The sequence below is a fragment of the Gopherus evgoodei genome, chromosome 9 (genome assembly GCF_007399415.2).
Source record: "Gopherus evgoodei ecotype Sinaloan lineage chromosome 9, rGopEvg1_v1.p, whole genome shotgun sequence".
In the NCBI taxonomy this organism is placed as follows: Eukaryota; Metazoa; Chordata; order Testudines; family Testudinidae; genus Gopherus; species Gopherus evgoodei.
Genome location: NC_044330.1, coordinates 83,239,452 through 83,527,809, shown reverse-complemented (window position 1 = coordinate 83,527,809; position 288,358 = coordinate 83,239,452). Strand labels below are relative to the sequence as shown.

The 288,358-nt window shown below is 46.7% G+C and overlaps 1 protein-coding gene across 1 annotated transcript; it reads right to left on the bottom strand.

The window, feature by feature from the left end:
• Window positions 1-89,710: 89,710 nt before the first annotated feature.
• EFNB1 (ephrin B1) lies at window positions 89,711-225,046 on the bottom strand. The gene is made up of 5 exons (XM_030576397.1): window positions 224,441-225,046; window positions 140,053-140,330; window positions 101,645-101,737; window positions 94,140-94,268; window positions 89,711-91,864 (listed from the first exon to the last, which is right to left on the bottom strand). Exons 1-5 carry the CDS (start codon window positions 224,566-224,568, stop codon window positions 91,476-91,478), a joined length of 1,017 nt encoding a protein of 338 aa, XP_030432257.1. The 5' UTR covers window positions 224,569-225,046; the 3' UTR covers window positions 89,711-91,475.
• Window positions 225,047-288,358: the final 63,312 nt, after the last annotated feature.

Below are 288,358 nucleotides of genomic sequence, written 5' to 3'. Positions count from 1 at the left end.
GGTTGGTCTGTTTGCCATCCAGATACAATGAGTGTTCTTTTAACATGAATGCTAATCAGCCCATTTTTATCTTCTGGTTGAGAAGCCACTAAGCTGATAGTGACTTGTGAACTCAGGTCTCTAGAGATAAAATATAATCTTTAGAGACCACCCTGCCTAGCACCCTCCCCATATTTTCCCACTAATAAAGCTGGCAGCCCCTCCTCCTTCTCATTCACATGTTTTTGCCTTTCTCAGGACATTTGTCAAATATTAAGTTTGAAGGCTGTGGTTTCCCCTTGATGCACCCCCATGTCTCTCTGCAGGTAGGGGTGGTAGGATATGTATTTTCACTGTAACTGCTACAGAAAAGGAGACTTCAGCAGACACACACACCAGTTGAATTACACTGTCAGTAGCAAAAAGGAGGGAAAACATTGAGCCAGAGCACAAGGTACATGCAACAGAAGCACAAGCAGCCCTTTAGCAGCGCCCCCAGGAAACAGCCCCATAGTGCCTCATTTTCTTAATCCCTCTCTAGATGGTAGCCAGAGATAACTTATCACCCACTAATTATTAATCAGTTCCCTGTGACTTTATCTTAACTGGCCTCTTTTCCAGTCACCCTTCCCCAGGACCTTAGGCCAAGATCCACAAAGGTACTTAGACTCCTAATGTCCATTCAGGTCAACCCCACAGCCACTCATTCCCTACTAGCCTCCCAACCCTGCTCTTACCCTGTAGCCTTGCCCCTCCTCCCCTACATTAACGTCTCCATTTTTGACAGTGTGGCTAATTGGCCAGGCCTGGTCAACCCAACCTTCCCAAATTGCTTTCACATGGGCTGCCCACTGGCTCCAGCTGCAAACAGAAGGCTGGGCGCTGCCCCAGCACTAACTATGTTTATTTAATAAGGCTTAAAAAACTAATTGAGCTAAACTGAAACCTAACAGCCTGCAGCTGGGGTGGCAGCAGCTGGTGGGGCTTGCCCAGCACCCCCTTTTATCTCACTTCCCCCCAACCCTGCACTAGTCATTGGGAGAGGAGGAAAGTTAATAGCCTGCCTGGCTGTGGAGAATCATATTGGCCTGTGTAAACCCTGCTGCTGAGGTGGGTCTGCCTGCCTGCTCCTACCTCAGCCAGGCAGCCTGAACGGTCACCCTGGGTCTTCCCTGGTGAGCAGAGGAAGGGAGGCAATGAGTGGATTGCTGGGGTTAACACATGCCCCATAGCCAGGGAAATGAGGAGGGTGCTTGCTGGGCTCTGCTTGCTGCTGGGGCAGCACTTTTAGCTGGCAGCTCCTGGCTGGAGAGAATGGAAGGGGAAGAGGAGAAGAAGAGACAAGGGACTCTGTAAAAAGGGGAAATTAAGAATGGATGGAGCAGAGCAGGAAGGAGAGAAGAAATGAATAAAAGAGAGTGACAAGGAGAGTGGGGAAGGAGGAGACAGGTGGATACACAGCTGGAGAGATGAGTGACAGATTGCAAAGAAGAATGGGAAGGGGAGAAAGCCACCACAACAGGAGAACAGAAAATAGTAGTCCAGAGAAATGGGGGAAAATAGTAGTCCAGGAAATGGGGGAAAGAAGCGTGGGGGTGGCCTACAGCTCCTACAGCATGGCCAGAAGCTCTGTTCTCACTGTTTGCTGGGCAATACTCTGGTCCCTATGCCACAGCTCTGCACTGCTCGCTCTAGGTATGTCTACACAGCAAGCCATGAAGTGATTGCAGCTAGGCTAGGTAGCACTTTGTGCCCTTGACGTGTCTGAGAGAGACGCTGCTCCCCCAGAGCAAGGCAGCTAGAGAGAGCAGCTGATTATTTCCCAGCATGAGCAAGTGAAGGCAGAGTTGGATAGGCCAGCCAGTCCCTGGAGATGCCAGCCTGTGTCACTTCTGTGTGCTCTACCATGAGCCCAGCTGCTGGAGAGTGATTAGCCAGTGGGAGTGATAGGGGAGAAGGAGCAGCTTCCCATTATGGAGCTGCTGTGCTGGCGAGGCAGCAATGGAGATGAGAAAAGGAACCTGTAAAACAATTAGAGCCATTGGATTCATTTATAGGCTCAAAGCTCCTCTGGACACTGATCTGCTCATTTTATTTGCCTATAAAATGCCCTGAGCACTTATGGTGTAGTATGAATAATAAATCCAGATGCCTAGTCGATAATAGCTACTCATATGTCCGGTCTGCCCTGGGGAATATCTGAGTAATCGTGGCTTTCTTTGATTCCCTCCACTGACTTTCCTTCTTCACCACATCAAGTTCAAGCGGAACTCTGTAATTAGCTGTCCTTGCCTCTTTTTGCATTGCTCCTCATCCCCTCCATTCTGCCAGGCATGCCAGGCCTGTCGCCCTATTTGTTCAATTCTTCCATGCCAATTCCTGTGCATGGAATGCTGTTCCCAAGCTGCTACTCCAGGTCACCACGCTCTCACCCTCTCAATTCTCTCCTCTAGACATTAATCTCCCTTGAAGCCTTCAAGAAGCAGCCAGCTAATAATTACTAAGAAGAGGCTGCAACTGAGGATAGGTCATGCAAATAAACTTTCACTGTGAAACTCTTACTCCTGTGCCAGCATCGCCCCGACCACTCTGTATAATACAACTCTTCCTCTGTCACTCCATTTTGTCTTTAAGATGCTTGGGACAGGGACTGTCTTCCTGTGTGTCTGTACAGTGCCCAGCATAACAGGGCCTCAGTGCTGAGTGGGGCCTTTAAGTGTTATTTCTATTGCAGGAATACTCAAAGTACAGACAAAGAATTGCATCGATCTGGTTAGTGAAAACTCCCTGGCTAGTGAAAGCTCCAGGCCACTAATGATGGTCACTGGAAGCAGACAACTAGTAAGAAAGGGGGACCCTGCTTCTGAATGGCTTGGTATATGCTCAGTCCTGTACACAGACCTTCAGCGAACACTGAGTAACAGAGAAAGTGTGAGATATATTGATACCTTTTACCACAACCTGTATCAGATATACAGCCAATAAGGTTAGGGAGTCCCCCAGAGGAGGTCCACTATTCTGCAGTGGGGTTAGCCCAGAAAAGCATATGCTTCCTCCCAGAGAGATTACAGCCCCATACCCAGATTGATCCTTCAGTACATCCTACATCAGACAAGGAAAGGAGAGGGTAGGGACATCACTTGGAAATTGCTACCTTAGGCTTAAGTTCCTTCCAAAACCCCTATATTTGGCTGGGGATTGCATGCAATACAAGGTGTGATGTTATTGATATAAACTGGGACCATATAGAACATGGCTGCAATCAAGGTCCTTTAGTGGCACCAAATCTTATGCAAAGGGGGTCATATGAGGTGTCTATGACCAGGTTATGGGTTGCTGGTTATGATTATGCTGTCTGTGTGCATGTGTCATTTTTTAGTTGAAGTTAGGAATATTGGCTCTACACTGTCTGTACTTCAAATTTATGCTATGCTTCTGGGTGACATCCCAGACAAGTTGGTGTTAGCTCTGCCTAGCCTGCTCGATGGCCCATTAAGGACCATCAGCTACACAATTGACCCATTGAGAGAAGGTAGATATGCCTTGTACTCAGCAAAGTATGCAGGAACTTGGCCACGTGACTCCAGACTCCATTTTGCTGTAATTTTCCACAGTAAGAACAAAGAGGTGTTCTTACACCTGGAAAAGACTATAAAAGGCTGATGCCTCATCTCCATCTTGTCTTCAATCCTGCTTCTGACCTCTGGAGGGACTTTGCTACAAACTGAAGCTCTGAACAAAGGACTGAATGACCCATCTCAGCGGGAGATGTACTCCAGAGACTTGATTTGAACCTGCAGTTTATTCTATCACTGCTACAAGCCAGAAGCAAGAACTTTGCCATTACTGTATGTAATTGATTCCATTTAACCAATTCTAGCTCTCATCTATATCTTTTTCCTTTTATGAATAAACCTTTAGATTTTAGATTCTGAAGGATTGGCAACATCGTGATTGGTGGGTAAGATCTGATTTGTATGTTGACCTGGGTCTGGGGCCTGATTCTTTGGGATCGAGAGAACCCTTTTTTTCTTTATTGGGGTACTGGTTTTCATAACCATTTATCCCCATGATGAGTGGCATTGGTGGGGATACTGGAAAACTGGAGCGTCTAAGGGAATTGCTTGTGTGACTTGTGATTAGCCACTGGGGTGAGACCAAAGTCATCTTTGTCTGGCTGGTTTGGTTTGCCTTAGAAGTGGAAAAAACCCAGCCTTCGGCTGTAACTGCCCTGTTTAAGCAATTTATCCTGAATTGTCACTCTCAGTTGGGTTCTGCCAGAACCGCATGGTCACACAAGGTAAGAGGGAATCCTTGAAAAAAATCTTTTAACTGATTGATTCCTATTATAGGTATTTCAATGCATTTGCTGTAATTAAAGTTAAACATCTGGGGGGAAATAGGAGGAAAATCTTCCAACCACTTTAAAGAGAGGCTTTCAGTGAGAAAAAGCAATAAAGCTTGCCATGTTTAAACAAATCCTTTTTACCTTTCATCATTTCCCTCCACAGCCCTGGCTAATTATCAAAGCTATTCGTGTTCCTGGGATGGGCTGACGTCCCTCCTGGGCCCCTTCTCCGATCCTTCTGTGTAACTGTAATCTGGAATCTATGGTATTGCAATCAGTGACAGGGAAATAGGAATACTGTCAAGCAGGGTGGATCTGATGGCTATTTGGTGGCCTTTTCAAAAGGAGTTTGCAGAGTCTCAGGCCAGTTCCTAGTGGACATATGTCCATATCACAAAAACTACCAGCCCACTTGGCACCAACTGGCCTTTTTGTGGGAGTGTTTGACAGCCTGAACAACAAAAAGAGTCCTGGAGAAGCAACTCCCTGCTCAGTTGCTCGAGGGGTCCCTCTTGGGAGGAGGTTTGGCATTTTGGAGAGGCAGCATGTATGGGAAACTTGCACTGCCGTTCTTTGTGCTCTCTCTCCTGTGGGTAACAGAGGCCTTTAGTCTCTGGCATTGTCAAACTGGCACTTTCCAGCAGCATAGAATTCACCCTAAAAAATGTTTTTTAAAGAAAATAAAAATGAACAAAGAAAGGAATCTGACCTTGCTGCAGGGCATAGCAGAAAGGGAAACTGGACAGAAAGGCTGAAGAGTGCCTATTCATATTCCAGTCTCTGGGACAATTCAGTGTTGAGGAAACTACAGTTGAATTAAGCTGCCCTTTGGTTGGTGTGGTCTTTTTCATGTTTATCCCATGTTGTAATGGGCTTTCTCACACACTCTTGAGTGGCTGGAAGGCTGAATGAAACTTTCTTAACATTTCCCGCCGGTGCAGTTCTACCCACGGTAACAACAATGGGTGCCCAACTGTAGATGGTTACCAGTATTTTAACCAACTCTTTCAGCATTGCTATCAACTGTAGGAAATATATCTAGTGTAGACAAGACTCACTACTGGCCAAAGGAGATTCCCATTCCCACAAGTGCTAAAGCAGATGCTCCTGGATTCAGTGGTTCCCGCTTAACGGCATGAAAAAGTTTATCCTCGCCACCTGTGCAGACCACAAACTCTACCTGCTTGTATGTTTCACATAAAACATGGCTGGAAAACTGAGGAGGGAAAAATTAGTAGCATTACTAAAATAGTGATAAAGTTAATGCAGCAGCAGGCAAAATGATTTTCAAATAGTAAAAAGTGATCAAGTAAATTAGTTTAAAGGTCTTCTTGGGGGCCTGGGTTTTCCCTTGGAGATCCCAGATGACACACACACATGCACTGTATGTGTACCGCCTAGAGGCATACAAGAGCTGGAAACAGCGCTGTTTTTTAAAAAAAGAATAGTCATTTAGCAAAAAGGCGATGATGGATTGAAGCTCAGGCGGGAATAGGCTGGACTATGGAATGAAGCAGCGAGGGAAGGCAGTGGTGTACTGTAAATCAATGTAAGGGGGAGCTGGAGCCATTATTGGAGAGGAGGAATCTGAGGGTATGTCTATAAATGAGATTTGAGGGGGGCGAAAATGGCAGTATCTAGGCTGATTTGTGTTTCCTGGGCCCCATGATGGGCCAGATGGTCTTTCCAAGCCTTAACTATGTTGCTGTGTTCTGATGTAATCAGCACTTTGTTCCTAATCTCTAGGGAAAAACAAAAGATGGGGGAAGGGGAAAATGTTCTATGAAATTTCCCTTTGTTCTTTAAACCAGAAACAGCTGCTGTGATTTATGAGAGGCTGATTGGCCAAGGCAGTAGCTAGGGCGGAGACTCCACCCTGGGAAGGAGGAGTTACTGCAGCCAATGGGAATAACTGCTGAGAGTTTGGCAAGAGAGAGACACATAACTCAAGTTGTCAAAATAAAGAGTTGAAAGGGACAGGGAAGTGGAGAGAGAATGGAATTGCTATTTAAGTGAAGAAAAATAGCTTTACCCTTTGTGCAAAACCATTCTTGAATCCATCTCTGGCTTTTGGAGCAAGAAGAGCTGCCCGCAGGATGAAGACAAAGTAAGACATTACAAAAAAAAAAAGTAAAAATCCAAATGCAACATTTACAGAATCCAGCAGCAGCAACCACCTGCCAGGACTCTAGGGATTCCCCTTCCCATTTCCAGAGTCAAATGCAGGAATTACTGATCCCAGATGAAGCTTCTGTTCCCTAGGGAAAGCTGCTTCTATTCTACTCAGGTACATGTTGGCCACAATGACCACAGAATGGTAATGGTAGCACATGTGAAGAAGTGAGAGACTACACTACCTTTACCTATTGAGACCAGGGTTAATATTAGGGATGGGAACATCCTTATCTCACTGTGCATGGCAGCCAGGATTGGAGGAGCAGTGGGTGCTGAGACTCAGGAGTGAAGTGTATTGACCGAACTACAGCTAAGGAACTTGCACACTGTCTGCCTTCCCCTGTGCATCTTGTAGCTATCAGTGCTCTCAGCCCCACACATTTGCCATAGTACCAAATTCACCTTCCCATGCCAATCCAGCATGCCAGGATCAAGGAGATTAAAACCCATTGGTAGCACAGAGAGGGCTAACAAACTCTCCTTGATAGAAGAAACAAAGAAGCAAGGGAAGCATGGCTGGAGTTGGGAGGGAAGCCCATATTAGGGACAGGGTCCCACTCCTGAAGATATTTACAGATGAAATAAAATAAATGTAGCTTGCAAGAAGCCCCTGCCGATGTCCATGGGGTTAGAGCACAGCATAAACTAGCCCTCCTCATGCTGCTAACCGGAGGCCTGAAGTGAGTCTGAGGAAAGGCACTGCCCCTCCCTGCATGTGATTCAATTAGGGCTGATGGGAGGGGAGGACAATGTGCTACTGCAGACAGCATGGACATTAACCCTGCTTGCAGTCGGATGCCTTTACCCACATCTGCAATTGTCTCTCAGCGCAAGTGCCCACTTTCAGATGGCAGCCATCTCTGCTCATTACCACAGACCCAAACTGCCAGAGGGGAGGGGTGGAACATGACTTGTCTTCTCCTCCAGTCCCACTGTCAGGAGGAAGCTGAGCCAGGTCCTTCTATCAGAGGGCAAAATGGGGCTCCCTATGGGCTACTATTGGGTAATTAAGCACCCTGTGCTACCCACTTCTGCGGCTTTGCCTGCCCAGCACTCACCTCCTGATCCCAGTGATGATCATGTTCCTCCAGCTGTGCCATTCACCTCCCGCCCCCAAACCATACCTTGCCACACACCCTTAGCTGTTCAGCCCTAAGCTAAAATTGCTCTTTCCACTGAAGCAGATCAGGGATCCCAGGCCTGCAGCCCAAATGCACAGAGCGGAAAGAAAGAAGAAACGCTGCTCTCCAAGTCAGCACGTGTGGGTGGTTTCTTGTTTGCAGCACTAAGAGACTTTTGGCAGGTCAGCTCTCTGGACATGCCAGCACGACTAGCTGCTTGCCAGCTGTGCACTTGCCACTGGCTGCCTCCTGTGCCTTCTGGTTTTAGTTACCCAGGCTGGTCACATTCCAGTGTAAAGTGCATTTTTCATTCCTGCCCACCCCCTTGGATTTAGTGCTTCCGAACAGTTGCAGGAAGCAACCTCAGAGCCTGGGGTCTGTGGCTCAGATACAGAGTCATTAAGTAGGTGTACCCCAAGGAGATTACCTAGCTTCCTGGGGCTCTGTCTGCTGGCAACTCAGGGAGGGGGAGCCAATGCAAACTCAGAGTCTGCCCTGCAACAAATAAGGAGTGAGATGCCCCTTCCAGGGAGTTCAGAAAGGGGAGAAGCCATTTTGGAGTCCGTCTGGAGCCAGCCAGCCAGGGCAAGGACAGGACTGGCTGGGTGGGGAGTTAGTAAGTCCCAGGCCTGCATGCAGGTTTCCCTCTGAGAACTGGCCTCTAGGGGCCTGAAAACAAGATCCCTCAGCTGGGTTTTTCCTTCTCCATTGGTGATTCCCAGTTTGTAGAGTTTTGCTGGGAAACTTTCCCAGCCAGGCTGAGTTAGCCCTCCGGCTCCCTAGGTGAGACCAGTCACCACATGGTCAGCTCTGCTCTGTCTGCTAGTGCAGGGCTGCTGTGTGTGTGTCTGGATGCTGGGCTAGGAGACTACAGTTTGGATTTCAGTACACCTTGAACTCTGCACCCCTTTGTGGTGAGGGGAAATCCTGGGACCGAAGCAGCCTGATTCCTGCCTGAGGAGGATCCCTGCCAGCAGAGATCAGCCCCTCTGCAGTGACTGAGGAGTCCAGAGTCATCTCTGAACCTGAGGATCATTCATGGAGTTTGTGAGTGCACCATATTTTAGTCAGTCAGTCAGGGAATTTGTTTTGGGGACTTTATAACCAGCCGCATATTAAACCTGTGGAGGGATTTACCACCTTCTCCCATTTGTGAGTCCTTTGGGCTGTATTGAACCCAGTCAGCCACATTGCTAAACCACTGCAGAGAAGATATCGTGGTCATAGATCATCAAGGGTCCCAACAAAGTACGCATATCAACGGGACACTAACCTTACATTTGCTACCTCAAGTCATGTGATGGGAAAGTCACAGGTATTCGCAGTGTGGGCACCGGTGAACCTAACAATAGTGCTACTCTGTTATGTTATATTTGTCTCCTGTTTGATATAATTATTGCGTTAAATATAATGTATGTGTTTGTGTTATTTCTTGGAAGTCTCCAACTATCTGGCAAGTAAGTGGGGATTACCCTGTGGTTAGAATTTTCTTCCCAAGATGCCTTGGTGACCCTGCCAGGAAGGAGCGAGGGGGGGTGGCACCGCCGAATAAATTAATTGGAAAAAATAAAGCAGATACACCCTGCTAAGTGGGTGGTGGGATCCAGAAGAATCCAGACCTGTCCATCAAAACCTGTGAGCAGATTGACATTAAAGAAGGTAACCAGGTGGAGGGGGTGCTACAAAGGAAGCACTGCTCTTGCTGGGCTACCCTCTCCCTGGTGACATACCTTCAGCATGACCAGGAAGCAAAGAGCTGTTTTAGGAGCAACGTGAAATAGATTATTTTCCACGTACACTGGCTCCTCAGCTTGTTTGCAGCGAACCAACTGCATCTCCTCACACTGACGCAGGCGTGCAAAGCCATGCAAAATTGCAGGACATCTGCTACATTCAGTGACACACTCATCCTGTTTGTGCCCAGATGGCACCATGTGGGTGGCCCAGCATGCTTTGTAAAGCAACAAATCACACTGTGCAATGGAGTGACTCTAGGGGTGAACACAGCCACTGTTCTGGGCCCAGCAGCAGCATGCACGTGGTCTCATGTGCTGGGTACCATTTTATTGAGAAAGGGGGTGTTTGGCACGAAGTAGGATTATTTCCTCTAAACCATCCAGGAAAGGGCCTGGCATATTTAACCGCCATTGGAGTCAAGATGGTGCAAGCCAGCACTGAACTAAATTGACGGAGACAAGCCCACGTTCGGGTCCAGGGCTTGAACTCTCAGGCTTCAGACCACACCACGAGCGGGATTATTAATGACATTGGGGGCTCGGGGAAGATCAACCTTGTGACAATGGTTCCAATGGGAGAGGACATTGGGCACTTCCAAAAATTCTGCAGTACTTGAGAATGTCTTTTCTGGTGGCATTTTCCTCTTCATTCCAGGAGGAAAGGCCATATGACAGCCTGGCTGGGATAAAGCCTAGTGAAGATGGGATGAGGAAACAAGCCTGCAAATAATAAAATAAACTGATTCAACTCTCTGTCGAAGCACAGACCAAAGCCATTCTCTAGAACTGGGGTCCTGTGAGACTATGGACAATTATTCATGACATTTTCCACCACTTAATCTCCCCTTTTCTTGTGTGTCCAACATTTTGCGATTTTTGCAAAATCGCCCCAAAACTATGGGAACTTGTCTGTAGAAATGTAAGAAATCAATAAAAATTACCAGTGCCTGCAGTGAAAAAAAACTGAACTATGACCTAATTATAAAATGAAGTTTGCAAAAATGGGACCAGTTTTGAATGGGCTCAATTCTGAATTTGCAACAAAATACATCAAAGCTTACATTTGGAATGCTGCAGCAAATATTTCGCCGCTTCTGTCAGCAGCTCTTTGTGTGCTTCCAAAAAGTTTGGGTTAGTGCCCTCTGCCTCCACCAGGTCACTGTAGTTCCAGGGCTACAAACAGCCGGACAGACAAGACTCTCTCTGGGCCTGGATAGAAGCAGGAAGTTCTGGCATTTTTGCTTTTCTCCAAAGTGGGCCCATTCTCATGAGATTTCCAGCTCAACTTTAAAGCCACAAGAGGTTGGCAAATTCCAGAGAAACAAACGTACATTGGGGTGTTGCTTCGCTCTGTTTGAAATTCAATCGCCCCTAAGGAAAATATGGGGAAACTGAAAAAGAAGGGCTAATGCGAAAATAATAAATTGCAAACATTCCTGTGGTGGAAGCGGATTCCCTGCCTCCTTTTATCCCTGTGTATTGTCTTCTCAGCAGTCATCTGTGAAATTATGCTGTTATTGAAGTAATTCTGGGTGTAATTAGAGTTAATAATTTGGTATTTTATTTCTGTCCTCCAATTACTGCAGGGGGAAAAAAATCAAAATCCAGGAAGCAAAAGCATTTTTCTCCTTTTCCTGGTAAGAAATATCCCTGTCTGTGTCAAATCCCTCGGTATGCCTAGCACTGCATCTCCCCTGCCTCCCTCCAGTCCCCTGCTGCATCCATCCCTCTGCTCACCACTGCATCCTTCCCCCAGGATCCCTCGCTGAGCTGACCCTGGCCTGCATACTCACTGTGCCAACCCCTGTGCCCCCAGAATCCATGTCTGTGCCCACCCCTGCAACTTTGCTGCATCCAGGCTTGGGCCCATTCCAATCCCTCACTGTGCCGGCCCTTCACGTGCCTGGATCCCTCTCTGTGCCCAGTCCTGTGCCTGCCCAGATCCCTTACTGTGCTCACCACTTACCCTGCTGGTTCAAGTTGGAAGTGACGGAAAGTCATTCTTGTTTGACAGCTGGCCTGAAAGAGCTGGTGGGTTTCAGTCCAGTTCTTAGTAAACAAGTGACCCCATCTCCTAAGGCGTGTTATGTAGCACACTAGTGTTCCAACGCTGGCAGTCTCAGCAGAGATGCACCGACTGGGCCTGGAGCCTGATATGTGTCTTCTCCATGTGGCAGGATGGCCTGTAGGGACCTTGCCCTGCTGCTGCCTATGCAGTCTCTGTTCTGGTGATACACACAGGAGGTCAATCTCCAAGACTTTGCAAAGCCTGCAAGTGGGCGGAAGGTTTCAGTGATACCAGTGGGTGAAGAGCAAGGTGTGATGCTTTCTAAATTCCCCTGTTATTTGCCTGGCAAGAGCACATCCACCATTAATATAATCTACCAGCATTAACCCTTTAGCAGGGTTAGCTGCTGGCGGTCTTCATCCAGCGAGCACGTGTGCAGCATGCACATTGCTGAGCTCAGCCTCCATTCTTCAGTGGCATTTCTAAAGTGCCCTTGGCTATTCTTGATTTTATTGCATTTAACTGTTTGAAACATTAAAGAACTTTTCTGTTAAATTATTTTGAATTAAGTTTGGCAGCTGAAACCCTTAGGAAATCAGTCCAATTCCTCCTGTGTTAAATAAGTTTGGATGAGACTCTGTCTGGTTCCACAAGCTAATTATTCTGCACAATAATTAAGAAGTCATCAGTTTGGGGGATGAAGCTGGGAGGAAGAAGGGAGGCGAGCCCATGCTGGGGGGGAATCTACTCAGCCCTAAAGCTGGGCTTGGCCTTTCAAAACACGGTTAGGGCAAGAGACACACATACAGCGCAGGAATTATTAGAGCAGGAAATTTCAAATGATATGGAAATAATCTTCTGAGTGAGAGTTTATTTTGGAACTTTAGACTTAATAATTCAGCACTTCTGAGATTTGGAAAGTGAAGTGACAAAGATTAAAGGCATATTGTGAAGTTCACAATCCTATATTTTCAAACCCCACGTTTCCTTACCTGGCTTGCACACACAGGGAGATCTCATTCTTACTTCACTAATTCCCACACTCCAAGATTCGCATGGACGAAACCTCCGTCTCTCCCTGCTGTGCATGCAGCAAAGACGAAATAGCTGGGACAGTGCTTTAGTGAGGTCTCAGATTACTAAAACTAAAAGATTCTTCAGAACATGTGCTAGCACATTACAAAGTATAATCATGAATAATTAAAACTTAGCCACACTTGTCAAATAAATGAACAAAGTACAACTTGTGATGCATTGTTCTTGTTTTCTCTTGACTGTGTTTGTCGCTCGTTATTAGAACTGGGCAAACTATTTTTACCAAACAATTTATTTAAGGACTTTTGCCCCTTCCCCCCCATTTGTGAATTGTTCACGAACACATTTTGATTCCTCACTAATTTGTTTGCTCTTCATAATTGCCCAGAAACTGTTTCAAGCTGAAATTCACACACACGTGGGTAGCTCCCAGCTGTGTCCACCAATCTATTCACTCTTGTTATTCTCACTCTGTGACTGGGCATTCTAGTCACAAGGGGTCTGGTTCTTTGCAACACTGTGCCCTCTTGGGCAACGCCTGCTGCACAAAAGGACCATAAAGATAGATTAACTTGCTACCTGGGATTTCCCTTAACAGGGGGGGTTTCTCAAGTGGCATGGTGCCAGAGTCGATCTGTGGGAGAAGGGGCCTCCAGCACCGGTTGAGACCCATTCCTCTAAAAGCCGTATGGACAAGGAACTGACCTCTCAGGCAGCCTCCCTCAGCTGACCTGGGCTTTGTTCTATCTTACCATGAGATGAATCTGTCCTCCCACCCCCACATTCCATTATTGGGGTCTGGCTCAATTCACCCTCTCTCTCCATGCCCACCCAGTGCAGACTAGAGAGACAAAAAACTCTGAACTCCGCCAAAACTAAAGAGGCGCGTCCAGCCTGGAACATACCCAAGAAGAAAAAGCTTCCCCAGGAAGTCAAGGCATCTGGGGCAAGGCTGCTCGGGGGCAGTTCTGACTTGGACTTTGGCCATTGGTGCAAGATTTTACATGACCAAACAGTTGTTCTTTGTGACTGGTTTTATGAGCAAATAAGTGGAACAAGCTACACAAAAGGGGATTTCAGAGCAAGTGTTTAATATTCACGTTGTTACTGTTTCAGTGGTTCATTTCTTTGTTCATACACAATGTATTGCCTTTTTTTTTGAAGATTCACTTTAACAGCAGCATTTCTGTTAGTCCACTGCCCACCAAGATCCTGCATGTTGTAACCCACTTTGCAACAGGGCAGGAGGGAGCCCTGGCTCCTCACAGATAAAGGTGAGTAAAGAAGACACCCACCAGCCCGTTGGCCTCACTTAACCATTCCTCAAAACACCCTCTCTGCCAGAAACATGACAGCAACAGAAAACTGGAGGTATCTGGCACTGAACCCCATACCGTAGCTGGCAATGTACAGATTGCTGGTTTGGGATTAGCCTCCCAGAGACCAAGATGCCCATCTGAAATATATGGGGCGCATGTTAACCTAGACACCTCATGAGAACTGGTTTCTACTCCCACCAGTGTTCTGGATTTCTTCAAGGGCTGAAGCACTGCAAGAAGAGCCTTTCTATATAATGGCACCTAGGTGCAAAGGTGATGAGTATGGTTGAAAAACCAGATGGACCTGCAGACCAGAACAGATTGCAGCTGGGCTTTGTTTTTAGTTTTCAATTTAGTAGGTAAAAAAACAAACCCAGAATGAATGTTTGAACTGTAACAATTTCCAGCCAGGGATCAAAGCACAGAAGAGAAATACTGCAGGTTGGTGCTTAGGACAATTGCAGCAATGTTCCCATGGGCACTAAGTGCATGACAGCAACTCCAGTTCCCATCTGTCTGAGGTGTGCCCAGGTAGAACGTGCCAGTACTCTGTGCACCTATCATGCCACCAAAACTCCCTCCAATTAACTGAGAGTGTGCCAGCTTCCTCATGGGGGATAAATAAGGCTGCAGCACTTCATAACCACACTTATTCTGCTGGCAGAATGCTTTCCATATATTGCCCAAGAATAGGCACAAGGGAAAGAAGGAGCTACGTGATTCTAGTGTGGAACAAGTCGAGATTTTGCTTAGACTATTCAGACACTTGGAAAAAGACACAGAAGAGCCTAGAATGGGTTTGTGTGTCCCTTGGACTCTGGGTGAAGGTCCTAAGAAGAAGAGAGAAATCCGAGCCTGGCATGAATACCAAATGGCCTCTGGGAACTCAACAAATGACTAACCAGCTTTTGGTCCAAACCCACCATTTAGGCCTGGTCTACACTACGCGTTTAAACCGATTTTAGCAGCATTACACCGATTTAACGCTGTACCCGTCCACACTACGAGGCCCTTTATATCAATATAAAGGGCTCTTTAAATCGGTTTCTGTACTCCTCCCCGACGAGAGGAGTAGCGCTAAAATCGGTATTGTCATGTTGGATTAGGGTTAGTGTGGCCGCAAATCGACGGTATTGGCCTCCGGGCGCTATCCCACAGTGCACCACTGTGACCGCTCTGGACAGCAATCTCAGCTTGGATGCAGTGGCCAGGTAAACAGGAAAAGCCCTGCGAAATTTTGATTTTCATTTCCTGTTTGCCCAGCTTGGAGCTCTGATCAGCACGGGTGGCAATGCAGTCCCAAATCCAAAAAGAGCTCCAATATGGACCATACGGGAGATACTGAATCTGATTGCTGTATGGGGAAACAAATCTGTTCTATCAAAGCTCCGTTACAGATGACAAAATGCCAAAGCATTTGAAAAAAAAATCTCCAGGCTACACAGTGCTGCGTGACAAGCGTAACGGGAAGCCAGAGACTCAAATGGACGCTCATGGAGGGAGGGAGGGGGTACTGAGGACTCCAGCTATCCCACAGTCCCCAGCAGTCTCCGAAAAGTATTTGCATTCTTGGCTGAGCTCCCAGTGCCTGTAGGTTCAAACACATTATCCGGCGTGGTTCAGGGAATAGCTCATCAATTTACTCCCCCCCTCCCACTTGAAAGAAAAGGGAAAGAAATCGTTTCTTGACTTCTTTCAATGTCACCCTATGTCTACTGAATGCTGCTGGTAGACGCGATGCTGCAGCAGTGAAGAGAAGTATCTGCTCCTCTCCCCTCCCCGGTGGCAGACGGTGCAGTAGGACTGGTAACCGTCCTTCTTATCAACCCGTGAGTGCTGCTGGCTGGCTTCAGGTGAGGCTGGCTGGGGGCACCTGGGTGAAAATAAGAATGACTCCCGGTCATTCCCAGTAGATGGTACAGAACGGCTGGTAACCATCTTCATCATAGCAACTGGGGGCTGAGCTTCAATCAGTCCCCTCCCTTTCATGTGAAAAGAAAAGATTCTGTACTGCCTGGACTATCATAGCAGGGAGATGCTGGGCTCCTCTCCCCCACACTGCTTAATGTCCTGGCTGGACTATCATAGCACTGGGAGGCTACCTCCCCCTCATTTTATGTCACTAAAAACTCAGTGTTTCTTATTCCTGCATTCTTTATTACTTCATGACACAAATGGGGGGGACACTGCCATGGTAGCCCAGGAAGGTTGGGGGAGAAGGGAAGCAATGGGTGGGGTTGTTGCAGGGGCACCCCCTGTGAATGGCATGTAGCTCATCATTTCTGTGGGATCTGACACAGAGCAGCTGTACTCTCTGATACGCTGCTTCTCTAGTACATTTGCCCCATATTCTAGGCAGGACTGACTCTATTTTTAGAAACCATAAAGGAGGGATTGACTCGGGGAGTCATTCCCGGTTTTGCTTTTGCGCCCCCGGCCGACCTCAGCCAGGGGCACGCATGATAGCATCAGACAGCACAGAAGGACAGATAACCGTCATCTCATTGCCAAATTACACTGGCAGCAGATGGTACAGAACAACTGGTAACCATCTCTGCTATCATGCAAAAGCAAATGAATGCTGCTGTGTAGCGCTGGAGTATCGCCTCTGTCCGCGGCATCCAATACACACGCGGTGACTGTAAAAAAAAAAAAGCTGAACGGGCTCCATGGTTGCTGTGCTATGGCGTCTGCCAGGGTAATCCAGGGAAAAAGGGCGCGAAATGATTGTCTGCCGTTGCTTTCCCGGAGGAAGGAATGTGTGACAACATTTACCCAGAACCACCCGCGAAAATGATTTTTGCCCCATCAGCCACTGGGCTCTCAACCCAGAATTCTAAGGGGCGGGGGAGACTGCGGGAACTATGGGATAGCTATGGAATAGCTACCCACAGTGCAACGCTCCGGAAATCGACGCTAGCCTCGGACCATGGACGCACATCGCCGAATTAATGTGCTTAGTGTGGCCGCGTGCACTCGACTTTATACAATCTGTTTTATAAAACAGGTTTATGTAAAATCGGAATAATCCCGTAGTTTAGACATACCCTTAGAAGGAGAGTATTTGGGGAATGATTACTCCCAAAATATGATTACAAAAGTTGGCATCACTTATAGCAACAGCCAATCAAAACCCTGACATCACTTCCTGAAAATACCCCTTTCAAGTGTGGAACTTCCTGGTGTGACCTCATTCAACATCATCATGGGCCAGTCTAGCGATAGGCGAGACAATCAGATACCAACACTGCTCACCGTGATCTTTTCCTCCAAAATCAAGTGGGCCTCTCTCCAGTCTTGATAACTGAGTAGGTCAGAAGCAGCTTACATCCAAAGATGGAAGGTGACACAGTAAGTACTAAGGTGTCCTTGTCTTGGGGTGTAATGGCTGGAATCTTTCCGGCTTGGAGGCTGTGATGCAGGGGTTGTCTCATCCAGATAATCCATGAGGAAACCCACTCACCAACCTCCATTCATGAGAATGTAGCTGGAGGCAGGAGGTGACTAGACAGTAGTAGTCTGACTGAATCGACCCCAGACATCATGGAGCGACACACCCAGACCTTGGTTTCCAGCCAACGCCGTGCCCAAACAAAACAGAGACGGGGAAGAAATTTGGCTGGAGGCCGGTGTCTCATCATGGCCTAAGCAGTCTGGCCCAGTCTGGTGCCGGCAAGAGAAACACCCAACCAGCAGGAGAAATTTCCAAACAGAATAGCAGCTAGATCACCAGAGATCATCCCGTTCCTGGCTACTGCGGCCTCCCACACACTTACAGGACAGGACGCTTTAGCTTGAGTAAGCAAAGAAACAATCTGAGTTGCTCTCCCAGCATCCCATACTGAGCTCCTGTATTCATTTCCATCCCTCCTTATAACTCTGATAGCACCCTTCCCATCCCCCCACTCTCACTCCTGTATGCAGTTCCAGGATTACAGCTGTAATGCTATTGGTATCTGATGTGGTTTTTGCCCTCAAGCTTCTGGGGACCTCCCAGTTCTGTTCCAGGTGTGGTTAGTCAAGGAATTCAGTCCAGTCATCTCAGCCAGTTAATACGCTTACTAACTACACTTCAGCTGGGAATTTCCTGCTTTGAGGAAGGGTGGGGGGGGGAGGGGGCTAGAGACATGTAGGCCGGAGGTTCCTTTCAATCCAAAACCAATGGCAGAAAAGGAGAAGTGTTTCACTATCTGGCCAAGGTTTGACTGTTTCAGCCTTGCCTGACACAAAGAGCAAGTGAAAACTAATAAAAAGCTACTGTTAAAACATTTCAGCATTGCCAGCTCCTAGTACTCAAAAATTATTAATCAGACCCCCCCCCCTGCAAAAAAAAATTACAAGATTGGCTTAAAAATCACCAGATTTTAAAAAAATGAATTAAAGTACAATGTGAGTTTCTGAAACTTTAGGGTGTCTCACTTCACATTTTCAGGTTTGTCTGCACCACAATGGGAATTTTTTCTTTTTTGGTGGCAAAGGCTGAGATTCCCATGCAATCTCTTGGCTCCAGAAGCTGAGGCTTTAATAGAAACATCAACTATCTCCAGTGTTGCAAGATTTGGCAACACTGCAGTTATAGAAAGATGCTAAAACAACCCAAATGACAGGTGGAGCAAACACAAGTAGGCTTCACTGGATAGCATTTCTGTTTGAGAGCACAGGTGACCCATCATGCTTGCAATGAGCTGCTGCCTGAGCAGCAGTCCCTGTGCATCCCTGCAGACGGAGGACTGAGATACAGCATGGAGAGCAATAGTCCAAGCTGTCCGCACAACGTTCTCAGCCAGTGTCCCTCCGCTCTATCCAGAATGGATCCCCTTGGCTCCATGGCCTGTTCAGTCATTGGCTTGTCTCCCAGATGGCCCACAAGGGGGCCAATTAGTGCAGTACGTTTTGTGATGTGGACACTGCTCGCTAGGAGATAGGCTGAGACCAACCTAATTTCATTTCCTTGCAGGCACTAGCTTCAATTTTAACTAGTAGCCTAGAGATGAAAAGCTCCATCTTTCATTTTCCATCCTTCTCAGCCATCCTTCCCTCCATCCCCCAGTGACCTTTGATTCCTTTAAGTGAGCATCAGGTGGCTCCGAACCCCCTCAGTAATGCACCTCACACGGTCTTTCTCTGCCAGTTATCCTGCGCTGGAATTTTAGAAGCATTTTTTTAACATTTCTAGTCTAACTGGGAATTACTGAGGGATTGTCACAGACAATGCCTTGCCCTGCTAGAAATTGGGGTTCAGACTAGAGAGTGAGACTTAAGCTATCCAGGGACCATCCAGATCTCAGATTCCCCAAGGTTCAGATGTGGGGAATTGCATTAGCCCATTATAAAGATATGGGGCTCGTTGCAAAAGTAGGCTCTAGCTTTGGATTTGGATTTCAAACACCCCTTATGCTCAGCGATATTTGAGCTAGGGTGCTGGCTCAGGCCCATCTCTAGCTAAAAACCTGGATATGAGGTGGGAAGTTCCTGGCATCCTAGTCCACTGGGGCTGTTTATCCACAGTACAAAACCACCACAGGCTGTAGAACACTTAGCCCATCCCTGCTCAGGGCTGGAATAATACTGAGGGCTTTTGGAGGATTTTAGACTTTTCTGTGTCTTTTCCAAATGCAGAAAATGAAGAGGTACTTAAGAGTCTGCTGTTTATAGTGAAAGCTAAAATCCCTTTAGAATTTAATCTCCCTGTGATGGATTTAAAACTGTTACAGACAGTCGAGTTCTTATTTCATCACTGGAGTTGTGGTAATGCTTTGAAGCAGGATTTTATTGAAAGCAGCATTTTAGTTTCCAAGCCGTTGTCAGTGCAATGTCCATGCTTGCATCTGTCTGAATGATATTAACTGGTAACTTCAATGAGGGAAGTCCCATTCTAGAAAATTCCTATTCAGTGACACCATAATGAGGTGAGTGATCCCACTTTAGGGTAAATTCCAGCCCAGGATCCTACCAGTAATAAGACTGTTACAGATACATGGCCTCTTTCATTGCAGCTCACTTTACATGATATACCTACCCAACAATCAATTCACCCAGCTCTGCGGCCCACTCCTAACAGCACATAGCAAACAGCTTAGGGCAGAAAGTAAAGAAAGGGGGACTGAAGGAGAGAGAAAGGCGTTTCCCAAACTGGAACTTAGCCTGCTCTGGGGTAAAGTTGCATGGGTTCTTTAAATGGCCATAGCTAGGCAAAACCCTAATTTTCCACTAGATCCAAAAGCCAGCACTTTCAGGAGCATAACACACCTAGCACCGCACTGAGGCCTTGGTTTAATTTGGACTCAGAGAACAAAGCACCACCTACTGACCCACCACCACCAGTGCCCATAGCTCCCTGGATGCTGCCTGCTGGCCTTCCATCCCAATACTGGGCTGACCCAGCTCCTGCTTAGCTTGTTAGATCTGCCAAGATCACAACCCATCATCCTCTTGTAGCCCGAAAATAAGCCTGTGATGAGAAAAATACCAGGATCAAATTACTCTAAGACAAAATAAGGGGAAGGAAGAGGTGAAAACTTGAAATGTTGGCTTATATTAACTTCAGGAGAGCATTTACTTAGCTCTCCCCTGTGGCTGAAGCCTTTCTTGGGCTATCTCACCTAGAACGCCCTGTGATGGAAATGTCCAGGCAACATGCTCTTTCACCCAACATCGCTCCGTCATTTACTCTAGTAGCTTTTGTAACTGAAGAGATGAGCTCTCCCAAAAGCATCCTTAGTGACAGCTAACAGGTGATTTGTCCTAGAGAAGTACCAGTGCCTCCAGCATTCCCTTTGCTAAATGAGCTACTCACCTAGAGGGTTCAAATCCCACCATCTCTCAGGGCTTGTCTACATCAGAAAGTTGCAGCGCTGGTGAGGGAGTTACAGCGCTGCAACTTTGAAGGTGTACACATCTGCAGGGCATCACCAGCGCTGCAACTCCCTGTTTGCAGCGCTGGCCGTACTCCCGTTTTGTCTCGGGTGTAGAGGATCCAGCGCTGGTGATCCAGCGCTGGTAATCCAATGTAAACACTTACCAGCGCTTTTCTTGACCTCCGTGGAAGGAGGAAGCCTCTGGTAATCAAGCTGATCTCCTTTCCCGGTTTGCTCTCTCGTTCCCGGAACCCCGAGCAAGCAGGTAAGGAGAACCGCTTGCTCGGGGTTCGGGGAACGAGAGAGCAAACCGGGAAAGGAGACCAGCTTTGCCGCGGTTTGCTCTCGCGTTCCCCGAACCCCTCTGCAAACCGCAGGGAAGGAGACCAGCTTGCTCGGGGTTCCGGGAACGAGAGAGCAAACCGCGGCGAAGCTGGTCTCCTTTCCCGGTTTGCTCTCTCGTTCCCCGAACCGCCGAGCAAGTGGTTCTCCTTACCTGCTTGCTCGGGGTTCCGGGAACGCGAGAGCAAACCGGGAAAGGAGATCAGCTTCGCCGCGGTTTGCTCTCCCGTTCCCCGAGCAAGCAGGTCTCCTTCCCTGCGGTTTGCAGGGGGTTCGGGAACGCGAGAGCAAACCGCGGCGAAGCGGGTCTCCTTTCCCGGTTTGCTCTCTAGTTCCCGGAGCCCCGAGAAAGCAGGTCTCATTCCCTGCGGTTTGCTGGGTGGCTCCGGGAACGCGAGAGCAAACCGGGAAAGGAGACCAGCTTCGCCGCGGTTTGCTCTCCCGTTCCCCGAGCAAGCAGGTCTCCTTCCCTGCGGTTTGCAGGGGGTTCGGGAACGCGAGAGCAAACCGCGGCGAAGCTGGTCTCCTTTCCCGGTTTGCTCTCTCGTTCACGGAACCCGAGCAAGCAGGTCTCCTTCCCTGCGGTTTGCTGGGTGGCTCCGGGAACGCGAGAGCAAACCGCGGCGAAGCTGGTCTCCTTTCCCGGTTTGCTCTCTCGTTCCCGGAACCCCGAGCAAGCAGGTCTCCTTCCCTGCGGTTTGCTGGGTGGCTCCGGGAACGCGAGAGCAAACCGGGAAAGGAGACCAGCTTCGCCGCGGTTTGCTCTCCCGTTCCCCGAGCAAGCAGGTCTCCTTCCCTGCGGTTTGCAGGGGGTTCGGGAACGCGAGAGCAAACCGCGGCGAAGCGGGTCTCCTTTCCCGGTTTGCTCTCTCGTTCCCCGAACCCCGAGCAAGCTGGTCTCCTTCCCTGCGGTTTGCAGGGGGGTTCAGGGAACGCGAGAGCAAACCGCGGCGAAGCTGGTCTCCTTTCCCGGTTTGCTCTCCCGTTCCCCGAACCGCCCCTTGAAGCCGCCCAACAGCGCTGCAGTGTGGCCACATCTAACACCACTTGCAGCGCTGGTTGCTGTAAGTGTGGCCACTCTGCAGCGCTGGCCCTATACAGCTGTACTAATACAGCTGTAACTACCAGCGCTGCAAAATTTTAGATGTAGACATGGCCTCAGTTCCCCGTGATCCTACAAGGCAACACGACGACTGTACTTCACAAATGCACAAGTCTTCCTTAGTGTCTGTGCAGCAAAACCAACTCAGTGCTGGTGAATGCAGATGGCAACTAGGTGCAGCTGGGAGTGTTGGGCTGCTGGGAACTCACACTCACTGGTTGCTGGAACCCCAGGAGCTAGCTGATGTGGGTCGCAGGCCAGTGCCAATAATCTTTCCTCAAGAGAAGCCATGAGAGTGAGTATGGAACACTTCTGTGGGAGGATCCATGCTGGAAAGGGACTCCTGGCCTCTATTTCCAACTCTGCCATTGACATGCTCCAAAACCCTAGCAAGTCATGTAATCAAGCTTGAGTCCTTGATCCCTTCCCTGATTAGGCCACAGATTCTGTCTTCCTACCAAGTGGAGGGATGGGAGAGGCCAGCTATAAAGTTCCCTAGATCCCCACGTGGGACTGGGGCCAATCCATAAAAAAACAATGGTTGTGTGAGGTGGCGTATTAGTAATATTTGCCCAAGCTGATTTAAAAGAGGAAACTAGATGCCATTTCCCCTTATCACTCACCTTCAATCTACAACGTAAAGTACCTGCAAGAATGTACTAAGGGAGAAGAGCCAGCTGGCGTTACTGACCACTGTACATAACTCATGCTGGGCTGGCATGGGTTAGATCAGAAGCAGGCAGCAGCATCCCATTTCCACCTGCTGTCCTAGCCAGTCAGAGAAGTTTGAGGGAGCAAGGCTGAATCATAGAATCATAGGACTGGAAGAGACCTTGAGAGGTCATCTAGTCCAGTCCCCTGCCTCATGGCAGGACTAAGTATTATCAGACCATTTCTAACAGGTGTTTGTCCAACCTGCTCTTAAAAATCTCCAATGACGGAGATTCCACAACCCCCCTAGGCAATTTATTCCAGTATTTAACCACTCTGACAGTTAAGGTGTTTCTCCTAATGTCCAACTTAAACCTCCCTTGCTGCAATTTAAGCCCATTGCTTCTTGTCCTATCCTCAGATGTTAAGAAAAACAATTTTTCTCTCTCCTCCTTATAACAACCTTTTACATACTTGAAAACTGTTATCATGTCACCTCTCAGCCTTCTCTTTTCCAGACTAAACAAACCCAATTTTTTCAGTCTTCCCTCATGGGTTATGTTTTCTAGACCTTTAATCATTTGTATCACTCTTCTCTGGATTTTCTCCAATTTGTCCACATCCTTCCTATGGCACTCAGAACTGGACACAATTCTCCAGCTGAAGCCTAATCAGTGCAGAGTGTAGCAGAAGAATTACTTTTCATGTCTTGCTTACAACACTCCCGCTAATACATCTGTGATGATGCGGTTCTGGCGGGACCCAACTGAGAGTGCCAATTCAGGACCAATTGCTCAAACAGGGCAGTCACAGCCCAAGGCTGGGTTTTTTTCACCTCTAAGGCAAACCAAACCAGCCAGACAAAAAGGACTTCGGTTTCACCCCACTGGCTAACCACAAGTCACACAAGCAATTTCCTTAGACACTCCAGTCTCCCAGTATCACCACCAGTGCCACCCGTCCTGGGGATGAATGGTTATGAAAACCAACACCCCAGTAAAAGAAAAAGGTTCTCTCGATCCCAAAGGACCAAGCCCCAGACCCAGGTCAATATACACATCAGATCTTACCCACAAATCACGCTGTTGCCAATCCTTTAGAATCTAAAATCTAAAGGTTTATTCATAAAGGGAAAAAGATAGAGATGAGAGCTAGAATTGGTTAAATGGAATCAATTACATACAGAAATGGCAAAGTTCTTAGTTCAGGCTTGTAGCAGTGATGGAGTAAACTGCAGGTTCAAATCAAGTCTCTGGAGAACATCCCCAGCTGGGATGGGTCATTCAGTCCTTTGTGCAGAGCTTCTGTTTGTAGCAAAGTCCCTTCAGAGGTAAGAAGCAGGATTGAAGACCAGATGGAGATGAGGCATCAGCCTTATATAGGCTCTTCCAGGTGTAAGAACACTTCTTTGTTCTTACTCTGGAAAATTACAGCAAAATGGAGTTTGCAGTCACATGGGCCAGTTTCTGCACACCCTGCTGAGTCACAAGGCGTATCTGCCTCCTCTCAATGGGTTAATTGTGTAGCTGATGGTCCTTAATGGGCCAGCAAGCAGGCTAAGCAGAGCTAACACCCACTTGTCTGGGATCTTTCCCAGTAACACAGCACAAGTTTGAAATACAGACAGTATAGAGCCAATACTTATAACTTCAACTACAAATGATACAGACATACAGACAGCATAATCATAACCAGTAACTCATAATCTGGTCTTAGACACCTTATATGACCCCCTTTACATAGGATTTGGTGCCACTACAGGACCTTGGTTGCAAACCATGTTCTATATGGTCCCAGTTTATATCAATAACATCACAACATCCCAAAATGATGTTTGCTTTTTTTGTAACACTGTTACACTGTTGACTCATATTTAGCTTGTGGTCCACTATGACCCTGTCATGGTATAATTCCCCACTCTGAACCTTAGCGTCCAAAAAATGGGGTACCAGCATGAATTCCTCTAAGCTTAATTACCAGCTTAGAACCTGTAGCGCTGCCACCAACCAGGAATTCCAGTGCCTGATACACTCTGGTCCCCTCAAAACCTTGCCCGCGGACCCCCAAGACCCAGACCCTCTGGATCTTAACGCAAGGAAAGTAAACCCTTTCCCCCACCGTTGCCTCTCCCAGGCTTCCCCTCCCTGGGTTACCCTGGAAGATCACTGTGATTCAAATTCCTTGAATCTTAAACAGAGAGGAAAATTCACCTTCCCCCTTCCTTCTCAGTCCCCCTCCCAGACTCTCCCTGAGAGAGAAAGTAATCCTAACACAGAGAGAAAATTAACCTCTCTCTCCCTCTTCCCTCCTTTCTCCCCACCAATTCCCTGGTGAATCCAGACTCCGTCCCCTGGGGTCTCACACCAGAAAAAAAAAATCAGGTTCTTAAACAAGAAAAGCTTTTAATTAAAGAAAGAAAAAACAGTAAAAATTATCTTTGTAAATTTAAAATGGAATAGGTACACGGTCTTTCAGCTATAGATACTGGGAATACCCTCCCAGCCTAAGTATACAAGTACAAATTAAAATCCTTTCAGCAAAATACAAATTTGAACTCCTCCCAGCCAAATACACATTTGCAAATAAAGAAAACAAACATAAGCCTAACTCGCCTTATCACCTAGTACTTACTATTTTGAATCTATAAGAACCTGTATCAGGGAGATTGGAGAGAAACCTGGTTGAACGTCTGGTCACTCTCAGAACCCAGAGAGAACAACCACCAAAAACTAACAGCACACACAAAAAGTTCCCTCCCTCAAGATTTGAAAGTATCCTGTCCCCTGATTGGTCCTCTGGTCAGGTGACAGCCAGGCTGACTGAACTTGTTAACCCTTTACAGGCAAAAGAGACATGAAGTACTCCTGTTCTATTAACCCTTATGTTTATGACAGACCCCCAGATCCCTTTCCACAGTACTCCTTCCAAGGCAGTCATTTCCCATTTTCTGTGTATGCAACTGATTGTTCCTTCCTAAATGGAGTACTTTGCATTTGTCCTTATTGAATTTCATCCTATTTGCTTTAGACCATTTCTCCAGTTTGTCCAGATCATTTTGAATTTTAATCTTATCCTCCAAAACACATGCAACCCCTCCCAGTGTGGTATCTTCCACAAACTTTATAAGTGTACTCTCTATGCCATTATCTAAATAATTGATGAAGATATTGAACAGAACCAGACCCAGAATTGATCCCTGCAGGACTCCACTTGTTACATCCTTCCAGCATGACTGTGAACCACTGATAACTACTCTCTGGGAACAGTTTTCTAACAAGTTTTGCACCCAACTCATAGTAGCTCCATCTAGGTTGCATTTCCCTAGTTTGTTTATGAGAAGGTCATGTGAAACAGTATCAAAAGTTTTACTAAAGTCAAGATATACCACATCTACTGCTTCCCTCCATCCACGAGAATAGCTACCCCATCAAAGAAAGCCATCAGATTGGTCTGACATGATTTGTTCTTGACAAATCCATGCTAACTGTTACTTACCACCTTATCATCTTCTAGATGTTTGCAAATGGATTACTTAATTATATGCTCCATTATCTTTCCGGGTACAGAAGTTAAGCTGACTGGTCTGTAATTCCCTGGGTTGTTCTTATTTCCCTTTTGATAGATTGGCACTATATTTTCCCTTTTCCAGTCCTCTGGAAGCTCTCCCATCCTCCATGACTTTTCAAAGATAATCACTAATGGCTCAGATAGCTCCTCAGTCAGCTCCTTGAGTATTCTAGGATGCATTTCATCAGGCCGTGGTGACTTGAAGACATCTAATTTATCTAAGTAAACACCTATCTTCCCAGCTCTCGAGGGAAATCTGAGGGCAGGAAGGAGCTAGATATTTAGAGAGCATGAGGAACAATGGGCATTGGAGCAGGATGAGATATAGTCGGATCCATGGAAGGAAGGAAGGTTCAATGGAGGTAAGACTACATATTGGAATCTAAGGGCAGGTCTATACTACGGGCTTAAGTACACCTAAATTATGCAACTCCATCTATGTGAATAATATAGCTGGAGTCTATGTACCTTAGGTCAACTTATTGTGGTGTCTACGGGAGAAACTCTCCCGTTGACTTACCTTACACTTCTTGTTCCGGTGGAATACCAGAGTTGACGGGGGAGTGATCTGCGGTTGATTTAGCGGGTCTAGTGAAGACCTGCTAAATTGACCTCTGGTGGATCCATCACCGCAGTGTCGATCCACCGGTAAGTGGAGACAAGCCCTAAAAGGGGCAAGGAGCTGGGTGCTGCAGACAGGAGTGGGGAGTAGGAGTGATGTCATGATTACTGAAAACTAGAGGAAGGGAGACTGGCAGTGTGACTCTAAGGCCAGAAGGGACCGTCATGATCAGGTGTAACAGATGAGCCTGTCAAGCACAGTGGAAATGGGAGGGGTGGGGGTGTGAAGGATTTTTACAGACCTTACTTCTGCATCCTTTATTCATCAAAGAGGAGCCCACCCTGGAGCTTGGCCTCTGAACATTCAGATCCAGATGCTAATTCTCTAGCTGGCCCCACTCTCTAACCCTAGCCCCCTAGAATCTGGGGACATTTTGGATCCTGAGGGGAACTTGGCAGCTGAGCTGCATTTCTAACTCTCAGAACGGTCAGTTAGTTTGCACTTTCTCTGCGTTCCTTCCTTAGCCAGGTAGAAGCTTAGGGAACATCCTGCACTACTGTTGAAATGTAAACCTGGAGACTAGCCCTCGCTCCTCCCCATCAATAAAGCTGCCAGCAGGAGTCACTGACCTTGTCCTCGTCTTTCAACTGCAGTTTCAGGAGACTCAAAGGGGAGACACAAGGTCACTGTCTTTTGCCTGAAGCTGGCTGAGTAGCTGTTTCATCACCATGGAATAGCCTGGTGCTGAAGAATGTCTTGGCGCTGGGAGAGGAGCTGAATGATTGGTGGTATGCAACGTGCATGCAGCATGCTGGGCAGGGATGCAAGCAGGGGGCTGGGAAAGAATGGAGGGCAAGTCAGCTTCAGAGAGAAGGATGAAAACTGAGACCCTTTTACTTTATCAATAGGCCCCTTTACTTCCTGCCCCATTGTTGCCCCTTTAATGACTTGGAGGGACCACCCTGTCCTAGGGTGCAAGGGGCTTCAATCTTCACAGCAGCTCAGTCCCCACCAGGCCTCCCATGAACACAGCCAATGCCTATTCTACTAAGTCATCATGTGTCCTGAGCTTATATGTGAAAGACTGAGGTAAGGCCCATCAAACTCACTCACATCAGCTTTTCCAACACAGCTCACAGGGCCAGAATTTGCAGAGACATTTTAACAGCCCACTGCTTGCTGCAAAACTTTCCTGATAGTTTTATCACTTTTAATTTTCATTAATATCCAATGCCTTAAACCTTACTCTACATCATGCTGAGAAGTCACTGAGTTATAGGGCACAGTGCCTTCTGCTTGGAGATAGTTGCTATCAGGTACCCCATAAAGATTTCTTCCTGAGTGACAATTGTTGGAGTCACTAAAGAAAGTGTATACACCCTTAGGAAGGAGCCCTGAACTGGAATCCCTCACTAATGCTGACATCACGGATAGTTATGAAAAGTTTTGGCCAGTGAGGTTTCCCTTGTATGCAGGGAGCAGATTTTTGAGGTCAGACAATATTGTGTGTGTTGTTGGTTTTTGACTCTAGTGCTCCTGCAAGTGAATAGAGAACACTCACTTTGTCTTCTCCTCACACTGATCTGCCAGGGCACTTCAGTCTTGAGCTGCTGCACCCTCTGCTATTTCAGCGCTGGGCTCCTTCTGCGCAGACCCTACTGTTGTGTGCTGTTAGGGAACACAGGCAAACAGCCACTACTGACTGAAATAAGACAGTCAAGCCCCCCGGCTCACTGAGACCCAGTTCGGATTTGAACTCTGACCTTTTTTCAATGAAAAGCTAACATGCTGATCCATTGCAACACCAATGCCCTAGGGCAGCATGGCTATGATGGGGACTTGTCTGAGAAAAGCACCAAAATGGGGCACAATTTAGCAGAGATTGTGAGCTCTTTGGGGCAGGGACCGTGTCTTCACATACATTAGCGCAGCACCATGTGCCCCATTTCTTATGGGAGGCCCTGGGAGCTACTGCAAAACCAATATTCTGCAATAAAAAATAATAATTGTAAATCTCAGTTTAGGAAAAACCCGGTCTGGAATAGCAGGAGGAGGGACCTGTGAGAGAAGCTGGGGATGCCTGGCAGAGCTGGTTCCCTGCACAAAGCCTGCTGCTCCCTGACCTGTGCTATTATCCCCCTCCATTTCAGGAGCATCAAATTCATCCTTTACTAATTTAAAAATCATAAATGCAGCCATCATTCCCATGGAAGAAGCTCCTGAAACATTCACTAAAAGAGCAGGAGTCAGAAGAATGAGCGGCACCACCTGAGCGTAGTAGTCTTTTAGCAGCTGTCATCAAGGACAGAAAGAAATGCTCAGAATAAGAGCCTGTTATTTGATAACAACCACATGAGAAGTTAACCTTCTCCCCTTCCCCCATTCATGGCTGCAGGATTTGTGGAATGCTAAAAGCCTACGACCATGCAAAGGGGAGAAGCCTCCACTTCCTATTGTCTGGGAGCTGCGCAGCGAGGCCTCAGTGTTTCTGCCCTGCCAGCATTCTTTGTGCTTACGTTCTCGCTCACGCTCTCTCTCGTATCCCTGACTTTCGTTCTGCTCTGGTGGTGCTGCTGACAGAGTGGAGCTGTGTTACAGCGGCGCCTCCGAGGCTGGGAACATCAGATAATGCTGGCTGTTTGCTGGCTGATGAATGTGTGGGGTGCACCCACCCTTGGAGGATCGAACCTGCCAACGCTCTGCCTCTTTAGGCCCGGGTTCAGAGGACACCTAACAGGCATCCAGACACACAGAATGAGATACAAAGGGTTAGCCTTCACAACAGAGGGGTTATAACAGGGGCATGATCACAGAACTCAGAAATCCAGGGAAATCTTAGAAGTAAATTAGTTAAACTGAGCCTGACGTGCAAGAACTGCTATGACCATGGGGCCCTTTAAAACTGGGCTAGTGCTTGGGTAAAGTGCTGGAAGACAGCCTGTCAGAGCCAAACCTGCGCTAGACCCTAGGGTGGGGAATAGGCCCTAATTTTTACGATTTGTTACGTTGCAGATGCGTCCCCAGGGTCCTACTTAAATTAAAGATTCAGGCAGAATGTGACTTATCGGGAGCCAGTATCTTGGCCTTTTTGAACAAGGAATGTGGATGTAACTTACATTTTACAATGCACCCAAGAGGCACAGGAAGTAGAGCTGGAGAGTAGCAGGCAGGGCTGGATAAGGCAATCTGGAGCCCTAGACACACTATGAACTGGAGTTCCCTAAGACTTAGCCCTGCAGATCCACCCTCACATCATACCCCACCCCCATAACATAAGCACACCCCAAAGGCATGAGTGGCACTACAGGTCTCCCTTCTAACTCCTGGAACTTCTGGCTCCTGACTCCCCTCAGGAGCAGATGGAGTCCTCTCTTTCCCCATAGAGAGGCAGGGGTCACAGGAGTGGGGCCCAGTGGGGATTTGAAGCATCCAGATTTCCGAGAGGTGAGTCAAATACGGCTAAAGAGGTCAAAGATTTTCCTATGTCACATTCAGGCTAATTTCATTACAACTACTACTACTACTACATCCATGAGTGCTTGCAATGTTCTAGCACCTCTCACATATAAAACACAACCCAAGCCCTGCTCCAATGGGCTTATAGTCTACAAGGCAATAAAACAGACAGCAGGCATGAGGCAGGCCACAATGTAGAGGTAAAGAGGCCAAGGTGAAGATTGGCCACTTTGGTGACTTATTCCAGTGATAACACAGATCCAGAATGTATAGAAATCACTTTGGATTCACTGTACTTAACAACAAGGAGGGACTATTTGAAGTCTTCAGACTAAGAAAGGCTCCCAGGGCACAGCGATGCAGGGGTGACAGACTTCAAGAAAGCCAATTTGGGGAACATAGGGAACCTACTGAACGGGCAGCAGTTGGAGGAAGTATTAAAATCTATGTATGTGGAAACAATCTGGAGAATCCTAAAAGACACCCCAGTAAAGAGATATGAAGTACCTTTACAAAAGAAGCAGAAATGGTCAATATGTCTTCAAAAGTAGCTGTTCCAAGGTTGGTGGGGAAGAAGACTTTATGCACAATGGGAAAAGGGTGAAGAACAAAGAGCTTTGACAAGTATCTTAGAGGGAAAGGACACAGAGAGAAAGCAGATCATAAGAACTGAGGAGGGAAAATCATTTACTAATCATTCTAATATAGCTGTTATTAAAACAGCAGAGGCATGAACAATGACTGTAGCTATTTAAGAAATAGGTGTCAGCTTGCACGCCTCCTGTTGTGTGAACACATTCCATGTGCAGGTGCAGTTAGGGATCTGTGCATCCACATGGCCAGAGAAGTGTCCACCTAATCGTGTGCACACACCATAAGGTCTAGTTGCACGAGCACAGACAGTACACTGCACACTCAGAAGTAGGTGCAGTCCTCAGGTCTTGGTTTATGAAAGTCAGGAGCAGGAAGTAATGAAGACCTGGTTGTCAGCACAGCTGTAAGTTAGGGGCACTGGCTTGCTCGTAGGCTTATTAATGGAATTTGCAGCCTTTCATCTCAAACTCATCAGTTCAAATCCAGTCCAGATCAGCAATGAGCAGAAGTTACTACCATCTGGCTGTGCTTTGTAGATAAATGAACTGGAATTTTACCCCAGCGGTTGGAGGAGAGGAGAGTTGTTTGTCATACAAACAACCATCAGCATGATCACTCACTCATCATCCTTTTTGATAGTCTCAGAGAGGTAAGTAAACTTCACTCTCACTTCTACAGCTGGTCCTTCCAAGAAAGTGTTTGGGCACGTTAGCAAGGGCTGATATGTAGTGTTCCTGCTGTTTGTTCTGCAACCATACTGTGGTCAGAACACTCCCTTAGCTCTCGTTCCCTAAGACCCCTACTCTACATACGTTACATTGATGACATCTTCATCATCTGGACTCATGGAAAAGAAGCCCTTAAGGAATTCCACTGTGATTTTAACAATTTCCATCCCACCATCAATCTCAGCCTAGATCAATCCACACAAGCGGTCCATTTCCTAGACACTACTGTGCTAATAAGCGATGGTCACATAACCACCACCCTATACCGGAAACCCACTGACCGCTATACTTACCTACATGCCTCCAGCATCCATCTAGGACACACCACAGGATCCATTGTCTACAGCCAAGCTCTAAGATACAACCGTATTTGCTCCAATCCCTCAGACAGAGATAAACACCTACAAGATCTCTATCAAGCATTCTTAAAACTACAATACCCACCTGCTGAAGTAAAAAAACAGATTGACAGAGCCAGAAGAATACCCAGAAGCTACCTACTACAGGACAGGCCCAACAAAGAAAATAACAGAACGCCACTAGCCATCACCTACAGCCCCCAACTAAAACCTCTCCAGCGCATCATCAAAGATCTACAACCTATCCTTAAAGATGATCCCTCACTCTCACAGATCCTGGGAGACAGGCCAGTCCTCGCTTATAGACAGCCTCCCAACCTGAAACAAATACTCACCAGCAGCCGCACACCATACAACATAAACACTAACCCAGGAACCTATCCTTGCAACAAAGCCCGATGCCAGCTCTGTCCACATATCGATTCCAGTGATACCATCATAGGACCTAATCACACCAGCCACGCATCAGGGATTCGTTCACCTGCACATCTACCAACGTGATATATGCCATCATGTACCAGCAATGCCCCTCTGCCATGTACATTGGCCAAACCGGACAGTCTCTTCGCAAAAGAATAAATGGACACAAATCTGACATCAGGAATCATAACATTAAAAAAACAGTGGGAGAACACTTCAACCTCTCTACCCACTCAGTGACAGACTTGAAGGAGGCAGTTTTGCAACAAAAAAACTTCAAAAACAGACTCCAAAGAGAGACTGCTGAACTCGAATTAATATGCAAATTAGACACAATTAACTCAGGCCTTAATAGAGACTGGGAATGGCTGGGTCATTACACTAATTGAATCTATTTCCCTATGTTAAGTTCTCCTCACACCTTCTATGGATCATCTTAATTATCACTTCAAAAGTTTTTTTTCCCCTGCTGACGATAGCTCATCTCAATTGATTAGACTTTTCCTGTCGGTATGCATACCTCCACCTTTTCATGTTCTCTGTATGTGTAAATATCTCCTGTCTGTGTGTTCCATTCTGTGCATCCAAAGAAGTGAGCTGTAGCTCACGCTGAAATAAATTTTGTTAGTCTTTAAGGTGCCACAAATACTCCTGTTCTTTTTTTGGTCAGAGAACTTCAGTCACCAAGGGAACTCATAGAATATCAGGGTTGGAAGGGACCTTAGGAGGTCATCTAGTCCAACCCCCTGCTCAAAGCAGGACCAATCCCCAGACAGATTTTTGCCCCAGATCCCTAAATGGCCACTGCAAGGATTGAACTTACAACCCAGAGTTTAGCAGGCCAATGCTCAAACCACTGAGCTATAGCTATAGCTATTGCTATCCCTCTCCCCCCACTTCTATCATCTCTCACTTGCAGAGAAAAATCACTTAGAATATTCCAATAAACTGCATCCCAGGGTGGGATAGCTGAAAAAACTTCCAGGGGAGAGAGTAGCCTTGCAAACACCGAACTATGGAACATGCAGCCTAGAAAGAAAACACTGCTCTGTGTGAGCTTTCGCAGGAGCACAGCTCGCCATCTGCCTTCCTTCTTTAGCAGAGAGTTGCATACAGAGGTGAGAAGCCATCAGTGACTCCACAGCAACTTCATACAAGTGGGAAGGGGTAACAGCAAAAGGTATGAAAGGAGTGCTCCAGCAAGGGGCCTTTCCTGGGCATGCAGTTCAGCTTCTTTGTTAGCAGCACTCTGCAGAAGGTCTCCCTGTCACTACCCTGGCCCTGTTTCGATAGAAACAGTCATAGCTTTTTGATCTCAGTGGCAGCTGCTCACCTCTTATCTGGTTCCTGAAAGTGATTTTGAGCCAAAAGGTCAGCCAGGTACTTTTAGCTCTGTCTTCATGGCAAAGGAATGACAGGGCCTGTTAAGTCTCTGCCTGCTCACCTGGGAACTAGCTGATTGGAGGTCTCTGCATCAGGGCAGCCGCATTTCCCTAAGATGAGGTTGTCAGTCACTTGCAGGAAGGGAGGTGGACTAAACTCTCCCACTACAGCAGTAGCATTTTCCAAGAATACCTTCCCCTGCCTCCCCATTGACCAAGGCAAGTTAAAAACTATGCCAGCCCCAGAAAGGAAGTAGAGGTGTATGGGGATGTTAATCCATGTTAAGCGGTCATCTGAGATACAGCTAGTTCTAGTGCCACCATGCAGGATAGGAAGTCATCAATCACATAGGGTATCATTATTTCAGGAACATACAAGCAGACCAAGCATAACTTCAGAGATCAATAGGACCTGACCACTAAATGACCTGATCTCTTCAAGGTGCATGATGCAATCACTTCAGGGTCATACTGTTATAGGATCCAACGGAGCCATGGGCATGCAGTCATAGGGCTAATGATAGAGTCATTTGACTCCTCAGGAGCCAGGGCCCTGGCAGCATAAAACAAAGCCTGAAGCTCTTAGGGTACTGTCACTCAGACTGCTTTTCCATGGTGGCTTTTCCCAACCTGAATGCACTGAAAGGGCAGGCAAGATTAATCTTGCTCCAGAGAGGAGCAGGTGGAGCCAGACTGAATGAGGGGACCTTCGGCATGTGCTTCAGCAGAGGAGGAGGAGGAACTGTTCCCCATTTGCTTCATGGAATAGGGGCTAGGCTTGAGTTGTCCCTTGCCCCCCAGAGCAATGTACATGATTGACCATCCCCATGGCCAAATGGATGAATACACTCAGCCCAAGATCTAGTGACACTGCCTTGTGCTGGTACAGATCACAGCCATTTCTCAGAGAAGTCTTTTTGCATAGAAGTTACTGAACTAGATCATCCCTCTTTCCCCCAGGCTCTCTGCCCTTGAGTGAGCACCCTTGGTCTTGCTCCCCAGCTCTCCTCTGTACTGTTTAGTAAAGTGTTTCACAAGCATGAAGCCAGTTATGCTGCACAGCCCACCTGGCAAGAAGGTCACTATCACTGGCCTCATTTTACAGATGGGACAACTGAGGCTATGTGAGTCAGTAGCAGAGCTGGGAACAGAACTCCCAAACCCCTGCTCTAAACGCTAAACAGTGCTGGTGATACCAGGGTAAGGGCGAGGTTTGCACTGAGGGGCTTCTGATGTGTGGGAGGGACACTTCCATGTAGGTAGTTCCTTTATGCCTATGACTCTAGCATCAGAGAGTTACCCCACTCCCCAGTGCTTTTGTGGATGGCGAGTGGCAACATACACACATTCCAGTTTCTAGATATATATCAAAGAAAGATTCCTGATACTCACTTAGAAACAGAGACACTGTAGCTAAGAAGAGACCTGAGCTAAGTCCACAGTGCTCTCTGCTCCAGCATAGAGATGTCAGCTTGGGATCTGAACCTCTCCCAGCTCCCATTGACTTCAAGGGTAGTTATACGTTCTCTGCAGGGGTTGAATCAGGCCGGTGTTATTTACATCAAGCTGACAAAGCTGTGAATAAAGACAATTGAATCCCATGAACCCAGCTGACTGTGCCTGCTGCCTTTGGCTAGGGTCAGAGTTTAAATCACATGCAAGAGAGCAGTCTCTGAGCTGTGTGAGAGAGTAACATATTCTTGCTCCATTAGGTCTGATCTGTGCAGCAGAGATGCAGATTATTCATCGCCACCTCACCAAAGATGACACAGTTGTTACCAGATAGTTACTGTCATTGCCAAAGGAGACCAGTAGCAGTGCCCAAGTACTATGTGATGGTGGCTGGCAACTCAAGAACTAACCCTCTGCATTTATAACCACTATTGCACCAGGACTACCCTGCTTACACAGAACTTGGAGTGTGAGGGGACAGCTGTCCTGCCAGCTCATATCTCTGAGCAACTCCCAGAGAGCTCCCATCTGATCCAAACAACAGTGAGAGTACAGCTGGATCAAGGCATCACCTGGTCTGTACTGCATGAAGACACTGGTTGCAAGTGCAATTGCTCTAAATTTTCCTCAATGCTGGTTATAAGGTTTCTGCAAATTGGGATACAGTCTGGGCTTCTTGTAGCTCCCCTAATCCAGTCTTTTACAAGCCAGAGCACTTTGGATTAAATTGCACAGTGCTTTCAGTTATGTTTACAGACTGTGATTAAAAAACCTGCCCAGTAACTGCATGGCTCCGCACAATGGTGTCTTTGTCTCATCCAATCTGTAGATCACAGAATGAGAGCTCGGAGAAGGCTGGCCATTGTACCAGCCATACACTGAGTGAGAAGTAGCTCTCCCAGCTCCATGACAGGAGAAGAGCAAGGAGTCTTTCAATCCTTGACTAATGCTGCCTGTGCAACCTATTCACCGTGCCAAAGGTTTCCCTTTGGCTCAAACACAAGTGAGCCACTGAAGCCTCAAGAACTTTGCTTCCTGCTGGATATTTTTATGAACCCTCATGTCTTTCTGCTTCTTCTGTAAGGTATCTTAGCACACACCACTGGGAGCAGTAACAATAATGAATAATCAACGTGGCCTAATACTTTGTGTTGACATATTTCAGCCTATGGATTCCTCACAAATTATTCCCTTTCAAACACCTCTTCGATTATTCGTTATTCAGGAAGTGATCAGTAACTTAAGTGCAAGTCACATGAGAATGTTTCTGTTTCCTGACTGGATGATCTAAACTTGTACAAATAGAGAGGAGGGAAATCAATGAGACTTCAAGGTGGCTGTGCAAACCCTTCACATTGCAACCATTGTGCAAATCTATGTTCACACAAGACTTCCACTCATGAACAATCCTTCCAAAACGTAAGAGATCCTTGTCAAGAATGCTCATAGAACATGAATAAAATGGGACAGAGCAGGAATGAATTCATGTTCTGCATTCAACTGAATCCTCACTAGTGCTTTTTGTACTATTCATCCTGCTTTAGCTGAAAGGATGGCATCAGCCTCTGAGATGGGTCAGGATCTCAGATTTTCCCCCACAAAAAAAGAAATGCAGCACATTGTGTATTTACTCCTGTGATTAGTTTCTTTGCCAATCCCTCATGGTCTCATTATGTACTTGCCTGTCAATAAGACTAGATCCATCCTTTGTTAGCCCTGCTCAAGGTGACCCAAGAGGATGTGGCATGCTTCAAGTGCACACTTAATTCTGACTGGCTCTTACAATCACACAAGCCCAAAGTCACTGGTGCCACTTTCCTTCTCCTGTCAAGTCCTATGCCTGGTTCCTTTGCAAGCTGATAATTACATTGTACTAGACGTGATAGTCGTAAGGAGACCAGGTGCTGGTTTCCCATCTAAGCAATTTACACTGTGGATCCTCTAGCAACAGATGAATCCCACCGAAGGATCTGGGGTAATAGCTGTGTGTGAGATAAATGCACAGAGGGTCAAAGCAAGAAAAACCCCTCAAGCAAGGAAGAGACAAGAGAAAGGCAAGGGAAGGAAAGTGGGAGAGAGGACTGCAAAGAGGAAGGAAAGGGAGAGGAAGAAAGAGACAAAGGATGGGATGAAAAGATAAGAGAGGCAGAGAAGAGGGAAGGTAATAGAGACCTACAAGCAAGCCAGAGAAAGAGAGACACTGATAGATGTTGTTTTGTAGGCTCCTCATGCCTAAAGCCCTCTGGCGCCTTAGCAAAAGGAGTTGAAAATAGAATTCTAATAAACAGAGGCCATATGCCTATAAAAATACCAAAGCCAGAGAGTTACAATAAACATAAAAGCCCAAAACAAAGGAACTCAAAAGAAAACAAAAGCTCTCAAGCTGCACCCAACAGATACCTCAGAGATGCCCTGACAGATGTGAAGGGGGCAGCATTCTACAGGGAGAAGGGGAGGAGAGAGAGGCTATTGAGAAAAGGCACGGAAAAAGACAAAGAGAAAAGGCAGCCAGATAGGAAGGGCACAAGACTTAGTGACCTAAAACAACTTTCAAAGTTCTGTTATTAGGGAAGGAAACTGACTAATATTGTTTCTTTAAAAAAAAACAGAACTTACACCAATGCTGGAAGTCACCACCATCCCTGTCAATTCTTATACTGGCTGGCTGGGGCCCTCTCCAGTCCCATCTTTCCCCCATGCCTTTAGGCCAAGAAGTTCAACTCAGCACTCAAGGGCATGATCCTCCTGCACCACTGAAGACAACGGGAGTTTTGCCATCAACATCAATGGGTGCTGAGTTGAACTGCTTGTTTCTCAAGCTGTCATCAGACTGGACTTTCTGCTAGGAAAAAAATCAGTAAAATGGCAGCTCCCACTGTGAGAGATGTGCACCAGGCACAGTTACAAAATGCATGAAACTGCAATGGATATTCCTAAAAACTGCTTGGGGGGGGGGGAGGGTGCTGCCCAATACCTTGCCTGACCCTGGTGCCTACCATCTGAGGAGGTCAAAATGCTTTACACACACAAGGTAATCAAATCTCCCCTCATTACCCCATACTACACTGAGCAGAGGAGGAAATCACTTGTCCAAGCTTACATAGTGAGTCCGTTGCAGAGGTAAGACTAGGTCTCAGGAGTCCAAAATCCCAGGTCTGTTCTTTAGTTGTAGGTAATATTGATTTAGCTCTCCAAGGAGTAGGGGGGGGGAGAACAGGATGGGGAACAAGGGGCTTCTGGCTGAGGTTTCCTACAAAGACAGCTTTCTTAGAAGCTGGGTTTCAAGATCATGCCTTTATCTCTAAGAAAGTGAGAGTTTACTCAGGTTGTGAGTCTCACTCAAGAGGCTTCACTTCCTGAACCGTCCTCTTTGAACACCACTCCTCTTATGCATTGGCTATAGTTATAACCACGTCAGGAGACCCATTTACAGTACAGTTGTCCTGGGTTTTAACCTAGTTACAGAGCCATTGTAAATTCTCATCTCCACTGCATCTTTGAACCCTGCCTTTCCTTCTCCCCTGGATCGGTTATAGTTGTAATGGCGACAGTGTCAAGGAGGGAGCTGGCTGGGCCCCTCTCCAATCCCATCTACGTTTCCATGACACCTACAGGCTTGCAGCTGCTGTAAACTACTAGGGAAGGATGCTAGTGGGAGAGGAAAAGAAAATAGCCCTCCACAGCAGGGGGCAGGGGCTGATGGTGGTTACATTGCCCTACTTGGCTTGCAAAGTTAGGGGGACACCTGAGGCCACTTGCAGGTGAAGGCCTGTAAACACCTGCCTCCCTAGCTATCACCATGGCAACCATTCAAACCTGCACTCAGCTCTAGCTCTGGCAGTGGAAGTGGCAGCTCCCATGGTGGAGACATTTGGGGCAGAACTGAAAGCAGCTCTGGACAGGTGAGGGGCTGCAGGTCAGGGATGAAGGGCATCAGCAGAGTTATGTCATGTGTGCACACACATGGGTGTGGGTGCATGTATTTAGAACATTTGCTGCTTGTTAAGTTCATGCAACAATGAGTGACAAACAAGGTTAGCGTTTGTAACAACAAATGCAGTCTGGGGTGGTGCATGTGCCTTGAGCAGAGTGGGGCCTAGGCAGCTCTGAGCATCGTTCTGCTCAGATTCTTCTCTTACAAGTTACCTGATTCCAGCTCTTGATTAGTGGCCTGGCATTTTACACAAACGTTACCGTAAGCCAAATGTTGTGTTCAGTTCCCACTCTCCTTCTAGCTACTATACTTGTAGTTCTCAGAATGGGACTGGGATCTCTGAGGAGTCAGGAAGACCTACATAGAAATAAAATAACCAAGTGATCTAAATATTAAGAAGGGGGAAACATAATAAATATGAATCTATTTTTGTTACATCTGCTGAAAAGGAGCTTTATGACAGATGCTTTCTGTATCCTATTTAATCTTGATGTTACTGTAATGAGCTAAGGTCTGGGGTCTGAGCTGATTTTCTCCGGAGGCAAATTCTTAAATAATAGTGAAAATTCTGCTTCCAGCCAGACAGGCAGCTATTCCTGGTTTCCTTTCTCCCATCTGCTGGAGAGTAGGGGACTTCAAAGAGCACCCCCGGCTGCAGCAACTAGCACAGAGATGGAGGGAATTCATCTGTTCCTTGCATGACTGGCAAATCCAGGAGTCTGAACTGTGCCCCTGCAGGACAGGCAGGTGGACTTTTCAAAATTTGGTTGGGTATTTAATTGCTCAGAACACACCTCAGACAACGATACAGAAGGGGAAAAGACAGTGAACAGGGTGACGTTCAAGGGAGAGTTCAACGCTAAGCTCTAGGGCAGGTAAATAAACCATCCTGACTCCACGGCCATTGCCACACTGATGAGCTTCCTAGGCTTGTTATGAAAGTGTAGAGACCAATTGTCCTCTTGCAGCTTGGTGCAATGGTGTCAGTCAAAGAACATGGCCCAATCATAGTTCATTATTCCAGAGACCCTACTACACAAAAGACACCAGCATCAGCCAGTTAGGAAGAGTAGCATAAAGGTCCTGCACCTGGCCTCTTTCCCAGCATTGTGCTGACACATCCATGCATGGGCCTGGCCGTGGAAGCAAGAAAATGGTAAAGAAAAGTGATAGGCCCAAATCATAACCCCAATCAAGCCATGCTGCTCCATCCCCTCTTCGAGCCAAACTTTCTCTCTCCCATCTGATTCTCTCCCCCAATTACCAGTCTTCCTCTCCCCTTTATGTCTCTATTGTTTATTGGGCATAGCTACTCTTATCTTCGAGGCTTTGTTTTTAATTTTGTAAATTACAGCTAATTTAGACTAGTTATTGCTTCGTCCCTCTGATCTTATTAAACCTTTAATCCTCCAGAGGTTCCCCACCCAGAGCTCAGTCTGTTTTTTTCACATTCATTCCTGAGCTGGAGCTTTTTCCCATGAGGGGTGCCTCCTCCCTAAGGCAGCCTCACCTTACACACATTACAGCTCCCCAGGATGTGCACACTCCAGCTGCTCTGCACTGGAGTACAGCTGGGTGGGAAGGATGAGGGCAATATGTTCAGAAGTGTCTTCCCTTTGGCCTATGTCAGGGTGAAGTCTCCAGAGATAGGGCTGATCCACATTACGGGGGGAAATCGATCTTAGATATGCAACTTCAGCTACGTGAATAACGTAGCTGAAGTCAAATATCTAAGATCGAATTACTCACCCGTCCTCACCGCGCGGGATCGATGTTCGCGGCTCTCCCTGTCGATTCCACAACTCCGTTGGGGTTGATGGAGTTCCGGAACTGATATAAGCGCGCTCGGGGATCGATATATCGATCCCTGAGCAATCGATTTTAACCCGCCGATACGGCGGGTAGTCTGGACGTAGCCATAGAAACAACTGACCTCTGCTGCAATTAGAGACCCTGCCCACTATCCTTGGAAGCCCAGGGACATAGGACACAGACTGCAGAATAAATGACTCCAGAGAGACAGTAGAAGCCTTCAGAACAATGTTCTGTCCCTGTTAAACTGGTGAAAGGCTTGATTCCCATTCCCAGACCCCCCAAATCAACCTGCCCTATCCCCTGCATGCTCTGCTGACTCATCACCCTGCTGGCTTTATTACCAAACATTTCCCACCTTTGCAACTCCACCAGGGAAGCTCATTTAGGTTCCAGTGGCTGCAGGCATTTCTGTGTAGCTGAAGTATCCAGCCCAACCAAACAGTGGCTCTGACTATTTCTCTCCAACAAGATCTGGAGAGAGATGAGCGACTGCTGCTGGTCTCCAAAAGCTCACACCTGCATAGTGGCACAGGGACACACCCTGTTGTTTTACTTTGTCGACCCTCTCCTCTTTTACGAGGCTCTCTCTGTTACTTCTCTCTAGTGATGGTCTAAATCAATGAATAAAAAGTATCATCCATTCTGGAGTGACACAGAACCCAGGACAAGAACCAGCCTTGGCAAGCAAAGTCCCCAAGCAGCTTTGGGAATCCCTGCCTCTCCCCATCAAACACCAGTTCCTGTTTCCCTGCCTGCTGACACGCCTGGTATCCTCCCTGTGTGAACCGATTCAAATCAAACCCAGACTCTAATTCACATTTACCCTGTCCCGAAGGCCTATGTGTGTGGGAACCCCCGGAAGGGTTGTTCTGCTGGCAAGGGAAATGAATGCACTTTTCCTGCACTCCTGCAAAGCCCCAAGTGACCCCATTATCCAGCTACGGCAAAACCACTTTGCATAATAAACTATACTCCACGGCATGTTATTAGAACCCAAGTATTCGTTAAGCAGCAGAAATAAGAAGGGAGCAAATCAGTGGGGAGTTCAGGGATTGTTAGCTCTCCCCAGAAGGGGTGAGCAGGCAAAAAATAAAGTTCAAAGATATTGGATCAATACTGGCACATATCCTACAGCTATCTCAGTCCTTGGCCCCACACCGCTCTGCCTATTCCCCTCAATCCTGATCTACAGCCCCCTCCACTATTCCATTCAAAAGCCACCACCTAGCTCCACTGAAGCACTTCAGTCCTGACCTGAAAACCCCCTGTAAGTCCAGTCCTGAGCCTTCCATCTGACATCTCTCAGGCCAGACCACACTACCTCCTACTGTCTCCATGCTAGGCAGCCTCCTGAGCAGAGGCTGGTGATGACCCAGCCAGGCTGCAAAATGGGTTTTCTGATGCAGACAAATGCCTGGGGATAGAGTTGGATAAACCCATTTGCATTGTGAGATGTGAAGCTGGGGTCTCACAGGATGGGAGGCAAGTGCATTATCCAGCCCAGCTGTGCCCTGTAAGAGCGAAACCCCTTTATTCAGATGCTCACTTTAGTGCATTTCAGCAGATCCAAAAATCAACACAGCTAAGAATACAGCTGTGAAACTCTCATGTTAATTTGCTTGGGCAAAACAGATTATAGAAATGTACTTTTTATAGCTACCAAGTAAAAGGATTTTCTGACCATCGGCTGCAAAAATCCCCTTAATGAAGCCCTGCAGCTCTCAAGAGCTTTGGGAAGAGCTCTCCCCGCCCCCCCTACACATACACTTGAAGTATTGTTTCTGTTGTCCGGCTCCTGCCAAGAATCTGTTCAGCTCTGCAGCTGGATTTGATACAGGGGGGAGGGGAGCTTAATCACAACAATAAAGAGACCAGGAGAGGAGCTGTTTGCGGGAGTCTTTCAAGGAGGTGGATTTAAGAGTCCCCAAGTGCAAAGGGGGATCCCAGATGTGCTACTCAAAGCCACAAAAACAGAGAGGCTGAACAAAACCTCTCCCGGCCCTTTTCTGTCTAATTTATCCCAGCCCCAGGATTCAAAGTAGGTCACTAAAGCTGCTGCAGGGAAAGGGCTGGGATGGAGGGGGGGGCATGTGGGTAGCACTGTTAGTGTCTATTAACCAACAGTAAATCATTGCCCACAGTCTATATGGAAGCTCACACTTTCTGGAATTGAGCCTAATTTACAGTGGAGTGTGAGATGTGCCACAGCAGGATGGAGTCCCAGAGCAGCAAGGGGAGAACTAGGAGAGAGATGGGAAGAACATGAGCAGTACGGGAGCCAGGGAGGAGAGGCGGCTATTACCTCCCTTCCTGAACCAACACACTCCTGCTGAAATGGAACACGAAGGGCGAGACAAGCTAGAGAAACTAGGAGACATGAGACCTGGCTGCTTTAGGAGAGAGGTAACAGAATGAGACCCCAGGAGTCATTTTTCTTAGTGGAATTTATAACAGGATTCTGCTCCTTCCCAGGCAGGTGCCTCTGAGCAAACAGCCCGTGCCCCACCATTGATTGTGTCCCTACCAGCCATGGAGTGCAGCATCTGCTATGGCCTGCATAGAGCTCTGACCTCCGGGCATCATGAACAACAACATTTCATGGGCATCTGATACCAGAGAGACTGCGGCTCTGGAGCAGAACTTCCTTCATCTGCTGCAAGATGTCAAGACGCGGAGGCACTGAAGTACAAATGAGACCAAACTGCTTGGATAAAATAAGAGCCAACCCAAACCTCCAGTCCCGAACCATATTCATTATGATTAATGGTCACAATTAGTATTTGGATGTGGGTAGCACTGAGCAGAATCAGGGCTCTATCGTGCTTTTTGTAGAAACTATGAAAGTTCTTTGAGATTCCAAATACTCGAAATGCCATTATTATTCATTTTTGTGCTACTTCTGCACTTCCTGATCCCAGCAAGCCTGAAAGTCCCAAAATAGGCCAAGAAAAGCTGCTTTCCTGGTATCTTCCGACCAGCTGATGTAGGAAGTTATGGAAACCTTATAAAAAAGCCCATTCTCCAGAGATTCCCAACCTAGCTCTGCAGCTGTAACCCTTCAGACTGTCTCAGAATCTCCCAGAATAGCTTTTGAACTATCTAAGGAGGTGTGACTAGGAGCACTGCACATACCCAGTTCCCTCCTCATATTAGATGATAGGCCTCCAATAAAATGATTATAGATGAATCCTAACAGAACACCTGGATCCAAACTGTCTCCAAATGTAAGGGCACTGGGATATGGAAATATCTCCTGACCAGAGATGTCCTTCATGTTGTGGTTTAATAAGATGTCCACTAGAGACTTATAAATTAAGGCCACCAAACTTATTTCACTTTTGAGCAAAGGCAAGACACTAACTCTTGTCTCTTGAAGGGAAAAGTTAGGCTGTGAACCCACCTCTCCATGAAGTCTCCAGCTTTCTATCCAGGTATGTAGTATATAGCTTAAGATACACAGAGCAGCAGTGCACACAGGTCATGGGCTGATGGTGCAAAGGGGCTGACTGATGGTCACCATTAGCACAAGCACTAACCTGCCTGGGGGCACTGCTTGCCAAGGCAGATGCTTGTCCCATGTGCTGAGCTATGAACCTCAAGGCAGCTTCCTGGGCCCTGCAAGCGAATAACCCAGTCCCAATGGTAAGGGAGGTAAGTACAGGTGACAGTCCCACAGGTTCATCTCACAGTACAGAGAAAACTTGAGACATCATGTGAAATTTTGCCCTATGAAACCCTTAAAGACCCATGGAAAAACCATCCCTGGAGAATGGTAAGGAGTCAGAGAACCTCAACCATATTGGAAGTCGCATTGTTTGAGGTATTTAAGTCTGGAGTAGAGAATGCTCTGTAGCAACCATTCTTGCACTGGCCATTGGGTGACAGGACGGGTTGGATGCAGAGAGGACTACATGAACCCTCATGCTGGAGGACTTTCCCAACTCCGATTTACAAGATTCTAGATGTTCCTAAAAACTCATTGTTACATGTCAGGTAACAGAATCACTTCCCAGCCCAGACATCCTTTCTCCCACAGACATATCCCCTCCCCCTTCATGATAGGCTGAACCGCTGGCCAGACCCGCCTCAGCAACATTGGGTCTAAAAACAAAATATTGGCAGGAGGCTGAGCTGAGCTGTTGCCTGTCCCATCTCAGCTCTGGTGCCACAGAATGCACCACAGTCCAAACCACTGACAAACAGGCAAAAGCAAGACAGCAGCTTGCTGGGATACCCTAATAGGGGCATGACAGCACTAGCACACGCTTCTGGACATACTGCCTTCATTCTTCCAACCCAGCTGTACCCCAATGCACTCCGCCTCTGCTGGCCTCCCAATAGACTGCAGGGCAGAGCCAACCTAAAGCATCTCATGGTGCAAGGATTCTTCCACATGGGGAGGTTTCTCCCACCCACAAAAATCTGATTTTCATTTGCGCAAAAAGGATCGAGTTGGTTGTGAAAACCCTTTTCCTAGGCCCACATGCAAATAAGCACAAGGAATCATGTGTGCATGCAAGAAGCCTACAAGAGACTACCCTGCTTTCTGCATAGTGTGAATCAGAGCATCCACAGCAGCAAATGAAGTGAATGTTGGGACGTTGCAAATAATCCCATGCTCCTGGAGATCAGAGCAGCACAGTTCCCCGCCCCCCATGCACTCCCTGCAGTCACACTGTACATGGAAGGAATCCTTGAAAGTGTTTCCAATTACCATCTCTGGAGAGTCAGAACGCAAGATACACCTGCAATTACCAGGCAAAGCGCCTCCAAGCACAGAGAACAGCAGAGCTCACATTGCTCCCGACTCAGCACAGAGAAGCCCTTACATCAACTCTGCAGCCGATATGCTTTGGAGAGGGGAACAATTATATTTTTATTCTCTCATTTTAGCTCTTATTAACATTCCATAACACAGCAGTGGAGGGCTGAGCTGGAGCAGACGGGCGTGGTTGAAAAGACAGATAGATAGATACCAAAAAGCCAAGCTTCTTTGACAGTCTTTCAGAAGGATTATGATCATCACTGACTCATCCTCTGCAAAATCACAGATTCCAGTCGGGGGGGGGGGCGGGGAGGGAGCCCATGCACCTGGCCCTTCCTTCCCCAGCTCCCTTAGTGCAAGCTCTCCTCCATCACCTGCTATCCAGCCAAGAGAAGGCCTCCATTCTCCTTCCCAAGTGCAGAGACTCATTAGCAGAGTGGGGTCACATTCACCCAAGAGGTCAGGGATTTTATGTATTGTCCTCACATTCTGTGACCTTCCCACAATCTCCCCTCTGTGTGGGTGAGAGCCTTCTCCTCTGCATCTCCTGTCTTAAAGAACAGGACAACCTTATCCCCATCTGTCTTTCTGACTTATCCACTCCATCTATGTAAAGTCTTATCAGATCTTTCCCCTCTCACACATCCTGCCTGCCTTCATCTCGCTCCCTCTGATTGGCCTTAGGTCAGGCTGCTGTAATTTGTTCGCTGCACACACACTCTCCTAGTTTGCACTGCAGCCTGCTGTGACTCACGTCATACAGTGTCTGCCCTGTATTGTCAGACTCGAAGTTTGGATGAAAACTGCTGTTCAGAATAAAGCTCTATTGGATTGGGTAATTTAGGGTCCACTTGGGTTTAAGCATCTCCCAGCCCCAGCTGTACAGTACACTATGATTAACATGCAGCTCTCCTCTGGAAGGTAACTAGAACAACGCCTTAATGATTTCCAGGTCAAATTTATTTCATTTACAAGGCACTCATATAGTGAGTCTCAGCCCTGCAGCTCACCCTCGTATGTAATGCCTCAGGACGGGGCACAGAGATAAAATTAATGGCCACTTCTTGGAGCAGCTAGTCCTGGAACCAGCAGGGGAGAGGCAATTCTTGATTTAGTCCTAAATGGAGCACAGGATCTGGTCCAAGAGGTGAATACAGCTGAACAGCTCGGTAATAGCGACCATAGTGTAAGTTATTCCACTTTAAGTATGTAATTGAATAATTAAGCATGACTTGGACCAGAGATAGCTAGAATAACTCTACACTCTAGTGCAGGGGTCAGCAACCTTTCAGAAGTGGTGTGCCAAAGGTTTTGTGTGCCAGTAATACATTTTAATGTTTTTAGAAGGTCTCTTTCTATAAGTCTATAATCTATAACTAAACTATTGTTGTATGTAAAATTAATAAGGTTTTTTAAATGTTTAAGAAGCTTCATTTAAAATTATATTCAAATGCAGAGCCCCCCGGACCAGTGGCCAGGACCTGGGCAGTGTCAGTGCCACTGAAAATCAGCTCGCATGCTGCCTTTGGCACATGTTCCATAGGTTGCCTACCCCTATCCTAGTGGTTAAGTCACTCTCCTGAGAGGCGGCCAATCACTTAGCACCATCAGGTGGTGGGGAAGAGGGGCCTTGAACTGGGGTCGCTCACCTTGGGCAAGTGCACTAACTACTAGGTTAGAAGTTGAAAGGGAGCTCCTCCTCCTGCCAAGCCAGCTGTTTTGTGGAGTTAGGCAGCCTATGAGCACATCTACCAAATTAGGCCCTGCCCAGGACAGGCATTTGGCTGCCAATCTTCCCCAGTTTGTGAATCACACACAGAGCTACACACCAGCTGGAAACCCAGACTTAGGGGGCTATCTCTTGGGGAGAAGAGGTGCAGGGCTTAGCACACATCTCTGACATCAGCATCTCCCATTGGCTAGCTTCGGCTTGCGTGCTGGGCTTTGTGGGCAGCAGTAAAAGGTGCATCAGTGCTCAGGAAATCTAAACTGTCCTAATATCAATCCATGTTGTAAACAAGCAACTCACTGCAGATCCCTGAATCAGCCATTCCTGAGCCCGGGGTCTGTGTGCTGGCTTCAAAACCCAACAGTGTAGGAGCATCTGTGTCCAGCCCATTGGATCAGTACATAACCACAAGCATTTGGGCTGGTGGCCAGCAGGCTGAACTGCTTTCCTCAAGGAAAGAGGCCAGCAGGCTCTGCGGGCAGCCACGCCTGGCACCGGGTACAGAGTTGGTTCCACTGAATTCTGCAGAATGGACTAAAAACAAACAAACAGTCAGAGCACAATAGTCCCCTAAGGGACTCTTCCTGACTGCCTCTCAGAGCATGCAGAGCTCCAGGGGTCACCAACTGCCTCCATCTGTTCAGGGCTCCTCTGGCAAGGGAGACTTGGCAGCACAATGCTGCAGAAGAGACCAAGGATGGGACACTAAACAGAGCAGCTGCACAGGGCCACGGAGCCTGAGTAGTACCAAGCTGTACATTAAGGAATGAAGCAGGCTGCATAGGCTGGTAGGTCAGAGAAATGCCAATGAGAGGAGCAGAAGGAAAAGCAGAGGCTTTGGATGGCAAAGGGCAGGTGTATGACCCTCACGGTCACTGTGGGTAACACACCAGCAAGGGCACAGATATACCTGGTCACATACACATGTCCATACTCAGAATTATGGCATTGACATACAAAGTATAGTTTCATCTAGAGAGAGAGAGACACACACCCTGGTGCACAGAGTGACCCGCACACCCAGACACTCTGACACACATACACAGCTGTACACACGGGGCTGCTCCAGGCACCAGCACAGCAAGCGCGTGCCTGGGGCGACAAGCTGCAGGGAGCATCCTGCTGGTCCCCGTGAGGTCGGCAGTCAGGCTGCCTTCGGTGGCATGCCTGCGGGAGGTCTGCCAGTCCTGCGGTTTCAGCGGCAATTCGGTGGTGGGTACACTGAAGACGCGGGACCGGCGGACCTCCCGCAGGCATGCTGCCGAATCCGCGTTACCAGCGGACGTCGCCGCCGAAAGCTGCCTGACTGCCATGCTTGGGGTGGCAAAATACTTAGAGCCACCCCTGTGTACACAAATACCCTTTGTGTATGCACACATCCTCATACACATAGCTGGACATGGTATATTATGGAGTCTCTCCATTTGTGCCTCACTTGGGGCTCTTGTGCAGGGTGACTACACACTGTGGCCTTCAGTCTTACCTCAGGATGGAACATCATTTACCTTGTTCGAAGGCCCAGCCAGAGCCAACTAGGAGTGTGAGCCTGGCCCCACCCCTAGGAAAATAGAGGCTACTCTTGTCTGCAGTCTCCCTAGAGCTCCTTATTGTCCAGCACATAAAAGCTAACTATGGTCAGAACCCTGGATCCTCCCAAAACTCCTGGGAACTTAATAGCCTGCCTCCCAACAAGGTGACCTGGGCCCACTTCCACGCTGAACTTTAACACTAATGGGCTCTTTTCTACAGACTGGCAATAAAACAGCTCACGGGGGTGTCTCATTCCAGTCATTGCCAACAGAACTTTTGTTATATGGGAGCAATTTGAAATAGTGACATTTTTCAGCTTGAAACACAGAAAATAGTGTACTTGCCCTTGACCAATGATGGAGAATGGCATGTTCTCTCCATATGCAGGTGGAGGACTTCAGGACCCATAGAAGACCAGTGTTTATCAAAAGCTAGCCTTGTGAAGACAATGTTGAGCAGTGGGCACAGGCTGTGTTGGATGCACATGGATTGCACTGCGTGGTATCATCTCTGTGCTTCTAAAGACTGAAGGGTGCAACACAAAACCCCAAAAGGAGGAAAAAGAAGTGGGGATTATAATGCTAGTCTCCTGCCTATAAATCATTGTAAAAGGTGGCCTTTTACATCAGCTTTAAAAGCAAGCACGGGTTGGAAACCATCTTCTGCACACCATGAACAGTACTGCATAGGGCTTGAGAGCTACCCTGACCACCTACAGGCTCTTACCTTCCCTCCAGTCCCCTCAGCCTTTTCACCATATGCTGTGGCTCATGAATGATTTCTCATCTACAGCCCTCTTTGTGCTTGGAGATTTATACTGAAGACATGTGGCTGCCACTCTCATAGTCTTACCTGTGGCACTGCCAAGGGCCTGCATCATCTGGTTGTTCCCATGATTTCCCTTAGGCCACCTTGATGAAAGGTGATGTCACGTCTGATCCCAGCAGTGGACGGATGGAGAGCAGGCATGGCAACGCTTGGGAGCCAGTCACTAGGTCAGCATAGGAGGATCTTTCCTGTCACACAAGAGATTTCCACAGTCAGGGGGATTTTATGTATCTACACACTCCTGCTCAATGACATGGGGGGTTGCTTTGTGACACACACACTAACATGGGGCAGAATTCACATCACTACATTTTTCATGCATGCTCGCAGACATGCCCATCACCTTGATGCTCACTCATGTGCAGAAAGCTGTGACTTGTACATGATTCCCACTGCACATCAGCTCCCCAGTCACGCTGCCGTGGTGGGACGGGTTTAAGAAGAAAGTCTCCCATTAAAATGAAAGGTTTCATTTGTAAATGCTCAGCGTTAAATAACGTCACCCAACTCTTAACCCAGAATTAAAGGCAGAGTGGGGAAAAGGTTTCCGGTCTCTGACCCTGGAGGATCCCCCTCCCGTCAAACACTGTTGGGGTCACCACCCAGGAAGGTGGAAGCCTCCAGCAGGGGACTATGGAACAGACCGTTTTCCCCCAGCCCCTCTCAACAGTTTACTCCTGGTGGGAAGCTCTGCCCTCTTCCTCTCCTGCCACTTTCAAGCTGCTCTGCTGAGCAGAAGGGGTGGGTTCCTTTCAAGCGCAACTCTCAGACTTGAGCAAACTTGGAGGGACGGGGCCAGGGTTACACAAAATGCCATTTTCTGGGCTGCGAAGTCCCTCCCGACTCTATTTGCTGTTATTTCTGATCTTCATATTGAGTCACTGCTGGTCTCCCTCCCTGCCTGGCTTCTCCTGCTGCCAGAGCAGGCAGTATGATCTCGCTCACCTGCCCACATACATGGGCATGGAACAGCACGGACATGGACAGACTCAGAGAGGCATAAGACGGCATAGACATTGGTATAGATACAAGAGCAACACGGACCTGGACACAGACACACCTTGGCACAGAACAAGCAAGAGTCCTGGAGCAGGGGTCATTGGTGTTCTGGGGGTTGCCTGCCTCTTTCAGACTTGGGCCCTGGACTCTACATAGGGCTATGTTCCCTATCCAGCACCCACTCCTGCAGTCTCTTAATTCCTAGGCCATGGTCTGCACCTAGATCCAATCCTCCCTGGTGAACCATCTCAATTCTGCCCAGGGCCTCACTAGGCTGACTAGGAGAATCCAGTGACTCCTCCTCATGGGCTTCTTCAGGGGTGTTACTGAATGTACGAGGCTGCAAGAGTATTTAGATTTCACCCCTAGCTATGGCCATCTTTGAAAGTCACAAGGGACAATAAGTGAGGGCTTTGAATGGGGCAGGTGCCAAGCTGGGCAATCCACTGCATGTTCCAGGATCCCCAAACTTAGGGGACATTCAGCTACCTGACTGGAGGCTGGATGGGTAGGGTGTAGTGTGACTTCCGGTTCTGAGTATGACTCATAATAATTTCCATGATCACCAGTTGTGATGTCACAAGTAGGCAATAGGCCACAGGAAGAGATGACATAGAGACAGGCCTGACTTAATCAGCAGCCAGGGTCCTGCTTTGGGGTTCACCACAGAGATAGTGTGGACCCAGTGCACAGATAACTATGGCAAGCAATGAGGCAGCTATAGAGACTCTCCCATGTCCAGGAGTCTTTGCAGCTGGGGTTCACTTTAGATCTATGTCTCCTGTCTATGGTGCGATGGAGGGTGGAAAGCAGAAACAGTGGAAAACAGAAGCCAAATTGTTCCAAACCAGGTCAATTCCCCTAGTTTTCCAGGGGGTGCCAGCTGCTTTTTCCAACAACCCCATTTCATTTGCCAGCCAAGTGAGAGAGGCACTTCTGCTGGCCTGACATGTCTCTGTCACAGAGCCCCTTCCCCTCCCCACCCCTCCCCTCTTCCAGGGAAGCTCAGCACTTGTAACATTTCTCAGGCAGGGCTCTTGCTCAGACTCAATATCCCCTCCATTAAGGGAATGGGGAAAGAGACGGAGAGACGCTCTTCCACATCTGGAATCAGCCTGCGACACTGGTGCTCATTTGTCATCTTGGTGGCAAGGAGCCCTGATCCTCTTCCCTTCATCTGGCCCCAGTGCTCTGGGATGGACGGCAGGTTTGGCCTGTTGGTGGAAGGACCTGAACTTTTCTAGGCTTGTAGACTGTGATCATTTGGAGCAAGGGCTGTCTCCTCATTAAGGATCTAGCACCTTGTCAGTGTTAAACAATAGAGACAAATTGCTGGCTTTCTGTGCCCTCGGCACTGGTGTTTGGAGTCCCAGCCAGCAGAGCTCTCCATGCACGGCACAAGGGCAATTAACAGTTGTGCACGCACACACACACACAAATGCCGTGAAAACTCTCGGCCTGTGGCCACGCCATTGCTGCAATAGTCTTGTCTGCAATATGAACAGAGCAACCCTGGGGTAGTGCGACTTACTAGAGAGATGCTAAGGGCTGAGGCAACACACCCAGCGCCTCAGTAAGAAGTGTGCACAGGAGGCCCAGGTACTGATCCCAGGAGGAACCGAGGTTCCTGGGCAGGGTGGGGGGGTTCTTCAGCAGGGGCTGCACGCCAGCATGGAGGAGCCTAGAGCAGATAGGTGGTGGGAGGGGCCGTGGGATTGGGTGGGTGACAGTTCTTTGTAAAGAACCCATTACTGCATCGCCCTTGTTAAACATGCACAGAGAGTAAATATGCCAGTTCTTTGTGCCACTTCAGGGCCTGGCTTGTCCCTGCTGGCTCTGTTTCACTGCACAGGCTTTCGGCCGAGAGAGCCAGCCGTGGCAGCAGGAGCCATGTGCCCAATCACAGCTCTTTCCAGAAGCAAGCCAGAGCCCACTCGGTCCTCAGTGGGGCTCACGGTCCAGGCACCTGGTGCTAAACTCCAGCCGCAAGATGCCATGAGGTTGCTTCATGGGAGTTTGGGGGTGGGATAAGAAAAAACTTCAGAATAAAGAAAGAGGAGACAAAGGGGGCCCTCCCCCCAAGGCTGTACCATCAACTCCCCCTCCGCTCTCAGAATCACAGCAGACAAAGACAGTCACTATTGATGGAGCAGGCAGAGGTGTTTCCTAGCCCTGTCCCTATTGCTCTGCCCACAATCACCATCTCCCTTAATCTGACCCGACAGAGTCATCACATCACCACCCAGTGGCAACCCAACCAGCATGACGACCAGGTGCTGTCCCACAACACCCTACTGAAAGATAATTTAGGGCTCCCTGAACAGCCTGCAGGCCTGATGGGATGGAGACAAAGCAAAGGAGCCAGCTGGGAGGATTGAGACCATTCTGCCAATGCCAGAGACAGCCACAGGTGAATTTCAGACTGGGTTCAGATAATCCCAGCCACCCCACCCTGGGGGGGCCCTGAGGGCCTGGGACCCAGCTGCCCTGCTCTGGGAGGGAGGCCTGTATGTCATGAGGCCAGCTGGTCATATCTGTTAGCCAAGACCCATTGAACAAGCTCCTCCCATTCACAGTGCTGGGCCATGCAGCATAAAGACCTCCCCTTCCCCACAAGGGATGAGCACCGACCCATCCATCCCTGACCCTTTTCATTATTTAGAGCCATCAGCAGATGAATCTTTCCTGCAGCCTAGCACTGAAGAATGGGAGGAGTGGGGATGGTGAGCTCCGGCCCCCTGCACTTACCCTAAGCAGCCCCATTATATAACATGGCTGGGATGTCAGGCTGAATCACATCAGTGAGCACCACGGCTTCCCTCCAGGGAGGAGGCATCAGCAGCTGCCAGGTCACATTAGGCAGCACTGCCTGCACTTCGGGGAGCTTAGGAAGACGAAGGCTGAGAGCAGGGAGTGGGGACTTACGGAAAGGGGGACCCATGCCCAGGGCAGGGGAGGGCTGCTCCATCTCGGTCTGAATCCTTCTCCTCTGGGGTCTTACAGCCAAGCACGGTACCACTGACATTCCCTCTCCCTTGTTTCCAGCCAGCAAGTCACCCCACCCACCAATCTCCTCCCTATCCCTGGAGAGAGCAATACCCCTGCTCAGCCCCCCTGCACACACACCACTGCATTGCTGCTCAAAAGCTGCATGGGTTTTTCTTGGCCAGGAGATGGTGCACCACTCCCAAAGCTCCCCTCTGCAGAGCCCAAGGACAGAGGTTTTCAGGTCAGATGCCCTGCAGGTACAGGTTAGAATCAGGGAAAAAGAAGGCAACACTCTCTCTGCAGTCACAATAACACATCAAGCCAGTGCCTTTCCCTGCTGACTTATGCCACGCCTATTGGGAATGATGTGACAGCCCCACAGTAATGCCGATTGGCTACATCCAGAAGTCTGCCTTCCGGGGGGGCAGGGCATTGGGAAATGACATCACTCTGCCTGTCTCTAGTGCCTTCTATTGGAGGATCACAAAGTGCTTTACAACATTAATGATTAAAACTCACAGCCCCCTTGCGGGTTCTGTCAGTACCATTATCCCCATATTACAGATATTGACACTGAGGCACAGAGGGATTAAGTGAAATGCCCAGGGCTCCCTAACAAGTTTATGGAGGAGTCAGGCTGGAACCAGGAGGCCTGACTCCAAGTCCTTTGCTTCAATCACAAAATCTCTCCTGCATTGTTAAACTTGGATACAAAAACATTTTCAAAGTTCATAAAAATGTTTTGCAACAAAGCAGGCAAAATCCCCTCCCCTGCCATAAGCCTCCAGCCAATCCAGGGTCGGCTGGTGATGTAAAAACAAACTCCCTCCTGACTCACAACAAGGCTAGTGCCCAACACAGGAGATGCAATAAGGTCCAATCTGTGCAAACTAAGTAAGAACAAAACTATCACTAAAATGTATGTCCAGCCTTTTTCTTTGAAAAGAAAAAAAGAAACCTCCAGCGGAAACAACAGTTTGAACAAATAACCTTCCAGGGTCAGTGTCTGCAACCTAAATAAGGCAGCACTAGGTTAGTGCAAGAGAATCTGGGAGGCAAACTGACTAGAAACTTTCATTATCCCACCTGAGAGAAATGAAAAAAGTATGCAGACAGCATCAAGACTGGGAAGTAAATCAGCTCTTTATGCTTTACTGAGCTGGTTAGTGACACAGGGAGAGTAAACTGGTGGGATTTTTTAATATCTAGGATTTATAATGTGACAATGTCTCTTTAAAAATCTCATAGTGATTGAAAAGGTGGTCAAACAGGATAAATTCTCAGCTGTCTCCTTTCCTGGTTGTGAGAAACAGACTACGCTGGACTCCTTTGGGTCCTCTCCACAGCTCAAATGCACCCCAGTTAGACCCCTGCTCTGTAGCTCCCTCTCAACACCTGACATTTTCCTTGAGAGAAGCACAGGAGCAGTTCTATTTCCTGGGAGACATGACTGCCCAAGAGCAGAGGATGTGTGGGTGTCAGTGTGTGACAACTGTGTGAAAGACGTATTTGCTGGGAGTGCGAGCAAGCTGTGTATGTGAGAGACAGTGTGCAGTATGATTGTGTATACATGTGCTATGGTGTTTGTGTGGGATGTGTGGGGCTGGGACATCATGCTGTCTAGTCCAACTCTCCCAGGCCCATCAGAGTAGTCTGTGCTGTGTACCTCAAGGCTAGTACCCCAGGGGATTACTGTGGCAGGGAGGTAAAGCTGGCAGGATTCGCCCTGCAGCATTTTGAAACTCACTTTACAAATTAAAAGTGATTCAGAATTCACTTGGTTCAGAGCTCTGACCAGACAGTGCAAACAACAATGAAACAACCTGCTGTCTGGCCAGCGTCTTCAGTGTGTGAGACAGGCTGGAGGGAGAGGGGGGAGTCGAGGTCTTGGAAAGCCTGTGAGAACCTGCCAAAACTCCATGCCTGACTGGCCTTTACAATGGAAACCGACACTGAGCTTTGGCAGTTCACACTGGAGCCCCCTATCTCATTTGTTCGGTTTCCACAACCACTCCAGAAGCTGGAGGGGAGGAGAGTCACTCAACACCCAGGCACTGGCTTTGCAGATTCAAAGAATGATGATAAACAGAGCAGAGATGAGCCTGATCCAGAGGGCTGGAACTTTGGGAGAATACAGGTCTGGTCTGGATCCAAACTTCATGCCTCAGGTCCTTCTCTGCTAGGTGAATCTGAACCACAACAGCAGATTCACATTCCTCAGCCTCTAGGGCTGGGCCCATCTCTCTTTCAGCCCAAACCTCTGGTGAGGTCCCTGGCATTTGGGGAACTTCATTTTGCCCTGGTATGTTTTTACTGTTGCGGCTGCCTCTGTGTGTCTGAGTCACAGACTGGCATGGAAGGTGAAGAGCTGAAACGCACAGAAATTCCTAGAGAAGCTTTTCCCTTCAGCCCCAACGCCAGACCCTTGAAGACACTTCAGATCATCCTCCAAACTGCAAAGCTTCAAAGAACAAAGAGAGAATATCCCAGAGAAATAATCCTAGACATGGAGCAGGCTCTTCCTGACAACAGTCGGATGTTTGACTGGGACTGGAGGGAAAAGAGTTCCTCTCACAGTGAGCTACAAATGGTCAGGGCATATGCATTTTAGTGCTTGTGTACTATCTGGGGGTGGAGTGGGGGGATCCTTAACTGTGAACTTCATGGCTCTCAGAGGAACAGGGGAGCTGCCTGATGCCCTTAAAGAGACAAAATCAGAGAAGAACAGACCCTGCACTGCCCAGGTTTCTTTGGGGTACAGGCTTCCCTCGGATTCGGAGATGGGATAGTAGATGATAGCGTATAAAATTCCTACGGTGAGAGGAACACAGCCCACACTGTACAGAAACAAAGAAAGTCACCAGTTACAATCAACTCAAATTGTTTAGCTTTGTTCTTACTGCATTCTGGAATTTTTATTCACTTTGGGGTGAAAAAGGTTGTTTCTCTCTCTCTGCCCAGATAGGATACTACAAGGGGGAAGGATTAAAAATAAAAACAAGGGGATGGGTGCACAGTCCAAAGGATGGCTCGTATTCATCATGACAGCCTCATACTCCATTTTAGGCTCCCAAGCAGCTTGGGTGTTAGAGGCTCTCCTTACACCAGCCCCCTGAGGTGAGGGAACATGCAAGTCTCCACCACACTAAAGGCCTCTTCTTTCCAGTTCAGGATTGCCACACCAGGGCTCACACTGTTGCTCCACCCAACACAGGTACCAGTCTCCCTGCCCCCAAATCAGCACAACAGGCCTCTTCCAGAAAACAGTGAGAAAACCAAATTTGTGCCCCTGTCTATTTGGGCCTGAAGTAACAAGAGTAATGGAGATGCCAGGCCACATCAGACAACTGGGGCATCTAGTTCCCACTCAGCAAGGTCTAGTGCAGTGATTAAAGCACAGGACTGGACACCAGGAGATCTGGCTCCTGTTCCTCGCTCTGACAACTCTGATACTAATCTCTCTGCATTTTTCCCCAGCGTTAAATGGGTCTAATAATACCTACCGCACAGGACGGGTGTGTGAGGATTAGTTTAAATGCTTCAGTGTCTGCAAAGCACTTAGAGATCCTTAGATTAGATGGCAGGTATTAGAGAAGAGCAATGTGTCATTAATCCAGTCTCAGCTCCGGGCCATATTGGATGGACATTGGCCCAGTGCTTCTGAAACCTGTCTCCAGCAGAGGCCAGTAGCTGATGCTGCCAAGGAAGGTGAAAAATCCCTATTAATACTTGGATACTGCAGTACACGAGGCAAAAATTCCATCCTGACCCCAGAGATAATCAGCCCTGAAGCATGATATTTCATTGCCCTTATCTTAGTTTGCACTGTGGGCATGAAATAAATCATCCAGCAACCTTATCACCCAGTCTTAAAGAAGAACTAACCCTTCTATCCCACCAAGTCTGCAATACGTTGTAGGTTTGGCGCTTGACACAGGCAGCTCAGGGGGTTGGTTCGAGGCCTCAGCAGAACTTTAGGAAATCATCTCTTTGCTCCACTCAGCTACTCTGCCAAAGACTAGAGGATTCGTTTTCCCTTTTTATCAAGGGCTAATTATCCCTCTATTAGTTCGGGGAAGGATACTGCCAATGTTTGTAAAATCAGCATTCATTAACCCTTTCACCCCAGCCTGGGATTAATTTCCCCTTGACCCCATGCTAGGCGATGCACTTCCAATGGGAGAGCTGGCCATTGATGGAGACAGTGCAGGCTTTGTTCAGCTGCACAGGCTGCGTTTGTTGACAGAGTATTGCCTTACTTGTCAAAAGTTCCAGCTCCACTCCTGGCTTCCAAGAGCAGCAAAGCCCAGCAGGCAGGAGGATTATTATTGAAAGTAATGGAGGAGAGGGCAGAGGCGTCAGGCTTTGGCAGGGTCCCTCTGATGGGTCTTTTCTAGGGGGAATGTGGGGTGGGGGCTTGAGTAGGTGTGATATGGAGAGAAGGGGGAAGCAAGGAGAGAAAGTGGGGCAGCGAGAGGGAGAGGAAAAGACAGAGACCATGAGGGGGATGAGGATGTGTGAAAGAGAGAGCAAAAGGGAGAAGGGAGAAGAGACAGATGGGCTCTGAGAGGGGGTGACTTGAGGAGGGAGAGGGAGAGAATAGAGTGGAGGGGGGTATAGAGACAGAGAGGAAAAGGAATAGTGTGAGGGGAGACAGAGAGCTCCGCAGCCAACCCATCAGCCCTGTATTCCTCTCAGCCTTGTTGCCAGCAGGCTGTCCTCAGCCTGGTGAGGGGACTTTCCCTCTCACACCCAACCAGGATCACATTTCTCATTTCTATTTCCTCCAATGGCTGGCACAGAGCATTGTGACACAGGCCCGCATTCCTGCCCTGGAAATGCAGCCAATGGCTCTAGACAGAACACACTACGTGAGCCTGACTCCAGTCTCCTTTCAATATACTGCAATTTCACTCTAGGCACAAATTCAAAGTGGGGCTGGGCTCGTTGCAATGAAAGGCCCAGGCCCATTCCTTACTCTCTGGCTCCTTTCTTCTGGGAGGAGGGGGCAGAGCTCAGAACCGTTCCCTTCTGAAGGCTTCTCCCCACTCTGCACAGTCTCCTCAGCTGGCTGTTCACTCATCTCCATTCTCCTCCTGCTGGGGAACAGGGAGAGCTCATCCTTGCTTAGCCAGCAGGTGCCTCGTACTGGAGCAAAAGGCCTGGCTGGGTAGGTATTTGTGTTCTCTCTTTGTCCCTCTGGAGTATCCTGCCCTTGCTCTGCAGTTGGCTCTGTTACTTGGCACCACTCATGATGCATTCATTCATTACTCAAGGTCCCTTAGCAAGTTTGCCTTTTAAGTAAATAATTACCGGAGTCCAAACTCTTTATTGAATTAAGCAGCTCTTTGCTAGGCTGATCAGAGGCTCCAAGTCATGTCTTTTTTAGACTCCTGCTACATAATATGATAGTGGAATTAATTCTACATGTCACTCCTGTAAGTCAGTATTTTATTTAGAACAAGTCCAAAGGTGCGGAAGGGAGTGGTGCTGATGATTCAGCAGGTGGCCCTGTTCCCTGTGAGTTACCGCTGACCTCAGTGCCCCAGCACTGTGCTGTGGAATTTGGGCAGGAGGGGAAGTGACACTTGGCTAGTGGAGATGCTGTCTTAGATATAAAACTCAGGTTCTAACTGGTCGTCATGGGAGTTGGCACTTCTTGGAAGAGCAAGTTAGTGTCTTGGGCAGTGTCTTGGGCAGATTTCATTCATTCTGCCTCCTTAAGTGCCCTCTGCAGCTTCACTTCCCACCCTAAACTCTTACTAAACTGTTCAGAAAGGCTAAGATGTTGATGTGTATGGTTTGATGTGGGCCCCGAGTGCACTCGGTGTCCATTTTGTTGCCATAGAACTTTGCTGAGGGCAATGAGATTGTCCCCAGAACAATAGGATGTTGCATGCACCCAGGGACCCGAGAACACAGTACACATTCCGTGTGTCCCTATATTTCAGAACTACCAGCAATGCTGATGGACCAGTGGTAATGTATTCCCTCCACATGTATGGAGCCAGCCCTGTATGTGAATGATTAGTAAGTTCATAAGCAAGGAATGTGGCATCAGAACTGAGCAGCTGGCTGGATTCTGTGGAGGTAGGATGAGTTTCACCTGACACCTTTGCCCTCAGATCCTTGGACTTTGAAGTAATTCATTTGCTAGCTGAGCCCTAGGAACAGGGCAGCTCCCCGACTGCCACTGCCAGGTCCAGGTCCCAGGTCAGTTCCTAGAGTCTCCATTCACTTGCATGCTAAGGGAAGGCCAATCATCCACAGGTTGACAGGTGACTAGACACATTTTCTACGTACACACAAACTCACTTTTATCCCAGATGGGGACTTCATCACTGCCCAGATACCACGGTGACGGGCACAGTAATAGTAGGTAGAAAATCCTGCCACAAACTCATCTGTCTTGCAGAAGGGACTCTTGAGCAAAGACCATCCTAAAGGAGACGGAGTTCCTGTGGCTTTGTCTGAGTTTGGAGGACTCAGCCTTTGGAATGAAGTGCACGCACACAATGCAGACAGTTTTTTCGTGCAAGGCACTAAGACCCACTTTCATAGAGTGATGGCTAGCAGGGCACTGGCATCCACACAATGACCAGGAACTGCAGGAAGGCTTCCAGGCCCTTTCCTCTCATTGTTGCAAACTGAAATAAACCGCACAGCTGGCCGCCTTAATCCTTCTGGCTATGGCTGAGCTTTCCCATCTTATCCACCACTATCACCCCCTCAGCCCCCTGATTTTTGCCCTCTCTATTCTGTCCCCTTCTTTCTCCCTCCTCCTCACACCCTCTTTACCTCCCATGCACACCCATTTATTTTGGTTCTTTTCTCTCTCTATTTCACTGCCATTTCTCTCTCCTTTTGCCTTTCATCTCTTTAGGCTCGATTCAATTTCTGATTTTTCCTCATCTGTCTGCTCCTTTCCTTAACCACCCCCCAACACACTCACGCTGCTCTCCTTTACTTCTTGATTTCCCTGCATTGCTTTCTGCTCTGAATTTCCCTTTGTCCCCTCCTTCCTTGTATAGATGGATGGGGGATGGGTTTTTGTTTTGCAAAATCTCGTCTTGATAGAATTTTGCTTTTTCTGGTCCAGGGATGGTTCTGATTCAGGTTCCATTTCATCTGAACCATGATAGGGTGCCTGGGTGAAAGGAGAATAAGATCAAAGGTTCCAGCTTGGGCCCATTGCTTTATTCCAGGGATGTGCACAGACCAAGTTTCCAAGGAGAGGAACATCTCCGTTCCCTTCAGCACTGTTCTGGCAGCTTCTGAGGAACGGCAGCTGTCCCCTGCAGCAGTTCTTTCTCTGACACACGTTTTTGGGATGGGTTCAGACAGAGTCTGAGCTCACTGTCAGGATTTGGGGCTATTTGCACCCCCACTAGACGCTGTCTGGACTGTTTTACAGCCCAAGGGGCTACCCCACCTACCTCCTCCCAACCCTGATGAAAGAGACCGGAGCCTCCCCAGTGCCATTTCCTTTTGAATCGCTGTCTCTCTTTTCTTTCTGGCTCAGCAATGTTGCAAAGACCCCAGAGCCGCAACAAGAGCCAATTTCCAGCAAGAACCTGGCGCTCGGCTCACTCAGGAGGATTACACCAGCCTGCAAGAATTAGAAACAAAAAAAACCCGTCTGAAATCTAAGACTCCTTCAGTGCTTCCCACCAGGATTGAGGAGGGTCTGAGTCCAAAGGAAGCCAGGGTAATTACAGCTATTTGAGCCCAGCTCCCTTCTCCACCCTGCACATCAACAAAGGAGACCAGTCCCAGATGGATTTGTTTCCCCACTCTGGGTGCCACTCCTGGGAGCAGATAACCTGAGCTGGAATCTGGGTGCTGCCCAGGTAAATAACTGCCCTTCACAATGGTGCCCCAACCTCTTGATACCAGAGTGGCTGTGCCCTGTCCCCAAGGGCATGGAGAGAGGCCATCAGAGAAGCAGCTCAGGAGAGGCATTGCATGATGACCACCCATAAGCAAGCACATCTGATAGCCTGTCTGGGAGCTGCTGTGTTCTGGGACAATAGGCCACCCTAGCCTGTTCAGTAGAGTAGCCCCTTATCTCTCAGGGAAATGCATCTCCACAAAGCCAAGCAGAAGACTGGCACCAGAAGGCGGGTCTAGCTGCAGGCCAGAATGAGTGACATCTATCTATGGAACTTATCTATGGAACCCCCATTGCTATCGTATCTGAGCACCACACAATCTTTACTCTATTTATCCTGAGGACACCCCTGTGAGGTTGAGCAGTGCCACTGGTCCATGTTACGGATGTAGGACTGAGGCTCAGAGTGACTGAGGGCATGTCTTCACTACAGACTTAAGTTAACAGGCCACACCAGGAACACTTCCACCCATTGAAAAGGGGCAGTGTAGGGGGCTGACAGCCAGGGCTCTCAGCTCCATGCAGCTCCCCGCTGGGAGCCCAGCTGCCCCCCAGGCTCTCGGGAGCAGGAGCCGGGTGGGGGGCAGCCACCCAGGCTTGTTGTCTCCCTGAGTGGAGAGCTGGGAGGGTGCAGCACGGCTGGGAGTAGGGACCCGGGACAGCTGGGATCTAGCTGCCCAGCTTTCTTGACAAGACAGCCAGCAGCCAGCGTAAGTAATGCAGTGTCTGTGCAAATACTGTGTCACCCTAATTACAATGACATAAACCCTAAACCTCTCAGGGAGATAGAATTATGATGTCGGTGTAGACGGCACTTACTTCGGCAGGATAAGGCTGTAGCATGTACACTGACATAATTAGGTTGATGTAAGCTGCCTTAAAGATGGTTACTCACCTTTGTAACTGTTGTTCTTCGAGATGTGTTGCTCATATCCATTCCAGTCAGGTGTGCGCGCGCCGCGTGCACGTTCGTCGGAGACTTTTTACCCTAGCAACACTCGGTGGGCCAGCAGGTCGCCCCCTGGAGTGGCGCCGGTATGGCGCCTGATATATACCCCTGCTGGCCCGCCCGCTCCTCCGTTCCTTCTTGCCGGCTACTCCGACAGTGGGGAAGGAGGGCGGGTGTGGAATGGATATGAGCAACACATCTCGAAGAACAACAGTTACAAAGGTGAGTAACCGTCTTTTCTTCTTCGAGTGCTTGCTCATATCCATTCTAGTCAGGTGATTCCCAAGCCTTACCTAGGCGGTGGGGTCGGAGTGAGACGTTGCGGACTGCAAAACCGCTGCGCCAAAAGCGGCATTGTCTCTAGCTTGCTGTACCAGCGCATAGTGTGATGCAAAGGTGTGCACAGAAGACCATGTGGCCGCACGGCAGATATCCTGTATGGGGACATGAGCCAAAAACGCGGCCGATGAAGCCTGAGCCCGGGTAGAATGGGCGGTCAGGGGTCCTGTTGGCACACTGGCCAACTCGTAACATGTCCTGATGCAGGACGTGACCCAGGATGCGATACGCTGGGAGGAGATTGCCATGCCTCTCATGCGTTCTGCTACTGCCACAAACAATTGTGTTGAACGCCGGAAGGGCTTTGTTCTCTCAATGTAGAACGCGAGAGCTCTTCTGACGTCCAAGGAGTGGAGCTGCTGCTCTCTTCGGGATGAATGCGGCTTTGGGTAAAAGACTGGCAGGAAAACGTCTTGGTTAATATGGAAGGCGGAAACGACCTTAGGGAGGAACGCCGGGTGCGGTCGCAGCTGTACCTTGTCCTTATGGAACACCGTGTACGGAGGGTCCACGGTCAGAGCCCGAAGCTCGGAGACTTGCCGGGCCAATGTAATAGCGACTAGGAAGGCCACCTTCCAGGATAGGTACAGCAGCGAGCATGTGGCTAAGGGTTCGAAGGGGGGCGCCATGAGCCTGGTTAGAACCAGGTTCAGGTCCCAAGTAGGGGTAGGCCGTCTGACCTGGGGGTAGAGCCGCTCCAGGCCCTTGATAAATCTTGACACCATTGGGTGCGAAAAGACGGACTTGCCAACCTCGCCTGGGTGGAAGGTGGATATAGCTGCGAGGTGGACGCATAGAGAGGAGATCACCAAGCCGTGCTGCTTGAGAGACCACAAGTAGTCCAAGATGGTGGGGACTAGTATGGCGAGTGGATCATGGTTGTGCTGACTGCACCAGCAGCAGAAGCGTTTCCATTTCGCTAGGTAGGTTGAACGCGTGGAAGGCTTCCTGCTGCTCAACAACACTTGTTGTACTGCATCGGAACAGCGCAACTCGGATTGGCTTAACCAGCCAGGAGCCATGCAGACAGATGGAGGGATTGTAGATCCGGATGGCGCATCCTGCCGAAGTCCTGTGTAATCAGGTCTGGCCAAAGTGGTAGGGCAATCGGATTTGCCAGGGAGAGATCGAGCAGCATGGTGTACCAAGGTTGCCGCGGCCACGCCGGAGCGATCAGGATGAGGCGGGCCTTGTCTCTCCGGGCCTTGATCAGGACTCGATGGACAAGAGGGAAGGGTGGGAAGGCGTAGCAAAGGCGACCCGTCCACGGTATGAGAAACGCGTCCGACAGGGAGCCCGGGGAGCGGCCCTGCAGAGAGCAGAACACCTGGCATTTCCTGTTCGATCTGGAGGCGAACAGGTCTATCTGGGGAAACCCCCACGTCTGGAAAATGACATAGAGGACGTCCGGACGGATGGACCATTCGTGGGACAGGAAGGATCTGCTCAGGTGATCCGCCAGGGTGTTCCGCACTCCCGGGAGAAAGGAGGCCACTAGATGAATAGAGTGGGCTATGCAAAAGTCCCACAGATGTATTGCTTCCTGACACAGCGGGGAGGACCGGGTCCCGCCCTGCTTGTTGATGTAATACATGGCCGTTGTGTTGTCCATGAATACCGCAACACAACGACCGTGCAAATGGCGTTGGAATGTCTGGCATGCTAGGCGAACGGCCCGTAGCTCCCGCACATTTATGTGAAGAGTCAACTCTCTCTGTGACCACAGGCCCTGTGTACGCAGGGTCCCCAGGTGCGCCCCCCAGCCCAGCGATGATGCGTCCGTTGTCAGGGACGCTGATGGCTGTGGGGTGTGAAACGGGAGGCCCGCACACACTTGGGAGGGCATTGTCCACCAGCCTAGGGAGCCTAGAACATTCTGTGGAATCGTTACAATTGTGTCTATGGCATCCCTGCGTGGTCGATAGACCGACGCTAGCCAGGTCTGCAACGGGCGCATGCGGAGTCTTGCGTGTCTGGTGACGAAGGTGCATGCGGCCATGTGGCCCAGGAGAGCGAGGCACGTTCGAGCCGATGTGGTCGGGAAGGCCCGCAGGCTTGTGACCATGGACACTATGGCTTGGAATCGGTGCCGGGGGAGGCTGGCCGTCGCAAGGTTGGAGTCCAGCACTGCCCCTATGAATTCTATGCTCCGCGTAGGCACCAGAGTGGACTTGCCCGGACTGATGGTCAGGCCTAGGCTCGCAAACAGCTCCGTGATGATGGCGATGTGTCCGGTCACTTGCTCTTCCGACGTGCCTCGGATGAGCCAGTCGTCGAGGTAAGGGAAGACATGGATACGACGACGTTGCAGGGCAGCAGCGACGACCGCCATACATTTGGTGAACACCCAGGGGGCCGAGGAGAGCCCAAAGGGGAGGACCGTGAACTGGTAGTGGTCCTGATTCACCACAAAGCGGAGATACCGTCTGTGCGGGGGGAAGATCGCAATGTGGAAGTACGCATCCTTCATGTCGAGAGCGGCATACCAATCTCCTGAATCCAGGGAAGGAATGATGGTTCCTAATGTTACCATGCGGAACTTGAACTTTTTGATGAATTTGTTCAGGCCTCGCAGGTCCAGGATGGGTCGTAGGCCCCCTTTTGATTTGGGGATTAAGAAGTACTGGGAATAAAACCCCTTGCCCCTTAGCTCCCTTGGCACTTCCTCTACAGCCCCAATGGACAGGAGCTTGTGAACCTCCTGGACGATAAGTTGCTCGTGAGAGGGGTCCCTGAAGAGGGACGAGGAGGGAGGATGGGAGGGGGGTGGAGAAACAAACTGAAGATGGTAACCAAACTGCACCGTGCTCAGGACCCAACAATCCGAAGTCAGCTGGGACCATGACGGTAGGAAGTGGCGGAGGCGGTTGAGGAAATGAAGTGGATCCAGAGAGGGGATTGGTAAGCTGCTCTCGGGCGCACCTTCAAAAGTTCGCCTTGGGTCCCTGCGGTGGCTTTTCGGACCCGGAAGTGGTACCCCTTTGAGGACCTGACTGTCATCTGCGATTTGGCCGGCCTCGCCTCCGGTTGAAGTCTTGTCTGGGGCGAGGCTGGGGGTAAGTGCGCTGATGGTAGGGGCGGAATGGCCTTCTCTGAGTCTGGGGCGTGTGCATTCCCAGAGAACGCATGATGACCCGGTTATCCTTTAGGCTCTGTAGCCTGCGAGCCGTCTTTTCAGAGAAGAGGCCCTGCTGATCGAATGGCAGGTCCTGGATCGTGTACTGCAGCTCCGGCGGTAGTCCGGAAGACTGCAGCCACAATATACGGCGCATGGTTACGCCCGACGCCAGAGTCCTCGCTGCTGAATCTGCGGCATCTAAGGAAGCCTGTAGCGAGGTTCTGGCGACCCTCCTGCCCTCTTCCAGGAGAGATGAAAATTCCTGGCGTGAGTCCTGAGGGAGCAGCTCTGCAAATTTGCCGACAGCCTCCCAGGTGTTGTGGCTGTAACGGCTCAGGAGGGCCTGCTGGTTCGCCACACGGAGCTGCAGGCCTCCAGCAGAATAAATTTTACGTCCCAGCAAGTCCATGCATCTGGCTTCCCTGGACTTTGGAGCAGGAGCCTGTTGGCCGTGGCGTTCCCGGTCATTGACTGACTGTACCACCAAGGAGCAGGGAGCGGGGTGTACGTAGAGGTACTCATACCCCTTGGATGGCACCATATACTTTCTTTCCACGCCGCGGGCAGTGGGTGGAATGGAGGCCGGAGACTGCCAGATGGTGACCGCCTTTGCCTGGATCGACTTAATGAAGGGGAGGGCTACCCTGGTCCTCTACTTCCGGTACTTCCTCTACAGGAAGGTTTATGTTTTGGGCCACTTGCCTCAACAGGTCCTGATGTGCCCGGAGATCGATCGGCGGGGGCCCTGATGAAGACGTGCCCGCTACCGCCTCATCCGGGGATGAGGACGAAGATACCCCAGGGAGAAGCGGTTCTTGTACTGAAGCCTCCTCCAGAGGGGCCTCCGTTTCCCAGGAATCCTGCTGCCCCATGGTATCCGTGGGGTCTTCCTCCGTACCTGGCGGAGGGGCCGACTGATTGTGGCCTCTGGTGCATGACGCTCTGGTGGGTTGGAGCGAGCTTGTCCCAAAGGTTCACCCTGGGCTTGGTGGTATGCCCAGGGCGTCCAAAAGGACCATTGAGGTGGACCCTGGTCCGTGCGGGTGTGCACCTCTGAACCCCCGTAAGAGGCGCTGTCCATATGGGACGAAGCGGACGAGTGCCTCGAAGGCCAGGGAGGAGCGGCCGATGACTGTGGCAGGCCTCTGTGCATCCTGACGTCGCTGCGCGGTGCCGGTGAACGGTACCGGGAGTCATGGCGGTACCGCGATCTAGACCGGAACCTGCTACCAGCTCGGTGCCGGGAGGTGGACCGGTGCCGGCCGCTGTCATGCCGGGATCGGCTGCGGTATGAACGTCGGTGCCGCGATCTAGACCGGTGCCGAGAGTAGTACGACGGCGACCTGGATCTCGAACGGTGCCGCGAGTACGAACGGTGCCGCAGGTAGCGGTCTCGGGACTGCGAACGGCGTCTAGATCTCGAACGGCGGCGCTGTGAGTGGTCTCTCGATTTAGATCGTGACCGCCGCTCAGTAGTGCCTGGCGAATGCGGCCGTACCATGGCGGGCTTGCCCAGCGATTGTATAACCCGCACCGGCGGTGCCGGGGGTTATGGCAGCGCGGGCTCTGTCAACGCAATGATGTCGCGTGCAGCTGAGAAGGTCTCTGGCGTGGAGGGCGCGACGAGCTCGACCCCTGTCCTCACCGGGGAGCTGAATGGCACCGGACTCAACGGTCTCTGAGGGGCCGGAGTCGATGGTTTAACTTAACTTTATAACTACAACTAACACTATAATCACTAAACTATATACACTAGACTACAGAAGAGTGAAACGCTAGGGAGGTGGAGAACGGCTAGGCGTGCTCCACAGTTCCAACGACCGACACGGGCGGTAAGAAGGAACTGAGGAGCGGGCGGGCCAGCAGGGGTATATATCAGGCGCCATGCCGGCGCCACTCCAGGGGGCGACCTGCTGGCCCACCGAGTGTTGCTAGGGTAAAAAGTCTCCGACGAACGTGCACGCGGCGCGCGCACACCTGACTGGAATGGATATGAGCAAGCACTCGAAGAAGAACTATGCCTTATCAACCTCATTATGTAGGGTAGACCAGGCCTAAGTGACCTGCCCAAGATCACACGAAGTCTCTGGTGCAGCAAGGAATTGAATCAGGGTCTCCTAATCCCTAGGTTAATGTCCAGTCACTGGACCATCCTTCCTCTATTTGAAATGAGACTCATGTACACTATGGCTCCCTCCACACACAAACATCCCATACCAAGGTCCTAGGCCTCCTCTCAATCCTGGCCCAAGTCCTTTTGCTTCTAGCGACACACTTCTGGCATTTGGAAAGGGAAGCACCTCATGTTGCTCAAGTGACCTTCTCTGCTCCCAATCCGACTTGCTGTGAGCCACATTCAGCCCTTCTTGATTAGATGGATTGGTTTATCTGATGCAAGACCATGAGGGTGGGGTGGGGTGGGGGACTAAAAGGCGGACATTGTGGGGAATAAGAATATTCTCTGGGATACCCTAAGGAGCCTGACTGACTGAGGATCCCAGAATCTGAAAAATGCACTCAGCCCTGAGGTCCCATCACTCTTTTAATCACTCCTGCATATTGCCTACACAGAAAGACCCGATCAGAAAGACCCCAGGCTCTCCACCCCTAGCACTGCAGAAGCTGGAGTATCCATTCATCTTCCCCTCAGCTGTTCCCTGACTACTTCACACCCCACACCCCTCTGAACGGAAAGCCCATCAGAAAGAGAAACAGTCTCCATCCCAGCCTTCTCCTTACCCCAGCTAAGGCAGGCCAAGGACACACAGTGGCCTAACCATTATAGGATGCCCGATTCTCTCCACAGAGCAAGGAGCTTCCACAAGTAGCTGCCATCCAGCAGAAGCAGCAGCAGGGCTGGCTCTGGGGCTGGGTTACCTGGCCTCCCCCTCACAGCTGAAAGGCTAGGCACACTTGATCCTTATCAAGTGAACAAGGAATATAGGAAGGGAAACAAGAGACCATCACCTGATGGTGACTCAGGAGAAACCCCTTGGGCTGGGGTCCACTTCCCTGGCTGACGTTCTCCCTTGCCTGAGGTGAATCAAAGGCAGTTCAGAAATAGTGGCAGCAATATTTCTCGGTCTCCTCTCATTCCGTAAGCCATTGGTTTTCATTCATCCTGAGGTGTAGGTGGATGGGCCTCAGTCCCAGTTGTTTCCTTCACCTCTTGAGATTATTCTTCAGCTTCCTGAGGGCATTTTGGCTATAAAACTGAAACTAGAGGGAGAGAAAGCTGAGCAGAATCTTTATTACAGAAGTTGGAGGAGATTTGGTTAAGCTGGGCCGCTCACAGATGTTCTGAGCCTGCCTAACAGCCTTCACCAGTACTGGAGGGCTCCACCCAGCCTGCATTTTATGGGGCAGGCCCCTTTGCCATGGTGCTGTCTGTCCTGTTGGCAGGATGCTGAAACCTCCAATCACGGGGAAGGGGAAATGCCTCTGGTGGGCATCATGACTTTGCACTGGGGATCAGGTTTTGTCCTCTGACAGAAATCTCTGAAAACAGTAGCTCTTTTGTAGCTTTTAAATATGTGTGGAATTTACCAGTGCTGAGTCCCAAGAGAGACAGGAGTAGGGAAGGCTGAAAAGTTAAATCAAAGGTGGCCAAATACTGCTCAGGCAAGGGGTACCTGGCAAATTTTCCAAGTGGCCAAGGAGCATGTCTAATTGTACTAAAAGTAGCACATTGCAGCCAGGATGCCAGTAGTCCCCTTCACTCAGCACATGATGGTGCATTTCATGCTGGGAATCATGGTGCATGGATCACACAAGTAGGTCATTGGGCCAATCGCAAATCACTGTTTGCTGATTTTAGCATACCCTGATCTCCTCTCCTCCTCTTCCCTACTTTCAAATCCTGTTCTGTGAATTTGGGTAGAGACCACCAACAAATCCAGTTATCAGCAGCAAGGGTCTGAGAGAGCCTGCAGGACAGCAAAGGAATCGGGCATATAAAAGACGTAGTGCCCTGCAGCTTTCTTGAAAGCAAAGCCCAAGACGCATCATCCCATTTGAATTCAAAGGGGAAGGTTCTATACCTTCTCTAGGCCTAAATTAACCAATGCGCACTTGGTGCACTTGCACAGGGCCCCATCTCAGAGTGGGGCCCAACCACTGGATTTGGGTGGGTGGCAGTGCGATCTGGTGCATGGGGTCAGAACACCTCTCAGGTTTGACCTGGCCATTCGTCCGTCATGACCAGAGGTGGGGGAGGATCGGTGGTGCCCACTCCAAATTTGAGTGAAGGTAGAGGGGCCCCCAATTTCCACAGTGCAGGGGCCCAAAATTCTTTAATGCAGTGGCCTCTGCTGTCCTGTCCTTTCCTCCTTCCTCTTCCTTTACTGACTTGCCTCCATCCTCTCCTGGCTACATCCTTCTCCCACGATGCATTAGTGGAGAGGTATCCCTGATGGCACTGTCAGTATTGTTGGGAATGGCGGGAGGTATAACAGACAGTAGCACTGGTGCTGATGGCTTGTTGCCTGGTGGGGATGTTGGTAGATGAAGTGCTGGTGCCAGCTAATTGGGGAGGCTGGTGTTATGAGCTGAAGTGTGGAAGTTTTTGCTGATAGTAGTGAAGATAGCCAGCCAAGATGATGTTAGAGAAGGTGTCATACTTAGCAGTGATCACTGTGGCTTCAGTATTATGGGCTGATGGGATGTGGAGGGTCTCAAAGGCAGAGTGGGTGGAGATTGAGTTAGTGCTGGCTTTGGTGAGGGTCTTATTGGCAGAGAAGGTCTTCTTAGGTCTTCTAAGATATTCTTATTGCCATGTTGGTCCCAGAATATGACAGAGACAAGGAGGGTGAGGTAATATCTTTTATTGGACCAACTTCTGTTGGTGAGAGAGACAAGCTTTTGAGCTCCAGTAGCTCTTATTCAGGTCTTGTGTCTTTCATTAACTGAAGCTGGTTCAATAAAAGTATTCTGAGTAATCTTCCAGGAGTTTCTTCAGCATAGATTCCCTACCACATTCCCCATCTATGCAAGGCTCCTTTCTAATCCGCTGTCCCTTGTCAGACTGTTGCTATCATAGTGCTCTTATTCCAACTTGGAGGACAGGGAGGTAGCCTCTGTGTAGCCCAATGCCAACAGCACTCTGGGAATTACCACCTGTTTGACAGCCATTTTGCACAGGGCATTCAACTGGCACCTTCCCTCCAGAACCCTTCAGAAATCCAGCAGCACGAAGAAGGCAGCTCCTGAGCTTTGGGTCGCTTGCAGCCACCACTGCCAAACAAATGAATCTTCAGATGGGTCTATGAAAAATAGCCCACCAGTGCATTGCAGTTATTACTCTAATTACTTGGCCTATGGGACTAGTTGCATACCACAGCAGGTCTAATGGATCTTCCAGGTTCTTCCTTGTGCAAGCTTGGAAACCAGGTGCAGTTTAGCTGCTGCAGGTTATAAGAGGCTTTGCATATGGGAAAGGCACATGGCCCCAACCAGTGGAACCTGTTATTTATTCTGGAGATACCTCAGGGAAAACAAGGATAAACTTCCTAATCCCCACTGCAGCAGCTGGCCCAGGCAAGATTTATTAGATGGCGTTTTTATTATATAATCTAAGGCTGTTTGGGTTTTTCTAATGTTCCTTTTTGAGCTAAAGTGGAAACATTCAAAAAGAGGTGGCTGGACAGGTTAGGAAAGGCAGCTGCCTTCATGGAAAAGCAGACAGTGGGGGGGGGAGAGAGAAGGGGTTGATGGGTGGAGACAGGAGGGCTAGGCTAGCTATGGTGTGACTATGGGGAGGGAAACCCTCAACACCCCAGAGGCTGGAATGAAGCAGAAAGGGGAAGAGAGAAAAGAGAGACAGAGGACATTGAACGTCCCTGTTAACTAAAGATTAGAAAAGCATTTTAGGTCAGTTGCTGCACACAGGTTGCTATGGTGACCCACTCAACCTTTATACATCCAACATCCAAGCCAACAGAGGCTGTCAGTGCCTCCCAGTGAAGTGAGAGACCTTCCCCTCAGCCCCCCAGCACCGGAGGGAGGTGACTGTGGGATGAGCGCTGGGGACAGTGAGGGCCTCCACCTGCTGCAGCAGAAGCCAGCTTCAGCTGGGCACACAGCCAGAATTCTGTGGCACTCCCGCCACTGGTTTGTGTTATCCAACAAAGAATCTTCACTTGCCTTTGGGGCCCTCGCCAGAGCCCGAGAAGCTGAAGAATAAAACAAAGAAAGGAGAAGCTCTCAGGAGGGTTTTGTGCTGGGACACAGCTGTCAGGAGTCATTGCTCAGAGCAGCCCCGCATACCAACACTTTCACTAAATAACCTCCAGAGATTTGCCTTCCTTCTGCCCTCTTGCTGCTGCTTCTTGAAGATCTGGTTTATCCCTGCAGACATACATAGATCAGCCTCCACTGCTCCCTCTGTCAGGGGAGCCAATGATCTGAGGTGTGTGAGAATTTAGATCCCCTGTGTACCCAATGCCTAGCCATCATGTGGAGACAGCACACCAGGGCTGTGTGATGAGAAGATCAAGGTGCAGAGCAGTGGATGAACATGCCAGCATTTCAGCTCTTGGAGGCATAAGTTCAGAGCCAAGTCAGGTGCCTGGTAGATATTTGTCAGCTGAGCTTTTCAGTATGATCAGCATCTGTGCGTGACAGGGCCTGTTACAGGACTGGATTGCGGGGCATTGGCAGAGCTGGTCAGGAATGCAGAGCACCTGCCCACGCTATGACTGGTTCCAAGCAGCACTGTCGGTCCTGGGCTAAAGCTGATCCCCGCATTTTGGAAATTGACACAAGCTAGTGGAATCTCCAAGGGAGGCAATGTTGTTGCTCAAAGGATTTAGGGAAAATAGACCCTGGGTGAAGTCACACTAGAAGCTAGTGAAAAAACTCCTGGTTTCAAGATGCAGGGGACTGGACCAGGGGAGCCTGTCAGTCCCACTCTGATTGCATCACACCACATGTGAGGAGTCTGTTTCATCTACAGCATGTAGAGCTTATGCCTGCAAGTTAAGGAAAGAGCAGGGCTGTGAGCCCTATCTGAAGCGGGTGCACATAGACATTTGCCAGGACATCCCTACACCCACAAAAACAACAGTATTGGTGATGCACAGCTACATCCCTGACTACTAGAAGCCACCCTCTCTGAGTGTAGTCTCCCTGTCTGGGACCAGTAAATTACATACACGCACACACACACACACCTCTCTGAGTAAACTGAGTATTCCTCAGGAGGCACTTACATAAACGGAGAGATCAAAATACACCAATAACATCTGAAAAACATCAAGTCTCTCCTTGCGGTCTGCTTTCGATTCGGGGAGGTTACGGCTGGGTTACATGGATCTGCTGGTATGCGAGCGCATGGAGGCAGGGCCAAAGGTGGCCTGAGAAGGCTCTTTGCTTGGATCTGTCGACTTCATAATAACTTGACCCTTAAGGAAGTGCAGGTATGCACCCCATGTGCAGCAAGAGTGAGGGTATGCATGCTACAGCAGCGAAAGAAACGAGCTATGAATGCAACTTGAATAGGTAGGCAGTGGAAAGAACGCACTCTGCATATAAAAGGCACTGTCACTCAGCTTCCTCTGTGTACTCTGCATGCAGCAGATATGGCCTGTATGCTCAGCTTGCAAGATACTGCACATATCCCTGCTGCTTGACATGTGTATTAATACATTATTTGTTATTCACGCACCATAGGTGAGCAGGGTTCAGTCAGTACATTTGCTGGTACTTCCCGAGGGAGTGAAAGGTGATTTCCAATGAGTCGGAGCCAACTTTCTCTCTGCTGTGACTAAAAGGAGTCTCAATGAACACTTTAAGCATAATCTGGGTGTGGCCTCAAGCCACTAGAAATCTTAGGCTCGTTTCTTCTCCAATGGAAACTAGAAATGCAGATCTCCAATTCTCCCTTAACTCTTCTGATAGTCTGTGGGCCATCAGGGGCCAGTTTGATGCTTGGTTGGCTGTGCGCTCATGCACCCTGCCGACTCTTATTCCCTCCCATCCCAAGTTCAACCATGAGTTAGAGTCACTGTCTGGATACTTATTTATGTACCATCTAATCAACCTATACAATTATTTCTCATTCTGGGCCATACTATTAACTCTGCACTGAACACTAAGTAAACCACTAAGCCCCACACTGGGACAATGCATTGAAATTTAGATGCTGCAAATGTAGAGGCACGATATCACAACCTCAGCTGGACAATGGGTTCTGGGCACTTCATTACCAGAAACCTAAAGATAGAAGGATGTTGACAAACTAGAGTGTGAGTTACAAAAATTAACAGGGGGCTGGAGGAACTGATTTATGGAGGAAGCATTGAAAGAGCTGTAACTGTCCAGCTTGGGTACATGGGGATGTGAGAACAGTGTTATGTTTACAGCATACACAGAAAAGTTAGATAAAAACATAAAATACCCCTGCTGGAAGGTTGCAATGTAACACTACATAGTGTCTGAGAATTTAGACTACCACCATACAAGAACCCTAAAACCATGGGTACCAACTCTGTGGGTGCCCCAGGGCTGGAGCACCCATGGAAAAAAATTGATGGGGATTTGGGGAAGGGATCCAATGGGGCAGGGAGGGGGCGGAGTTGGGGCAGGGACTTTGGGGAAGGGGCCTGGGGTGGGAAAAGGTGGAGTCGGGGCAGGGGGGCACGAGCACCCACCGGCGCTGGAAAAGTTGGTGCCTATGCCTAAAACAGAGAGAGACAAAGCAGACTGTTCCCTAAAGCAGCAATGCACAATTCATCATGCTCTAGGATGGCGCTGCAGATGGGAAGCTTAAGGCCCAGATGGCACACAGCCTCCAGGCCTGAAAGCAAGACCGGGAAACCCCTTGCAAACAAAGTGATAGCTTGTCATTTTAACACACTTTTCAATACACCACAAACAAACAGTCTGCAACTATCTAATGGGTGCAAACACGGAGGAGGAAGATGAGTCATTTTTGGTGGTACAAGGGGTTGTAGCTGGAAGGAAAGGAATGGAATTTAGAACAGGAAAATTTAGGCTGAATATCAGGAATAACTTCTTGTGAGTGGGATGTATCAGCTGAGGATGGAGTTGTCTCCTAAGAAAAAGGATGGAAAGCCACATTACAAGGGATGTTGAAAACTAGTGTAGAAATCATTATTAACTGTACAACCAGTAACACTGCTGCATTGGCCAGGAGATGGTTTAGATGGAGCCACGCTGGACATTTCTATTCCTGACATCTACGATCAATAATTTGTGTTGGGTTTGGCTCGCTGTGAAGTTTTGTGGTCAAGAACTGCATTTTGGCTGCCATTGCAATACCCAAATGCACACAACGGAATGGGAGAACAGAGAAATGAGTTAATTCTGCCAAGCTACATGTGAAGGGATGGGGGAGAAGGAGCAGTGCAGGGTGACTCCTCCAGCAGATCCCAGGTTTAGTCATGCTGGGCATGAAAAGCAACTCTCCTCTCAAACTCAGAGGTAAAAATGTATCTGGGTCCCAGTGGTTTTCAATGACATGAACAACCTGTGGAGCCCCAGCCCCATCTGACTCCTCAGTTTGATGGAGACTGTGACGTTCCCATCTTGTTTTAGCCGGACCAGTGATCTGCTAGGTCATTTCAATCCTTGACTCTGGGACCCAGCCTGACTCTGCTCTGCGGTGAGAACCCCCAGCCCTGGGCTGTTCACGCACAGCCTCTAGCATGTATGGACTGTGCAACCAATGACGCTAGCTAATATCTCCCGGTCCCAGACACAACCCTAGGAACCTCTGTCTTGCAGTGTCCAGTTATGCTCACTGGATGCTTATATGAGTTCATCAATTTAACAAAGAAATTGATATGTACCAGGCTTGTTATTCCAAGAGGCGCCTCTGACACACTGCAAACCAAACACAATGCTTCAGGTAAACTAAACAAACAAATTTATCAACTATAAAGATAGCTTAAGTGATTATAAGTCAAAGCATAACAAGTCAGATTTGGTCAAATGAAATAAAAGCAAAATGCATTCTAAGCTGCTCTTAACACTTTCAGTGTCCTTACAAACATACATGCTTCTCAATACAGGCTGGCTGGTTGCTCGCTCTTCAGCCCGGCTCTCCCCTTTGATCAGCACTTCAGTCACCTGGTGTGGTGTCTTCAGATCAGGGGTCTCAAACACACGGCCCACGAAGTTATTTTCTGCGGCTTGCAAGCTCCTCACAGCCCCCCTCTGCCCTTCCCCAGCGTTTATCTAGAGCGGCTCCGGCCTGACACGCACCGGGGGCAGGGCAGGCTCCCTGCCTTCCTGCCCTGCCCCTGCGCAGCTCCGTGAAGCCAAAAGAACGTGGAGGAAGAGACGCGCAGGGACGTGTGTCGATGTTGCTTCAGGCTTTGCCCCCAGCAGCTCCCATTGGCCGCGGTTCCCCGTTCCCGGCCAATGGGAGATGCTGGGGGCGGTGCCTGAAGCAACAGCAACACACGCCCCAGTGCCCTTTTTCCTCCACGTTCCAGCTGCTTCCTAGAGCAGCACAGAGACAGGGTGGGCAGGCGGGCAGGCAGGCAGGGAGCCTGCCCTGCCCCCGGTGCGTGCCAGGCCAAAGCCCGCTCCCTGAGCCCCTACTGCAGTCAAACCCCCTGCCCTGAGCCCCTTGCCACACCCTGCATCCCGACCCCCTGCCACATCCCTCCTGCACCGCAACCCACTGGCCTGAACCCCCACTGCACCCTGACCCCCTGCTGTACCCTGCACCCTAACCCCCTGCCCTGAGCCCCCTGCTGCACCCTGCACCCCAGTCCTGTTCCCTAAGCCGCCTGCCGCACCCTGACCCCCTTTCCTGAGAGGCCCCTGCTGCACCCTGCACCCCAGCCCCCTTCCCTGCACCGACCCCTGCCCTGAACCCACTGCCTCACCCCACACCTCTCCTGCACCCCAACCCACTGCCCTGACCCCCTGCACACCCCTTGTCTCTCCTGCACCCCACATCAACTCCCTGCCCTAAGCCCCCACCGCACCTCTCCTGCACCCCGACCCCCTGCCACATCCCTCATCTCTCTTGCACCCCACACCTCAACTCCCTGCCCTGAGCCCCTGCCACACTCCACACCCCTCCTGCTCCCCCTGGGGGAAGGGAGGGGACAGAGTTGGGGTGGGGATTTCAGGGAAGGGGTTGGAATGGGGGCAGGGAAGGGGTGGGGAAGAGGCAGGCGGGGCCTCATGGAAGGGGTGGATTGGGGACGAGGCCGAGGGTGGCAGCAGGGAGGTGTCAGTAATGCGGCCCTCGGTCCAATGTACTAGTCCTTACGTGGCCCTCATGATCATTTGAGTTTGAGACCCCTGCTGTAGATGTAGGTGGAAGAGAGAGGAGGAGCATGGCAAACATCTCTTCCTTTTATCATGTCCTTTGCTCCCCCTTGGCTTTTCCCCCCCTCCCACCACCACACTGCAGAGCCAGGTGAGCATTACTGAGCCTGTCCAAGAAAGATTGAGCAAGTCCTCTGGCATGGCCTCATGCAGGTGAGTCATTGCATTGTAGCTCCCTTGTTGAACAATGGCTGTTGATGGGTTGTTTCACATCCCACCTGGGTGTTGGTTACTTTCCTTGCTGTTGCCTCTGGAGAGCTAATATCTGGCTGATTCCCCCAACTTACAGCATGTTTTAGTGACTACACAATTCTCATAACTTCATATGCATAAATGATACACATATATGGATAGAGAAATGACTTTCAGCAGATCATAACCTTTCCCCTGATGCCTTACAAGCCATGCTTTGGACGTAAGATCACAATTATATGAAAATGAGGAATATGGGGGTTACAGCACGCTCCCCCAAGGTATAGAATCTCACAGAGACCTTTTGACAACAGTTGTATAGCTTGTCATGCCAAATAGCATAAAGGAGATAGATTGCTCAAATGTTGGCTAGAGGTAGGTACAATTTACCCCAGTCAGGGCTATCACAGGACCCTTTGTGGTCTCCCTGAGTGCACCTCCGCATGTATCAGGCCTTGTGCCATTACCTAGTAGGGGTAGAACTCTGTCTCTCTCTCGGACCAATCCCTTACTGTACTTTGGACCCTATATATTACCATGCATACCCAACAGGTCCAACTGGATTCAGCATCTGCAGCTCTTTCCTTCAGGAGCCTGCGACCAGCAGCGAACAGAGTGACCAGACAGCCTTCTAAAAACCAAAGTACGGTTAATTTTAACAGCTAGAGCAAAGAATTTGGAAAAGAGAGAATTTTAAACAGTCTACACATATCTATCTTACCTAACAGTGTACCATTCCCCTGATGGTAAACTTAGGCAGGCCTAACTTCTTCAGATATTCTACCAGGGTCCTGTGTCTCTGGTTCCCCATCTTCTTCCCCCTCTGGAAAGTGTTGTCAAAATCTGCCACAGTCCCATTGATCTTCAGGGAATTTGGCCCTTTACCTGGTATTGTCTCTTAACAACCCTCAAGTGTTTGCTGAGAAGTGGCTTATCTTGAACCACTGTTTTCTCCTTCCTGTTTGTTTTTTCTTATAGCCCCCTATTAAACAACATACATGCATACAGTAAACGTACCAACTAACCAGACCAACATACAGTATTAATAAATTATTTCAGAGCTCTTGGTTAGAGGTTAATACAACTTACCCTATACCCACTGTGGTTGAAGGGTGGACTCCTGTGTCCATTTGTCAGCAGCATCCATCCCTGATCGGGTGCAGATTGCTAGCATTACACAGAACAAACTTCTGTTCTCTCATTTCTTTCTCCCTGAGATCAGGCCAGTTTTCTCTGTTGGTTTTTGCTGAAAAGCCATTTACAATTCCCAATAATTAGGAATGTCTGTCTCTTGCACTCCTTGTATTTTGGACATTGAGACACAAACACTTTCCACTCCAGACTCTCCATTGTCACAGTGTCCACTGCACAGCCTCTATTAGGGAACGCTGCTCATGCAGGACAGTCCAAGGAAATCTCAGCCCCAGGAACGTCCCCCCTCTGTCTAACCCCAATGTAGATCCAACAAGCAAACACTGTTCCTGAGGGATGCTCTCAGTCTCTGCCTGGGGTCACTCCTTCCTGGACTTACACACAGAATAAGTAAGCTGTGTTCTTAGCTCACATCCTATGACCTTAAGTCCCTGCTGGCCCCTTGGCTTGTCCTGTTGCTTCACAACCATGCACAGTGAATGCACAGCAGGTTCCTCTTTTGGCTAACATCCAGCCACCATGAACCCCAAGCTGCTCCCAGGCTCCTGTATCAGCTCACACCAAGTGCTTTGCATTCTCAGCACATACCATGACCCTCACTCTCACTCTTCCTGCTTCTCCACATTCCTGTCTGACACTCCACAGAGTCATGCTCCTTTCAGTCAGACCCATGTTTACCCTGGACATAGTGGGAGGTGGTTAAATTAGCAAACGAACTGGGAAATGGCTGTTTCTTTACCCGATACAATCTCTTGCCCTCCTACCCCCAGCCCTCCTCCCTGCCTGCCATCCCTCCCTCTGCAGTTAGATTTCCAGTACATCCTGAGGATACATTCCACAAACATTCTATGAGTGGAAGAATCCCTCCCCAAGGGAGAACTATCCCAGGAAAATACAGCGTAGATTCTAAAAGGGACCCAGAGCAGACACCGACTGCAGGCCAAGCAATTCCAAGGCCAGGCCTCCCACAGGCACCATTAGGAAGACATCATGAGATTTCACTCTCATGTCTTTCTATAAGAGAACTGACTGTTAATTAATCCATTCATGAATGTGTTCATGAGGATACTTTTCTGCTGAGTCAGACCTGGCCAGAGCAGAGCCACAGTGGAGTTCCTGGCCCACAGGAAGACGTGTGGTCATGATAAATGGACACTAGTGCTGATCTACTGGACAGAGTTCGCTGCCTTATTGGAATTCTGATGCTTTGTAGCAACAGCTGGTCAGAGATGGACTTCAGGAGGTCTCCCTAAGCTGTTTCTGTGCTGAAGGAACCTTCTGAGGTTAGTCCAACTTGGCAGGGGTTCAAAGGCAATTTTAGGAAATTAATCATGGCCCTCAGTGATCCAGCTGCTCAAGGAATTTTCTTGACATACATGGATCTACAGGATGAGAGGTATAGATGACAAGCATAACTGGAATATATGGTTAATAACTTAATTCCTCCTGACCCTCAAAAATCAGAAAAACTATCCACCTCTGTTTAAACCGAAACAGGCTCCACTTAGTTCTGAACTCCACCTAGAAGCTAAAGAAAACAAGAAAATGATTCATTTTGTGTTGGACACTTTGTCTAAGGAACCACAGATGAGATCAAGAGAAAAGTTCCATTCCCCCAAGAACAGAAACTGTTCATGCTTACAAGGGGGCAACTGAACAAACTTTAACCTTCTATATCAATTCCCGTCTCACCACCTACTCTAGAGGTGATCACTGCAGGGAGAAGTCAGGCACGTCAGTGGAGTTGAATGTAAGGGATACTTGCATTCCACAGTCCATCTTGTACTTATGCAGTATAAAGGGGACTTTGTAGTTCACGGTGTCACCTTTCTACAGCATGAAATTCACTTCCATCTTGTTTGAGTGAACTTCACCCTCCTCAGCCCCCCTTTCCCATTCGTTGCTAGGTAGCAAGGTCAATGTACAAAGAGCAGCTTTTTCCTTTCTAACCAGCCTCCTCCTGCCGGGGTCATGAAGTGTCTCTGATCATGACATTATATTTCTCTGGCACCTTTCATCCCAGATGATCCCATATGCTTCAGACTTCAAGTCCCATATGAACTACACTGAGGGATCCCTTCACTCATCCTGACATCTTCTCTGCATCTTGGGAGGTTGCTTAGCCAGCAGATTTTGCTTATGGCATCTTTCCCAGTAGGAAGGGCCAACCCCAGATGTCCTGATTCCCAGTCCAAATCCCAGGAATACACAAGAGACCTTCTTCTAAGGTTTGGATTCATCCATAAAGAAACAGAAACGAGCCCTTTCCCTTATGAGGGCTTCTGTCTTATGGAATCCCACAGGCATCTGCCTGGAGAGCATTAAACACATCCCACCAGGAACTTCCTTCATAGGAAATGAATTCGATATTTCACATTCTCTTGGATCATTTCTGAAAAGATCTATCTGACATAAATCACAGTGTTTGTATTTCACGTGTTGAGTGGCTTTTAATTTAGCATATGGATGCAAGTGGAGCAATGGCAGAGGGACTCTCTGCAGAGTTGCTAGGGAGCAAGGCAGTCAAAGGTTTCCAGATTCTCCTGAGTATACTGTCATCTCTGCTGGTTAGTGGGAGGAGGGAGATAGCAACATCCTTACACTTTCCATTCCACTTGGAGAGAGGGATCTTCCATTTCTACAGTGCCTTGCAGGTCAAAGGATCCCAACTAATGAAGTACAGCTGCCTCTGAGGTGGAACACGGCTGAACAGAAAGTCCTATCAAATACATGTTCCTAGTATCACACAGAAGTGCTACCCTACAGTATAGGACAGGAACTAAAGACTACCAAAGCCAATCACCTGGAAAGTCCTGGACAGTTTTCCACTCAGGAGCAGACAGCTCACTGTGCAGCTGGTTTCCCTATTCTCCATCCAGGGGGAAGGGAACAGCATGTCTTAGATGTGCCAAGATGATGCTTAGGCATGAGTAAACAGACTGGCACTTGGCATTCAAGAGGGGCAGCTACTGGCCTCAGAACCCACTTGCAGTGGGAAGTGACCAAGCAAAGCAGAGGGGCTCCATGCTCAGTGGATCCATTTTGCTAATGCTTCTCATTTATTATTTATTGCATTTTGTGGTATAGTCATGTAAAATCCTATATTAAAGCAGGTTATAAATAGACAAGAGCAACAGCTATGGTGGAGCCTGCTTCAGAGCTGGTTATAGCACCATCTGTTAAGGATTTATTACTGCCATTTCCCAGAATGACTTTTTAATAACTTATTAAGTTTATGGAGGAATGATTAATAAATATCAATAGCGAAACGGGGCCCTATGCTTCAGCCACTGGGAAATACCCCCAAGATTATGTACAATCTCAGGGCCTGTCTTCAGCACAGGAGCAGGGTGCTTGTGGTTCCTGCTCCTGCTACCAACCCCAACTTCAAGCAGATTCCACTGGGTGGCGTTTTCACAAGGCTTCTCCACAGCAGCCAAGGACAATGGCCCCGGCAGATGGTGCTGATCTCTGGTAAGCAATTTGTGCTAAGGAACAAGATCCTGATTTCAAGAAAGCATCCCTAGGGTAGTGAACAAGACACAGAGAGCCTGACTTGTTTCCAAACTGAAAAATCGCTCCCAGTTCTTTGACGCGTCTGAAACTTGGTTTAATATTTAGGGCGCTACTCAGTGCTGGTGGAAGATGCTGGGCTGACAGCCCCAGAAGACTGAAGTTCTGTGTCTCTACAAAACATGAGCTTCCCCTCTAGCTGCCCTTGCCAAGGTCCTGTAGCCCTACCTCAGGGAGAGAGGAGAGTTCAGTCATGGAACATTTGCTTTCTGGCTGAGATAAATCCACTGGAACCTTTACACTGGCCATTTGTACGATATGGATCCATACCCCACTAGCACAGGACCAACCCCCCCTTACCAAACCTGTTTACCAGAGAGCCAATTACGGATAGGCAGATAGAAAGCTTCGGTGGGTTCTAACTTGGGCCGATTCAAAGTAGTGAGAGTTACATGTTGCAGTTAAGGCTGCAGTCAGGTTCAGCACTCCACTGTGCTTGGAGCTGTACAACATGGAACATGAGATCTCTTCCCTGAGGAGCTGATAGTCAAAACAAGATAAGTGAGAGGGGGCTACAATTGGGTATATACAACTATATGTGTGACCATTTTTTTTAAGAGTCAAAAATAAAGAAACTCTCTCCAAATGCTTCTCAGTCTAGCACTCAGCACCTCGAGGCACTGCTTCGTAGCCCATTATCAATTTTCTGAGTTAACCTGTGCCTGATTCTTTAAAAACAATATTATTTCCAAAAAGGGTCTGGGGCAGGAACAAAAACACACAGAAGACTGCTAGGTTTCCATAGGAAAAAAATCTTTTATTTAACAATATATCAGTTTCCATCATGACTCCATGGAATTCAGAGTTCCATATACTGATTATTGATGATATGATACTGGGTGAAAGCAGCTGTGGTAAAGGCAAAGAAATAAAAAAAGGAACATGACAGAACAAAAGATACATGGTTTGGGTGAGTATGACCAATAGATTGCAGGACTCTGGGTCGTGGCCCAAAAGCCAAACCAAAACTTAACATATGGATGGAACATGATTAGAAACCAAGAGATGATCAACCAAGCCAGTGAAATACTTGCCCATTGACTACCTTGCTCTAGGGCAGGGAGAAATACTCTGCACCTTGCAATTCATCATGAGGGTAGGAAGGGGAAAAATAATTCATGAGAAGAGGCACTCTCATTTTGGAGTGTTTCTCAGATCAAGTCATCCGTTGCCTGCCAAAGAGAGGCCTGAACGGATGGGCTCTCTTTGGAGAAGCTGGAAAGAAGGTGAGGTACTTTAATTCTGGTAATGAAGGCAAAATGTGTAAACACTCATTAGCCCTGCGGCTGGTAGAGCACCTGTACTCTCTGCATACAGATGAGGATATCAGTTACAGCAGCAGGACAGGACAGCACAGCACTGCAGCCTGACCACTAATCTAGTCCCAGAACGTGTTTGTGAATCACCCTCCTTTGTCTGGTTCACTGGACACTCCAGAAATGCACGAGGATGACTTGCTACCTCGGATCCTTTGAAGTTGGAAGTACTCTGCTAGCAGCATCAGCTGTAGGGGCAAGGAAGAGCTTGAGGTGCAGGAAGGAAAGGCGAGAGCATGAGCCAGCCAGAATGCCTGTGAGACCATACTGACTGTTACTGCTCCAGCATAGATGGGCAAAGGCAGCTGAGGACAGTAGCGCCACTTGGTTAATCACATGACGGGAAGTACCCAAACTTAGGAAAATGAAGGAAGTTTAACTTGCTGCTGAATACTGGATTGTGGTGTTTAATGAGATGACCCCAAATGTGCACATGGCTGTGATGCATGGGCTCATCTTGCATACCAGGGTGTATTTGCATACACACAGTGGGTACACCCCCCACGAACGTGTACCTGTTTTACAACTCTGAATGTGGAAGCACACTACGTTACCGGGTGTGTTTGCGCGTGCCACTGCCATGGAGAGCAATGGCCTCCCTTGACCCTTTTCACCTCATCAACTTATTTAACATTCCAGAGAACCTGGTACTGCAGCATCCACCTCACATGATCTCATTGTGTTGATAATAATGCAGAAGGATTTTGGCATAACTAACTGACCAGCAGCTGTAATACACAGGGCAGTCACCACAGACTCAGTCCCTTGGAGACAGACCTACTAGTCCTCTTCCATCCCTGAACCACCTGCAATTCATGATGTGACAGCAGTGCTGGAAATGGCTTCCATGAGGCACATGCACATCTCCCCCCCATGGCACTAACCTCTGGTGCTTTCCCGCTCATTCACTTTAATTAAGCAGAGTGCACTTCTTTGACATGAAGGCATCAGGCACAGTAAGGGGAGGTGGGGAGAGTTTAGCTTTCACCTTATCAACTACAAAGAAGACAGGGTGGGTTAACATTCCACCCCAGCACTGAGAACTCACACATCACGAGGTAGGCCCCACAAATTCATGAGTCTGGCTTAAATCTTCTTAAAAAGGGTGGGGCGGGAGTTTACCAACTGCTTTTAGAGCCTTTAGAGCAGTGGTTCTAAACTGTGGGTCATGACTCCATTTTAATGGGGTCACCAGGGCTGGGCTTAGATTTTCTGGGGCCTGGGGTTGAAGCTGAAGCCCGAGCCCCACCGTCTGGGGCTGAAGCCAAAGCCTGAGACTTCAACCCTGGGTGGTGGGGTCATGTTACAAGCCCCCTTTGGCCCCCCACGTGGGATAGTGGGGTTTGGGTAGGCTCAAGCTTCAGTCCCTCTTTCTTGGGGTCATGTAGTAATTTTTGTTGTCAGAAGGCATCACGGTGCAATGAAGACCCCATTCCCTAATTCTCCATGGCTCCAACCAAAGTGCGTGCGCACACACACCCTTTAGCTGATGAGCCTCCTGGATTTGATTGCTGTATGACAATGTTTTACACCCGTTCTTGCAGTTATTTTTTTTTTTTAGTTCTCATTTCTTTTTCTAAGAAAAAGCACCAGAAAATAATTCAGAGTTATACAAACATCTTTACATTATTTCTTCCAAAAAAGACTAGTATTTACACACACACACAAAAAAAACAAAAACAAACACCTTCAATTCTTTCAGTGAAAAGACCAAAGGAATACTCAGTTTAGGACCCAGCAGACTGAGGTGTAGCAAGATTACAGTTCAAGATTTCCACCCCTGGACATGGTTACAAGTTTTTTCAGCTGCCCACAGCTAGAGAAGTTAGTTACATTTATGGGGGTTATGACAAGCAACCCACATTTTGTGATGATGGGTGGTTTTGACCTTTCATTAGCAGTTGACTACTAAATTTAAAATTCCAGAAAAGCGGGGGAGGGGCGAGCAGACAGTCGCTGCAATTCGGGGCAGTAATCACATTGGAGAGCTCTAACAATAAACGATGGAATAATTGTATTTATCTACTTTGGTATAAACATCTGGCAGGCCCCTTGTGTCTCCTAGCCCTTCCCATCAAGCGTGCCCCCAGCTTGACCATCGAAATCTCAAACCACTGCCAATCACGCCTTTCCAGGCTGAGAGGTGAAACCCCCTCGTAAACAAACGGTTCTTTAACAATGCACACAGGCTGGGCTGCCTTCTCCAGCGTTAGGAATCTCGATTGTTTTAGTTGCACCTGAAACAGGATGCTGATTTTTTGGGTTGGGGGGAATTTCTTTAAGGTTAGAATCTTTTCGCAATTTTACACAACAGCCTCAGTCATCCTCTGTGGAGTCCTGAAAAACCTGGACCTTGCCGACGACCTCAGCCGAGCAAGCCTCAAAGTGCCCTCTTGTCTAAGCCCTTTAGAAAACCCTTGGCAAAACACTGCCAAGCCTGGCAGCTATGCGGCACAGCATGGCATCCTGCACAGACCCCACAGCGGGGGAGAAAAGGTGCATTTGGGGAGGGAGCAAAACTGAAAGGTGCAAAATGAAACCTCTTTCCATCCTGCCATCTCTCAGGGGCTGGCGGCTGACCAGGTGCCCCTTCTGCTGTGTCTCGCCCAGAGCCCACAGGAGAACAATGGGATCAGGTTAAGTTCCCTGTGATTCTAAGGCTCTTCTCCCCGCACTGTGAAGGCAGCCATGACTCTAGTGGTTTATTGCCTTGCACTGTGCTGAGAAGTGTGAGGTTGGGGGCATCCTGCATGTTGCCACTGTCTGGGATTGGAGGAGAGAGAGAGAATGCTGCTCTGCCTTGACCCGAGCTCTCATTTTTCCATGTCTAAAAAACTAAACAATTGCTCTTTGATGCAGCCCCCAGGAGGCCACTTCTAGAGCACAGTGCCCGCTTTCCCCTCTGGAACTCAGTGGGCTCCACATCCCTCCTGGTTTTACAGATGCCTTATAGAAATAAGTGCCCTGGGTTAGAGGGAGAAGGCACAAGGCCAGGATTCAGGAGAGACTCCCTGTAATGAGATCAGGAAAGCGGAGTCCCCCAACGTATGCTGTACCTTGTGTTCCCTCTCCCTGCCTACTGATCTGTACCCGGAGTTGGGCCACATCTCCCCATGCTGCCTGCAGCCACGTGCTCATCATCCCCACCGCATGGCACGGTGGTTCTCTCCAGCTGTGCACTTCCAAACAGCCAATTCTGGGGCCACCAGTAAACATGAACAGTTGAATTCACATGAAAGAAACATGCAGGGAAAACAGAGGGAGCACTAGGGTACTAGCCCAGCACCTAAAGCAGAACCCAGCTTGGAGGCTGACATGGGTGCTGTGGGCCCCTGCCATGTCTTGACAGCCTCTGGTTCCCATAGTGCAGGTCTCCACCATGCAACAGTTGCAGCTCCAAAGATAAACAGTTTAAGACACTGTGCTCCAGTCAATTCCTTTCATGGATTTACAAATAGGATCCAGTAAACTAACAGATGACTACTATCTCCGCCCAGAAATGGGGCTGGGAAAGGCAGATGGCAGCAGCCCCCATGCTCTTGGGGGCAGCCTCAGGGTGAGTCCAATGGACTGAATGACTCTTAAGTACCGTGCCTACCAGAGCAGGCCCTTCATGGGGGGATGATGACTCTTCCCCTGCTCCATACCTGAATCTATCACAGAGAGGACAGAAGGAAAAGGGACTTTCTGTCTCTTTGAAATACCTTCACTATTTGGTTCAAGGATAAATTAAAGAATGGCTTCCCCCACAAGTTCTACCCACCTCAGACTCTACTTCCTCCAAAGCAGCCACTTCCCAAAGAAAAGGCAAGCAACAACAGCAACTCTCTCACTCCCCACCCATTCTCATGCATGAGGTGGAGGCAGCATCAGAAGGGTCAGAAAACCCCCCTCCCAGGGACAGATGCCAAGGCAGCCACAGAAGATCACAGAAGCACTGGCTCTCACCTCATTATCACATCACACTCACTTAAGACAACTATTCTTGTAGGCCTCAGCTTGAGAACGGTGTCCAATTCTGGGCACCACACTTTAAGAAAGAGTGAGAGTCCAGAGCACAGCAACAAAAATGATAAAAGGGTTAAGAGACGTGACCTATGAGGAAAGGTTAAAAAAAATTGGGTTTGTTTAGTCTTGAGAAAAGACGGCTGGGGTGAGGAGGACCGACAACAGTCTTCAGATATGTGAAAGGCTGTTACAATTGTTCTCCATGTCCACTGAAGTAGGACAAGCAGTAATGGGCTTAAACTGCACTAGGGAGATTCAGGTTAAATGTTAGGAAAACCTTCTTAACGATAAGGGTAATTAAACTCTGGAATAGGCTCCCACGGGTCGTTGCGGAATCCCCCATCGTTGTCTAACGTGTTCCTAATAGTCCTCTGAACACCTGCGAGGGACGGTCTAGGTTTACTTGGTCTTGCTTCAGCAAAGGGGGGCTACACTTGCCCTCTCGAGTCCCTTTCAACTCTACATTTTATGAGATGTTGGGAAATCCCCCCAAAGGACAGACTGGAACGAGCCACCCACCCCTTGAACACAAACAAGGTCAGCATGGCAGGACCTTCTCAAAGATGCTCCAAGATCCCAGTCATGGCCTCAAACACTGCCACTCAGTCATGTTACTACTAGCTCTGGGGCCATAACATGCAAGGAACTGCAGTATTCTTGTGAAGGTTCTCTCTGTACTGCAGGACACAGCCACTCCTGTCCTGCAAGATGGGACACATGCATACACGAAGGGAGCCAGATAGGGTGATCTGTCACCTGGTAATCAGGAGGATGGTGCAGGGTCTTTGACTGGTGCTCATGCCATGACAACAGCAATCAATAGCGTTTGCTGAAGCTATCAAGGAGCTAAGCCCCGCTTCTAGTGTTGAATGAATGGCTTTGCTCTTAGAGGGCCAGCCAATCACAAGATTTGTTTTCCCCCTTCTGCACAAGATTCCTGCAGTGGTAGCATGGAATAGACAGCTGCTCCTAATGCTATAGGTAGAGGCCTCAGTAATGATGATTAAGGGCTACTCTTTCAGGGTTAGGCTACCCCTCCCTACCAAAAACGTATCTGGGAGTGACTCAGCAATGGGTGGAAAAAAGCCAGCTCCCAGAACACAAAGGAAAGGACTCATCTTGGATAAGCCAAATCCTTGCTTTTCAGAAACAGAAGGGAAAGGAAATGAGCCATTCAGCCATGAGCTTAGTGTAGGATGTGCCCAGGGCTGGTGCAACCATTTAGGCGGACTAGGTGGTTGCCTAGAGCGACGAGATTTGAGGCACCAAAAAGCACCCACCCAATTTTTTTTAAATGGTTAAGCAGCTGCTGCTGCTGGGACAGAGAGGGAGTCTGAGCTGCCCGTGGTAGCCGGCAGCCCAGGGTGTCCCTCGGGTCAGTGCGCCGCAGCAGCAGCCCGCAATCCAGGGTGTCTCCTGGGTCAGGGCGCCTCCGTGGCAGCCCGCATCCACGGTGTCCCCCGGGTCAGCACGCCGCTGCGGGCAAGCCCAGGGTGTCCCCCGGGTCAGGGCGCCGCCGCGGCAGCCCGCAATCCAGGGTGTGCCCCGGGTCAGGGCGCCGCCGCGGCAGCCAGCAGCCCAGGGTGTCCCCCGGGTCAGGGCGCCGCCCCGGCAGCCCGCAATCCAGAGTGTGCCCCGGGTCAGGGCGCCGCCGCGGCAGCCCGCAATCCAGGGTGTGCCCCGGGTCAGGGCGCCGCCGCGGCAGCCAGCAGCCCAGGGTGTCCCCCGGGTCAGGGCGCCGCCCCGGCAGCCGGCAGCCCAGGGTGTCCCCCGGGTCAGGGCGCCGCCCCGGCAGCCGGCAGCCCAGGGTGTCCCCCGGGTCAGGGCGCCGCCCCGGCAGCCGGCAGCCCAGGGGCGGGGGTCCCCTGGCCCAGGGAAACCCCGGACTGCCGGCTGCCGCGGAGGCGCACTGACCCTGGGTCAGGGCGCCGCTGCGGCAGCCAGCAGTCCTGGGTGTCCGGAAGGGGCGGCAGGCAGCTCCCGTGGAGCTGCTGCAGTCATGCCTGCGGACGGTCAGCTGCTCACGCGGCTCCAGTGGACCTCCCGCAGACACCACTGCGGCAGCTCTACCGGAGCCGTGGGACCAGCGCGCGGGGCAGTGAAACTGCCGTCTGCCTAGGGCGCTCAAAACCCTAGCGCCGGTCCTGGATGTGCCACAGCAAGAAACTTAGCAAGTCTCTGCCTTCACCTCCCGAAGGGCCTGCACAAAGAGCATGACCAGCCAGGGTGACAGTACAATGGTTAAAACAAGCCTCATACCTGGCAGTCACTAGGGAAATGTGTAAGAGTTCTAGAAACAAGAGGGTCAGCAGGAGAAGAGGCCCAGCTGCTCTCTGTGGAAGGGGTGAGGCTTCTGGGGTACATGGGGGCCTAAACGGCCTATGAGCTTACTCAGAATACCAACCTCCCCAGAACAGCCTAACTGCTGTGGTCAGTGAATATCTGCCCACTCCCAATATCGATGCAGTTTGCTTTCTCTTCCTCCTAGCCACCTTCTCCTGCTCTCTTCACACTTGCTCTAGCCTCCTGAGAATGTATCAAGTACGGGCTTCAGAGCAGGCATGACTCACTTCGTTTCCTGTCCAAATGGAAGCTCTGTGGCCTGAACCCAAAGAACAAACCGGCTTCAGGATCTGCTGAAATGACAGAGCCAAGAATGAAGCCTGTGACTAAGTTACAGAATGCTCCCACCCTTTTCTCTCAGCCCAGTCCCAGATCCAGCCTGACTGAGGCTATCAGTGAATGCTGTCCTACTGCCCTCTCCCTGATGTTGGAGAAAATAGCTCAGCCTCTGTCCTAGGAAATGAGATCGGGAGAGGGACACGCTATGAGGAAGACACAACTTTGGAGGAGTTCCCACAAAGGTTACTGTCTTGTGGAAGGGGAGGAGGCTCCTGGCTCTGGGTGGCATGGGGTACAGCCCTGGATTCTCTCACGCACTGAACATTTGAGTTATATTTTTCCTCTTCTTCCCGCCCCATTTAAGCAGATAAACAAGAGTCGACTGCTGCACACCGAACACAAAAGTTTAAAATGGCAAGGACAGCAGAAGGTAAGAGTTCGTGTTCTGGCAGAGCATGGCCAGGGGATTGGCATGGCAGAGGGAGAAGAGCATGCCAGAAGGCTGCAGTTGGTGGCTCAGAATCCCACCAATATTTCACAAAAATAAAAACATTACAAAAGTTAAAAAATAATTATAATAATAATAGTAGGTTGGGTTTGTCAGCCTCCTCCCTGCATAGGGTCTACGTCCTTGGCACGCCTACGCAAAGTGCTGCCACAAGCTGCTCATTCCTCAGGTGAGTGGAGGTTCTTCTCTAGGGCTCACAAGTTAATCCGACTCCTTGGACAATCCTGGACCAAAGCAACAACCGGCACAGCCCCAAACATAAGAATTCTTAACATAATATAGATAGAAAAGCTGAAAGGGACATCTCCAAAACAAGAGGGGGCAGAGTTTTGTGGTATCACCAGGGGCATCAGAGTGAGGAAAGGCACAGCGCCCACACACAATGGCTGCTGTGCGCAGCTAGGGCCATATCACGGCTAGATGCGTCTAGAGTCAGGATGCAGTCTGAAGCAGGAAGAGGATGCTGAAGGCCCACCCTCGAGTCTTGGGATTACAAAAGCTGAGAACTACAAAACTAAATACAAAGGGGAAAACAGAGCGAGAGCGTGCGAGCGATCCACTATCTGGTGCGAGACCCTTGCGCTCCCCTGGTCTTGCCATGGGGTCCATTTCACTTCCTCCCTCACAGAGCGAGCACACTAGCGGGGAGAGCCAGCGGCTGCCCCCAGGGCCCTCAGCTCTCTAGTGCTCTTGCATTGGTAGGTTGCCGAGACTGCTCCTCAGACCTTGTAGTAGATGTTGGCTGGGCTCTGAGGGGGCATCTCCTGGACAATGTAGACGGGGTGCCCATAGTCCCCGCTCACCTTCTCATAGTGAGGGCAGTAGTTATTTTCTGTAGTCCGTAAAGGGATGATGATATCGCTGGGTTCTGAACCTGCATTACCGCTGCACTTGGGACTGGCCAAGGTGCTAAGGGACAAGGCTGCTGCCCGCTGCTGGGTGTGCTTCCGGTGCCGCTTGCGGATCTTGATCAGGAGGACAACAAGGAAGATGATGATGAGGATGAAGATGACACAGCCAGCACCAATTGCAGCAAATACTGCCACCTTAGAGCTGAAAAATCCATCACTGCTACCTTGGGTGTTCTGCCCATCTTGGTTAACGGAGCCTGGGGCATGAGGGAGAAAACAAGATGGATTAAACTGAGGAAATGACGTTTCTCCTCAAACATTTAGTCATCCTCCCTTCTACCTTGGGGAACCTGGGCTCTTTTCTTGCTTAAGCTACAAAAATAATTTACATGGTCTCAGCCTAATCCTCTTGCTCCACTTCAAAGACACCACACCCAATTTAGCAAGGGGGAGCTGCAAATCAGGGAGAAGGTACACTGGTAGAGCTTTGAGGAAGAAGCTTGTACGCCTACCAGCACTTGGCCCAGCTCCAAATTCACCCATCTGCAAAAGGAAAAGGAAACTCAGTTCACTAATGTGCTGCAAGGGCAACTGAAAAGTAGCTATTATGGGATGGAACAGAAGAGAAGGTTAAGATACAAGACTGGACATAACCCAAGAGGCAGAGGAAGAGCGCTTACCAGTTGATTTGAGGGGATAGGGATTGAAGTTCAGTCTAAGGCTTGGTCTAAACTTAAAAGTTATGTCAATGTAGCTACAATGGTCTAGGGTGTGAAAAAAAATCCCCGACCAACAATTATGCTGACATAGCCCTCAGTGTAGACACAACTATGTCGACAGCAGAGTGCTTCTGTCAATATAGCTAACATCATTCTGAGAGGTGGTTTTCCTACAACAAAAAACCCATCTGCCGGTGTAGGCTATGTCTAGCCTGGTATAGCCCCATAGTGTAGACATAGCCTGTGTCAGCATAGGGTATGTCTAAACTATGGAGCCTAACTACTTGGTTCCATACTACCCCCAGATTTGAGGGCACACCAAGGGGCTGGCAAGACCTCAAGGGCCCCCACTCTGCTGTATTTGCATCTCCAACCCTTACAGATGGTAGTCAGCAGCACAGCCCTTTCTCCGAGTGAACTGAGATAGCAGAGGAAACATCCCGGCTAGTGGGAGCATCAGACCCATTGATTCCAGGAGGAGGAATGGGTATATTCTGAAGGGACTCCAGCACAGCGTATCTTCTTTCACTTTGCATGTACTGGGTTCCTCATCTACATAACCCCTATTACTCAGTCTCAAGAAGCAATGCAATCTCAGGATACGTTTACACTGCAAGTGAAGATGTGATCGTAGCACGGGTAAGACTACTCGTGTTATCCAAACTAGCTAGATTAAAGCTAACAATAGCAGTGCAGAAACAGTGGCACAGGCTAGCCACTAGAATAGAATATTTACTCAGGCTCCCTAGAGGGCCTGTACTCTGGTTGCTAGTTTGTGCTGAAGCCTATGCCACCAGGTCTACACAGCGATTGTTAGCTTTAATCTAGCCAGCACAAGTAATGCAGGTGTGCCTGCTCATTCTACAATCACAGCTTCACTGGCAGTGTAGACATACCGTAAGAGAGAAACCTTGGACACTCTCAGACATTGTCGTCCCATTGTTGCCCCCTTTCCTCACCCTAATCTTACATCCTCTCTTTTCACATTTTCCTGACTGGCCTGGAGACAGATGGCTGTTCATATCCAGTCCGTAATCAGAATGAACTCCAGGAGTCCCTGCTCCCCCCACAAGACTACAGAGCTCTACTGAAAGTGGGTTCTGATGCTGTAGACCTGCCATATCCTGTAACTGCCCCTCACCTCCCTCTAACCCCCTGTCCAAGGCAGCTCCAGACCCCTGAGGGGAGCAGTTTGGCTGCCTGTCTGTATCACAGATGGAGAAACAAGCAGCTTTCCCCCACTTCATCAGATTCCATTTCTCTCTCTCAGCAGGGACAGGAACTCAGGAAACCACCTTCAAAGGCCTTTCACCCAGGCATGGCTCAAAAATCCAGGCAACCTCTATTCTTCCAATACCTCCAACTCTGCCTCAACAAACTGTCAAACAACAACCAATACAGAGGACAGCAACAGGAGAGTGCTAAAGGAAAACTCCCCCTGCTTAAGACAATGGGGAGCTGAAAAGGCAGCTCCAGGAACTTTCCTTCGGAGTCCAAGTCCATTCTGCCACTGTTCTGGACTTTGGCAGCATCTCACTGTCTATGCCCCTACCAAACAGAGGCTGAGCAGTGACATCAAGAGATGCCTGGTGAGGGAACCCCAGATGAGGAGTCTACAGGAATCTGTGCAGAGAGCTTGCAGATGTCTGATCTAACTCCCTGCTCTAAGGTATCTCGATTTCTCTGGACTCTTAGAACTGAACTGGGCTTGGCTCCTCTGGCAAACAGTAGCTGGTCTCAGCCCCACTTCCCTGGCCCCACTAAAAGCACTACTGTTTTTCCTCTCTTTCCTAAAATGCACAGACAAACCTACCTGGCTTCCCAGGATCCTCCACCACAGGGACCTTGTGGCGTGGACTCTGTGTGGCTATTTTCACTGTATTGTCAGATTCCTTGCTGGGCCGACTGGTTGTGAGCTGCTCTGGGATCACAGCATTTGGATCTGTGAAAAAGAAAGACTGGATGAGAAATCTGCTTCCAGGCGCTAGATTACAACATCAAGAGCTGTAGCTCTTCCTCCACCATCAGTCACTTAAACATCACTCCTTACCCTGGTATCTGAGGGCCTATGTCAAATGATGTTCAGAAAGGTGTTGCAGCACAGCACTGCATGTGCATAAGTGCACTGCGGCAGGAGTCTGGGCTGGCCCTGTGCAAGGGCTACATGCTTGTATGGGCAGGAGGAAGGAATCCGAGACACAGGGGCAAGGGATTGATGGGTAAGAGTGGGAGGCTTGGTAAAGAGGCTTAGGAACACTGGGTACATTTCCCTACTATGTATGGAGGGGCAAGCATTCCCCTTGGTTTTAAACATGCACTCTGCTTCTCGTGTCCCCCAGGTCCAACGCTGAGTGCTAGGCTAACCACACAGAAAAAGGGCCAGAGGGAACCAGAGTGATACAAGGCTTCTCTCCCTTGTTCAAACAACCAGTGTCCAGGACTCTGGGCCTGAATTGCCCCTTGTGTTCTATTGCACCAGCAAGCATGATTCCTGGAGGCCGGCACAGGTCCTGCCTTGGTTCTGCATTCGAGGCACTTCCTTTTAACTAGAGGATGTATGATGGTTTGAGGTTAAGTCCCACATTTGAACGTCATTCTCTAATCAGGTTTCAGAGTGGTAGCTGTGTTAGTCTGTATCAGCAAAAACAACGAGGAGTCCTTGTGGCACCTTAGAGACTAACACAGTCATTTAGGCATAAGCTTTTGTGGTCTAGAACCCACTTCATCAGATGCATGGAGTGGAAAATACAGGAGCAGGTATAAATACATGAGAGGATGGGGGTTGCTTTACCAAGTGTGAGGTCAGTCTAAGGAGATAAATCAATTAACAGTAGGATACCAAGAGAGGAAAAATAACTTTTGAAATGGTAAGAGAGTGGCCCAGCTTCATGTTGGAGTCTGTTTTTGAAGTTTTTTTTGTTGAAGAATTGCCACTTTTAGGTCTGTTATTGAGTGACCAGAGAGACTGAAGTGCTCTCCTACTGGTTTTTCAATGTTATGATTCCTGATGTCAGATTTGTGTCCATTTATTCTATTGCATAGAGACTGTCTGGTTTGGCCAATGTACATGGCAGAGGGGCATTGCTGGCACATATCACGTTGGAGATGTGCAGGCGAATGAGCCCCGGATGGCGTGGCTGATATGGTTAGGTCCTATGATGGTGTCCAAAAACAGACTCCAACATGAAGCTGCAGAACTGGAATTAATCTGCAAACTGGATACCATCAAATTAGGCCTGAATAAAGACTGGGAGTGGCTGGGTCATTACAAAACCTAAACTTAATCTCCCCAATATTAATTTCTCCCTACTGTTACTCACACCTTCTTGTCAACTGTCTGTAATGGGCCACTCTCTTACCACTTCAAAAGCTATTTTTCCTCCCTCTGTATCCTGCTGTTAATTGATTTATCTCCTTAGACTGACCTCACATGTGGTAAAGCAACCCCCATCCTTTCATGTATTTATATCTGCTCCTGTATTCTTCACTTCATGCATCCGATGAAGTGGGTTCTACACCACGAAAGCATATGCCCAAATAAGTCTGTTAGTCTCTAAGGTGCTACAAGGACTCTTCGTTATTTTTATTCTCTAATCAGTCTTTGTGGTCTCCTCCACATTACCCCTTTATGAAGGGAATGCTCTCCCTGAATGAATTTGTAAGGCTATTACTGTTTCCTCCTTCTAATCCCTCCACTAGACTCACCTCTGCTGTGACACTCACAAGAAACTAACCAGGCAACAATAATTTAGTTAGAAGTCAAGAAGAGTGATGTGACTGAAATGTAAGACAACTCAGAACCATCACGACCCCCAAGTTGTGCAAGTCACTAACCTAAGGTGAGGCATGATCTTATCTTCATTATGCTCCTCCCTCACCTCATCTCATCCTCCATTACATTCAGTAATTGTTTACAAGGAGGGCTCTGAGGCAACACTGTATTTTCATGCGTGCACAAGGCACCCAGCACAATGGGGCCCCAATCCCATTTGAGGATTCTTGGTGTGACCACAATACAGCATAGTATCAGCTGCCTCACAGATCGACAGAGGGTGGTGGACGGTGGTTTCACACAGGCACCCCTTCCCAAGCGCAGTACATGTTAAAAGGTAAGACTGAAAACTAGATTGCTTTTCTCAAGAACACTCAAACATTTCTCCTGAACTCTGTCCAGAACCCAGCTCTGCCTGGAGGGTTCTGCACCTCACAGGGCTGGCCTAGGAAGCCAAGGGGTTACATGCTGCGAAAGGAGGCCTGGACTGGGCCATATCTACCCCTGGGGTAACATTACAGACTTTAGAGGGCTACACCAGACATGAACCGGGCCCACTGTGTTCCACACATGTCAAAGGTGACCAAATGGAGATGAAGAGAGGAGCAGCTCAGAGTTTTGCGGGAAGAGTGTGTGCAAGGGAGGGTGCGGGAAAGTAAGGAGTCAGATCCTTTCTATCTGTTGCCAGAATGCAGGCATTTCCATTAGATTAAGTGCGACCCACGCATAGCTTCATTTCAAAAGTAATACAATTGTATAGTCTGGCCCCAGACATGTACAGTGTGCTGCAGAACACTGTAGTACTGGCAGCACAGGCCCTGGCCTGAGGAACGTACAATCTACGTGGAGAATGGCAGATACAATGCTGGGAAACCAATAGCAAGCAAAGAAGGAAGGCGCACAAAGCTGAAATGTGGTCCTGGCTGAAGTGACACAGGGAGCATTGCATCAGCTGCCATATTTAATGTCATTTTGTTGGCTTCAGTGGTATCTGTTATATGGGTCACTGTCTGCGGGCCTGTGAGCAAAGCTGGGTTTGAAGGAGGGATCTGCAGGAGGGGCGTGAGGCTGCATGTTGTAAGACTTGGAGAAAACATTCCCTGGACAGCTTTGGAAATGGCACAGAAGAATTTTTAGTCCGAAACCGAATTAGCAGAGGGTCCAAATTGAAGGACAAGCAAGTGACCACTGACAAGACATAGGTTGGGCTAGGACCTCAAGCATAAAAGTGAGACTTTGAATCCGATATGGAGCCTGGAGAGAGAGAGAGAGAGAGACAGACAGACAGACAGAAAGAGAGAGTATGGACACTGCAGATCATGGCTGGTAATGCTCGTCTTGAGCCAAAGGCATGTGCTGCTTTTGCATAATATCCTCAGACCTCTAATCTCAGTGGTGAGCAAGAGAGACAAGCTGAAGACAAGCGCCAGCAATCTGCTTCTTTTTAAGCCCATTAAGAGTGACATTGCCTGAATAGCTTTTAGTCTGGGGGAGTTTAGGCAATACTCTTGGCTTGGTGAGTGGGAAATCCTGCCATCCCCTTCAAAGCCAGATGTACTGGAGCAGAAACAGCAGTAAGTCAAACAAACATGAAGCAGAGGTAGATTCCTGGATAAATCCTATCTGCACCAGGATCTCCCTTTGGACAACATTACAAACTGCATTTTGCTGTAACCAGTTGAGTGAAGCTTGTGTGGACTCATTGCCCATGGGTCTTTTGGCCCATAGTAATAGCTTAATATTAAACACTAACAATATGTGACAAGCACCATTAGGTATTTTGTTCCCCCAAAATGTTTCCACCTAAGGTTTAGGAACAATCATCTGGAGCTGGGGTATTTTGGCTGCCCTCTTGCCCTCCCCAGAAAGGGAGCTAATAAATGTGTCCCCCCACCCCAGTTTAACATACTCATGGAGTTTTAAAACCTTGTGAGTATCACACAGAAATGATCCTGTCACGGGTGCTGTTGGGAGAACCCAGAGCTCCAGACCCACCTCCAAGGCATTTCTTGCTCATTGATGAATAATGCAAGTAGCTCCCCTGGTGGTAGCAAAATGTCACTGAGCAGGGAGTGCATTTGAAAGAGCAGAACAGGATGGCTTCCTTGGTGCCTCATTGGCAAGATAATGGTCTGTTCAGCATCAGTGGAGGGTGGGCAACACAGACAAGCCAGCTTCACCCAAGCCAGCTGCAGCCATATCCCCCATCCTTCCCCTTCATGTCCATCTGATTATGTGCCCAATTTTACATTTTAAAGTGACCACATCAAACACAACACAGGGAGCAAAGATGCCTCACCTACTCTGGCTGGAACTCTACTAACAAGCAGACCAAAGGCATGCAAGAGACTTGACTGAGTGTGGGAAACCAGGAGCAGTCTGAAAGCCGAGCAATTCCTGTTACTGCTCCCCTGGTCTGGGAAGCGTGACATGATGCAGAAAGGAAAGAGGCCAACCCACAGGAGTTACTGAAATAGCACATCAAAGCTAGTCCTCTCCTCAAATGAGCATTAACAAAACAGGCAACCGAACCAGACTAACTGCCAAATGAAAACCACGGAACTAACAAACATATGCTAACTTCAGCTTCAGTCAGTGGCCGGCTGCTGCCTCCCATCCCCTATTTTGCTGTCTTCTAGAGTGTAAGCTCTTCCGGACAGGGACCTTGTCTGCCTCTTTGCCTGAAAGGCATCACTCTAGAAAGTGCAGATGAAAGGGCAGTCATAAAGAAGCACTGTCTTTAAGGGAGGGCAGAGGCATTGGGAGGCTGAGAGAGAGGAGTTCGGGGACATCACAAGCTTGGAACATTTCAGTACTTTGGGGAAAACAGTTTTTTGTTGGTGGTTTTTTTAAGATTCTTTCTGAGCTCCAGTGCATGGGTCTGCGCATATTTCCAACAAAGGCAGCCGAGCGAACACAAAGGAATCTAACTTCCCAGGGCAGCAGAACTATTCCTTTTCTTTTGTTATAAATACTGGCTCCAAAAACATCAAACAAAATAATGAAAAGCAGCCATTATGAGCTCTGCATCCAGGGAGTGATCTGGAGTCAGGTCTGTGGCACCACTGGGGCCCAGAAGAACTCCATAGATTGGAGCAAAAATGTTTTTAGAGAGCTTCAACCATCAGAAAAAATTACACAGCACAGCACAGTTAAAGGACTCAGACAGGTCATGGTTGCACTACAATCCCTTATTCTGGGGACATTTCCCAAGGAAGCATCAGATGTCAGAAAGAATTTGGTGCTTCAGCCCTGTTCCCACAGCTGCCCCTTCTCCATGCCAGGAGCCATGACCTCCTTGTAGAATCCCAGCATGCACTGGGAAAGCTCATGGAAGGCCAAGGAGGCTGGGCCATGTGGTACCTCTTGGAATTAAATTGCAGTTCCAGACATGCCATTTAGATGAAGCTGTGATATCACTCCCAGAATATCTCACAGCACAGAAGGTGAAATTCATTAGTATTAGGGGGGAAATCACTCTCCCTTGCACATACTGAAGGGCCCAGGGCAACAAAATGACAGACTGAGATTGCCTACAAATATGCAGGGGACTGCTCAAAGGAGGGTCAATGGGGGAACAGCCATCTATGACTTGGGTGCCCAGGGCCCTATGCAATGCCATGGATTTTGTAACAAGACCTACAGCCACCTTCATTGTTAATACTGATGAGCATGTAGTGCACTGTGTTGGTAGATGCATCATCAACTTCAGGATCTATCCCACAGAGGAGATAAGGCTTCTGCGGATCTCTGTTAGTTCAAGCGGTCATCACCTGAACTGCTGATACTGAATGCCAGAGGTTCTAGTTGAGGCTCCCTGGATCGGCTATCTGCAGAACATGGATTCCTTGAGGGTGGCCTGCAGAAACTGCAACTGCTAGAATGCAATTCTTAGTCTGGGCAACAAGACTTCTAGGACTGTATTCCTGACTGGTTGCAATAAATTCCATTTTATGCAAACTAGAGTAACTATTGGGCTTCTAGCAACTTGCCAATGTGCCTTTTGCCTGCTAAGGTTTGAGGGATCCTTGCTTAGAGCTATGTCAGAGGGAAAGCCCCTGATCTCTAGCTCTCTTCTGACGGCCATCTCTCTCTCACGTTAATAATGGAGCAGGTGGGGAGACACAGGAAGGCTCCATTTTAGTTTAAGAACTGGATTTTCTTGCAGAAAGCAGCTTTTGCCATCTTACTTTGGAGCAGAATAGTTCAGACTTGAAAGTTGTATCTAGTTTAAATATTAGGCAGGAACTGAAAACAGGCCAGTTCAGTACAGGCTAAACAACTTCAGATATTTCTAGAGAGACCTGCAGCATTCAACATTCAGATTTCTTCTTCCAGCAATGCGGAACATGACAACTCCCTTTATGTACTGCACTGAGGAAGCTGAAGGACTCTGCCTTATCACAGAACAAACCAGTTTCAGTTGACCATCCATGTCAGAGTCTGAGCTAGTTTCCAGCAGAGTCATAAAACCAAGGTGGGGTGGAACTGACACTTACTGTAACTTGGCCTCATAATGCTCTGTGTACATAAATGTTGGCCAAAAAAGGGCCCTAAAACTCAAACTCCGCTGAACAATTGGGAAATGTCACTGCTCAAACAGTTGCCCTGCTCTCCCTAATCAACATGCCAGACTATAGCCAGTAACCCCACTTTGGGCCTAGAGAGGAACAGGTTGCTATAAAAAGTTGCTGGAACTTTCTAAAGTGTTAGCACCGAAGGGGGGAAAAAGTAATTCCAATTAGATCTCTGTTTTGGAGAGACCACCCCCTTGTGGGAAAGTAACGATGGAACATTCAATTATTAGATAGAAACAGCTCATTCCATTATCAGCCAATCAGAATATCTGTTGCATGGACTCTCCCAGACAAGGCCATGAATTTTTCAGAATCTTGAACCATGACTGGCTGCTAAACTCAAATGATTTAATCCTCTTCATTATCAAAATGGCATTCTAATAATTTGGGCCAGGGTTTGGGGGTATTCACAACCAGAGGTGTCAAGTCTGAGACACTGGAAAATAAAGTGTAGGAAACAACCCTGCACTGTCCCCTGGATTACAGGGGACTTCATAGGTCTTCCCTCTCTCTCTGTTTCTCCAGTATGCCTGGAGCAAAGATGGGCCAACCCAAGGGCATCATCATCACCTGTATTTTACAGCATCAAGTGAGCCAAAGGTTTCTGGGAACCGTAACATTTATTATAAAATTGATCAACATAAGTTAGGGATCAAATACAAAGACATCAAACTAGCTCATCCCTCATCCACTCTCCACAAGATGTCACAATTAGGATAAACAACTCAACCAAAAGACACCAAGTCTTCAGTCCTGTCCAGCTCAGTCCCTTCATGAGCAGCCTCCTGTAGTGTTGAGTTTTAAACCTGCTATCCCAGTGGTACTTTGTCAAGCTCCCATGGACGGTTCGCTAGCACTTCTCAGCAAGTCTGGACTGCAGGCTTAGGCAGCTATGTAAAACGTAGAACATTCATTTCAATACTGATTTCATGTCCAGTGAGAAAACTCTAGAGGACTGGAGTGACTCACCCTGCCCCACTTTCATGACAATCTTCATAGAGCGTGTCTGGCAGACTCCACCTTCTCTATTCTCCAGGCCTTCCAGAGTCCCATTGGACGTGGCTGCAGGGAACAAGATGACTCGGTTAAAGTGCATTTATTAAATGGAAAGGTCTTCAAGAAGGCAAGGAAAGAGGCATAGATTAACATGGGGGCAGCACCCCAAAAAAGAGTGGTTCAACAGTTACTCTGATCTCATGTCTGTGCTGAGCTAACCTAAAGGAACAGGGAGCAGTTTAAAGATGATTGCTTGTGTCTCTGCAGAAACACAGGAGGCTCCATGTCTCTTTACTAAGCAGTGGGATGCAGTGCTTTAGACCTTTATTCAGTGGTTGGTCACTTCAGGCTAGTTGTTCAGAAAGGTCCCAAGAAAAACCTCGAAGGCTTCTCCTAACATTACTGTCACAAAATTCTGTTTACAAACATCAGAGTAAGGGAATGAAACTGAACAAAGGAATTCAGGATACATATTAGGAAAACCTCCTGAGAGCAGGAGCCAGTTAGGCTACGAAATAGTATTATATGAGTCCTAGTAACATTTTTTCCATCTCTCTCCTGATGTGTGCATTCATTCCACAATGTTCTCACCTCTCTCCCCACTTCTAGCCTTGGGTCAGGATTATTTATGGGCTTCCTCATTCTACAGTCCTGAACACACAGTAAATGTTTAACACACCGAACTCTAGTCTTCTGTAGTCTTCTCCAAATCCCAGCTGCTCCGCCTCCCAGTTCCATTCACTCAAACCTCCAGCCCATTAAAATAGTTATCCTGCTGCTTGAACTGGTTGCTGAGCTGCTAATTAGATTGTACTCCAAGGAAAAAAAGAGAGACCGAATCTGACAAAGGCCAAGGCTCCCACTCCACAGCCACAGCACAATGGGGATAAAAGCTGCAGAGAAGCAGCCAGGGCACTGGAAGAGAGGAATGCTCTGGAAGCTGAACTTTCCAAGCCATAAACCAGAGAGATTCTCTCCATCACTTTGTCTCCCCTTAATAGGGAGCTTGTTAACCCCATGAGGACAAAACATGAAATGTTTTTTCACCAACCGGTCGCTCTCCCCCTCTTAAGGCTGGTTAATGGCTTTCTGAGCAGCCTGGGGACTGGCCAAACACTTAAAGGGGCTGCCACTGCTCAGAAAAGCTGTGGCAGCTGGTGGACAGACTCCAGCCATCTTATGGAACAGGGTCTACAGGCCTCTCTCCCTTCCTTATTATGGTGTCTCCTTCTGACCCATTCCCTTGCTCCAGCCCCTTGCAGCTTCTCCTCCAAGAGGCACAGTGCAACACTTGCTGAGCTCAGATGATGTCTGGAATTTGGGCTGCTACAGCAGCACAGACCAGTGGTCTGTCTAGAACTTGATTATCCCGCCTCCGCCTCACGTCACTTGATAAGACTGGTCCATCTGTGCAGCATGGCTTCAAAGAGATGCTGCAGAGGAAGCAGACAGTTCTCGCTCACACTCACTCACCTCTTCCCATCCATGTAAAAAGGCTGAGGGGAGATTTCTTCCTGCCCCCAGCTGCTATTGAGTTTATGATCTGAAGCCTGAGGACTTACAGCCCTGAAAATGTTTACCTGAGATCATGTCACAGTAGATGCTATTCTTACATCAAGTTTTTCCTTTAATTTTTTTTTTTTTTTAGGAGGATTGGGGGATCCACTCCACACATGAAGTGTAAGTAGCATCAGAATAAGCTCTCTCCTGACATCTGGTGGTGAGCTGTGGAAAAGAACTTCAGGGGCTGATCTCATTTGCATGGGCACACTCACCCTGCCTAGCATGATGGGACTACTTGCTCAAATAGTCACTTTGGCTGTTGTGGGATCCCCAGTCTCTTTGTTATTGGGGCAGGAATAACAAAGTGTTGTTATCTTGGTTATGTGAATCAAGAACAGAGGAACTGTACTTGTCAGTTTATGACTGAGGAACTCATCCTCAACTAAGCAGCAGTTGCTAGGCAAAGCATACGGATTTCAAAGCCCACTAAGAAGAGAAAGATTTGGGACAGATGTTTGTACTTGGAAGTGTAGGCTCTTTCTGAGGTCTCTAAAACTTGAATTTGACCCCCTTTCTCTCTCTCTCTCTCCACTGTATAATAATAGAGCTAATTTTGTCTTCATCAGGAGTCTTGTTACAAGCTGCAGAGCTAAAATCACTGAGATGGTCGTTCTGTTCAAGAGGACTGTTCAGTTGCACCAGCAGTAAGAGCTGAAATCACTGAGAGCTGTGTTTGGGGGCCTGAAGATATATTGGTGAGTGGCTAGTGCAGAGGCACAGCTAGCTGGGTGGCTAGCAGTGAAAGACTGCAGCAGAATCCACAGAGAGGCGTGGCAATTGGCCATCAACCTGAGCAGCCAACTATGTAAGGTACCTAGGCTGGCACTACCATTTAGGCAGCCTAGGCAATTGCCTAGGGTGCCAGAATAATTGCTGGGCGCCGTTTTGCTGGAGGGGACAGCAGGCGGCTCCAGTGGAGCTGCTGTAGTGGTGCCTGCGGAGGGTCCGCGGCTCCGGTGGAGCTGCCGCAGTCGTGCCTGCGAGTGGACAGTCGGCTCCTCGCATGGCTCCGGTGGACCGCCCGCAGGCACGACTGCGGCAGCTCCACCGGAGCCACGGAGCACCGGACCCTCTGCAGGCACCACTGCGGCAGCTCCACGGAGCCGCGGGACCAGCGCATGGGGTGGCGAAATTGCCGTGCACCTAGGGAACTCAAACCAGTCATGAAGGTACCCCCATACCTTCCACAACTCTGGGGTTGCACTGACCAGAGGACAGAACTGTGGGTGGGGTGACTGTTGGGGTTGCTGAACTTAAGACCCTGAGGGGAAAAGGACACTGCCAAACTTACTTGCGGTGGGTCTTTTGCTCATGGTTTGTGTTATGAATCCTGCTTGTGGTGTTTCTCCAACATAATGCTGCATTGTTTCTCTCCTTTATTAAAAGGCTTTTGCTATACTCAGACAATGTGCTTGCGAGAGGGGAAATGTTGCCTCTTAGAGGAGCCAAGGTGGTAGTATCTAGTTTTCCCAGGTCACTGGGTGGGGGCTCAAGCCAGATTTTTATTGCGTTATTGAAAAGGAACCCCTAGATACTGAACCCGGCCTTCCTGCCAATTCTGATGGGCAGAAGGGTTACATGAAGCATAAACAATTCAGCATACAGTCTGGAAGGATGGTCTTTCAGTTAAAGCACAGGACTGAAATGGAGAAGATCTGGGTTCAGAACCCAGGCTCTGCCACATAGACTGAGAGACCCCAGCAAGTTCCTTGATCTCTTTGTACCTCAATTCCCCATCTCTAAAACAAGGACAATACCACCTCCTTTCTCCACCCTTTATCTATTTTGCCTACCTAGGATGCAAGTTTTGGGACAGGGACTGTATCTTACTATATCTATTCAATGTCTAGCACAATGAGGCCCCAATTACAGTTGGTTTCTACAGGCACAACCATAATGCAAATAATAAATAAAATCTGGGAGACATTTTTATTGCCAGGAATAAAACTTTGCTGGTTATTTTTTGTTTTGCAACCATTTCATACCAATAAAGTACAGTACACACAGGAATTACTTTACAGACCACTTGAATTCACTCATCTCTGAGCGCAGAAGAGAAAGTGGCTGTTTAGCAGCACACAGCAATGCCAGGGCCACTTAAAAAGACAATGTTTCCCATGGTAAGGAAGCAGTTCTGAACCAGGCCCTTCATCACCCACACCTCATCCTTAAAGCTTATGGGCCCTTCATCACCCCCTCTGCCCCCAGTGGATAATTCCCCTTACTCCTTGAGGTGCGTGATAGGAACATGTATGTATGCACAGTGTAAATCATACTTATATAATTACACACTGTGCATCAAAGAATGTAAACTCAGAGCCCCAATAGAGTCGAATGGCTATAATTTCAGGGCAGAAGTCAGTTAAACTCACATTAACTTTTTTTTTCCCGATCTGTGCAGATTTAAAGTCTCTTTTGTTCCTGTGGGAGTGAAGTAAGGCACACACCTCTTGCTGTCATGGAGGAGAAAATGACACACCAACATGCTTGAGAGCCCCCTCCTGTGACTAGAGCAGCTCTGATATGCCTGCCTGTGTTGCGACTAGGAGTTGGGATCATGTGTGGTTAGGAGCTTGGTTATACTGTATATAATCCTAACAAGCACCATATAATTAATCAAAAGGGAAACTGCTGTGTCTCTGAATTTAGAATGATGCCCCAGGACAATCCTGGCCCTCCAAAAGTGGGTGCTGTGGGTGGGAAGTGGAGTCCTTTGATATGGATCTTTTCACCGTTGCCTTCTGATCCCAAACTGTCTGTTATATGGACAGCGCCATAGTAGTTCAAAACAGAATCTGGCCAGGATATCTGGGCTAATCTCCATCTCTAATTCCTGCACAGAGCACCATGCCATATTTAATAGTCAAAGAATAGGATAGGTGGTTTGGGCCTGAGCCCTTCCCTCCCTCTGTAGCAAGCAGGAGATCAGATACTTCCGTAATATGAAATAGCTACAAATGTTATTAGTGATCAGAACATTATCCAGCTACAAGGTGCCTTGATAACCCTCCTGTGGCACCAATTTCCCAGGCCACCAACTCTTCATTGCCTGAAGTCTTATTTCACTGTGTGTTTGGGATTCACAGGCTGTTGGTGACAGAGCCTCTAATGAAACTATCAGCCCTAAGTCAACTGGATGGAAGGGCTGGGGAAGTTTCCCTTTGAGAACCATGCTAACTATTTCCATCTCTTGGTCAGGCCCTGAACTCAGATCTCTCACAGCAGCATTTTAGGGAGATTAAATCCTCTGTTAGGACAAAGGAGTAGTTCCAGAAGCAGAACGGGTGCTGGAACCATTTTTATGGTAGGAATGCTGAGAGCCATTGAACCGAACTGAAAACCCTGTATATAATGGAATCCACTTCAAGCCAAGGGTGCAGCAGCACCCCTGGCCCCAGCACCTATGGGAACAAGGAGTGATATGGTTCCCTCTTACGCTCTCTCTCTCTGCCATGTAAATTCAGGTCAGGTCTTAGTCTTCTAGAAAATCTGAAGCAGATAATCAGTGTTACTGGCCTCTAGCCCACTTTTACCAATTTACTATCCATGTTGAGAACTGTATACTCTGTCCACCACCCAACCACGTCTGACAAAGTGGGTATTCCACCACGAAAGCTCATGCACCAATACGTCTGTTAGTCTGTAAGGTACCACAGGACTCTTTGTCACTCAACTTTTGCGTATCAGAAATTACAATCAACATACACAATAACATCCTGTGTTCCAGATACAGGTGTGACAGGGTTCCCAATAAAACAAAGGGTCACTAGTGAGACAAGCAGGCCCACAACGAGTACTCTTCATTGAACTGACGAGCAGGCAAATGAGAGAACGGTGTTGGCGAGTTAGGGAAAGCTGTTCACTTCCCTTCAGAAACAGTAAAAAAAAGTTGGGTTCTTTGAAATTGTCTGACCTACAAATCCTAAACTGCCCCTTTGTTGTGGAAGGACAGGACAATTACCCTATTTAGAGGGCTGGAGGGTACAGGACAAGTCAGTGGGCACCCTTACGGACTCCATGATGCCATGGGGATGGAAAGATGCCTGCACACTCATTCACCCTGCTGTGTCCAGGGTCCAGAATGAAAACAGAACTGACTATGGACCAAGAGCACAATTCTAAAACAGTTTCACATATAGGAAACTACACACACTCTTTCCTACCATTACAAGCATGGGGCCATGGGAACGTAGCAAGTGTAAACTGTATTCCATACACACAGTCAGTTCCTCTCTGGTGGGCACGAGGCAAGATATTTTGAAAGATAAAAATCAAGGAACACTCCTTTCCCCTGCCCCACTTGTGACTGGTTTATGGGAAAAAAGGGGGATTAGAAACAAAAGAAAATTTAAAACTGTTGGATACCTTTCTCCATCCATCAATTTCTACCCAATTACAGAGTTCAGAGGGTGCTCTATTCTGGTCCTTAGATCTAGGCAGTGAAAGCCCTTTAGACACAGGAGCACAAAGCTGCACCGGATGGCACCCACCAGAGCCAAGGCAGTGGCTCCTGACAGAGAAAAAGATGAGTGCAAGCGATCTCTTTGGAACCAAAGAGCATTGGCAGACATGGTGAAAGCAGGAGCCAGAGCCCGAATCGCCCCACTCCAGTCCGAAGAAGCATCAGCAGCAACCAATAAGAGAAGGAAATCAATCTGACCTGCCATTGTAAACCACAACAAGGAGCTAGTGCTATGGCAGAGAAGTGAAGATTACAGAGTATTTCTAAGTCGTGTAAGACATTCAACTACATGGTGTATTTGTATGGCCCTGATGTGATGAGCATCACCACTATGCCCTCTCCACAAGAATATCAGTGCCATATCCTCAAGCCAAAGCAGCAGCATCCGTGATGAGGAGACTGGATTAGTATCATGCCCCACCATGTTTTTTGCTGCAATAGGAAAAGTCCCTTAATTAGGATAAGCCTTAGTGGCACTGGCCATACCAGCATATTCTTTAAGCCACACCAATTTCTGCAGGATTTTTCCTTTTTGCCAGAGCAGGGAATGGGAACCTCCGCTGTGCAAACTCTCTTTTTATGGACTTAAAGGGAGTTCAGCATTTGGTTTTGAGAGTTGTTAGAGATCACCATTCATCTCAAGGGAGAGTTAACTCTCAGACCCAGTGATAAGAATGTAATTGCAATGCTGTTAACTACATCATTGCCAATCAATTTAGGAGAAACACTCAGCTAATACAGAACTGTGAGCAGAGTTTGGGCTGTTGGTAGAGCAAGCTTATGGTTCCTAAGCATACGACAAATGGAATGTTGAGAGATGGCTGAAGCTCACCAATTGGCTCGTACGTGGGGTATTAACATACCAGGTGGAGGTGAGGAGAATCCAGATATACAGGATTCTTCCTCTGTGTTCAGCTATTAGTAGCAGAAATGTCCTCTGTGTAGGGTCTTTCCCTGGGCCCCCTCATTCTAGCTGGTCATGTCCTGCTCTTCAGTGTAAATGCTTAAACTGCGTACAACAATTTGATTTTGGAGGATCTGAAGCCATGGAAGGCGTACCTGTTGGCAGACAGATGCAGGGGTCTTAACTGGTAAATTCTGGATGGAATAAGATGTTTGATTTCTCTCTTGATTCCCTTTAGCAGGTCTCTGTTATGATTTGGGCCCCAATGCACAATCAACATACTGAAACTGTAGCAAATCCAAACAGTTTTCCTTTTATTATTCTTAAATACTCTGCCATCTGTGTACAACAGCCTGACGCTAGGTGCAGCCAAACATAGCACAGCTACAATATGCAATCTGGCTCTGCAATCCCTCTTCCTCTTCTCCAGAAGTGCATCCCCAACATCTAGGAGCCCTTATATAGCCTTCAGTTAGGGCCTTTGCCTTCAGTCACGAAGTTTTTCTTTTCTTTTAAAAAAGGTGACACTCCCCCTCCCCCCGCAGAGTAAGATCTGATGAGCTCCCACCTCAGAGAGCTTAAGAGAAGCTCCAAGTGTAGGAACATTAGGCTCTTCAGCCACAAGTGGCCGTGCAGCTTGGGAAGGGGAGGCTGGGGCAATTACACTCCAAGAAAAGAGCCCATTATCTAGCCAGATGCTAAGTAGTAAGAAGTAGGTTCCCCAATGTTAAGCGACTATTGATCTTGTGGTTAAGGGAAAAAACAGCTACATCACAGCAACCCCACTGCCTCCTTGCACCCTCCCCCTCCATTGGTTGTTCTGAACAGTGCAAGAGCACGTCATGGGGAATTTAAAAAAAGAAAAAGACATGACTCCCAACTACACCCAGATAAGGACAAAACCCTCTAGGAAAACTTGGATTTGGTTCTGCTGTAATTACAGGGTCTGGGAGAGTGAGGATTGAAATTCTGCCTATACGAGGCAGCGAATGAGCTAAGGACAAAGCAACAAGACGGAGACCCGCCCTTCACCAACACCCAGAGGGAAGTGGAACCAACACACTTTGTCTAGTAATTTAGCTTTACACTTTTACTAAATTATCACAGATGGCTACTGTTTCAGCAATAGGTTCCTTCTGTCCCATCCCACCCATTAAGCTTCTCCTACCTTCCCCATCTGTCCCTGTGCCTCATCTGTACCAGTCCTGCCCATCAGACCAGTTTCTCTCTCCTTCCCAGGTCCTCCCCAGACTTCCTAAAGCTCTATCAGGCAGGGGAATTTTTACTGTGTCTTTACTATAGCGTTTACCTGGCACCCAGGTATGAGCCCCTGGGTTAATCTAGCTTGGGTGTCAGTGGCCACACTGCAAAGCTCTGCCTGAGTTATTGTGCCCTCATTGGTATTGCACTCACCTGTGTGTGTCATTAGGACTTCTGGGGGCATATCCCACTGCTCTTTGTGCTGCACTAAAGATGAGCTGCTCTGTTTCTTTCCCAGTTAATTGTGGGAGAACTTATCTGTCCCTCTGGGCACATGGGGGGAAATTGTGGGAGGCACTGGAGAACTACCAGGTTTAGCCTGTGCTCTCACTACGAAGTGAGCAAGTTACTAATCCGACTGAAAACAGCACCTGAACTCCAATCAGGCCAGCTACCCCCGGTTCAAAGCCCCAAACTTGGGTGAAAGGGTTACATCTGTGTGGACAGGGAAGAAGGTTAGAGGAAACACCCAGGTAAGAGCCCAAGTTAACCCTGCAGTGAAGACATACTCTAAATGTCTCAGATGCACATGCTGACAGGATTCTATGCAAACCCCCAAACTGCTGGAGGGTTTTAGATACAAATCTACTCCTGCATCTTTTTTAGCTGCTCCTTTTGCCTGTGCCTCCCACTCCTGGCTTTGCACTTTCTTTGATGGCACTTCCTCCATGCCCTGGAGACCAGGGCATAGCTACCAATCGCCTTCTGAGCCCAGGGTAAGAAATTAGAGATGGGTCATAGGAACTGGAGGTGGAGTATCCAAGTTACTTGTCACTTTCTCCGCAAGCGATCTTTAAGGATGTTTCCAGGTCACAAAGCAGAACCAATCATGTGTACAGGAAACCACAACCACAAAGCCTTGTTTGAAAAGCATAGCTGAACATGAAGGCATTGAATCCTCTACCCCTGAAGATGAAGTCCCATTTCCCCAGTGTTACCTGGGTGGTACTACCCTTCCTTTACTGCAAAGAGCAATAACTGTAGAGGCTATTTCCTTTCTGGGCTATGCTGAAGGGAAACAGCCTGGTGTGCACCTGACACTTTGCTCTTCCTCTCCCGACATTGCCACCCCGCCCCCTGCAGACACATGCACACAAACCCCTTCCATCAGATCAGGAACATTTGTTCAGTTATCTGCCAGAGCAAGGAAAGGGAGGTTTGTAGAGGGTTTGGCAGGCAGGGGACTAGGATGCCGTGCTGTCACTCTGCCAAGGAGTTTGTGGACAACCTTTCAAACTGGAGAGCCAGCTGCACTGGGAAGGGGACTCTAAAGCCACAGAAAATATGTACAGAAGCCAGTCCAGCCCTGTCTCAAACCCATATTAGTGCCGCATGTGAAAGGTTAGGGTTTCACACACCCTCCTGGCATCTCAGGAGCAGAGGATCTAAGTTTACTTTCCAGTCTGGGAATCTAAAGAAAAGAGCAGCCAGCCCCTCTCTCTCTCTGTTTCCATCTACCTAGCTTTTTACATGCCCCATATCAGTATGGTAACCAAGAGCCTCTGCCACCTTCAAGAAGGCTAATCCGGAACTGCACCAGGCATCCTTTGTATTACATTTAATATATCAAATTCTTCATTTCTCTCAAGATGCAATTGCCTCATTACTCTCCTGGGAACCCTAAGCTTTCTGTAGTCAAGGCTAACATCAGCAGCTCAGCAATTGACCAAGGCTTGTATCTAATGTATGTTAAACAGAGCAGACTATAGCCTTTTATTGTTATTTTAAATATGGAGAGGGAAGCTGGGGGTCTTCAGATCCCAACCTGCAACATTCTATTGAGTAAGCAGCAGCCTGACAAAGGCAATGCTTGTAGATCTATCCCTTCAGAACAAAGACAAAGGTAGTTGTCTGATCTAATCCAGAGGAGACAACAAGCATTCCAGAGCATGCTAATTCTGGACAGGATAGCAAAGTGAAAAGGAATAGCCTGAAATTAAATTGATGGCTGCATCTAGATGAACTCTGGTGGGAGAGGGCAAGATGCTACAGACCAAACCTAGCCTATAAATCTCACTCCAAAGCATAGCTGCCAAGGTCCCCATGGTGCTCTTTCTTCCAGTGATATGGTGCCTCTCAAACAGAGAGGAGTCTTCACTGAGTGGCAATTAGAGATGGGCAAAACAATTTTGGATGAATAGTTTATTCAACAATAAAAAATGCAGTTCTGGTTTACTCAAAACTGTTTGTGAATTTGACACAAATAAATTGGCCATTCACAAAATGGCCAGCCGTGATGGTAGTAGTGGTGCTACCATCACTTTATAACACAGTGGTTAGGGCACTCACCTGGGATGGGGGAGACCCAGGTTTGAATCTCTGCTCTGGAACAGAACCAAAAAGAAATGTGTGTGATTGACATGCCAGATACTGAAAATGTTATGGCACCTCAAAAGACAAAAGCTGTAAACTAGTCTGCACTTGTCTTGGGCCATGGCTATACTGGTGCTTTACAGCGCTGCAACTTTCGCGCTCAGGGGTGTGAAAAAAACACCCCCCTGAGCGCTGCAAGATACAGTGCTGTAAAGCCTCAGTGTAATCAGTGCCGCAGCGCTGGGAGCACGGCTCCCAGCGCTGCAAACTACACCTGTAGAGAATGTGGAGTACGTGCAGCGCTGAGAGAGCTCTCTCCCAGCGCTGGCGCTGCGACCACACTCAGACTTCAAAGCACTGCCGCGGCAGGGCTTTGAAGTTTCAAGTGTAGCCATACCCTTGGTCAAAACAGATTAAAAATCCCTAGGTTCAAATAGTATTTCTCAGGGTTAGTAGGCTCCGGACGGGCCCAAGCACACAGACTCAGAACAGGGATGCCATAGGCCCGAGTGGTTTCTATACACTATAACCCTTGACATTTAAGGGCTCCCTTTAGGAAGATGTAATTCCTGGATTAAAATGCCTGAACGTTCAGATCTTTAATCACAGATCAAGCTTTCATGGAGTGAAAGCTGGTGCTGAGCTCGCACTGGCTCCAGGTTGAAGCAGGTAGCTGCAAGCCAGACTTGAGTTACATTCTGCACTCCCCCATTGTCCTAAGCAGACACTAAAGATGCATGATGCACACACACAAGTTCCCAGATAGTTTGTCCCTCTAGTCTCCATTGCAACAACAGCACCTGGCAGCTGCCCTTTTGGAACTGATTCCTGTCACCTATAACCCTTTTTGCAGATGCTAACAGGAAACTTACTAAAGAAATGGGTAAGCAGAAACAGTCACTGCACCATGAAGTTTCAATACAGATGCTGCAGAGTGAAGAAAGTAGGATCTTCTCAACAACCAGAGACAGGAAAGACTAAACTAAACTAGTTCATTCTCCTACGCAAGAAACAGGGCAAGATTGTTATCTGAAGTGTCTTCACCAATCTAGTTTTAAATATTCCCAAGTTACACTCCTTCCAACACCTCCCTTGAGAGACCCACACTCTAAGCACTCTATTACAAACTGTTTCCACATTGCCAACCCTGAGCATTCAGAAACCATAAGTCGCCCCCCCATCCCCAGAAGCAAAAAAAAAAAAAAAAAAAAAATAGCATAATCATGAGTTTTTAAAATGAATACGTTTGGGGTTCTTTTTGTTTGCTTCCAGGGTTCACATTTTCAGGCTTTCCTACACAGCCACGAGGGATAATGAAAACTGAGACTCTCAAAATCAGAGGACTCCAGAAGTGAGGTCTTTAAAAACTCTGACTATAAGAGTTGGCCACACTGCTATTTCCCAATATTCAATCTAACATTACCTTTGTTTGATGGTATCACCACACCTCCTTATCTGTCCATGAGAGCCCTGTGTACCCTGCTTCCATATGGGCCCCACTTGGAAGATGGAGTCTTAATGCTGGAGGCTCCATCAAGTCATTATATTGTTCAGTTTCTCTTGCAAAGGGTTAAGCACCAGCCAGTATTTTACTACCGGGACAATAATTTTCACTGGGCACAGACACAGCAGCACGGCTTGGGGATATACAGTTAGCGCATTACCCATTTACCTCCAGAGACTGAGGCTCATGTACTCCAGCACTTGAACTAATACACAGCAATTTAAACTAACCAAAATAAAGATCTCTGAATATTTCAAGAGGCTGGAGTTGAGATGAAAGTTCTTTATACTAATTAATACTCTATGTTGTGTGGTACTGGATAAATAGGCTCATTAGAAATAACCTACATACAATACAAATCCTGCTTAGGGCACATTTGAACTAAATTTGGTGGCATCTGCCTAGCTTGTTCATGGAAAACACTACAAATCACCACCACCTACTGAAAATCAATTACAGTACCAGAGAAATAGAGGTGCCTCAGCAGAGGTCTAAGGACAGCATATCAGAGAATCCAGAGAGTAAATACAGAGCATGGCAGGGAAGGGCAGAACACAACAGTGCTGGGGATAGGCACCAGAGGTCCCAGGACATCTATGAAACTTGCACTTCATTGAGGGCCTCAGCAGCAGCCTCCTAGCAGAGTGTTCTGGAAAGCAAGTTGGGCTCTGCTGAGCTCCTGGTGTGCTCACCCCTTTGCTCCACAGGGATATACTTCCCTCCTTCACAAGAGGGCTAATGTTTGGAGCATCTCCTGAGCTATGCACCCTGGCTGGGAGCTGCTGCTGGATCTCCTTACAGGCGCCTCTCATACAGGAGGTTAAACTTGCCTGCCTTTTATGACATACTGAGTTGGACTGCCTCTTGGCAGTCTGGGGAAGGCCTGCAAGGCAGAGACAGCCCTATCCCTGTGCTAGGAACAAAGATGCAAGTGGCCTTCTGCTGTCTCCACTATTTCCAAATACACTTCTACCTCGATATAATGCTGTCCTTGGGAGCCAAAAAATCTTACCGCATTACAGGTGAAACCATATTAAATTGAACTTGCTTTGATCCACCGGAGTTTGCAACCCCCTCGCCCCCTGGAGCACTGCTTTACTGAGTTATATCCAAATTTGTGTTATTTCAGGTGGCGTTATATCGAGGTAGTGGTGTAGTTCAATTCCCTCCAGTCCCCAACTATATAGCACCAGAGCCAATTCTACAAGTGTGTATCTGAGGTGAGAGGTGTGCCACCTCAGCTTGGGCTCTCTGATCAGGGAGACAAGGAGATGACCCAATATTACTGCAGCACAGATTCCAGTTTGGTTTGAAAGAGGTTCCCTTTTGTTTTCACAGAAAGCAATGAATTCTAGATGGAGATGGAAGAGACTATTAGGTTGTACCTAGTCCATTCGTCAGTAACAAGGAGACCAAGGCACACTCATTCCTGTAGTGTAACCTTCAGTGATTTGACCACATAGCCCAACAGCTAGGTTCCCACTCCTTCCATTGGGAAACTACTTCCTAACAAAATAGCATCTCTCTTGCTTAGGAAAGGCTTTGGTGTGAAGGAAATGGGAATAGCCAGGGTGAGAATCAAGAAACACATCATTTGCTTTACACCATTAAGAATCCAGGCTCTCTTTCCAGCTTGTGTTTATAGTTTCAGCAAGCTGCAAAACATCCCACAAAGTCACAGTAGCCTAACTTACAGAAAAGTTAGTTTAGATAAGTTTTGAAGTATCAGAGGGGTAGCCCTGTTAGTCTGGATCTGTAAAAGTTTTGAAGACATTCCTAAAAGTACTGAAGCACACTGTGTAAAATATTATTTCACCTCCCCTTATAAAACAAAGGAATGAAATGCCAAAGTTACCATTAATGCAATGTTATCGTAAACACGTGTACAAAGAAGTCAGGAAATTCAAATGCTGGAGTTCTCATACATTAACTATGTCACATTTCTGATACGTGATATGTTCTGTTGCTGTTCTTTGTTACACGTATACTGTAGATTAGAATTTTATATCAGCCACAAACTGCACAGTCCGTACAATGTGGAAGAGTTAATTTTATACCAAAATATTAAATTTTCTTGTTTGATTTCTTAGCCTTCACATTAGATATTCCTCAGGTTCCCATTCTCCTGTGTGTGCTAAGCTCCCTGGGTGGACCGCATCCTGGGAGCTGTAGGCTAGCCAGGAGCCTAGTCCATAGAAGAAAAGAGGGACATGACATGAGGTAACTGAATTACAGCTCCCAGGAGGCACCACAACAGCATTAAACAACACAAAAATATTTCTGGTTTTGGCTGTTTAGCTTTTTGGTGAAAAACTGACATTTGGTCTGATAAGCAGACACTTCACAGAAATTCTTGTTTAACCAAAAACCCCATTTCCCATCAAAAACAGTTTAGATGGAGAATTTTTGACCAACCCCAAACAAGAGAAACAGCTACACTGCCTGTACTCTCACTAAAGCCAGAAAGGCTCTTTTTTAATTGGCTCTGGGATCCTTGTTCTGTTCAAACACGAGTCCTCAGCAACATTCAGTGCAGGAGAAAAGTCCACGAGGCTGGGCAAGAAAGGCCTTGAGGAGTCCCTGTAACCTTCGCCTGGCTATCCCTAGCAGCACTACACGTACCTGTTCATTTTAAAGCACTCCTGGGAGCGGGGCACAAAAATAAAACCTTTATTGTCTTTTTAAAAGAAAAAACCCAACAACAACAGAAGCGACATCAACTAAAGGGAAAGGTTACTCACAAAAGCTCTGTGGTGGCCCTGAGCAGTTATATGTCAGAATAAAGTGCCATATAATCCTCCACCTGATGCTCTGCCGGAGTCATTTGTTGGCCCCACAGGGACCAGGAGAGGAGGAAAGCACTTATTGAGTTTTCACAGGGTGTAAATCTCTCCGGTTAGGTAGCAAAACATCTAAGACAGTGAATAAGAAATTTGCTATTAAGGGAACAGAAAGATTTGTGTGGGGACACTGTCAAAGCCCCAGTTACGCTAACGATTGCTCTTTGTGAGTTTTAATGTTAATAACCTGCACAGAAGGAGATGCAGACATACCAACCATGAGCAACACTCCCCTTTGAGACTGCAACTACAATACTGGGCTCGGGTTGGCCACCCCATTACCGGAAAGATACCAACAAACTGATGAGTGTTCAGAAAACAACCACAGTTATCAGGGGGCTGGAAAAACTGATTTAAGTCCAGAGATGCAAAGAGCTAAGTCTGTCTAGCTTGGCTAAGTGACAAATAAGGAGGAGAAAGTAACAATTCTCTGAAGGGTGTAAACCATGAGAGAGGAAAAGAATTTAGGGGGGAGGGGGGACACAATAGGGAGAATTCAAATTACAATTAAAGGAAAAATTTTGCATGAATATCAAGAACCACGTAGTGACAATGATTTATTTGAAGAGTCATTGCCCAAGGGAAGGGTTGGCAATCCCCTAATTAGGGACATTTGAAACTAGACTGGATGATACATACAAAAGCATGCTGTTGGAGCCAGTCCTGCACTGGTCCCCTTAGAGGAGCAGGATGAGTGTATGATTCAGACAAAAGTCAACACCTAGCCTAGCCTCCCCACAATGCAGTGTTCCGTTTATATCTTGAGAATATACAGTAACATCCACAACGCTTGCGCCTAAGAGGGGTTGGGGGGGGGGGGGAACAAAGGCTGAGTAAGCATGAGGAGTGTTTACTCCAAGGGTGAATTGGTCAGATATTTGACACCTAAAGCATCAAGGCATTATTTTCTTGACTGTGAGGGGCTGTGCAAGGTGGTCCTTGGGGAACTAAATAAAAAGGCAGCTGAGAACTCTTCCCAGGGAGCACTCTGGGAACTCTACACTTGTACGGACTCAACAACCCACTTGCAACCTTCACCTCAGTTTTCTGTGTTACGGAATTGTTTGGTTCTCTTAAATCCTAATCAAGCTCCTGGGGTGTACTTAACCTGAACAGAACTAGCTCACTTGCCATGAGTGTGTCTGAAAAGCAAAAGAAAATGTGGGACGGAGGATTCAGGCTGCTTCTTTCCCAAAATTAATATTTGAAACCATACAAAAATCTTTCCTTCTCTTTTGGTCAGTCAGAAGAGCTCCAGGGCACATGGGATATTTTATGGGAAGGAGAACATAACCACCCAATTCATCCTGTCTTCTGCTCACTTTATGGGAAGGAGAACATAACCACCCAATGCACCCTGTCTTGTGCTCATTTTCAGAAGACTGTGGGGAGCCCTTCATCTGATCCTTCCATTAACTTTGCTGTTCTGCAGACAGCCATTGCTGCCATAACTGGGGCTCAATTAGCTGTGCTAATACCAGCTCTGAGCTTCATGCCTGGATCAAAGCATTACATTACATTACATTACATAGCAGCAGCAGGAGAAAAAAATCATCACTCCCAGGGCAAAGGAACTTCAAAAAGCAACTAGGACTAATTCTCTCAGGAAAGACAAGCTTTTAAAGGCAGAGCACACAAACTGGAGTCCTCAGCAGGACACATACACACAGTTTGAGAGGAATTCAAAATACAGATTATACCCTCTACCCATTTTGGTCACACACCACATTAGCATCCACATCAGCCAGCCTCCAAATGTGCTAAGACTCTTCAGTCCCACACCATCCCTTCAGTTCCAACATGCAACCGCCCACAATGCACACATCCAATTTCCCTACATCACTCACACACACACACCCTTAACGCTAACCTCAGAGGAATATAGATCTCAGCAGACCAACTTATTGTAAAACCTGACATTTCTATATAAGGAATTTTGAGGTCAGGGTTAAGGTTGGGCCTTTGAGTGAGACTCTGAGGAACTAGATGTGTGCACTGTGGCTGGTGAAACTAAACCAAGTTTGTCAAGAGAAGGTAAGAATCAGAGTGCTTGTTTGGATGTTGTGTTGCTTTGTGAATCAAGGATGGGGAAGATCATAGAATAATAGAAGATTAGGGCTGGAACAGACCTCAGGAGGTCATCTAGTCCAACTTCCTGCTCAAAACAGAACCAACCAACCCCAACTAAATATGTCATCTTAACTGACTAGCTTTAATTGTGTTACGCTTATAAGCAGCACACGGGATCTTTTTCAGGGGACAGGCAATACGCTGCGTTTATTGAAGATACAACAATTAGCATATGCAGTCAATCACACCACACACAATCTTGCCAGTCATTGTTATAGTTACCAGTCCAGAGTCTGGATCAATCTAGTGGCCAGCTAGGTTGATCACGGGTAGGGAGGAGCTGTGTTCTGTTGGTCGCAATATGATGCTCCGGGGAAGTCTTGGCAGGACGAACCCAAAGTTTCATGGCAAGACACCCTTTTATTTTAGTGATTTTTTTCATTGGGACCAATGAGTTTTGCATGGTCATGCTATAATTAATTGTTGTTTGATGAGTGCTTGTTTTTTCATTCTTTATCACAGCTATTTTGTCCCCACTGATAGGTGCCTGTTTTATTTTTAGAATTGTTAATCTGCCCTCCTCTGATATTTCAATAGGAGCATGTTGCAGCCTCCTGGCATCCTTGCGTCTGTTTTTGGTTTCTTCCTTGTACATTTGGCTCAGCGATGGCCTTTGAACTTTTTTTTTTTAAACACACATACATTCCTTCTTCACACACAAAACAGAATTAATTTACACAGAACATTTTGAACAGGAGCATCAAATTGCAATGCACGAGAAAACAATCATGGCATTCTTTTACTTATTTTAAAATGCTAAACCTACAGCAAAATAGTGACCTTAAAATGTCTGTTACTGCCTTGAAATTAGTCCAGACAGATTCCGGCTGATGCATCTTTACCAAATGGCCCATTAGGCCATTCCTTTCTGCTGTTCAAAAAGGGTGGCTGGCAGGATATGATTAAATCATACACCAATACATTTAATACGTTCTACATTATATTATTTATTTTAAATGATACAAAATACAAACAAAATTCTATTACTACAACTGAACATTAGCACGTTTGTGTGGAAATTCCCCTGAATTTTTAAATTAACAAGAGTCTAAGGGTATGGCTACACTTGCAACTTCAAAGCACTGCCATGGGAGCGCTCCCGCGGCAGCGCTTTGAAGTGCGAGTGTGTTCGTGGTGCCAGCACTGGGAGAGACTCTCCCAGTGCTGCAGGTACTCCACCTCCCCATGGGGATTAGCTTACAGCGCTGAGAGCTGCGCTCCCAGCGCTGGGACAGTGTTTACACTGGCACTTTACAGCGCTGTAACTTGCTGCGCTCACGGGGGTGTTTTTTTCACACCCCTGAGCAAGAAAGTTGCAGCGCTGTAAAGCGCCAGTGTAGTCAAGGCCTAAATGTATTTGGTATAGAGAGCAGCTTTGTTCTGGTAAAGTCACCTGACAAGCAGAGACTCCTCTGCTAAGAGGGCAGCTTTTCTGACAAACTTCCTACAGAGAACAGTGTTATTCTGGTGGACCATACTAGGTACACCAAGCCAGGGATGTCCGCGCTTACCTGTCACAGGCCCCACAAGATGAAGGGGTGAAAGTCATGTCAGGCAGGAAAGGGATAGAGCCAGGAGGACCAAAGGAACTTGAGGGTCTAGGTGCTGGGAAGCCAGCACTGAGGAATGGAAGTTCTCTGTGAAGTCCAGTGTTGTCAGCCTCTGTGGCTAGAAGCAGAAGTTATGACAAACCAAGTAGCTTTCTACACTTATTTCCCCATAAATTCCCCTTGAAGGCCTCTTCAAAACTGCAAACTTTTATCTTGAGGCTGTAAATGTTACAGGAGTCCAAAAAACATTAGAAGCTCAGTCAAAAAGGACAAAAACAACGAGGAGTCCAGTGGCGCCTTAAAGACTAACAGATTTATTTAGGAACTAGCTTTTGTGGGTAAAAGACCCACTTCTTCACATGCATTGTTTTTGTGCATACAGACTAACATGGCTACCTCTCTGATATTAGTCCAAAAGGAGGCATTTTTCAACTTTTCCAGTTCTACGCAGCAAGCTCTGAAGAGCATGAAAAGCACCTGGAGAATCAACTCAAGTCCCCATGAAGTAGAGAGAGTTTAAAAAGGGTTTCTGTGAATTTTCGTGTTTAATTAAGGGATTAGCAATCATTCTGGTGACTTCAGTTTTGTCCTCATCATGAAACAGCCATGTAATTGGTAATTTCTGGTTCAGAGAGGCCCACAACTGGAATAGCAGGAGAAGCAGTGGGAGCAGAGTGAGGCGCAGAGCTGAGTCTCAGCTCAAGACTGAAATAGCAGGGGAGAGCAGATCAGAGGTAAGTGACTGAAGTTTGCATAGTGCCTATCTGCTGCATTATGCCTAACTATAGCAAAGTGCTATGAGTCATCTCAACTGTCATAAGCACTAAAAATTATATTTTTCTACCTAATGGGATAAGTCATCAGCTCGGTCTACAGAGAGCCCCAGCTGCAAGTTGGAAGCATTTTTTCTTGGAACTATTGAGGCTTCAGAGTGAGCAGAGAAGAGTCTGCACCCATAACTGAATCCAGTTAGATTTTCCTTTCACTTAGAATTGCACTAAACATTGTGGCATGAGGAAGAAAGGTTTCCCCATCAGGAATTTCATGGAGTCTACACAAATCTCACACTGAAAAACCTTCCCCTGAGAGCAAAGGTAAGTGTAGGAAAGGGCTAGTGAAAACTCAGTCAAATTTTCCCAGCTCCTAAAGATTTAAAAATGATGGTGCCATTATCATTCACTCTGTTCTGCACAGAAGCCTCCCCTCCTCCCCAAGCAGTAGATCAAAGTTCTAGGTATTTACCTCCTGGTTGGGTGCATGGACACAGTCCCTTTCTGATAGGGACTTTCATCCCTATTAGTGCTATGAAAGGCTCAGCTATGAGATCAGCTGCCAAGGGCTGTACAGGGACAACTCTGAGCTGGAAAGGTCAGGAGGGAGGTAGAGAAGAGAAAAGAGGCAGAGGCTTAAGGGACAGGGCTCAATAAAATCACATTTACTCTGGTCACGGTCTTCAGACAAACGTCTAAGACAAGTAACCATGTGTCATCTAACAGCCATTATTTGGGTTTGACACATCCACCGCATACATAGGCTTTGAAATTCTGAGAGACACACTATTACAGGCCATTTGTCTTCACATCAGTAGATTGGGCACTCCCACACATTTGATCACAGCACCTCGTGGGGGAGAGGAGAAGTTGCAAGCATCCTATAGCCAGTGCTCCATCACTTCATCACCCCATTGCAGCTCCTAAAGGGACTGAAAAGGCTGCAGGTCCATCCATTCAACACCACACAGCTACTGCTCCTACCCTACTATCCCAAGTCTGCCTGCTGCGACAAAAGGGGGGTAGCAACCCTTATCTGTGACTCCATAACAAGGCCCATGGTGAGAAAGTAAACAATGTCATCTCCCAGGTACCAGAACACTATAAGGGGTAGTGGATATCTTGAAGTATCTGAAGAAGCACTCAGTGGTCATAAGCCTTGTGGAAATGACCATTAGTACATTAACATTCAATTAATTCAAGAACGTTTCAGGAACTTAAAGAAAAAACTTAAATGACTTGGAGAGATCTCTCTGACCCCAAGCACTAGTGAAGACAAACCAATACTGGAAACCAACTGATTGTGCCACTGGTGCATAAAAGATATTTTGATTCACAACACTGCAATGCCTTCAGAGAGAAGTAGTAACTTTAGATTAGTTTGCACTTCAATAGGTTGCCAACCTCCTAGGGTCAAGCTGCTTAGGGGCTTTATTTACAGAAATCTCCATTTACAATAGACTCCAAGCACTTCAACTTTTAACTTGGAAAATGAGGAGCTTTTAACTTAATTAATCTGGCATGTACCTCTACCATATCAAACAAGTTCTTGTGGAATAGAAAATGAAGAGTACTGATATATTAAGGTATGTAAACACATGTAATCAGAATGGGAAAACAAGGGCTTGTCTACATCAGAAAGTTGCAGCGCTGGTGAGGGAGTTACAGCGCTGCAACTTTGAAGGTGTACACATCTGCAGGGCATCACCAGCGCTGCAACTCCCTGTTTGCAGCGCTGGCCGTACTCCCGTTTTGTCTCGGGTGTAGAGGATCCAGCGCTGGTGATCCAGCGCTGGTAATCCAATGTAGACACTTACCAGCGCTTTTCTTGACCTCCGTGGAAGGAGGAAGCCTCTGGTAATCAAGCTGGTCTCCTTTCCCGGTTTGCTCTCTCGTTCCCGGAACCCCGAGCAAGCAGGTCTCCTTCCCTGCGGTTTGCAGGGTGGTTCGGGGAACGCGAGAGCAAACCGCGGCGAAGCTGGTCTCCTTTCCCGGTTTGCTCTCTCGTTCCCGGAACCCCGAGCAAGCAGGTCTCCTTCCCTGCAGTTTGCTGGGTGGCTCCGGGAACGCGAGAGCAAACCGCGGCGAAGCTGGTCTCCTTTCCCGGTTTGCTCTCTCGTTCCAGGAACCCCGAGCAAGCAGGTCTCCTTCCCTGCGGTTTGCAGGGTGGTTCGGGGAATGCGAGAGCAAACCGCGGCGAAGCTGGTCTCCTTTCCCGGTTTGCTCTCTCGTTCCCGGAACCCCGAACAAGCAGGTCTCCTTCCCTGCGGTTTGCTGGGTGGCTCCGGGAACGCGAGAGCAAACCGTGGCGAAGCTGGTCTCCTTTCCCGGTTTGCTCTCTCGGTCCCGGAACCCCGAGCAAGCAGGTCTCCTTCCCTGCGGTTTGCTGGGTGGCTCCGGGAATGCGAGAGCAAACCACGGCGAAGCTGGTCTCCTTTCCCGGTTTGCTCTCTCGTTCCCGGAACCCCGAGCAAGCAGGTCTCCTTCCCTGCGGTTTGCAGGGTGGTTCAGGGAACGCGAGAGCAAACCGCGGCGAAGCTGGTCTCCTTTCCCGGTTTGCTCTCGCGTTCCCGGAACCCCCCTTGAAGCCGCCCAACAGCGCTGCAGTGTGGCCACATCTAACACCATTTGCAGCGCTGGTTGCTGTAAGTGTGGCCACTCTGCAGCGCTGGCCCTATACAGCTGTACTAATACAGCTGTAACAACCAGCGCTGCAAAATTTTAGATGTAGGAAAATGAGGAGCTTTTAACTTAATTAATCTGGCATGTACCTCTACCATATCAAACAAGTTCTTGTGGAATAGAAAATGAAGAGTACTGATATATTAAGGTATGTAAACACATGTAATCAGAATGGGAAAACAAGCAAGGAAAACCGTCACTGAATGACAAACTGCCATCTGCTGGGATGATTCTACGTAATTTGAATATTGATATAAACAGATGCAATCTATTTAGGAGCAACAATGGGAACACAAGAACAGCCATACTGGGTTTGACCAATGATCCATCTAACCCAGTATCCTATCCACCAACTGTGGCCAGTGCCAGATGCTTCAGATGAAATGAACAGAACAGGCCAATTTATCCATCCTCAGTCCCAGCTTCTGGCAGTCAGAGATTTAGGGATACCTAGAGCATGGGGTTGTGTCCCTGACCATCTTGGCTAATAACCACTGATGGGCCTATTCTCCATGACCTTATCTAATTCTTTTTTGAACCCAGTTATACTTTCGGCCTTCAATGCATCCTCTGGCAACAAGTTCCACAGACTGACTGTGTGTTGTGTATGTTTGTTTTAAATCTGCTGCCTATTATTTTTATTGTGTGACCCTCGTTCGTGTGTTATGTGAAGGGATACATTCACTTTCTCCACACTATACATGATTTTATAGACCGTTATCATATCTTCCCTTAGCTGTTTCATTTCTTTTCTAAGCTGAACAGTCCTAGTATTTTTTTTAACCTCTCCTCATACGGAAGCTGTTCCATAGCTTTAAATTAATCATTTTTGTTGCACGTATCTATACCTCTTTCAATTCTAATATATTTTTTTTGGAATGGGGTGACCAGAACTGCAGATGGTATTCAAGATGTGGGAGGTACCATGAATGTATATAGTGGCATTATGATATTTTCTGTCTTATTATCTATCCCTTTCCTAATTGTTCCATAATATTTTGTATGCATAGTTGGGGATTATGTTTTCCAATGTGTATTACTTTGCATTTATCAACATTGAATTTTATCTGCCATTTTGTTGCCTAGTCACCCTGTTTTGTGAGATCCCTTTGTAACTCTTTGCAATATGCTTTGGACTTAAGTATCGTGAGGAATTTTGTATCATCTGCAAACTTTCCAAGTTTACTGTTTACCCCTTTTTTCAAGTATCAAGGGTAGTCGTGTTAGTCTGTATCTACAAAAACCAACAAGGAGTCCGGTGGCACCTTAAAGACTAACAGATTTGGGCATAAACTTTCGTGGGTAAAAAACTTCACTTCTTCAGACCATTTCTGAATGTGTTGAACAGCACTGGTCCAAGTATAGATCCTTGGGGCACCCCGTTTTTTACCTCTCTCCACTGTAAAACCTGACCATTTATTCCTGCCCTTTGTTTCTTATCCCTTAACCAGTTACTGATCCATGAGAGGACCCTCTGTTATCCCATGACTGCCTACTTCGCTTAAAAGCCAATGCGCCTGTGAGGGGGGGAAATCCAAGTACACTATATCTACTGGATCACCCTTGTGCACTTTTGTTGATCCAGTCAAAGAATTCTAATAGATTGGTGAGCCATGATTTCTCTTTACAAAACCTGTGGTGACTCTTCTCCAACATATCATGTTCATCTATCTGCCTGGTGATTTTTTAATTTTTTTTTTTAAACTGTAGCTTCAACCAATTTGACTGGTACTGAAGTTAGGCTAACTGATCTGTAATTTCCAGGATCGCCCTTTTTTTTTTTTTTTTTTTTTAACTTAATGTTATATTAGCTATCCTCCTGTTATCTGGTACAAAGGTTGATTTAAGCAACAGGTTATATACCACAGTTAGGAGTTCTGCAATTTCATACTTAAGTTCCTTCAGAACTGACCTAGTGACTTATTAATTTATCAATCAACTGTTTAATTTATCAATTTGTTCCAAAACCACTAGTATCAAACCTCAATCTGGGACAGTTCCCCAGATCTGTCACCTAAAATAAATGGCTCAGGTGTGGCAATCTCACTCATATCCTCTGCAGTGCAGAGTGATACAGAAAACGTCATTGAGCTTCTCCACAATGGCCCTGTCTTCTTTGAGGGCTCCTTTAGCAGCCTGATCATCCAGTGGCCTCACTAATTGTTTGGAAGGCCTCCTGCTTCTGATATACTGAAAATTAATTAAGTATATCTTTTTGTCTCTAATTACCACTTTTACCCTGTTTAGCCATAGTGGCATTTTTTTTGGCCCTCTTCACGTTTTTTAAGTGAGTACACATAAGAGGCTCAAACTATATGGGGTTTTTCAAAAGTTTCCATAAAGTTTGAAGGCATTTCACCTGTGTGACTATTCCTTTTGATTTCCATTTAACTAGCTTCCTCATTTTTGTACAGTTCCCCTTTTGAAGTTAAATGCTACTATGGTGGCTGTTATTGGTATTCTTCCCCTGCTCCCATGCCTCTCCCCTCCCCCTAAAAGAAAGAATGTGAAATTTAATTACATTATGGCCACTATTACTGAGCGGTTCAGCTATGTCCATCTCTTGGACCAGATTCTGTGCATCACTTAGGACTAAATCAAGAATTGCCTCTTCCCTTGAGGGTTCCAGGACTAGCTGCTCCACGAAGCCGTCATTAATGGTATCTAGAAATTTCATCTGTCCTGAGGGGACATGTTCCCAATCAATATGGAGATAGTTGAAATCCTCATTATTGAATTTTCTGTTTTTGTGGCCTCTCTAGTCTGTCTGAGCATTTCACAGTCACTGTCACCTTCCTTGTCAGATAGTCGGTAGTATATTCCCACAGTTATTCTCTTATTATTCAAGCATATAATTTCTATTCATAGAAATTCTATGCTACTGCTTGATTCATTAAAGATTTTTACTATATTTCATTCAGTGCTTTCTTTCACACATAGAGCTACTTCCTCACCAGTGCAACCTATGCTGTCATTCTTATATATTTTGTACTCTGGTATTACTGCGTCCTGTTGATTATGATTGTTCCACCAAGTTTCTGTGATGCCAATTATAACAATATCCTCATTTAATACTAGGCACTGATGTTCACCCATCTTTGTATTTAGACTTCTTGCATTTGTATACAAGCACTTATACAATTTGTCAATATTTAGTTGTCTGCCTTCAGACTCTTGTTTGACTGCTTCTCGTCAGCTCCTACCTGTACAATATCAACTTCTATCTTCGCCTCTTTTTTAGGATATAGAAATGTCTCCTGTAGTAAATCCTCCCTGTGTCTGTCTGAAGCCTGTGCTTCTCCACACCTGCAGCTTTCCCCAAGCCCTTGCCTTTCCCCAAGCAAACTCAATGACCATTTTAATTTTACATGCAAGAAATATGGTTCCATTTTGGTTTAGATGGAGCCCATCCTTCCTGTATAGGCTTCTCCTTTCCCAAAAGGTTCCCCAGTTTCTAATAAACCTAAATCCTTCCTCCCAACACCATCGTTTCATCCACTCATTGAGACCCTGTGGTTCTGCCTCTCTCACTGGCTGTGTGTGTGGAACTAGAAGCATTTCAGAGAATGCTACCATGGGGGTCCTGGACTTTAATCTCTTACCTAGCAGCCTACATTTGGCCTCCAGAATCTCTTTCTTACCTTTCCCTATGTCACTGGTGCCTTGCACTACCACCAGCTCCTCCCCAATATCACACATAATGCTGTCTAGATATCTTGAACAAGACAAAGAGGAAGAGGAGAAGACATACTTGCGTCAAAAATACTGACGATTCAGAAACAGAATGGAATAACTGATGTTTTGATTATTACATGAGAAATTAAACAAAAGGCATCAGAACATCTGGGCTGTAAAAAACCAAGAACAAACATTCTTGGCTCAACTCTAGAAATACTCAAAGTTGCAATGCAACTCTCATGGGGAATTTTAACTACCCAGATAGCTGTTTGTGATCTCCAACAGTTAAACATACATGAAATGTACTTAAGGTACAAAAGACTACTTTGTATTCCAGAGACTCCAGACAAAGAAGAAACCACCCAGATCAATGCTGAAAAGGAAAAACCAATTGAGAATAATACACAAGATTGGTATCAATGACTGGGAACCACTTACATCACCACAGGAAAGAATGGATACCCCGACATTACTTCATTTTGTGTATTAATTTTTCAGGATAGCAAATCTGGGATAAGTTAAACAATTTAGTGAGAGATGTGATGGGAAGTAGTACCGAAATGTGAAAGTGCAGAATATTGGGATTTCTTAGGACATCATTAAGGTAGAGACTACAATTTGTCTGAAAAAAAGAAGAATGACCCAAGTGGCTTCATGAGGGGTTGGCTTAAAATTCGGGAGGAAAAAAGCTAGGAAAAAAGTATAGGAAATAGAAACAAGTGGAGGCAACTGAACTAGAATACAAAATTAGTTAAGTCTTACAGGGGAAAAAGATTAGGGAAGCATAAAAGAAGAATCTGTTCATGTTAGCTAAAAGCGTTAAGAGAAGTAAGATGTTTACAGGTTAACTATTGATTAAAAACAGATAGATAAATACCTGGGAAAAAATGTAAACATAATGAGTTTTTCTGGACGAACCATATCCTAACATGCTAAAGGAGCTGATTAAAATTTTTGTGAACCAATACAAGAGAAGGTAAAACACATTAATTACATTTACGACTAAATTGAGAAAAGCTGTAAACACCAGTGAGGACAAATATATAATACACAAGTACTTAAGACATTCATACATAAAGGAGAAACCAAGAGATTTAATCTGGGGAAATGCAGCTAATACTTCTAGAACAATATAATCCCAAACGCAAGTATTTGAGGGATAAGCAAACTTGGAAAATAACAAAGGCTGAAAGAGGCCTGCATCTGACCAAGAACTGTCTGACACTGTTCAACACCAAGCACAATTCCTCCGGAAATCACTACACTAAAAACAGATAGGGTGAAAGCGGAAAGCAAATTAAACAAATACTTCTACAGTTGAGAGACATTACAGACTGAAAAGATGCAGTACACTGAAAATTATCCAAATTGTAATCTATCACTTCAAAGGCTATGGGATTTTTCCTAGCCTCACTTGCAGACTCCGGAATCTGTAGAAAAGTATGTGATCCGGGATTAGCAGTCAGTTTTGCAGACAACCTGGTCTCGAGCAAGGTAGGGTGAGTTGTGTCTCTTTGCCTAATAGAACAGCCTGCTTTGTCCTGTCTGCTTTTGGTTACTGTGTGTTCTCGTTCTGGATTCGAAGGATGAAAACAGCATTATGTATGTTGGAACCTTCCAACAAGAATATTTGATGTTTCTATCTCACTTCTCTGAGAGCATGCCATGAACATAACAAAAGGACATCTCTAGTCCATCTCCCTATAAATGCATGTGATAACAAACGAAGCCGATGCATTTTTGGGCTGTATCCACAAAGACATTGCATCATGGGACAGAGCTAGTATTTCCTCTCTCTACAGAGCTTTGGTGCCAAAACACCTGAATTAGTACACTTATTTCTGAGCACCTCATTACCAGAGATTTCCAAACTGGAACAAATTCAGAGGAGCAGAAAAAATAAATTAATACCTGAAGTACGTTAGTAAGATAAAAACTAAAACTGAAAAGCTGTCCTTGTGTTTACTGGAGGAAGAAACCATAAGAATCTACAAATATTTGAAGGGTGTAAATACGAGCGAGGAAATTATTTAGTGTGACACAGGGGTGCAACTAGGTGAGGTGGGCTGGAGTTAACAAGACACAATTTAGACTGAATATAAAAGTTCCTGAGAGTGAAATCTCTTATGCTGTGGAATATAGTCTCCCAAACCAAGTGATGTAATCAATGTGTAATAGTAAACCAAAGCACTAGTACCGGGGTTGGCAACCTATGACATGCGTGCCAAAGACGGCATGTGAGCCAATTTTTAATGGCACGCTTCTGCCTGCCAGAGCAGTGGGCCATTAAAAATCCTGCCCAGCCTGGCCCGCTCTTCTCCGCCCTCCCACTCGTGGGGGCAGATCATAGGCATGCGCACAGGGTGTGCCAAGTGTGCCCAGGCACATCCTATTGCAGGGGTGGGCAAATGGCCCCACTCTCCCTGTGCGGCAAGCCACGGGTTCAGTGCTCCCGAGCCGCCAGTCCCTCCCCCGCTTTCCCCCTCCTCTGGAGCCCTGCCGCCACACATGCAGCGCTCTGGGGGCCAGGGCTGCGTGCTCCCACAGGGCAGTGTTTGGCTCCGCGGGGAGGCAGATATGCTCCCGCCTCCCCTGGAGCCCTGCTGCTGTGCGCACAGCGCTCTGAGGGGCGGGGCTGCCTGCTCCTGCGAGGCAGCATGTCTGGCTCTGCGCGGAGCAGAACATGCTGCTAGGAGCCTCATGGTAAAGGATCCGGATTGGGGGCAGTCAGGGGACAGGGAGGGTTGGATAGGGGGTGGGATTCTGGGCAGGGTGGTTAGGGGAGGGGGCTTGGCAGTCCCGGGGTCTGCAGAGAAGCAGTAGGGACAGGGCCTTGGGGGAGGGGTGGGTGGAATAGGGGCACACACACCCCAGGCTCCTGCCCTGGCCCGCCCCCCGCACACCCTAGCCCCCTGCCCTTAGTCCTGACCCCCCCCATACATACATCCAGTCTTCTGCCCTGACCCTCCCCCCCACACACACACATCCAGCCCTCTGCCCTGAGCCCCACACACTCCCCAGGCCCATGACCCAAGCCCTGTGCCCTGCACACTCCCCAGGCCCGTGACCCAAGCCCTGTGCCCCCCTCATACACCCGCACCCTGCTCCTTGACTCTTTCACCCCCCCCCAACGACCCCAGCCCTGACTCTGGCAACCCCACACATACCCAGCCCCCCACCCTCGCCCTGACACCTGCACCCCCCTCACATGCCCCCAGCTCTCTGCCCTGACTCTTGCACCCCCCCACATCCTGACTCTTGCACCCCCCCATCTTCACCCCCACCCTGAGCACCAAACGAGAGCTCTTGCGCGCGCACACACACACACTCATATCCCACCTGCTGCCCTCACACCAAATGGGAGCCGCCCAGGTAAGTGCCCTAAACCCAAACCTCCTGCCCCAACCCTGAGCCCCCTCCCTCATTCTAGCTCCTGGCCAGGCCCTTCACCCCCAGCCCTGTGCTCAGTGCACTCCCACCCTCAGCTCAGTGCAGAGAGAGGAAGAGAATGGGCCAGAACCAGGGAGAAGGTAGGTACCCACTGGACGTAGGCAGGACCGGGACCCCAGACCGGCAGCGGGCTGAGCAGGTCCAGCAGCCAGGATCCCGGCTGGCAGGAGCCAGCGGATGGAACCCCTGAGCGGCAGTGGGCTGAGCCACTCAGCCCACTGCCGATCTGGGGTTCTGGCTGCCAGACCCTTGACAGCCAGGGTCCTGGCCACACACCCCACTCAGCCTGCTGCCGGCCTAGGTGAACAGAATTCCAGACCAGCAGTGGGCTGAGCGGGCCCGTGGTGTAAGATCAACATTTTAATTTAATTTTAAATGAAGCTTCTTAAACATTTCGAAACCCTTGTTTATTTTACAATACAACACTAGTTTATTTATATAATCTCTGGAGATATTTAAGAGTAGGTTAGATAAATGTCTATTAGGGATGGTCTAGACAGTATTTGGTCCTGCCATGAGGGCAGGGGACTGGACTCGATGACCTCTCGAGGTCCCTTCCAGTCCTAGAGTCTATGAGTCTATGAGTCTATATATAGACTCAGAGAGAGACCTTCTAAAAAACATTAAAATGTATTACTGGCATGTGAAACCTTAAATTAGAGTGAATAAATGAAGACTTGGCACATCACTTCTGAAAGGCTGCCGAACCCTGCACTAGTACTTGCCTTAGGCTCCTGCAGCAGAATCTAACCCCTCTGCTGGTTTACCAAACATTTGCATGGTAGGGGCTGTTTGCTAATCCATTCTTTGGGACTTTAGTAGTAAAAATGTTATTCAGAGCCAGCTGCTGCGCAGCTAGAACCAAGATGGTCATACCCTGCTACAGCTTCCTTTGGATCCTACACTTCCCTCCACATCTGACTGATTCCCTGTCTGGATTCTCTTACAAGTAGAAGACAGAAGTTAATCACTACTGGATTACACGTCCTACCTTCCAGTTACAATAGAGAAAGGGATTGGGACAGGGGAAATTAGCAATGCCACAAGCAAATCTGCACCCGTATCTTTCATTCTGCTGTTAGCTGATGTGAGTGGTGTATGCTTTACTGTAGGGTATGGCCTTTTGAGGAATTTTCTCCTCCTTCAGAGCCAAACCACCTACCATAATCCCCACACAGAACCCCAAGGAGGTCCCCTTCTTTCATTCCTACTTCCTAGTGTATTCCCACTGGCCACATGGAGGCGTGTTAGAACAGATGTGTTTCTTGTCTGTGCATCCTCTACCAGAAGGGATGGGAGGGGGAAAATCACAGCTACTGAGGCCACACCCTTCAACTCTTCCCAAAAAGCCACCTGCTAGAAGCGTTGACCAATGACTAGAGGAGTCAGAACAGCTTCCACTCATACATTACTGCCCTGTGGAAACTAGGGTGATTTGGCATGGAGAGGACAGGACACAAGACGACAAAGGACTTCCTGCCAAGGCATCTTCCCACACCTACACCAGTTGGGAACTTGCCACTTGTTTGCAGATGTTGAAGAGCTGCATGCCCCTTTCCACCCCTCAACAGAAATCCAACATCCCATAAACTCAAGTCCCCAACATGCAGAAGTGTTGTGCCATCTACTTACTGAAGCACTTACAGAACAAAGTGGGAATTAAAAAAAAATCCCTGGTTCATGTTTGTTCTCAAGGCTCCAGTGCTACAGGTTGGGCCCAAGATACTCAGCTCAAGGTGCTACTCTCCTGTTTCAGCCCCCAAGAGACTTTGGCCAAAGCGTGGACACACAGACGAGGGTTCTCATGCCTTATTCTTTCAGAAAAGGATTAGGAGAGGAATCTTCTTCTCTGCCTAACTCTTAGAGAAAAGATGCTTTTAATGAAAGCCTTAAAATGGCATTCAAGAGCTTGGCGCTGGGAGTCTGAGGGGATGGAGAGAGGTTACGTTAGCTTTCAAAGGCCTTTTGGATTGCTAAGCAGTCTAAGTTCAGGGCTAGGCAGAGCCCCCAGATGATGAAAGTGGCCCTAAACGAAGCTTGGCATATCCAATGCGGCTGTGAGGGGGGAAAAGAAGGGGGAGCAGCCACTGAATGAGGATGAACCCCAGGAAGCTATCTCGCTCCAATGGCGAGGATTTTCCAGCTGGCCTTGGGAAGCCAGTGCCTGGGCAGCTCACGTCGTGCTGCTGTCCATGCTCCTTTCCGTTTGAACACAGTTTCCCTAAGGCTTAAAGCCACCAGTAAATGAAAAGGAAGAAAAAACCTTTTGTGTCTCAAGGCAAGTTTGAAAGAAAGAAAGGAAAAAAAAAAAAAAAGACAACATGTGGGTGGTCTGCATGGGAGACTTTTGACTTTGTTTTTTTGGCTATTTTATTCCTTGGCAGAGTGAGTTCCTGGGGTTTCTCGGCAGAAGGTACAGCCAGATCACAGGAGCATCTTCAGCCCACCCACGGGCCAAAGGTCAGTTCACAGCAGACACAATCCTGGAGCCAAGGAGGCTGCTTCAAAGATTGGAGAAGTCAAGAGAAATTAAAGTCAGAAATGGTGTTAGGGCCAGAGGGGGTGTCAGGCTTAGGGCTTCCCAGATTCCTTAACTCCCTTGATAGGGGCCCTTGGAGCAGGGGAAATAGCATATTAAGCGAAGGCCCTTTAAACAGCATTCTGAGGCACTGGCAAAATCTTACTTCCACTGAGAGGCAAAGCCCCAATTCCCACGCTCCACAACATTCTTCTATTGCAAGAAAGCTCTTGTAGCAGATGCAAGCTACTGGGATATGCAACAACAGATTAAGAAGCCAGAAGCCAGGAAGCTATATTTACCACTTGCACTTACTTGCAGGTAAAGCCTGATTTTATAAAGGTCTCTGAGGCCATCCCAGACATTGGTAGAAAGTAGGATGAGACAGTTTTTTCTTTGATACATGATTCAAATTTTGTGTAAGACTCCAGTTAGGTCAAAATTAAATCAGTTTAACAACTTGAGCCTAATTCCTGACTGATGTATGTGCTCAGATTATGAAAACAGCAGACTGTACGATAGCAACAGGTGATGCAACAGGTCAGGATTGAGGGATACTGGCAGAGCTGCAGAGGGGCCCAGGTCTGGAAGAGCTGGAGCGATACAGATGTGTTGGCAAAGCCAAGGCGGATCCTGCCTGCATGATGGCAGACAAGCTCAAAGTCATTCCTCCTTCATGAACAGTGTTTAAATTTTGCAGCACACTTTCCCATCATTGTTTGTGGGGAAAAAATAGCCATTTAGAGCTAAAGGCAAAAGATTTAAGCAATGTGCTTCTGTGATATGAAACACCAAGTAAATTCCTTGAACTTGTGAAATCCAGAAGCTCAAAAATCTTCATCTTCCCCTCCACCCAAAAAAAGGGGAGGGAAAAATATAAGACCCACTCCCCCACTCTCTGGTTTCCTCTCATTAATCTGTGTCAAGAGCAAGAGCATTTTCCTTTCAGAGTTTGGAAAGGATCAGTAGCAGAGAATGGAAATCAAAGTATTTATCAATTCCGATTCTGGGAGTACAAGATGTTAAGCTAGCGCAGTGCTTCCCAAACTAAGACATGGCTACCTGGGGCAGCCACGAGCATCTCAGAAAAGATGTCATCAATATGCTGTTTGCTTTTTTCTAATTAAGAGTATTAAACTAGGCATAAAAATCACCTGCGTCTTACCTGTGGGTCTGCGTCTTATACCGCTGCTGGCACTGGGATCCTCTCTGTGGTCTCTGCCCCTGCAGGGGGCCTTCAGCAGGAAGACTTCCCGCTGGGGGAAGCAGTTGGTGGGAAATCTCTGTACTGAAAGCTCCCTGCTAAAGCAGAGGACACAGAGAGGCTCCTGGTGCCAGCAGCAGCAGCACCTGCTCTAGCAGGGAGGGGAAGGAGGCTTAGGGAGAGACAGTGCATCTTATCTTTATAACAGAACAATTTTTACCAAGTGCTAAGCCTACAGGTAAACAATTGACTGAAGATGATTTTAATTAAGTTAAACAGAAAAGGGGAAAAAAATAGACAGCACAATGATAGCTGTGTTATATTTGGATTTTCGCTTCTCAATAATATGGCAAAAAGTCTACAACCACAATGTGTGATTTCTTTTCAAAGGTTAGTGAAAGAAAGTATGAAGTCAGAGAAATTAAGAGACATTTAGAATCCAAACATCCAGAATTCGTAAATAAGAACTGCAGTGTTTTCCTTCAGAAAGGAAAAGACTTAAAGCAGCAAAAAAGTCAGATCTGAAGAAGCAACTGTTCTTTAAAAGCATCTTACACTGCGGCCTTGTGAACTGCAAAATACAAATAAGTACACACCATCTGTGAGACCCATCTACTTCTATCCCCAAAATACGTAAAATTATGACTGGGTAACAAGCAACAATGGCACTAAAAAACATTCCTGTGTCAAATAATAATTCCATTGATGCACTGATGACCTTGCAGAAAGTGCCCAGGACCAGCTGATAGAGTAAGTTAAGAAGAGTAAATATTTTGCACTGAACCTTAATGAATCCACAGACTCAGCCAACATGGCTTACCTTCTGTGTTATGTGAGATTTGTCAAAGCAGGTACAATAGCTTAAAAATGTTTATTTTACAAAGACAGACCAACTGAAACACTGTCTGGGAAATATTAAAGATCTTCAAATCTGTAGTGGACGAAGATCTTAACTATGCCATGTCTGTGGGGCAGCTATGACCAGAAAGAACAGTGAGGTTGCAGCGTGAGTAAAGAAGTGGCACCAGCAGCAGTTTGGACATACTGCATGACTCATCACCAAGCTTTGGCATCAAAGAAGCTGCAGTTTGAAGTACACAAGGCCCTCAACATTGTTATAAAAACTGTCAATTTTGTAAAATCCTGGGCACGGAATATGTTTTAATATGCTGTGCGAAGAGATGGATTCTGACCACACGTAGCTTTTGTTTCACAGTGAAGTCAGATGGTTGTCACATGGAAAAGTTTTACAAGGCACCTTTGAATTGCATGACAAAAATCAGGATTTTCCTGCTAGGGAAAACAAGCTTTGAAGGTTACATGTGAAGTGTGGACTTCAGGATGATGTGAGCTGGTGGACTTCACTGGCAAATCTAACATGTTCAGGTCAGAATACAAACACATTAGATATCAAAGAAAAATCAGGGGATTAATGAAGAAATTTTGTTTCTGGAGATGCCACATTGAAAAATGAGTTACCAAGATGTTTTCACTGTTATCAGACTTTTAAAAAAGAACAAGGTAAAAGCGATCAAAATGCTACTAAAGGCCAAATGTTAAACTAATTTGCTTGGACTGTACTCCCATTTTGCTGAATATTTTCCTGGGGTTGAACATGCACCTTCAGATGCCAATTGGATTCGAAAACCGTTCTTGGTAACAGTTGATTCCATTTCAAGATCAAGTATTTTGGCTCAAGAAAATCTTAGAATTACCAAATGATCACACATAGAAGACCACATTTTCAAATTTAAAAGAATCAGGAATTCTGGATTTACATTAAAGGAGAATAAGATGAACTCAGTGATAAATCCATGAAGTGCTGCTTTCATTCACTTCCAGTTATCTCTGAGAGTCTCTATTTTCAGCAACAATTTCTGTGAAAGCGAAACTCAGAAATCATTTCAACTTGGAAACTCTGGTACCCTTAAGAGATTCAACCAAACACTGCCCTACTGTGCACTTCGAGACAGGCCTGTTCTTCGCACTAAAAATCTTAAGCTGTGCCTGAACATGCCAAACAATTCATATTTTCAAATTATAGTTTGAGACACCTGGATTAGACTGGATTATATAATTAAATTGTATATAGTTAAATAAAGTTGAAAAGTCACCAGAACGCCAATGTCCCTCTTGAATCTACTGTCCAGAACACTTGGATCAAATGTCCCAAGGCAGTTAAGTAACAGCATTGGTTCTGGGGAGCTATCACGTTTTAAAAGATCTGAAAAGGAACTGCAGTACTAAAAAGTTTGGGAACCATTGAGCAGTGATTCTCAAACTTTTGTACTGGTGACTCGTCACATAGCAGACCTCTGAGTGCAACCCTTCCCTTAAATATATATTAAAAAAGTGTTTTTCATTTATAACACTATTATAAATGCTGGAGGCAATGCAAGGTTTGGGTTGGAGGCTGACAGCTAATGACCCACCATGTAAAAACCTCATGACCCCCATGAGAGGTTCCAACCCCCAGTTTGAGAACCTCTGAGCTAGAGGGGCTTGTTCTGGTGCATGAATTGTCGTTCAGTCTTCCCCCCACCCGCCAGAGGTTGGTGGCTTTCTTGCTCTGAACTGCTTGAGTTAGCTCTGGTACAAGAATCCCTGATGTCCCATGGGGGGTAACACAGAGGCCCCGGTTAGGACCCCTGCTTTCAATCCTCATTAGTTTGAAGAGTCGACTTCTGCTTGAACTTGACCTGCAGTGACCCTTAACATGGAGAAACTAGTGACCGAGTGCTTCAAGATGTTTGCTCGGGATATGAAAGTCTGACTCATTCCTTTGCATTTAGCCCCCTCAACTCCCTCCTCTTTTGCCCACTGCAGGGAAACTTGTAGCTCAATCAGATCTTCCTTTGGCTGAGAAGCTGTGGAAAGGACTGAGGTGTGATCTAGCTGAGATTGACAGCTGCCATGCTGGAGAGGGCAATCTGCGTTTGGGCCCCTTGACAGCATGCAGCAGCAATGGCTGGCTGCACATGATGGGGGCCCCAGGAATGAGCTTTTGATTTTCCATTCAAGGCTCTAATAACATCCTGCAGAAGCAAGTGATGGTTGGGAATTAAGAAGCATGTGTATACAGCATGTGCATGTGTGATTGGGTGGGTAGGGGAGTTAATTTAGAGTAAGACAATGGAACCACAATCCCAGTCTAGAACCTGCAGCTGGGAGTGAAGATGAAAATTAGTCAGGGAATCAAGTGGCAGGCTACTTTGCTGTTGGAAAAATTAGGAAGGACAACTCTCAACGCTGCCACCCCCATACCAAAAACGTCCTGTTTTAAAGCTGTTTCTATCATTGTTTCCAAAACCCTTTGACTCCTCTTGGCACCCTTATAACAACGGAAAAGAGGAGAAACTGAGTCTCATCACTGACTCCCAAACCTTAGGCCTCACCAAACAAGTGTAGTGCTGAGCTGGGAGACATCAGCTGATCTACCCAACAACAGGGCGTAGCAGGGGTAGATTCTCTGACCCCCTATTCTCAGGAGAGATTGAGGAAGGCAGGTAAAAGAAACTGGTGACGCTGACTTGCCAATATCTGGTTTCTTCCACCCCTAACTTTGAATCGTTCTTGAAAATTAAACCATAACGAGCTGGTTGTAGATGAATTGTTTGAGGCCCTCCCAGCACAAACCACGGCTGCAAAGACATCACACTCTGCACATTCAGATGACCGGTTCAGTTTCTGCTTGCTAGTCACATCAACAGTGCCAACTTTCTATAAGTTCCAACACCAGCCTCTACTCCTACCAAGAATTCAAGATGGGCCCAAGCCAAAGTCTAGATTCATAGAGTCTCAAAAGTGGATTTGTCTGAAAATCTGTATCTGGCTCTGAATCTTGTAACTTGTGCCCATCTCTACTGCTCTCTGGGCACCAGGTTCTGTTCAATTTAACCAAAAGCAAATGCAGACTCTCCTGGAAGATTTGGATCTGGCTAGCTAAGATGAGCAGCACAGCCCCATGAAGAGCCTGTAAGCACCTACCACAAAGGTAGTCATTGTAACCAGGCAATTGAGGTACTTGTAGCATACAGTTCATGTTGCTCTGGTAGACTCTGTCCCCACTGACTGCTAAGATGAGATATGAGGGCTAAAATAGATTGCTGAATAAGACGTGCCCAATTACATGTCTCTGAGCTCAACTCTGGCACCACAGGCTGACCTTTGGTTCAGGCTGCTGATTGGCAAGTTAGCAGCATGTGACAGCAAGCAAGCAAATGGGGAGCCAACGATGCATGAGGTGACAGATGAATTGTGGCGGGGCTGCTGTGCCCTTTTCCTGCTTTCTTGCTATTGGGTTATAGTGCAGTGTGCCAAGTCGAGTGGAAACAGCAAGGTTCAGGGGAATCCACAGGAGAAAAGAAAGAAGAAAGAGAAGCCTAGCTAACAGATTCCAGACACAGCACACTGAACCCCCAACATGACCAAACTGACTGCAGGAGATGAGGTGACTGCAGTGCCCTTGCATACATTAAAAAAAAAAAAAAAAAAAGTCAACATATGGAAAGAAACCCTTCCCCTTCTTCAGGGCAGATCAAAAAGTCCTATCTATACAGGGGTAGGGGCGTCTCCTCCTTCTAACAGCAATGAAGAGGCATGATCAGATGGACGCATCCAACATGGTTACTTTCCTGAGTCTGTGAGGACCTCCAGGCTTTGGAGAACCTCAGTCCTTTCCCCTGGACATCTTTTATGAAGCAATGAAACAATGTTAAAACTAGGGCAGTACCAGTAATGTTGCAAGTAGGTTTTGCTTAAATGCCAAGATCCTTTGTCAAGGGCTGCTTCTCCAGGCAACTTTGTGATTAATTTCAACAAAGGCAGCTCCAAGCAGCCAACATGCTTAATTTTAACTTCTGTCCAGAAGGGAAACTGAACAGCTGTTTCCTACACTGGGCCAATTTCTCACTGTTATCCTGAGATCCATTAATTACAAAGTTCTTCCTACTTCCAGAACAAGCCCTTAAAAAAAGGTCTCACACACTGACCTCTTTCCAGCCCCAAAGAGATCACTGAACACATGCTTCAAGGAGGCTGCAAAGAAGTCACTGAACATGGCTTTTCCCCCTTCTTGGTCCATTTGGAATTTGAGAAAATACTCCCTGCCCCTTTAACTAAACAAGGGTGTGCTGTGTTTTTTTGAGGGGAGTGGAGGGAAGATGAGGGGTACTTAATTACAAAGCACACTGGCAGGATAAGAACCATACACTAACCCAAGAGGCAGCTTACAATCCACTCCTCACCACTGTTCCCTTCTCCTTGATCTCCCACAGGACGGGGCAAGGACAGTTTCCATATGTGTCAGCCATGAGCAGGGCCCAAATCAGAAACACGTCCCTACGTACTAAACGTGTCTGTAAGCCTCCTCTTGATCCTCTAAGCAAGACAATGAAGTATGCCCTCTTGTGATGAAGTGAAGATATGCCCTAGCATTGGCCCAGAAAACTACTACAAGGAAATTTAATGAGGGAACAAACATCAGGCCATTGAAAGTACATGGAAAGACAGCTGTAAGCTGAGGTAATGAGGAAGAGGAGGGGGAGAACTCACATGTGATGAAGTAGTCCTGCTGCCTCTGGAACTCCAGGCCCATGTAGTTGGGGCTGAACTCCTGGAACTTGATGGTGAAGCGGATCTCCTTCTCTGGCCGGTTGCAAGTCACCAGAACATTGGGATCCATGACAGTGCTGCAGGACTCTGCCTGCTCCCGCTTCACCAGGTACAGCTTGTAGTATTCATAAGGTCTGGAAAGCTCCGCCTTGGGACAGATAATGTCCAGTTTGTCCCCGATCTCCGGGTAGATGACCAGCCCTTTACCAGCCACGAATCTAGAGAGGAAAGAGAATAAAAGATTAGATTCATGTGCCCTATTTGGATGCAGATGAGCAGGGAAGCTCCACATTGTGCACCAGGGCAGCTACAAGTTTCTGCTTGGCTGGGGCAATATTCACAGATTTCATCCTGACCAGAACTGTGTCCCCCTCCCTCCTAGAGGGAAACCTAGAACTTGCCCCAGGTAAAACTCCCACCATTTCCATGCCACAAAACATTTTTTATGATTAAACGAGTTTTCCTTCTCATGACAAATGCCTGCAGTGAGGGCGGAAACTGCCGTTATCTGAAGGTTCCCTTCCACCCCCACATTCAGACACGTATCCCCAATGCCAGGGTCACTGCCGGTTTGCTGCTTACAGTACATTATCCAGGGTTTGGTCCAGTCTATTTTTAAATGGAGACTCAGGTGACAGCCCCTCATTCTCCTCACTCTAACCTTCCTGAACAGTCAGTCTCACACAGCTGCCAGGGAGAAGTCTCAATCTCTCGCCACTCCCAAATCTTGATAAGCCACAATATGGGTAGCACAGTGGTTAGCCTAGGAGAGAACGACATTGTTGCTGCTGGGACCACTTGCTGTCTTCATGGAGTGGAGTACTGTAAAGACGGTGCTCTTTGTGCCCAGGAGCAGAACACAGACAGCCTGCTGGGTGAAGGGAAGAGTACCTTGTCCAGATTTCCATGACTGGGAAGATGTGGTTCTGCCACTGGGTTTCATTTAGAGGAGGAGGATTAAGTGTGAGGGGGTGGGGGAGATGAGAACTGGCGAGTGTGAAGAGCTCCCTCCCACACCCTCACTACCAATGGTATTTTTACTGCTGAATAGGGAAGGGAAGAAGAACTCTAATTCAGCAGGGTGTCTCCTGCCAACACAGCAGTTGCCTCAAAGTCCTAAACTCGCAGCATGCCCAAGGGAGGATTGGACAGAAAATGGCAAGGAGGGTAAAAGCTATTCAGGGCTGGAAGGCAGACCATTACCAAGCAAGAGGAAAGAAAGCAATGTGGCTAATACTCAGGCTCCATTATTACACGGCAATTACTCATCTGAATTTTAAACAGCAATTAGAGAATTGAGGCAACAGAGAGAGGAGGGGCAGGACATCTATTTAGCATAAGCAGCATAATCTCTCCTTGATGGACGATAACCTAGGAACATATATTAACCAACATTTTTCTCTGCTGTGTAGCCATGTAATCTGATGTAATATGGGTGCTCTGAGAATTGGATGGAGTTTAAAGATGGGCTACATCTCCATTCATTTCTCCTGCCCCTCCCAGATTTAATCAATTCCTTCCCCCACCAAATTGCTAACCGGAAGACATCACTCTTGAGTATATGCCCAGGTTCTATTCTCTCCTCCTCCATCCCAAAGAGATTTGCACAAGTCAAAACTACAGGCGTCAAAGAAACAAGATCAGACATACAAGATCAACCTGTTCTGTGGCTCTCAAACAAGTCTTAGCAAGAAGTCAAAGGGCTGAAGCCAGAGCCAGCAGCCTGGTCTTCAAAATTCCCATCACGTGAGCTCCACAGAGAGGATTTACAGGCCAAGCTTAGAGGAGGCAGGCAGGCAAGATGAAGTCTGAGCCCACACCCTCTTGGCGAAGATTCCAAGTTACATTCTAGCTGCAGTTAAGGCAAAAGACAGATCTCACCTGCATCTACTGCTTCAGAGACTGGAGTATCCTGATTCTAATTGCCATTGCCCTCCCTTCCCCCTCGCCCCCTCAACTAGCCCAACAAAACAGGGTGAGGCTATGGGGCAGCAGGGACATTTACTTTTGATAAGAGCACCCCATAGAATTTGATTCAGTAATTTGCATTGTATCCGTATCTGCCCAAACTCTTCCCAGCAGCTAGAGCTCCGCAGCAGCTGGAACTTAACCTGCCAAGTCAGAGTTCCAGCGGGTGGCTGACTTCCCATGGGCCTTATGGGGGACCTACAGCTAAGCTACTGGGAACTTGTTAGCTACTGAGTTTCTCTCACCTGTCTGATTCCAAACCAATAGCACATATCAGTTTAGCTGATGCACTTTTACCATGTAAGCTGTGGGGAAGTAATGAAATTTAATAAAAGCTATGACTCCTAGAACAAAAGATACACAGTAAGCTTAAAAGGGCAGGAAACTTAACATCTAAGTGACTGAGCTCTGTCACTGTAAACTGCAAATACTGAGAAGAAAAGAAGGTGGGGAAAATGGCTATTGCACTAGAGTTTCCAGCGCCTCACAAGGCATGAAGTGAATGATGCAGTTGTGTTCCAACTCATCAGAGCTGCTGGCAGGTAAGCTAGATCTGGCCCTCAGAGAGGTCACCTCACAGCTATGCCACTTGTCTGCTAGCCAGAATGCTTTTTCCAAGGTGCTGCAAGTGATAAAGGCTTGCCCACCCACCATCTGAGCTCTGAGGCAATCCCCTGAACATGCTTACATCTTGTACAGAACTGCCCCTTCTTTACCCACCCTGTGACAGGCCACACGTGTGCACATTTGATCCAACAAGTAAACGCTTGAACACACACAGGTTTCCACCCCAGGAGGAAGCAGGATCTAACATCCACCTCTCCAAAGTTAGTCTGACTCACACATTTTCCGGCACGATAACCAAGAGTGACTCAAATTCCCTACTTCAGCCTCTGCCGGCTCCTTCCTAACCAAAAGATTCCAAACAGAAAGCTACAGACAAAGCAAAGCAGACGCCTTGGTTTTGGGGCAAAGGAGGAAGAACACTACATATTTCCCACCTCAGTGGGACCCCAGCATAACTCTTTCTCCAGAGGGGTCTTTGCAGTGACACGAAGCCCCTCAACAATACCCTATCTACCCAAATGGCACCATGCAATAGCCGTATAATTATGATGAGAGTGTAACAGGGTGTGGTCTCAAACAAGATTAAACTGAGTTATGAAGACATTACCTTTGATTTTTATATTTCCTCTATATCACTATAGGACAGAGTTAAGGTTTTTTGGGTGCCCTAACTGCATCCCATACCTCAACGTGTTTGGATTTCTAATATAGTTTGAACCTTTTTATTTCTTGAGGATAATCGCAAAACCACTGTAATGAATATACCCTGAAGTACTTACTTACACACTCAGTCTTAGCATAGCTTTTAGCTAGGAATTTCTTCAGTGACATTCTCTGAGTTTCGTATTTGCTGTTCATATGTGAAATTACTAATCAAACCACGTGATATTTCTAATGATTGAAAATATACAGTATGTACCTGAACACTTAAGATTTTCAGCTTTCAGAGTTATATCCAGATCCATCACTTTGCTCTAGCTCAGGAGGTGCTAGAGGGCCACATCTGGGAATAAAAAGTGTATGGTGGGCCATGAATGCTCACAAAATTGGGGTGGGGATTCTGGGTTGGGGTGTGGGTGAGGGGGCTCTGGGTTGAGGATGAGGAGTTTGGAGTGTATGGGGGTGCTCCAGGCTGGGATGAAGGGGTTTGGAGGGCAGGAAAAGGGGGGGGATCAGGGCTGGGGCAGGGGTTTGGGGCCTGGGATGAGAGGTTTGGATTGCAGGAGGGTGCTCCAGGCTGGGATTGAGGGGTGTGGAGGGCAGAAGGTGGATCGTGGAGGGGCAGGAGGGTGGGGCACAGGCTCCAGGCAGCACTTACTTCAAACAGCTCCCAGAAGCAGCAACATGTCCCTTCTCTGGCTCCTATGTGGAGAGGCAGCCAGGAGGCTCTGCACACTGCCCTGTCAGCAGGCACCGCCCCTGCAGCTCCCACTGGCCATGGTTCCCGGTCAATGGGAGCTTCAGGGGCAGCATGCAGAGTGGAGTCCTCTGGCTGCCCCTATGCATAGGAGCCAGAGGGGGGCCATGTTGCTGCTTCCAGGGGCCACACGGAGCAGTCTCTGACCCTGCTCCCCAACTGCAGCGCCACTCCCTAGGCCCCACTCCCCAGCGGAAGCTTGAGGGCCCAATTAAAACAGCTGGTGGGCCAGATCCGGTTCATGGGGCATAGGTTGCCGACCCCTGTTGTAGCTGCTTTATTTCACTCAAGCAATGTAAATCAGCCAAAACCATAGTGGCCAGGGAAACTGGGTTTACATCTGCTTTCCAGCATCAGATAGCCACCAAGCACCAACTATACCCGTTTTGCCTCATGTCCTGTCCCCCACATGCCTATATGCACATGCATTCACTTTTCCTCTCCTTCCCGCTCCCCTCATATTTCCCCAAACCATCACCCCTCTCCATTTGCCCCTTCCACATAGCTTTGATGAAAATTAAATAAGTAGGAATAATGGGAATTTGTTGACTTTTTCATAACAGAATTCTCTCTCAAGCAAAGACTGAAAATCTTCAGAGAAATTCACAAAGAACTGAATACTTTCAAAATGGCTGTCAACTTCTGTTGTTCTCAAAAAAACTGAAACCACAGGTTGCTGTCAGTTAAGATGCCCTTTTCCAAAATGGCCACCAACTCTTATTGTTTCAATAGCAGTTCCCCAAGCTGCTTTCAGGGAAGATGGCGGCTCCTAATCTATAACGAGGCAGAGAAAAGCAGGCAAACTGTGGGAACTACATTTGATAAGGGGTAGCTTATGGTCTCCATTCTGCTGAGAATAGCAAATGGCAGACATTTTGGAAGAGGTCAGTTCTTTGTGTAATTCTCTGAAATAAAGTTATTCTTCACGCTCTGCTGAAGTTTTTCAGTTGTGAACAACAGCAGGGAAAAAAATGTACTGTTAGCCCTAAAGAAATTCATATGTGGCCTATACAGAATGTGGTAGTGAGTTTTAACCATGTGACATTTGAAGAGTGCATTATTCTAGTAAGCTCACTTGCGGGGCTAGGGGGGCTTCAAGAGGGGATCCGACACACAGGGTGCCCAGTCTCCCCAAGGACCCATTTATAAATTAATTTGATCTAAAATTAAATGACCAGATCTACTTGTAAATTATTAGAAAATTCATTCTGTGCCCTAAGAGTATGTGCTGTAACCTCAGGGAGGATCAGCTGTATTTTTCATACATAAAAAGGCTGAGTTCATTTCATTAAAATGCACAACTCAATTCAGCCTTAACTATGGAGCCATGACATGCAACTCCACAATAAAGGCAGTATGTGCTAGGGTAAAGTAGATTAAGATATGGAAGATAGGCACCTGAGAAAACAGTAGAAGTGGCAAAGCATTGTGTAAGGGGACCATTCCCCCGCTTACAATTGGGTAGGAGGGTAGCAATAAGAGTACAGATCAGTTGCTTGAAGTGCTAATCCACCTACCCATCCAGGATATAGCTCAAATGGCACCAATCAGTACAGACTAGCTTGGGAAATATGACTGGGCCCACCTTATGGCCCCATGGAAAAATCAAAGACCTGGATTGTGATCTACAAATGTCTCCTCCCCACATGGTTACACTCTCTTGTGCCATTTGGATTGAAAGGACTTGGGAGAAGACAACAAGCATGTAAAGCCTAAGAGCACCCTCTGGCTGCCTATCCGTGCTGATGCACATTAGTGCTATCATCCAATTGGAGAACAGTCTTGTATGTCAGCAAAGCCAGGGCAGAAAACAGGATTCTCAGTAAGAGTGGACCCAGCACAGAGACCCAATATTTTTTAATCCAGTTCCCCCCCTCCCCCCAAACTGCAGCTTTTAACTTTATCTTCCCATATTTAGAATTTGCAAGCACTCTGCATTAGACTTCACAGTGAAGTCTTAAATTAGCTGGCAGCATTCCCTGCTTTGAATTACTGCATTTGGATCCCCCAAACTGACCGAAGGGCAAAAGCCAGGCACTGCCACATGCAACTGCAGCACCAAGGGAACCCAGGAGCTTGGTAGGTCACTCACAAACAAAACCCCTAGCCTGGAATCCACTAACCCCAGCCAATGATACCAAAGAGCACTTGTAGTCTTAACCCTTTCACTGCAAATCCTTCACTGCACCTGCTGAGCTGCTGCATTCCTTAAACAGCCCATGGAAACCAATGAACAGGCCAGCCCAGCAGGCAATTTCAGTTATTCTTGTTTTGAGGTAGAGTGCACACACAAAAAATACACACACCTGTTTTCAGTGGCCATCCAAGGGACCAGGGCTAGCAAAACAAATAAAAGTAAGCTCCTAGAAGAGGCTGCCCTAACAAAGTTATATTCGAAACTATAGAATTCTTTAAAGAGAGGCCTTCTAAGGAGATTTCCCATTGGAAGTGAGGCCTTTACTGCAGCTCTTACTAACATACAGCATCTTTCATCTCAAGATGCTTAAAAGGTACATATCCCAATGTTGCAGATGGGGAAACAGGCTCAGAGATAAAGTGCGATTACCCTAGCTTTAATAGAATATCTATATTCTTTCATCCCTGCAACAAAAAGGAGTCATAGAAATATGGGGAAGGAAAGACGCAGGATCTGTTAGGCACCCATCAAATTTCAAGGTAGTGAAGAGAAGGGCAGACACTGATTGCCCACTGCATGCAATCCCTCTACAAGAAGGCGTGGCTTTTTGATGCAGGATCCCCCTGATCAGAGAGCCTCTTTGTCCCATGACCAGACTGATAGTCTGACTAATCAAGCAAATTAAAGCAGAATCCACAGAAGACTGAAGCATGTCCTCAGCTACAGTCGTTCTCTTGGCACTCCTCCACACAGCAAAGTACCAGCGGAAATCATCTCCTTCTATTCACAACTTATTTCCCCCTTAATTTCCCCACGGCTTCCCAAATCACACTGCCCCCTTTGGGGTAGTCTGGGGCACTACATCTTGAGATGCAACGCAGAATGCAGCAGGAACCAGGCTGGGGTGGGCAATCACTGGTGTAGAGCAGTCGCTTCTTCACTGTGTTCCTCCTCCCACTCCCACCCCACAAGTGTATTCTGGGAGTGACTGTCCACTCTAAAGCCATGCAGTTAGCAACAGCCTCCCTACAGGTCCCACCAGATTTGGTTCCATAAACCAGACTTAAAACAAATGCAGGCCTACTGTGAGGAAAGGGCGCAAAAATAACTTAGCAAAAGGAGCAAAGAGTCCTGTGGCACCTTATAGACTAACAGACGTTTTGGAGCATGAGCTTTCATGGGTGAATACCCACTTCATCGGATGCGAAGTGGGTATTCACCCACAAATGCTCATGCTCCAAAACGTCTGTTAGTCTATAAGGTGTCACAGGACTCTCTGCTGCTTTTACAGATCCAGACTAACATGGCTACCCCTCTAATAAATAACTTAGTAGTTTTGCATGGCTTTCATGGGGCCAGCATACTTCAGAGGAAGCAAACATTTATAGGGAAATATAAAAGTACAGGGTGCTGCAAAAAAACTTCTGCCCTGAGGGACAGTTTGAGGGCACCTGCTGGAATAATCCCAATTACTACCAAAAGAGCCAAACACTCAATTGATGCAAATCATGAAACTGTTATCATGCTTTGATTGGCTGTATCTCCTTTTGTTTGAAAAATGAAGTCCTTTATGAACTTGGAGCCTCACAACCACAAGAGATGGTTAAATAACTCCTTCATCTGCCCCCAAATACCAGCTTTTTTGTGACTGGAGTATTGGGCAATGGGCCAGTTTGTTCACTGTCAGACAGTCGCTCAGTGTGGGAGTCCATTCCACTGCAGATTATGCCACAAAGGCTGGTACATCATTGATAATAAAACCTTCCCAGTTGCCCTCAGCACCACACTAGAGATCCACCCCTCAACTCTCACATCCACAGATTCCCTTGAAGTTCCTCTTCCAGCCCAGCCTTCTCCCCACACCACAAGAGATGGTGGAGAGGATGTCTAGTTTTAATTTTACAGTCAGGTAATGGAGTTAGTCATTAACTGGAGATAGCACAGACTGAAACAGCTGCTAAGAATTTTTTCTTGGTTGTGGGAAAGATGAGGCTAGTCATTTCAGTTCAATAAATCTTTACGGGCACAGCAAGTTGCACAAGTTTTCAAAAATACATCAGGATGGGAGCATTCATGGTATTTATTTGCATCGTTAGCAGGAGGACTATTTACTCTAAGGCCCTGGAGTAGACTTTTGGATAGAACTCTTGTTACTACCCCCCACCCTGAGACCCACAAAGCCTCTCCCGTGCTGGGCCACTGAATGTCTCAGTAAGCCAGCCAGCTGGCCCTCAATGGCCAGAGTATAAAGGCAGGTTTCGCTGTGGTTCTTCTTGCAGGGCACATACAGAAGTCTGTTTGCTGAGTGAATTCCTTGCTCTGCAGGTTCCTTGGGAGCTATCAGGTGGCAGCATCCAATTTCCTCATTGTTTCGGGAGGTGTTTTCTGATGGGAAAGGTGAAAAGGGTATTTGTGAGGCTTGTAAACCGATTCCTCAGAGTTGGGTAAACAAGGAGAGCTCTGTTGGCAGCAGGCCTCAGGGAGTCAGAAAGATGCCCAAGCTGAGAAACTAAATTAAAGAGCAGTCCCCTCTCTGGAAGAGGAGGGCCTCAGTGGCCCCCCGAAGTAGAGTCCAAAAATCAAAGGCTTCCATTGCAAGCAGACAGGGCTGCAGAGGCCAGTCAGCATGGCAGATGGGGGGGAGACCAGTCAATGCTTTCTGCCTGGCTCAGTGCACTCACCAATGCAGGGTTAATCCAGACTCTCTATACAGAGTTTTAAAGATCCAAAAGGCTTAAGTGGAACCTGACCTTATGGCATGAGTACTAGAAATGGCCTGTTACTCCTTTGGCTCCAGTGGTGCCCAGTATAGATGGTGCTTTGAGTATTCTAACACCACTAAGGTAATTCAACTGAAGAGGGAAGGGTGTTGGGTGGAGAAGGGATATTCTCCCAAAACATGCTGCTGGAAGCTGTAGCTGGATTTAAATGGTAGTTTGCCCCTTGGTCCTAGCATGATGCATCTGAGCATGGATTTAAAACAGCAGTCACCCAACACAGTGAATTCATGAAGTGGAAGACTAAGATGGACTGCAGACTGTCCAAATCCCCCCACCTGAAAATCCTAGGGGAGTGGTTTGGGACATATGCAAATCCAAGTGTGACAGATAATCCCTGCTTAGTTCTCCAAAGGAGGAGACAGGGAATCCCAGAGCACAGAGAGGCTGGTGGAAATTGTCTGGCGCAGCTGTGTGGGAGAGAGTCAACAGTAAGTATGCTCTTGCGAATGGGCCAGAGCAAAGCATGGAGGTGGCACTCTTTACTATGTGAGAAACATGCCCAAGAGTGATCACTATCTCTGCAACTCAAGCACACCATAGCAGCAGGTGTGACTGAGCAGATGTGGCTCCATCCAATTCACTGGTGGGATCAGCTATCTAACTACATCAGAGAAAATCTCAGAAAGCATAGCTCCTAACACGAGCTCAGAGCCTGGACTCTCCCCAGCAGGTGTCCCCAAGCACAGCCCTGCTTCCTCTGTCTCAGGACAGAGAAAGTTAAGTTGTTGGATACAGTCAGCTGGTTTTCCAGTCTTGCTGCAAACAGATCAGTTGTCTCCCTGGAAGAAAAAAATCTGCTCCTTCAGCCACAAGGTTTACTGCAGCCATAGCTCAAGCACATAGGAGACTGCAGGAAGCTGAAACAGGAACAGCACGCTAGAACAGAACATGTGAAAACACGTCCTATCTCCAAACCCCTGCTTGGACCAGCCTTGAGTCCCTACATTTGAAATGCTAGAGCCTGTCATGGCACTTGGGCATATATTCAGACCAGGGGCCAGCCACACAATAACTTGAGTTCTTAAGCACTAAAATAATCAAGCCTAGCTAACATGATGAATGGGTTCTCAGAAAGGACTTGGAAGTGATCGGTGCAAGCAGCACCATTCTGTCTGCTACCTGGAACTTGACTTGACAAGGGTTAAACAAAGCAGCAAGGAGCTAAGAATCCAACTAAGATAACAGGTTCGCTTAACCCCAGAACTTAACCCCAGAACTAACGAAGGAATCTGCTGAGTGAGTGAGTCCTTCCCCCACACCCAGACTCCTTTTTATTTGGTATGGCCACGTCTAGACTAGGAACACACTACACTTTAACATGACCTAGCTAGCATGTTTTAAATAATGTCTTTGAACACTTGTGTAGCACAAAAAGGATACATCAGCTTTAGAAAAATGCCAGCTGATCAGGAAATCTGCCCTCAGAGGGATCCCAGAGTGATCACGACAGCTAACCTGTGTTTAATTTTAACACACGCATCGTTTGTGAGCTCTTTGGGGCAGGAACCTGGGGTTTTTTTTTGTTTTTTTTACAGGTCTGAAATGCAGGGCACACTCATGGATAGTATATGTATTCCCACATTTGCACTTCTCTGAAGAAAACAGATCTGCATTTAAACATACGTCTCCTTGCATAAACTGCTGTACAGTTCTAACTCTGGCATGCACAGAAGATGATATATGGTCTTCTAATTTCTTCAAAGAAATCCCAAACCAGTAGTATATTGCCAAAGGACATCTACTTTTAGTTCTCATATGTATGTGCAGTTAAGGCTGCATGGTAGTTTAGGAAGTCTTGTGTGTTAATGTGTTGTGGAAGGAGGATAGTCTTAAGAGTGAATATGTTTTATGTTGCTGTAGGTAGAGAGAAGTGTGGGGCTGTTAATAACTATCTGTAAGCTTTTTAGTGTAGAGACTATAAATGGAAATGAACAAGCAAACAGTTCTTACAAAGAACAATGACAATGTAGTGAAAAAAGCAGCAGCTGAAGCAGGTGTTCAACTCTGAAGAAACGCTGACATTAGACTGAATGCAGTCATTGCAACTTGGTGAATCTGCTGTCATGTGTGAGAGACATAGGATATTACCAAGGAAAGAATGTTGTCATTAGTTAACACAATGCTTTCAAATTGGCAATGCTGAAGTAAACATTAGAGAGAATGAGGCCACTGGAATTTGACAAATCTGCTGCAATGCACAGACACAGGTTATTGCCTAGCAATCAGTTTCATCATAGTCATGTGGTGCTTTCAAATTGGCACAGCTCAAATCAGTTATGAAATAGTCTTCCTCCACTCAAATTCCAAAAGAGAAATGTAACTACTATATAGATATTCAGTAATCTAAACTGGAAGTGCAGTGCAAGATCACCATGTGCATTTATTTTTGCAGAAGGGTTCTGAAAAAAGTGAAATGCTAGAGACCCAATTTCAAAAATCATCTGTTATTTCCAAAATATTTGTAAAATATGTTACTCCCCTAGAACTTCACAGAAAATTAAAAACCTTCCTACACTATTTTGCAGGTTTCTTTTTTTCCTGGAATAATAAAGAATAATTGCTAAATGATTTATTTTCCCATTAAACAATTAACTGATACAACCGTAACAACTGTGGCTTTGCTATTACTCCACCATAAGTTCCCCACCTCTAGAATCAATCCCTGCTTCCCCAAGCTCACAACCACTGGCTACAGGAAACTTTAGTGTTCTTCACTTCTTCCCTCAGAGGGAAGAATCCTCCAGGATCTGCATAAATTGTGAGATTGTTCCTTTCTCCAGAGGACATGTGCTCCTCCTGGAGCCCACAACTGCTTCCCAGCTCTATACAGTGCAGTCATCGCAACCTTGGTTTATTCTGGCCTACTAAGATCAAGGGGCTCATATCAGCAGATTGTGGTACACTGGATTAGGTAGTAGCACAGTCGAGTAGAGACTCGGAATGACAGTCCTGGCAAAAAACAAAAACAAAAATCTGCATAACCAGATTTAGAACAAACCAGAGAGGAATGACGGGGCCAGATGGTCCTTCTGTCACCCATAGTAACCTGAAGTTTGGTTTGTGACACCTGAGTTCCTTCTTCACGGAGAAAGTCACAATTAACCAGAATCCAAAGTACAGAGCTAAATGGAAAGCCCTGCCCACCCACCTCATCTATCTTGAGGAATTACAAAGTCCATCAGTTCTGCTCACAAGGACATTTTTACAAGGTGGATCCCCAGTAAGGTATACAAGACACCCTTACTTTGAAGGCCTCTCAATGGAGCTAACAGCTTTTGTCATATCATAAGTCTCCCACCTTCCCTTATGCCTCAAAAGGACCAGTAAACTAGGACACAGGAATTCATACAGAATCAGACTAATGGTCCATCTTAGTCCAGTATCCTGGATGTCAATGTCCTGTATCAGATGTCTTAGCGAAACATGCAAGAAACACCAGAGTGGAAACTTAAGCTCTTCAACTCAGTGATATCCTGTGAAAGTGAGTTCCACAAGATAAAAAAAAAATCGTGATCAGTTTTACCTCTGTTGCCTTTTTGTTAGGCTGAGCTGTTCACTATGAGAAATTGTAAACAGCAGCACCTGATTCACCATCTCTATACCATTTATTAGTTCATATATTTCTGTCACATTCCCTTTTATCATTTTTCTGCTTTCTAAACAGCACTAAATCTTTTCCCTCTTACCTGAGAATGTATAATTATTTTCCATTGTCTTTCTATCGACCTTTTCTATTTCTGCTAGGTTATCCTTTTGCATTCACAAACTTGTCTTGACAACCTTAAGCTGTTTAGGGATAGCTCTGAATTTTACCACCTCACTGTTCACCCTTTTTCACAGATCACAAACGTTAACTTAACACAACCTTGGAACACCCTAAGTGTTAGTCTCCTTCCATTCTGAACACTATTACATTCTTGTTTTAATCTCTTACCCAGTTCCAAATCCATTACAGAACATAATTTCTCACCCAATGACTACTTAATTCCTCCAGTTTTTGGGAGGAAATCTGTCATAGACTTAATTAAAATCCAAACAGATTCTGTCCAACACTTCTGCTTTATCTATTAGCTTGCGACTTCCTGAAAGAATTCTAATAGACTGAAGGAGCACAATTTTCCTTAACAGAAGCTGTGATGCCTTGTCCCTATTGGAACTGATTTTATCAAGTAGTTTACTCAGTCCTGAAGTAAGGCTAACTGGTCTGAAATTCTCAGAATCATTTCTAATGCCGTTAACGATAAGCACAGTATTGGCTAACCTCCAATTCTCTGATTTTAATGATAGATTACATCTTGCTAGCTGCTCAGCCACTTTACTTTAAATGCCTTCAAAATTCTTGGATGAATACCATCTGGTCCCTTTGAGTTATTGCAGTTTAACCCATGAGTTTGTTCCAGTACATTTTTACTCACATATACATATACACAAACACCTCTATTTGACTGTCTATCATATTTATTATCTGCAAAGCATAGGTACAGGATAGGCAGCCTCCTCAGCATCCTTTTTTATGCAGACTGATAAGGAAGTGATGTAGCATCTCTATAATGTCACTTTTCCGACTGCTCCCTTTACTCCCTGATCAGCCAGCCGATCTCACAGGTTTCCACTTCTGATGCACTCAAGGAATTTATGTCTGTAACTACTTAGTCTTCAAATTTCCGCTTAGTACTTTTACTCCAGCCTCCATTTTGCCTGCCCTTACCATTCCTGTCTTTTGCCGTCAATTAGGATGGATTTCTACTTTCTGAAGGATGACTTTTTGGCTTAATGTAATTCTTTTATATTGCCATTTAGCCATGCTGTTTTTCTCTGCTTTGCCATCCTGTTTCCTTTTTTGTCTAGGGAGAAGTTTTGCCTCCAAGATGCTTACAATACTGTATGCTTTTGAGGCCTCTATGCTAATTCCAAAATTTTGATTAACTTTTATTCTTAAATTCTTTCTAGCCAGCTTCCTTGTTTCCTTGGTTATTTTGTCCCTACCATACCAAAATTGGGAACTTCCATCCATCCCCTCCCACAAAAGAAGTTAACATCCTCACAAACCCCAAATTACACTACCCAGCAGGTGACCATGTGCATGCAGCAAGCTCATGAATATTAATCGGTGCTATTAGCATAACCATATGGCCTTGGGAATGTATCCCTAAAGGGAAAATGTGTGATGGCTGAAGGGGGAGGGATATTGACTCAGACAGATGCCTTCAGCTTGTCTAATCTTTTCATGTCCAAGGGAGGAGAATCCCCACACACCGTATTTCACGCCATACTGTATAGAGCACTCTAAACATGTCATCTCTTTACACGCTTTGCTCCAAGTCCACCACCACAATACCACCTTATTTGCATACAAACAGTGGCTCAAAGGAAAGCTTCCACTCCTCCCCCCTCCCCTAGATCCCACCCTGGAGCCCATTTTAGAAGCTATGCCTTGTGGATTTTATGTTCATCTTGATAAACAGCTAATCTGAGCAGCAGATGTCAATAAACACAGAATGTAAACTTCACGTGCCAGGCACTTCTCAATGCAGGGCGATTTAGAGAGACATGAGATCCAGGGAACTCAGCCAGGCCAAGGCTCCATTGACAGGGCCAGCTTTCCACAGCGACAAGTGAGGAGGGAAACGAGGGAGGGAAGATTCTGTAAAAGCACCACGCAGTGGACAAAGAATGCAGCACACAAAGATGTGAGATAAAGAGTCTTTGAACAGCTGCTGACAGCGAGGCAATAAGTTCTCAAGGGAGATTCATACAGCTAGAGAGCACCACATCCCTAATTTGTTACATGGGGCAGTATGGTCTAGTTGAGAGCATGTTAGCAGGTAGGAAAATATGGTTTCTACTCACACATCTCTTGCTGGCTCACTATGTGACCTTCAGCAAATCATTCTGGCACAAGCTGTGTCAATTTCTCCCCCTGCGAGAGGAGTATCATTCTTATCCCCATTTCTAACCACTCAGATGCTCAGGTAAAGAGTGCTATAAATGTCCAATGTTTCATCACGTAGAAAACACCCCGCTGTTCACAAGGAGTAGCTCTGCCTTTTATGTTCTGTGAAAGTACTGAGCTGGCGCACAGGCCTGGAGAGAAGAACCTGGACAGACAAGCCATTGATTTGTGATAAGATGTGAAGAGGTATTTGGGGAAGAATCCAGTCTCTCACTCCTCATCAGGGAAGATCAATTTCGTTATACATAAGCCTCCATTTCTCCACCTAGAATGTTTCCAGGAGAGGAGATTCCACAGCCTCCCTGAGGTGCTCGTTCTGCTGCTCCATGTTCTTCATGGAGTCTGAAAGTATTTCTTAATATTGAACCTAAACTCTTCCAGAGGAAGAATGAAAATGCCCCACCCATGTTACTTGTAACATCCCTGCTCCACATTTGCAGGTAGAGGAGAGCCTGGGAGGATAAACTGGGCATCTTCAGCTAGACTAACAGCCATTGGCAGCATAAGCCTTAGAAGAATGAAGTAACCCTTGTTAGTGGAGGCATAGAGGTTTATGCTGAGCTATTACAAAATCTGAAAGGATGACAGTCCAGCTCATGCTCTGTCAGCACCAACATTCCTGAGAGACCAGCCTGCTCTCTTGTACCCCTGACAACTTCCCCAAATCAGGAAGTCTAATGGGAGAGGCTGCCAGTGTTTGGAGTGGTAGAATAATCTAATAAGGCCCAAGTGACCGTGCCTTTCCTCACTGCAGGGAGAACTCCCTTTAATTGAATTATGTAAAATCCTGCCAGGTGCTGCACCATGGTGAGATGCTCTGAGAAGGCCCCTCCTCTCCTAGGGCCCCCAATGGAAGCAGCCCACATCAATTGCCAGGGGTTAAAGGCCCCTATTAATAAAGTCTGAGAGATAAGCAGCAACTTGAGAGCTTTTGTTGGCTGCCCTCTTCACTCCTTCCACTCGACCCGTCCCCCTCCCAGACACACTTTAAGGGCATTTTTTTCACATTTCAGGTTTAATGAGGCCCATTCAAGCCTCCCAAAGACAAAAAGCCCTTCTCGTTTCTAAATGGATTTACACAACACATCAGTGAGGCATAAACAGGTTGTCATGGTAACTTTAGCTCCCCCAAAGCAGTCCCCTTCCTCTCTCCTGTATTTAACGCAGAACAGTTGAGAACTGAGAAGCCACCTCCACAGATAAAGTCCACGGTCATAGTTAACCCCAACCCCCTGAACTCCCAGCCCCATCCTCCTTGAACAGTTGCCATTTTGTGTCTTCATGCCTCCAACAATATCTCCCAGTGTGTTAGGTATGGCTTTTACATTCCAAACAGTTTGGAAAAAAAAAAAGTTAAACCCCTTTAACACCCGCTCTCTCTCCTGGTGCCAAGAGGGACAGGAAAGAGGACATGAAGCCCACAGCCCAAAAGGAAACAAGCTACTGATACTACTAATACTCCATGCAATGGAGCTATGTGAGAGTTCCCCTTAGCCTGTGCAAGAAATGCCAGGAGCAAAACACAGACAGATGGAAGTTCAAACCCAATCTGTGTATATAAACTACAGTTGGAGTTACCACCATCACCCTAGAAAGGGTTCCCTTTGCAGACAATCCCTCTATATTCCAAAGAGTCTATTGCTCCCTTTTGCTCTTTATCAGCAGCACGTATATTGTGATGAACATGGGCTCTGTTTCTCAAGAGTTCATTTAGACAGTTGTTTACCCTTCCTCTGAGATCACAATCCTATCTGTGGCACAGTCATCTTCACAATAACCAACTGTGCTGCCACATACAGGGTATTCTGCTCTCTGATGCAGACATCTTTACTGATTAAGAATTAAAGAGACACATCAACCTGTAAATGGGACGATTCCTAAGACATAGCAAGAGGTTTCTATACTCCCAAATAAGATATGTTCTCACTATAGAAAAACATTCTTTCCAGCACAATCAAACCTTTGCCATTCAGATATTAATGATGCCAGTGCCTCAAAGTTTTAGGACTCTTCCTTGGTCGGACATACCCCATAACCTCTCTGAAGAAAACCTGGACGAGGGATTGAAGGGACAAAGCAGGAAAACAGTCCGTTCTGTTTGCCTCCTGAGATTTTTAATTTACTATTGTTCCAGCATCACTGTTCTGGATTTCACATGGCAAGGCTGGCTGCTAATATTTGAGGGCATCCCCTTTTTGGTTGATGTACAGTAGATTAAGACCTACTGCATAGAAAGCACTGGCTTTATGAAACAGAAGTCTAACTGAGTCTCTCTGTTTTGGCAAAGCATGCAAAAGAGTCTTTGCTTTTCTTGAGGACTTCATAAATAATGGTAGGTTCCACCACAAACTCTGACACCGAGAATGGCCCCTTTTTGCAGCTTGAGGGATACATCTAATTTCTGCTAAGATATTTCCAGTGTGCCCATCATAGTTTGTAAATCATATTATCAAATAAGATATCAAAACAGCCAGCAATACTCTATCTGCATATTCTATTGGAGGAGAATAGAAGTTACTAGGCTACCAGAGGAGAGCAGCACGCTAAAGCCTTTGTCTATTAAAAAAATCATTAGCATCCACATACCAGAGTTCTGAATCTCAGATACAGCAGACTTGAGGACTGCAGTTTAGGACTTTAGGAACCACAGTCTAAGTACCCTCAAATCAGGGCTGAAATTTTCTAACTCTGAAGAGAGATGGAATAAAGGTAATGCTTATCCAGTATATATATGCACCCATCATTATTTTTGTACCAGTGACTGATTCTCAAGTTTATAATCAAATTTAAGTTAAAACATACAGAAAACACCATGTAAATACCAACTGCTGAAAACCATCATTGCCTGTAAAGAGGTTTTAACCTTAAACCTAGGAAAGTGCTAAACTGATTAAAAGCCAGGTAGTCTCTGATCTGCAGATAATGCAGGGAGTTTGCTAGTTGTGCTCCTGGGCATTGGACATCAACTCATACATATAGCTTTCTAACCAGTAGCAGCCGTCCGCTACTATACTTCTGGAGCAAAATCAGTACTTGATCCAGCTAGCAAAGGCAGGGGGCTGGACTTGATAATCTTTCAAGGTCCCTTCTAGTTCTAGGAGATAGGATACTGGTCTAGTAAATGTGTTCAATAGCCTCCACTACCGCCAAATTATTCCTACCTAAATATGGTACTTGAACTTCCTTCCCCACCCCCATCAGGTTAGATCAGGAGTTTAAGTTCCCTATTCAGACAGAGCTCTGTCTCTGGGCATGGAGCAAGGGCTTCCTGTCTCCAAGTGCTCACATCACTGTGAGCACTACAATTTCATCATTGCACTATAGCAGTGGTAATCAAACTTTTGTACTGGTGACCCCTTTCACATAAGCCTGAGTGCGAACCCCACCCCCTTATAAATTAAAAACACTTTTTTATATATTTAACACCATTATAAATGCTGGAGGCAAAGCAGGGTTTGGGGTGGAGGCTGACAGCTCACGACCCCCAATGTAATAACCTCCTGATCCTCTGAGGGGCCCAATCCCCAGTTTGAGAACCCCTGCTCTATACTCTAGTGCATATACAGACGATCATGCTAGATGGGGCCTTGTTCAGCGTTTGCACCCAGTACAGATAAATGCAGCAATGAGACCCATGAGATCCCTACCTGCAGGAAGGAGAAACAGGATTTCTCCTCTCTTCAGTGTCTGGAGACTAGGTTCATTTTCGGCACCCCAAGACAGGACAACTCTCTTTATTAGCATTATTGTTCAAAAGCCAAGTAACCACTCCAGTTTATCCAACAGAAGGCTACCTCACTTAGCCAACACAAGGCTGGACTAGCCACAGATACCACTTACAAGTTGCTCACCTTCCATTCCCAAATCTGGCTTCAAGGTCTGGGCCTAATCTTTGGAGTCAAGAACAAGGTACCTCTGTGCTTGCCGCCTCAATTATGGCCTTCCTAGGCCATTTAATTTTTCCATGCACCTGATCAACAAAGAACTAGGAATGAGACAAAATCCATTCTGGTTCTAGGCCCTAAACTAGAACACTTTACCAGGGGAGATCAGCATCATGCATTCTAGACTGACCAGCTTCAGAGCCCAATGAAGAACTCACTTCTTGGCCAAAAGCTACCCACAATAACAAAACCTAAGAGCATAACTAAAAAATTCCAAGTAGAAGCAAGCATGTCCTTGGAAAGGGAAACCAACACCCACTTTAGTTTTAAGGTTCTGTCCCATTTTACTGTATTTCAACACCCATCTGATGCACTGACTTCTTTCCTATAAATACCTAAGGCAGATTTTGGGGAGTGACAGGAGAAGATATTGTTGTAGGTCTGAGACCAAGGCATTCACACTAAAGAAGGGGAAGACCAAGTGGGATTTCTCCATTACCCTAGCTGCACCTAATCAGCAAAAGAAATGAGATCAGAAACTTACCTTTAAAAGACTATACTAACTCCCAGATTTCCACAATGGAACACCAAATAACAGCTGCAAAACCATACTTGAGCGTGCAACAAGGAAAAACCAGGAGCTGCTGGCTGTCCCACCATCCCCGAAAAAACCCACAAGCAGATCTGGGTGGCACACCAGCCTACTGGATCCAGATTCACTCGGGATAATGCATTAGGATCATCTCCGGTACAGTCTTTCAAGAGGATGATCTTTCCTACATCTTTCGTTTTTTCTCAACCAACAAGATTCCTCCAACCAAGACCACCCCCTCCTCTCACAATGAAGTGTTGGTGTAATACAGACTTTAAAATTAGGACTCTTGATTAATTGCAGTTAACTCATGCGACTAACTCAAAAAAGTTAACTGTGATTAAAAAAAATCGCAATTAATTGCACTGTTAAACAATGGAATACCAATCAGGGTGGATTAAAAAAAATCAATGATTAAAAAATAAAAAAAAACTTATTTAAATAGGGTTTTTTTGGATAAAATGCTGTTGAGGAAAAAACCTATCTAAATATAGTTTTAATTAAGATACATTCTAGATCAAAGATATCTCATCATGGAATAGGGATTATAAATTCTAACTCTATAGCATGAGACAATATAGTCATGTAATGTTTAAGAAAAGTTTTGTAAATGTGTTCCAATACTTCATGGATTAGGGACCCAATTTTATGGAGTTCCAGGGGTTTCTGTATAGATTATTTAGGTTAATCTTTCTATCTACCAATGGGACGCAGTGCTCAGTCTAGAAGATACCATCAGAGATGCTTAGTTTTGCAGTTCTCAAACTGTGGATTTGTGTCTCCAGAGATAACATGCTTTTTAACAGCAAAAATGGTTTTAAATAAATAAATAAAATATAGAGGTGAGAAACAACAGACCTCAACCCAATCCCTTACCTCTCTCTAAAGGTGCAAAGTTTCAAAAAGTTCAATGAATAAAAGATTGTTGGGGGTGGAATAGATCTGGACAAGAAGAAGTCTGGAGATAAATGTGAGAAGGGAGGAGCAGGCAGTAGAAACAAAAGTGAAACTGTTTGAGCAGCATATTCCAGAAGTCTTGAGGTCTTTCTGAGTGTAGCCTTCATTGATTTGAGATCTACCATACCATTCTCTCACTAGAAGGGAAAACCTATAATGGCAGCAGGCTGTAAAAGAGACCCAGTTTTGGAATATTTTAATGAAATTCCTCTACCTTTAGGTAAGACAGGCATGCATACAAAATGCAAACAGTACAACAAAGAAATGCAAGGCCTTGTTGCCCGAATGAAACAACATCATGAGAAGTGTTCCTTCTCAGAAAGAAGCTGCATTGAAAATGATGAAAGGAACATGTCTGAACATGCAGGATCTTCAGTTTGGTAAACTTTTTTATTTCATACTTCTTTCTTAAGGATTGTCTTTCTTCCTTCTGGACTATTCTTGAATTCTCACATTTGAGGAAAAAATACAGTTGTTACTCTATGGTACTATCATTTTAGATGCAGTTGTGATAAAAAACAAATAGCTGAAATAGGCAGATCTTCCTTTTACAATTTCAGCTTTAAAGTAGTACTGAGTGTCAGTGAATGCAATGAATAATATTAAATGATCTGTATGGTAATAATAATTAAATAACTGCATTGACTTATTTTGTTTAGGAGAATCCATCCTTAACATACAGGATTCTGAAGACTATCCATCTTCAAGATCACCATCGTTTTCTATAGTTTCAGAGTTATCTGCCAATGATAATGTTTCAGTCACAACATGCTAACCTAGTAAGGAGGGCTTTAAACTAGGTTCGACGGGGACAGGTGAGCAAAGCCCACAGGTAAGTGGGGAACAAGACCTGGGAGATGGGTTGGAAACAGGAGGGAGCACGGGCTATAATGGCAGAGAGGAAGGAGGGTCAGGGCAAAGCCGGGAGGCAAGATCAAACCAGTATCTTAGATGCCTTTATACAAATGCAAGAAGTATGGGTAATAAGCAGGAAGAACTGGAAGTGCTAATAAATAAATACAACTATGACATTATTGGCATTACTGAAACTTGGTGGGATAATACACACGACTGGAATGTTGGTGTGGATGGGTATAGTTTGCTCAGGAAGGATAGACAGGGGAAAAAGGGAGGAGGTGTTGCCTTATATATTAAAAATGTACACATTTGGACTGAGGTGGAGATGGACATAGGAGACGGAAGGGTGGAGAGTTTCTGGGTTAGGCTAAAAGGGGTAAAAAACACAGGTGATGTCGTGCTGGGAGTCTACTACAGGCCACCTAATCAGGCGGAAGAGGTGGATGAGGCTTTTTTCAAACAACTAACAAAATCATCCAAAGCCCAAGATTTGGTGGTGATGGGGGACTTCAACTATCCAGATATATGTTGGGAAAATAACACCGAGGGGCACAAACTATCCAATAAGTTCCTGGACTGCATTGCAGACAACTTTTTATTTCAGAAAGTTGAAAAAGCTACTAGGGGGGAAGCTGTTCTAGACTTGATTTTAACCAATAGGGAGGAACTTGTTGAGAATTTGAAAGTAGAAGGAAGCTTGGGTGAAAGTGATCATGAAATCATAGAATTTGCAATTCTAAGGAAAGGTAGAAGGGAGTACAGCAGAATAGAGACAATGGATTTCAGGAAGGCGGATTTTGGTAAGCTCAGAGAGCTGATAGGCAAGGTCCCATGGAAATTAAGACTGAGGGGAAAAACAGCTGAGGAAAGTTGGCAGTTTTTCAAAGGGACGCTATTAAGGGCCCAAAAGCAAGTTATTCCGATGGTTAGGAAAGATAGAAAATGTGGCAAAAGACCACCTTGGCTTACCCTTGAGATCTTGCGTGACCTACAAAATAAAAAGGCGTCATATAAAAAATGGAAACTAGGTCAGATCACGAAGGATGAATATAGGCAAATAACACAGGAATGCAGAGGCAAGATTAGACAAGCAAAGGCACAAAATGAACTCAAACTAGCTATGGGAATAAAGGGAAACAAGAAGACTTTTTATCAATACATTAGAAGCAAGAGGAAGACTAAGGACAGGGTAGGCCCACTGCTCAATGAGGAGGGGGTAACAGTAACGGGAGACTTGGAAATGGCAGAGATGCTTAATGACTTCTTTGTTTCGGTCTTCACTGAGAAGTCTGAAGGAATGTCTAGTATAGTGAATGCTTACGGGAAGAGGGTAGGTTTAGAAGAGAAAATAAGGAAAGAGCAAGTAAAAATTCACTTAGAAAAGTTAGATGCCTGCAAGTCACCAAGGCCTGATGAAATGCATCCTAGAATACTCAAGGAGTTAATGGAAGAGGTATCTGAGCCTCTAGCTATTATCTTTGGGAAATCATGGGAGACGGGAGAGATTCCAGAAGACTGGAAGGGGGCAAATATAGTGCCCATCTATAAAAAGGGAAATAAAAACAACCCAGGAAACTACAGACCAGTTAGTTTAACTTCTGTGCCAGGGAAGATAATGGAGCAGTTAATCAAAGAAATCATCTGCAAACACTTGGAAGGTGGTAAGGTGATAGGGAATAGCCAGCATGGATTTGTAAAGAACAAATCGTGTCAAACTAATCTGATAGCGTTCTTTGATAGGATAATGAGCCTGGTGGATAAGGGAGAAGCGGTGGATTTGATATACCTAGACTTTAGTAAGGCATTTGATACGGTCTCGCATGATATTCTTATAGATAAGCTAGGAAAGTACAATTTAGATGGGGCTACTATAAGGTGGGTGCATAACTGGCTGGATAACCGTACTCAAAGAGTAGTTGTTAATGGCTCCCAATCCTGCTGGAAAGGTATAACAAGTGGGGTTCCGCAGGGGTCTGTTTTGGGACCGGTTCTGTTCAATATCTTCATCAACGATTTAGATGTTGGCATAGAAAGTACGCTTATTAAGTTTGCGGACGATACCAAACTGGGAGGGATTGCAACTGCTTTGGAGGACAGGGTCAAAATTCAAAATGATCTGGACAAGTTGGAGAAATGGTCTGAGGTAAACAGGATGAAGTTCAATAAAGATAAATGCAAAGTGCTCCACTTAGGAAGGAACAATCAGTTTCACACATACAGAATAGGAAGAGACTGTCTAGGAAGGAGTATGGCAGAAAGAGATCTAGGGGTCATAGTGGACCACAAGCTTAATATGAGTCAACAGTGTGATACTGTTGCAAAAAAAGCAAACGTGATTCTGGGATGCATTAACAGGTGTGTTGTAAACAAGACATGAGAAGTCATTCTTCCGCTTTACTCTGCGCTGGTTAGGCCTCAACTGGAGTATTGTGTCCAGTTCTGGGCACCGCATTTCAAGAAAGATGTGGAGAAATTGGAGAGGGTCCAGAGAAGAGCAATGAGAATGATTAAAGGTCTTGAGAACATGACCTATGAAGGAAGGCTGAAGGAATTGGGTTTGTTTAGTTTGGAAAAGAGAAGACTGAAGGGGGACATGATAGCAGTTTTCAGGTATCTAAAAGGGTGTCATCAGGAGGAGGGAGAAAACTTGTTCACCTTAGCCTCCAATGATAGAACAAGAAGCAATGGGCTTAAACTGCAGCAAGGGAGATTTAGGCTGGACATTAGGAAAAAGTTCCTAACTGTCAGGGTAGTTAAACACTGGAATAGATTGCCTAGGGAAGTTGTGGAATCTCCATCTCTGGAGATATTTAAGAGTAGGTTAGATAAATGTCTATCAGGGATGGTCTAGACAGTATTTGGTCCTGCCATGAGGGCAGGGGACTGGACTCGATGACCTCTCGAGGTCCCTTCCAGTCCTAGAGTCTATGAGTCTATGTACGTCACATAGCCACAGTATATCACCTGTAGCAAAAAAAAAAAAATTAAAAAAAAACACTCCATCATCCAGAAACAAGCAGAGATAAGTTTGTGATGAGAACCAGCAGATTACAAAAAGAGGTAATTGATGAAAAAATTGCCCGGTTTGTTTATGCAACAAACTCTCCTTTCCAAATGATTGAGAACCCACACTTCATTAACGTGGTTCACTCATTAAGACCAGGATTGTCCACCCAACAGAGCAGATGTCACATGCAAATTGCTGGATAAAAGTATATGAAAGAGAAATTGAGCAGCGTGCAAAAGGTCTAGAGGGTGAAATTGTTAACCTGAGTCTTGATGGGTGGAGCAATGCCCACAATGATCCTGTTGTATGTGCTTGTGAGACAACAGCAGAAGGGACTGTTTTCCTTACATCAGGAAGATACATCAGGAAATGCACACACAGCAGAATACTTACAAGAAGTAGCAGTAAAAGCTATAACAAACTGAAAAAAAATTCAAATGTCTAGTATGCAGCCTGATCAAAGGCAATGCCGCAAATGTATCCAAAATTAGAAGAAATTATTTAGAAGAGAGTCCCAAGCTAATAACATACGGTTGCAGTGCTCATTTGATGCACTTCCTAGCCAAAGACTTCAGTGTTCCACAAATAAAGGCTAATGTTGTTGAAATTGCAAAATACTTCCGTAACAACCACTTCGCAGTAGCTTCTCTGAAAAAAGCGGCAGGAACCAAGCTAACTCTCCCACAAGACGTGTGATGAAACTCATTAGTGGCCTGTTTTGAGCACTATATCAAGAACTGGCCTAATCTCATGACAGTTTGTCAACAAAATTGTGAAAAAATAGATGGCACAGTCACGGGCAAAGTTCTCAACATTGGGCTTAAGAGAAATGTTGAACACATACCAAGTACCCTGAGGCCTATTTCTGTAGCCTTGAACAAAATGCAGGGAAATAGCTGTTTTATTGCTGACGCTGTTGAAATTTGGAAGGAACTGAGTAAGATCTTAAAAAGAGAAATATGGAATGACAGAGTTAAATTGCAAGCATTAAAAAAAAAGAATGGGACAAGCACTATCTCAAGCTCATTTTCTTGCAAATATTCTCAATACTTGGTTCTGGGGTCAAACCTTAACTGCTGAAGAAGAGGCGTTGGTTATGACATGGACATCCAGTAATCATCTCTCCATAATGCCAACTATAATAAACTTCAGAGCTAAGGGTGAACCATTCAAGAAATGTATGTTTGTTGATGTTTTAAAAAATGTCACACCAGTGAACTGGAGGAAGTCACTTAAGTACTTGGATTCAGAGACTGTTGAAGTGATAATCTCATTTTTAACACCAGTAATTTCTTCTGCCAGTGTAGAAAGAATATTTTCTTCCTTTGGACTAATTTATTTCTTTGGACTAATTGTTTGGGATCTGAAAAAGCAGGAAAGTTTGTTTTTCTTTTCCAGATTATGAACAAACAGGAAAATGAAGGTGAAGATGACTGAGTTAGCTGCAGAAGCCAGTATTAAGTTTCTCATGTTGACTTGGCTGACAGTCATTTTAATTTTTGTTATTTTTTTTTTAAATATTTCATTTAACTATTTTAGTTAAAATTGTTTTAACAAAAACAAACCTGATTTTAAAAAACTTCAATGTTTAACTAAATTCATACGCTTTGTTAAAATAGTATATGTTTGCTGTTGAAGAAAAACAATCCAGAATACATAACGTCATTGTTTTAGTTAAATAAAACAATATAAATCTCTGTCTGGTGATGTTCTCCTACTAATACAGCATAGCAGGAAAACCCTCCAAATATTAATGATTAACCTTTTGAATTGGAGATAGTTCACCTCTGAATGACTTCATAAATAACTGCTTCAATTACCTTTGGTAAATGAAATAACCAAACAATCATTCATTTTCTGATACAGCTGTAAAACTCATCTGAAAAGTTTTCTAACTAAAATCACTTAGAAAATGTATAATGTGTACCTTTTAAAAATGAAACCTACATCTATCTCTGAGATGTGAAGAATATGTATTTAGGTTATAATAATCAACAAGAATGCACTTTTATGTAGAAATCCATGATTAAATCGAGTCTTCCTGACTAGTGATTTAAATCATGATTTAAATCAAATCCACCCTGATACCAATTGAAATGTATTGAATATTTTTGGATGTTTTTCTACATTTTCAAACATACTGCTTTCTATTACAACACAGACTACAAAGCGTACAGTGCTCACTTTACATTATTATTTTTATTACAAATATTTGCACTGTAAAAATGATATAGTATTTTCCAGTTCACCTCATACAAGTACTGTAGTGCAATCTCTATTGTGAAAGTGTAACTTACACATATAGATTTTTTGTTACATAACTGCACTCAAGAACAAAAACGTAAAACTTTAGAGCCTACATACAAGCAAGTCCACTCAGTCCTACTTTTTGTTCAGCCACTCACTAAGACAAACAAGTTTGTTTACATTTACAAGAGATACTGCTGACTCTCTTATTTACAATGTCACCTGAAAGTGAGAACAAGCATTCGTATGGCACTTTTGTAGCCAGTGTTGCAAGGTATTTACATGTCAGATATGCTAAACATTCATATGCCCTTTCATGCTTCAGCCAACATTCCAGAGGACATGCTTCCATGCTGATAATGCTTGTTAAAAAAAAATAACATGTTACTCAAATTTGTGACTGAACTCCTTGGGAGATAACTGTATGTCTCCTGTTCTGTTTTACCCACATTCTGCCATATATTTCCATGTTATAGCAGTCTTGTATAATGACCCAGCACATGTTCATTTTAAGAACACTTTCACAGCAGATTTGACAAAACGCAAAGAAGGTACCAATGTGAGATTTCTAAGGATAGATATTGCACTCAATCCAAGGTTTAAGAATCTGAAGTGTCTCCCAAAATCTGAGAGGGATGAGGTATGGAGCATGCTTTCAGATGTCTTAAAACAGCAACATTCAGATGCGGAAACTACAGAACCCGTACCACCAAAAAAGAAAAATTAACCTTCTGCTGCTGGCACCTGACTCAGATGATGAAAATGAACATGCATCAGTCCACTCTGCTTTGGATTGTTATTGAGCAGAACCCATCATCAGCATGGACAGATGTCCTCTGGAATGGTGGTTTAAGCATGAAGGAACATATGAATCTTTAACGCATCTGGCACATAAATATCTTGTAACGCCAGCTACAACAGTGCCATGCGAACGTCTGTTCTCACTTTCAGGTGACATTTTAAGCAAGAAAGGGGCATCATTATCTCCTGCAAATTGTAACCAAACTTGTTTGTCTGAGCAATTGGTTGAAGTAGGACTGAGTGGACTTGTAGGCTCTAAAGTTTTACATTGTTTTATTTTTCAATGCAGTTATTTTTTATACATAATTCTACATTTATAAGTTCAAATTTCATTATAAAGAGACTGCACTACAATACTCGTATTAGTGAATGGAAATATACTATTTTTTGTTTTTTACAGTGCAAATATTTGTAATAAAATATATAAAGTGAGCACCATACACTTTGTATTCTGTGTTGTAACTGAAATCAATATATTTGAAAATATATGTGCCAATATAATGGCACTGTTAAACATCCAAAATATTTAAATTATTGTTTAACAGTGCCATTAATCACAATTATGTGTTTAACCGCTTGATAACCCTAATTAAAATGGATCAGAGGAAATGGTAGAGGAAGCACAGATACAGGAGACTGACACTGAGCATAGGGCAAAAAGGCCAACTCCCTTCAAGCTTGTGTTTCTCTGCCCTACCTGCCAGTTCACATTTCTGCCTGAATTCTAATAGAATCCTGCAGCCTGGATACATTAACAACAATTATACCATGGCCATTAGGAGGGAAAGGGCAGACAAGAGAAAGGTCTGGGAGTCTCAGTACAGGGAATGCTGGGGAGGAAAGTTTTACAATCCAGGCTTCAGAGTTGGCAAGATCTTAGAAAAAATACTGAGGCTAAAAAGTTACAGTAACCACCTAAACTGCACTCACATCACCCCAGGCTCCTGCCACACCCTCAAAAACACCCACATCCTTCCCCCTAATGCCAGTGAAGCTGCTGAACTGGATCATGCTATTAACCCCTCTTGTCTGAAATTCTGCCTCTGGCAAGGGCAAGTACCACATTATTCACAACTATTCTCTTGACCAACTGTGCAGTGGCAATGTAGTGGAAAAGAAGCTTCTTCCCAGAGTTACCTAAGCAATAAAAGTGGGGGGGGGCAGGATCCAGTTGGAACTGTGCGGTGCACTTTGAGCCTAGGAGACCTATGTGTATATATATTACTAAAAGGAACGACCTTGTAAGGAAGATAATCAACTACTGGTTGTTCAGAGTTAGTTGCTATTATAAGAGTCATGCTAGGAAAGGAACCCAAGGAGAAAAGTTCAATATAGGGGGTATGGCTCTCACCAAAGAGGCACACAAACTAGTATTTTCTCTCAGGTTTGAGATGGCTACTTCTAGCTGCCCCTCCCTGAGCCTCAGTTCCCAACGGCCACCCACCCTCCTATTCAGTTGCACCCACAACAAGCAATGGAGCGTGAGCTGCTTCAAGCTCAGTTTTATGCAAGTTAGAGCGAGCAGGAGCATTTGAAAACTAGGAGGTGAGGGCCGCTGGTGAGACACTACTGAAACTGCCAATTCAAGGCCCTGAGATACAAATACTGTGGTCCCAACAGGTCCAATGTTTTCTCCCTGTCACAGTGCTGTTCCATCCATACTACCAGTTTTGACCATTTGTAACAGAGTTGGGGCCATCCAGGCTGTAACTAGTCCCCTGCCTCAGTTGCTTTTACAGTGTAAATGGGGTGTCAGTCTGGTGAAGTGATACAGTTTCCAAAGAAGAGCTGGCAAGCAGATTATGTGTAGTTGGAACTGGATTGACCACATGTGTATTTCACCCAAGAAGCTCTAAGCCAGTGGTTCTCAAACTTTTGTACTGGTGACCCCTTTTACATAGCAAGCCTATGAGTGCAACCCCCCATATAAATATATACAAAAGTGTTTGCAATTTAACACCATTATAAATGCTGGAGCCAAAGTGGGGTTTAGGGTGGAGGGAGACAGCTCGCAAACCCGCATGTACTAACCTCACGACCCCCTGAGGGGTCCTGACCCCCAGTTTGAGAACCCCTGCTCGAGGCGTCTGTTACAGTCTGCATTGTACTTCTGAGCTATACAGAGACTGCAGATAGGGGCAACTCTGACACTTACAGAGAGAACTTTATTTTCTAAACCCTTTGATGTGACAGTGTTTGTTTACAAACGTGTACAAATTAGCTATTTCTATGTCTGCAACCTATCTCCAGCCATGGGAAGAACAGAGATGCTTGTCTGTCTACTTAGTAGCTAGTGCTTAAGTCTGTTGTTTCCCTTGCTCACAGAAGGGCTGCTGACCATGGAGCACTATACTGTGAGCATACTATATACCACTCTGGGGGTCAGCAAAGTGGATGGGGGTGACTTTTCATTCAGGCTTTACAATTTGGTACCTGGCCCTGGCAGACCCCTTTCCGAGGACTTCCTAAATACAGGATTAGATGTGAATGGAACTGAAGAGTAAAAGATGGATTGTGCTCAGTCTGCACTGGGAAGTCCCATGCAGACCTTACTCTTTAAGACTGGATTTATTCTGCAGCTCTTGATTTGTGTCAGGCAACATGTGCTTGAGGTGATGGGGAGCAGAGGAAGATACGAGACAGCTCCTCAAACCAGTGCCTCTAAATTATACTTATTTTTTGAAGTGACACAGCAGAAAGACTAGTCAGAGCAAACCCTGTGTGGTGCCAAGGGCATACAAAAGAATTCTCTCAGGCTTTGAAGTGTGATCTCCTGCCAGTATGAGACTTGCCTGACTCTACAGATTGCTACAAGTAGCAAACTGTTAACTTAAGCCAACAATGAAACAGTCAGCCCTTCCTCCTCTATTCATGGCAAAGGGGAAGCCAAAAGGTTTTCTGGGAGTTTACACCACTTACACCGCTCCAATGTTGGATGAGAAGACTGGTTATTGTTCTCTCCATTCACCAGACCCCATAGATGGATGCGGACAGCATATAGTGAAGTTACAAGAGCCAGTCTCTGATGCTAAATGCAGCCAATTCTAAATGTTAGGAGAGATCCCAATCCAGCACAAAAGTTAAACTGCCTGTAACACCCTGTACCCAAACCAGATAAGAAACCAACATTAACCATAGCCAGTGAAAACTGTTAAATCAGGCCACTGGGAGAAGATTTAACTGGGGCCTTGATTACCTCAGCATGTTGCTAGTGCTGCCACCTGCTGTGTTTTGGTAGCTGTGAAAGAAAGGGCAGTTCCATTGGGACTATGACTAACACAATAACCTTTTGCCACTACAGACCTAGGGCACAAGATATATTTGGGTCACAGCTGAAGCAAGTTTGATTGTCTCAGCCGCTAATAAACATGTTCTAAACCCACTCAGAAGAGGCTTGAGGTCCAGTAAATAAGGCACTGGATTATTCCTGGCTCTGTCTGCTCAAGGCTACACAGGTCAGTGGCAAATCACTTCACTCTCCGTGTCTGTTTCCCCTCCCATCCTTTGTTTGCCTTGTCTTTTTAGACCTTTAAGCTTTCGGACAAGGACTGTCCCACTGCATTCATGCAGTACCTAGCGCAATGGGGCCTCAATCTCAGTTGGGGCCTGTAGAGGGGTTTGGCTGGGGCTCGTCCCTCTCCGGGGTGTCGGCAGGGCCACCCAGAGGATTCAGGGGGCCTGGGGTGGATAGGGGTCGGGGCAGTCAGGGGACAGGGAACACAGGGGGTTGGTTGGGAGTGGGGTCCTGGGGTGGTGGTTGGGGAGGGGACCTCGGGGAGGCAGTGAGGGGACAAGGAGCAGAATAAGATGAAGAATTCGGGGGGGTGGATGGGGTCTCGGGGGGGCGGTGAGGGGACAAGAAGCAGGATGGGTCAGGGATTCTGAGGGGGCAGTCCAGGGGCAGGAAGGGATGGGGGTCGGATAGGGGGCAGGGCCAGGCTGTTTGGGGAGACACAGCCTTCCCTACCCTAAAGCTCATTCAGCAGTTTGAGGCTTGCAGACAGCTATTTAACACAAAGAGCCAAGCTGTTATCTTTTCCATGGGGGAGGGATCATATGAAAAGAGCAATATCCTACACCATCTACCTCCTTCCCAACCCTACCAAGGGAGACACCCCTCATCACCCCACTCCACATTCCCTGAGGCTCCAGAGGGGTTAATTCAATGGTTCTCAAACTTTTGTACTGGTGACCCCTTTCACATAGCAAACCTCTGAGTGTGACCCCCCGCCCACCCTTTATAAATTAAAAAACACTTTTTTATATATTTAACACTTATAAATGTTGGAGGCAAAGAAAGGTTTGAGATGGAGGCTGACAGCTCATGACCCCCAGTAATAACCTCGTGATCCCCTGAGGGGTCCTGACCCCCCAGTTTGAGAACCCCTGGGTTAATTTAATTTTAGCACCCTGTGTCCATTCACATGCATGTGCTATTTTGAGCATTTCAGTTTTCACAACATAGGCTCATCCCAGATTCTGGAACAAGCTCAAATGCTCAGTTAGTGGGATATGTACAAAAGCTATACTAAAGACAAATCCACAGTAACCATCTCCAGTTTGTAAGGGACCCCATGGAGCCAGTCTCTAGGACACAGATACATTCATGGACGTTAAGTCCATTAATGGCTATTAGCCAGGATAGGTAAGGAATGGTGTCCCTAGCCTCTGTTTGTCAGAGGGTGGAGAAGGATGGCAGGAGTGAGATCACTTGATCATTACCTGTTAGGTTCACTCCCTCTGGGGCACTTGGCATTGACCACTGTCGGTAGACAGGATACTGGGCTGGATGGACCTTTGGTCTGACCCAGTATGGCTGTTCTTATGTTCTAAGCTAAATTAACCCAAAGTTATGGAAACAGATATGAGTCAAGGAAGCCAGCAGAGTATCAGAAACTTGGAAAAATCTCTTACTTGATAGGCTCAGGCGTTTGGTCACAAGCTGAGGTGGTTCAAAAGTTTTGGATTTTTTTAAAGTATTGTTTCTTTAAATAATCAAAACACAGCAAGCAGCAAATATTTGGCCACACACTTCTGAAACCCCAACCACGTTTAGGTTTTGGCAGACTAATTTCAGCTTTTCAAATAAAAAACGAAAACAAATTTTGAAGGAAAGCAGACATTGTCCATGATTTTTTTTCTGCTTTTTAAAAACCCCTAGTTTTCGATCCAAAAAAAGTTTTGACAGAAAATATTTGTCCAACTCTTTTAATGAGCTCTAGTGCCTTTCAGCACTAGCTGATGCTGAGAACCAGTGATACCTTGTAAAGGCGACTTGAAGTTTTCTCAAAACTGGGTTTGTGCAGAAATGCGGAAGGTTTTTAAATGTTTATTTTTCCCAGGACAGGATGGGGGCGGGCAAGTGGGGTAATTTGCCTCAGGCCCCGCAGGGGCCCCCATGAGAATACAGTATTCTATAGTATTGCAACTTTTTTTTATGGAAGGGGCCCCACTAGAGCCATGCCGCTTTAGCTCTGTCCAGGGCAGCTCTTGGGTTACCCCCACCTCTCCCATCTTGGAGCCTCAGTGCACCGCTTCCAGGAGCTGCCCTAGCCCCTGGACAGCGCTGCAGCGGCATGGGACCGGAGCTCGCAGCCCCACACCCTTACCATGAGGCTCTGAGCGGGAGGAGCTCAGGCCTCACCCGAGCAAGGCCGCTTTAGCTCTGTCCAGGGCCGCTCCCGGACACGACGCTCTGAGGCGCCGGGGGATGGGGGAAGGCAGAGGCAGGGCCAGAGCATTCTTGGGGGGTGGGGGGGCAAATTGCCCCACTTGCCCCCCACTCTGGGTGGCCCTGGATGTCTGGGAACCACACCGCCTCACTACTTCCTTCAGTTGCTTACGGGGAATTAGCTTGGCCGTAGGAGTCTCTTGCCACGGCAGCAATAGAGGCAAACAGACAGTTATTCACGCCCGGCCCATGGTCGGCAGGCAAAAGTGAATCAAGGGCTCAAGTCTTCAGGCAGGAGCTGAGGAACATTTATACAATTAGCAGGCGCAGGCCCAGGCCCTGAATCAGGATGGGGCAGCAAAGAGTCAATGGCTCAGGCCATCAGGCAGGGACTGAGCAAAGGCAGGTAAACAACAAGCCCAGGCTCTTGACTCAGAAGGGCCCGGGGAGAGGGGGAGACTACCACCCACAAGCTGGGGGTCGCAAGGGGGACGCAGACCCACCTGCTCCACTGCGTCGCAGCCCGGGGCCCTAGCAGCAGTAGAAGACATGCTGCTATGTCAGTGGGGTTCCTGGTCACAACACACTGACATAGGCTCTGGCAGTGCTGAAGCCAGACTAGGGTTGGCTGCCCAGCAAGCTACCTTCGAACTCTCCCTCAAAAGGTATCTGGGTCCGGACTGTGTCCTCTGGGGGGGGTCAAGCACCATGGGGTCCTCTGGGTAACTGGCAAGGGGCAGGCTGGGAAGCTCCTCTGGGCTCCGATTAGCATCAGGGGTCGGCAGATGAGGCCAATCCTTGGGAGACCCTGGCAACCTACAGTGGACCCAATTAGGAGCTAGGCTGGAGGCATCTGGTCTCTCTGGCGGCTGCTCCTTGAGTGAGCTCTGGGGTCAGGTTTTTATACATCCTGTCCTGCGCCTTGACCTCTGGGAGGCAGGCACAGAATTTGCTGGGTCCTCCCACTCCAGTGTCGGGAGGGTCTCATCCCTCTCCAGGGCAGCGAGGAACAACACCGCCTCACTACAGGGCCTCTACGTGCTACTGTAATAAGAATTCAGGTGCAGTATAAGGATCTCTCACCATGGCTACTGCTACTTGTTTCATGAGTGTTATTGTTCACCATTCTTGAACAAAGAACTGCCTTCATGAGCAGAGAGCAGTGGTCAGACAAGTCAGTATTCCAGACCCAGCTCAAAGCAAGCTAAGCACACTGATTCCGCTAACCCACCTGATTGATATTCTATACAATGGTTCCCCAAATTAACGTTAGAAGAGCCTCTTTTCAATGCTGCAATGCAAATTCCTGGTCATAGTGCAATGAATAAGGACTAATGAACCAATATCGTTCAGTCCAAGCTTCCAACCCCCATTCTGTAGCCACACAAAACCAACACACAGATCCCCCCTGGAAATTCTCTTTCAGGCACAATGAGTAACTCTGCCATTAGAGAGAGGCAACATGCACGGAGAGTTTTGAAAAATGATATATTTTCCCTCAGAAATGATATTGCCTCCACTTCTCTTCAAAGAGATAAAGGCAAACCAAGTTATCTAATTAATGCTGTCAAGAAGGGCTGCTGTGTCGCTGCCACGGAGCGCATGACCTGGCATTCCGCTGGCCCAGAGGGGCTTGCCAGGCAGAACACCACAATGGAGTCCTGGGGAGCAGTCTCCCTGCCTCCTCCCACTCCGGCATGTCAGTGCTCATATCTCCATTAATGGGCCCCCATGCTGGGAATGAGGTAAGATGCAATTCAAAGGGGGGTTTGTAAGAGGTTTTGTTTTTTAAATGGGTGAGGGGAAGGGAACAGTGCTTGACAAGAACTGACAGACAACTGAACAAAACCATAAGGGCTATGAATGGCAACATGGTGCTTTAACTGGCGTAGGAATGGAGAGAAAAGTGAGACAATGAGGCACAGGCTCTGATTGCAGGGCCCCAGTTGGCAAGGCTGTACTAGATGGGGGCTGCCTTAGGTTGACAAGGGCAGGAGAGGGTGGGAGAAAGCGCTCCCCTCATCCCTTCTGTTTATAATTAGGAAAGAGGAGGATTTTTTTTTTAAAAATGGGGTTTCTCAAGTGGTTTGATAGGGGTCGACAGCTGTATGCTCAGCATTACGTAAGAGCTCTGCCAGCAGCAAAAGGAGTGGGCTGGATTTGAGCCAGGAAGAGAGAGGAAACACCCCCAAAAATGCAGAAAAGCTGAAGAAGAGAAAAAGCCATGAAAACAGGAAAGTAGTAAAAAGCAGAGCACCAAGGGGCTCTCATTCTATAGCGCTTCAAAGCTCAGCAAGACCACCTGGCTGATCAACTGATCTCTGCTCCTTCTGCAACCCCCACTTACCAAGTCCAGTAGAACTTGATACACACACACACAGCTCACTCTGAACCAGGGGGCTTCCTGCCTTCCAAATAGCCAAGGTTCTTCTTGCAGGAGCCCTGCCAGAAAAAACTTCCAGCGGCCAAACCCTGTTCACCACCAGGAATTTCAAAAGCTAGAATTCATCAGAAACGGCATGAACCAAAAATTCAACCCCTGGATGCTACAGACATTAAATGATCAGATGGAAGCAGATCAGATTCCTTGCTTGGTTCAGTTTGTTTTTTTATTTTCCTTTGGTTTTGGGGGAGGACCATGAATGCCTATGTCTGCGTTCATGCTGCAGCCCTATTCTTCCTCTATTCACTTGGAGGATGGGGGAAAATAGGGAGAAGGTTAAAAGGGAATGAGATTTGATCAGCAGGTGTCCCACTCCATCCCTGACCCCTTGGAAATAAGACTGAGGACATTTTGTCTCTTCGTTCCAAAGCAAAGAATTACTTTGGCCTGGAACACGGCAGCGGCTGCGTGCCCACTTGGAAGGGGAAATAGCAGGAGCAGTAATACACCCAGGAAACCTGAGAGCAAGACCTCCCAGCCAAACCCCACTAATTGTAATGCAAATTAATCCCAAGTGAGAACACACAGGAGACAAAACTACAGCCGTCTACAACATCAAAGTGGACCATTACACAGGAAATCCAGAGTCTGGTGGAGGGACTGGTATGAACGGAGTTCGTGTTCACTGCTACAGCATCCCTTGCCCCTCATCAAGAGCAGGAGACATGGAAGGGGGAAGAGGAGGAAGCGTCTTTTGTTTGGTCAAAGATCTGACACCAAATGTCGTATTTTGTCCTTTAATCTCCCAAAAAGACTCCCTCCCTCTCCTGCTCTCCCCAAAAATTCAGTTTGAAGAACTAACTAAAAAAAGCAAAACCAAAAGAGATAAAATTACAGGCCATGGTTAGTCACACTGGGGCCAGAAGAATATGTTTCCTTCACAGGCCTTAATCTCTATAGCACAATTTAGGGACTTGACAGCACACAGAACCCCAGGTGAGACTAAGCCACGCCTCTGGATCTGAAGGCAGTTACGTCTGCCCCTATACCCACTCTGCCCTTGCAGTTAGCTGGGATCCCAAAATACAAAGGTAATTCATGCATAGTTGTTCAGTCAAACGCCTTTTAACACTCTCCAGGCCCTGCAGGGAGGGTGAGGGCTCTACATGTCCCAACATCTCAAACTCGTGGGTGTGACGGAGGAATGGTTAACACAATGGTGAAAACCATTCCTTAACATGGCAACTGGAACAAGGAAACATTGGTAAATGATACTGACCGAGAGGTCACACTAGCAAGCCATGCCACCGTCACACTACTACAGGAATGGAGATATGCTCTCTTTCCTTCCCACCACCGCCATTTCCACTACATTGTCACCTAAGATGGAAGAGAGATGCAGAACCAAGTCTAATCCATCTTTACAATAACTCCCATGAACACAACACAAACCTTCTTATAACCTATAGCTGCACTCAAGCATTCTAATCTCAGCCAGACTTCCTGGAAGTGCCAAGCAGAAAACCTTTCCACTTTTAATTCAGACAAAGTTTCACCAGCCAGCCTTCCAAACTGTCATCCATCCCATCAATGATTACCATGTGGCTGAACAGGCCTGAGAGTTTCTAAGGCAACTCTCACACCTTGAAAGGAACAGTATCATGGAGAGTTCATGGATCCAAATGCTAAGGCAAGTGATCACCAATCCACTGTGCCCCAAACTCATCCATTATGGCAGGGCAAGTTCATGATGCACACTGGATTAGGGCTTCGCTAATTCTTCACTGAACTTTTTCAGGAAACCATATGCCACATTACAGGGCTAACTGCACCTCTGATGGTCTCTGAGTGCACCTTCTCAGGGTGATAGGCCTAGTGCCTTCACCTCTCCAGCAGTGGAATCCCACCATTCTCCCACTCTTAAACCAGGTCTGGGCTAAGGTACCCTATATGCATACTAACCGTGCTCACCCAGCAGGTCCAACTGAGTTCGGCACCTGCAAGTCTTCCTTTCAGGTGCTTGTGACCAGTACACTGGTGACCTGACAGCTCTCTTAAACTGAAGTACTGTTTAATCTTAACGCTAGGAAAAAGATAAAGGATAAAAGAAAAAAAGGTTTTAAAACAAGAGGGTTACACCCATCCTATCTTACCCTAGCCCTACCACCCTGTAGTAGGTGGTCAGCCAGGTTTTCAGTCTTCAAACAAATCTCTGGCCACTGTCTCCCACACATCCTTTTCCAGAGTGATTAACTATTTAGTGTCCTTCTGATTTTTTGGCTCCTAGCCTTGGCAAAACAATTCTTATTAACTTGGCTGGGAAGATGCTACTTCTATACTCTAGCCAACAGCTCAGCATTGTCTCTTAATGGTCCCTGCCATGTTTACTAGGAGTTGCTTATCTAGAGACACTTGTCTTCCTGCTAGTTTCACAGCCCTGCTATTAAACTAAATAAATGTATATACACACAGTAAACATTCCAATAACCCAATACAGCTATACAGTAACCATATCAATAACCAAACCAACATTCATTAATTACAGATCAGCCCCATGTATTTCACACCCTACATATGGTACCTATGTGCCTTTCACAACAGGCTATTTTAGATGGGCTGGGAAGAAAAGCCACATCAGACTCCTAACAACTCAGAATGCTCCCCCCGGCCCCCCTCCATGCACAAAAAGAAACTAAGACTCCAACAGTCCTGAATCTTGATAATTAAAGCCTGGTGAATGTGCACCCTGAGAAAGAGGATAAAGCCACCTTCTCACTCACTGACTTGTTCCTAAAAGTCAAGAAGATCACAGAGTTGGGAACAAAAGGTTTCCCAAAGTCTCCTCCCATTGTGGGGAGCAGTATGTAATTATTTATTTCTCTTAGCATAGCACACAGGAGTCCTACTCATGGACCGTTCCCAATTTGTATTACAGCAATGCCTAGGGGCCCCACTCAAGAGATTACAGCCACAGTGGGCTAGACACTGTACAAACACAGCAAAGAGACATCCCCTGCCACAAGAAGCTTGCAATTTAAGCAGCAGTGAACCCCATTGCCCCCTGCGTGTATTCCTGCACTGCCCCAGTTTCGCTGGCTAACAAATGAAAGAGTCAGAATAATGATCATAACATGAAGTCAGCAGCCTCAGCAGAGAGGCAAGAAATACAAGTTCACTGTTTTGTGTCATGTTCCAACCCACCTCCTACTGAACAAGATCTTATTCACTCTTGCTTTTATGTTTTTAAACCAGATATACATATATCTGAAGTATATGAAAACCTACAGTCATCATTTGAAAGCATGAGCAGCACAGGTGAGTGAGGAAGACCACCTATTAACTTCAAGGCTAGTAACAGCTGCAGCATAAAGAAAGACTGGAGACCCAGCACATACACCCTCTCCTCTGAACAAAGTCCCTTTGAGACAAAGCCTAGAGGACCGGGTTCCAAAGAGATGGCACAGATACACTTGCTATCCCTCTGTACCCAGCAAAAGTTGAAGCTTGAGCAGTGCCCAACACCACATGCAAGACAACAAGGAAGCAAAGCAACTGATATTAATGACAACTTGGAGCATTTGCTCTAGTTCTATCACATTTAAATACAAAAACTACACAGCACAGCCCAATGGCTAACTCCCGCTGCAATCATTTTATCAGATCCAAACCAATGACATCACTTACATGCTACAGCTTTTTAGCTTCCATGGCTTCCTCCACTGGTTGCTTACACTCTTTGTGAATATCAAATCACACTGTCTGCTCACCGCCAAACTCTGGAAGCAAGTTACATTGGGGCCATTCTCACTCATGGCAATTGTGGTTAAAGTCACAGAGAGCAAAATGGCTCAAGAGCCTGGCACATTGTAAGGTATTATACAAACTAATAAAAATAACCCTTTGCATTGGAAACTTTTGTTAAGCTGGATCTTGCCTTCCTGACACTCAAAATGAAGCAACTGATAAATGATGAGTTTTACTGCTTCCTTCTCAAAGGTACAATTACTTACTCTTCCCAGTATCAAATATTCACTCATTCTGCCAGCAAAAGGGCATGACAATAGAGCAAGAGATTCTAAAAGGTGATCTTGGGAGCCCTCCTACCTCCACACTGGCAACACCTGCTCTTGGGATAGCCTTTGAGGGGCAGTAAATAGAGTTATACGTTAGCTTTACCCTCTGGAGACAGAATGGAAGCCAGAACTAATGTATACTGAGGTGTAAAGAGTTTGTTATTCTTAGCCTAGTCCCTGTGGACATTTCTCACAGTTCCACAAGATTGGTGGCCCCTGTAAAGGATGCATTTTGCATATCAACTCAAGCCTACATGTTCCCAAGGCCACACTAAAGAGGACTATCAATTTCTCACCAATCTAGGAGGGACTGGATCACTTCAGGTGGAACACACACATTTTCTTTCTCAAGCCACACCATAAATCTCGCCTCTTGGCTGGCTTTTTCTTAGGGCTAGTTTACACTACAATTGCTACAATGACACAGCTGTATCGATATAGCTGCATTGCTGTAGCACTGTCAGTACACACGCTTTATGCTGACAGGAGAGAGGTCTCCTGGCGGCACAATCCCAGAGTGGTCGACATAGCGCTGTGCACACCAGCACATATTGCTCAGGGGCTTTTCCGCACCCTTGAGCAACTTTAAGTTATACTGAAGTAAACGCTGCTGTGTCTAGCTATGTAAATAGCAAATAAATAGTAAACAGCAAAGAAGTCAGAAGCTACCAACTTTATGCTAAAGTCCTTCCTTATTTGCCTGAGGGGAGGGGACAGAAAGACACTGCCTTCCTGCTACAGGTGGTCAGCTTACCCCAGTGGTTACAGACTTAGGGTATGGCTACACTTGAAATTTCAAAGCGCTGCCGTAGTCAGAGTGCCAGCGCTGGGAGAGAGCTCTCCCAGCGCTGCACGTAAACCACATCCCTTACGGGTGTAGCTTGCAGCGCTGGGAGCCGCGCTCCCAGCGCTGCAGCACTGGTTACACTGAGGCTTTACAGCGCTGTATCTTGCAGCGCTCAGGGGGGTGTTTTTTCACACCCCTGAGCACGAAAGTTGCAGCGCTGTAAAGTGCCAGTGTAGCCATGGCCTTACATTTCTACTGCACTTCCCCAAGTATCTTGGGTCAGCAGCATCATGGATTTTATGCTAACCCTGCTGAAAGACCTTTCCCACTCCAAGGGTCTGTGAAAGGCTAAGATAACTAAACTAAGAGGGAGATCTCTCATGAGATTCCTGCCAACAATGAGCCTGGAATAGCAAGGGTAGAGGATCAAAGTGGTTAGTGCTCAAAGAAGTGCATTAAATAAAGTTAATTCCCAGTTTTTCCTCTGCTGCCTTTGGAGGGCTCTGACTGCCCATGGGAGTGGCAGCCCAGGGACCCACATCCCAAGGTACCCTGAGAGAAAAATAACATTATCAATATCCTTTGAGATCAATGGCAAGAGCCAAGCCAGAACATTCACGGTGCAAGGAAGCAGTCTGATAACTGCACAGAGCTCAACATTGTGAGGCAAATATAAGGCCTGCCACACACACACACACCCCACCATGGTCCAATGCACCACAAAATGAGGAGTTCTAAGAAAATACATGTAGAAGAATACAAAGGTTAAGCATCAGCTCACAGGGCCTATGAGTGAAGTCAGGGAACTCTCCAAACCAAAATGTCCCTCAAAAGACTCCATTGTAGAGCCATGTACATTAGCCACCAGTTATGATCTGAAGCTGGTAACCCACCTCCATCCCCCCTCACATACACACACAGGGCCAGCAATGTAGGCAGTGCCTTGCAGCAGGACTTTGGCTCATACAAAGAGGGCTAACCAAACTGTTGCCATGGTGCGTGTTTAATGAATACCAGAGAGCCCTCTCCAACTCAACACCCCCCAAAATCACTCCCACGCTGGTGAAGTGCCAACAGCTGTGCTATGCCACTGAAACTGTACTGCAGGAACTCTACCTTGGGATACTGGCTCCCACAGAGTTTGCTGTCTCTTGTCATCCCGGAATGTGGCATTCCAGAACCCACACCACACCTGACCTCCTCCCCCACAAAGGTTTTGTAGAAAGCAACTTAGCCTTCCCCAGTTTCCATGCAACAGCCTCCATTTGCTAAGATCACAGTAACTAGCATGCATTGCCCACAATGAAGACACTGACAGCACTATGCACATTTATGATGCTAAACAGACATTTGTTCTGGACAGACCCCTCACTTATGATGGCAGTGAGTGGAGAATAAACCTGAACCCAGGTTGCAACTTAAGAGGAGGAGGGCAGACTGACTATTCTGAAATGCTTACCAGTGCCCTCAGCACTATTATTATGAGGACTTCAGAAGTAAACAGGAATCAGCTGCTCACCTTATTGCTACAGTTCACACTCACATACAGGCGGATTCAAATGTAGGAGATAGATTTATTTCGGGGCAAACAGAAGGAAAGGGAGTTTAATGCCCTTTCAGAAAAATACTAAGCAAACAGCTGTCGGGAACAAGAACAACCCTGGATAGACAACCCAGCTCAGGAGTGTAGGGGGAGCAGAAAGGGACTCTCCAACTTCAGACAAAGCCTAGAAATTGCACAAAAACTTTCCTCCCTACAGAAGAGCTCTGAACACCCCCTCTCCTCCTCCTCCCCAGGATCCTTAGCCTTCCGTTCTTTCTGTCTCCTTCTCACAGCTCATGAAAGGCTCTTTTGAGGGGCTCCCAGCCTCCAGCAGTTCCAATTTGCATCCAATTACTCCAGGTCTGTATAGAACTCATCAGAAAATGGGAAAAACTTTCCCCCAGCATCTTTGAAAGACGGAGGGGCACACCAAGTGGAAGACCCATCCCCAAATCTCAGGAGTTGCTACTCCTAGGGTGACCATTATTTTCCAAAAGGGAAAATGGGATACCGCACGGGACTGGCCCGAGGTCCACACTCCCACCATGCACGGGACCAGCCCATTCTCCCTCTGCAGCCTGTCAGCATGGAGCTGGTCCGAGTTCTCCCTCCCTCCAGCACATAGGGCCCGACCAAGGCCCACTTTTCCCCCCCTGCATGTGGGACCGGCCTCAGCCAGTTGACAAAAGCAAACTGGACAAATGCATAGTTTTGCCAAAAAAGTCAGGACAGCTGGGACAGGGCTTAAAAAAGCGACTGTCCCGGCCAAAACGGGACATATGATCACCCTACAATTCCCGCACCCAGAGCAGTTCTGTGAGCAAGCCCTCCTAAGGAAGGGGATTTTGAAGACAAGAACTACAACAAAGGAAGTTATTTGGAGCTCAGGGAGAAAAGAAAACAGGGCTCACCAGCTGTAAGAGGCTTTGCTATTTGTTTCCTAGATTCCTTTACTCATTATGTAAAGTGCTGTGCACCATTCTGGTGCTACACAGTGTAAACTGAGAAGTCATCTTCACCCCAATACTGAATTGAAGTCAGTGAGGAAGCCTGTTAGGGTGACCCCCTGCAAGAGGGGATTGCAAGTTGAGTCTGCTATGGGGCCAGGATGGTCAGCCAAACATTCTCTTTGGGTTGCAAGCTGGAGTCTAGGCTAGCAGAGAACCCAGCGCTGGGAAATCCTCAACTGGAATTAAGCTTTGCTATTAGTGTATTCTCTTCCAGAGTCAACCACTGCCCTTTGAAGTACTTTCCGTTCACTGGTAACTAAGGAGGATGGTAAACATCATCTATTAGGGATAAACATTTTTAAGTCAGGAGGCCCACTTAACTTCCATCTAAGAGTCCTAAAAGAGTTGGCTGAGGAGATCTCTGGCCTGGAATATTGGGGAAAATCTAGAAGACTGAAAGAGGGCTAATGCTGTGCCAATATTAGAAAAAAAAGAATTACCCAGGTCATTCGGCTTACAATCAGACAGCTATACAGGAAATCAGATTAGACAATCTCATGACCTAATACTCCCAACTGCATATATTGTCTCATCTTGTATTTAGATTGTAAGGTCCTTGGGGCAGGGATTGTCTTTGTTCTGCATTCATACAGTGCCTAACAGTGAAGTCCTGGTCTATGATTAAATCTCCTAGGTGCTATGAGAATACAAATAAATAATAAATAGCGGTCCCTTCTGACCTTCAACTCTATGAATCTATGAGGAAGAGTCTCTCTGCCTTTTATATTGGTCACGGACGCCCTCATAAACCAGGCATCCCACAGAAATGCTAACAAGACTCCCAGACCTGCCCTTTATTACATTAACTGCCCATTTGTTCTGGAAGGCAGGGTGTAGAGATCACCAGCCACCCAGACCGCACTGTCCCCTGCAGCTAGAAAAGCTACAGTTCCAGTATTTAATGGTTTTACGCACATGCACAAGCACAACCTATCTGGGATGCATTGGACAGAATGTTTGGGGATCAGACTGCATGTATATTCATTGTGTGTAGTCCCCCTCCATACACATACAGATGGAGAGTGCAGTGACATAGGAAGCCTGGGCTCAGCAAGGCCAGGACCATGCAGGGGACATTTTCCACTCTTTTTTCAACAATGTTGTAAGAGCTATGACAGCACCAGCAGGGGATTCACAACTCGTCTATCACTTTCCTACTGGCTTAAGAGGGATGTATTTAAAGCAGCCTTCCTGAAACACACGGTCTTTATTCTCTAACCCATTTCAGTTACGGGACAGTTATTCTGGGGCAGGAGGAGGCTCTTACATGTTGCCCCGTGTCCTCAGTTGCCCCGTGTCCTCAGGTTTTTGAAATCCTACAGGGTTCTTTTGTCACTATGTACAGTGCCTATGCTGCTTCTCCTGCACATTTCATGTGTGGTGGGACCAAAAGTTGCAACAGCATGAAATGAACTTGATCTCACTCAGTTTCGTTCTGCTGCTCCTGCAGAGTCTCAGGGTATGTCTACATCTACAATTTTGCAGCGCTGGTTGTTACAGCTGTATTAGTACAGCTGTATAGGGTCAGCGCTGCAGAGTGGCCACACTTACAGCAACCAGCGCTGCAAGTGGTGTTAGATGTGGCCACACTGCAGCGCTGTTGGGCGGCTTCAAGGGCGGTTCGGGGAACGCGAGAGCAAACCGGGGAAGGAGACCAGCTTCGCCACGGTTTGCTCTCGCGTTCTCCAAACCCCCCTGCAAACCGCAGGGAAGGAGACCTGCTTGCTCGGGGATTCGGGGAACGCGAGAGCAAACCGCAGGGAAGGAGACCTGCTTGCTCGGGGATTCGGGGAACGCGAGAGCAAACCGCAGGGAAGGAGACCTGCTTGCTCGGGGGTTCGGGGAACGCGAGAGCAAACCGCAGGGAAGGAGACCTGCTTGCACAGGGGTTCGGGGAACGCAAGAGCAAACTGGGGAAGGAGACCAGCTTCGCTGCGGTTTGCTCTCGCGTTCCCCGAACCCCCCTGCAAACCGCAGGGAAGGAGGAGACCTGCTTGCACGGGGGTTCGGGGAACGCGAGAGCAAACCGGGGAAGGAGACTAGCTTCGCCGCGGTTTGCTCTCGCGTTCCCCGAACCCCCTTGCAAACCGCAGGGAAGGAGACCTGCTTGCACGGGGGTTCGGGGAACGCGAGAGCAAACCGGGGAAGGAGACTAGCTTCGCCGCGGTTTGCTCTCGCGTTCCCCGAACCCCCTTGCAAACCGCAGGGAAGGAGACTTGCTTGCTCGGGGATTCGGAGAACGCGAGAGCAAACCGCAGGGAAGGAGACCTGCTTGCACGGGGGTTCGGGAAACGCGAGAGCAAACCGCAGGGAAGGAGACCTGCTTGCTCGGGGGTTCGGGGAACGCGAGAACAAACCGGGGAAGGAGACCTGCTTGATTACCAGAGGCTTCCTCAGGTATGCTGGGATACCTGCTTATTCCACGGAGGTCAAGAAAAGCGCTGGTAAGTGTCTACACTTGATTACCAGCGCTGGATCACCAGCGCTGGATCCTCTACACCCGAGACAAAACGGGAGTACGGCCAGCGCTGCAAACAGGGAGTTGCAGCGCTGGTGATGCCCTGCAGATGTGTACACCTCCTAAGTTGCAGCGCTGTAACCCCCTCACCAGCGCTGCAACTTTGTGATGTAGACAAGCCCTCAGAGGGAGGCAGAGGAAAGCACGCTGAGCAGGAGCAGCACTGGTCACTACTACTGAAGATGCACAGTCTGAGCCAGGAACAGGCTAAAGAAAAGGCTCTAAAATGGACTAATTGTGAAAATGGGGCTTTTCTCAATCTAATATTTCAAGTGAAGGAAGTGGAAGTAAAAAAAGATATTGGAATTAGTGTGTGAACAGATATTAGTTTAAAGTGACAAAAAACACAAAGGAGACAATGAAGTAAGGAGTCAGATGCCAAACTGAAAAAACACGGACTGATTATTTTATTTTCTACTGACAGTTTCAGACACAGAGGCCAATAAATCCAGATTACAGATTTTAAAAGTGCTTCCTCCAGACACAGACTATCAAGGCAATTTTGGATTCCTATAACTTCTGTTTATGATGTTCATACATGTCAACATTTTACAGAACCCAGCATTTCAATAAAGATGACTATAAATCTAGATTAGAGATTAAAAGACTGAGTCAAAGAAAGTTATGTCAGAGGCAGAAGCTAGTTTGTCTGAGCTTGCTCACAATTTTTACTGACATTTTTACTTCTACCAACAGTCAGTTTTTTGATAGTTTTATACTGGCAGTAAATTTTCTGACTGTTGGCAACAGAGTTAGCGACAGCAACTGAAGAGGGGTGAAAGCAGACCCTGCATCTGGTAGCAGTAGGAGAAAGCTGGCTTGGCAGGACTTGGGAGGAGTAGTAGCCAAGTCGAAGAGCCAGAGTCAAGTCATCAGCACCTGAAGAAAAAGTCTGAGGAGTTTCAAAATACTGTGGAGGGAAAAAGTACCACTGACAAGGAAAACCAGGCAAGCCATACAACCGGAATTCGTCAGGCAGTTGCAACAAGCCACAGACCAAAAGCTCCTCCATCTTAGAATCATAGAATCTCAGGGTTGGAAGGGACCCTCAGGAGGTCATCTAGTCTAACCCCCTGCTCAAAGCAAGACCAATCCCCAGACAGATTTTTACCCTGTTCCCTAAATGGTCCCCTTAAGGATTGAACTCACAACCCTGGGTTTAGCAGGCCAATGCTCTACAGTTAAGCATGAGAATAATTTCTGGCAGGAAAGCTATTTAAAATTACATGTCTGCCAAGCATTGTGTGGACACGAAGGGCAACTGTTAAGCAGCAAGTGGCCTAACAGAGAATCTGTAGCAGCATCACATGCAACATCACAGCTACAACACAAGGAACTTGAAGATTAAATCCTATGGCAATGGGGGCACTTTTTAGAACGGCTTCATAAAAATGTAATAACAAAACAAAGCACTGGTTCTACCAGGTGTTTGGAACAGGAAAGAGGTAGATGCCATCAAAGCGTCAATGGCACAACAATAAAACAGCTAGGCGGGCCATGGAAGACCAGTTCTCCAGCTACAACCGCAGTTTCCTCTTAGCAGAGGTGAAGAAATAATTTTACTTAACAGTAATTTCACAGGCCAGAGATAGAGTCCCATGTACTTCCAGGTAAGTGTGTGGCACTACAGTTTGAACCACAACTACCGGACCTTTTTCTGGTTTCTCTTCCTCCCCCACCCATCCTCCCCTCTAGTCTCTTCACCCCAAGCTCCCTTGGAGTATCTCTGTCCTATTACACCTCCCCCTTCTCTCTTTACTGGCCTTTCCAAGGTTATCAGCTGCCATACAGAAGCATGTAAACACATGGAAAGGTAACAGAAGGAAACTGACTAGCATTCTCAGTTTCTCAGCACTGGAGAGGCAGAGATGCAAACCTGAAATAGTACGCCTGGGGGGATTCTGCATGAGATGGCACCCCCCAACACCCCCCCCCCCCAATTCCTGTGCTTACCTGCAGAAAACAGCAGGGAAGCCACACAGGATGGGGGGGGCAACCATGGGCGCAGTTTTAGGGAGGACTCCCCCCCCAAGAGAGGTGAGGCATGGGGGTGGCACACAGGATTATGTGCCACTGCCCCCTCCTCATTTCTGCAAGCACAGAGCTGCCCATCTGAAGGAGGCTGCCTCTGCAGCTGAACAGAGACTCCTAGGTCCTAGTGCCTAATGCTCTTTCTGTATGCTGGAAGCCTTCCTGTGCAATAGTCAGCACCCATGCTGGGGCTGGGTAAGGGGGGGAGGGGAGAGAATGAGAAAAAGGGAGGTGAGGCAGTGGGGAAGGAAAGGGGTGGGAATGTGGGAGTGATGGGAGGTGGATGGAGAAGAAAGGGGAATCGCAGGGGGAAGCGGGAGCCCTGCATGCAGCATCCCCCCCAACAGCAGCTGGGACTTCCCCATTAAGCAGGCCCATCGAACCCTCACCCTGACAAGCCCTACCCGCCTACACTTGTACCCCTCTGATGAGCTCCTCACACCCAGACTTAGACCCCACTGGTCCCCAACCAGTTGCACCTGGACCCCCATCCCATTAAGCCCCACTCCCACAGCATTTGGATCTCCCCTGCTGAGCCTCAACCACCTTCACCTGGATCCTCTGCAGAGTCCCATTGACCCTGCACCCAGAACCCCCCCCCCAATGAGCCCCTGTGCATCAAGATCTCCCACTGAGCCGCCCACACCCAGATTGTCCCACACAGAAACCTCTCACCCGCACCAGGATCCCCCCCACACTTGGATCCTGCTGGCCTGAGCCTTCCCATCCACACAGCTTGGTACAGAGAGAATTTGGGGGGCAGGCCCAGCCCTTGCACTGTCAGGGTCAGGTGCAGCCTCACTGCCAAGTCCCTGACCAGGGGAGGTGGGGGCTTCAGGGTGATCTCCCACCTAAATGCAGTCAGTAGCCTGAGTTCCCCACTGCCATGCTGGCAACATTTATTGACAAATTTCACAGAATTCTGCAGAATTTAAAAATACTGAGTGCAGAATTTTTAATTTTTAGGTGCAGAATTCCCTCAGGAGTAAAATAGTAGTTTTCTGACTGCAATCGGCAAAAGAAAACAAAACTAACTACAAGCAATACTAGTTAGTTTCACTTTGCAGCCAGATCAGTTTGTAAAGACAGTTCCCTGGCTGCAGATCCTGGCCAACCTGCCACTGCCCAAGGTGTGTCCAGACTAGCAGCAGATGACCAATAAGGAAGCATAGCAGCAATGTATGGCTGGCTTCCCAACACCCCTCACTCCTGACATGTAGCTCTCCCCACTCCATTAGCTATTCCAGTCTTGGATCCCCATGCAGCTCTGCAGATGCACCGCACTCCTGCCATGCAACTCCCTACATTTTCAAGTCCTTCATCTCTCCTAAGCTGTAACACAATTGTGACTGAATCAGAGCTGCTCTGTAATAATTTAATAGTATGTTGACCTAGTTATTGTGATGTTTACAGTATGAATATATTGGTTTAATTAATAGAGCATAAGGAAAACCACCAGGAAAGAAAAAGTAGGACTCAAGACAAGCCATTTCCCTGCAGCCTCTTGAGGGTGAAGAGAATGCCAGGACAGGAAAAGGGGCAGGTACACAAGATCAAAAGGACTATAGCAGTTTAAAAACAGACCCTTGGGGGTGGGCATTCAGAGGAAACCAACTTGCTGGTTTGCCAGAAAAAGTTAGGCTTGCCTAGGTTACCATCAGGGATGATAAGTCTTAAAGTTAGACAGACATGAGCAGACTTATCTCAAAATCCTCTCTCTCTAAATGTCTGTTTTTTTAACTGTAGGAACCAAACAATATTTTGGTGTTAACGCTGTTTAGTCAGACTCCCAACAAGGAAGAACCTCACATGCTGAACCCAGCCACACCCCTTAGGTTATCATGCTGGATACACAAGATACTGTAGCCTACAGCCCAGCCTCAGAGTGGAAGAATTCCACCCCAGGAAAGGTGAAGGCACAACAAGGCCTAACACCTGAGGGGTGCACTCAGAGACCACAAAGGGGACAGGGTGCAGCTTGCCCTGTAACAGTGACACCAACAATGCAGAGTCTACATTAAGAGCAAATTCATTTTGCAAAGTCTCATTTGAACGCGAATCTCTGAAGAAAAATCAAATTTGTTAAGCCAACCAGGCCTCTGTTCAACTATTCTGCACAAAGTTTTAATTTTAAAACCCTAGTCTGTTCCCAGGAAGGCAGGGAGGTGGAGAGCGGACTGTCAAAGGTTTGTCCTGTACTTTTTCAGATGGGAGAGGCCCCTAACTCAAAGGCTCCTCCTTTGTGAGGGAACAAGAGCGGCTCCAATCCAATTACTGTTCCTCCATTGTCTGAGGGGAGGAGCTCCCTTTAAGGCGGACACGGGAGATTATAAAGATGGGGAAGAACATTAGATAATCTTAGGTGCACCCAACAGAAGAACCCATTTCATTGACAAAAAAGTGCCTTTTTCCTGACAGAATGAAAGGGCCAAGAGCTCAGCACAGAGCCCCGGGGAGCTCTCCACACTGAAAGGAGACTGATGCCTTTTCTTGCTGGTGTCTCTCAAAGTCCATCAAAAAGTCCTATTTACATCAAAATGCTCTTGCAGAGATGCTCAATTTTACTTTTCCCCTTTTATCTCCCTCCCTACCCCCACCTTCAAGAACCATTGTGCACATAGTATTTGTGGTATCTTACATGGCAGATGAGGCCAAGAAAGCTGCCAGAGTAAAGGAACAAAGAATCCAGCTTAAAACCAGTCAGGAAACCAGAATCACTCTTGGTTTTCCTAGAGTTCTGATCTTTTCCTCCTCTCTTCCTCCCTCCCAAGGTCCAAGGGGGTTCCATTGTTCAGAATTTACCTCTGGAAGGGTGAGGCTGTGTGTTGCTCACAAAGTCCTAGATTTGTGCTGTCACAGTCTTCCTTGTCAGTGTCACTCCAGCTCCCTAGTCAGGCTTTGGTAACTACAGATGGTTTTAATGAGCTTTAACAAAAGCCTCAAGCAATGGTTTTAGAATTAGCACTTCTACATTTTGTAGAGAGCCATTTTTTGCATCTCCTTTGGTGCAAGAATTCCTTGGCATGGCCTCTTGCTAAGTCGTCACCTGGCTCTTTGCTTTGCCAGTGGTACCTCTTCCCCCTCAATAACCTGACACTACTTTTCCCATAGGAAGCAATGAGAAAAGCAATGAACCTCAACTGCCTCTGAGACACCCCTATCCCAGGACTTATATCCCATATAGTAGCCAACCTCAAGGAAGCAGGAACAAACTCATTTTGCAGCTGCTTCATGTAATGCTGTGATCACACAGCAATTCACAGTTTGGCTAAGCAGGGTAACTCCTAACAAGGTAAGAGCTCTGCCACTGGCACAGTTTGACAATGAGACATTTTACAACAAAGGTTTTAGGGCCATCTCACAGGTACAAGCATATCTGCCAATGCCATTGAGAGACCCAAATGCCTAGTTGGGCCCCAATTTGATCTGAACTCCTCTCCCCCATTGGGAGTAAAAGTGTTGGAGAAGCTGGAACATTTTTCTCTGCCAAGCTTTCCTTTTCTATTTGGCAAATCAAATATTTCCCACCTGCCCTCCTTAGACAATTAGGATTTAATGAGGTTCTCATTTTCTCCCCATCTAGATTCTTACAAGCTCTCTGTGACCCAGCAAGTTGCGCAGCACTCAGTGTTAAGTGCCAACATGGAGCCAACAGAGGGAGCAAGCATTGTTTTGCTCTTGACCCTACAAAAACAGTAGCTCTGTGTGCTTCTTGACTTCTAAACCTCTCTCAGTACCTTCCATTTCAGATAACTATTACAAATTATGTTTAATTTGGGGGCTAAAGCATTAAAGCCAAGCCTCAGATACCACATAATTCAGATGCCTTTTGCCAGGCTTCTGTCCACTTCCTTTAAAAGAGCTTTTTCAGTCATTCCTTCCTATTGTTGCATGTCTATTTTTAACCCCATGCATTATTTCTCCCTGCATGGCTTCAGTAACTCTCCGGGGATGATACAGAATTGCTGAGCTTGTACAAGTCAAAGTGACTCAAGTCTCACCTTCAGAAGCACTGCAGAACAAAGGGGACTAATAAGTTTCTCTCCAGTCACACATCCTCTCATAGATGCTGGAACTAGGTGTGCTCCTGCACCCCCTGGCTTGAAGTGCTTTCTAATATATACAGGGTTTACCGTTTGGTTCAGTGACTCTCAGCACCTCCATTATAAAAATTGTTCAACACCGCTGCCTCATCTCCTCCCCCCTAAGCTTTTCTTGGTGCCAGTGTTTAAAGAAACTGCAGAGAAGTAAAACCTACATTCATTGGCATGCCAAAGTGCACAAGCCATCCAGCTCCCTCCCCTTTCTCTGAACCCTTCTTACCAGCAAGCCTGATGTTTCTGCATGGACATTTCCTTGGGAAAAGTCACAACAGTATCTACTACCAGGGTGTTTCTACCAAGATGGAAAGTGTGTGGTTGCAATTTATAAGTAAGCCCCTTTGTTTTCAGTTTAAACTGTTTTTTACTGAAACAAATCCCAGGTTTTACAAAAATTATTTATTTTTTCCTGATTTTCACCCTACTTTTGTATCATTCAAATATATAAAAAGTAACATGTTTTATCAGGAAAATACAATACATCTTCTGCAATGTATGTATTATGATAATACATTAGTCTGTTCATATATGCAAAGCTGCCTGCTGAAGTAAGGCTACGTATTGATCTAGAAGATGCACACAAACAGCCATGCACACAAGCTCTGAAATGTGTGCACACTGAAAGTACTGATGAATGGTTTAAAGATCTGACACTCAAATGGGAAGAAAATAAAAATCTGTATCAGAATGTGTTTCAGAACACAAGTATTTGAAAGTTTTAAATAAAAAAACCCATGAGAAAAGTATGAAGTTGAGTGTATGCACTGCAAATGGTGTGGCCCAATTAGTAAAAGTAAATATTTATAGCTTGAAAGTAAGTATACAACAGTAAACTGTTTATTCAAATGAAACATGTTATTTGGGAATTAGAGATGTATTGTTTTCTTAAACTCAGAGGTGGCATTGTGTTTTGAATTCTGTTTTAGTTCTGCAGCAAACCACATTGAATTCCTTTCATCAAAGCATTAATCTACTGAATACTTCTGTTCTGTCCTTCTGTCCACCAAAAGAAAACCTGATATTTACCTAGAAAAATTATTAATAGTTTTTTCTACCAATTTTCACCTGTTTTTGTTGCTGTAGTAATAAACACCAAAAAATTCCAGAGAAAAATAAAAATGTAAACTGAAAATGGAGAGTCCTATTTATAAGTTACAATGGTTGTGAATTTAAGGTTTCGCTTGATAAGTGTGTTTTTGAGCAGTTTACATTGGGAACAAAATAGACGTTATATGTAAATACAAGAACATACTTAAAAGCCTCTGCAAAAATGAACTTGCTCTTTTCCCAGCACAGCCCTGGATAAGCTAAGACAACTTAGAGTGTCAATGAACAAAAGGATCCGATTGGCTGACAGTGAGGTAATGCCTTTAGTGCTGCAAAACTACAATTAGCAAAAAGAGCAAGAAATATTTAAATATCAACATCCCACCGCAATTTTATCAAAATGAAACCCATCTTCAACAGCAACAACTACACCTTAGACTGATTCATAAAATGCTCAAAAAAGTAGATTGCCTCTTTAAGCCAGTGTCCTAAATCCTCAAGAGGTGACTGTATTGTGTTACATTATGCTTGTAACATTTGTGTTCCATTAGCCAGATGTATAAATTATTTGGCATTTTCAACCTGCTAATACTAGTGTTAAAGTGAAGCCGTCTGCAAAAGATTGTGCCAAGATGCCAAAGAAATGTGGTCTCTCTCACAATTCAAACATCCCACAGATAGGAAGTTGGGTAGGTGAAAAATCAGAAGATTAAAATTGAAGAGACTCTCACCTAGATTTTCCATAGATTCCAGTCTGCAGGACACGGTGGAATCAGTGTTGCCTACTCATTATTTTATCACAAGTCCCATGATATTTGATTTTTTTTATAAAGCCCCAGCACTTGGATTATGTAATTGTGAGAATCTCAGCTCTCTTTTTAAAAAGTTTCTAACACCAATGGTTGTGGAGAAAAGTTTGAAAATGTGACCAGAAAACACCCTAAAAGTTCAAATACCAAGACAAAGTGAACCCAAAATTAATTTACTTTCAAATCATGATTTTTCTAAACCCATCTCATGATTCTTTTAGGCCTGACTCGTGATCTTTGAGCTTTGGAGCTGATAACCCTTTGGAACACACACAAGCATAGATGTCCATGCTATTTTGTGGGGCAAGAGTTTGTCTGGAAGTAATTAGCCCCTTACTTTTTGTATTTGTCACCCTCTTTGTATTTGGGTAAGAAAATAATTTGTACTATCAACCAAACTGTTTATCTTTAATAAACTAAGAAAGTGATTCCTTCTCTCCCTGGAGAAAGTAGGCTACAAAGGCTTAAAAAGGCTTATGTTTTTCCTGCCAGTCACAAAGCATGTGAGGCATGTGACCAGGATGCATCCTGGGAACAAGGCGGATACAATCATGTGAAGAGAGAGGAACATGCTTGCATAAAAGGAGTCAGGAGGTTGGAGATTACTAATAGCAATTAAGGGGCGCTACTCTGCTCAGTGTTAGGGATGATCTAAAATTGCAGCTTGTTAATATTTTACTTGGCTACTCTTTTCTCCAAAATCCTCAAATTACTTTACAAACATGAATTAACCCTCACAACTCTGACGGGAAGCAAGCTGGTGTTATCCCATATTATAAATGGGAAAAGTGGGGCAAAAAGAAAGGAAAAGATTTGCCCAAGGGTAAAACAGCAAGTCTAGAGCAGTCCCAGGAATGGAATCCAGGCTTCCTGTGTCTCAGACGTGCACTTAGCCTCGAATACTGTACAAATACAAAGCAAAGACAAGGTCCCTGCCCTGAAGAGTTTACAATCTAAACTGAAACTGATGCAACAAGTGTTAAACAGAAGGGAAGGGAGAGGGAGGACTAGGATACAGCAAAATCAGTTCCACAGATTAGTTAGGAGCATAGTTTATGGTTCTGAATCATGTGAAATGGATCCATCTTCCCCCCACACCCTTTAAGACAGTTACTGCTGACTGAAGTTAAATCTAGCTACCACTGACTGGCTGACTTCTTGTCAGGGCAGCAGAGCTGGAGCCATGAGTTACAAGCCTAGGGTGCACACAAGCCCTGATGAACGTAAGGCTGCCCACCTTCAGAATAGCTTCTCCTCCAAAACAGGGCAAAGGCAGGTGGTTTGGGAAGACTTTTGTGCCTCTCCTAGATGTTATGAAACTGGCAGAGCAACATGAAGCTGCCTCAGGAGGATGGGGACACCAAGGGCTATATGAACAGAGACTTGAAATATAGGAAAGTTGATTTCTCATTCTCGTCTCCTCCCAGGAAGAATTTTTCTACAAAAAGCAAGTTAAGCATAAATACCCAGAACAGCCCTAGACAGAGGGGCAGTTAGTGAAGCAGCTCCAGTCACAAAGGAGAATTAGTTTTGCTGTTCCCAACCAATGCATCAACAAAGCTTAAAAGTGCAATGTAAGTGATCATTAAACAGCATTCTCTCCAGGAGGAGCTGAACCACAATACTGACTGTTAGGGCTTGTCTACATCAGAAAGTTGCAGCGCTGGTGACGGAGTTACAGCGCTGCAACTTTGAAGGTGTACACATCTGCAGGGCATCACCAGCGCTGCAACTCCCTGTTTGCAGCGCTGGCCGTACTCCCGTTTTGTCTCGGGTGTAGAGGATCCAGCGCTGGTAATCCAATGTAAACACTTACCAGCGCTTTTCTTGACCTCCGTGGAAGGAGGAAGCCTCTGGTAATCAAGCTGATCTCCTTTCCCGGTTTGCTCTCTCGTTCCCGGAACCCCGAGCAAGCAGGTCTCCTTCTCTGCGGTTTGCTGGGTGGCTCCGGGAACGCGAGAGCAAACCGCGGCGAAGCTGGTCTCCTTCCCCGGTTTGCTCTCTCGTTCCCGGAACCCCGAGCAAGCAGGTCTCCTTCCCTGCGGTTTGCTGGGTGGCTCCGGGAACGCGAGAGCAAACCGCGGCGAAGCTGGTCTCCTTCCCCGGTTTGCTCTCTCAGTCCCGGAACCCCGAGCAAGCAGGTCTCCTTCTCTGCGGTTTGCTGGGTGGCTCTGGGAACGCGAGAGCAAACCGCGGCGAAGCTGGTCTCCTTCCCCGGTTTGCTCTCTCGCTCCCGGAACCCCGAGCAAGCAGGTCTCCTTCCCTGCGGTTTGCTGGGTGGCTCCGGGAACGCGAGAGCAAACCGCGGCGAAGCTGGTCTCCTTTCCCGGTTTGCTCTCTCGTTCCCGGAACCCCGAGCAAAGCAGGTCTCCTTCTCTGCGGTTTGCTGGGTGGCTCCGGGAACGTGAGAGCAAACCGCGGCGAAGCTGGTCTCCTTCCCCGGTTTGCTCTCTCGTTCCCGGAACCCCGAGCAAGCAGGTCTCCTTCCCTGCGGTTTGCTGGGTGGCTCCGGGAACGCGAGAGCAAACCGCGGCGAAGCTGGTCTCCTTCCCCGGTTTGCTCTCTCGCTCCCGGAACCCCGAGCAAGCAGGTCTCCTTCTCTGCGGTTTGCTGGGTGGCTCCGGGAACGCGAGAGCAAACCGCGTCGAAGCTGGTCTCCTTCCCCGGTTTGCTCTCTCGTTCCCGGAACCCCGAGCAAGCAGGTCTCCTTCCCTGCGGTTTGCTGGGTGGCTCCGGGAACGCGAGAGCAAACCGCGGCGAAGCTGGTCTCCTTCCCCGGTTTGCTCTCTCGGTCCCGGAACCCCGAGCAAGCAGGTCTCCTTCTCTGCGGTTTGCTGGGTGGCTCCGGGAACGCGAGAGCAAACCGCGGCGAAGCTGGTCTCCTTTCCCGGTTTGCTCTCTCGTTCCCGGAACCCCGAGCAAAGCAGGTCTCCTTCTCTGCGGTTTGCTGGGTGGCTCCGGGAACGCGAGAGCAAACCGCGGCGAAGCTGGTCTCCTTCCCCGGTTTGCTCTCTCGGTCCCGGAACCCCGAGCAAGCAGGTCTCCTTCTCTGCGGTTTGCTGGGTGGCTCCGGGAACGCGAGAGCAAACCGCGGCGAAGCTGGTCTCCTTCCCCGGTTTGCTCTCTCGTTCCCGGAACCCCGAGCAAGCAGGTCTCCTTCCCTGCGGTTTGCTGGGTGGCTCCGGGAACGCGAGAGCAAACCGCGGCGAAACTGGTCTCCTTTCCCGGTTTGCTCTCTCGTTCCCGGAACCCCGAGCAAAGCAGGTCTCCTTCTCTGCGGTTTGCTGGGTGGCTCCGGGAACGCGAGAGCAAACCACGGCGAAGCTGGTCTCCTTCCCCGGTTTGCTCTCTCGGTCCCGGAACCCCGAGCAAGCAGGTCTCCTTCCCTGCGGTTTGCTGGGTGGCTCCGGGAACGCGAGAGCAAACCGCGGCGAAGCTGGTCTCCTTCCCCGGTTTGCTCTCTCGGTCCCGGAACCCCGAGCAAGCAGGTCTCCTTCTCTGCGGTTTGCTGAGTGGCTCCGGGAACGCGAGAGCAAACCGCGGCGAAGCTGGTCTCCTTCCCCGGTTTGCTCTCTCGTTCCCGGAACCCCGAGCAAGCAGGTCTCCTTCCCTGCGGTTTGCTGGGTGGCTCCGGGAACGCGAGAGCAAACCGCGGCGAAGCTGGTCTCCTTCCCCGGTTTGCTCTCTCGGTCCCGGAACCCCGAGCAAGCAGGTCTCCTTCTCTGCGGTTTGCTGGGTGGCTCCGGGAACGCGAGAGCAAACCGCGGCGAAGCTGGTCGCCTTTCCCGGTTTGCTCTCGCGTTCCCGGAACCCCCCTTGAAGCCGCCCAACAGCGCTGCAGTGTGGCCACATCTAACACCACTTGCAGCGCTGGTTGCTGTAAGTGTGGCCACTCTGCAGCGCTGGCCCTATACAGCTGTACTAATACAGCTGTAACAACCAGCGCTGCAAAATTTTAGATGTAGACATGGCCTTAGACTCACTCCACTGAAACAAGGGTCCTCCTTCCATTGCAAACTGCTGAAAACTAACAGCTAGGGGCCCCTTTTTGGGAGTTCTGTCCCCAGCACAGTCCCTGCCCAAGCTGACAGAGGAAGAAATGCAGTTCAGTCCAGTTCCTGATCAGCCAATAAGCCCATCTCAGGGAGGGAAGAGCCTGCACCCACACAAGGAGGGAGTGGCAGGTCTACACATTGTTCACTGGCAGGAAAGTTCTGAGCACACAGATCCCCACCTGTAAGCTATTGGGTGATAAGACTGGCCCCAAGGCTGCAGTAGTAATAAAGGTTATGCTTGCCAGATCCCAGCCACTCTTCACATTGTGAGGAATCACACATCTTTAAGGCACCAGGAAATGAACACAGATGTCACTTCTCGTGGGAACTTTGAAATAACACTGCCCTAGAGCCCAGGCACAAGTTCTCCCTTCCCAAGCCCATCAGGGAGAAAGGGGAAAGACCCATATATGGCCAGTCAGCTCACATACATGGGACTGTCTCCCTCTGGACTAAGACCATTAGCAGAGGAGAAACAGCTCTCTGAAAGCTTTGCGCGGATTTTTATCTTTTCCCTACTACACTCTAGAAAAGGATAACTGATGAGGCTATTCTCACACATCCTATGCACAAGTGAGAGATCAGGAAACATCTAATGAGCTAGTGTAACCACCACACCTCCTGGGTGTGGTGTTCTGTCCCATCTGGTGGCACCGAGACCACTTAGAGAAAGATATAAAATGAGTCTGCTCTACAGCCTTAGGGTCTGTCTACACTAGAAACTTCAAAGCGCTGCTGCGGGAAATCTCCCATGGCAGCACTTTGAAGTATGACCGTGGTCGCGCACGAGCACTAGGAGAGAGCTCTACCAGCGCTTCTGGTAATCCACCTCCATGAGATTAGCTAGCGCTTTAAATTTTAGCGATTTTTCACCCTCCCTCCCCCCTCCGAGCCAGCAAGTTAGAGTGCTATAAAATGTAAGTGTAGACAAGCCCTGAGCTAACAGCCAGTTGGCTTTTAGCTCATGTGGTAGAGGCTCATGTACTAAGCTCCAGAGGTCCCAGGTTCAAACCTGCCTGCCGGGGTGTCAGCATTATACTAACATTTCCACAGAGACCAGTCTGAGCTAGAGGTCTGGGGCTGGCTTTCTTCCTTCCTTCAGTGCCCATAACCACTTCCAACGTCCCTTACCCTCATAATATACTGCACTGGGACATCTTTCTTCAATGAACCCAGGCCCACTGACTGTAGGATGAAGTCTGCAGGAGAAGAAAAGGCACACAAGCAGCCTTAGAGTGAGAGCCAGTACCCTGAGCTTTCACACAAAGGGTGGGGTAGGGCATGTGCACAGGGAGAGAGAGAGAGAGACTCATTTAATGATTAGATCGCTCTGAGCTGCCGCAGAGGAACGCAGAGCTTGAAAGGCACAGCTGTACGATGGGCTCTCCATTGACCTCTGGCCCAGCAAAATTATCCTGATAGGTTGTAGCTGCCCCAATTATTTCAGCAATTATTTATAGACGACAAACTGCTAATGGCGGAGAACAGGAGAGGGGAAGAGTCCTATCTAAGAGCACTTTGTTCTGGATGCACATGCACTGGTGCGCACGCGATCAGGACGTGTCTCCAGAGTTTATACAAAATAAGAATAATAGAAGTTTAAAAACAAACACAGCTGAAGGGGAAATTCCAGCTGCCTTCAGCTCTTAGCACCTCCAAACTACTTCCTGAAACTTTAACCCAACCAGGCCCAGGTTTCTACAACAGCCTTTCCCTCATCAGCTGCTTCGGCCTCAGATCACACTGAGAAAGCAGCTCTTTGTGTGTCTGCCTGGGAGGGTGGTGCGGATCACAGGACATATACAATAACTTCAGCCAGGCCCTGCTGCCAAGGCAGTCTCCTTGCCTTCAACATCCAAAGTACTAGGGCTCTGCAGCACATGCACACACACACCACCCTCCTCAGCCATTTCCTCCATCAGCTTCACTCCTCCAGGTACAGCTTGTTCCCAGCTCTGCAGGGATTAATTAGGAAGAAGAGCAGCTCCTTTGAGGCCAGGGCCAGAAAAAGGAGATGAGTGCAGCACCTAAACTGCCTATTCCCCAGCATCACTTGAACACCAGCCTTTAAAGTAGTTGTGCTGCAAGAAGAGGTAGAGAGGCAGTAGCTGCTCCTTTCTTTGCCTAGGTTGTAGGCTTTAGATGTTAGAACCCCCGCCAATGTTCAGCTTCTGCCTTTTTCTGCAGCAGTCAACAAGATACAAGCTAGAACCCAGGCTTCTACAGAGAGGCAAGTTGTTCAAGCTGGAGTTTAAAAAATATATATAATATGTTGAGAAACTCTGCCCTGGGCTTCCCTGCAACGCAGCAGTGCCTCTCAGTCCTGACACACAACACTTCTTACCATTCAAGTCTCACACTTCTGAACAGATCACTAGTGCGCAGCAGTCGCATGCTCTGGACCAACCTTTATTACCATGAATTTCATTTCACTCTGATCCCAGTGGTTCCCAGAGGAAAGAGGCTGTTCACTGATGCATTAGCCAGATCAGCCCCTGCCCACTTCAAGTAAGATTTTAATTCTTTTTTTTATTACTTATTCTAAAATAATTGACTAATTGGCCGAGCCCCAGTTGTGCACTCAGTGAATTCCAGGTTCACTGTTGCATGAAACATTTATTAAATACACCAGAGCTAGAGATTAGAATAAATCAACACCAGGCAAGCCAGAGAAAGTGGGTGGTGTCCTCCAGGAGTAGACTACAAGGGATGGAAACTTCCATTGTACCCAGAGAGGGGAAAGTCTGAGGTTAGTCCCAGTTATAGCCCACGATGCACTTCTACCCTGAGTAGGAGTGTTTGAGTCAGACCAAGAACAAATATCTATTGTGCAGGCTAATCAATGCATCTCAACCTTGATCTACATCTTCCACCAATCCTGTCCCTGTTTTTCGAGTCTAAAGAGTGTGTCACAGAGAAACTCACCCTGGAGTACTATAAAGGGAGATGAGAAGATGACTGAAGCAACCTCATGTAAGGAACAGAAAGAAGAACCAAGGGCAGCAGCTCATAAGCTATGCAACTGGCAGCCCATCAGATGACAGGGAGCCTGGACTATCCTATTATCTCTGGGGGAACCCTTTCTTCACATTTGTATTGCACATTAAAAAAAAGAGCTGAGCAAGCCCAGCACAAGTACAGCCTACACAGACTTGGTGCCTCTCAAAGGACAGGAGTTCATTACCCCTCACAGCCCATTTCTAAAGGGTGGAATCTGGCAGGGGCCCCTTTTCAATTTCAATCCATCACCACGAGGCTGTATACAGAAAGGAGCTCTCACAAGCATGCACACTTTCTGGGGCCTTCCTGCCCAACCCCAGCCAGGGGCACTCTTCTCAATGAACAGCTCCAGAAGGGGACACAACTCCCACAAAATTGTACGTTCAGAACAAAGCTCAGGTGGGGAGAGAGGAGCTTGGTAGTGCACGCAGTAGCTTCTCACTGCATGGCAGGCAGATTTTTTTCAGTAGTTACTATGGGTCTAGCTGATCACAAGGGAGACAAGCACAATACCAAATAATCTCTATTTTAGAGATAGGGAAACCGAGGCACAGGGGACCAGCAACTTGTCCAGAGTCACAGGGAGTCCACATTACAGCTGGGAATGAAACTGAGGGGCCCTCAGCTTCCAGCCAATAGACCATGCTTCAGGCCCTACTTTGAATCAAAGGAGGATTGTCAAAAAATTGCAGGTGACTTGCAGACGAGCCATGTAAAAATCATGGGACAGTAATAATGGATCTTATTATTTGCAGTAATTTGGAGAGGGGCTGAGAGCGGGAGCTCCTGCGGTCAAAACTGTAGTGGAAGCCTAATATTGCGGGATCTGCAATTTCCACATTATTGCAGATCAAGTAGGGCCTTAAGCACACTGCCTCATATAGTGAGTTAAGAATGTGCCCTGTAAAGGCACACTGCTCTCGCAGTGGGGGCAACTATTTATTATTAGAGAGGGTTTCAAAGGGGCTATGGTTTTGCTAACCCATAGAGGCAGTGAGCAGAGTTTTCATCCAGGAGGAGGGGAGGAAGGCAGTCCCATGTCCTGGCCTTGCAGGAGGCTGCCACCCCCTGGCTGCACGGCAGGCTAGCCTTCCCTCTCCTTTGCTTTCCTTTAATCCCAAAAACTGCAGCAGATCCCTTTGGGGGGAAATGTTATGCAATACATGGAAAGTTTCACCCACCCGCTCTTTGCTACCTGCTGTCAAATTTAAAACATATTTGATGCTCATCAACGGAGAAACATAACCTGCTCCCTAATGCCAACATGTTTACTTTTGAGGCAAAGAAAAAATTCACATGCTGTCACTCACCACATTTTCCCTCTGCTTACAGCCTACAGCCCTGCGAGTGACAGCTGCCAAAAACCTTCGTAGGATGAACTGCACATGCCCCATGGAGTGAGGCTTGGGGTAGAAGGGCCATATTTCAGTCCTATTACTCCCCTATTCACATTGGAGAGTGCAGCCCCAGCACACCGAAACCAAGGGCTTGGCTACACTGGAGAGTTGCAGCGCTGATGGTGGCTTTACAGTGCTGCAACTTACTCACCATCCACACTTGCAAGGCACATACAGCACTGTATCTCCCTGGCTACAGCACTGCATGTACTCCACCTCTGCCTGGGGAATAACGATTGCAGTGCTGGTGATGCAGCACTGCTCCACCAGTGTGGCCACCAAAAGAGCTGTTATTGGCCTCCAGAGGTATTTGGAGATATCCCAGAATGCCTGCTCAGCCACTCTGCTCATCAGTTTGAACTCTACTGCCCTGGCTTCAGGTGACCCGCCCTTTAAATGCCCCGGAAATTTTAAAAATCCCCTTCCTGTTTGCTCAGCCAGGTGTGGAGTGCAATCAGTGAATCTTTCCAGGTGACCATGCCTCCACGCGCCAAACGAGCCCCAGCATGGAGCAATGGCGAGTTGTTGGACTTCATCAGTGTGTGGGGGGAGGAAGCTGTGCAGTCACAGCTGCGCTCCAACCACAGGAATTACGATACCTATGGGCAGATATCAAGGGCCATGCTGGAAAGGGGCCATGACCGGGACGCGGTGCAGTGCAGGGTTAAAGTGAAGGAGCTGCGGGGGGGCCATTGCAAAGCCCATGAGGGAAACCGCCGCTTTGGCGCTGCCCCCACGACCTGCCGTTTTTACAAGGAGCTAGCCGTGATACTTGGGGGTGACCCCACCACCAATCCGAGGACCACAATGGACACTTCAGAGGGGGGGGCGCGGGAGGAGGAGGAAGAGGAGGGAAGGGAGGAGGAAACTGAGAGTGAGGGTACTGGGGTGGGGGGAGACACCCCGGAGTCCCAGGAGGCATGCGGCCAGGAGCTCTTCTCAAGCCAGGAGGAAGGTAGTCAGTCGCAGCAGCCGGTACTTGGTGAAGGACAAACAGAGGAGCGGGTTCCCAGTAAGCTGCTTTTATTTTCAGGATGGAAATGTTTCGGGAGAGGAGGGAGGGTTAGGGCTGCATGCATGCATGCCTAGATGTGGAATAGCCCATTGATGTGGTCTATAATGTCGCGATAATCAGCCTCGGTAATATCTTCAAAAATTTCAGCCAGAGCGTGGGCAATGCACTTGCGCAAGTTTAAAGGGAGAGCCACTGTGGTTCTTGTCCCAGTCAGGCTAACGCGCCAGCGCCGCGAGGGGTGGGGGGACCATTGCTGCGCACAGGCAAGCTGCATAGGGGCCAGGGCGGAATCTGCATTGCTGTAGAAGACCCTCCCGCTCTTCCCAGGTGACCCGCAGCAGCGAGATATCTTCCAGGATTAACTCCTGTGGAAAATGTTGGGAGAGTGTTCAGCGTAGGTGCCTCCAGCTTTCCCCAATGCACAGAAACCCCTGCACAGCCCTGAAGCAATCAGTCCCCTTTACTCACCATTTCAGGGCTCCTGTGGGTTATGTGCGCTCTCTTTGGTACGGGAAAATTATGCTAAAGTGAAGACTGTAAATTCCTTCATTGTGTGGGAATAACTGTCTGAAATATAAACAATGCTGCTTCTGTTAACTGTTGCCTTTTTTGCCTTTGCACAAGCAACCTTGACTTCTCGGCTGCCCGTGTTAACAGCAGCTCAAAGACTCCAAAACCTGCGGAAGAAGTCGTGAAAAAGCAAAGACAACCTGCTGAAAGCAGTTATGGATCACTCTGCCAGAGAGAATAAAAAACTGCAGGACTGGAGGGAAAGGGAAAGCAGCATCCGCCAGAGAAACGCAGTGGCCAGGAAGAAAAGCACAAAGCAGCTGATAAGCATCCTGGCGTACCAAGCGGACTCTAGCCAGGCGCACGTAGCCATGCAGGCAGAGCACTACCGCGTCGCCCCCTTCTCCCCCCCGTCCCAAAGCTCTTTCCCTTGTGCCCTAATATCAGCTCCAAATCCCCTTCCCCAGCATCCAGGTTCTTACTAGCACCATCTGCCTTCAAACACCTGTACGTTCACCAACCAGCCCTGAGAACTACGACCATCACCTTCTGCACTTAACCCCCATTACCATGCAGTATAGGCATCCTGAAGTGCAACAGTCATTGCACAGCACTCCAGACAGGACATATTCAAACCTGTAACTGTACAGTTCCCCACCACACCCCTCTGCCCTTTTAGGTTCCCAAAATGTTGTGTGTCTGTCAAGAAAGTTATTTTCTTTTCAATAAACGAATTCTTGGCTTTGAAAACACAGTCTTTATTATTGCAGCAAGTCAAAGATACCGTAGCCCAGGAAAGAAACAGGCACTGCAAATCAGCTTAGGAAAAACAGATTCCTACTAACATTGTAACCACCGCACTTCACTCCCATGCACGGCAGCAAACATTACTGTTGGTTTTCAGCCTCAAATTCCTCCCTCAAGACATCCCTAATCCTTGAAGCCCTGTGTTGGGCCTCTCTAGTAGCCCTGCTCTCTGGCTGTGCAAATTCAGCCTCCAGGCGTTGAACTTCGGAGGTCCATTCCTGACTGAATGTTTCACCCTTCCCTTCACAAATATTATGGAGGGTACAGCACACAGATATAACCGCAGGGATGCTGCTTTCCCCCAAGTCTAGCTTCCCATACAGAGATCGCCAGCGCCCTTTTAAACAGCCAAAAGCACACTCCACAGTCATTCGGCACCGGCTCAGCCTGTAGTTGAACTGGTCCTTGCTCCTGTCAAGCTTCCGTGTATATGGTTTCATGAGCCAAGACATTAATGGGTAAGCAGGGTCTCCAAGGATCACAATGGGCATTTCAACGTCCCCTACTGTGATCTTCCGGTCTGGAAAAAAAGTCCCTGCCTGTAGCTTCTGGAACAGGCCAGTGTTCCTAAAGATGCGTGCATCATGCACCTTTCCAGGCCAGCCTGTGTTAATGTCAGTGAAACGCCCACGATGATCCACAAGCACCTGGAGAACCATAGAGAAATACCTCTTCCGATTAACATACTCGGATGCTAGGTGGGGTGGTCTCAGAATAGGAATGTGTGTCCCATCTATCGCCCCTCCACAATTAGGGAGACCCATCTGTGCAACGCCATCCACGATGTCCTGCATGTTCCCCAGAGTCATGGTTCTTCTTAGCAGGATGCCATTAACTGCCCTGCAAACTTGCATCAAAACGATTCCAACAGTCGACTTTCCCACTCCAAACTGGTTCCCAACCGATCGGTAGCTGTCTGGAGTTGCCAGCTTCCAGATTGCAATAGCCACCTGCTTCTCCACTGGCAGGGCAGCTCAATCTCGTGTCCTTGCGCCGCAGGGTGGGGGCGAGCTCAGCACACAGTCCCATGAAAGTGGCTTTTCTCATCCAAAAGTTCTGCAGCCGCTGCTCGTCATCCCAGACTTCCATGACGATGTGATCCCACCACTCAGTGCTTGTTTCCCAAGCCCAAAAGCGGCGTTCCACGGTGCTGAGCATTTCCGTGAATGCCACAAGCAATGTCGTGTCGTACGCGTCAGGCGACTCGCTATCATCGTCAGACTCCTCATCACTTTGGATCTTAAGGAATAGCTCAACTGCCAAACGTGATGTGCTGGCGAGACTCGTCAGCATATTCCTCAGCAGTTTGGGCTCCATTTCCCATAGAAGTCGCGCTGCACAGAAACCGCTGGGAGAGTCACAATGGCGCCAAACGTGGACAGAAAAACAGGGACTGCTGGGATGTGAAGCGATGCATCATAGGGCATTGGAACAGGAAGCAGAATGACCCGCACCCTTCCATCCCCTTCCCACAACCCACGGCGCCAAAATAGGACGAGGTGCTCTGTGGGATAGCTGCCCATAATGCACCACTCCCAACAACGCTGCAAATGCTGCAAATGTGGCCACATCTGCAGTGCTGGTAGCTGTCAGTGTGGCCACACTCCAGTGCTTTCCCTACCCAGCTGTATGAAGACAGCTGTAACTCCCAGCGCTGCACACCTGCAAGTGTAGCCAAGCCCCAAGACAAACCTGTGGCCAAGAGCAATGGTCCTGCTTTAAGGTTAATTCTCAATGGCAGAATGGGAGTTTGACCAGTGTGGGGGTATGAGTTATGCCAAACACCCAATGGAACACATGTGGCAGACCAACAACAGGATACAAAGCAGGTCCAGAAAGTGCTGAACTCTCACAATAAAAGGCATGATGCAGCTCAGATTGGTAACATACCCTACAACTGTCCAGGACAATGAACACAATGAGATCCTCAACACTATATGAAACTAGGTAGATTCAGGTGGAAAATGGACATTTGAACTGGAAGCTGGATTTACCAGGAAGGGAAAAATGGATGGGAGAGGAGGTCTAGATGCCTTCGCCCAAGACAAATGGCCAACTGAAATGCTCATTCTGAGGAAAAAGATGGGAAATCAGGGCACTGCTCCTCTCTCTCTCCAGTCTCTGGGGCACATTAGATACTGCTGGATGCTGAGGAGGGGAGGAACTTTCCAGCTCCTTAGAAACTGCCCTTATGTCCTTAGGCTATCCAGACTAACCAGGCCATTCACTTGAGTGCAACTAGCTAAAGCCTCAACAAGACACCCATATGATGCTAGTAGTTGCTGCAGGAGACAGTCCCAAAAGGCCTCTCTGCACCTGCAGCAGTCGAAAGTGATTCAGCCCCACCAGTGATGCTTTGCAGAAGAAATGCCAGTCATAAGAAAACCCTTGCCCTCCCTTTGCTGAAGAATAGTTTCTGCCCAGGGCACTCGTGCCCAAGGAGCTGCTTCTCACTTCATTGGAGGTGCTTCCACTAAAGCAGCCCTCCCCTCTTGGCCTATCCCAGGGCAGGACCTGTCCCAATTGCCTAAATACCATTCATCCCCCAACCAATAGCAGTATGCACTCACCTCCGCTACCCTCATGCATTCAGTCCCTGCTGGGCCCCTTCACAGCTTAGGCCAGTCTAATGAGCCTATGAAAGCCTCCATCTTTCCCTGAGCAAACTGTCTGATCATTAGGATTCCAAAAGGCTCCAAAGTAAAGGAATTTTCCAAAGGGGCTTGGTTCTTAAGCAGAAACATGAAGCAGTGGAAAAAGCCTGTGGGAAGTCCGGCATAGCAGGAGTTTAAGGTGGAGGAGAGCACAATGCGTATAGCAGATTGAGCGATCCGACAGGGCCCATTAAGAAAAAAATGTAATACATTATGTCGTTTCTGTGGACTCTTTCCTAAACCTCTATTTATACAGCTAAAGCAGAGGTAGACAAACTACAGCCTGCAAGCCATATCTGACCATCCTCGCCGGCCCTTGAGCTCCCAGCCGGGGAAGCTAGGCCCTGGTCCCTCCCCTGCTGTTCCCACTCCCCCACAGCCACGCCGCCGCGCAGGCAGCACTCTGAGCAGCGGAGCAGCACGCTCCTGCTGAGCGGAGCGGCAGCGTGTCTAGCTACAGCCGGGCGGCGTGGCTGCCGGATAAGCTGCTCTGAGCGGCATGGTAAGGGGGCCGGGGCAGGGGTGGGGGGTCAGGGAGCAGTTGGATATGGGGTGGGGTCCCGGGTGGGCAGTTAAGGGCGGAGGGGGTCCCAGGAGGGGGGCGGTCAGGGGACAAGGAGCAGTGGGGGTGGGGTGGATGGGTCAGAGATTCTGAGGGGGGCAGTCAGGGGGGTCGGAAGTGGAAGAGGGCAGATAGGGGGTGGGGGGTAGGCTGTTTGGGGAGGCTCCATACAGTTTTGCAACCCCATTGTGACCCTGGGGCCAAAAAGTTTGCCCACCCCTGAGCTAGAGCCTTGACATGCATATATACAAAACAGACCTGAGCTGTAGTGCCTACATGTGTACAGATGATATAGGCTATTTCTCCTGCTTGTTACACATACCCATGCTAGATCAGTAAGAGCTAGCATGAATATAAATAGCTGTATAGCAGCAGCAGCTTTGGTAGCAGAGGCACAGCTGAGCTACAGAGTACAAACCTGCCTGAAACCATGGCTCAGCTGCACCTCCACTGCCACTACCCTGGTTACCACCACTACACTGCTGTTTACTCATGCTAGCTCAGTGAGAATTAAGATGGGTAGGGTACATGGACATGGGAAATCACACCTCTAGCTTACAGTACAGACACAGCCATAGATACAACATGACATGCTAAGAACGTCACAGCCTTCCCACTGCCTGCCTGAGATGAGACAATGACTAAACCCAGGAGCTGCAATGCAGCCACAGGGAGAGGCAGAGTCCAGCGAGCCATCCCTCCCTTTCCTGGATGTACAACCCCCACATAGGAAGCAACAGAATGGCAGAGGACATTCAAAGAATTGCAGTAACATTTTATTACATCTAAACTGTATCTCTTGACCAAAACATGAGACAAAGGTTTTTTTTAAACTCATCCATGATTTTCCTTGCAGCCCATAGCCAAATATAAATCCAGCCCTGCACAGAAGAGATCATATGGATGCTGCAAACACAGCTTCATGTGGGCCAGAAAATGGAAACACAGATTCACGTGGAAAGAGCTTCCTCTTCATATTGCCAATCACTGAGGTGACAGACTGCAGACCTCACTGACTATGCTGCAAGAGGGAAAAACAAGTACCCCAATAATGTGCATCTTGGATCATGGGGAATGGCAAAAAGACACGCCAGACTGTCTCCACCCCCTGTTGCATGGACACAAGACCACTATGAGCTTTTGAATTCTTCAGCTGGTGCTAAGCAAGAACGTGCGTGTGTGTGTGTGAGGGGAGGGAGGGAGGGGCGTGACAAGACACCAAATAAATCTGGCAGCATGTGTTGAGCAGCTGAATGCTCCTAGGTCTGAATGAGGGAGGGTACAGTCCTGGCCATTCAGAACCAGATAAATGAGCACTCAGCAAACAGATGAAATTTAAAGACCATGGCCAAAGCAAGTGGAAAAGTGGCTGGTAATAAGATTTGCAGACACCTGGAGGGGTACAGCTTCTCTTACAGCCCAGGAATTCAAAACAGAGGTAAGCTCTAATAACCCTGGGATCCAAGAGGAGTGAGTAATCCAGCACCCCCGATATTAAGACGATGCACAAAAAGCAAAGTCACAGGCCACTAATCACCACAGACCTGGGATGGGCTCTGAAAACCCTGCAGAAAGGACAAACACACAAGTAGGAGCAGAGCTACCTGAAGCAACTTTGCGCTGCTTGCTGGAAGCTGGATTTGTACAGTTTATATAACACCCCAAGTGGGCATGGTGCTTTAAAGACCTCTGTAGCGACAAGTCTGTACTCTGAACAGTTTGCAATCTGCAGTCAGTGTAACACAGAAAGGATGAGGCAGCACAATGCTAAAACAGCAGGTCAGAAAAGAAGCTCTTTGCTATGAGTGGACACATTTTATCAGGATATTTTTATCGTCAGCTTTGGGACAATATGGTCTGTAGATTGGCCTAGATCTCGTACATTAGAAAGCATCATCCATGGCCAGCTTTAGGCCTATTCCACCAATTCCCCTGAATCGGGCCCTGCGCCTAAGAGGGCCCCACGCCCAGTGAGAATCCCTTCCCTGGCTAGAGGTGTCTTTTTAATTTTTACTCACCTGGCGGTGCTTTGGGTCTTCAGCGGCACTTCAGTGGTGGGTCCTTCGCTTGCTCTGGGTCTTCGGCAGCACTTCGGCAACAGGTCCTTCAGTGCCACCAAAGACCTGGAGTGCGTGAAGGACCCACCGTCAAAGTGCCACTGAAGACTCGGAGCACCGCCCGGTGAGTACAAGCCCCAGGTGTTTTTTTACATGTGTGGTGGTGTTGAAGTCATCCCTGCCGGGGCCCCGTTGAAACTGTTCAAACTGGGCCCTGCACTTCCTAAAGCCGGCTCTGTACATGGCTCCTTTCATGGTCAGCACCCTAGAAGCCAGCTCCAACGCTTCCTCAAACCCACAGATACAAGGAGGCATCTGATGGGCAATCAGACCCAGACACACATTTGTGTCTTCAGTTTGCTGTAAGTCACGAGTCAGTGCAAAAATTGAAAAATCTTCCTATATTTATGTTGCATTTTACATTTGCAAGATGGATTCTTCACCGAAGATGTTAAAGTCTCACTAACCCCTCCCTTTCTCCCACACCTCCAACAGAAAATGAACCTGCCTTGAGCCAATTCTAAGCCATGCCCCTCTCCGTTCAGACTCTTTTAAATTTACATAATCATCTAAAAATCAGGAGGCACTCACTGTCGGCACCCCTGAGTCTTTGCTCAGAGATAGCCTTGGAGCAGCTGCCTTTGTTAGATTCCCTGGCACTGCAGCTTCAGCCTGACTCTGCAGTGGACTGCTGGCCTCCAGGGAGGGTGTTCATTTATGGGGTGGGGGCCACGTTCTGGCAGCAATAGTTCTATCTGCAGGTCTCTTGGCTCCTGCTGACTCTGCTTTTGTATTCTGAAGTTCTCAGCTGTACATCTGAAGAAGAAACTAACAGTTGTGAACAACAGAGCGAGAGAAAGAAAGCAACACAAATCCCCAGGATAATGAGCCCAGAAGAGGGAGATGGTGGGCTCTGAGAAGTGAGCCTTGCTTTTATTGGAGAGGCCTAAAAGGGCTATAAATCCTCAGATTCAAAGGCAAACTCAAGCTCTTTCAAGTCTGAGGAAGGCCTGGGATGTGTCAGCCGGTGAGGACTAACCACACTGCGTCCCCTGCTGAAGTGGCCTCTTCAGTAAAGCTGTTCTGCAGCTTGGGATATTACACTCAGATCCTTTCCATATGCTGCCCTTGCGGCTGCAGACAGGGTACCTTCTTAATCCCTCCCCTGGCTTCCAGGGGAATTTCTCCCTGCACAACACAAACCATCTCACACTCTCCTCTAAAAGAGAGGCCCACTATCCCATAATCCTGAAAATGCCAAAAGATGCTTAACAATAGCCCAATAGTCCCCCTTTGCAAAACTCCAGCCATCATACTGCTTTTTAAAAGGGGAAGAGTCACCATTCCACAAATCCCATATTCACAAACACTGGACCTAAAATTGCTCCTCAACTCCAGATGGGGAATGGACTTACACTAACGCTTTGTGGGAAGACAGCAGGTCTCCCCTTTGTGTTCAGTTGGGTTACTACAAGAAAGCTAAACAAAGGAATTGAATCCAACCCTTACAGCAACTGTATTTACAGGCAGACATCCTTCAGTGCAGTTCTCTCAAGCCAAATCGGGCACTTGTTCGTCTCATTGCTGCTGTAACAAGGAGCTGAATGTCTTCACTTAATAGTCTCACACACAATATCATACATGCAAACACACTTTAGAAACCCATTAAAATACAGAAATCAGTAGCAAAAGGAATGAAACGTAAAGTCTTGCACTCACATTTAACGTGTCCAACCATAAACAGACTTCTCAGCTTTAATGAGGAATAGAAAATGTAAATATTCAGCGATCAATACTAATGGCATAAGTGTATTTATAGCTGATAAGCAGCAAAGACATTTTGCTTTTTCTGAAGTACTGAACCAGAAGCTGTTGCATAATAAAAAAATCAAGCAGTGCAGATCATACTCCCCAAGGTTCAGATCAAGCTGCAAAGAAGGGAACTTCAGTCACTACAAAAAAAGAAGTAAAGCCCTTTACGGCAGGAAAAATACATTCATGTGCTCTAGGTAAGGAATGTCTCGGGCTCATTTCTGTCTCTCCTGTTCCTTTCCTCAGCTACCTGTGAGTTAGGAGCTCAGCCACCAGGGGGTGACACCTGGTCTGCTCTTGAAGAATGTACTCCCCAAACTCACTACCAATGATATTCTCCGGGGATAGAGATGAAACTAGCTTGTATAGCACCTTTCACGCAAATCCAGCCTACTTCCTTACAGTGATTAAGTATTAAGGACAGAATCTCACTATAATCTGGGGTGAGACGGAGAGGGTTAATATGAGGTGTGGGAGGAATCTTATGTCCAGACCTTCTGATACCAGTTGTTGGAAAAGACGTGTATGCTGCATATGTAGCGTACCAACCAAGGTTTGAGCTCTTCCCTTCCCCCACCCCCCACCACCACTACAACACAAGAGCCACTGAACAATTACAAGCAACAGACAGGCTTAAGAATCTATCCAGTCTGATTTACACAGTACACAAAATATCTTGCCTCAGTAATCATTCAACTCCCTCAGCCAAGGGAGGAGATCCCACACTCAAGCTCCCAAAACATAAGTAACTAGATCCTTGAATAAGCTGAGAAAGGAGTTTGTTCCCCAATACTAGAACAGCAACCACCAAGGCATAGTCAGTGGGAATCGCAGCTGCAGATCATGTGACAGAATGACACAGTTTAAATCATCTTGTGTTACTAGTTTTCACAACTTGGTGCGAATCTGCTTTTTCCATAATATGGAAGAAGTTTGCAGTGAGAGCAGCTCAGGCTCCTGAAATTCCCTCAGGATGTTTGTTTACACTGACATTTTGCAAAGCCATCAGCTAGCCCATAAAGCTGCATCTCAGCTCTGAGATTTCAAGAAAAATAAAAAGGCTTGGAAAAACCAATTCTGGAGCAGGTGCTCCAACAGCCTTTCAAACTGCTACACCACATGCTAACAAATTTGTAAGGGTTTTTGTGAATCGCAGTCACTCCGACATGACAGCATCACAAATCTAGTTCATGCTTTATCGTGTCAATATCTTGTATGCTAATGAGTTGCTTGTTAAGTAGTCAGGCATGCCACACAGCTACAATGCTGGAAGAAGCCTCCTGGAATTGTGGTTGATTAGTTTCCAGTTATTCCTTTGTCTTTTTTCATTTTAACCAGGAAGACAAATATGCAAGCTTTGCCCATCCCTATCTTTTACTGCAGAAGGCGAACAAGCCATCAATTCAGTAGTCAGGGACACTGTACACAGAGCAGATGCAGATTTGCTATTCTGAAGGTACTAAAGACGGGCTAGCAAGCAAATTAAAAAAGAAATCCAGTTCATTACAATTTCACTCGAAAACAGGTTTATCTTATCAGTATTGGGCTGTACGTGTTTGCCTTTATGTAGCTCCCTATCCTGATAGTCTACACAGTGATTTGTTCACCCACAGACTGGTATTTCCTCAACATGGCACAACCTGGCTACTACCCAAAGCAAGCACCACAGATAAAAGCTGACAAAACTACTGTGGGAAGAGAAGAGAGAAGACAGAGCACCTGTGAAGGGCAGGCTGCAGTCAGGAAAGGTTATTCCAAGCAGAACAGACAAGCCAGGGTTAAAAATAGCTAGCATTTTTTAAGTGCAGCTGCTCAGCTCCAGGGCCCTGGTGGCCTTGCCACGCTGACACCTGAATAATTCTATATCCAGCTCTGGGGAGTGAACGGAGAAAGCTCTGAGAACAAGCCATTGCTAACCATAGAAAAGCCCTACCTGCCACCACCACCACAACTCTTAACCCTTGCTTACAGCAGCATTTTTGTTTAATGCAGAATAGCCGTGTGACTGACTCTGCCCAGGCACTCAGAAAATCAGAGTCCTGGTCTCAACTCTGTCAAAAATATCTAGGGGGGCCTGGACACATCATTTAATGTCTCTCAGTTCCCCATCCTAAAAAGAAGATAATTCTTCCTTTTTCTCATCTTTTGTCTTGTTTTAGACCACACTCTCTTCAGGACAGAGAAAGGGTATGTCTTCGCTACCAATGTTGAAACGCTGCCGCAGAGAGTCAGCTCTCTCCCAGAGCTGTAATAAAACCACCTCTGCAAGGGAAGTAGCTCTCAGGGCTGGTGCTCTGTCTATACTGCCACGTTACAGAACTGAAACTTCCATCGCTTTCATCCCCTGAGCAAGAAAGTTTCAGCACTGTAAAGTGGCAGTGTAGACAAGGCCAAAGTCACTGCCTATGTGTTTGAACAGCATCTATCATGAAGAAGCCTGATCTTGCTTGGGGCTTCTAGATGCTGCTATAATGCAAAAAGAAAAAAAAAAAGTGTAAACGTTGCCACCAATGGAGCAACACAGGGGCTGGGCCAGTCAGCATAGACAGGACAGATGTTCAGCATCAACTTGTCTAGCCCCACTGGGATCAGGTAGAGATAAAAACGTCTAAACCCTGTCTGCAACTCTGACCAGCACTTCCACTGGTGGAGCTGCATTGGTGCTAGTGCAGCGGTTCTCAAACTGAGGTTATTACACTGGGGGGGGGTCGCAAGCTGTCAGCCTCCATCCCAAACCCCATTTGGCCTCCAGCATTTATAATTGTGTTAAATATATATTAAAAAAGTATTTTTAATATAAAAAAGGGGGTTGCACTCAGAGGCTTGCTATGTGAAAAGGGTCACCAGCACAAAAGCTTGAGAACCACTGTGCTAGAGCAATAGCAGGCAATCCTAGAAACTGCTCATGTACACACAGCCTTTAAGGTTGTCCAGTAAGTAGCAGACTGTGCCCTCCATGCGAGGCTGTGGACTTCTGAGTCTCAACTATAATGACCAACACAGACTGCCAGTGATGAGTGACCATTAATGTAGACAGTCCCCTGAAGAATTGGTGTGAGAAACGATCACTTCCAAAACTCAGTCCCTGATACTCTATCACAGGGGTCTCAAACTCAAATGACCACGAGGGCTCTCATTGGCCCAAGAGCTGCATTACTGACACCTCCCCACTGCCACCCTCGGCCCTGCCCCCACTCCACCCCTTCCCTGAGGCCCTGCCCATTCCCACCCCTTCCCTGCCCCCATTCCAACCCCCTCCCTGAAATCTCCACCCCAACTCTGTCCCCTCCCTGCCCCCAGGGGGAGCAGGAGGGCTGTGGGGTGTGGCAGAGGCTCAGGGCACGGAGTTGGGGTGTAGGGTGCAGGAGAGATGAGAGGTATGGCAGAGGGTCAGGGCAGACAGTTGGGGAGCATGTGGGGTGTGGCAGTGGGTTCAGAGCAGGGGATTGGGGTGGAAGAGGGGTGTGGCAGGGGGTCAAGGTGCAGCAGGCAGCTCAGGGGACTGGGGTGCAGGAGGGGTGCGAGGTGCAGCAGGGGGTTCAGGGCAGGGAGTCAGGTGCAGGGTGCAGCAGGCGGCTCAGGAAGGGAGTTGGGGTTGGGGTGCAGCAAGGTGCTCAGGGCAGGGGGTCAGGGTGCAGGGTACAGCAGGGGGTCGAGGTGCAGCAGGGGGCTCAGGACAGTGGGTTGAGGAGGGGTGGGTTCTGATCTGGCGAGCACTGGGGGTGGGGCAGGGCAGACTCCCTGCCCGCCCTGCCCCCATGCTACTCTGGGAAGCGAAACGAACAAGAAAAAGAGGCACACGGGCGTGTGTTGCTGTTGCTTCAGGCACCTCCCCCAGCAGCTCCCATTGGCCAGGAACAGGGAACCGCAGCCAACGGGAGCTGCTGGGGGTGGTGCCTGAAGCAACAGCAACACACTCCCCTGCGCCTCTCTTCCCCCATGTTCTTTCAGCTTCCCAGAGCAGCGCGGGGGCAGGGCAGGCAGGGAGCCTGCCCTGCCCCCTGTGCACACCAGGCCAGAGCCGCTCTAGGTAAACACTGGGGGATGGCGGGGGGGATCTGTGAGGAGCTCGCGGGCTGAAACCCCTGCTCTAGCACCTCTCACAAGTGTAAGGTCACAGAAGGCGGCTTTTTGGTTTGTTTGTTTTTGTTCTAAAAAACATTCTTACTCCATGGAGTTAATTCAAAATAGTTAATCTAGAATAACTCCCTACGTAGACAAGACCTAAAAGAAATTAATTAAAGGGGAAACAGAGCAAACGGAGCCAACCTTCTAGCGTAAATAAGAGAAGTATAATAAAAGCACCACCACATTACTGCATCCTTGCCCAGATGTGACATGATGGCTACTCCTTCCAGTTTCCTCCTATACAAGGAATCATTAATTAGACACAGAGCGGATTTCAACTTTGTTTCTCCACACCCTGCTTCAGCTGCCAGACTCCAAATAGCATGTGCTACTGATCTCTACAAGACGTTTCTCTACTAGGACTCATGCACTCATCCAGCAGATTTGTTTCCAAGCACCAAGGCTTCTTTGACTCTAACACTTTGTAGAAGGGCTACTCTGCTAGATATTAGGAGCTCTGAAACCTTTCAAGGAGACACTGGGACAATACTACCCATCTGAGACACAAAAATCCTATAGCAGATTAGTGCTGTCTCCAATACATATCAAAGACTTTTAAAACTCCACTCAATATTAATCCCAAAAAGGGCAAAAAGCTTTAATTAGACAAAGTCTGAAATATTAGCCTTGGTCTTTATAACTAACACAATGAGGATACGGGAAAAGGCCTACACGATGCATGCTAGTATCCACACTCCGTTCCATGGATACACTATCTGCATCTGTTGTACTATGCCTGTTTTGGACAAGACTCATCTTCTGTTTGCGAAACCACTATATAAAGCGCCATGTATATCTGAAATTATGTATTTAAAAAAATATAAGGGTAGAGAATATACTGAAGTCACTAATTCCTTCAGATCAAATATGAAATGGGACCCTCATCTGAAATGCTGAAAGAAAAAGAGAAAAAAAAATTCCCCCAAAGAAACAAAAGCTTTGATTCTGTCATAATTCCAGACAGCGTTTTAAGGTACTTTAGCAGCTGTTTAGCTACAAGAAACTACAGCTCCTTTCACAATCAGTCACCCCATCACAGCTCTTTTTTAAGGAAGCAATTAAATCTGTTTTATAGAATCCAGTGGTATTTACGCAGCTACTGCAACAGTCACTGCTTCAAATTCAGTCCCCCCACCCTCTTTTTTTTTTTTTTTTAATTTTCTTAAGTCAACAGAAGAGTCATTCCCTAAAGACATTCACTGAGCCCTGGCAAAGGCACTGAGAAGGGAAACAGGACTTAGAGGGAAGTGGCTTTCTTTCTTTCTCCAAAGTTGAAACTTACATTTATTCATCTCTCCCCTGAATAACACCAAAACATGCCAAACTTGCCATATCCTCACTGAAATGAAGAGACAGGCAAAGTGTGATAAAAATCCCCTCCATCATGCATGAACACAAAGTTATGTAGATTTGCTACAAAGTAGACTGCTGCACCCCTATAATCACAACACGCAAACAATGTTCTGCTTGCACTTTAAATTGAAGCTAGCCAACCTGGAAAATGCACTTTCAACAACACTGCACAGAACTGAACTAGCATTATGCTCATAATCATGAGGCCAAGCTTACATCTGAACTATTCGAATCAAAGCATGCAATGCTCTAAAGTCCCTTTTCCACCCTCGTCTTCCTGGTACATTTGAGAACAGTTCTTTGATTTCAGCAGGAAACATGAACCAGGATTCAGGCTGCCCAGCCCCAGTTAATCCAAACCAGTCTTTTGAGATTAAGAAAAACCCTTCAGATGTACCAGTTAAAGGTGCATGCATGCTATAAGATCAATTACGCTGCCATCTGGATATCCTACACTCAGATTAGCAAGGAACCACAGCAGATAACACCCAACTACTACCAGCAGAATCACTCTTATTCAAAAGAAAGGCTCAAAGAGTTCTACAATCAAAATACATTTGTAATTAAAAATAAGCAGCATGTATTCAATATTGCTCAACTCCTTATACTGTGAAGCGTCTCATGCACCCCCAGTACGGTAATTAAATTACATCTGCTCCTACAAGTGTTAGCCCACTGATGCAGAGCTCCAGGCCAACTACTCCCATCAAAAACAGCTTTCCCACAAGCACTTTGTCCCTCATAAAAGACATTTAAAAAAAAAAAAAGCAGAGAGACACCAGTCTTCAAACCCAATGCTTACAAAATTAAATAGGACACTGTGATGTCATTAAAGACAGAATAAAAATACCACAAAGGATAAGACCTTTTTGTTCTTGGCAAACTTTTTTTTTTATTTGTTTTTTTAAGATAGCTTTCTGTAGCAAGAAAATTACTAATAAGTGAGCAAGTCTAGGAATAAAATTTCTGGGGGTGGAGGGGGGAGAATATAGTAGGTTATAATCAATTCTGAAAAGCTACATGGATGATGTGTCCCATTTCCCTCTCCTCCCTATTAAAATGCTTTCTGGAAAGCCAAATTCCAACCTGAAATGAATTTTCCAAACCGTATTTTATTAGGAATGTTTCCTTTCAGCGTTCAGCACAGAAGCCCACCAGGATCAATATTTCTCCAAGATTACACTCATGGGATTTAAGATTTAGTCAGAATTTCTGTGTAACTCCAAGTTGTCTAACAATAGTACACCCCAACCAGCCATCAAAAACACTATCTATTAAATAGCACACAGTCTGATTAATTCATTGAAACAAAACTACAATTTTTGTCCCCCTATAAACTCAGAAAGTAGTTTTCAAAGAGCCCCCTTCAGAGATGATGGGATAAAATTAGAACCACATTGGTTCATTGAGCCCCCTGTAGAACAGCTCTGCTCATTTCCAATGCAAAGCTCACTTAAAGGGGCACTAATCCTGTCAACATTTGTCCAAAATGTTTGTTGACTACACATTAAAAGCTCAAGCCCACCAAAATCATCATCATATTTTTCAGATACACATCCTTATCCTGCATTTTTCACAGTGCAAGATACGGTAATATCTGATAGTGCAAAGGCCAAAAATGAAACTGACTAGAAACAAAAAGGAAATTTTTCTGCATTTCTCACTCAACATGAGCGAAGTAAAGTATTTGACACAGCGGAAAGTAAATGAAAGATTTAAAAGGCTAGGGCATTTTGTATCATCTATAAGAAAGCTGCCCTTTTACATACAACACTTAACCCGATAGCGTCCACTTAATCCAAAGGGTAACCACAGCTACTTCTCTCACTCCACGGAAGAGTTACAAAATAAAATTATAATTCATCCTTTATATGAATAGTAGTGGGATGCAGGGAGAAAAGGGCATAAAAATACTGACATATTTTAAAGTGACACGATCAAGTCCTGCCAGTCTATAGTGTAAATGCTTTTTTCCTTGTATCTCTTAGAAAATTCCACGTTATTTTTAAACGCTTTCACTTTCTTCTAAAAACAAGTATCAATTCTAAGCACTTTTAATGGTATTTGGATAGAGAACTGATAAGGAATCACCAGAGTTCTATGTTTCCAAGAAGCATAACAGAAAACATTTTTTGCGTTTCAAAATTCCTAATGAGTGGTCTTTAAATGCATCAGCACAGAGGAAATAATTATAATGTAACAAAAAGCAAACTGTTCATTTTTATTAGGTTGGGGGGCAAAGTGTGATGGGGGCTATGTAGATTTCACCCCACTTCTTAAATTTGCTTATTAAATTGCATTTGCTAGCGAAAGCAATACATAGTGAAAAGGGGGATATGTCTAATTGAGCAGAATTTGCAAAAATCAAAAGCACTAGCACAAGATACAAAAGTGTAGCATGTTCTGTTTGGTAACCAATTGTCTCTAATGAGACCTGAACTACAGAAGAAAGCAACACAGAGAGGGGTTCCACAGATTTAGTTGTGGCAACCCCTGAAAAACTGGAGTCCAGAAATTAAGAATTTGATTTCCACTTGTGTATTAAAACACAAGAGCAAGAGAGGATATTCCACAAGGGTCCAAGCCCTAGACAGAATTTGATAAACGTTACTGGTATCCACAGCTGCCTTCTATACAGAAAACTTACACAGATATGGATCTGCTCTAGCTAGTATCCTTGCAAAACAGAGAAGAAATGCTGTGAGACCAAATACCCCAAAAAGTTCAACCTATCCATAACTAGAAGACAGAAAACCAAAAACTGAACATTTTCTGTGTGGGAACTCTATCATCATGCAGACGTTCCATATTCATTTCAGCCTTTCATCACCCCTGAATAACCAGCCAATCTTTAATTCCTATCTATTTGGCGTTACTTCAGCAGGTTAATTTGTAGAGGGAAAGAAAGAATGATTTTCAACATTACTCCCTAATCACCTTGGTAAACCTCAGTATATGCCTGGCAATGGAGCTGTGCCTTTGTCTTCAGCCAAGTCCTACACTTTACTCTGGCTATTCAAAAGAGAAATTCTGATGACACCGGAGGCCTGCTGGCAGAAAAGTCAAGACAAACAGAAATATGAATATATCAGAGAAATAGGTTCTACATAAGCAAGTGTTCCTACAGACTTTAGCTTCTGAAATCTATACTATGGGAAGTTTGAAGTAGAACCAGCAATTCCACCGTACTCCAAACAAATTCCACATGCATCAAGGAGTGACCATTACCCTCCAATGGTAACTATTCCACCTATTCATCGACCCCTCTGTATGGGAAGGAAAACAAGGATCTTAACTAAAGAGGACATCTCCAAATCCACCCACATATTGATCTTCATAAGCAATGAAACATTCTTTTAATTTGCCCTTTTCCAGTGTTACATTCTACGGCAAGAACTGCAACAACTTAGACTATAAGGACAACCAGTTTTCCTGTGACAGCTAGGCACTCTGAAAATTTATTGGCATATGCTTGCTTTCGGGTGGGGCATTAAATAAATATCATACTCCAAACACGTAGAATAATTATTTATAAAACTCCTCCCAACCTTGCAGGTATTAACAATTTAACACTAAAAACATTTTAATTAGTCAGGTTTGTCTACTCAACGTGCACATTTTACATTACCCAGATATGGAAAAGTACCAGAAATGCAGCTCAAAGGTATCAGCTAACTCATAATAAGAAGACTCATCACATAATGAAGGAGGGTGTTTTCTCTTTCCTTCCTAGCACAAATTAGAATGGCAAACTCTCTGCACTAAGGAAATGCCATCTCACATCGGTCCCCTGCCAGGTACATCCACCTATGACTTCTCAAGTTAATGCAATCAGTTAAAAATTATTTCTAGTGCCACTCTCCTCTCCCCACTTTCTTTCGTTCTTTCAAATAAGCTGAGGTGGTCTCTGGAACCAATTTACTTTTTTTACCTCCCTTCAAAGCCTGCATGATAGATTTACAAATGAAGATGGTCACTTCTTGGGGAAGGGGGCTCCTCTTGAGCTCCAGGCCCATGAAGGTATCTTTAAAAGGGCGGCGGGGGGAAGAATCTAATAGATGCAATCTATTTTTGGGATTTTATTGGCCAGAAAAAGTCTCTTTCCTAGTCTAAGTCCTCTGCATCAGAATGGGAGCGTTTACATCCATATTTGCTTGCTGATAGCGAGATAAATTGGAGTTTAAGTGTTAGTGTCCAGCGGTACAGAATGACCAAACTGTTTCAAATTATTTTGTTTTCCCGTTTCCTCCCTCTCTCAGAAAAGCCATAAGCCCATCTGATAAGAGATTTGGAGAGAAAGTTATCAAGATAAAGGCTTTTTAAAAAAAAAATTGAGACGAGATGGGGATAAGATAAACACTCTGATTTACAAGATAAAGTTCAGCAAGACTGCTACCAAAAACATCCTGATGTAATCGTCCCAAAATGCCTACATGTCATTAGCACCCAAGCTGGGTTCTTAAACATCTTTTAAAAGCTTTTAGTTACTTTCTAATCCAAAAACATATTGGAAAAGTAACTTCCATTATCAATATTTTTAAGTTAAGACCACAGTTGTTCTGGGATTCTACCGAATTTATTCTATGTGAAGTTGTAATGCCACGTTACAATAAGGACTTGAGGAAAAAAGGAGTGAATGCTGGAATCCCATCAGATATATAAAGTAAAGTAGGACTTGAAGGAAATGCTTAAATCTTCCCCTGTCACCCTACCCTGAAGATAAGAGTTGTTTAAATTCTGATTATTTCAAAAGCTTAGCTGGTAACAAAATCAGTACTATTAGATTTCAGAAACTGGGAATGCAGAAGCAAAGATTTACTTCTCTGTTCGTGTTTTAATGCAAGAAAGATTCCTTCCTCTCAGAAATCTTCAAAAAATACCTATTTTTTTTAACAAGCCATACCAGCCTTTCCATATCAAAGTACACCAGTACTGAACTGGTAAGACAAAACTATTAACAATCTTTAATTTTCGGGCAACTCATGCCTAACAGCCTCTGGGTGCCTTAAATATAAATGAAAAACAATTTACAAACAGGCAACATGTTCCATTAGGTTCTGAACAACCAACTGTTTCCAAAGACATTTACAGAAACAGATAGGAAAGTGCCTACCACTTTACACCAGGTAAAACAAACAGGCAACAACAAATTTGCCAGGAGCAAAGGAAGACCAGCTTTTGACTCAGAAAATAGTACTTCCAAGCCATTTTAGAATCAAGGACAATTTGAAGATCTGCTCGAAAGAAGCAGACAGATGAGCATATCTGGTATCTTATTAAAGTATATATAAAGAGTAAAATTTCTACAACAAGGTGTAATGTATTTACCATTTATACTAGGTGCAAACCAGAGGCATTATTAAATAAAGGCTGGCACCAAAGTTTACAATCTTCTCTTGTGGAGCCAACTGATATCTCTGGATGCTGGATCCTGTAGTCAATGGGAATGCAAATTGCAGGCAGAGTTGTCTCCCTGGCTCCAGCTTGCAGAGTTCAGGTAAATGACAGAAACCAGGGGCTAGTTTTTAAATATTTGCCCATTAGTCAAAATTTATTAAAAAATCCTTTACAGACTAACACAGTAGGGGAGGAAGAAAAAAAATGGAGTGGGCCTAGAGCCAATCAGAACCTAGCAAAATGGAAAGGCAATCTGTGCACTTCTAAAGCCGTGGGTAAAAAGCATAGATTACTTTTAGGTGATCTAATAAAGATATCAACAGAAATCCTGTTTGCAATAAAACTGAAGTCTTGCTAAGACTGCAAATAACTTGAAACATTCCTAGATCTCATCTGTATCTGCAAAAGCAGCCAGAAAGTTATGTTAACACATTAAAAAAAAAAAAGAAAAAAAAAAGACAAAGTTCTCACCCAATTTTTTTGTGCAAAGGGAACATCGTTTTGGCATAAAACTGACAGAGATGTGATGAGGTTTTGATATATTAACCTTCAGTTCTTTTGCCTTTAGCCCAAGTTTGCACAAACATGTGAATTGAAAGCCATCTGCTGGCAATTCCAGACCAATACCTACAGCTTAAGTAGTAAGATTCTCAGTACCCTATTTTTAACAAGCAAAACAACAACAACAAAAAATATCCAATATAACTGGCATAAGAGGGGTACTAAAACTTGGAATCCCCGTTCAACTTGAAATCCCTTGTGGGCCATTAAAATTTGATTTTGTCCGTTCTACTCAGAAATATTCTAATACACTTAAAGGTTCAAAGATCTGGAGAAAAGTCTGCATGACAATTAAAACGAAATTTAACCAACTGCCAACACCGATTTTCCCTGAGAAAACGGGGGAGGAGGGGAGCAGGAGAGAATCTTGTAAAAGTGTGGTCACGAGACTGCAAAATGAAGGAACAATTTGAGTAATGTTTTAAATGCAGTCAGGGAATCCCTGTGAAAGAAAAAAGGTGCTCCCACATCCCACAAAAATATTTGAACAGCAGCAATTAAATGAGATGCAAGATTTAAAAATACAATATTTCTACACCACTTTAATTGAGCACATCCAAAAACTGGAATATTTTGCTGTAGAAAAGTAATGTCTAGAGCTTGGGACTGAACACAGACTGGAATAAAAGAAACAGATGGGACTCTAATATTGTACTTCTTGAACCATTCAAGGTGGCCAAGGGGAGGGAGGAGAGGAAAATGTTCTTCTCCCACTGTATTAACTGTCCCACCAGCTTGAATTGAAAAATCACATTAGACAAATAAGAAACTCTTCTTTTACTGATACATTTTACATGCTCATTTCATATCGCCATTGTCCCTAAATAAGGGACCTCTGGTATTACTCTAACAAACAAGAGCGTATGAGCAGTCTTTCCACCCTTCTTTGAGGGCAAAGTCAGGGAGCATCTCTTTCAGGTTATGATTGATTAGAAAAGTAAATGTATTATTAGGACGGTAAGATTAAGTGAATATATTTAGCTTTATCAAGTCACATAGCCTAATAGAGGGGGTAAGGGAGAATCAAAGTAAAAATATACATGTTTAATTTCATCTAAGAGAGAGGGAAAATGCTTCATCAGTGATCACTTCAGGCTCTCGCCTCGCCCTATAAATCATTTATGTCCATCTGCGTATGTGTGTTACCTATGGAGTCCCCAGCGGGATGCTTTGCCAGTTTCCTAAATGGGTTTCTGTGGAAGAGATGAAACCCTAGATTATCCAGAGCTAGAAAAGCTAATAAAATATTCATTTTAGTCTATTTAAAAACCTGGAGCATGTCATCTTCCCCCCTCTCTAAATGCTGGATCTAGGCAGAGCTGTGTATTTCGGGGAAAGAAGAAATCAGACACAATGGGGCCGGCCCTTTAGGCAGGATCAGCCATGGGGAGGCAACGTCCGCGGGAGCAACGCTGAACTCAGAACCACGTTACAGCCCAACGGGCCCGATTTAAGCACCGGGGCCGCGTTAAACTTCTGTAATTTCTCTCTCTTCCCACGAGCTGCCCCAGCAGATGCAGCGGAGACTGCAGAGACTCCAGACGCGTTCGCCGGGGAAGGAGGAGAGGTCTGCACGGCGACCAGCAGGAACATGACAGCTTGGTCTGCCACCCCGAGCAGCCGAGCCCAGCTCGATCCGCGCCCAACGCCAGGGACAGTGCACCAGGGCAGGAACGGGCTGATGGGCACCGCACACTCTGGACGGCCCTGGACTGCCGTGAGCTCCAAAGGGATTGCCTCGCCCTGGACCCCAGCTCCTGCGCCAGGCAGAGGCGCCCAGACCACGCTGCCATGCCCGCGCCCCGGAGAACCGGTTCCCGCTAAAAGGAAAGGGGAGACGCCCGCGGCAGAGATGGGGGACCCAAGAGTGCGGCACGTACTTGGAGTTGGCCGAGCTCCAGGACACCGGCTCCAGGTTCTTGGCCAGCGGCGCCGCGAGCCGGCACATGGCAAGCAGGACGCCCAGGAGCCACTTGCAGAGACTGGGGCGCCCCTCCGGCAGGGCCATCTTCCCCCTCGCCCGGGGGCGCCGGGGCCGGGGAGCCGCTAATCCTCCCGGTGCTGTAAATCCAGCCGGCCGCTGCCCTGGTTCTCAGCCGGTTTCACGCTCCCATCTCCCGGGGCTGGAGTCCCCCGGCAGCAGGGCTCACTCCGCCCGCATCCAGGGCCCCCCGCGCAGCTGCTACGGCTCCCCCAGACGGGCACTGCTGCCGGGCTGGTCCCGCGGAGAAATCCGCCCCTCTCCCCCACGCGCTAGTCCCTCCGAGCCGGGGCCCCCCGCGCCTCGCCCCGGATTAGCTCCTCGGGGCCCCGTCGGCTGGAGTCCAGCTCTCTGCGGGTCTCTCAGCTCTGCTCTCCGGTCCCAGCGCGCCCATGCACTCCCGGCTCCACACTGTAACTCCACGGGCTCAGCCCGCCCGTCCCGTCGGCTTAGCGCATCCCCTCCAACTGCCCAACTTGCACAGCGCCACCGCCCGCCCTGCCACGCTCTGTACACCCCAGCGCAGGCACCAGCGAGGCCAGCCGCACCTCGCCGACCAATAGCGAAGCGGGATAGTGGGGCCTTCGCCTCTCACTCCGCCTCTCAGGCTGAGAGGGGCAGGGCCGCCCGGCCTCTTAAAGGGAGGTGCAGCTGTAGCGGCGCGTGCGGTTGCTAGTTTTGAGGCAGTAGAATGTCTGCTGAATGGAACGAGTGCGTGCAGTGCTGAGGGTGTGTATGTGTGTGGCGGCTGGCGCGCAGAGCTGGGGTTGATGCATGTGAGGGGAGAGCGGTGGTGCACAGCTGTAGTGAAGTAAAAGCAGCAAAGAGTCCTGTGGCACCTTATATAGACTAACAGAGGTATTGGAGCATGAGCTTTCCTGGGTGAATACCCACTTCCTTAGATGCAGGGCTGTGAGGAATGCACTGGGTCATATAGAAGGAGGGTGAAGCGAGGTGGGGTAAATCAGCTGCTCTGAAGAGCAGTTGCCTTTGTAGTAAGGATCTCTGTGCAGGACTCTGCTAGGGCCCTTGTCCTATGCCAAGACTTTCTCTGCTCTGGAGCCTGGCTGAGCCAAGAACCCTGGCAATAATTGGGGGCAGGCAGCTTCAAGAGGCATTCTGTTTCCTGCTCCTGGCTCGGGCACTCCCCTCCCTTGCAAAGCGAAGTGTGTGTGGGGACATCACGGATCTGGAAAGGAGAAGCCGCACGGCGCACAGAGGTTGGAGGCACCCAGATAGCTTAACTTAAAGCCCTAGCCCGAAATGCTCGCACTCCATGCAGTTCTTAGCAGGCAGGGGAAGAGGGCTCACTTCACTTTCATGAATTGCAAGAGACTCTCCCTGTTTGGTTAAAGGAGAGGAGCGGAGTGGGGCTGGGGGGCGAGCCCTGTTTGCAGAAGGAAATGCCCCCCCCCTCCTTATCTGATTTACAAGCCGCTCTGTCTCTGAGCCACTCGATAAGGATCTGCAGAGCGCTTCAGCAGTTGTGAGCAGTACAGCTCTTCGTAGAGCCAGATGGAAGAAACTGCAGAGGGGTTCACTCGCCCCTTCTTTACTCAGCAGCTCTCATGCTTCTGTAACATCCAGCCGTTTCTTTCACGGGGCAGGCAGAGTGGGGTTATTCTTTCAATTCTCCCTTCTCCGCTCACCACACATTGGGAATAATTCAGTTACTTTTCTGCATTTTCTCTACTAGTGTAAAATTAAATAGCATTTTATCCACAGGGTCTCAAATGTTAACCCCTCCGCTTAATCACGCATCCAGACGTCTTCCCATAAAACACAATCACCCTGTTCAACACAAATGAAATAAATCCAAAACAAGTTCTAGAATCCCGCAAATTGTTCAGCTGTTTCCCTACACAACATCTTTCTTACTTTCCATAACATTAACGTGTCCAAGATAATCTGCTTTTAAAAGGGAAAAAAGTCAGTGTGTGCGCGCGCATTATTTCATTGGGATTATGATTATAAAATCCCGATTAAAATTAATCTGTTAGAGGGCTAACTGGGATGGATTGCCTGCTATATATCTAATGACTTCTGGGTTTGCCTGAGCCTCGGTCACTCTTGTTTCTGCCAGACAGTTTATTGCTGTTTTTACAAAGGAGTTGTGAGTTTTGAGCATTAAAATTGTTTGGTTTTCCGTTTGATTGGATTTTCTCTGACTTTGGGGTGGGTTTTGAATGATTTCAAGGACATTATGATACTCGGAGCCCTAGGATCTGGGTTTGGATTTTATAAATTTGTTTTTTCTTCCGTTACAAAAAAGGGATTATTTTTGTAATATGTTGTTTTCATCAGTTACTCTTGTATAACTTTGATCTTTATCTGTGTTTCAATACCAATAATACTGCCCTAGGGTTCCTGTATTACGTTTTTCCCCGCTAAATTACTGAGACATGCTAGCTACGGCATTCAAATATGGACTAATATCTCCACCTGCTGGCTAATAATTTCACTGTCTGGTTCATATCCATAGCCTGCTCCTGGCTTGAAATGGCTCACCTTGATTAAGTACGGTGTCCCTATTAACTGTTAGAGATAAACAGTCTCCGAAAGACAGTTGTCTCATCCTGCTTTCTGTCCATAGCCTGAGATGCCTCAGTGAGAGTCTATAAAGATTGCTGCAGGCTCAGCTTTTCCTCCTGTTGCTGCTGCTGCAGTCCTGTGGTTGAAGAGATGAGCAGCTGTCAGCACTAAATCAAACTCTTGGGCTATAGACAGTCCTCCTGGCATTTTCTCCATTAGATATTCTTCTAATCTACAGAAGTCCATTTCTCTACTTAAGAGAATGGGAGGGTCCCTTGAGATCAAGAGGTAAGAGGGAGCTTTCTTTCCCTCACTTCTTCCTTCATTTTAAAAAAGCTTCAAGCAAAGTTCTCAAGTTATCTTTCATTGTTTCACATCTGCCTAAGACATGGATAATGTGAGAAAGATGACACCTCGAGCCTGAGTTTAGAGAAGCAGCAGCAAGCCTGTGGAGCCACTTCTTTTTGCTGTTGAGCTGAATGCTAAAAACAGATAACATTCAAGCCAAAACTCTAGCCCAGAGGTAGGCATCTTATGGCACGTGCGGCACGCAAGCTGATTTTCAGTGGCACTCACACTGCCTAGGTCCTGGCCACCGGTCTGGGGGGGCTCTGCATTTTAATTTAATTTTAAATGAAGCTTCTTAAACATTTTGAAAACCTTATTTACTTTACATACAACAATAGTTTAGTTATATATTATAGACTTATAGAAAGAGACCTTCTAACAATGTTAAAATGTATCACTGGCATGCAAAACCTTAAATTAGAGTGAATAAATGAAGACTCAACACGCCACTTCTGAAAGATTGCCGACCCCTGCTCTAGCCTCTTATAAGTATGCATTTAATAAACCTGGAAGTAACCTAGTTTGAGCTCCTCTGATATTTGCAAACTGGAAAATAAAATACTCATAAACTGAAGGTCTGCAGAGATTTCCCTGAAAACACAAGGGTATAGCAGTCTTGTATTACCCATTCCCATGCAAGCTAAATTAGTTTGTTAGGCACTTACGGAGAAGTTAGAATCCTGAACACAAGTTAAAATTGTAGATTTGATTTAAGCTAATGAGTGAGTTCATTTACCATTTTTATTTGATATCATAATTCAGAAAGGAAGAAAATGCTGGGGGGAAAGAAGAAAGAGTTATTTTCTCTTTAGGTGGGAGGATTTATAATTTACCACAATGAGTTATATTGCAACAAAAGTAATTATTCTAAGTAAGTTGGCTGGGGAATAGAAAATTGCATTATAGCATCAGTGACTTCCTCTTGTGTCTTCCATCATTTGTTCTAGTCAGAAAATTAAGCATCAAGAACAGAGACACATTTACAAGAGATTTTATCAAACATGTCACAACAAGCTTAATAACCCCTTTGTCTTTTGTGCCAGGAAGTAGTTTACCTTTAACAGGTACAAGTCTTTTGCATTCTTTCCATTTGTCTATCCCATTTCTAAGCAAATGGGGGAAGTAAACTAGGAATTTGTACTTTTTCTGACCTGGATGAAGTGCCCATGGAAACTGGCAGACTTTAATCTCTGCACATGACAACATAATTGGTTGCCATGGACATGTTCAGTGCCACAAAATGATCTTTCAGGTAGGAAATAAGCAGCAGGTAAATTCTTAAGAAACATCCCTTGTGAAGAAGAGTAAACAGTGGAAAGAGAAAATAGATCCAACAGAACCAGAATAATTTCTGAAGCAAGTAATTTAACATTACATGAAGGGTGCACTGAAAAAGTCAATATCTAGAAATGCAAAAGTTAGCATTCCAGCAGCAGTGGTACGAATATCTGGAGTGTTGCACATCCTGTATCTCTTGTGGATGGCTCTTAATAGTTATTATACACAGTAATGTATTAAGCTACACGATTACAAAAAAAAACAACTAGCTCACACTACAGCTCTGCAGTTTAGCTGAATTAGCACTATCATTGGTATATTAACTTTGGCATTTCCTGACTTTGATTTTAACACTGCAGATTTCAACCTTAATGTTGTAATAATTTGGGGGGGTTGTTTTTTAAAGAGAAAGAGAAGAAGAAGTGGGCCAGCTTGTGCCTCCCAACAGTCTTTGAACAGTACATATTTCTACCCATGTGCACTTGGTATATCCATCTCAAACCATGCAGCTGTAGAGTTTACCAGTATCTGCCAGCCTTGGCGTATCAAAATAACCCAGGAAAATTACAGGTGTGATTTTCAGAGGTGTTGAATTTTAGCTGATCCTACTAATTTCAGCTGGAGTTGTACATACTCAGTACTTCTGAAAATGAGAGCCTAAGGTACAATCGGTTGTTAACAAGCGATCAAAGGCCAGCTGGTACATCTTTATTGTTATTGAAGACCATAAATACATGACCCACACAAAAACATAACTATATATTCATGTGCTATATAAATATGCAGCTTAATGGCAGATTTTTACTATTTCTCCTGCAACTGGAATTTTCTGACAATCAGATGGACAAATGCAAAGTCATATATCTCTAACCAAGCAGAAGCACTGGAGCTCAAGGAGGACTATTTCTCTGTCAGCCTGAACTGTGAAAGATCAGAATTATCTGTATCGAGCAGCAGTTCTCAAGCTGGGGTCTGCAACGGTACTCCAGGGGGTCTGTGGGCCCCAATGATCAATTCCTCCCTCCCTTTTGGTGTCTCCTATATGCCAGGGAGTGGAAAGAGGTGGGGAAGAGGAGGGGCAGAGGTGGATTGGGGGCAGGAAGAGGTGTGGCAAGGGTGGGGCTTTGGAGGAAGGGTTGGAGAGGGGACAGGGCTTGGGGCTGAATGGGAGGCTTGGAGATCCAAGGCAAAATTTTAAATCAAAATGGGGGTCCTTGTGTTACTAAAGTTTGAGAACCACTGGCATGGGTGCGAATTAGGTCACAAGAACAGGTAAGTATATCTTCACTGTTACTTACAAAATGATGACTTCTGCTAAATTTTTCCCTTGGGGAAAAATAAAATCTCACTTTTGGACTGAGAACAGTACAACTGAACCATCTCAAAGGAAAGGATGTTAGTTATTCTTTAGCAGAAATAGAAAAAGATTTGCTATTTTTGATTTGGCGGGGGGGTGGGCATGAGGATTTATAAGAAATTACCAGGAGGTGAATGAATTGGGCAGGTGCAGCTAATGAAATGGAACCCCCACCCTTCCTCAGAAAAAGACATTTAAAATCCAAAGCTTTGTAAGTCCTTCTCAGGATTTAAAATGCAGTTGGAAGTGTGAATGAAGTGGATATTCATGAACCCCATCAAGTCCTGCCCATTGCCTCTTGGTAACACAGGGGTGGGAATTAAATCATTCTTTCCTTGCTGTCTCACTTTCTTTGCCTTTCTGTTTCTTAACTTCACTTGCAGTTTTACCACTGGACACACACTTCAGCATGGGGCCGCTCACACACCCTTGGGGACTTGTCTAGGGTGACCATATTTCTGAAAGGGAAAACAGGACACTGCGCGGGCTTGGCCCAAGCTTCTCACCCGAGCCCTCCCTTCCCCTCCCTTCCTCTCCCCTCTCCTCCCCACGTGGGGCTGGTTTCGCTGCTTGCCTGAGCCCTGCCTGACCCCTTGCGTGAGTCTGGAGTTGGTGTTCCCACTCACCACTCATTCTGCCTGCCCCAGGCTGGAGCTGGTGTCACTGCTCGGCCAAGCCCTGTCTGCTGCCCCACCCTGAGTCCTGCATCCCCCCCTTGCTCAGGGCTGGCATCGCTGCTCCCTTCCCCCCCCCCACTTTCATTTGCACCCCATTTTTTGACAACACTGGGCATTTGTCTCATTTGCCAAAAAAGTCATGACGGCCAGGACAGGGCTTAAAAAAGGGACTGTCCCAGCCAAAATGGGACATATGGTCACTCTTGCCTTGTCCTTTACATCAATACATTTCAGTGAAAAAGAAGAGGGTCCTGAATTGGAACTGGGAGAGGGGGCTACGGGGGAGTTAAAGGGTCTGTCTGTGAAGTTCCAATCTGGTGGTTTCTTCAGCCAATAAGTTTAAGTGCAGTAAAGGGATAAACGAGAAACCTGATGACTTGTTTAGCATCCGCATTTTCAATTCTCCTCTTTAACCAAAAATGGAGACCAACTTGCTATGTTCCATTATCTATGGTATCATGATAACTCTTGGCTCAGGAGCACCTGTTAGGAGCAACAACTAGAGTTCATACATTTTACCATGATAGCAAGAGATCAAGCTGTGATGGAACAAGCACTCCCACCTGTCCAAAAGATTCACATGCCACACATCAGGAAAGTCTATTCTTTATAAGATTCCATGCCAAGAGCATGGATGCAACACATATGCATGGGGTGCAAATATAAACACACACAACACAAATACAGAATTTTATGTAAGAGGTTTACTTATGCTTCACAGATGCAAAAACATGCATGGAATACAGACAAAAACACAAGCACACAGCATGTGTACAGCATAGGGGATGCTAGATACAAAAGAAACGATGCAGAACGTAGCCAGCTCTCAGCTGCTGTGGCAGAAAAAGGCTGTTCTTCTTGCCTTTGAAGTTTTGAGGAAGGACAGCTGGTTTATATATTAAACTAATAGCTGAAAGCTTGTGTTGTCGCATGGGTGTGGCAACTGGACCAAGAAGTAATCCACCATCTGTGTATTCTTCATACACCAACAAAATCATTGCATGCAAATTAGCTGTTGAGTGTGAGTGGTGATTGGTTAAGTCACCTCTGATATCACAATGACCTAGTACTCTTGACATGACATAGAGACATACCTCACTGATACACAGATTTAATTCATAAAATCAAAATGGTTGAGAACTTAAAAAGTGAATGGTAACAGACCTCAAATCTCAGTGATAATTGAACCTACTAATATTCTGAACAAAAAAATCCTTTCAACAGCTGTTTCTGTTGCTTCACACTGACTCAACAGATATACTAGGCTTCAAAAGGAGGCACGGCGACAATCCTGGAATATATTCTCATATATATATATTCATATATATATATATATATATGAGAATCAGTAACAAGTTTTTGGGGGTCTCAGTTCCTCTTCACAAAGTCTGTAAAACAGAGCAGTGCCCTCTTCCTATCTAAGGAGTCTCTCTAATCCAGCCTGGGGATTTTCTCTTGCACATATTCAGAAACTTTTTCTACAGCCAGAGGATAGTTATAAGGACAGATAGAGCTGTCACTTTATTGAAATGTTTCTCAGAATGTTTGTGTTTAGGACCTGCCCTGTGTCACACTATTCTATATACACAGTGGCCCCGTCCCATTCCTCCCCTTTTAATCTAATCAAAAACTCCACTGCTATTCCTGGGTACAGGGTGTGGGAGTTCATCCCAAAATACTCTTCTATTATTCCTGAAATGTTTTATTTCATTCCAAAGGGACAGGGAAGGACCTCCCTTACACTTCAGTGGACTCCAATACGCTTGTGACATACCTCTGCCTTCCTGTAACTTGCTTTTTCATCTCCTCCAGCATTGTGCAGCCCACTGTTTCCCATAATGAACAAACACTTTCCCATCAAGTAATGATCTGCATTATTATATTCCAAAGTCATTTCATATTTAAATTACCTGAGGAATTTTATAGTAAGGGAGTAATGTGATAAAATTGAACAAAAGAAAATTTAGACTGAATACCTGGGGAAATTGCTTAATTGTTTAATCTAGTAGGTAGACTGGAATAATCTCCCAAGGGAAATGGAGAAAGCCCATTGCTTGAGTTATTCAAAGCTCACTTAGACACAGCACTTTAGGGAATCATCCTGAATGGGTCCCAACAGTATGAACTAGATGGGACCTAATAGGTTTTTCCCAGTTGCTTTTTCCTGTGAGGAAATGGGTAGGACCTAACACACCTGAACCCTTCTAATGATAATTCACATAGTACATTTGATCCAATGTCACTTTTCAGTCAATGGTATATAGAAAGAAGAATCACAGCACACATCTTTAAAATATAGCTTCTCCAAAAGGGGCTTGCATTCCATATGATGTACAATGGGACAGAGGTGAATTTGGACCAATACACTTTATAAACCCCACCGTCTTTCATGGGATCTTTAACATTCCTGGACAAAAGACTTGTGGAGATTCAGACTACCTAGGTACTTGCTGGATAACAAGTGTAGCCAGCCAAAAAGGCAGCAGAAAACCAATAACCCAAAACCAGAGGACCAAATTCAGAGATGTAAGGTGATGTAAATAGTTTCTGTTACAGTAACTTAAACTTTCTGGCATTAAGACTCCTTGAGACTTACCGATACCCTCTCCATGGATGTGCTGGGTATCAAAGATGATGTAATTTACACACTGATTAACTGGAAGAAGATGTAAATGTAAATGGCCACATTCTAAGTTAATATCCACTTTTTCCTGGCTCCTTGCCATGTAAGTTGTACCAATTACACAGTGATAGAGTGGGTGTAGATAGATTTAAGGGAGCTTAACCCACACCACCTTATTCATCATCTCTGAATTTGGCCCAGAGACTCCAACCACAAGAGAAAACTTTCTGGATCATCTACTGAGTGTTAGGGAGGAACTGAGTGAGGAGGTGAAAATAACACTGAATGCTGGAATGAGTAGTCATGTGCTACTTGAATCACAAAATTAAGGAATGGAGGGGGTACCAAATGCAGCAGCAATATGAGGGTCTTAGATTCAAGGCACATTTTATGGACGTGAGAAATCTAGAGACTAACGCTCAATGGGAGGAAGTATCAAAATCCATAAGCAGTTTTCAGAGACAGGATGATTAAGGCACAGTTAGCTACAATTCTATTGAAAAAGAAGAATGCAAGAAACAAGAATCAACAGCTTCACAAGGGGCCACTCATGACTTTGAGGTTAAAAATATCCATATCAGAGAAAGCACATGAGAAAGGACAATCAAACAAGAGTATAGTTGATTAGAGTTACCAGAGAAAAAAATAAGGGTAGCATAAGATAAGGTTAGTGAATAACGCCAAAAGGATTAAGGAGTCTAGGGCAGTGATTCTCAACCTTTCCAGACAACTCTACCCATTTCAAGTCACTTAAAAACTACTTGCTTACAGAATCAGACATAAAAATATAAAAATAACAGCACATTATTATTGAAAAATTGCTTACTTTCTCATGTTTACTATATAATTATAAAATAAAATGATTGGAATATAAATATTGAACTTACATGCCAGTGTATAGTTCATATAGCAGTATAAACAAGTCATTGTATGAAATTTTAGTTTGCACTGACTTCGCTAGTGCTTTTTATGTACCCTGTTGTAAAACTGGGCAAATATCTAGATGAGCTGATGTAGCCCCCTGGAATACCTCTGCATACCCCCAAGGGTATATGTACCCCTGGTTAAGAACCACTAGTCTAGGGCCATGATTCAGGAAAGCACTTAGCACATGCTGAAGTTCATCCACATACAGCTCTAAGCACATGATGGATTGAGTGAGAATTGAACATGAGCTTAAATTCTGTCTGGAATAAGGATGCTTTTTTGCATCAAGACCTAAGAGACACTTTTGCCAATATACTGGGGGAAGAGCACTAGAGGGAAAGTAGGTCATTAATGACGTTTTAACTAATTACTCACAAATGGATGAGAGATACTGAACTCATTATTTTAATCTGTTTTCAGCAAGACAAAATAAGTTTGGACAAGGAAATAGGGAAGAATTTGTAAAAAATAACTATCAGTAAAGAGCAGGTAAAACAATACTCAGAAAATCTAGTTGTATACAAATCAGGTAGTCTGGGTCATATACTTCCTAGGATATATGGGAATTAGCTAGCAAAGGACCTGATCTTGGAAAGTACTAAGCACCCTCGGCTCTGATTGAAGATAATGGGGATTGAGCATAGTGAGCTCAATTATTTTTAAAAAGTTATGGAGAAGAGAGACGGCACCAGAAGACCAGAGAAACAGCACTACTGATCTTCAAAAAAGGAAAGCAGAGTGATCCTGACAGTTGTTCCATACCTGTAACCTCTATTCCTAATAAAGTAGTGGAACAATTATTAAGGAAAAAAAAATTAAAATATCCAGAGGTTAACAGAAACATGAGGTATGACAATATGAGTTTACAAACAATTGGCCTTTCCAGATACATTTTGTTTTTCTAAATATAACATAATCAAGGAATGAGAAGAAGTTGTAGATGCAATATATTTGGATATTACTTGCAATTGGTATAGTATCTCATGAGACCATTCTCAAATTTAATGTAAATCGGCTTGAATATGAACAGTTGAGGGCTGAATGGAGGATAAATGGCAATATATCACTCTATGGATAGTGGTTCCTTGTGAGGGATTAAAAGTGTTTGGTAGGGTATTGCAGGGGACATTATTTAATGTCTTCCTTAATGATCTGGTAGAGGGTATAAACAATATGTTAATGATATTTACAGAGGATGCTAAGATGAGAGGCACTGCATATATTAGCTAGGTCAGGGAAAAAATAAAGACACCAAGAGAGGAATGGGTGACAGGGTATGGATCACTTGATGATTACCTGTTCTGTTCGTTCCCTCTGGGGCACCTGGCATTGGCCACTGACGGAAGACAAAAAGAACAGGAGTACTTGTGGCACCTTAGAGTCTAACAAATTTATTTGAGCATAAGCTTTCGTGAGCTACAACCCACTTCACTGGATGCATGTAGTGGAAAATACAATAGGAAGATATATATATACACAGAGAACATGAAACAATGGGTGTTACCATACACACTATAAGGAGAGTGGTCAATTAAGGTGAGCTATTATCAGCAAGAGTGAAAAAGAACTGTTTGTAGTGGTAATGAGAATGGCCCATTTCCAGCAATGTTTTTTGTCAAGAATTATAACATTCAAAAACCAGTTGGAGAACACTTCAGTCTCCCTGGCCACTCAATTACAGACCTAAAAGTCACAATATTAAAACAAAAAAACTTCAAAAACATACTCCAACGAGAGACTGCTGAATTGGAATTAATTTGCAAATTGGACACAATCAAATTAGGCTTGAATAAGGACTGGGAGTGGATGGGCCATTACACAAAATAAAACTATTTCCCCATGCTTATTCCCATCTCCCCCACACACACACATTTCCTCACATCTCCTTGTCAATTGCTGGAAATGGGCCATTTTATGGATGGATGGATCCTGGCCCAACTTCATTTCCACTTGGGGTAACAGTGATGAAAAGCATTCCCAGATTTTATAATCCTGGGGTATTCCTATAAGTAATGAAGCCAGAAGCATAAACACCTCAGGAGCAATATTGCCCTCCCCAGGACTAAGGAGCCACCCACTGATGGGAACAGTATCTCTGTACAATATAGCAAACATGCAGTTGTTGTTTTTATACAGCTACAACCCAACATGTCATCCAGCTGCAGTTCCAGCCCATCCTGCACTGAGAGAATCAGCAGAGGCTGCTCGCTCGACTTCTCAGTGGGTTCTCACTTGGCATCTCTCTCTGTTCTCACTCTCCGCCTGGTTTGGCTGGCTGCCCCTTTCACCCTCCTCTTTCCCTCCTTCACAGCTCACCAGACACAATTCTTCTCACACACTTTACTTGACTCCTGTTAACCTTCCCTCCCTTCCCCAGGAGGTCCTGCTGCTGCCACAGCACTTTCCTCAGACCCCTCCAGCTGTCTAGAACTGCCACAGAACCTTCCGGGCTCCCACCAACTGTCACAGAACCTTCCAGACCCTCCACCAACTGTCACAGAACCTTCTGGTCCCGTCCCCCCCCCGTCACAGAACCTTCTCTTGTTAAAGGGGCATTACCTTACACACTCCTGCTTGCTGTACTGAGGAAAATACTGTAATAAGCTGGCACGTGTGCACTCATGCCCCCCTCCTCTCTAACAGACATCATCAGAACTGCTCAGCTAGGAGTCATAGGCCCTATACCTCTAACAGTTAGAGGAGACTCTTCACAAGCCCAAATGGCAGGAGACGATGCCTTAGGGGCAGGAGGATCTCATTCTTTTCCCGTCTATAGCTATGAAGTTGCAAGGGGTTAGTGTGCAGCATAGTGACAACCATGAAGTTTCTGTCTGGCCAGAGACCTAGATACTATAGAGACTTGATCATTACCAGAAGCAAGCAAAGCGACCTTGAGAAAATGAGAAACCACCTGAGCGTATAACTAGAACTCCAACCTTTCCTGGAGATTTGAAAAGATCATTCGCTTTTACCACCAATCCTGCACTTGCTAGTCTCAGCCCCAACCAGACTTCTCAGCGGTCGAGACTGTTTGAGCTATTGGCAAACAGAACAGACTCAGGAAACATTAAACTCACTGGGATTTGTAGCACAGTTTTTACACTCAGTCCATCTGGACATGTCTAGAGAAGCAACTGAACTTTGGGACGTTTCTCTGAACAGAACTTGAAGTCCTTTGACTTTTGTCTATCACCAGTTACTGCCCTTCGAAGGTGATTAAAGTCATTCAGCCCTAAGGCCAGTTCTAAGGGCCCAGAAAGATGCTGCCTGATGTATGTGTGTCTTTCTAAAAGCCTTTAGGGAGGAGAAGGGATCATAAACTCTGGAAATGAATTTGTCTATCAGTTATTCCTTCTGGGACTGCTTGTGGGTACAAGGGAGAAGCTGGTGGTTTGATGATGACAAAGACAGTGCTTTCCTGCTGACCAAAAACCCCTTCACCATACTGCACCATTTCCATGATAAATGATGTTTAAAAAGAGACCTGTTCTTTTCAGTGAGGCAGCAGATCAAAGGGGGCTCTATCTGCAAGGCAGATGGCAATTACTAGCAAATAATCTATCCACAGCCATTGCCTGGGAAGTAATGCTGAGTGCGATAAGGTGAATCTGAGGAATGGCTGAGCAAGATTGATTTAGGAACATAAGTAACAAATACAAACAAGGATTCCTTGATAAAAACAGACAATTAACTTCATATACAGAGGAGCTCACTTAAAAGCCAGACCCTGTCAGAGGGCTGGACCTGTGAAAAGAATGAAGCACCCGGCCTGTGTATGCACACCCTGAAATGCAAAAGAGCCCTTTCAAAAAGGAAAGCCTAAAATTTAATGTGCTAATCTTTGAGGCGTAGCATCCCAGAGACAGCTGGGTCTCTGACAAGCACAGGGTGTTAAACAAACCAATCCCCTAGGTACCCACACTTCCCCACATCTCTGTCTGTAAAACTACAGAATCACCTGAAAAGTAGAGCCATGAAAGAGGGAGTTTAGTACTATGGAAAAGCCTTCAGATGTATCCAACTTGTAACACCCATCACTTTTCACTGCTGTCGAGTTCAATGAATTGTCACTTTCAAGAAACTCTGCTCCTCCCAGTCCACCAAAACTGCAGAAGAGTCCAGAAAGTAACAGGTGTAAGTGGGCGATAATGGGGTGTACTCTAGGTATGCATCATACCCATCTTAATTAATCAGGGAAGTCCCTGCACTCTAACTGCCAACATTTTTGTGGGATATTCTGCCTAAGATAGAACTCTCAGTAACCATCTCAGAGGGAAACCTCTTTCACCAGTCACAGATAAGTGTTTAGAAGACGTTGTTCAGAATCATTGCCTAAAATAGTCCCATTCCTATGGTCACTCCCCTTCTTCCAAAACCACCTTTTAGTCTTAATACGAAAAAAAGCACATCCCACACTCTTATCCCTCCCCTTTCCTGGCCCTGCACATGTGCAAGGGCTAAAAAAACCTGATAATCTCATTACCAAGCTCTATCTGTCACTGTCAGATTCTCTATAACATTATGGGAGCGGATAAGGACTTGATCAGATGTCTAATTAAACTCTAAGATATCTGGGCACTTCAGCTGGATCAGTAACAGCAGGTACATTCTCACTCCTGCCTAATGTCAGGAGATGCCCTTTTAAAGCTTGCTTGCTGTGTACAACACCTATTGGTTTCTGTGTAAAGAATCAAGCACTAATAACCTTTTGTGACAGTGGTGTTCTTCCTCCATCACAGACTGAGAAGAGAGCTTTCTTCCACTGTTGCTGTAGGAGGTAGAGGCAGTCACATGAGGACTGTCACTTTAAGAGCTTATAGAGCAGCATGTCAGCAGAAAGTACCGTGAAGAAGTGAGAGAACATTTCATTGCCTTAAGAAAAGCACCTGCACATCCATTTCAATAATAATAAATATTGATTCAATAATAATAAATATTGAGCAAGGACAGAGAATCTGTATACACAACATTTTAATAAAGAAAACACTAAGGGGAGACAAAGGCAGCTGCTGCTGTTTTTTTAAATTTAGGCAATATTCCTTCTAAGGCCCACTGACAGCGGGGGCAATTGTTGCCTCTTTTAAATTGCCCAGATGGGCTGCAGGTCTCCTAGGGGCGCACAGGGTGGAACCGGCGACAGCAAAGGCAGCTGGGTGGGCATGTGGAAGCCCTGGCTGTGCTGGAAGAACACACCCAGCTGCAGTGGGCACCAGCTAGCACAGGCACAGCACCACCCAAAAACCTCAGCCAACCCTTTCTAGGGGGCCCATTCATTGTTTTGCCCTGGGGCCCAGAATTGCTGTCGGCAGGCCTGTCCTTCCATATTACTTAATGATACAAGCTCCCTCTCAAGCACTCTCCCCTCCTCCCACCTAACCCCAAAGTGCAATATACCAGGCTTGGTTACCCATATGCCAAATTCAGCTGAAACCTAGACTGAACATTTTCATGGAAGAGTTCACCCCTGGGATACAAAGTGCAACTTCCAAAGTGCAAGGAGAAGATCACTGTGAAATTAATTTCTCATTAATTTTGTACAATCTACATCCTTCCCCTCCAAAATCAACCCAGAGAATGGTACCTTCCCATAAACATTCTTAAATGATGTACAGGAAAGGAACAGATCACAAATACAAAGCAGATCATTTTATTCAATTAACATCCTGAAACAAGCTATGAATATTAGACTTGTAATATGAACATTTCCATAATTACTGGGTCCAGAGGGAGTTGGTACTTGAGTCAGTATCAAGTTGTCAGATTACTAGTAACTTGTTCTAGTATAGGCCTCCTACTGGCACATTGGTCCCAAAAGCATCCTGCCGTGTTGCCCTGGGGCTGGCTCCTCCCATTGTCCCAAGTAACCCACAGACACTTTGATCTGGTTTCTTAAACTAACTCCAGTCTGGTCCAGCTTCTGTCCCCTGGGCAACCTTAGTGTAGTCCTAATTCTCCCAGGACAGTTTAAAGTTGCCAGCCTTGAGCTAGTTGAAGACAGGGAGGAGGACTCTGCCAGCTTCTTCCCGCAGCCCTTTTGTAAAGTGTGATGACTAATTAAGTAAAAACTAGTCAAATGGCATGTGACAAATTTTGGTTTTATCATTGCATCCAAATCATTCAAGAACCTCTCGTGTCAGTTGAACATTGAATCAATATTTGTAAGAATTTGTTTAATAGTTTGAATGAGTAATTTCCAGTATGCAGTTATTTGGGAATTGTTGCATTTGACTATATGCTGCATATAAAGTATGATTAAGCACATGATATTGTCTCTGCTCCCTGAATGGATAAATCTTTAGTAAAACAAAGGCAAAAGATTTATACAATCTGAGGACAAACATGAGAATAGCAAATTGTGGGCTTTCAGGATGAATCTGCAAAGTCGCGGGAGTCATGAACATTTTCCCAGCAGCCATCCAAATGTTCACAACCATCAAAGCATTTGATCCCACCAATAGCAGGAAATCAGTTTGAGCTGTTTATTCACGAGTATGCCGAAATCTGTTTTTTCACTATTCAACCAGAGCTAGTAACAACTAGAGCTGGTTGGAAAATGTTTGGGTTTTTTTTTCACAAAAGATTTCAACCAAAAATAAACTAACAAAGATTGTATTTAAATTTTCTATTGAAAGTTTGTTTTGTTGGGAAAAAACAAAAATTTTTGCCTTTTGACCAAAAAGTTGTTTTTCAGCTGAAAAAACTTTTAGGTGAAAATTTCCATGAAAAACAGACTGACTCTCTTGCACGCGTGCACGCACACACACACACACACACACACACACACATACTTTAGCTGAAAACCCAATTCTCCATCAAAAAGGGTTTTGCTGGAAATATTTCGATCAGCCCTAGTAACAAGTGCTTGCCAGAGACACACTTCAGGGCACCCGTTCACAAACATTTTAATTAGCAATAACAATCCTGTCATCTACAAAATAGTTGCTTCCAGGCCTTGCAGATGCAAATTAGTAAACATTCTGTTCAGTTCCTCTTTTTCTCCTGGAGGCTTCACCAAAAAATTCTTCTTAGGAGCCTCTGCAGCAGGGGATCTACACCTCTAATATGTAGCTCTTGCCTCCATGACACCTGGTTCTTGTCAGTGCCATCTTGACGGTCACTGAGCTTCAGTAATTGTAGGTAACTGGAGTCATGCAAACACCCTTAGGGAAGAGGAAACATAAATAGAAATAAACCTGGATATTCTGCTCCAGTTTGACCTGCTCTGCTGAGCACTCAACTCCAGTTCCCAACTCCTTCCATACAAGTGAGAGAAGGAAAAGCTAAATATCACAAATTAATTTTCACTTCTCCCCTCTTTTGCTATTACACAACAATCACCTCACTACATCAGTGTATCTAGGCATCACCAGGCTGGGGCTATGTCAAGAGACAGAGTATATGGGTCATTATTCTGTTCCATTAGGACAATTTCTATGCCAATGCCATCTCTCCTGATTATTTTCTTTAATAGCCCTGGAGATCCCAGCTCAGTTATCGTTCAAATTAGGCCCAGATCTTTTAAGTCTTTCTCCTCACTCCCAGAAGGGGACAAGGCCTAGGCATTTCAGTGCCCCTAATACTCCCCACAATGGGTGAAAGAGACTCCAGCAGAGAAGCTGGAATGGCCGAGGGCTGATCATGTCAAAACATTTCAGAATAATAGTCATAAAGCACAGCCAGGCTTCCAAACAAGTTCAAACAGAGCTGCCAAGTTCTGGTCACCTCATAAACTACAGATAACACCAGAAAGGCTTCACTAAAGCAGGTTTGATCTTTCTCCCTTCCTGTATCTCTTTCATAAACATCTTTGGGGGTCAGAGAAGGAGAATCTTGATGAACTCTGAAAACTAACATCCTATGGATCCTGGAAAATGCCAACCAGGATCCCACAGTTAATTTTTTTGCCTCCATGGCCAAACTTAGCATTTTCTGGCAGCTCTGCAAAATATTTTGCTAGTTTGGTACCCACATTTGTTTTTACTGACTCCTGTCCTACTATTCCTACAAAAATACCTTTAAACACATTTAATCCCCCTGCCCACACGCCATATATTAATAGGAATTAATAAGTCCTACTTTTTAATTTTACAGGCTAATTGCAAACCAAGAAAGCCCCCATTTTCAGTGCCTGGTGCAGTTGGGTTTTTATAGAAAATGGTCTGTTGTTCTGCTTTTTGCAAATCCCAGCAGACTTGCCACCTAAAAGGGCTGTTGGCTAGCTTTGCTGGTGACATTGATAGCAGGCTGAGTGAGCACTTATGCATGTTGGGGATCACCCCAGGTCAGTCATGTAATGTTACCACCACTGCCTCCAGGAAGCTTCCTAGTGAGCTCTTCTCTCAAGCTCAGCCCATCTATACAACCAGTTAGAGATTCTGGGCACTGTTGTGAGTGGTGAGCTTACTGGCAGCATAGTGCACAGACAGCCACTGACCCAGACTGAGAACTAGCATACACAGTTCTGTTCTCATGCATCACAGGTGAGCACTGGATTGTGGCAGGGCAGTGGGGGTAGATGGAATCAGAGGAGAAAGAGGAGAGAAAGAAAAGACTGAGAGTGGCTAAGTGTAGCAGAGAGAGAGAGAACGAGCAAACGTGATGTGAAAGGTAAAGGCCAAACCTGAATGTATAAAGTTGGGCTCCTAATTTCATACTCAGTCTCTAAAATGAATGCAATGTGATTTTTCAGAGGTTCTGAGCAATTCTCTCTGAAGTCATCGTGAGCCAGAGGTGCTCAACATCTGCCTATTTTGTTTCTTCCGACACTATTCTGCTCCTCATCTGTAATGGGTTTGTCCCCTTTTTGCGTCCTGCTGTCAGTCTGCTGAGTGGCAGCTGGGCCTGTGCCTGGAAATCTTCTTACACATGGCTGTGTTGTAATACAAATGCAATTAGTGTAATTGACCCCAACTCTCAGTAGACATTTAGAGTAGAAAGAAAATCTGCCTACTCATTATCTCTGCAGGACCCTTCCCACAGCACCCTCTGCCCTCACAGACAGCAGCCACAACAGCTTTCTTCTCTCCCTTATTTATTATTTCCCACTAGGTTTAAAATGGTTGTCTCACCCTGCTGCAATTCCTCACACATAGGTACACAGGCACACTGCTGCTCCCTGTTTTCCTGTCCCTGGGCAGGTCCCAGTACTGATAATGATAAGGTTAAAAAACAACGGAAGGCAGAAATACCAGCAGCTGGAGTTCCAGACAGAAGGCCAGGACAAGCGTAGCCTGGTGAGGCTTCTTGATGCTGCTATAGACAACATCTTAAAGCCAGCAAGAGCAGTTCCATTCATACAAGGCGTGCCTTTCATGGCTATTGATCAGGCTGCATCACAATATAGTCTTCTCAAAAATGCAGCAAATGGAAGGTGCATGCCACGAGCTCCAGTGTCAAGCCCTACCGATATCACCATTTAAAAATTGATAGGAGATCAACACACCTTTAAAGTAGGTATTCCCAGTGCACTAGAGGACAGCTCATCCCAGTGTCTATATTCTACTCAGCCCAGGGACCAAAGAGAAACCAAGGTGACCTTATACCACTCCTATCTTCAAGCTACCCGAGGCCAGTTCAGCCCTGGTGCAGGTTAGAGCAGCATCAATGCTTCCTTAACTTGATCCTGCCTGCCAACAGCCCCTACCAGCCATTCCAGCTGCTAGGAATAGCAAGGCATAGAAATACCCCAACCATGCCTCCTTTCTCCCAGAAATGTACTCTGCTACCTCCACTACATTGGGGGAAATTCCCCAAAGGGCTTTCAAGGCTATGAGAGCTAACATAAAGCATCCATGGGGCAATTATGAATCTGGCCTCTTGGGCCCACACTGAACATCTCAATACCATGTTCAATCCTACTCCAGAGGAGGAGGATTTAGGCTTGAACTCAGTTCCAACCTACACAGCTTAGCCCATCTGACCTACACATATTGTGCTTCTCAGTGACAGACGCTTTATGGAGCAACCTTGGGAATCTGTTAATCTTTGAGGAAGCCTGGAAAGACAAGGGAGAAGAAGCACACCTTCTTTCTGCTATCTATGGAATGTGGTGGCTGCAACTTTTCAGGGGGAATAATGAGGGAATGAGTGTGGGAGAAGAAAACAGAGATATTTGAAAACAGAAGGGATCTGCAATAACTGACTGTGTTTAGTCTCATCATCATTCACACACACAGAGAGCAACATTCGCTAATTTAACAGAAAACATTCACAAATTAAAAACAAAAAACTACATTATTAAACATCTCAGGCATTGCAATCAGGTAGGCACATATCAGAGGAAGCAGCATGGTTTACATGGCCATTGAGAGCTTAGCATCGGCTAAACTCAGAATAGTCTTTAACCTGATAGGAACCCGAGTAGGCTGGGAGCCAAAATGAAGCTAGGTGACTTTCCAGGTCCTTTTATATGTGATAAGAATTCCCATAATCCCTTCTGGTTTTAAAGAGGCAGTGCAAACAAAGCACAAATTACCATGCAATCAGCTTTAAATCCTTGTTACTATCTCTCCTATGCTCAGTTAACATATATCCTCAGCAACCACTGAAAGAATTACTCAGGGGAAGCAAATGTGTTTAAACTCAAAAATAAACAAAATGGTCTCCTTCATTTCCACTCTGTCAGTACTGGGTGCTGTTATGTCTTGGGTCATTTCTGCTTTCCCTGCCTATTCTGTTCTAGCGCAGCCTCGCTGTAACAGCTCGATCTCACAACAGTGCTTACTCACCCACTCAGTGCTCATGGTCACTAATCCTAGCCAAGACAGTGCTCTTGCACTAGATAAAAGAAGCCCTTGTCCTGTTGAGTGGAAGACCTGGGTGCAGTAGCAAAACCTATTAGAAACATGAATATTAATATTGGATATTAATAAATAATAGAATTGTTATTCATGCTTTGTATTTCTATAGCACAGGGGTTGGCAATCTATGGCACGCGGCTCGCCAGGGTAAGCACCCTTGCAGGCCAGGCTGGTTTGTCTATCTGCCATGGCCCCAGATTCAGCCAATCACGATGCTCACTGGCCGTGGTTCGCAGCTCCTGGCCAATGGGGGCTGCAGGAAGCCACAGCCAGCACATCCCTCAGCCCAGGCTGCTTCCCATGGCCCCCATTGGCCAGGAGCTGCGAACCACAGCCAGTGGGCACCGTGATCGGCTGAACCTGGGGCCATGGCAGATAAAAACCAGCCTGACCCACCAGGGTGCTTACCCTGGCAAGCCATGTGCCAAAAGTTTTCAATCCCTGCTATAGCACCTTTTTTCCAGTAAGGATCTCAAAGCACTTTGGAAAATTGATTGACTATTTCCTAAAACTGCACTGTGAAGCAGGTAAGATTCATTATTCCCGTTTTGCAGATGGGGAAACCAAGGCAAAGCAATTTGTTCAAGTTAATACAGAAGGTCAGTAGCAGAACCAGGAACAGAATCTAGAGCCCTTAACTCATAATACCACAATGTAACCACTGGACCTGCTCCCTCTTCTATTTCAAATAGAAGCCTCAAGGTAGGAAATCAGACTAACCTCTGAGAGCCCAGATACCCCTCAAAACAACTTGTGGCTGAATTCCTACATGGCCAGTGGAAATCGAATCACATATCACACAAACTAGAGCTGGGAAAAGACTATGGTCACCCACAGGCAACAGAGCATTTAAAGCTATCAGCAGGGCGGGGAAACCCCAAGGCAAGCAGAAAGAACGTGTGGAGTGCTGCTGTGCTGTGGGAAAGTATGTAAGCAATTGCAGAAAGAACAACAAAAGGTATGAATCAATGTGTGCAATAGGAACAAAGAGAGGCAGGGCCCCTCCCACTCATCTCTCTGTGATTACAGCAAGGCAAGGAGCAAGAAGATCAAAAGCCAAACCAGTAGGCAGCCTACACTTTCAGGTGTTCTTCCAGGTGCCAGGTCTGCTGCTCTGGCACATCACAAGCTAAAGGAAGCTAACCTGCTCGCTCCTTCACAACACCTAGGATCTAAGGGCCTTAAATGTATCAAATGCCAATACAAGCTTTACCTAATTAGGTAAAAGGCTCATCAGTTCCCCGCTGCCGAAATCTTGGGCTGGGGTGATTATGCAACAGGCATAGTTCCTTCCTTTTGAAATGGGGATATTTATAAGAGCAAGGAGAGTGTTGTTTTTTTTTATTTTGAAATAAAGGTCACACAGGAACTAGTGATGGATTGACAGCCCTAAAGAGTGAATGGGGACAACACTGACTGGAGAGACAAATTCTCTGGCTCAGGTGCTTGGCTGGCTGGTTGCTGCTCACATGCTCAGAGTCTAACATTTGTTTGTTTTTTGCCTTTGTCTGCAGCGTGTGGGTTCAGGTCGTTTGCCAGGTTTATTAATCATATTCCTGCCATTGAGGGGGCCTCAAGCAGTTATGTACCTCAGTCCATCCTGTTATCTGCCTGTGGCATCACAGAATTGTCTAGCTTCCTGTGGGCTTTAATGTTTTGGTCTAATTTTGATTATTGGGTTTTGTGTGTGGTTGCTGGATGGTGTTGGTGGCTTGTGGTATATAGGAGGTCAGACTAGATGATTTGATGGCCCTATCTGACCTTAAACTATAAGAAAACTCAGTGTCCAGGTCCATTTAGTCCTTGGCCTCCCTACTGAGGTTAGCAACAAGGGGTCTAGTTAGTGCCAGTTGTGCTGATGATACCTGTCCACTAGGAATTACACTGAGACCCTTGATTAATTTAACACAGCTCACCAAGCAGCCATTGGGAAAGTAACATCTTCTGGATTCTAAGCAACCTGAGCTAGAATGGAATAAGGTGAAAAGATCCATCTCCCCTAGCCCACCCCAGTCACCTGAGCCATCCTGTTATCATGGGTTTATAGAAAATAGAGCCTGTCAAACTAACTTGTAATCTCATCAAAAGAAGATATCAAGTTTGGTAAAGGTAATCATGTTTAGATAATATACTTTGAGTTCTGAAAAGTGTTTGACTTGGCATTGCGTGATATTTTGATTAAAAAACTATAACAATATAAAATGAACATGGCACACATTAAACGATTTAAAGCTGGCTAACGGATAGGTCTCAAAATGTAAGTTTGAAAGGAAGAATCATTGTTGAGCAGGTATGTTTCCAGTCGGGTCCTGCATGGATTGGATCTTGGCCCTATGCTATTTAACATTTTTATTAATGACTTGGAAGAAAACTAAAATAATCACTGATAAAGTTTGCAGATGACACAAAAATTGGGGAAGTGGTAAATAATGAAGAATACATGTCACTGATTCAGAGCAATCAGTATCACTTCGTAAATTGGGCACAATCAAATGATGTGCATTTTGCTATGGCTAAATGTAAGCATATACATTTGGGAACAAAGAACGTGGGCCAGGGATTGGCAACCTTCAGCACCCAGCTCATCAGGGTAATCTGCTGGTGGGCTGTGAGACATTTTGTTTACATTGACTGTCCGCAGGCATGGCCCCCCGCAGCTCCCAGTGGCCATGGTTTGCCATTCCTGGCCAAAAGGAGCTGCGGGAAGCGCAGCCAGCACATCCCTGCAGCCTGTGCTGCTTCCCGCAGCTCCCATTGTCCGGGACGGTGAACTACGGCCACTGGGAGCTGTGAGAGGCCGTGCCTGTGGACAGTCAATGTAAACAAACTGTTTCACGGCTCACCAGCGGATTACCCTGATGGGCTACATGCCGAAGGTTGCCGACCCCTGAAGTAGGCCATATTTACAGGATGGGGGAACTCTATCCTAGGAAACAGTGACTCTGAAAAAGATTTGGCTGTTGTGGTGAATAATCAGCTGAACCCGGGCTTTCAATGTGATACTGTGGCCAAAAGGGCTAATGGAGTCCTAAGGTGCATAAACAGAGAACTCTCAATTAGGAGTAAAGAAGTTATGTTACCTCTGTATTTTGGTGCTGGTGCAACCACTGCTGGACTACTCTGTTCTGTTCTGGTGCTCACAATTCAAACAAGATGATAGTGGCAGACTCAAGGAACTCAATCTATTTAGCTTAACAGATAGAAGATTAAGGGGTGACTTGATTACAGTCTATAAGTATCTACATGGGGAACAAATATTAAATAATGGGCTTTTCAATGTAGCAGAGAATAGTATAACATGATAGAATGGGTGGAAGTTGAAACCAGACAAATTCAGACTGGAAATATGACGTAAATTGTTAATGGTCAGAGTAATTAACCATTGGAACAATTTACCTAGGATTGTGGTGGATTCTCTGCTACTGACAATATTTAAATCAAGATGGATGTTTTTCTAATGGATCTGCTCTAGGAATTATTTTGGGGAAGTTCTCTGGCCTGTGTTACACAGGAGCTCAGACTACATGATCACAATGGTCCTTTCTGGCCTTGGAATTTATGAAAACTCTGATGTGGGTCCAACAGGAGATTAAAGAAATGGATGGTCAGATCCTCAGTTGGTCCAAATCAGCACTGCTGCATTGACTCCATTGCAACTATACCAATTTATATCAGCTGAGGATCTGGCCCACTGAGTTACATGACATCTTCTATTTCCAAGAGACACAGCAACTCAGTGGTTCCATGAACTCTCAGAATATGGCACTGAGGCACATGGATTGTGAGCAGCTATACATTCCAGATGCTGTAAAAGGGGATTCCTTGCAATGCATGTTATTACTGGAGATAATATGCATGATATTGGCTGGGCACCAAGGGGTTAATTAACAAAACTGGTTGCTCCACATATTGGAGAGAGCTAGAAGTGAGTTGGGAAATCATCTTTTCGGTGTTAACAATCTGCCATTGCAAATTGGATTCTGTTCTTGTCTGTCCCAAAGAGGGTCATGGGGGATAAGGGAGTTGATGCTTTTGTGGAATCTCTTCTCCATGTCCTCAAAGGCTGTATCTGTATAAGCAGCCCAGACTACCATCCCCACTTGGTCCAGAGAGACCCATCTGTCACTGTCACACTGAGACCCTATTCTGGGCCAACAGCCACACTTCCACTCCTTCTCTCATTCATCATGGCCAATTAGCAGGGCACATATGGTCTCTGGGCTCAGAGACTGCTGGCAGCAGGATCTGTGACAGAGCACACGTGGTCAGATGCTAAGAGACAAAGAAAAAGCAAAGTTAAGAAAAAGGAAAGAAAAATCATTATTTTAGACACTATTATCCCCCAAAAATGTCCCTCAGCCAGTCAGATTGCTGAAAGTTAATAGCAGAGGCGTCGTTTTAGAAAAATTCTGAAGGGGCAAAGTTGTGTCAGCATACGGAACAATATATGCTATATTATATTATCCTCCAAAGTTTTAGGGAGAGGAGGACAAAAATTGAAAGACATAATCGAATATATATACTTCTGAAAAATCTGGGCGGGCAAGCCAAGGTGTGGGGGCAGCTGTCCTGCCTTGTCCCATAGCAAATGATACCCCTAATTAACGTCATTATTCCCTGAGATTAACTGCAAAAATACAAAGGCCAAAGTTGTCAAACCAGGTCCTAGGCACTCAATAAGTCACTTAATTTTCAGAGATGCGGAGCACCCACAGCTCCCTTTGATGTCAGTTGTGGGTGCTCAAGCCTTTGGGAAACCAGACCATTTCGTTAAGTGCTCAATGTGGATTTAGATGCATAACTTTAGGCACCCAATTTTAACAATTTTGGGCAAAGTAACCAATAACAAAATAGATGTAATGCAACTCAGCTGCCCTACCCAGCCAGCTGGCTGAATTAATTTCCCAATTCACCCATAATGGGTGAGGCTAGGGATTGGCTAACTAAAGACTAGTTCATCTGACATTGGCCAGTACAGATTTATAATTTTTATTAAAGCTAATGTTTAAAATCAAATGTACACAAGTTAAGAAGGAAGGTACTGTACATCTGGGATCATGCTTAAGTTATGAGAGGTTACAGGTATTGGTTACAAAGTTCACAAGATACATACATAGCACATAAACAGCATAGACCCAGATTGGGGTGTGGGAGTTTGTAAAGCATCAGTGAATAAGTGATCTTGGGTAAGCCACCCATAGAATGTATTTGGAGTCTAAGTCAGTGTTCTTATAGCGAATAGGTACATGGATGGAGTGCGTCCCTTGGTTCGTCCAGGGAGGAAATGGGTTATTTCCCTGACCAGCGATCTTGTTTACTCGTCCTAGTACTGACTGTGTCCTGTTATGTTCCATGTAGATGTCTCTGGATCACCTGATAGTGTCAGACACCATGAGCTGTCTCATGAGCTGGGCATAGTGCTGACCAACTCCACATGCTCTCAGTACTGGCTCGTTGTGGGGGTCCCATGCACCCAAGGCTCCCACGACCAGGGCATGGATCTGGACCTTGTAGCCCTGGGCTCTTAAGGTGTTGGCCAGCAGGGTGTATTTCAACGCCTTCCGAGCTCGGGCCTCGTGGAAGGCCGGAGACCTGTTTTCAAATGGCACCGTGATGTACACCATGAGGATCTTCTTCTTTTCCTTGTCAGTCATGACAATGTCAGGTCACTGTCTGTCCATTCCAGGGATAGTGGAGTTGATGGTGATCTTTCCCAGGCACAGCAAGGTGGCTTTCACCAGCCAGTTCTGGATGGTGTTGTGGTGGTGCTGCCAGGCTCCAGAGTGGTGCTTACAACCACACAGGACATGGGACAGGGTCTCTTCCTGCAGTGCTTGTCCCTGTTTCCAGGCAGACAGCTCTGTTGAGGGGAAGGCAGTTGAGCCAGGCCCGGTGGACGAACTGCCAGTCAGCGAACCTGGTGAAGCTGCCCCTAGGGAGAAAGTGGTTGCTGGCATCCCACTTGCTAGTCACCTCAAACATCTTGCCCTGGTCTGGTTTCCACTTGAGGTCCTCGGCATAGTGGCAGTGGTTCAGGGTCCTTTTCAGCATTATTCTGGCGGTCGAGGTGATGATGGTGTGGTCCAAGGTCTTTATGCATGGCAGAAGTACTCCCGGATCCCAGTGTTCCTTGCACAACTTTCAGTGGCAGCCAATCCTCTTTCCTAGATGTCTCGAGGTGTTGCAGGCGTGGGACCAGAGAGAGGACAGGTCTCCCCCCTCTCTCCCAAACTCAGCCTCCAGGGAGCCCCTGAGGTAAGTGGTGACATCCTGCTCAGAGGGGGCCCCAGTGATGCGTTTCCTGACCACGTCCCGTACGGCTTCATCTGCGATGCTCCTCACTGTCGGGTCCGGGCACTTCAGGAGGCAGAAGGCATGGGTAATCACCGCCACCTCGCACAGGTTGCCCATCTGAAGCAGATTGGCGCCGCCCTGCCTGAGTGAAATATAGATGATGTCAGTGCTGGCCTCTAAGGAAGGTAAAGCCATTTCCTCACCAGCTGCCTGGTGGTGCTATCAGTCTTGTTAAAGAGGACCTTGGCCACGGCCGATCCCCTGAGGACAAAGGACATGTGGGGGATCAGGAAGGTATTGAGGGCATTGATCTTTTGCCAGGGGATGAGCAGGGAGGAGTCAATTTGGGCTGCATCCTGCAGGATCTCCACAATGGTATCTTTGGGGGTCTGTTGGATGTGGACTCCTGTGAGTGTGCCCAGGTGCTGGTATACCTCTCCCTCCTCGCCATGGGCTCATCCTGGATCAGGAACTGTGATGCTCGGACCAGAGCCCTGGTGCTGCCGTCAATGTGGAGGGAGTGATTTTGGGACTGAAGCGGAGGCCCATCCATTCAGTGGCTCAGTTGGCGACGTCGAGCATCCGCTGGCCAGTCCAGACACTACACTGCAGAGCTGGTGACTGAGTAATAGAATGATGGTAGGACTATAACTTGGAACATCTCAGGATGGGAAGTCAGACTAAATCACAATCTGCTGTCTCTACCAGTTCTGTCCAGGGATCTAAAAGTGCCTACAAACATTGACGAATTTGCCTCTCTGTGACAGCAGGTGAAAGTGGGGTACGTACAGAGAGGGTCACTTGTCTACAGTCACAAAGCAAGTCAGTGACACAGCCAAGAGTTAGAAACCAGGAGTCCAAATTCCAGGCCTGTGTGTAAACAGACTATTCACAGCTGAGCTACAGAAGGCACCACCCTGCCCCCTGTCTCCACCACTACACACACACAGCCACACCCAACTACTAGCTGCCGATTCATAATCCAAGCGAGACGGGGTGCATTTCTTGTGCAAACATTTTCTGAAATAAAATAACTGGAGCTGTATTTACTCTGTTTATCTTTCTGACATTATTTATTTCCTACCTGTTGATAAAGGTTTGGAGGATATTAGGCACTGAAACTTGGCCAAGCAAGCAGAGCTGCCAGGATCATGTTGACTTTGGCAAAGGAACATCAATATGTGAGCCAGAATGCACAGGGCTGGATTTGAAGCATAATGCGGATAGGGACAGCAGGATGGGAGTGTTTCTATTTCGTGTGAGAATTAGGACCAAACTTCAGGACTCCAGCCAGTAAGAGCTGAAAGCCTCAGGAAAAGATCCCCTGTACAATACCCTGATGGGTGGAAGATGGCTGCATGGGTGCAGGGTGTGGTGATAGGTGGCTGTGCTGCAGTCTTGCTCCTCAGTATTGTGGGTTTAAAACCAGAAACACGTAGAGTAGTGGGGGTGGGAGGAGGAGATTGAAGGAACGTTTGTATTTTTAGTTACTGTCACTTTTGTATGGGAGACTCCCCATCACATATGTGGGAGAGCAGGAACTGAGTACCACCTTGTTTTGGGGGGGTGGAGGGACTCACTCTCACTCTGGGGTAACCTGTCTCTCTTCCCAATCTCATCACTGCCTGAACAGCAGTGTTTGCATAAAGGCCTGGTGGTCTGCACAATTGGGAAAGCTCATCTTTCTCTGGGGTGGCAGGATTTCTCTATGGAAAACAAGGAATTCTCTCTGGGGCAGGTGGATTCGAAGTCACAGCTCTCCTCTTAATTCATATTTAATCAACTGGGTATTCAGATTGGTTATTTTCTAAAACAGAAAAAAATTTAGAAGGATATTGGGAAAGAATGACTCCTCCCCAGAGCCCTTATACTGGGCTGGGTGGGCACAGTCAGGGTACTGTACAGATGTTCTGTGCTTCAGATGCTTGCTTCCATCCTCTATTGCCAGTCCACAAGGGTTGCTTGATCGCAGAAGAATTACCTGAAAGCAGCACACCAGTGAACTCCGTGTTTATGCTCAGGTAAAGGGGAAGGAGGCCCAATACCGTGGAGGAGCCCTGCAACCTCCCAGCATATAGATGGGCAGACATCCATTAAGATGGCTTTGAGTGTTTACAATGACCATGCTAATCAGCATGGACCTTAATGCTGGATTCCTGATGGGAAGGTTCTTGGTTTAGCTTCAGGGCTTCCCATCTCACTCTTCTCTTTCTATGAATAAAGGAGAAGAGATACTTCAAAGGGAATAAATATGGAGGTACTTTGTGGTATTGAGAAGCAGAATGGGGAGGAACTCAAGGATTTCGATTCTGTTTCTTCCCTGATTCCTTGATGGGAGGGCAGAAACCCAGCAAAGGTGGATGTCACCTTTCTGTCAGGAAAGAGTTAAAAGTGGCTACCAAATGGCACTAAGTGAGCATCCCACTAAGGCCAGGGTTTTCTGAGGCATCTGGAGCTTTGGTATTGATCTCTCAGGTTGAGAACACCCAGAAACAGAACCACTACTGAAGTGCTCCAGAGAGAACTATGCTGCCCAGTTGTTCCTCCCACCTCATCATGGGCATCTAGAGCAGGTGGGCAAATTACTTCCCACAGATCACATCAGGCCTGCGGGACCATCCTGCCCTGCCCTATAGCTCCTGGCTGGGGAAGCTAGCCCCTCAACTCGCTGCCAGCGCTCTGGCCTGCCACTCCTGCCAGGCAGCACGGGCAGCTTGGCTGGTTGGGGTGGGACTGTGAGCTTCTGCTGCTCTGAGCAGCATGGTAAGGGGGTGGTGTGACGAACTGGGAAAGTTCTTAATGTTTTCTCTGAATACTGTGTTGGTGCCTCAGTGTCCCCATGGCAGTTCTTAAGTATCTGGCAGAGCAAAGAGCCAGTGCACCTAAATGCCTGACACTCTGTCTCTTAGCAACTGATGGCCTGGGCCCCTCCTCTGCAAAGGTGCCAGCTGAAGGTGTTGGAGACAAAGGGATCAGGTGACCTCCTGGCCCAGGAAAGAGTCTGAGCAGAGAGGAGGGGCTGGGGGGGTTGTTAGTCTGGAGCTGGCTGAGGGCAGACGTGGGGGTCTGGCTCACTGACCCCCAGAATGGACCCGGCCGAGGGGTCCAGTTCTCTGTACCTACAAGCTCTGTTTTAGACCCTGTTCCTGTCATTGAATAAACCTCTGTTTTACTGGCTGGCTAAGAGTCACGTCTGACTGGAAAGTGGGGGTGCAGGACCCGGTGGCTTCCCCTGCTGGGGTGGACTCGCTGTGGGAAGCGCACGGAGGGGCAGAGGATGCTGAATGCTCCAAAGAGAGACCCAGGAGGTGAAGACGTGTGAGCTTCTTGCCCTGAACAAGTCTGCTCCAAGGGAGAGGAGGCTCCCCAAAGTCCTTCCTGGCTTGGTGGGGAGGAGTTCCGGAGCATCGCCCGGTGACTCCGTGACAACTGGTGGCAGTGGCGGGACGTACTGCACCCCGTGAATGGCGCTGCTTGCAGTAAGTGACTGGGGAGCAGTAAAACAAAGGAGGGATAATGAGGACCAGGCGTGCTGAAGGCTCAGAGAGGGATGGTTTCAGGGGGCAGTTAACCTCTGGGAGTGTGTGATCAGCGAGAAGGACTGTTGGAGTAACAGGGTCCCCCTGAGGACTGCAGCGAGCAGTCTCAGGGGTGGAGGAGCTTGCCGCTCGACCCTGGGAGAGAGAAGGATTTTTGCAGTAGCAGGGTTCCCCAGGCTATTGCAGGAGCAGTCCCAGGGGCGGAGGAGTCTGCAGCTCGACCCTGGCAAAGAGGTGGTGACCACGAGAAGGGTTGGCACACCAGGGGTTCTTCCTGGAAACCATGGGGAAGCCAAGAGCACACAGGCCTGTGAGTCCAGAGCCACTTGGGAACAGTGAAGTGATGGCCTATCACCATCTGCTTAAGAAGGACATTGTGATCCTGTGCACAAAGAGAGGGTTACGCATGGGGAAATTCAACAAGGCACAGTTAATCATGCAGTTGGAGGAGAAGGACCACTCTGAGGAGCAGATTCCTGGCCCAGATGGGGCTACAAGAGGATCTGAGAGCAGCTGGAGCATCAGCCAGGCATCCCCGGGAGTCTGGTCTCCAATCAGAGGAGGGTCTTCACGATTGGGTTCCCGATCAGGAGATTGGAGACGGATGGGATGGGAGCAGAGCCCGAGAGAGCGAGAGGACCGTGAGAGAGAGCAAGAGCCCGAGGAAAAGCTGCAGGAGAAGCAGCAGCAGCGTGGACTGGTGATGGTGGAGCAGAGAGACATAGGGGGCTGCCCAGGGGTCAGTCGGGAAACAAGCCTGCGGGGGCAAGACCCTGGGATAGAGAGAACTGTGGTGGTGCTGAGGGACTGTGGGACCTGGGTGAAGTTCCCTGGGGTGAAGCCCCTCACCCTGCCTATGGCCCAGATCCCTGTGCAGACCCAGGAGGGGTCGGGCTGGCTGATAGTTGGGGTTCTCCAGGATATCGGCTCGGAGGCCCTGTTGGGGGGTGACTGTCTCCCTATGGGACAGGATCCAGGCCCCGCTCCTGTAACGGCTGAGGGTTTGAATTCAAATCCAGGGAACCAACTGGCTAGGATGGAAATGGTCAGTTAAAATGCAAATGACCTGGCTGGCAGGGGAGAGGGGCTGCTGGGCTCAGGATACCTGCCTATCTGTAACCAGCCCCCTGGGGCTGAGTGGGAGGGAGAGATGCTCCCCGCGCCCCTGCACACCGGAGACGGGGCTCACGCTGGCTCTGATGCTGTGACCAGAGCAGAGAGCTCGCAGCCTGCCCCCACTGGGACAGCAAGGGCAGTGCTGAGCACGGGGGGAGCTGAGACCCCAGCTGAGTGCAGGGACACCCAGGCAGGGCAGGTCAGTTGCCAAACAGGTTTGCCTGGTCCAGACGTGCTGCTGGGAAGTGATTACACAGCAGGAAGGGAGCTACCAGGGACAGGGCTCAGGGGGGCTGTGACCCCAGGTCCAGCCAGCGAGAGGGAGCAGGTCCCACTCCCTGCCCCAGCCGCTGAATCCCAGACTGAGCTGCAGAGGGATCCCTCCTTGGAGAAGCTGAGGGAACTTGCTGGCCACAGCACTGCAAACCCCCTTGGGAAAGGCTGCAGGGACAGAGTCCTGCAGGAGAAGGGATTCCTGTACCGGGAATGGGCTCCCCAAGGGGAAGTAGAACTGGGGGGAATCGGGAGGCAGCTGGTGGTACCCCAGGAATCCACAGGGTTCTTCCCGTTCGAGCTGCTGGATGGGAGGAGAGTGAGGGGACCCCTGGACCTGAAGAGGGAGGATTGGATGGAGAAGAGAGAAGACCCCCAGGGGGATCCCTTCCCTGAGGTGGGAGCCAATCTCCCCATCAGGTGTTCCCCATTCAGAGTCACTGGGAAAGCAGCCCAGAACCTGGAGAGAGAGGTCAAGGACCTGCTGGCTTTAGATGGGATCCAGCCGTTTTACAGCCCATGGGCCTCACCCGTGGGGCTGATCCCCAAGGGAGACAGGATGATCTGGTTTTGTGGGGGCTATCGGAAGCTTAAAGCCATCACAGTGTCCGATGCCGACCCCATGCCTAGGCCTGGGGAGATTCTAAACAAGCAAAGGGCAATGGAGAACTTGGCCCTGATAACATGTACATCTTTAGCCAGACCTGGGAGGAACAGGTGTCCTAGGTGAAGAGGGGGCTGGGCTGCCTCAAGGAGGTGGGACTGACGGTAAAAGCAGAAAAGTGCAAGGGGGGACGGCAGAGGTGTTGTGTCTGGGCCACAAAGTGGGAAGTGGCTTCCCAAGCCCAGAGCTGGCCAAGGCCAAGATAGGGGCTCTTAATCAAGAGAGCCTGAATTGCAGCCCAGAGTGCTGGGAGAAGACCCTGTCCCAGTTTGAACCCCAAGGGTATTGGGGTAGCAAAAGGGTTCAAGCCGCATAAACCTTCCCACATGCGGCCTGCAAGTGCCATCAAGCACACCCGACCTAAGGGAGGGCGTGAGACTGGACTGTCCTGGTGTAACTCACACCAAGGAATGGGAGAGATGCTGGGGCATCCATAGGAATGTTGGTGGGTTCGAACTTCCCCAGGTCACTGTCTGGAGTGACCTCGCTCAGTTCGGTCTCGAAGGGGGGAGAGATGTGACAAACTGGGAAAGTTCTTAATGTTTTCTCTGAATACTGTGTTGGTGCCTCAGTATCCCCATGGCAGTTCTTAAGTATCTAGCAGAGCAAAGGGCCAGTGCACCTAAATGCCTGACACTCTGTCTCTTAGCAACTGATGGCCTGGGCCCCTCCTCTGCAAAGGTGCCAGCTGAAGGTGTTGGAGACAAAGGGATCAGGTGACCTCCTGGCCCGGGAAAGGGTCTGAGCAGAGAGGAGGGGCTAGGGGGGGTTGTTAGTCTGGAGCTGGCTGAGGGCAGACATGGGGGTCTGGCTCACTGACCCCCAGAATGGACCCGGCCGAGGGGTCCGGTTCTCTGTACCTACAAGCTCTGTTTTAGACCCTGTTCCTGTCATTGAATAAACCTCTGTTTTACTGGCTGGCTAAGAGTCACGTCTGACTGGAAAGTGGGGGTGCAGGACCCGGTGGCTTCCCCAGGACCCCGCTGGGGTGGACTCGCTGTGGGAAACGCACAGAGGGGCAGAGGATGCTGAATGCTCCAAGGAGAGACCCAGGAGGTGAAGACGTGTGAGCTTCTTGCCCTGAACAAGTCTGCTCCAAGGGAGAGGAGGCTCCCCAAAGTCCTGCCTGGCTTGGTGGGGAGGAGTTCCGGAGCATCGCCCGGTGACTCCGTGACAGGTGGGGTGGGGTTGTATAAGGGGCAGGGGGTCCCTGGTAGCAGTCAGGGGACATGGAGCAGGGGGTGATTGGATAGGGTGGAGATTCTTGGGGGGGGGAGTCAGGGAACAGGGAGCAGGGGGTGGTTGGATGGGGCAGAGGTTCAGGGGGGAGTCAGGGGCCAGGAAGTGAGGGGGGTTGAATAGGGGGTAAGGTCCTGGGAGGTGATGTTGGGGTGGGGGTCCCAGGAGGGGGCAGTCAGGGGACAAGGAGCAGGGGGGTTAGATGGATCTGGGGTCCAGAGGGCGGTAGTCAGGGGGTGGGAAGTGGGAGGAAGTGGATAGGGGGCATGGCCAGGCTGTTTGGGAAGGCACAGCCTTCCCTACCCAGCCCTCCATACAGTTTCACAACGCTGATATGGCCCTAGGACCACAAAGTTTGCCCACGCCAATCTAGGCATAAGGAAGATCTTAATGGTCACAGCTCACACTGATCCCCATCTCTTTACTTATTCACTCATATCTCCTCTAATCTAGGCTCCCATCTGCACTATGCAAAAAACTTGCAAAATCTCCTTTTTCTTTTTCATTCTGACCAGGACTTCTGTAGTGAAGAAAAAAACCCAGCAGCCCATGAAAGATTTTCAATGATGCTGAGATCAAACTGCTATTTAACTTAAAATAGAGACATTTTCTCTCCAAATCCCCTCTAATTCCTCACAGTTATTAAGTGTAGTTTGTTGTAGCCAGACCTCTGAAATAGTAGCTCCTTCAATAATTCTGAGGTCAATGCCTTCCTGTGGGCTCTATTTGTGGCTAAACTTGGGCCAAATACAACCCTGTGCTATTGTCATTGACAATAATTGAATTTGGTCCCTCCCCAACTATTTTTCTCTCATTTTCCTAAATATGTATCATGAAGAAAACATGGGATCAGTCGGCTTTATAGAGGCAGATTTGACTGCCTTCTCAAACTTACATGGTCTGTGTGATATACACTTACTGGAGGGTTCCCTGTCTAAGGACCAGTAATTTTTTTATTTGAATAAGTGTGTGTTAGTGGATTGGACGTGATTGTGCTGTTCCTATCATAATTCTAGGTACTTCTCCAATGGGAATCTTCAGCCTTTCTCCACTGTTGGTCTAGCAATGGCACTGCTCCAGAATTGATAGCAACAGTGGAAGCATTGATGTAGAGAGAGAGATGCAAGGCACAGGCTTTGTCACCACCCTGTCATCTAACCTTCCTCCAAGTGGGTCTAGAGACATCAGAATGTATACATCCTTTCTACACTAGCACTTCCACCATTGTTGCTAACATTGGAACTGGACCAATGGTAGAAAAAGTGCTAGTTGAGAGCTAGTGCAGTCCAGACCTCCGGGAATTAGGCCTGAATAGATTTACAGGGCTCTCTTGTATTTTACTGTATTATCTTTTATGTAAAGCTGCCAACCTCCACTGAGAGGCAGCATCCCAGAGAGAGCTGACCTCAAAGAAACAGGATGGGAAATTAACCGCTGTCCTGGGTACTATCCCTCCCCATATGTACTTATATGGTCTCCATCATAACAGTATCTGAACACCTGACAATCATTAATGTATTTATCCTCACAACACCCAGTGAGATAGGGAAGTTCTATTATCTTCATTTTACAAATTGGAAACTGAGGCACAGAGGGGCTAGGTGACACTCCCAAGGTCATGCAGGAATTCTGTGGCAGAGCAGGGAAACTCCTGAGTTCCAAGCAAGTGACTTAAGCACTAGAGCCACCTTCCTGTGTGTTCATAAAACAAAGGAGTCTATCGAAACATAAAGCCCTGAGAAAGGGACATTAGCACCATGGGAAAACCTTCAAACACATCTAACAGAAATATTTATCCCTTCACCCTGAGTTATGTGAGATGTCACTGTTTCAAGAAACTGCCTTTCCTACCAAGGCTGAAGTAGGGTAAACAGGCACAAGCAGAAATGGGATGAGCTGTCATATCCACCTTAGCTGTACAGAATAGTCCTATGTGTGGGTGGCGTGTGGCTGGAGGTAGGGGCTCCTGCTTGGGCAGTCAGATCAGCTGTAGGGTTTTGTGCTGATTTTTTAAACAGTAATGCAACAGAAATTTGAAAGGAAAAAAACACAAGTTGTTTTTTGAATCTATTACAATCAAATCTCTCCCATGGGCCCTGGAACTGTAGAGAGCAGAGAGCAGAGCAGGCAACTCAGAGAACTTTTCACTCATTCCAGAAACCTTAGATGTGAAACTACATCTGATTTAAGAGCACAACACGCAACCCTCACTATGCTGAAACATGCATTTGACCTTTAAACAATTGCCTATTGCAGAAAATTGGGTACCAGCCTCACTCACTATCTCCTCAAACATATTGCTAACCATTCCGCACACTCTCCCTCACCGTCACCCCCATTTCTCCCTCCAGCAGTCATTGCTTCGGGTATTGCTTTGCTTTCAGACACTTGACCCAAAGATTCCAGCTATTTATTGAACTGAATTTTTCAGAGGAAAGAGGAATTTGGAAGTGGATCACTGCTCCTTTACTACAAAATTCATTCTCTGCCCAGAAAGAAGCCTGATACCATATTCGGGGAACTCAGCACACTGTAGGTAGGAAACTGAGGCTCGAACAGCCCTTATCTATAGCTTTTATAAGACACATTATTCTCCCAGCCCTGCTACACAGCAGAGCTTCCAAACCTGCCAGTGATGGACAGAGTGTTGAATATTTTATTCCAGAGAATACTAGGAGTGGTGTGGTCAAAGGAGGAAAAAAAGACAGACATTGCATTTACAGTACCCTGAAATATTGTGCCCTTTAGGGGAACATACATAACTGCCAGTTAAGCGCAGTGCCAGTGTTATTCATGTACAGCATTGGCCCTATCTGGTGATGACACTGAAAAGACAGAATTTGCTCAGGATTTCCCCTTTCTCCACACCCTATGTACAACATTTAACCTGCCAGACAGCAAACTAAAATAGAAGGCACCTCCAAACCAACTACAATCTAATCACCCTATTGGGTATCAAACCTGCAGTGGATTCGTGCCACCCTCCTGCTCAGACAGCTACCTGCATTTGACCTGCATGTCTTCAGGCTGAGCCTCCTGTGTATTCTTCTCTCCCAGACACTCTCCACAGCTACAGGGCAGGTGCACTTTTCATGCTGCTCCATCTCTCTGAAAGGTCTTTTGCTCCACCCTCTCTTCCCCCTCTTTAGCTTTAAGCCTCCCCCTTAGTTGATTTCTGCAGAGCCCAATTGCTTTGAGTGATCGTGTGTATAACAGACACAATCTCATAAAAATCAAAGCTTTTGTATTATTGTAGCAACTACTCTCCATCCTCCCATCTCCTTTGCTTGTCTGACATGAAAACGTGTTTTCTGTAATTGTTTTCCAACATCACAATGGCTTATTCTATAGAACTTCACTAATGAAAACAGTTCACAGGCAAATGTTAACAAGCTCCAGTTTATAAGGAGAATAAAACAATTATTTGATTCAAACATCATGTCCAAGTGGAAGCTGCTATTTACTATACACTTTGTTAGCGTGAAAACACTCATGCGATCATCAGCGCCCTGGCGTTAGGCCAAACCAGAGCCACACACTGGTCCAGGGACACAAACGCACACAGCATTTCCTTGGCACTGCATGGCAGGGTTGGGAGTGTTTGCACAGAAAGGGGGGAAAGGCTGAGCCTATGATTCACAAAGCAAGGCCCTTAGGGCACAGAGTTCCTGTGAGGAGAGAATGCCTATGCTGGCACAACAGGGGTCTCTTGCTGGAGGCATTCCAGGGAATGAACCTCTCCCATACTCACACTTAGCTCCTTCCGGACAGGAGGCTCTGTGTAGGCAGCGTAGCCACACCCTCCCACCCACGGGAAATTCAATCATGATTTCTAACAAGCTCACTCTTCACCTACCAGGCTGGATTGTGACATTTGTAAAGAGACCAATATACTCAATGCCATCTTTTTTTTTCTGAAGACTAGAGACCTCCAGGATTTCAATGGAGAGTGAGAGGGTTCCCCCCAGTTCCAACCCTGTACCACAAAGGAGCTCCCTTCTTGTGGCACATGCATGAAGGAATGTAATTACGCAGATTAGAGTTTTATTAGATTGTATATCCTGCAAGGCAAGGTGTGTCCCTGCTATTATGAGTGTACAGTGCCTACTGCAATGGGAGCACACCACAGTACACATAATTGGCCATGACGCTGGACTCACCCTGATTCTTGCAAGAGCCACAAAATCCTTCAAGAACAGGACCCTGGTTTTCTTTGCACATGAAAGATGGTATCTCAGGCAGCACAGTACTCTGTAGCATTTTGCTAACATTGGGTTTAGTACCAATAGAGAAGGAAGAATTCTCCCTTTGCCCCTTGTGCATTACAAACACCACTAGGGGCAACACTTGTGCTTCCCTGGGAGGCTTCCTATCCAAGAGTTGGGCTGCCTGGATGCTGCTTAGCCTGAGAGAGCTGGCACAATCACAGCCTGAGGTTAAAATGCCTTTTGCCGTGAAAGAAAGCACCAAAAGTTTGAGGAAGCAAATGCACTGACTGATTCATTGTGTAGTTATTGGGCAAAAATGGGAGTTCTCAGCAGCTTAGCTGCAGACATATTCCTCCAAGCTGCAGTTTGGAAATAAGTGGCATGCTTATCTGGCTGTGACAGTTGAACCCAGAAGGTGCAGAAGCTGCATACACTGAGTTCCAGGTTCATCTGATATCTCAACAGTAGTTATTATTCTATAGACACTTTCTAATGCAAACAGAAAGACCCCCTGAGCAGTGCCCTTTTCCCATGATGAGTGACCTGTGTCTCTGTGAGGCCAGGGCAGGCAGGGCCACTGCGTGTTCTCAGAAGGCTCAGGCCTGCAGCCCCTTCTGGGGCAGTGATTCATGGTCATCTGTGTCCAAAGCATGCTGTGAGCATCTGTTCCACAGCCACTGGATGATAGTCCCACCTCACTGCCTTGCTGGGTCAGGGGGTCACTGTAATACAAACTGGGAGGCACGAATCAAAGTTGATGGGCCCTCCAGACACAGCCCTGGAGATGAAGCAAGGGCAGCTAGAGTAGCAAGTCACTGTGATAATGTTAGCGTCCCTTAGAGAACCTAAAGGCAGAAATGTGACCCCGTGCTCTCCCCCCAACAGTGCCGTCCACCCAGGCAGTGTGCAGCTTAGTCACCCAGAGTCATTCAGAGGGATTGGAGGTCAAGCCATGGTGAGACCCTTTAAAGACTCAGCTTCCTCCGCAGCTCTTGATGCAGCCCAGGCTTGGATAGCAGGATAGGATGTGCCAGTGCTATTGCCACTGCCAGGCACTTGCAATTGACACAGAGAGATTTACTGCATGTAGAGACATTACACCACAGGTCCTCCCCCCCACCCAAGCACATACATGCCTCTCCCTTTGACCAAGCAACATTAATGGCTGCCCTGAACAGAGGCAAGAATTCATCCCCAGTGGCTGCAGCCCATCCAGCTGAAGTTGCTACACTCCGCACTTCCTGACTGGACAAGCCAAGAGACAGACCAGTTACCCACAGACTGCATTGGGAGCCCATGTGCATATGCATGTGTACGCAGTGTGGCTTGTGGTATCTTCCTTCAGCAGTGTCTGCCCATTGCCAGTCCACGGGGCACAATAGCATGATGGCACGATGAACATGCAGTTCTGAGGCAGGTAGATGGGGCGCTCTGGACAGCAGCTGTATTAAAGGGGCTGTTCCAGTGTCTATTCTATTCTATACAGATTCTGGTCCTGCCCTCCTCACCATCGTGTCTTAGCATCCTCCAGAAGTGCATTAAGCAACATGATTAAAATCTGTCACGTGTGAGTCAGTCTTTCTTGCAACCTCTCCTCAGATGAAGAATTGTGTGTGCAGTGGAGTCTTTTGTTATGCAGGATTTTTTAAATGTACATACTGCTCTGTTTTATGTTTGAGAAGGTAGGGTGAAGAAATGTGCCTGGTATTTGGAATGGAAAGTGGTGAGGTTTGGGATGGTCTTTAATCTCAGGCCGGCCCCCGAGAAAGCTCTGTCCCCTGCACAGATGAACTTGCCCTTGTGGTCCATTGTGCCAGAGGAGCAGAGCTGTCAACCATGGTCCTCACCCTAGAGTTCTAGATATGCTCGGCCCAGACCATTCAGTGCTGGATGAAGCCATATTTCTGGATGAGCCACCCTACACCTAGTATGCACCCTGCTGTACCACAGCCACTCAGGGTATGGCTACACTTGAAATTTCAAAGCGCTGCCGTGGCAGCGCTGCGGGAGCGCTGCTGCAGCAGCGCTTTGAAGTGTGAGTGTGGTCAGAGCACCAGCGCTGCACTTAAACCACATCATCTATGGGTGTAGCTTGCAGCGCTGGGAGTGGCGCTCCCAGCGCTGCAGCATTGATTACAATGAGGCTTTACAGCGCTGTATCTTGCAGCGCTCAGGGGGGTGTTTTTTCACACCCTTGAGGGCGAAAGTTGCAGCGCTGTAAAGTGCCAGTGTAGCCAAGGTGTCAGAGTCATCCAGGCCTCCCTCACCTTGTGGGCCATGGTCATTCCCCTCCTGCAGTGACTGTGTATTCTCTGGAATGACATGAGCCATTGCATTAAAGGAAGCCCTAAGCCAGACGGCCTGTAAATAACTATCACAAGGCCCTAGGCTACAAAGGCCACAAGGGTCACTGAAATCAAAACCAGGCAACCCCTTCCTTTACAAAGCAGCTGTCTGCAAAGGGGTCACTGCCTCTCCCTTGCCTTGTGCTGCCCACTCCCTAGTCACTAATCCATCCTTCCCTCTCTCTCATCTCCTTCCCATGGCCTGATCCCCAGCATTCTCTCTCTTCACACTATTCCTCCCTCCACTCTGCCCAGGCAGGGAAGTTTAATTGCTTCAGCTTTCGTTGTATGAAGTGTATCCTTTCACATGAGACACCTGCACTCAGGGCTTGTCAGAAAAATTCTGCCAAAACATCTTTTCTCAAAATGTATCAACTGATGAAAATTGAACCTTTTTGTGCAGATGGTTTGATTTCAACAAAGTTCAGACAAAACCCAGGCAGAGTGCAGCTGGATCCTGAATGCCAGGCAGGTTTAGAATCAAGCAAATACCCTGCCAGTTTGCCCACCTGGCTCCACAGTAGTCACTATGCCAAACAGCCTCTGAGTTGGGGATCCCAGAATGCTCAGGATCCACAGCTCTGGGGCAGTGTGCCAGGCAGACTGCCCTTCCAGGGAGAATTTTGAAATGTTTGCTTTTCATTCCAAATCAGAATGAAACTAGGAGGGCACAGTGTGAGTGAGCAGTCGCCACTAGGATTAAACTGCATTCTTCACTTCAGCAATTTCCCATTTGTATCAGGCCAGCAGCAGCTTGTCCTTCTATCCCTGACTCTGTCCCCCAGCTCCCTCTACTGTTCTGTAGTAGAAGCTGCATTTTCTTACTTCTGCTCTGTACAATTCCCCTTATGGCAGCTGATAGTCCCAGTGTTTGGACGCACTGGGTTACATTCTCAGCTGGTGTTGATGCCTGTAGTCCATTGGAGTTAATGAAGCTAAGCTTATTTACCGCCCACCTCATTATTATTAATATTCCCCTCAGTGCTCCCTTACATTACCTCCACTCAGAGATTTATGATCTTTTTTGTACTACTGTATTAGTATCATGAATATACCAGTCCCCCAGAGCAGCCATTCATCCCCTCCTGGAGCAGACAGTGAAGGATTTAATTCCCTCCCACAATCCTCACCCCAGATTTTATAGTTCTGTGGAGTGGCTGCAATCATGCTGCCAGAAACAGAAGGAAGGCCAGCCTCATAGTTAAGGCATAGAATGTGGTCTCAGGAGATCCAAGTTCTGTCCTTGGCTCAGCTACAGACTAGCTATGTGAGCTTAATTAAGTGACAGCCCTGCTCTGTGCCTCAGTTTCCCCATCTATATAATTCTTGTTTTTGTACATACTGCCAACAGCCTAGGAGTTTTCAGTCCTTTCGGAGTTCTTTATACTGTATGATGGGATGCACTGCATCTTAGGTGAAATGGCTTTATCTGTGTGAGATCCAATACTTCCCATTCTCCGTTTAAGAAACACTTCATCTCTTGAAGAGACAGAAACTCAGAATTCACTATCATAGGAGAACGCCCTTCCGTCTATAGGGCTTTAATCTACACACACACACCAGTCTGACCTCTCTGGAGTCACCTCACAGTGATCTCACCCCACCATAGCCTAGCTGACCTCTCGTTGTTCATTAACTGCAAGGTATAATGAATCATAAATCAAGCACAGCAATCTGATCAGACTTTAAACACTGGCTCAGGTCCTGAACAATGCTCCTGGGGCAGCCAAACCCATACTATGCAGTCCTTTTAGGTATACTTACAATTCCTTGATAACCCCACATCCCCAAACCTAATGGCATTAACAGTTTTTAACATTAATATCAGCACAAGCCCCCTGAGTTGCATCATCCGCAAAGCTACTTAGGAGCTGCTAGCTACGCTGTCTCCCTGCTCAGCTTTTTGTAACTTGCAGACTCCTGTTCAATCTTGAAGTAAACAGACTCCTGAGATAACAGAGCCTGGCAACCTGCTGAATCCCTGTTCCCTTCAGCCTGCTCGTCCCATTTGTTTTCTCTCTACCAAACACCATCGTTTTAGTTTTACTGGTGTTTATTCTGAGATCAGCCCTATCACACAGAGATGCCAGAGTATCTAATTGTCTCTGAAAGCCTACTGGTATTTGCACTCTAGAAGCTGCATCGTCTGCAAAAAGTGAGGGAGAGCAAGTGTTTTATAGCTCCAGGAAGGAGGGTGACATCTTTATCCAAGGTAACTAGTAAGTCATATGTACATATCAGTACTTACATTATATGTATGCAGTGATGGTGTAGGAACACATCCCTGACCTTGTATTGCAGCAGGGTGGCTGATCTTTCTTAAGACCAACCTGTACCTTCTCCCAGCTTCTATCACATTCCTGGATAAATCTTAATTAACCCCTCATCATTCCAAAGTACTTACACTTCCATAGTTTACAGCATTTGTCTCTATAGTGACCCTGATCCTGAGCTCCTTCCTCAGTTTTTGGTCAAATCTCCCAGTGTACTGGGCAAAACTCCCAGTGACAGTCTTTCTGAGAGCAGCCTGGGAAAAGGGGAATGATAGTTCTGGTTAGAAAATTCTAAGTATCTTCCACTGAAAAATTAGGAAGAAAGGGGGAAACAAATTTCAAAAAATGTCAAGGTATTGTTGGGGAAGTTTTGATTTAAAAAAAGTTTAGTTTTCAAAAATGAAATATAGAAAGAAACAATAAATTCCCATTAAGTTTTTCATTTAACAAAAAAGGCTATTTTTAATTGGACATTTTTTCCCCAATCAGTGCTGGTAAGAAAGGACTTCAGAATCTTACCACATTTAAAATGCAAAGGATAGAATAGTCAAAGAACAATCAGACAAACAACTTAGTTATTTAAACCCATTTCCCCACCAGCTTAATTCAGAACCAGACATTGGGCATCTTACTTCCCATTCACTTCCCATCCCTTCTGCCCTGCCAGTATTGCCAGCCTTAACCCACATTTGTTCAGTTCTTACAAGACCACCTCTGTGCTTTTTCTTCCAGACCACTCCTTAAACATGGAGAAACTTCCAAGATCTGATCTCTCCTCCTCTTCTCAAGACCCCCATCTACCTGCAAGAAATTAACCAACTGATATTGTTTAGGAAGAGAGGCGAAAATGACACCTTTGTACTTTTAGTCCTTCTCTACCGCTCTTCAGTTGTTTGTCTTCTTAGCTTGTGAGCTTTCTGGGGCAAGGACTGTATCTTTTTGTATGTGTGGACAGTGCTTAATATATTGCGGGCACTGTCAGAATCAAAATAAATTGTAACAGATCTGAGACTTGCTTGTTCTTCCCTCTCTACATGTTCAGTCCATCAATCACTTTCCTAGGGGCTTCCAAAGGAAGGTGTTTCCCCTCCATCTTAGCTGTTTTATGGCTTGTATAAAATAAAATCTCATTTGCACCCTTATTTGTTCAAGGGGATAAAAATGTTGCAGTCTAGGTTTTAGGCACCTTGTTAAAGATGATGGAACAAATTCTGCTCTCATTTGCATCAGTAAAATTCCTAGTACCTCTACTGATGGCCTTGAAGTTACTCCACATTGGTATAAGCCGGAGCAGAATTTTGGGCTGTGGATGAACATTTTGACAGGAACCATATCCTCATAGAATCATAGACTAAAAGGGACCTCAAGAGGTCATCTAGTCCAGTCCCTTGCATTCATGGCAGGACTAAGTATTATCTTATCTAGACCATCACTGACAGGTGTTTGTCTAACCCTCTTTTATCTGATGCTTTAGATACAACCAGCTCCCCTCCTAGCGCTTGGGTAACTTTTAACTGTTCAGGGACCCAGTACTGTTTGCTATGTGCTGCTCTGGAACAGTCCTTTCAAGGACAGCAGAGGGAGCAAAAAAATCTAACTTGTTTCAAGACTGGGGTGATATGATGAGCGTATCAACAGTGGCATATGGCTCATCCGTGACTGCTTTTAGCAAATATGTGGCCAGAGATGAGACATGAGATCGGGAGGGCTCTGAGTTATTGCTATTGTTATTGATTTTTTTCCCAGGTGTCTGGCTGATGGGTCTCACTCACATGCTTTAGTATTGAACTGATCAGAATAGTTAGGGTCAGGAAGGAATTTCCTCCCAAATCAAATTAGCAGAGACCTTGCGGGGGTTTCACCTTCTTCTGCAGCGTGGGACACGGGTCACTTGCTGGTTTGAACTAGAGTAAATAGTAGATTCTCTGTAACTTGAAGGCCTTAAAAAAAGATCTGAAGACTTCAGTAACTCGGTCAGAGGTTATAGGTTTATTAAAGGGGTGGCGGGGTGAGGTTCTGTGGCCTGCGATGTGCTGGAGGTCAGACTAGATGATCATGATGGTCCCTTCTGGCCTTAAAGTCCATGAATCTATAACTATAACCAATTGAAGCTGCATGTAAGATTTATGAAGGATGTAATTACACAACATGAAATGTGGCCACGTCACTGGGACCAGCCCTCCTCTTTCTCTATGTCCCAGCATGCTGTGTCTATTGTGTTTTCTTTAAAAAGCCACTTTGCCCCAACCCACAAACATTGGTAATCCAGGTCAGTAAAAATGCTGCTGTCCATCAATTATTTAACAGTAAAAAAATATGCTCTAAGATAGGCCCTGTCTAGTAGGTGTCCAGGTGAGTTTTGTTTTTCCTGCCTTTAGTTTGTGATTCTGTAGGGCAGGGGCCATGTCATCTTCTGTAACTTGTACTGAGACTGGCATGAGCTTAATTAATAATCATAATATCATGACAAATACCATGGGTTCCTTGATGAACATATGTCACTAGGACTCTAGCTGAGCACATTAACTAAAAAAGAGCACATCCCACAGCACAGCATTCCCTATCTCCATGTTGCAGCATTGCTTCAAGACTGACTCACAGGGAAGAGCAATTGCCTACTGAATAACCCCACTGCTTGCAGGGACTTTGGCTTTCCTTGGATATCTCCCATCCAACACTGCCTAGACCTTCTTCTGTTTAGCTGAAGACAGTATCAGTTTAGCTATAACCCGTCAGACCTCAGTTCTTCAGTCTAGGTGAAGGAGTAACTGACTCAATACTGAAGATATGCCTATACAGCAATTAAACACCTGTGGTTGGCCCACGACAGCTGACTCAGACTCACGGGACTTGGGAGCTGTAAAACTGCTGTGTAGAGGTTTGAGCTTGTGCTGGAGCGGGCTGTGCCCACCCCCATCTTGTGGGTGTTTAATTTCTGTGTAGACATTCCCTGAGTGCCTGACTATACAGATTAACACACTGAAACAAGCTTGTTTCCAAAATACACATTTAACAGGAAACAAATAAAACTCTGTTGGAACAAGAGTAAATAGGAAATAACTGCCTTCTGCTAGATCCCTGCAGTTTGGATGTTGCAAGATATACCCCATTTATAGAGCAATTGAGGGTTTTTGGCCTCGTCTCCATATATTGCATTGTAACGAGGCTCTTTGTTACTGCTGCATTTTGTAGTCTGCAGAGCACCAGGGAATCTTATCAGTTTAATGTCAGACAAGTATAAACTTGCAAAGCTTATCAATTGCCCTGGAGGAGACAGCTCCTGACTTCACACTCAGAATTTCAGGCTGTTCAGCAGCAAACGAATCATCAGCATCTCTGAGTAACTGAAACTAGGTTAGTGCGAGGTCCTGCAAAATGGGTATTTTTCAAGAAGCAATCAGAATGCAAAGATTTTAGATGCCATATTGACAAAAAGGTGTCCATGGTACATCTAGAAATTATATCTATTTGCAAGATGGAGTCAGAGACCAAGTGTAATGCCAGCCTGTGGGAGTGTCTTGCATTTCTGCTCTGAAATAAAACAAGTGATGTGTGTGCACAGCATGGATGCATCCATCAGCATATACAAACTGCCCAGTGCACACACTGAGTACAGAGGCAGACAGATACACATATGATCAGCAAACAACAACATACGGCCATGCACTCACCTCTCATGCACCTATATACACATCTGCTCACCAGTGTTTAACTTTATCTCCAGTCTCATGAATCTTTGTGAAGGCCTGTCTCTCTGCCATGGGTATTTCCCTTACAGGTCACTGGTATACATCAGGCTACGCTAGGCCTCTCAGCAGCATAGCAGGAAGAATGACTCCAGCTAAATTGTGCATTCCCCGCACACATGCTGCTCATCTCATCACCTCATTCCCTACCCCCCCCCACCTCACAAGCATCTTTTCAAACACCCATCTGCCCACTCCCAGCTGAGGCATTACAAATGGTTCCAGACATGGTTCAGAGGTCCCAAGATCTTCTCTAATCCCCCACTGACAGAGCTGCAAAGATGTGACCCCTGTCCTGTTTCTGCTTCATTCCACACATGGTGCTGGTGTCAGGTTAGCACTTCAGAGCAATCAGTGTCTAAAACAACAAGCTTCTAGCAAAGCAGGACCCTTCTCACTACTCTCAGGGCATTTATTATACAGCAAGGCTGCTGCTTTTCATCAGGTCTGACTCTCTCCTGTACATCTGCCATCCTTAGCCTATAGGATCTGGTGACAGTTCCTATGCAAACGCTAACATAGCTTAGTGGGTAATAAACAGGCCTCAGAGGGAGAGATCCATGGTGTTGGGAACCAGGAGTGAGCTTCTCCTCAGGCTGTAGCACAACCCCCTTCCCCCACCTCCAGATAGAACCTGTACCAAGCCCTGGAATGGTTGGGTAGGCCTGGATCTGTTAGCATTATTGCTATAGCAGTGTGAAAAAATTCCCACCACCAATGAGAAAATTGATTTCATGAGGAAGTGATTTGCCCCAGATTTCCACAGAGAAGAAAGTGCTGTATCCCCAAAACAGACTCCAAAATGGTGAGATGCTCAGCAGAAATGATCAGTACCTGCCTGGGCAGGGAGGTTCAGAGGGGAGTGGAATTTTGCCACCTTCATTCTGACAGTGACTGATAGAAATTAGGGAAATCCCAAATTTGTACACACCTTGCAAACTATCTGCTTTCGCCCCCCAGTGCGGCTGTGATCTTACTCTTTCTGGAGAAAGAAGATGCTGTGGCTCAGCACAGTGCATGCTGCATCTCCAAGCAGCTGTGCTGCTCCAGGGTGTGCGCTTCCACTGCTCCTAGGTCTCAAATGGCTCTCAGCATTTGCTGGGAGTTGCTGTTATCAGCTGCAAGTCCTGGCCCCAAACAGGGCATCAAAACCAGAAAATCTGAACTTTTAAGATTCTGAAGGGGGAAGGAAGGGAGAATCCAGGTTCTAAAACCAGAGATGGGGATCCAGAAAAGGCCCATTGGGTAACACCATGTGACCCTGCACTTTGCAGTTGTTAGGTGCTCCTTAACAAATGGCATTTCAGTTCCTCTTGACCATCCTTGTCAACATCATCACTTCATCTAAGTGCCTCCCTGGCCTGTATGCACAGTGGTGACACAGCTGGCCCTCCATCCCTATACTCTCCATTCAGATGCTTTTCTAGTTTTCATTCAGTTTCTTGCTCTCCTTTCTGTGCTTCTCATCTCTTCCATATTTCTTCCCTTCTTTTCCCCTCAAAAGCCGGCATCTCACATCTCATTACTATGGAAAAGGGCCAGTGTTGTGTCTAGCAGCAAAGTGTGTGAGCATGGCACATTGCCATATTAATAGTCAAGGGTGCTTGCTGAAACTTACCCTCACTTTCTACTAGGCAGGCAAGGGGATTGCAGAGAAATGGGGCATGAAGGGGGCCTATTCACCCTTCCAGATCTCTCCAGCCTATGCACACACTCAAATGCAATACCAGCCTACTGAACCCAACTGGGTATTGCACTTGGTTATGACAGTCTCAATGGGGACAGTTTGACTGGAAGGCACAGAACTGTTTTCCTATTGCTCCATTTTGTTTGTAATGTTTGAATTTTGCTTATTGTGCGTGTATTTAGCTTCTAGACTGGCACAACATAAACATCTAAATAAATAATTAGACCACCCTAACCCTTCACCTACTCAGCAACATTACAACACTCCCCCCACAATTACAGTGACCATGCCTGTCCCTTATCACACTTGTAACAATCCTAACATTCCCATAGGGCTTTCAAGTATATCACAGTGCAAAGATGTGTGTAACAAATGATGCATGAGGCAGGTTTGGCAGGAAAGAGAAAGCCCAGCACTTCTCCTAACAGCACAAGCACACCACTCAATCTGAAGGCACTCATGCTTCTGGAAACTACATCTCCTTCCTCATGGCATGCTCACAGGTTAAAACAAGCATCAACCTAGTCACTCTCATACTAACATCACATCATTTTGTGGGAATTGGCACTCCCATGCTAGTAACTTGAAACTCAGTTTTTGAACCTTCCCCCTTTTAAGCCACTTAGCTTCTCTAAGCTGACAACTTTAACACTGAAATAACAACACAATATAACTGCTTGATAGGTGCTGAAATACTTTTCAAACTTCCTCACTTGCTTATTTACACTTTATATCAGCCCTGTGTGTATCTGGCTAGTTTTCTCAAAACACAGCTGCTAACGTTTCTCCCATCAGGCTGATTATGCTGTGGCTTTAGCCAGGTGCTACTTGGGTTGACAGCTTGGACAAAGGTAGTGTCTGTAATGGCCCAACATTCGGTAATACTGGTCTCTGGAACGATTCTGCAGACCCTGAGACAGATTCCTTGTGGAATCAAGGGTTCACCTTTTTCTGAGAGATGCCTCAAGCATTTAAAGTAAATCTTAATGATTTCTCTGATACCTCTAACCATCTGTTTCCATAATCTCTGATTGTGACTCTGCTGTGGTGGTGGGAACAGCTGTTACCAGCTCAGGGGCTCAGGTGAATTGATTGTCAGCCTGGCCTGCAATTTCTACACCTTACATAGTAATATTTTTTTTTCTGTCTTTCTTCCAGCTGCATTTGCAAGTGTGAAATCTCTGTAAGTTGGGGTAACTGTGGTCTTGTGGGAAAGAAAGTCTTTATTCCTTTGACCATTTGCATCTGTGCTGGGGAAGCTAAATCTTCTGTTAGTGCATTTCTAAGATACTGCAGGGTTCAACGCAGAATTCTTTATTGCCATTGTTAGCTTTCTTTAAGAGCTTTGTTGCTGTCTAAAGAATGCTTCTGGCCATCCCATTACTCTGGAGTATCCAGAGGAGTAGATGCTGTGGCCAAACAGTGAATCTTAGTGAATCCCTGAAATTTGGCAAATGAGAAATAGGTTCCATTGTCAGTTTCCAGAACGGCTGGCATCCCATGCCTTGTGAACTGTGATTTGATAGAGGTAATCACCAGCTGTGTTTCTTAGTTTAAAATATCCCTGAATTCATGGTATTAATCAAATCACAGTAATGGTTTCTTTGTCAAACTCAATTAAATGCCTTCTTTGCCTTTACCATGGTCTCTCAGGGATTTTATGACAGTGCATTGGCTCTTCTCATGAAGCAATTATATCACAACAAAGTCTTGTTTCTGTTACCTGAGTGTTCAGGCCAGACCAGAACAAAACATACCTTGTTCTTTGCTTACATTTTTTAATATCTGGATCACTATACACTAGTTGTATATTTTAGTGAGTGTCTCTTTTATCAGAGTTACTGAGACAATCAATCAACAAAACGTTGTCCCTTCCCCTAATTCCTTCAATAAGTGGCCACTGTGGTTCCACTTTGAGGTCTAACTGCTCTTTCTTTAGACTAGCCCTACAAAACTCTTAATGTCAAATTAGATCTCACTGACTTTCAGTCTGAAATTCTGGTACTTATAAAGTAGTCATAAATCATATTCATTATCACCTTGATCAATTGGTCCATCAGCCCTCACTGATCACATGTCATTCATGTTGTTCTAGCCATTCCTTCAGCCACCCGCTGGCCAGGTTTCTCTGTGGCACTGGACACCTGATCAGCATAGCACACTGCAGCCCAGAACCCCTGAGCCCAAGCGATCCACCAACCTCAACCTCCCAAGTACTTGGGATTACAGGCACCCACCACTGTGCCTGGTATTCCTCATTATAGGGTTTTATATTGATTAATATCACTTATAGGGCGTGTTGATCTGCTTATTGCGCTGCTAAATGAATATTTATAATATGTAGATCCTTACCCAATGTACCTTCCACATGGAAATCGTAGCTTTGCAACAGAAGCAAATATTTTTAAAACAAACTTTTAAGTATTTTATGATCAATTTCTGTATGTACCTTTTCTCTCCCATGTATATTACACTATATTGAAGGACATTAAGATCAGACAATTTTCAGTATCTCTTTGTCAATCTGGACATAGTTTCTTTCCGTCTCATTCAAGGGATTTCACACAAGCACAATTGGCTACCTTTCCTGAATAAGGCATATACCTCCTCCTTCAGCATGCAGGACATTGTAATTGGCTTAATTAAATCACACATTTTTTTAATAGGTGGATTCATGATCACAGTTCTGAGCTGCTCAAACATCTTTTTCTGTCTTTTCCCAATGCCAAGCAAATTCATTTTCCAGCGATGCTCATAAGGGCTTATGTAACATTTAGATACATATGATCATTTGGAATGAATTTTGTCAAGTTGTTAATCATCCCCATAATTCTCTGCAGGTCCACTTTACATTGTGAACTGGACATTCCAGTTATTACTTTTAGTTTATCTGAATTAGCAATTGAGCTGTCTTTGTTCAATTTATGTCTAATAGAAATAATTTCTACTAGACCAATTAATGACTTTTTATAGGTTGATTGTATGCAGGTGAAGGTGTCTTTCACTTTCTCTCTGTAAAACTGTCCCAAGTCTTTCACTGAGTTATTTAAGGACCCTAAGCCAAATTAAAACATTAGCCATTATAATTTTAATGCCTTATAATACCTCAGAGACCTTAGAATTACTCTCTGAAATGGTGTGGGAGCAGAATTAATGCCAAATGTCATTTGCTTACATTTGAAATGTTCAAGAGGTGCATTAAAACTTGCCATATTATAGTTTAACTCATCTAACTTTACTTGCCAAAGTGCATCTCCTGTATTTAATTCTAAGAATACTTTTGCTTCCGAAAACTTTATTGCCTTGGCTTCAGCAGTTCATAGAATACTGGTTACATTTTTTGGCTTTATTTAAATCATGAGGAGCAATTCATATCTGTTCTTCATTTGGCCTTCTCAATTACAATCACTGAATTAATCCAGTCTGTAGGCAGCTCTGTTTTTCCATTAATGCCCAGATTTTTCATTTCATTATGAAGTTCATTTTTTCCACTCTATTTCAGAGGACAAATGGCACTTGGTAGACAGAGGACTGAAGTTAAGATCTGTTTATCTCCCAGACGTCCGAGGCCTTTGGAAACATCTGAGAATTCCCCTAGTTTACTGTGCCCTCAGAGAGGACTGACAATGTTAACTGGCAGAGACAGTGTGAGAATTTTGGGGCTGACCTGAGACAACTGGTTTTTCCATACATCTCTCCCAACATAACCAACTCTTCTCCATCATGACAACAATGACCTGAGGATTTTGAGGAGGCCCAGCTAAAGGATTTGTTTAAACTTTTATAAAGGTAAGTATATGTGCTAACCTCTAGAGCTTTGGTATTAGAGCTGTATGGGAGACGGTTTTCCCATCCCACAAAAAATTTCAAGATGTAAGAGAAAACTTGTCTGTCCCAAATTGGGCCAAAAATTTTGAAATCTTGAAAATGTGTGTGATCTGAAAATAAATAATAATAATTATTATTGTTTTGGGTCAATTAAAACATTTTGTTGTGTTATTTTTGAAAAATTTTGGGTTTCTGATTATTTATTTTTTTACTATGATTCCCTTAAAGTTTGAAACAAGAAGTTATTTCAAAGACAGAGAGCTGGAATTTTGCAGTTAAAAATGTAGAAATGAAACATTTTGACAATTTTAAAATTCTTTTACAAAAGAGTAAAAAAATTCCTCAAAACCAATCCTTTCCCATGAAAAGTTTTGGTTTAGACAAACTGGCATTTTCCATTTAGTTTCTCTGCGCTCATTCTCCTCAATTGCTCCCTTTACTGCCAGGGAGGCATGGAGGGCCTGCCATTTAACCAGACAATTATTTTTTCTCTTGCCATCATGTTCCCTTTTCCATTTAGGAGTCTGCATGCCTTCTGCAATTCTGTTATGATAGCTTAAGTAGAATTCATTGCTGGGGCTAAGGATTTTCAGTTCCTCCCTTTTGACTCTCAGGTCTTTTGACTAGCTTCCTCACTGTTTTAGGAATCCTTACTTGCTCCCCGCCGGCTTTCTAAAGTTAAGCGTCATCACGGATGGACTATAGGTGAGTTTGGCAGGTTTACCTCTCTGAAAGAGGCATCAGTCCTTCCTGTTAGCAGAGGTACAGTTACGCTTTGTTGGCCTTTGGCGGACAGGATGTCATGGATCTGTTTCACAGGTGGTAGCTCAAGTACTTCTCAAAGCTTCATCATGTATGATAGGCCAGGGATGACTGGGTGGTTATGGATGTCTAGTCCAAAGAATCCATCTTCTATTTAGTTAATATATTCTTTGCAGTGGCATGGTCCTGGCCTGTATTTTTTAAATAGTTTATAGCAATGCTTGGATGATTCAAATTAGTTAAAAATAATCTAACATTTCCCATTGAATATTCTGTCCTTTAAAAAGACTATTAAAAAAGACAGGATCCTGGCCTAAGTAGTTTACAGTCTTAGGTCCAAACATGTGCTGAGGCTCTTCAATGTCACATGACTTTAACTGGAGTAGAAGGTGCTCATCAGCTTCCAGAGCTTGGCCTTCAGCTAGCCCTAGCACAATTAGGGATGGCAAAGGATGTGTGGTGGATGATGGCCTGGGAAAGAGTAAGGTTACAACAGAAATCACAAGACAAGCTGATAAACTACCATTGCAGATGCCTCTCATTAGCACCTTGTATGGAATCATGTCTATCACATATGTCACTAATAATTCTTGGGTGGGGCTGGACTTCTCAGCTAGTCTCCTCCTTAGAGCTAGAGCTATGAGGAGGCAAGGGACAGGGGAGACTTGGGGCCAGTCCAAGTGCAGGAGTCTCTGCCCATACATCTAGGTCCAGAAGGAGGATCCCAAATACACAAAAGCAAAATTGCTTCGCTCTTGAGGTTTTCAGCATCTTGCAGGGCACACCCAGATTCTTCACACGTAGGCAGCCCTATCCCATCCATTCCATATCACACTAATGAAAGAATAATAGAGCAACGCATTTTGCCAGCAATCATAATGTGCTTTACCCAGGTGGGCAAAGGGCCAAGTCACTTCACTTTTCCATGGCAAGATCAGGCCCAGGACACAATCCTCCAAACTTTGTGCATAGGGCTGGGTGAAGGAGTATCTTACAGTCCCAGAGTGGTTCCTGTCTCAGTCACAGACCACAGGGACAGTGTGTAACTCCCTTGTTATTGCTCCTGCTTTTTCTCACTATTAGCCAGTCAGCTGAGCCCAGTCTTGTTCCTTCATGGTTCGTTTCCTTGGCAGTCTCTGTAACAAGACTGGACACCTGCCAACTACCAGAGGGTAGGACCTGCATCTCCCTTCACAGGGTCATGTGGTCATCTCAAATGGAACCCCAAGGGTACATCTGTCCCAGTCTTCTTGTTCTCACTTACTGATTCAGTGAGCTCCTGAGACCGCTGGCTTGCTACTTGCCTGGCCCACAGCACCTCTCATCCTACATATCATTCGGATGCAATAACTCATTTCTCTATTCCTCCTGAATCACAACAAACAAGGAATGGTGATGAGAAACAGTGCTATGTGGGGGCCCACCTGGGAATATTTCACCTACCTATGCGCTAAAGTAGAAAGGGCGTACTTCCCTACCACTCACATGCCACTGTGCTGCAGCAGAGAGTCTGGAAACTGATGTCTTTACTGACACTGAGATTTTACTGGATGACCAAGGATTCAACACCCCATAGCTGCAAGTCCTACTGAGGAATTTCCTTAGAATCAAAAGCAAAAAAGACCACACAGTGGCCATGAGCATGTCTCATTCTGGGGCAAGATCCTCACTGCCCGTTCAAATTCAGGAAAAAAAATCCCTACCCATCTCCTTTCTAGGTGGTCAGGGTAATTGGACATCATATTAATGTACGACTTCAATATAGCAGGAAAACACAAAAGCCATCCCAAATATACTAGCACTTCCAACAACCAGATGCAGAATACACGGTCCAACTACCCAAATGTTTAACTGAAACATAAAAACAGCTTCTTAGCCAGATGAATCCCTTCTTGTCTATGTTTAATGCTGCATTTACCTCCAAAGGGAAGGAAGGAGGACAGGAAATGGTTCCCTACATATTTTTCATAAAGGATATTACATAGATATTTAGCACACAAAGCACATGGCAATGTGGGAAAATGGCATTGTTTAGTAGATAAGATGCTGGACTGAGACACAAGAAATCTGAATTCTGCTCCTGGCTCTCCAACGACCTGCAGTGTGATCTTGGGCAAGTCATTTCTTCAGTTTCTCCTTCCACATCTGTCCATCTTTTCTATTTAGACTGTAAACTCCTCAGGGCTGAGGCTGACTCTTACTATGTTTGCACAGTGCCCTGATCTCAGGTGAGGCTTCTAAGTGCTACTGTAATACAAATAACTAACTAAACAAATAGTAATGGTTGCTGCATACTCCTGGTTCAGCAGAGAATTACCTCGGCATACAGGGAACCACTGCTGATACAAAGGTGACATAGCCTATGCCAACCACCTGTCACACCAGCATACGTGGGAGAAAGGAATATGCCAGGACTAGGGGGCATATTGAGGACAGAAGGAGGTGTGGTGAAGCTGAGCTTCCCTACATCTGATCCTCTGGCGATATAAGGGAACTTGTGCCAGCAGCATAAGTTAGAGCAAGGTCTGTCCTGTGCTGGGGCTGTGTGGCTCTGAACTAGAGAGCTGGAAAGGAATCAGAGAAAAGTGTATCCCACTGAAAGTGCAGGCAGGATTTAAGAAGGCAAAGAGTAATAACCAAACCTGGGATTTGTTTGGAACATACTCTTATGGAAAAGCCTTATTGAATGCAACTAAAATACAGAGAGACCGATAGTAACAGAGAATTAAATCCCTGCCAGAGGGTTCAACAAACCTACAGGAAGGAGATCGTTCTTTATGGATTCTATAGGCTTCGAAGAGTACAACCCTATTTGTTGCAGCAAGGTAAATGTAAAGAATGATCTGCCTATTTCAGGGCCAAACAAATGTTACAGAGTTTCCCACTGCCTAGGTAAAGGGAGGCTGCACAGATCACTTCAGCCAATTCAGAGAAGGGACCACCACCACCCGCACTCTCCTCTCTCCAGCCTTCTTCCCAGAGATCCTTCCTCCAGTACTCTCCACCTTCCATAGCACTATGCCTCTTAGAGTGACTGCGGGTAGGGGGAGAGGGGTCAGTAATTCCCTACAGCTGACCCACCACTGGTATCCTGCAAATCTATATACCATGTCCCAGTCATGCATGAAGGTATCTATGCACAATACATGGTGTGTGTATATAAACAATGTGGGGAGTACATTTTATGCATTTGCACCTTACGCTGAAAATGTGCAACCATAAACATAGAAAACACCGAGTGCTAGGAGATGTTTTCCTCCTCCTGGAGCAATGAGAACAGAAATAGATTCTCTTGCCCAACCACGAGTGATCCATCGCCAGCAAACTCCTAATCTCTGCTACTTGCTGGTGAGAGAGCTTCATTAACCAGTCTTCTTATCAATCCAGGATTTTCATCATAGAAGATTACGGTTGGAAGGGACCTCCTGAGGTCATCTAGTCCAACCCCCTGCTCAGAGCATGACCAATCCCAACTAAATCAGCCACACCAGGGCTTGGCCAAGCTGGGCCTTAAAAACCTAAAAGGATGGAGATTCCTCCACTTCCCTAGGTAACCCATTCCAGTGTTTCACTACCCTCCTAGTGAAATAGATTTTCCTAGTATCCAACCTAGACCTCCCTCACTGCAACTTGAAACCATTGCTCCTTTGTCATCTGCCACGGCTGAGAACAGCTTAGTTCCATCCTCTTTGGAATCCCCTTTAGGTAGCTGAAGGCTGCTATCGAATCCCCCCTCACTCTTCTCTTCTGCAGACTAAATAAGTCCAGTTCCCTCAGCCTTTCCTCATAAGTCATGGGGCCCCAGTCCCCTAATCATTTTCATTGCCCTCCATTGAACTGTCTCCAATTTGTCCACATTCTTTCTGTAGTGGGGGCCCCAAAACTGGACACAATACTCCAGATGTGGCCTAACCAGTGCCGAATAGAGGGGAATAATCACTTCCCTTGATCTGCTGGCAATGTTCCTACTAATGCAGCCCAATATACTGTTAGCCTTCTTGGCAACAAGGGTGCACTGTTGACTTATAACCAGCTTCTCGTCCACTGTAATCCCCATGTCCTTTTCTGCAGAACTGCCACTTAGCCAGTCAATCCTCAGCCTTTAACAGTGCATGGGATTCTTCTATCCTAAGTGCAGGACTTTGCACTTATCCTTGTTGAAACTCATCAGATGTCTTTTAGCCTAATCCTCCAATTTGTCTAGGTCACTCTGGTCCCTATCCCTACCCTCCAGCGTATGTACCTTTCCTCCCAGCTTAGCGTCATCCACAAACTTGCTGGGGGTGCAATCCATCCCATCATCCAGACCATTAATGAAGATTTTGAACAAAACTGGCCCCAGGACCAACCCCTGAGGCACTCTTCTTGATGCTGGCTGCCAGCTAGACATCGAGCTGTTGATCAGTATCTGTTGAGCCTGACAATCTAGCCAGCTTTCTATCCACCTTATAGGTCATTCATCCAATCCATGCTTCTCTAACTTGCTGGCACGAATACTGTGGGAGACCGTATCAAAAGCTTTGCTAAAGTCAAAGTATATCATGTCCACTGCTTTCCCCATATCCACAGAGCCACTTATCTCATCACAGAAGGCAATTAGGTTAGTCAGGCATGACTTGGCCTTGGTGAATCCATGCTGACTGTTCCTGATCACCTTCCTCTCCTCCAAGTGCTTCACTGTAACTCAGAGACAGAACACTTGGGAGTTCTTGTTGAAGAGCAATGGAGGATGGGGGAACTGGCAGCCTCTGAGTGTCAAGAATGCTCAGTTCTGTCATCTACACTGGTCACATGAGCCTTCCAAAGTCATATAGTCACATTTCACTGTGGCAACTGTGTACATTCTGTTGGATACATTGTTACCTCTGTCATGCGTAAACTGGATTAGCATCTCAGTAAGTATCCAATGCAGGCCAGGCATACAGATGGAGGAGTGCAGCTGAAATGGCCTTCTGAGTGCTGAATGTGAGTGCACAAGTGCATTGACACCCACACACTGGCCAGTCCTGGGATAGACACCTTCCCCTCCTCTCTCCATTCCTCCCTTGCCAAATTCTGCGTAGGCTACTAAAAGAAGATTCACCTGACCCAATGGAGCTGTGACACCGGCGTTTTCAGGGGTATCTATAAGTTGTAGCTAAAGCAAAACAGGAGTTCTAGGGTATGTCTATGCTACAGGATTATTCTGATTTTACAGAAACCGGCTTTTTTAAATAGATTGTATAAAGTCGAGTGCATGCGGCCACACTGAGCACATTAATTCGGTGGTGTGCGTCCATGTACCAAGGCTAGCATCGATTTCCGGAGCGTTGCACTGTGGGTAGCTATCCCGTAGCTATCCCATAGTTCCTGCAGTCTCCCTCGCCCATTGGAATTCTGGGTTGAGATCCCAATGCATGATGGTGCAAAAACAGTGTCGCGGGTGATTCTAGGTAAATGTCATCACTCATTCCTTCCTCCGTGAAAGCAAGGGCAGACAATCATTTGGCACCCTTTTTCCCCTGGATTGCCCTGGCAGACGCCATAGCATGGCAACCATGGAGCCTGTTTTGTCTTTTGTCACTGTCACTGTATGTGTACTGGATGCTGCTGACAGATGCGGTACTGCAGTGCTATACAGCAGCTTTCATTTCCCTTTGCAAGGTAGCAGAGATGGTTACCATCCCTATTGCATCGTCTGCCATTGTAAATTGGTGATGAGATGATGGTTACCAGTCATTTTGCACCGTTTGCATTTGGAAATTGGCGATGACGATTATCAATCCTTTTGTACTGTCTGCTGCTGTCATTGGTGCTCCTGGCTGGCTTCGTTGAGGTCGGCCAGGGGTGCATGGACAAAAATGAGAATGACTTCCCTGGTCATTTCCTTCTTTATGTTTTGTCTAAAAATAGAGTCAGTCCTGCCTAGAATATGGGGCAAGTATACTAGAGAACCAGAGAGCACAGCCGCTCCATGTCAGAGCCCCAGAGATCCCACAGAAATGATGAGCTGCATGCCATTCTAGGGGATGCCCCTGCAACAACCCCACCCGTTGCTTCCCTCCTCCCCTAAACCTCCTGGGCTACCATGGCAGTGTCCCCCTATTTGTGTGATGAAGTAATAAAGAATGCAGGAATAAGAAACACTGACTTTAAGCGAGATAAAATGATGGGGAGGCAGCCTCCACTGCTATGTTAGTCCAGGGAGTACGGAAACTTTTCTTTAGACATGAAATGGGGAGGGCTGATGGAACTCAGCCTCCAGCTGCTATGATGAGGATGGTTGCCAAGCCTTTTGTACCATCTGCCGGGAATGATGAGGAGTCATTCCCATTTTTACCCAGGCACCCCTGGCCGACCTCACCGAGGCCAGGCAGGAGCACTCATGGGATGATGAGGACGGTTTTCCACCATTTTGTACCATCTGCCATCAGAAAAGGAAGGGGAGGGGATGCTGCTGTTCAGCGCCGCAGCTCCGCGTCTACCAGCAGCATGCTGTAGACATACAGTGACATTGAAAAAAGTCAAGAAATGATTTTTTCCCCTTTTCTTTCAGGGGGGAAGGGAGGGTAAATTGACAAGATATACCCTGAACCACCCCTGACAATGTTTTTGACCCTTCAGGAATTGGGAGCTCAGTCAAGAATGCAAATGCTTTTTGGAGACTGCAGGGACTGTGGGATAGCTGGAGTCCTCAGTCCCCCCTCCCTCCCTCCATGAGCGTCCATTTGATTCTTTGGCTTTCCGTTACACTTGTCATGCAGCACTGTGCTGAGTTCCTGCTGTGGCCTCTGTCTATCATAGCCTGGAGATTTTTTCAAATGCTTTGTCATTTCGTCTTCTGTAACGGAGCTCTGATAGAATAGATTTGTCTCCCCATACAGCAATCAGATCCAGTATCTCCCGTACGGTCCATGCTGGAACTCTTTTTGGATTTGGGATTGCACGGCCACTCATGCTGATCAGAGCTCCACGCTGGGCAAACAGGAAATGAAATTGAAAAGTTCGTGGGGCTTTTCCTGTCAACCTGGCCAGTGCATCTGAGTTCAGATTGCTTTCCAAAGCGGTCACAATGGTGCACTGTGGGAAACTGCCCGGAGGCCAATACAGTCGAATTGTGGCCACACTAACCCTAATCCGACATGGCAATACTGATTTCAGTGCTACTCCCCTGGTCAGGGAGTACAGAAAGGTTTAAAGAGCCCTTTATATTGATATAAAGGGCCTCGTTGTGTGGACGGGTGCAGGGTTAATTCGGTTTAACACTGCTAAATTCGGTTTAAACGCTTAGTGTAGACCAGGCCCCATGCAGTGTTGTAACTGTGTTGGTCCCAGGATATTAGATAGACAAGGTGGGTGAGGTAATATCTTTTATTGGACCAACTTCTGTTGGTGAGAGAGACAAGCTTTAGAGCTTACAGATTTGAAGAATAGCTTTGTGTAAGCTCAAAAGCTTGTCTCTCTCACCAACAGAAGTTGGTCCAATAAAAGCTATTACCTCATCCACCTTGTCTCTCAAAACAGGTGTGTTAGGACTCATGGGCTGAACCAGAGTAATAGAAGGACTGAATCCAGAGGGAAGAAGATGTGCATTACAATAATTTAGCCCCACCCACACCTTAGCTCTGCTGAGTCTCTCTTCTGCCTTGGTTCATGGCCCCTATAGGAATCCTCCCAATACCTGTCTGCACACACCTGGAAACCACTGACCACCATGTCACTTTGTCTAGTTGTGGTAATTTCACAAGGATATTTGGGCTGTGTTATTTCCTGTTCACACAGTGCCTGCAAACTCCTTGGGGTGAGGAGGTGAATTCATAGCACACAGTACTAGTACAATAGAAGAATTAACCTGTGGAGCTTGACCTATGTATATGAAGTCTTCTGGGTATATCTGGCTAATGTGTAACACATCACTGACCACTCCCACCCCTGCTGCCAAACATCCAGGGCGTACCCCAAAGAGTAATTATTCTGTATGGTGTGAGAGTTATACTTGGTGCTTTACAAGAAAATAAACTGACAGGTCACCACAGCAAGGTGTTCACAGTCTAAATGAGTGAGGAGGGACAACACACAAGAATGAGGAGGGAGCATGGGAAGACAAGGGTTACACCCTCCATGGATTTCAGTGGAAAATCAGTTGCCAGAGGGGCAGCAGGAGAGCTATAGGGGAATATAGCAGGGAAGGAGTTAAAACTGTTATGGCATTTGTTTAAATCTGGCCTTTCCCAACTCAGTGCCTTACCCCTCCATCTCACTATGATTACTGCCCTTTTTTCTCTGTGGCATCTGGTGCTCTCTCTCTCTCTCTGTCTCTGTCTCTGTCTCTCTCTCTCACACACACACACACACTCCTTGTAAAAGGTGGCCCACAACCTTGCACCAGGCTAGTATATATTGACCTGACAGAGGTGAGGAGGGAAGAGGCTGGATTTCATCCCATTGATAACAGGGAACCTGGTTTAAGAAAGGGCAAGGAATCACCTAAGGGAAGGGAGAGGGAGCTTTATATCACTGAGATAAGTGAGATAGCTGGCCTGAAATTCCTAGATAACCCCTGGCAGATATATGGCCAGACTGAAGAGCCCTGCCCTCTTGTCCTCTGGTAAATTAAAGCAACTGTGGCAAGTGAAGCCCCCAGGATGTAAATTAATGATTCAGATCTGAGATATGTGCTATCCCTGCAGTCTGCAGAGAGTGAAGTCTGTGTGGGATTAAACCCTGGTCTACATTTAATGCTTAGATTGATCTAGCTACATCATAAGAAAAATTCACGCTCCTGAGAGCTGTAGTTTAGCCAGCCTGAGCCACAGTATAGACACAGTTAGGTCGACAGAATAATTCTTCCATCTTTTAGGGAAGTGGATTACCTATATCAATGGGAAAAAACCCTTCCATTGAAATAGGACATGCCTACACTACAGCAGCCTGGTGCTAAAATCTCTCATATATAGAGATGCCCAGAGAGATCAACATGGGTGTATGGAGATGCCCTTATGCCTTCATGCCAAGAGCCAGTCTGCTTCTCTTTCCTTTCTTTCTTCTGCCACTCTTTCCCCATCTCCTCTTTCACCTCCACAGGAGAGGGGAGTATTGAAGCCCCCAGGTCTGCACTGGCTTGGCTTGCTGTGAGGATCACAGTCCATCAAACCACTTGGCAGTCAAAGAAATACTGTATCAGACACCACAGAGGACACAACACACACAACAGAGAGGCAGTGTCTGATCTAGTATCTTTAAGAATGAAGTAATGTATGCACACACATACAAATACTCACACAGGGTGCTGCCCATCTAAGCAATGGGGAAATTTAATTCAAATAGGTTACAGTCAAAAAAAAAGAAGAACTTTACTGAGTTTCATCTCTATAAAGCAGGGGTAGGCAACCTATGGCACACGTGCCAAAGGAGGCATGTGAGCTGATTTTCAGTGGCACTCACACTGCCCAGATCCTGGCCACCGATCCGGGGGGCTCTGCATTTTAATATAATTTTAAATGAAGCTTCTTAAACATTTTAAAAACCTTATTTACTTTACATACAACAATAGTTTAGTTATATATTATAGACTTACAGAAAGAGACCTTCTAAAAACTTTAATATATATATATATTACTGGCACGCGAAACCTTAAATCAGAGTGAATAAATGAAGACTTGGCAGACCACTTCTGATTGGTTACTTTATAGCAGGGGTCAGCAACCTAATTCCTCTCCATACAGTATGTTTGTTTGCCTGTTTGGCATAAGGAGATCGTTAATACCTGCTGACATGGAGGTTATAGGTCAGATCGGAGGCCTTCTTGCCAACCTTGGGGAAATGACCTTTCCAATGACCCATGGCACAGCCTTCGACTCCAAACAGTCTACGAGGCATTCCTAGCCAGAATAAGGAAGTTCTGACTGTTAAGGGCACAAGGTGTTGAGGGCGTTTCTTTCTCATACCCTTGGGTGGGGCTGTATTCTCTGTGGGGAATCCATTTTCAGTACTGGGATTGCAGCTTACACCCCAGTACTGATTCCCCAAGGGCTGAGGATTCCATCACACAGTGCACCCAAACATGCCCTACCCTATGCAGGCAAGAAGCTCTTTGATGGTGTCATCATTGAAATTTTATTTCAAAGAGAGTTCCCATGGAGTTTGCACGAAGACTTAACTGAATTGCTTCCACTTGGCTACTGAGTATTACCTGCTGCCAACAGCAGCCCACTGCAAAACCTCTAGCTACACCCCCTCTGCAACCCTCCTCACTCAGATACCTATACTCATGGCAAGCCTTCTGCCCCATGGCCAGGGCCACTGAGATTTCACTCCTGAGAAGTTTCAAATAGAGCCCCAAATTTGTGCCACCCCTGGTGAGCTGAGCAGCACTCTCAGCTTCCTGCATGGGAGTGGATCTAATGTCAGCATCAGCTCAGCTTTAGAATTAGAGGAGCGTGGGGTTGCTTCATCATTTCTTCCTTGGAGCACAAAGGAATGGGACGATAGCAAAGAACTCAGCCTAAAATAATGCCAAGCAATGTTTAGTTTGCAGCCTAGCCTCCTCAAAGCAAAAGCCCACAAGTGGAGCAGTCATGTCTGCAAATACCAGCCATTCCTGAGGCATCTGGGAAGAGAGACAAGAAGAGTCTTTCCTTTCAAGTTTGGGATCAACTTAGTATCCATAAGTGTGAAAGGCTGGTAGCAGTAGCCAGAGCTAGACTTTGTGCAGGCATCTCTATCCCAATTTAGCTATGGTATATGAGAGCCATGTTATTTATTATTTGCAGTATGGCCTGCTATTCTATTCCTAGCCTTAGCCTTGTCTAATCCACCTCACCCTTGACCTGCACCTCCCTCTGCTATTCCAGTACTGCCTGCCAACCCCATCCCTGCTCTGGCGATGAACCTCAATCCCAATTTGCAGAGCTCTGTGTTATTTGTGCCAAATCAAGTGATGTTTGTATGGTGTGGGCAAACATTCACTGCAACTAAAATAAGGGGAAACCCCCAGCCTTGGTCTAAAGTAGTTTCTGATTTTTATGGATCCCATGAGAGGAGACTATGAATGCACTAAACCTGGGGAGTTCTCAATGGCCTTTTCCTCCCATCAAATCCTCAGCTGACTGAGAATGTGCTGTGTATCTTTGGGCTGCCACATGGGAGCTCAGATTTTGATTCATGGCCATATTGAGCTGGCAGGGTGGGGAATGCCACAAAGACATAACCAACCAAGAAAGGGGGATGTGGAGGTCATTGCCACACTATACTATGGCTTCTATCCCCTAAATTACAACGCAGGGTTAATTGCTGCTGAAGAATTCTTTCCATAAAGGTCTCG

Excerpts from the sequence above, each read along its gene's own strand:
- EFNB1 (XM_030576397.1), bottom strand. The coding sequence starts at position 224,568 with ATGGCCCTGCCGGAGGGGCGCCCCAGTCTCTGCAAGTGGCTCCTGGGC. Across the intron at positions 94,269-101,644 it reads TGTCATGAAAGTGGGGCAGG|ATCCAAATGCTGTGATCCCA; the intron begins GTGAGTCACTCC and ends TCTTTTTCACAG. Across the intron at positions 91,865-94,139 it reads GGAGGATCCTGGGAAGCCAG|GCTCCGTTAACCAAGATGGG; the intron begins GTAGGTTTGTCT and ends CTCATGCCCCAG.